Source organism: Perca fluviatilis, chromosome 11 (assembly GCF_010015445.1).
Source record: "Perca fluviatilis chromosome 11, GENO_Pfluv_1.0, whole genome shotgun sequence".
Classification (NCBI taxonomy): Eukaryota; Metazoa; Chordata; class Actinopteri; order Perciformes; family Percidae; genus Perca; species Perca fluviatilis.
The window spans coordinates 27,387,411-27,639,838 of record NC_053122.1 but is presented as its reverse complement, the minus strand read 5'-3'; the positions used below and the strand labels follow the sequence as shown (position 1 = coordinate 27,639,838).

General features: G+C 41.7%; 9 protein-coding genes across 41 annotated transcripts; 5 read left to right on the top strand and 4 right to left on the bottom strand.

Moving 5' to 3' along the window:
- Window positions 1-6,857: 6,857 nt before the first annotated feature.
- LOC120568637 (phosphatidylinositol 4-phosphate 5-kinase type-1 gamma-like) lies at window positions 6,858-27,764 on the bottom strand. 6 transcript variants are annotated; one of them, XM_039816272.1, is made up of 18 exons: window positions 27,407-27,764; window positions 22,379-22,407; window positions 22,124-22,213; window positions 21,825-21,955; window positions 21,596-21,713; window positions 19,627-19,779; window positions 18,244-18,543; window positions 17,725-17,933; window positions 17,347-17,430; window positions 14,714-14,762; window positions 14,400-14,484; window positions 14,084-14,254; window positions 12,172-12,328; window positions 11,984-12,052; window positions 10,940-11,495; window positions 9,300-9,374; window positions 8,179-8,265; window positions 6,858-8,048 (listed from the first exon to the last, which is right to left on the bottom strand). In XM_039816272.1, exons 1-18 carry the CDS (start codon window positions 27,498-27,500, stop codon window positions 8,046-8,048), a joined length of 2,460 nt encoding a protein of 819 aa, XP_039672206.1. In that variant the 5' UTR covers window positions 27,501-27,764; the 3' UTR covers window positions 6,858-8,045. The 6 variants fall into 6 exon arrangements, with proteins under 6 accessions (XP_039672206.1, XP_039672208.1, XP_039672211.1 ...); XM_039816274.1 differs by having other exon boundaries at window positions 8,179-8,262; XM_039816277.1 differs by lacking the exon at window positions 27,407-27,764 and adding an exon at window positions 23,136-23,299.
- Window positions 27,765-30,146: 2,382 nt separating this feature from the next.
- Window positions 30,147-37,839, bottom strand: LOC120568838 (phospholipid hydroperoxide glutathione peroxidase-like). Its single transcript, XM_039816560.1, has 7 exons — window positions 37,705-37,839; window positions 36,352-36,446; window positions 35,993-36,137; window positions 35,750-35,901; window positions 31,922-31,946; window positions 31,740-31,799; window positions 30,147-30,714 (listed from the first exon to the last, which is right to left on the bottom strand). The coding sequence occupies exons 1-7, from the start codon at window positions 37,768-37,770 to the stop codon at window positions 30,682-30,684; spliced, it is 576 nt and encodes a 191-aa protein (XP_039672494.1). The 5' UTR covers window positions 37,771-37,839; the 3' UTR covers window positions 30,147-30,681.
- Window positions 37,840-83,829: 45,990 nt separating this feature from the next.
- Window positions 83,830-86,879, top strand: LOC120567816 (C2 calcium-dependent domain-containing protein 4C-like). Its single transcript, XM_039814866.1, has 3 exons — window positions 83,830-84,036; window positions 84,575-85,349; window positions 86,129-86,879. Exons 2-3 carry the CDS (start codon window positions 84,606-84,608, stop codon window positions 86,678-86,680), a joined length of 1,296 nt encoding a protein of 431 aa, XP_039670800.1. The 5' UTR covers window positions 83,830-84,036; window positions 84,575-84,605; the 3' UTR covers window positions 86,681-86,879.
- Window positions 86,880-91,218: 4,339 nt separating this feature from the next.
- fem1a (fem-1 homolog a) lies at window positions 91,219-93,293 on the top strand. The gene has a single exon (XM_039816554.1). It carries the CDS (start codon window positions 91,387-91,389, stop codon window positions 93,238-93,240), a length of 1,854 nt encoding a protein of 617 aa, XP_039672488.1. The 5' UTR covers window positions 91,219-91,386; the 3' UTR covers window positions 93,241-93,293.
- Window positions 93,294-97,871: 4,578 nt separating this feature from the next.
- Window positions 97,872-184,423, top strand: LOC120568140 (receptor-type tyrosine-protein phosphatase S-like). 20 transcript variants are annotated; one of them, XM_039815432.1, is made up of 38 exons: window positions 97,872-98,211; window positions 116,925-117,132; window positions 121,501-121,646; window positions 122,756-122,897; window positions 136,468-136,656; window positions 147,547-147,657; window positions 148,421-148,432; window positions 152,438-152,452; window positions 153,860-154,129; window positions 154,755-155,134; window positions 157,725-157,926; window positions 161,290-161,426; window positions 161,645-161,789; window positions 163,852-164,169; window positions 164,283-164,476; window positions 164,624-164,650; window positions 164,913-165,030; window positions 165,233-165,895; window positions 166,672-166,766; window positions 167,563-167,816; window positions 168,024-168,111; window positions 168,338-168,556; window positions 169,390-169,547; window positions 170,404-170,418; window positions 171,346-171,458; window positions 173,166-173,263; window positions 173,548-173,671; window positions 174,150-174,325; window positions 174,496-174,615; window positions 175,479-175,633; window positions 176,748-177,033; window positions 177,891-177,932; window positions 178,044-178,222; window positions 178,685-178,817; window positions 178,926-179,051; window positions 179,844-179,998; window positions 180,159-180,294; window positions 181,687-184,423. In XM_039815432.1, the coding sequence occupies exons 2-38, from the start codon at window positions 116,994-116,996 to the stop codon at window positions 181,753-181,755; spliced, it is 5,949 nt and encodes a 1,982-aa protein (XP_039671366.1). In that variant the 5' UTR covers window positions 97,872-98,211; window positions 116,925-116,993; the 3' UTR covers window positions 181,756-184,423. The 20 variants fall into 20 exon arrangements, with proteins under 20 accessions (XP_039671366.1, XP_039671365.1, XP_039671367.1 ...); XM_039815431.1 differs by having other exon boundaries at window positions 121,501-121,649; window positions 170,407-170,418; XM_039815433.1 differs by having other exon boundaries at window positions 121,501-121,649; window positions 178,685-178,811.
- Window positions 184,424-185,385: 962 nt separating this feature from the next.
- Window positions 185,386-197,693, top strand: LOC120568101 (GRAM domain-containing protein 2B-like). 6 transcript variants are annotated; one of them, XM_039815339.1, is made up of 13 exons: window positions 185,386-185,462; window positions 189,151-189,291; window positions 189,787-189,832; window positions 191,062-191,134; window positions 192,257-192,360; window positions 192,787-192,876; window positions 193,429-193,500; window positions 193,592-193,654; window positions 193,789-193,888; window positions 194,745-194,807; window positions 194,919-195,018; window positions 195,676-195,768; window positions 196,478-197,693. In XM_039815339.1, exons 2-13 carry the CDS (start codon window positions 189,281-189,283, stop codon window positions 196,491-196,493), a joined length of 831 nt encoding a protein of 276 aa, XP_039671273.1. In that variant the 5' UTR covers window positions 185,386-185,462; window positions 189,151-189,280; the 3' UTR covers window positions 196,494-197,693. The 6 variants fall into 6 exon arrangements, with proteins under 6 accessions (XP_039671273.1, XP_039671271.1, XP_039671270.1 ...); XM_039815337.1 differs by having other exon boundaries at window positions 189,148-189,291; XM_039815336.1 differs by lacking the exon at window positions 185,386-185,462 and adding an exon at window positions 187,900-188,017 and having other exon boundaries at window positions 189,148-189,291.
- Window positions 197,694-197,709: 16 nt separating this feature from the next.
- abhd17aa (abhydrolase domain containing 17A, depalmitoylase a) lies at window positions 197,710-205,726 on the bottom strand. The gene is made up of 7 exons (XM_039815340.1): window positions 205,533-205,726; window positions 204,649-204,734; window positions 203,792-204,086; window positions 203,578-203,752; window positions 203,189-203,383; window positions 202,212-202,391; window positions 197,710-201,468 (listed from the first exon to the last, which is right to left on the bottom strand). Exons 3-7 carry the CDS (start codon window positions 204,081-204,083, stop codon window positions 201,243-201,245), a joined length of 1,068 nt encoding a protein of 355 aa, XP_039671274.1. The 5' UTR covers window positions 204,084-204,086; window positions 204,649-204,734; window positions 205,533-205,726; the 3' UTR covers window positions 197,710-201,242.
- Window positions 205,727-206,908: 1,182 nt separating this feature from the next.
- On the top strand, window positions 206,909-240,393 carry LOC120568100 (semaphorin-6B-like). Of its 4 annotated transcripts, none has more exons than XM_039815331.1 (19): window positions 206,909-207,346; window positions 207,434-207,510; window positions 221,999-222,122; window positions 223,130-223,241; window positions 224,045-224,105; window positions 224,211-224,273; window positions 228,123-228,221; window positions 228,318-228,408; window positions 228,666-228,785; window positions 229,419-229,507; window positions 229,629-229,846; window positions 229,933-230,064; window positions 230,353-230,502; window positions 230,665-230,841; window positions 232,014-232,154; window positions 233,065-233,142; window positions 235,168-235,229; window positions 235,526-235,534; window positions 236,615-240,393. In XM_039815331.1, the coding sequence occupies exons 3-19, from the start codon at window positions 222,002-222,004 to the stop codon at window positions 237,598-237,600; spliced, it is 2,709 nt and encodes a 902-aa protein (XP_039671265.1). In that variant the 5' UTR covers window positions 206,909-207,346; window positions 207,434-207,510; window positions 221,999-222,001; the 3' UTR covers window positions 237,601-240,393. The 4 variants fall into 4 exon arrangements, with proteins under 4 accessions (XP_039671265.1, XP_039671264.1, XP_039671263.1 ...); XM_039815330.1 differs by adding an exon at window positions 210,099-210,212 and having other exon boundaries at window positions 206,909-207,510; XM_039815329.1 differs by having other exon boundaries at window positions 206,909-207,510.
- A 385-nt stretch (window positions 240,394-240,778) lies between these two features.
- gpr35b (G-protein coupled receptor 35 b) lies at window positions 240,779-245,316 on the bottom strand. The gene is made up of 2 exons (XM_039815328.1): window positions 245,270-245,316; window positions 240,779-242,773 (listed from the first exon to the last, which is right to left on the bottom strand). The coding sequence occupies exon 2, from the start codon at window positions 242,765-242,767 to the stop codon at window positions 241,907-241,909; it is 861 nt and encodes a 286-aa protein (XP_039671262.1). The 5' UTR covers window positions 242,768-242,773; window positions 245,270-245,316; the 3' UTR covers window positions 240,779-241,906.
- Window positions 245,317-252,428: the final 7,112 nt, after the last annotated feature.

Here is a 252,428-nt window from a genome sequence, read left to right as displayed (position 1 = left end):
GTGTGCGCTTGTCTGTGTGCGTTTGTGTGTGTGTGTGTGTGTGTGTTCGTGCGCGTACATGTGCATGTGCCAGTGTGTATGTGTAGTTGTGTTTCTCGATGCTGCTGATGAAAAAAAGAAGCAGGAAGAGCACAGAAAAATGAGAAGACACTCACACACACACACACACACACACACACACACACACACACACACACACACACACACACACACACACACACACACACACCACTCAGTCCCACTAGAGAAGCAGCTGCCCAAGTTGGCAGGCCATGTCCCTCTCATTATGCTGGCCAGTCACTCGTGTCCTGGCTCTCCCTCCCCTGCTGCTGCTGCTGCTGCTGCTGGACAGGTAGCATCTGACACACATTAGCCTGCTATTAATGACTTCAGCTGCAGCCATTATCCCACACTTAGGGATAAATATCCCCAGGAGCTATTTTTGCAGTGACATGCATTATGTTTCCAAAATCATCTCCTTTTCAAAAGTTCTGCAAGCAAAGCAATGCGGTGTCTCTTTTAAAGGGATACGGCACCGTTTGTTGAAATATGGCTTATCACGGTCTCCCCTAGCTGTAGATAGGTGGGCCAACGCAACACCGGCAGCGCCGCCGCTAGTTAGCTTAACGTAGTGAATGGAATCCTATGTTGCCGGTTAGCATGTTTTGAGTAAAAGTGAGCCAACAAATTACCTAATTACTTGCACTGAGACAAAAAATGCGCTGGCCCACCTATTTACAGCCAGGGTAGACCGTGATAAGCACTATTTTCAACTGTGGCGTATTCCTTTAAGGCTGCACACCTCTAGTTTCTTCTCTTGTTTGACATTTGTGTGTGTTATGATCAACTCTAGAGCTGCAAAGAGGACTCGATTAATCCATTAGTTGTCAACTATTAAATGAATCGCCTATTTTGACCATCCATTGAAATCATTCTTTATGAAAAAAAAACTGTTCAACTTCTCTGATTCCAGCTTGTTAAATGTGAATATTTTCTAATTTCTCCACTGAACTGGATATCTTTGCGTTGTGGACAAAATAAGACATTTTAGGACGTCCTCTCGGGCTTTGGGAACCACTGAAATTTTATCGACCAAACTAATCTAATGAATTGAAATAAATAATCGAACCGATGAATTGACAATGAAAATGTAGTTGCAGCCCAAGTCACCTCAAGTTAAGTCCTAGATGTCCGTGAGTCAGAGGCCACTCTTAAGGAATGTGGGGTGTGGCTGGTGGACCTCCCACATTAGAGTCATTGTTTACCCATGATCCCAAAGGGAATACCACTGCGATTAACATTAATCCTACAAGTCTGTGCACAAACAACACAAAAAAAACGTCTCAGGATCTCCAACAACAACAGCAGGTGTTCCAGGGCGTTCCTCCCTTCCTCACTAGCCAGTTCAGTGTTTGACATGGTGTCTGGCCAGGTTTAAGGTTGAGTAGGTCTATAGTAATGACAGTGCTTACAACAGTCATTGTCAGTTGACATTTTTCCCCTCCTCCCCTTTCACGTTTTGCTGTGGTCACACAGCGTCAGAAGGACAGAGGAAGCATTTGTTCTTCATTGCCATGAAAATTTGTGATTGCAGGATTGTGCGTTTAAAATGAGTCGGAGAAAAACTTGACATTAACCCTTGTGTTGTCTTCCCCATTGACCATGCGACTTTTTGTTGTTCTGGGTCAAAATTTGAAACTTGAACCGTCAGACCCTTTTGTCATTTTTTCCGATGCCTTTGTCAATTTGTGCCACTTTTTTCAACATTCTTTTATCAATCCTTTTCTTCAAATGCTATCAAATTGAATAAAAACACCCAAATTCAATGAAAGTAGTGAACTAATCACTTATTTTACTTGTGAAGAGTGTTGTATAGAAACATCCACGTGATTTATTCTGACAATTTGGATGAAAGAAACCCACATTTCTGATATAGAAACATTTTGAAAAATGGGTCAAATTTGACCGGAGGACAACAGGAGGGTTAAGAAGGTTGTTATGTTACTGAACAGGTTGTTCTAGTTAGTAACTTGTCTTCATCGGACACAAAGCATGCACTGACATATACAGTACGATGCACATTAGAACGAGACTGTGGTCTTTAGGAGCCATGAAAACAGACCTAAGAGGAAATTTAAGAATATGAGAATTCAAATGAGATATTTTCAGATTTAGATAAACATGTGATATTTGGTCTACTGCAGTGGTCTGAAAGACACACTCTCTGTGCCAAAAAGTGTGTGTGCAGTCAAATTGCCCTTGATGAAGACATTGAATCCCAAACTGCTAATTAATTGCCAGAAATTATAGTTTTTACTGAATGCCATGGTATGGAGCAAAGAACATAATACAATAGAATACAATATAATGATAACAAAACAATGGCTCGCCGCTGGAATAAAGTGCAACATAAATTATTTAAACAAAGGTCTCTTCAAGAAGGCACCTATTATATATATATATATATATATATATATATATATATATACCTATACCTTATAAAATGAATTTCTCTTTTGATGAATGTCACTTTCCCTTAGCTCTGTTTGGGTCTCCACAGTAAAGAAGTATAGCTCTTTAGCTGCTAAATGCGCCGCTATGTTCACCTTTCAACTTTTGTGTGCTGTTTGGTGCTGAGCAGAGTGAACCAAACCAGTCAAGTTTGTGTGCGGTAAAACTAAAACAATGAGCTGAAAGACGCTAAAACACTTCGCATAGCGTAGGGGAACTGCAGAGCCGGGGTGATAATTCTCTGTCATTCATCACCATGGGGATTAGTTCATACAATAGTATTACTTAGTGCAGCTTAAAGCAAAGATGCTTGGTGTCTGGTCCTCATCAACGGCAAAATTGTCATCACAAAGTTACATCCCCCTGTCTCTTACATGTATATATCGCGACTTTCCTCCCGTCCTTTTTAAATTGGATGTAAGGGTCACATATCGTCACCTTCCTAAAATAATGGCCTAAGTCATTTTTTCAGAAAACACAAAAAGCTGAACGGCAAAACGGCAAAGTCACATGCTTGACATAGGCCATTATACTAAAGGTGTAGAATCACATGACCTCACATCACATCACCTGTTCAACTGAGGATGTAGGCCATTTTACCAGAGGTGGCAAGCACCATGAGGAGATGATTTAGGCAAAAAAATATATTTTTGTGCCATTATTTTAGGAAAAGTGACTTCTGTATAAACTGAGTTTTCACCATGTGTTAGTTTAAAAAAACAAACTGATGCAACATAATATATTGAGCCAGACATAAAACAAACCATGGTCATCAAGTTTCTGCTTAACCTGTGAATCTGCGGTGACATATATATATATATATATATATATATATATATATATATATATATATATATATATGGCATAATAATAAGCCCTTAAAAGGAACTGATAAATCAGTGAAAGTTAGTAGAAGTTGATTAACTAAAACCCCTCTAAAAAGAACTGAGTTCCCTCAACATGAGCACCAACTCCACTGAATCAGACAGGAGCATAGACCTGAGAGAGCGCAGGCATAATCACCTGCAAGTACCAGCAAGAGGGAAGCATCTTCGCCACAGCTTCTCTAATATTTGTATTAAGATCAGGTGGATGAGAGAATGAGAGAGTTCTTAGATTCTGTACAAGCAGAGCCGAGGGGAAACGGGTCATTATCAGAGAATATCACTTACTCAGAGACATGCTATTACACAGGCAGAAATACCATTATGGGGTTTGGACTGAAAACTCAATCCGCTCACACTGGGTATGCACGCATGTCCTTCTGTGTGTTTATTACTGCATTCATCCATGGCATCCAATTTCAATATTTCCGCGAAAACCTCCGCGGCCCTGCAAGCCTCCAGGTCTGATAGAGCTCTTCTGTACAAAAGCGACCAAGGCCGCATTTATTTTTCATTCCACCGCGAAGAACGCCAGGACTAGTGAAAGCCCCGTGAGCGAGAGAGACCGATTGGGCCGAAACGAGATTGGGCAGAGAGGGAAAGGACGGCAGCACACCAGCAGGGAAAGTTTTGTCCTTCATCAGCCCTCCGTGCCTCTATCCCTCCATCTCATTAAGGATGGATAGATGATCAATAGGAGAGGAGCAGGAGAAAGGGGGGGGGGGGATTAGGATTTGGAATCAATGGCTTTGTTTTCTTCAGCATGCCAACGATAAACACTGCCTTAAGACACTGACAACGCTACACAGAGACTTTCATGGCTGTTCATCTGTGTGTGAGAGGGCACGGCATTCCCTCTGTGTGGACGCACACACACACACACACACACACACATCTGTTTGCAGCTTCTCACGCTGAGTTACAAAGAGAAGCTTCGATCCCTTCATGTGATTGGGAGACGGGGGGGTGGTGGGGGATGGGCTCTGATCCAACTGTGGTAGTATCTTCTACTGAGAAAGGCACCCATGTTGATATGTTGTAGACTTGCTCTGTAGAACACATGTAGACCTGTGTGTGGGAGACGCCGGTTATATATCACAGATCAGAGGTTGGCTTGGCTAGTCACAGTTTTCTCGGAGAAAAGATGGAGATGGCTGATGAAGTAGAGTATACGCTCGCTGCACTAAGAGAAGTGATGCTCCTAAAACCCTGAGTGGGCTGTAAGGAGTGAGGCAAGGCATTCTGGGTAGGTGAGGCTTCACCTCCCACACAGAGAATCAAAAACATACCCCCTGCTTTTATCTCTCTTCTTCTCTCTCTCTCTCTCACACACACACACACACACACACACAGCACACTGGCCCTGTTTGTTGTGGCTTTCGCCCCTCTTTTCTTTTGATAGAACAAAAGGCATTTGTTTGTGTGTCCTGCAGATGAAAGCTCAGCTTTGCGATGGCCCGTTTCACCCCAGGTACAGATGCCGCCGCTCCATGATTTTTCTTAGAGACTAAGGCCGATAATGCTTCTTATTTTTGTTTAATGTAAACAAATCTCATGAATTTGTTAACATTAAACACATTTTTTGGGCCAGAGGGCATCACCTGATGGACACGGAAGTTGTAATTCTACCTTTTGGCCACTGTGTTCAAATTTGCTTCAAAGCCTGGGACACATTCTGGGGGGGCCTGGTCCATCTCTCAAGAAAAAATGTATTGATTTATTTATTCCCAGCCTGTAGCCTTTGGGGTAAAAAAAAATATATATATTTTCTAAAACAGCTGGGCACTGAAATTTTAGCAAATGTTACTCAAAAGAGTAGTTGATAGTAGTTGAGTGCTTTTGTTGGGGACTATTTTCAGCTGTGAATTAATACACATATGGTGCCACGACTGAGTATGGCAGCAAGACAGTTATGTGCGAGAGAGACTCAAAATAAACTACACTGCCCATGTTCATTGTAAGGAATGAACATGTCAACCAGGAAGGAGCACAGTACAACAGTCAGTGTGGCTTATTGATGTCTTTTTAGAAGTTTTTGGACAACAATGGAAGGAATATGCAACTGTATATCAAGCTTTGGGTACACAGATCTTTTCGTGGGATTTGTTGACAATAACAAACATTTTAGAATATACTAGCCATATCCTCTAATAATTCTTAACCTTTCGCACAACTGGACAGGTGAAGGAGTACCCTCGCGGCCGAATGTCGGGGAGAGGGAAAGAGGTAGAAGGACAAAAAGAGGGGAGGGAAACCAAGGAGAGGGACAATTTCATTCCAGGACAATTGGTCAGGTTGCTGCTGATCCGTTTCCATCACACATTCCATCATGGCCCGACATGGCTGACTTGTCACCCTGAGTGACATTCGTAAGTCTGGCTTACACATAGAGAACACACGTGCACATGCAGAGGACTACAGTGAGCACACACTGCACTCACTGTAATGTCTTCCATGTAATTAATTGTATTAATTACACTTCTGTTTTCCTTTTTTTCTGTGTGAAAAAAAATAATAATAATAAATAAATAAAAATAAAATGTGAGAGAGAGAGAGAGAGATATATAGAGAGAGCCAGCTCAGATCCCAATGGGCTGTTTTGGTTGAAGCCATATTGATCCTTGTCTGTTTTATTTCAGTGTATTTTCAACAGCAAAGCCTGTTGAGATAATTAAAGTGCCAGCCTCTGCTAAAGCAATCAAGATTTCATATCATTCCGTTTCGAGTGTTAAAATGTCAGTGTCACGTGGGGGGGTTGACGTATGAGGCTTTAAATATGAGCTTGCCTTTTATGATCTATCATAAACACAATAAAAAGATTTATGGCCCATAGGCAGCCCATACTGTAGAGTGGCATATGTCTTTGTGCAATTTAATTTTACACTGCAACTAAGAGTCTATTTTCAAGTTACACAAAATACCATATGAGATTCCACACTAGATGTGGCAGCATTAAGAACTATACTTTCTTTCTGAGACACTGTGGTGCCATCTAGTGGGTTCATTATGCTAATAACATTTGACATCTAAAATGTATTCTCCTTTTCAGCTGGTTTGTGAATCTAGATATTTCATAAAAAACATTAGAAATCCACCAACATTTTTTTTTTTTTACCCAATATAATTTTTATTTTATTTTACACAGTCAGCTACAAACAGGTAGGTTAACCTCAGCAGACTCCAATAACACAGTGTTATGTTACAACAGTGCTTATCCACACAGTCAGGAAGTCTAATCATGGCCAATCTGGTTCTAACGAGTACGACCATGAATGGAAGAAGGGAGGTACTGTCTGTAGCAACAGCTGATTTTTATTTTTTTTACCAAACTGTATAGGAATCTGAGGCTATTTCAGTGTAGATGACTTTGCTTAATTCAATCATTTATGGTTAATTCAAGTCATTAAAGACTATTTCCTTTTCTCACACAGCCAACGTGCTTATAGCTGGTACAGACTTTTATGGCTTATAACAACAAATGGAAGTTACACCTTTTTGACGATTTGACAAATAGGCAGGACAGGAAACATGTCTCCCAATCACACATCAATATGCATGCAGACACATGCACACACAGAGAAATAAGGGCACGTACAGACTTACATGCATGTGCTCAGGCACACACACTTTATCTACAATTTACAAAAGGTCTTTTTTTTTTAAATCTTTTTTTCCTTTTTCCTTTCTTCTCTCTTTATCTCTTGGTTCTTAATCCTGAAAAGGTGTTAATGCATGGTTGCTCTCTGCTTCAAAGATGTGTTATTTACTCACAATAAAATACTCTTCATGTTAATATATATATATTTTTGTTTTGAAATGATTACATGATGGAAATATCAAAAACAGTTATGAAAATGAGTTCGTCAATAAGGCATTTTAAACACAACCATTCATTGTCAGAGCCAAGTTTCTTGAGTGGACCGCCGCCACGCCACACTGCTGGAAAACACAACACTGTGCGCGCACGCACACACACACACACACACACACACAGCGCACAAACCATTAACTGTGTTGGAGTGTTTCAAACAATAACTGATGACAAAAATAACAAAATGTTTACCATTTCCGCCACATGGACATCGATAAAGTGCTAAAATAAAATGATATGGCCTTGACATGCCCCTAGTGAAAAATTAAATGCATCAATAAATTCTGAAGTAATTATGCTAGGTTAGTCAAAAAGAGAAATAAATAACACGTATGAGCATATTGCATAGCCAGAGCTGGCACAGTGCAGCAGGAACACTAAAAGCATCCAGAGCCGGCAGCAGGGCTGCAACAACACCTGCCTCAACAGCCACCATTCACAGTGCCACTCAGCTGATTGTACCACGGGATTGGACTTTATTTCTCTGACTGATGTCAGTCAGACTGCCCAGGAATTGATCTATTATGATTTTATGAATTTTTTTGCATAATGTTTTTGATAGTTGTATGTTCGTCTGCACGTATACGCGTGAATGTATTGTTGAAATACTTGAATGCCGTGCGAAGCGTCTCTGTTGGCAAAGCAAGCTCCCCACATGCAGCTTGGGCAGCCAGCATTCATTCTCATAGTGTCCTGGTGGCTTTGTTATTAAAACCTCACAGCGTCTGTATAGGGAGACAGCTTCCGGCTCCAGCCGTCACTGCTGCTTCCACTTGGAGTTACTGAGAGAGCACGGAGACAAATAAAGAAGGAGAGAGAAATAGAGGATAAGTAGGATAAACACTAACAGGAGAAAAAGGAGAAAAAAAAACAGTTAATTAACGGTAAATAATGAACGGACTGTACACTTACTGTCTCACTCTCCCCATCTGAGCCCCTTCTGGACACGGAGCCGTAGTGCAGAGGAGAGTACACCCAGCCCCGATCCTCCTGAGTCTGCTGTTATCCAATACGGCCACCAGAGGACAGCGGAGGAAGAGGAGAAAAATGAGAGGGGAGTTGGGGAAAGATACATTTTCAAAGAAAAACGCCAGACACTGAATGGTTTAAAGCTACCCGTGCAATTTGGCATGTTGGGGGCACCAAGATGCATACTTTGTGCTCATGGTCAGTTTATGGTTGGTCATTATTACTGTTTAGAGAAAATATAAAGAGTCTCTGAAGAAGGGATGATATAATCTAACTATTCTGGCTTGGGTCTTTAAAGTGAAATTGCACTAAAAAGACCCCAAAATCATATTTTCTCAATCAGCTTCTCATTATGACAGATGGGATCCTCAATACAAACACACACACTCTTCTGCCAAAGTCAGAGCAGTTTTGGTTATTTTACAAACAGTAATGTCTTTATTTATATTTTTGCTTTGCCTTTTCTCAACGGTTTGAAGTGGGCTGGGCTAAATTGAAAATAGGTGATGTCACACACTTCTGTGCGTTAAACCAAGTTCATGAACATTTCAATTAAAATCTGATAGCTTGCAGGGGTTTGCTTATGTCGCCCATCTGACCAAACCACACCCACACAGTCCCGATGAAGCAGATAAGTTTTGACGGTAAAACCCAACAGGCGATTTCCAATGTCAGAAAGGGAGATTTCACTCTAGCCGAGCACTGACAACACTGACCAGCTCCTCTGTGCTACCGGAGTGTGCTCCAGGGCGGAAGCTTAAGGGATCACTAAAAGCACAAAGCCAATACAAGCTACCTACAGGTCCAATTACAAGTACAGTTACATAAAGATGCATGCTCCATTTAAATGCACATAATGGCTCTTCAGAAGCTGCAGATATTATGCAATGTATTTTTTGTTGTTGCAGACTTTAGAACTAAATAAGCCATGTGAAATACACAGTAGCTTTCCTTTTAAGTACTTCTGAAGATCCGTAAGCAGCTGTGCTTGTGACAGTCCCAATGGAACTGCAATGCGATGGCATGTGGAACAAATTACTCTAACTACTTAGGTGGTGACTTACATTGTAACTTGAGCTAGAGTTTAGCTTACGACGGCCAAGAACTGGAGAGTACACCCAATATCTGCCATCTGCATACTGATGGATAGATGGACACACAGACGCAGATGAACACACAAATGTATATTATGTGTGCGCGGGAAAATAAAGGGAATTGAATGAATTATTACACAATTGAGGAGAAGCATGAGGGAAGATGTGAGATGAGAGAAGATATGATCGACGAGAGAAATGAGAGAAAGTGGAAAATTGAGAATGAATGCTATAATGTTAAAAATATTCAAAGAAAGAAAGAGAATTATGGAGAGCTGTGCATGACACTGACAGGACGAATGAATGCAGATGGACAGATATAAATACATCATGCTGTGCAGTAGAGACAACCCCAGTGTTTTGCGAATACATTACATTCAAAAGCATGAACTGTGATTGGTTGCAGCCTCTTGCTTTGGAAAAAAGCATTTTGGACAGCGTGAGCAACTCCGTAGTACGTGCACACTGCAACACACGCACACATTCCCCCTCACCATCATAACTCTACCACGCTGTCCTGACTGGGCCACTGCAAGAGACCCAGTAGATCCAAGACAAACAGGAGGAGAAAAATGATCTTTACTCGGTGGAAGAGGGCGGACGACACAACACCGAAGAGTGTTCTGAGCGTTCTATAAGAATGTGTACTGATACGTTATATCCAGTTAAAATCAAACAAACAGCGTCTTAAAAACTGATGAAAGTTGTAGGTCTTATTTTGTCTGTTTTCTAAGCTCATGACAGTTCAACTTTCAGCTCATTTTGTTTGGCTTACTTATTATCAAATTTATTTTTAAAGGCAGGGTTGGTAACTATTTCCAATATACATTTTTTTTCTATATTGTTTGAAATGGTCTTTACACCGAGACAGCAATAAATAACGTATGGGCTCCTAAAAAGGAGTGAAAAAGATCCATCATGTGTAGCTGCTGTAATCCTGTAAAAACGCCCACCAATCACTGGCTCACGTTCCTCTTGGAAAGAACCAATGAGATGCCTCCTCGCCCCGCTGCGCGTACTCCACCCCTCCCGTGTACGAGCATGAGCTCAGTGCGCGTCGTCGCTGCTTTGCTAACAGTAGTCATGTTAGTTTTAAACAGTCGGTGTGAGAATATTAGCTGCTTGATAACCGCTGAGTGAGACGTGAGGTAAAACCTGACTCCTTTCTCCGCTCTGCTCTGAAGCAGCCGTGCTCGTGCACGTCTGTGTGGGGTGTGGGTCGGAGCCCCCAGGGCAGGGGGAGGGGTTAGACCGAGCACCGAGGAGAGCTTAGTCGCAAAATCTAATATAATATCATAATATATTTTTAATACTTTCACCCAGGAAATGTGTTTCGTTCCTCAGGAGAGTTTTAATCAAAGCCACAATCTTTTTTCCCCAAACCTGACTAGTTGTTTTGGTGCCTAAACTTAACTGTCGTCGCTGCATGATGCTCACTTTTTCTCGGCTAAACGCCCTAGCTGTATCCCTTCTAGCCACAACTCCGAGGAGATGCTAATTTGAAATCTTGCTAGCTGTTCAGCATTACCAGCCCTGCCTTTAACTCCCTCAGCAAAAAAAAAAAAAAACACGCAAAAACAAAGCATAAATACATAATAACGGGGACTTACAAAGTAGATGTCAGACACCTGCACCTCCCCATCCAACGAGTTGTGGCTGCTGGACACAGACAGCTGATTGCACGACGGACGCGGCGCCTGCTGAGGCACCTGGGGGCTCGGAGGCTGGGAGGAGGGAGGGGTCGAGGGCAGATTGTGAGAGGAGGGAGGGCTGGAGGAGTGAGAAGTTGCGGGGCAGATGGGAGTAAATGCCGAGTCAGGTGGGAGGCTGGAGATGTTTGGAGCTGAAGTGAGAAGCGTGGATTGGGCAGCCGAACAAGAGGTTGGAAGAGAAAGAGTGGGAGAGTGAGAAGGGGCAGAGGAGGTGAGTGGTTTGGTGGATGGGCGGATGGATGAAGCAGGAGAGGAAGACGACTGGTCAGCTGATTGGGCAGCGGGGGAGGAAGTCACAAAGGAAGGAGGAAGGGTGGAGGAGGAATATGCCGAGGATGGACTAATACAGGCGGGGCTGGGTGAAGTAATGGCTTGGGGCTGACGATCAGGTGACACATGGCCGGGAGAGGGGCTTTCTGTCATCTCCGTGAGCTCTGTGCTCTGTGGGATTTTACTGTATGAAGACAAAGAACAGTGTTAAAATGCTGTAACAAAACGCAGCAATGGACAACGTACAAGTATGGTATTGCTGTATACTAGGGCTGGGTTCAAATTCTCCAATTAAAATCAATCTTTGTTTGATTGATCTGATATCAATTAATATAATCCAGAAATCACACTTTTAATAAATGCCTTTTCACCATGGATGTATGAGTATAAAGTCCTTTAAAAAAAACTTTTTGGGACTCAATTCTTAAAGTAAACTAATTAACCTGGTGCATTATAAAAAAAAATATGTAAGAGTTGCTTCTTGCTTGTAGCCTACAGCGTAAGTTCTCTGACAATCTCTTATATATCCAAGAAAAATTGGTGTTGTAAAAAAATTCCCTAACCTAATTGATATTGAATCGGAAATGTAATCGAATCGGGACCTTGCGAATCGGAATCGCCTCGATTTGGGAAATCATTGCCGATACCCAGCCATACTGTATACATGTGTACCTGAGCTCCACCTCCACTGTAATGGTGTCCTGCTTTTCCCCATGAACCTCAACTACCTCTCTCTGGGACCTGAAAGTACACAGGAAGACACAGGGTGTGATATCAGCACACACAGCTCATTGCTTTCACAGAATATCCTCATTATACAGTAGATATACACCATTGCATATGCATGCAATTGTTCCCACCTGGTCACACTTGGAGAAAGCATTTGTCTCCTGTAGCGTGGGTGCTCCGGTGTATCGAAGGGGGTGGTGGGTAAGGAGTTGTTCGAGGAGAGCGTGGTGGCGATAGAAGCTGTCGTAGCATCTTCAAAGGAAGGAGGAGTGCAAGGTGGCTCTCTCGCTGATATACATAATCAACCGAGAAATATAAAAAGAGATGTGAAATAAAAAACTTTTTTTTTGCTTTAACAAAGTCAGATATAATCAAATTAAATATAAGTATGTGTGCTTGTAGCACAGGATCCTTAAACATGTGTTAAAGTTTACTGCCATCTAACTGTACAACACTACAGCTCAGCCAATTACCAGCCAACTATTAAGTACTGCACTCAAAGCTGTCCACGTGAGCAGTAAATAACGCATGATCCTACACCTAACATGCTTTTCTAAAGTCTCTGTCAATGAATATCTAGTCTTGATTTGTCAGTTTTACTTTTACATTGATTCGGTTGCCATTGCTCCTATACTGCTGCTGCACTTTTATTCCACCACAGGGATCAATAAAGGCTCACTTAGTTTCATTTAAAGAGAAAATAGAGTCCCTCAGCTGCAGACAATTGAAGCTAATAGTGTGCAAAGTTCAGAAAGACACAATGTAATGAGGGGAAACCGCCACTCACAATTTATTTTATTTTATTTATTTTCTACTATTTTATTCAAGCAGCAACACCTCACTAGCTTTGATGAGGGCTTACCTAAGTTGCATTCTTGACTGCCATAATGCATTTTGCATCTAGCTGTCTCAACCTCTTCATTTATGTTATTGGCACCTTGTTGTAGAAACTCGACTTAACGTCACGAAGTTGGGATAAATAAGTATTTGTTTGTTACGAAAGTTACGTAATCAATAAATAGGTCACTAGGTCAGCAAATTGACCTATGGTTTTGGACTGGACTTGAACCCCAACCTCCTGAGTGATGGTCCTATGTTTATGCGTGTACATACATACAAATAATTAAGCACACATACATACATACTCACACGTTATGCATGCGTGTGCAAGTGTAGTATATATGTATGCACAAGTGAAATATCCATGTATGCGCAAGTGAAGTATATATGTTATGCACAAGTGAAGTATGCATGAATGCGCAAGTATATCTGTACTGTATGTGCAAGTGAAGTACAAATGTATGCACAACTGAAGTATGCATGTACAGTATGTGCAAGTGGTTAGTACCAGTATGCAAATAAAGTATAGAATGTGCAAGTGTATGTGCAAGTAGAGATTTATATATATGTGCAAGTGAAGCATTTAATTCTGGCCTAGGCTGCTTCTAATAACCTCCACAGAAATCTAACTACATGTCTTTCATGTCTTTTTGAAAGAGATACACTAGAGCAGGGGTCACCAACACGGTGCCCGCGGGCACCAGGTAGCCCCCAAGGACCACATGAGTAGCCCTCAGGCCTGTTCTAAAAATGAAAATTGAATATTGATATTATCTGTTTCCCACCTTGTTAAGTCATTGTTGATAATTATTGTGAGAAATCAGTAACATGATCAGTGTCTTCACATAGATGAGTAGCATTAATCATCAATAATCATATATAACTATCATTAATCATTAATAATCATATATAACTATCATTAATCATTAATAATCATTTATAACTAAAGGCAAACTGAGCACATTTGTTATTTCAGAAGAGTGTATCAAACTGGTAGCCCTTCGTATGACTCAGTACCCATGAAGTAGCTCTCAGTTTCAAAAAGGTTGGTGACCCCTGCACTAGAGCAACGCAGACACAACAGTGCACAAGTATAAGTCCTTGCTACGGCGTAAGCCACTTATGTCGGCTACGGCGTAGGCTCTGCGTAGAGCCTACGTACAACCATAAATCCGCCTTTAGAGTTTACAAGAAGTGAACTACCATTGTCCTCAAACATGGGGAAGCTGCGAGCTCCTCGTAGGTTCTCCAAGTTGTCCAGGTTTTCCTGCTTCTCATCAGTGAGTGAGGGACGCTGGCCAGCTGAGCCCGTTCCAGCACTGGACTTGGACATGAGAGCCCCTCGTCCTCTCTTAGATGGAGACGATCGCAATGCTGTGAAAGCAGGGGAGAGTTTACGTGTTACTCTCACTGCAAAAAGTAAAACATCACAATAACTAATACGGATGAAAACAAAATTGCTGTCATCAAACGTGACACACTGCAGGAGTGTGTGGCCCATGCATGTTTGCAAACTCACAGCTGCTCTTCTTGAAGACGATGGTGCTGCAGAATTTGTAGAACCTCTCAGCATAGAAACTAGGCCTGTGAACTGACACGGTGTCCTGTGGGACAATTCAAAAAAGAGACAGCGACGACGCTATTTTAATGATGTTGAACTTTTCATACATAATGCTAATCAAGGTGCCTAATCTATTGCATACAAGACAGACAGTGACAAAATAAGGCAAAATGTCATGTCATGTCCGTATCCAAGCAAAACAAACACCTTTTATTTTGCTTGGATACGGACATGACATCACATTACATAAAAGTTATGTGAAAGCTACTCACCCCGTCATGGATGAGGGACTTCCAAGAGTGCTCCAGTTTCTTGATCATTCTGTCAGACAAGATAACTGAATTATTTAGTTAAACTCATTCCGTGACTTACTGTGGTTACCTGGCAACTCTGAATCCGAGGCTTCAATCCCACTTGCAATGCTGATGTGCACTTTAAGATCCTTTTTAAAAGACTGGATTTTATTGTAGGCACCACACACATTTCTGATATCCACACGTGTCCTGACAATAGCTGTTGTATCCTCCATTAGTATTTGATTAAAAACAGTGTGACAAGTCTGGGATTGCTTTTTCTCTAATATTCCTTGCAGACACATAATGCCTGGATTACTGTCAGCCGAAACCTAATCATTTCCTGACTTTACAGCCAGAGAAAAATCCTTGTAATTTAATGTGTCCTGAAGTGTCTGATGAAAGGAAGACTGAAATTGACAAGTGCAACCTCACGCAGTACATCAGACTGAGCAGGCAGTAGAGGTTAAGAGTAATATGTAGGGCACTTTAAACACCAACGTATCATCAAGTTAACTTTGATACTTTGGATTCATAACCATGAAAATATGATAAAAACTCTCTCTGGGATGTATGCTAAAGTGTGTAGGGGGAATTATGTCTAAAATAAGGTCTGTCAAATCTGACTCCAATTTATTAATTCACACACCTTCTTACATCAGACTTAAAGGGGTGATAGAATGCAAAACCGATTTTACCTTGTCATAGTTGAAAAACGACAGTTTGGAGGGTAACTAGGACATACATAGAAGCTCTAAATCCCATTGACACCTCTTTCCTCTGCAAATCTCACTATTTGAAACTGCCTCTGAAAACGGGCGAATCTGAACAAAGCTAAATGTTGACGTCAACTTCTCAACTCCTTCTCATTTGGCTCTACCTTCTATCTTGTAACGTCCCAAAATTTACATAGGCCACTAACTGATCTGAGGTCAGTTAGTCTTCTAAATCTCGTTCGCGCAAATCTAGGACATTTTATACATTGTTCATCTGCTGTTGCATTACTAAATTCACTTCTGAGACTTTTATGCGAGAAAGGCAGGGGGGCATAGAGGGGAACGTGTGTGTGTGTGTCTCTGTGTGTGAGTGTCTCTGTCTGTGTGTGTGTGTGTGTGTGTGTGTGTGTGTGTGTGTGTGTGTGTGTGTGCGTGCGTGCATGCTAAGCTCAACCAATCAGCGTGCAGCTCATCGAAATATTCATGAGCAGACCATATAAGGCAGAAAAGCTCTCGTTTCAGTCCAGTCCCATTTAACAGGGTAGCATTAGGGCCAAAAGAAAACAGTAAAAGAGTCATTTTCAGCCCAACCAATGTTACATACCCTATTAGGAGACCTTAAGGAACAGCATGAAATACCGTATATAACCATTCTATCACCCCTTTAAGTTTACCAGAAAACAGGGATCAGTCTGAGACGAAGAGTTCAGTTAAGCAACGTTTACTGAGACCAGCATAAGAGTTACAACACAGCTGTGGGTTCACAAACAGAGACTAAGTTTCCCTAGCAACAGACTCTTTTGCAACACAATGAAATTTTAACTGTCAGCGACTTTTATTCTACATGTGTCAGGCCCCTTTACCCTGTTTCCACCCACCTCCAAAAAGGAGACACACCTGGAACAAAACATTCCCTTATCATGCCGCAGCCTAGACTCCGTAAATCTGTAGAGACACAGAGCTAAACTACTCCACTGCCTGAGACAGGTTATGACCTACTGCTGTTATGTTGGACACTGACCTAAATGAGATCGGGGTACCACTGTCTCAATAGCATGCGTTCATAAGCTGGAAATTCCACCACAGTTTGTGTGTCTTTTTAAATTAAAAAAACGTTTCATGAATCCTGCTGCCTAGTGTTGTATGGAGGATGTTGCAACTTGTGCCCCACGACCCAGTTTAGTCATCAGTTTGACTGAAGAATATAAAATGTTGGAAGTGTTTGAAAGACATCGGACATTGTGGGGAACTCTGAAAGCTCCGTTTATCTGTTTATGCTGGAAGGACAGCAGCATTTTTCTGTTTGGAGTTGAAAAGCAGCCTATACCTGGAAAATCTGGCCTAGCGGCACCTAGTTTGAAATGTTATGTCGACGCTGAACCAACGGACTGCAGTTGCTTTGGTTGTTTTTCGTGAATGTTAATAAAATATTTAAATATTTTATGCATTCAATTACATATATTATATGCAGTATTCAGATCCTTTACCTAAGTAAAAGTACTAATACCACACTGTGAAAAGACTCTGTTACAATTAAAAGTCCTGCATTGAGAATGTTACAGTTCATCATTTCAACTGGACTTGTAGGCCTGCATATTGTTGGGTAGTTACATTTATAATAAAACATCATATTTTATAAACTACGTGTGTGTGTGCAAAAATCTTAATTTGTAAAGTAACTAAAGCTGTCAGATGAATGTAGTTGAGTAAAAAAGTACAATATTTCTCTCTGAAATGTAGTGAAGTAGAAGTAGAACGTGGCATGAAAAGAAAAGTACAAGTTAAGTACAAGTACCTCAAATCTGTACTTGAGTGCAGTACTTGAGTAAATGTACTTAGTTACATCCCACCACTAATTACATGGAACCTTTAACTTCTGAATGTTGTGTTGCCTACCTGTAGGACTGCAGGATGTCAATGATTCCAATAAACAGCAGGAGGCGCTCTCCTTTACTACCCACAGCTGGAATACCACCCATACTACAGACAGATAGGAAAACATTACCATCATTTGGAAATGTTATGTGATGATAAGCAGGCGATACAACATTGAAATATATATATATATATATATATATATATATATATATATGTATAGGCTAATAAAAAAACTCAGACTGTTAACACATCTCTATCCCAAGCAAAAAAAACATTCTGCTCAATTCTGCAGATTTTCATTCTGGATCTCTGCTGTAAACATTTTTTTTTAAAAGCCTACAGATTCCGTTTGGGTCCGCTGATAAGGGCGGTACACATTATAAAATGGTGACTTACGTGTCATCATGGTCCAGTGTGTCCCTGCATGTGGAGCCTCCCTGTATAGACTCCATGGCCGTGGAATACAAGGCTCTTTGAGCGGCGCGCCTCTTTTCATCCCCACCTCCTGCAGGCGAGCCCTGAGACTGGTGCTCCCGCTGTGCCTGGGTCTTGTTGTGGACCCCGAGCAGCAAACTGTAGTCCATAATCTTAAAACTTTCCAGAACCTGACGTGAAACACATGATATTTCAAAATGATATAGTATAATATTTCCCAAGCTTCTGAAAAAATGTTAAACCTCTATTTATGGACGTATGGATTTGATTTTGAAGCCTGTGGCATGGCAAAAATTAAAACATGCATTAAAAATAAAGTACATAAGCTACTTTCCCTCCCTTCACTTCCTCTATTCTTCAACTACTGAGCAAACAGTTAATGTGTGGTTGGCTGTGCTGCTTTGTTAAAATAGAATGCCCGGTGTTTATATAGTTTTGCAAAATACTGTTCATCCATCTCCCCCCTTCACTCTTTCTCACCAGACAGTCTCTCTGCAGAGTTTTGACCAGAGCGCTGTATGTGTCGTGGTCCATAGTGAGGCCTTCAGGGAGGTCATTCAGAAAGTCCAGGTCTTTAAAAGTGGGTTTGGACTTCTCTCGTTCCTTCTTGGATGCGCGCCTCTTGTAGGTGGAGCCCTTCAGATCAAACTTGAGGTGCATGCGTACGGAGCGCGGTAAAATATTGTTCATCACGACAACTCTGATGTTCTTGCCCCCACACTGGACGCAGTAGAGGCCAAAAAACTTTGGCAGCAAAGTCCGTGGGTTCTGGTTCAAGTTCTGGACGGGGTAGGGAAAGACACAGGGAGAATTAAATTAAGAAGGCGTGTACTGTAGTTTCATGTGTTTCCTCTAAGGATGTAAAGGTATGACAATTTAACCTCATGGTTATAGTGACCAAAATGATCACGGTTTTCAGTATTATTGCGATATTTAAAAAAAAAAATTTCAATATGTTCAGAAAGCACTGATAGGCCTACACAAGCTGAATTAGTTTCAAAAACCTTATCAAAAGTGCAACTTTTAACATCAATGCAACAAGGGTTCAGCATGTAAACAGCTTATTTGTCAGAAACATTTCCAGTAGTGCAGGTTAAAATTACACAAATCCAAACATTCATGCTAAGACGTAACGAACAATATGTAAACAAATCAAAGAAATGCCACTAATTAGAGTCGGATGAAGCTGGGAAGGATTAAACACATGGTTTCCACACCGTGATAATAATGATATTTTAAAAAGGAAAACGGTAATTGTTATCGTCAACATTTTTATTGTGGTTTACCGCTACACCGGTAATCGTTACATCCCTAGTTTCCACCCTAGTACCATGCACCTGCCAGACACAGGCCTCAGCGTGCGTCTCCACTGGTTGCATGCTTACCCTATTAAGAAGTACTTAGCCCGGGTCTCGGTCAGGTACAACCTCTCTACGTACTTACAGTATATCTATTACAAAGACACCTTCTGGCGTCACTGCTGACCGGTTAAGAGGATAAAGATGCCTAGAAGTTTCAGGAGCTGCGTTGCTCTTAAGCATAATTTTTTTAAATGGCCTGAAGTTGGTTTTTTTTCCTATTTTAATGTGGGATTTTTTTAAATCTAATTATTATTATTTTCTTTATTTTATTTTTTTTTAATCAAATATAATTTCATTTGAGTGGAGGAGTGCAGAGTTTATATAAATGGATAAATAATTTTTCATTTTGTCATTTACCTGCAGCACTTTCTGTTAAAGAAATCATGAGAAAACTAATGGTGTAATACATCATAATATTCATTTAAAAACTGAAAACATACTAACAATTTGGAAACAGCTTATTGAATTGATTCTGATGAGGGAGATGCTCGGTTTGACTTACCATGTAGTATCCAGGAAGGAGTTTCTGTAGAAACTCTGCCTCTTTGTGCTGGACAGTTTTGATGATGAACTCGTCATCGCAGGTCACATAGAATATGGAGCCACTAGCTCCTGGATTTGTCAACTCGATCAGTGGCTCATTACAGAGAGAATACTGGACAGAGCACAGACACAGGAACAAAATAAAAATAATAATAATAATAATAATGTAAACCTCAAGTCTGACACTGACCCACAATCTCTGAAAAGACTGCTTGCAACGTACAACAGCCATTAAAGCAGACTTTTTTCATTGTTACGCTTACTCTGCCAGTTTTAAAGGAACAGGCTGTCCATCTGGTAAATGACTTGAACACGTAATTTTATGGGAGACGTTTTCTTTCACCCAGAGTTAGTATAATTTCATCCTAACTTGAACACTTCATGGGCACTGCATGGTTTGCGTAGCACTGTTGATGTTGGATCCAACAGAGCTTTTAAACAGACGACCAAAAGACTAATACATCTACCCACTTACGTGGCATTGCTCACCAGCAGCGAAAAGACAACTTGGTTTTGAAGTGCAAGTGTATATACACATTCACTACTGAGTACAAAAAGGCGTTATGGGTGTGGGTGTGAAGAATATCTCGAGGAGTGAACTGTACACTAAGTTAAGTTAGTTACTCATTTAACTGTGGAAATGTTACGTTCACCCACTTCTTGCTGGTGCTGAGTACAATGTGCACTAGAAGGATTTATGACAAACGGAGGCAAACCATGTTAAAGTGCACACGTAGCAGCTCAGCAATAGCATTAGTGGGCTTCAATTTACACTGAATATCTTACAGTGATGTGGAGCCAATTAAGACTTTGTAAATAATTAAATTTGTAATAAATTTGTCTCGCATTGCCAGACCTATCGCCACAGCGCTGTGTCAGCACTGCAGTAAGGTCTGGCTACACTGCTTTTCTATTCTAGGATAGGATGGGGGGGGGGGCGCTCTGGCTTGTTTGTATTTCTTTAAACCAATCACAGCCGTCCTGAGCGGCGCTAAGCACTCATAGCAGAAATAGCGTGAGGGGAGTGACATCCGTCGTGTGTGAGAGTGCAGGATGTCAGACTTTATCCCGGCATCGTACATCTGTTGATCCAGACTAAGAAGTGAGAGAAAGTGCCCATAGCTTGTAGTTCATTTAACAAGTAACTCAATGTTTAAAGGCTTAGTCAACACAATGGGATAATACCGGTACTCCACCCCTCCACCACCAACACAAACACATGCAGACACAAACACAAACTCTGACTGTCTGCTGCTACTACTTGGAGTTTAAAAAAGAAAGCTTTAGTCTGCTGAGCTTCCTCTGGCACAGGTAGAATGTCATCTTAAATGTGCAGCGCATATGTGGGTGTGTGTGTGTGTTTGTGTGTATATACTGTATGTGCATACAAAATATGTGAGGGCTTGTGCAACTTGTGGTATGGTCTGTTGAGGCAGGGAGCAGGTTTTCTTTCATAACTCCACTTACCATCAATCCAATGCTTTCAGAGGGAGCTTCACATAAATCTATATTTAGTCAGCTAGAACGCGGATTTTATTATGGCTTTGCTACATTTAATAATTGATTAAACAGTGTCTTTCAATCTTATAAAGCCCACATAAACAAATTCATATATTTACATATGCAATGCGCACACAAAAAAAACTTTTGTGGCTATAGACAAGGGAATTGTAATTAGAAATGATCCTCGTACACTGCCTCAGTACGGCTTTAGTCCAACTAATATTATGAACTGGCAGGTGTTGACCTGCGCAATAATATGGTCGTTAGTTAGGTGCTCTGAGGCAAATAATTATGCTTGATGTGTAAATGTTCACTTAACAACCGACGCTCGGTGTAACAGGAAACATTTCACTTGGACAGCATTTGACGAGACATCTAAATGCTGTCCATGCGACACCAGTCATCAGAGAAAAGAAATATCTCACCAGGTAGTCATCTGGTCGGATCCCAAACAGCTCTCGGAAGTAGCGGAAGGCCACGGGGGCGTAGGTTTTAAACCTAAAGTCTGGGTAGTGGTGGGCTGGAGTGAGGTTACTGCCTTCCCTGTATGGAGCAAGACGGGACCAAGAGAAGAGAGTAAAAGAGCATAAGAGGTTATATCGGATCCTTGCCACACACGTGCACAGGAACGCACCTCCGTTCATACAAACGCACCGGGGGAAGAAGATGCTTTCCACCACGTAAAAGTCCTGCATCAGCACATCTCTCTCAGGCTTGGAGCTGAGGTTGCCAACAGTGTATCCGATACCCAGCTGGATGGACCCTTGCAAGGCAGAGGAGGTGGTCTGGAGGCGGAGAAACAAAGAAAAGAACAACCCGAGTGAGGTGTGGGAGGTGGCGACGTGGTTACCGTAGCTGATGAAATCGTGACGCCAAGCAAACCTACAAACGGCATTTAAGTCAGCATTTGAAGATAAAGACAAAGAGAGTGACAGAAGAAGAGGGGAATCTACCTTCTTGTAGGTTGTCTCTCCGGAGGCATCTACCCTTCTGTGGCCGATCTTTTTCTCATGGGCTGGGCCTGCTCCGAATGGGGACGGCATCTGTCACAAGGAAAGGAAAGGGGAAATGCAATCGTATACGTAATATATACAGTAAGTACTGCATATATTGCATATTGTCCAATCAGAAGTGTGGAATTGAGCCGTGCAGGAAAACAAAACAGACTAAAGAAGGGAAAGAGAAGGTGAAAGCAAGTAGCCTCTCACCTCTGTTATCTGAGCCTTCTTGGCTGAATCTGTGGAGAGAGAAGGTGCAGGAGGAATAGGTTGACAAATGTCCACATCAGTACATTATTTAGCATGATTTAACTGTGGCATTAGACTCACACTGGGTTTGGCGATTGTTACCCAGATAGATGTAAGCCATCATAATGACATACAGCACAGCACAGTTAACTCAACCTCTCATCAGGGCATACATTGTCATTTTTATTTATTTAGTTAACATTTATTTAACCAAGTTAGCCCATCTGAACCATTTTTCAAGAAAACACCCTCCAGCATCAAGACAAAGAAGAAGCTGTAGATAAATGCCCTATGCTTTGTTTTCTCTCTTTTTGCTTATGCAACAGTTATGTGTGTCTTTTTTTATTTCATATTAATGTGTAATATGTTTCTTTATGTATGCACCATTCACCAAGGCAATAAACCCTTTTTCTGATCCTGATTCCAGATATAATCTATGATCTATATACACCCATCCAAATATCTTCAAGCAAGTGCACAGAAAAGTAAAAATTGGAACGTATATAATTTCATGACAACAGGAAAAAAAAAATGGATTATTTTATTAACATCCAGATCCACATCCCCCCAACTCAGGCTAGTCATTGTTTATTAAATAGTGAAAATGCATAATATATTTATTCCACCAGACACTCAAGTTGCCGAATCAGCTAACCGCTAATTCGGCAACTTGCATACAAATTTAACATCCACCTTGTTCCGAATAAATTTCACTCACCAGCAGAGGAGTTCAGTGTCTACAGGTTACCAATTGTTTTGCCAATCCAGAAAGACATGCAGCAAAATTCCTGGCTAAACCAAACGCTGACATTCAGTAGTCAGGCCACAGCAGAGTGCAGTGTTTTCTATTCCTGGATCAGGGAGATTTGTCCAGAGAAGGTAAAAACTCTATTAGACTGACTTCCTCTCTAATCTGATTGCTGCCATTGGCTAAGGTCTCCAGATCAAATTGGCGGCCAATCAGACATGAGGATTAAAGAATCTTTCCCACTGACATAAAGGACGCGACCGGGCCGTGTGTGTATGTGTGCATTAAAGAGGAAGAGAGAGCAGGAAGGAAGGAAGGAAATGAATGGGAAAAGAGACAGTTTATAGTACTTCAAAGTACTACAAATGACTTGGTTTACATCATCGTGCTAAATGTCAAGTCGTGTGAGGGTGAAGATTAAGAAAGTGCAGCTGACAGAGGCACGGATAATGAATCCTTAAGCCATGTTAAAGTACTGCACACACTGTAGCACAGTTTGCCATCACTAAGTACAACAACAGTAACAGTATACAGGATAATACATCATAATAATGACTTGTTGGTGGGTCAGTACATGCAAACAAAATTAAGGATTATGCAATCTGAATGGTCAACTAATGATTATTTTCATTGTTGATTAGGCCTAATCTGTTGATTATTTTCTCGATTAATCGTTTAGTTGTTTGGTCTATGAAATGTCAGAAATGGTGAAAAATGTCCATCAGTGTTTCTCAAAGCCCAAGATGACGTCCTCAAATGTCTTGTTTTGTCCACAACTCAAAGATATGTAGTTTACTATCATAGAGGAGTGAAGAAACTAGAAAATATTCTGGATTGGATTGAGATCATTTGTACTGCTTTTTTTTCCCCCAACAACAAAAAAATGACAAAACGATTATCAAAGTACAACTAATCGATAAATCTTTGCAGCTCTAGTAATATGGTCCTCTAGAGCCATGTACACATGCTCCACTACTCTCACTCTTTAGCTGCTTTACAATGGCATCTGCACGAAAGACTTGAGCTACATTAGCGGCTCTGTGAGGCTGCACTTACACAACATGGCATCATGACTTTGCGTAAACATACACGCTACTTTCCTAAAGCCAAATGGCGTGTTATCTGTACGCATTTTGAGCTATCCACGTATATTTCTACGCTGTATACAGCGGATGTAAACATACTCACCATGTGGCATCGCCACGTTGCGTGTTATCGCGAGAACAACGTCAAACGCTCGTTAAAAAATAAAAATAGGTGGGGTTTAGGAAAAGAACATTGAGAAAGGCTTTAGTAACACAAAAAACCCACACAAAAACGACAAAACCACGACAGTGACCAACGTCACACACTTAGGAAAACAATAAACGGTTGGGTTTAGGAAAGAAACACTGGGGAAGGCTTAAAAAAAAAAAAAAAAAACGCCACACGCGGGACCCAGCTCTCCTGGGTGAAAGTCCTGTGTTTTACCCATCTGCGGACTTGCGTCCCTTCATACTACTCGCTAGGGCGAAAATTCACACGTAATGTAGGTCAATGGCGGCCGAACGGCGTTAAAAAACACGCTAAAAAACAATTATGCGTCTTGATAACACGCCGAAATGGCATACGACTTGGCGTGTCATATACATCACTTTATGAGATCAGTCTGACTTACAGGCACAGCGATGCTTGCAGTTACATGCTAACATCCGCAATACTAACATTCTGATGTGTAGCAGGTACAATGTGTACCATGTTCACCATCTTAGTTTAGCATGTTAGCATGCTAACACTTACTAATTAGCACTAAAGACAAAGCACAGCTGAGGCTCATGGAAATGGTATTGGTATTGGTTTTGTGGCTTATTTTGTCATGAACCAAAACATTGGACCAATCAAATTTCCGACATGATGATGGTGTTGGAAAAAGTTTAGGCTCACCAAATGTATTTCAATTCATCATGAGGGGGGAGATAAATATATGTAGCCTAAATGTCATGGCATCCATCCAATGGTTGTTGAGACATTGCACTCACAACCACAAATGTGAACCGCATGATGGCGCTAGAGGGAAAAGTCAGGGGATCACAAACGTCATAAGCATTCATCCTCTGGTAACCATGAATGTCAGGTACTGAATTTCATTCGTTTTTGACGCATGGAACAAACTTAAAGGTCCAATGTGTGGGAATTTCTCCCATCTAGCATTGAGATCATATATCGCAATCAACACTCTCGCGCCACGCAATTCAAAGTACGGTACGTATTACAGCTACGGTAGCCTTCGCGCTTTTTTCTGATGACGGCGGTCTCTTGCTCTTTTCAATATCCTTTTTCTTTTTCTGGGCGAAGAAGAAGACTCCTGTTCCTGAAATTAGGATTTTGAATACGTGTGGTCCTCCACGTTTCCTCCTTAAACTTGCCGGGAAGCGACGATACCCATTAGCAGCATTAGCAGCAGCTGTGAGTTTATCGTGTGACAGCGAAAAACGCGAAAGGCGGAGCAGTATGTCCTGTATGTCCCTTACCGGCTAACGTATTTCAAGACGGTGCATGAATATGGAGCGTCTACCTCAGTTCATGCGAATGCAAATGTAAAATTTCAAGCCAAAAGGAATACTTGGAATTGATGGTGGTGGTAAATATTCATTAAAAAAAGGACAAGCTTGTGAACGGGAAACACAGATTTTGATAATGAACAACTAAAAACGTTACACACTGGACATTTAAGAAATGGGGGAGACAATTGGACTAGACAAATTGTGCAAAAATAACATTTAAAATATGGTAACAAAATTCAGCACGTAACTGCACAAACATAAATAGGTGGATCCTTATCATATCATTGATTTCTTTGTTTCTTGTGGGCCCCATCTTGTGACAGGACACACACGAATGGCTACACTTGTAACCTGCAGATTACCGCTGCTTCACAACCTGGCAGGCAGAACAATGAGGAGGAGTATCCAGGGACAGGCGTTCACACAAAGAATCTCTGTGGGATTAGGGTCAGGTCAGAATACTGTAATGTGCCACTGAGCTGCAAGCAACAAACAGGACTAAACACACTGTAGCATTTCGGATTACTGTGTGAGAAATCTGTAAAATGGTTGGTTTTGAACACATTAGTTTTATTTAAAACACACTTACTGAAACCTCATTTAGATATTCTTGTAATGAAACATTTTAAGAGAAGTACGTTTTAAGGCCCGTGTGTTTGTCATAGTAAAGAGGATTAGATCTCTCCCTCATCAGCTGAGAAAGTGGCAGCCTGTTGCGGTGACATTAATGCGACAGTAAACAGAGGAGTAGATTCATGCCCTGAGGCTCTCCGCACACATGTGGGATTTATGTAGGATTTAATAATAATCATGTGTGCACAAACACCCAATGTAACTGCGTAAACATGAGCGTGCACGTGCAAAGACGTGTTGGACCTCATAAAGATGATGATCATCACATCTGCTTTCTTCCATCAACATTTACACATAAATATCATAAAACTGTCAAGCATGTTCAGTCGTGTTTGTTGCCATGACATCCACAGCGATTCTTAAAATTGATACCCACTAGAGATTAGTGTGTGTGGCATGCTATAATTCCATATCAGGTTATGTAAAGCACTCTTCAGATTAAGAAGAGGAAGCGAGAGATGGCAAGAATTATAAAGACACATGGAGGTTGAGGAGAGAAGCAAAATGACACCATCATGCGCACTTGTCATACAAAAGGTATAGCTCCTGCTGATGCTGTATATACAACTGTATGTATGTGTTCCCTAACAGTAAATAGCTCCACACTCATTCAGGTAAGATCCAACTTTCATCTCTCAGCAGGTCTGTAACAGGTCTAGCGGGGGGCTGTGTGTGTACACACATCATCCCATAATGTGCACCTAGTGTTTGTGTCAGTCTGCAGTGAGCCACTGGCACCATGGGCTATTGAGCAGCAGTGACTTGAATATTGACACTGTTATCTAACCAAGCAATGTATTATTCATTTCCACAGCTATAGTTTCCTCTAAGTACAATTTTCTGTATCTGCTTTGGTGGCAAAAAATATATTTTTTTTCTTCTTCTTTTTTCTGGCTCCATTCAGATATGACTAAACGGTAGGATGCTGCCCACTTATGTCCAACTTCTATCACCGTAGTGCACCTGCCGTCAAAGATAGCGGGGTTTGAATGAGAGACCACCAAAAAAGATGGGGGCTATTTGGCCTTTAACAAACGACTAACGCTGAATGAAAGACATACGAACCGTTTTCGCCCAGGTCAAGTTGTAGACAGAGGCCAGCGGTCGCTTCCTCACTCGTCCTCCCGTCATCCCCGGTTTCCGCAGTCCCCCCGTCCATCTCCGCCTCCCGGACCCGGACGGTTCCTGACGACGACGCGAAGCCGTTATATCCTCTCTCAGTGAGAACAAGACGAGGCGGCGTGTGCTTCGAAACAACGTAGAAATTCTGTCATTTCACCTTCTTCGATATTTACTGCAACAATTAGGCTACATAACTCCGCGAATGTATGTTTGTCGCTGTAGTATGTTTAGGCAAACGATATACGCGGAGACACGTTCAGGTTCAGAGCCAGCGGTGCTGATCATCTCTGCCGCCGCTGTTGTGCGTCATTCTCACGCAACGGCTGACACAGCATCATCTTACTAAGCTCAACATTATTGGAGAGGTATCGTATAACGTTCGCTATCCATGATACCTCTGCGAAGGAAGAAGCCATTTTTGACATTTTAATTGTAAATGAGGTTCTGTGGGCTATTTAACGGAGCTATGGAATCCCATTTCCGCTTGAAAAGAAAATAACTTGCTGAAAAAGTCATGATGAAAATATAAAAATACTCAGGCCTATTATGAGAAGCCGAAATTATGAGATTCTTCGTCACATTGTTTAATCAGGGTCTAATGGACCTTTTTCACAGCAGACATTTTGACTTGTCATAGTAGGAAAAGCACAGCTGAAATTGATAACATGGCTCAATTCCATTAAGTGTCCCAGTGAGCTATTTCAGTGAGTCAGCATGCACATACCAGGGCCTCTCCTAAGTGGAATGCAGCCATCATTAATGGTTTTGAATACACCTGTGCTTTTCCTACTATGTCAACATGTCTGCCGTGAAAAAAGGTCTATTCTTCCATCGTTTGCACAGTATAGGATGAAATTAAAGAAATTGATAACCTTTCTTCTTTTCACTTAGTAGCCTACACTTCCGATTGAGCCTCTTTTTGTCAGTGCACACCACTGGTCAGACGAACATGAAAAATATGAAATTTGCCAAAAGGCAAGCATACCATTCAATATATAGCCTATATGGAGATTAGAGTTTCCAATAATGCATGAATAATTCAATATTCACTTTGGTTTAAATGTACCAGTTCTCTTGAGAAAATGTCAATTTCCCCTGAATTACTACAGTTATTTCCAGGAAACTTCCTGGGAAATTACTAGGATTCTTGTATTAGAGAACCTCAAAATACAGTTTTAGGACATGTACTATTGCATTATATAAACAAAATGGACTGAGGCAGATTTACTTTGGGCAATATTAAAAACAAATAATAAAATTGTAAAGCATTACCAATGAAGGAAACATATGCCACACACACACACACACACACACACACACACACACACACACACACACACACACACACACACACACACACACACACACACACACACACACACACACACACACACACACACACACACAACACACACACAACACACAACACACACACACACACACACACACACACACACACACACACACACACACACACACACACACACACACACACACACACACACACACACACACACACACACACACACACCTTCTCATCCAATGAGTTTCCTCTATTTTCATGACTATTTACATTGTAGATTCTCACTGAAGGCATCAAAACTATGAATGTACACATGTGGAATTATGTACTTAAAAAAGTGTGAAATAACTGAAAACATGTCTTATATTCTAGTTTCTTCAAAGTAGCCACCCTTCGCATTCTCTTGATGAGGTGGTGTGTTCGGGGTCATTATCCTGTTAAAAAAATAAATGATTGTCCAACTAAACGCAAACCGGATGGGATGGGATGTCGCTGCAGGATGCTGTGGTAGCCATGCTGGTTCAGTATGCCTTCAATTTTGAATAAATCTCCAACAGTGTCACCAGCAAAGTACCCCCACACCATCACACCTCCTCCTCCATGCTTCACGGTGGGAACCAGGCATGTAGAATCCATCCGTTCACCTTTTCTGCGTCGCACAAAGACACGGCGATTGGAACCAAAGATGTCAAATTTGCAGATGAACTTATCCTCCGCAGCAGAGGTGACTCTTGGTCTTCCTTTCCTGGGGCGGTCCTCATTTGAGCCAGTTTTGTTGTAGCGCTTGATGGTTTTTGCGACTGCACTTGGGGACACATTCAAAGTTTTCGCAATTTTCCGGACTGACTGACCTTCATTTGTTAAAGTAATGATGGCTAATCGTTTCTCTTTACTTAGCTGATTGGTTCTTGCCATAATATGAAGTCTAACAGTTGTCCAATAGGGCTGTCGGCTGTGTATCAACCTGACTTCCGCACAACACAACTGATGGTCCCAACCCCATTAATAAGGGAAACATTTTTTCACTAATTAACCCTGACAAAGCACACCTGTGAAGTGAAAACCATTTCAGGTGACTAGCTCATGAAGCTCATTGAGAGAACACCAGGGGTTTGCAGCGCTATCAAAAAAGCAAAGGGTGGCTACTTTTGAGGAATCTAAAATATAAGACATGTTTTCAGTTATTTCACACTTTTTTGTTAAGTACATAATTCATGTGTGTTCATTCATAGTTTTGATGCCTTCAGTGAGAATCTACAATGTAAATGGTCATGAAAATAAAACGCATTGACTGACAAGGTGTGTCCAAACTTTTGGCCTGTACTGTATATATAAAAATATAAATAAATCATCAATGTAATAATTCACAAAGCCAGAAGGTGATCATTACTATAGCTTAAATTAATTTAATAAGTGCACGTAAATTGACAAATTAATGTCCTCGACAGCATTCATTTTCCAATTTCATCACATGGTAAGTCACGATTTACAGATACAATAATGGGCCCTTCGGCAAGTTAAGTGCAAATAATAGTTATCAGTAGCTTGTCAGAAATCTGAAATATATTGCATTCTTTGTCCATAAATGAAACAGACATTGATACATGAACAAACTTGTCACTTAACGTTCAGAAAGGACTAGATGGTATTTGCATTGGAAAGAGGAATGGCTGAGTTTGAAGTAAGATGTGAAGGGTCTCTAGTTTGCATAACTAATGAATGTCCTCTCATGTGCTCCTATGGGTCTGGCATGGGAGTGTTCTGTGGGTTAGTTGCACGCTAGGGGTCATCAGGCCTGCCTTCCCCAATGTTGGGTTTACAGACAGGCCGTCACTGGTCCAGACACACACACACCAATACCCTGAAGTCCATGGGAGAGGTCAGAAGTCAAACAAACACATAGGAGACAGTAGTATTACAGGTATGTAGGCAGGTCCTTCTCCACCACCTGCAAAGAGAAATAAGTAGAAATCTTACTATGACAGAGATTGTGTATGGGGAATGGTACCATTGCAGCACCATGGACAGAGATGGACTGTTCTCTACAAAGCTGAATTACATATGGCTAAAGTAGAAACATCTGAACTATGGATCATTAGTTACCAGTTCGACGACCCTTTTAATCCATTCTTTTTATACCGTCTCCTGTCGCTCTATATAAAAATCATCATTAGGGCTGGGTATCGTTAAAAAATGTCCGATACTGGTACCGTGAATTTGATACCGGTTCCTGAACCACACTTTTTTCAATGAAATGGATTTAAAAAAAAAAAAAAAACATGTTTTTCCCTGCTTCTCAAAATACCAGTGGAATGCTAACGGGAGGTGATGGCTAGGTAGCATCAAAATGGCGCCATAGGAGGTTCGAGTTCTAAAGCGAAGCTTACCCCCTTGGTCCTGAACAAACCCGGCACTTTTAAATTGTTTAGCCAGCGGTGGTTTTTTGCTGCCTCCAGCTTCTTTTGAAACAATTTTTCTTGCCTAGAGTAAATAAACAACATATCTTCGACGTTCTGTGTGTGTTGCGTTAGGTCACGGCAGTTTCCTGCGGCATCGCTATGACAACCAGCCACGCTAGCCTTAGGTATGAGGCGGTACTAAATCGGCAATGGAAAATGGAGGACGGGGCACCGCAGCCGAGTTGAGTAGATTAGAGCCGATACTAGCAGTGGGTAAGCGCCATTAGGTCTCGATACAATCATGCTGCATGCGTATTGGCTCGCTGAAGCTCAGGAGATTTACTCCTAGGTATTGAATGACAAGGCATTTTCGATACTCAATACTAAAGAGGCAATTCGGTCGGTGCCTAAAAAGGATCAAAGTTCTAAGCATAGTATTAGCATAGGTTGAGATTTAAAAAAGGTTTAACTAAATCTAAACAGCAGAAAGCTATTGTATGCACCAAAATCATATGAAAGTTACCACATTCACACCATGCACAGAAATATTAGAAGCACAGCGAGGGTCACTTACGCTGGGATCATCTGTTGGCCCGTATCTCTTCACCACTGCTCCTTCTCTATTTATCAGAAACTGTTATGGAATACGACATCAACAAATCAGCACCTGTATTTTTCCTTTGGTTGAGGCAACATCTGACTGAATATGAATATGCTTCTTAAAAAGGGGAAGAGACAACCGAATTAGCAAGTTACCTTTGTGAAGTTCCATTTGATGTTACTGTGGAGGAAAAAAACAAAAATATATCAGCACATCCTGTCGTTTCATCCTTCAGTCATGGAGTGCAGCCTCTTTTTAAATTGGTTACAACTGATCAATATAGTGACCAGTTTACAGGGGGACAATTATTTAATTTAACTTTCAAAGCCACTCCTGCAACATGATTTGCAATTATCCATTTGTATGCTCAGTATATGACACTCCTAATTTATGCAAAATATGGTGAAATGCACTGCTTCACGCTCAGTGAGTGTGCTGATTTTTGTGCCACCAACACCACCTATGAAGCCTGCATAGAGCGGATGTTTTATACTCTAGACAAATGCTGGTTATTCAGGGTACTTTCTTTACAACACAAATTATATTGGCATAGCAGCATGTACTGCAAGTACTAAATTGATTTAAATTCACAGAGCCGCTAGCGTAAATGCAACACTTGGAGGCCTGTACTACGAAGCAGGATCAACATGCCCTGGATTTCTTTCAGTTACCCGGCTCCACCTAACCTAACAACGCGCGCACGTTAAGAGCCGGTGTTTGCCAAGGTTATTATAGTTTTGCATTTTTCATTAGTTTTTTTTATTTCGTTTTGACTTTTGTTTTCAAATTCAGTTTAGTTTGAATTAGTTTTTAAAGCGGTTTTGCTAGTTTAGTTTTATTTTTTGAAAATGCTTAGTATTAGTTTTTGTTTTAACTCTACACACAGCCATTAATGTCTAAACCGCTGGCAACAAAGTGAGTACACCCCTATTTTAAATTAAAATAGCCCCACATCATCACATGCCCTTCACCATACCTAGAGATTGGCATGGTTTTATGTCAGTTAGCCTAATAGCTGGTTTGATTTGCATTGAGAGATGATTTTATGGAAAGTGTTTCATGCCACTCTCTAGGTATGGTGAAGGGTATGTGATGATGTGGGGGGTATGGTGAAGGGTATGTGATGATGTGGGGGTATGGTGAAGGGTATGTGATGATGTGGGGGTATGGTGAAGGGTATGTGATGATGTGGGGGTATGGTGAAGGGTATGTGATGATGTGGGAGGTATGGTGAAGGGTATGTGATGATGTGGGGGTATGGTGTAGGGTATGTGATGATGTGGGAGGTATGGTGAAGGGTATGTGATGATGTGGGGTATGGTGAGGGTATTATGATGTGGGGGTATGGTGAAGGGTATGTGATGATGTGGGGTATGGTGAAGGGTTGTGTGTGGGGGTATGGTGAAGGGTATGTGATGATGTGGGGGTATGGTGAAGGGTATGTGATGATGTGGGGGGGCTATTTTAATTCCAAAGGCCAAGGGAACTTTATCAGGATGCATAGTATCCTGGATCCATGAAATAACTGGCCTTTCAAAATAAACATCTGCCTGCCTCTATGGGAATTTAACATAGGGGTGTACTGACTTTTGTTGCCAGCGGTTTAGACATTAATGGCTGCGTGTTGAGTTATTTTGAGGGGACAGTGCATTTACACTGTTATACAAGCTGTACACTTAATACTTTACATTGTAGCAAAGTGTCATTTCTTCAGTGTTGTCCCATTAAAAGATGTAATGAAATATTTACTAAAATGTAAAAATACACTTTTGTGAGATACTGTATGTAAACAGTCTACACAAGACGCAGCATAAGTGCAAAATGTGTTAGTAACTGTGCCAGGAAAAACCCTAAATAGCCAACCGACTAAAGAAGACATACATCAACAGGTGTTTTGAACTTTGGTTCGAGTAAAGTGGCGAACTTTTTGAAGTCAGTCGACTCCCACAGTTGTGTAGCTAGACATCCCAGTATCAATACACATCTTAACCCACGCTTCCTCACGCTTTTAGTGTTCATGCATATTCACTAACCAGCAGCTATCGGGTCGCCGGTGAAAGCCCTCCTGTAGTGTTCTCTGTCCTGCGGTTGTCTCCGTCATGCTGTCTGGCCCTGGCCCCACACAGCCATGCCCTGTACCGGGGTTATATTAGCTTCTGTTTCGGGGGAAGGGGGCTTTGCCTTCTCCTTGCCCTGTCACTGCTTGTTAAGGTAAGCTAGGTTAGCCTCCTTGTGCGCGCTTCTCAAATGTACTTTCAAACTCGTGGGATTTTTCCCTTAATTGTCCACTTATTTTAGTACCTTCCACTGCGAGGCACTTGCTTTTATCAATTTGACGTGGAATGTCGGAATTTCTGGGTTCCCAGTCGGAAACTATACGTCTACGGCATAGACTGAATAAAACAGGTCGGAAATGTCAACTCTGAAAGATATGTTATTTGCTCTGTGAAAGACATTGACAAAGACGAAAACTAAGGACATTTACTCGATCATTTTATTTCATTTTAGTTAGTTTTGCAAACAGACATTACAGTTTTAGTTTAGTTATCGTTTTTTGTAATGCCTCGTTTTTATTTTTAATTTCAGTTAACGACAATGTTCCCCCCCCCCCATCTAGTTTTCGTTATGTCGTTCGTTTTCGTTAACGATAATAACCTTGGTGTTTGCACAGCACGACCAATCGCAAATCTCTACCAGAGCCGCATATTTTACATAAGGATAGCAAACTATAATTCTACATAAATGTGAAGAACACAGACACTGTTTTACAGACAAAACGCAATATAGTCACTGCTTCCTAACCCAGGAAGGAAAGCTGACCAAAAAAAAAAAAAAAAGCTGAAGAAAAACGCTGTAGATGCATAAATCACAATGCTTATCAATATCACTTCCTCAGTAAGGCACAACATCTGACCACAATTACGCTTGTGCTTTCCATAAACGGTCGTTGCTTTAGCCTATTATTTCAGTTGCAACCCTGGCAGTGGGAAGCGATCGTGAGAGAAAATAAAATATAAAAACATAACTAACCGATGTGCGCATTGGCAACACACAGCTCAAAAAGCCGATAAATAGCCTATACGCAATTCCCTCCGCTGAAAAATCTTTCATAAAAATCTCTTCCTCTCTGAGAATGGTGACACCGTCATCAACCGAGTGTTTATTGTTCAGCAGGCGGTGCTTTTACAGGTTAGGTGTTCAGCATAAGTTACCACGGGGATTTAACCCGGTAACACAGTCGTGCTACAGAAAACCCTGGGTTCAACCTGAAGTTACCTCGTTAACGCCAAATCTTGCTTCGTAGTACAGGACTCAGCTGTTGCGGTGGTTGTTGTTGTATTAAGTTGACCATGATGGCATAATCTCTTAAATTGAAACATTTTACAACCCCACCCAAAGCAAATAAGGGAAAAAAAAGGGTAAGAAAGTAATGGAAACTGAACAGGATGTGTATGACACACAGCGTTTCCTTCTGGGGTAAAAGTGAAAAAGTTAACACTTTGTTATAAAGACATTTTTTTTTTACATTTATTTTTAGCCAACATGGGTCCTATTTTTTCTAGTTTGGGCCATCAGTTATGATTACATTTTAATCACCTTATTAATTGATGAGATATGGGAGATATAGTGACTCTCAGGAATTATGGCTATAACTATGAATCTTTATTTCCCCCTTTTTTAACTATGTTGCTGCAGGCTGACATGAATATAAACACACCCCACACTTTCAGAAAACAGAAATTCATTCAACTTGTCACACATAACTTTACGTTACAATGACAGAGCACATCAACAAAGAAATGTAAGCTAACACATAATGCTAATTATTAATGGACTGAAAACAAAACTCATTCACGATATAGTGCACAGGGTAGTTATTCTAATCACCTCTCAGTGATATTCATGTTCCACTAAAAGCTTTTACTCATTTTCTGTACACAATGTCAAGAGACTTTTGTTAAGTAAACTGAAAAATGACTCACTTTCCCAGGGTTCCCTTGCCTTTGGGCTGGGCCTTCATCCACTTCCACAGAGGGTGGGCGTTGTCTCCATTCACATCAATCTTACTGAAGAGGTCAAACTCTGCGTTGTAACCTTTGGCAAACTCTTTTATCTCTGCATCAGTCCCTGGCTCCTGGATCACACGTAAAAAGTTAGAAGTTAGAAAATCGGAAATATAAGTTAGAAACATAAAGCTGTGATGTCACCCGTTAATTCTTTTTTACCTGTCCTCCAAACTGGTTGCATGGGAAGCCCATGATGCGTAAACCTTGCTCAGCGTAGGAGGCGTGCATTGCAGCTAGCTGAGTGTAGTTTACCTTGGTCTTTCCTCATTTAGAGGCCACATTTACAATGATGCACACATACCCTCTGGCAGGGCAAAAACACAACAAACAAATCAAGAGGTTGAAATGAGAAGAAAAAAAATTCTGCTTATTTGTGAAGTGTAAACATGACAAGACGACAATGGAAGAAATGTTCTACTCTACGGCTGTTCTTTCAAACTCTACGGCTGTTTTCTCAAACTCTACGAAAGTCATGCATTTATTAAGACCATATGTATACATGATGTTATTTATCGTACCTGTATTTCTCAAGGGACACATCATTGCCGTCAATATCCTTGGCAGAGAATTCGTAGATTGACTTGGCACTCTGCCAGTCTCCAACCTGAGCACACTGCATAGAGGTGAAGAATTGAAATGGTGTAGGTGAGTTGTAGTGTGTGCTTGAGGAAGACCGCTGAAGGCAGAGGTTTGTCAGGGCTTAAGTCCATGAAAGCAAACCAAAAGGGCAAAGGTAATGGGGTAGGGTAAAGCGCACATGCCAAGACAACTTAAAGTGAGGAAATTGCACTATGGCCCATTTGTTTCATCATTAATGTCCCCTCACTTTACCAGCAATGGAATTTAACTAAGTACATTTACTGAAGTACTGTAGGATTGGGACTCTTAGATAAGAGGCAAAATAAAAATACACAAGAAAATGTGGTTCATAGTGTTAAAGACTTGACTCAGATGGCATTTTGTCATCCAACAGAACTTAATCCCAATGGTGGGATGTAACTAAGTACATACTCAAGTGCTGTACATAAATACAAATTAGAGGTACAGATAGATACTTTTACTCAACTACTCCTCTAGTATTGTTACTTTTAATACTTAAAGTACATTTCCCTTATGATAGTTAACGTAACATTTTCAATGCAGGACTTTTACTTGTAACTGAGTATTTTTACAGTCTGGTATTAGCACTTTTATGTGTGAGTAAAGGATGTGAATACATTTTCCACCATTGGACTTTACAGGAGTAACGTTATCAGGAAAGACAGCACAATAAAAACAAAATGATCTGATAATGGTAAATCGTTGCTCAATTGCGGTTTTACTGCATTGTAAAAAACAACAACGAGGAAATAAAAAGGAGAAGACAACGGAGCTTTGATCTGACGTCGATTTGCATCACCTGGCTAGAAGACTATTACCACGGATAAATAAAAAGGGAAAACCCCCCAAAAATAATCTTAAAAAAAAACAAAAAAAAACTATTACCACGGATTATTATTAGCAACTTAACGCTACTGCACAGCCAGCTAACTAGCTAGCTAGCGTGACTGTTGTTGTTGTTAGCTAGCTAGCTAACAACAACAGTCACGCTTTCCGTAACTGAAAAATACCGACAAATTTGAGTTGTATTTGCGTTAAGCGTTACTGACATCCAAACGCCATTAACGTTACGCCTCGGGCTTCCACACGAAGTTAGCGTTAGTGGCTGCGTCAGCATCGGACCCATTACTCCGTCACACCGCATTTAAAAATAGAAAATCTAAATCTGACCTACATTTAGTTCAGCATACAGGCAGCAGCGGTCACACAAATGTTTCGACCACAGGACACATAAAGAGATAGACATACATTCTCGTGCTCTACACACTTACCATACTTCTCTGTACTCCTCTGCTCCCTAACAAACCTAAGAACGCTGTCGCTCTCCAGAGCCGCATGGCGGCTACGCCTTTTATATATGTCAATGGGCTACACTGATGACTGCTGTCATATGATTAGTTAACACCGCCCACTGAGGGACAGCAGCACTGCCCACTACGCACTTCTGTGTTACCACCACCCGCTTTGCCTTTTCGGTTTATTTAAATTTTATTAGCATTTTCGATTTCCACAAACATAGTAGTTATATAGAGTAATTTTGTTTTAGCTTTGGAAATTAAGCTTTTGTAATGTGTTGGTGTTACATGGCACTTGGCCTCTTGGGGGCAGCAGAAACTAGTTGTGAAAATAGATAGATAGATAGATAGATAGATAGATAGATAGATAGATAGATAGATAGATAGATAGATAGATAGATAGATAGATAGATAGACATACACGGACAGACAGACATAGATAGACAGACAGACAGACAGACAGACAGACAGACAGACAGACAGACAGATAGACATAGAGAGAGAGAGATATAGACAGACAGACAGAAATAGATAGATACATGTCACAGCAGTAGACACAAACTAAACCACACTGAACAAAGCATATTGCCAAGAATCAAAACACAAGTAGGCTACTAATACAGTAAGAGTCAATGTGATGAATCAAATAAATGGGGGTAAGGTCAAGCACACAAGTCAAGACAACTAAAGGCAAGGAAGTTGCACATTGGCACATGTGTCATCATTATTGTCCCCACCCTGAATTTACATACAAGAAGCTCTTTAGCTGCTCCACTAAGTTACTAACTGTGTCTGTCTGCTGTTTGGTGTTGAGCAGGTAGTGTGACGTGGGTTTATAGGACAATGAGAGGACAGACAGACAGACAGACAGACTTTCTTCCTTCTTATAGCAGCCTGAGTATGATGTCTGTGTGCTCACCCACTCACTGGGGAGCAACCATGTGACAGGATGACTTGGGGAATATGGCATTTTGACTACTTGCCTAAACATGTTTGTGCAATGGGAAAGAGTCCGCTGTTTTGGAACATACAGCAAAGCAAAGCTTTTAATCTTTAAGTCTTCATAGTACTGCATCGCCATAGAAACCCTCCCGACGCACTTTTTTTTACTGCTTTTCTGACGTTTCTTAGCACTTTTCAGATGTTGTCTATTTTGTTAAATGTATTTCTATGAAGCTAAATGTATTCTATTGTATTTTCTTCTTCTATGCCCTCTTAAACATGTAAGATGTCCTTGTGTAGCTAGAAATTATTATAATTAAAGGTTTTAGTGAAAAGCAGTCGTTTCATTTTTAAATATACATAACTATTTGCATAGGATAATAATGTAAAATGTATTCATTTTGAAGACATGTCAAACAAACACAAAACCTGAGCTGCTGAACCTAGAGAGGAACAGTGTGGGGCATTAGGGGAGTTGCAACATAGTCTAACATTTGTTGCTGCAGTGACCAAGTTCACCCTTGTGGGTCAGTAGGCCTAGTACCTTTATGTAGGCTATACTGTACATTAAAATAATATGTCTTATTTCACCGAATAGGAAGTCAATATCTTCTTGGCCACTGGATATCTACAGACTTACTCAGCAGGTATGTACATGCAAGAATGATGATTGAGTTTTCTTTTTGGTATTCAGGTTTTTGTCTATATTTTTGTCCAAAGGTTAAAAATGCAGTACAGATGTGATAGTGAATAGATGAAGTGATAAAAAAATATAATGATACTGTAGTGTATTGCCTTTTTCCAGTTACTTAGCATGCGTGAATACATAATGAACAGCAACAAAGTGGGTTATTCATGATCAGCTTGAAATGTTATCAAAGCTGTAGTTTTATTCTTCTTCCAACAGATGGCACTATCTAACTGTAGGAAAGATTGCCGTACAGAGTTCATAACATTCATATCTTTATCCAACATGAAAGTTATGTTGAGAAAGAAGGACGAGATTAGAGAGTTTCGAAAGATGTGTGGTGTAGAGAGAACAGACGTTTGCCTGTAGGAGGGACATGCAAAGTTAAACCAGTCTGATGATTTGGATGTGCTTTTTTTGTTGTTATACACACATTTATTCAAATCCATCAAAACCACAGGATCTTTTTTTTCTTTTTACTGCATGCAAATTACTGCAAATAAATTAGGCCAAGGAGTAATTCATTCTCATGCCCTTGTTCTGGGATGTTGCTTTGAAATAGACTCCAGTGGTCTGACATCTGCCTGGTGCCACAATTAAAGTCCCCATGAAACAGCATTTTTGCTTCTTTAATTGGATGTATTCCCTGCTGAAACTGGATACTGGAGTGTGACCTGACACACCAAGGAATCACTTAAAGGTGTAAACCAACAGGTTATCAGTTGGTGCATTCTGTTGGCTAAGTTTGAGTTTCAAGAGAGGGTAAATAACAGAAATCGGTACAGAAAATAGGAACTAAAAAGCAAAAAATATGAATAAGATATGAATATTAATATTATTATTATTTATTTCAGGATGAATACAAGGTACAAAATATCATAGATGCCCCAAAAAAGCATCAGAAAAGACGGTGGAATGACATACTTTGAAGATGAATATGTCAAAGTATTTGAACATTAAAAAAAACATATTACTGTAAGATACCCACAGTCTGTTAGGGGACACTATCTATTAATTTTAGTGTGATGAGATGGCAATAGGACTTAGGATTTACATAGTTGTGTTCAGTACAGTGTTACATGTCGTCAGACCCCATCATCGCTGAGGTTTACGTCGTAGGAAACGTGATTGGACCAAACTGACATGCCGTACTGCACTGCACTGTCTGGATCATGGGGGCCAACGAGAATTAACCAGAAGCTACATGTGAACTCGCTGTTAGTGGAGGCAGTGGGTTTTCTGTCCTCTAACACGCACACATGCATGCTGGCATGCACAGTAAGTGTGCTTGGATGATGTTGAGGTCATGTCTTGTGAGGAAGAGGCTTTTAATTGAAACTACCACAAGTTTCCAGTTGAAAGCCCCTACAACAGTTCACATTTAGCCAATTAAAATTTAAATGAAAGGGGTTCTGCTGTAAAAGACATCTGTGCAATCGATGTGGTGCGTGCGTGCGCATGCGTGTGTGTCTGTGCGCACGTGTGTGTGTGTGTGTGTGGAGTAGTAGGAAGAAGCTGTAATTAGTAGCTGATCTGTATGTACTGCCTAAGTGTTGGTAACTTTTTGCCTATTAATTATACGCCGTGAAATTGACACCATTTATGTTAAATGCATAATGTGAGGCTGAACAAATACCCTAAATTAATGTTAAAATGTATGTGCACCTGTTGCACACACAGAAATGCACACATGCACAGACTCGCTTCAATTAAAACGATGAGGATAATAAGGTCACAGCATGACATTTCACACTGCTGCATGAAACGGTATATCATCCTAACAGCTGTACTGGACATTATTTATTTGCTTGTCTGTTTACTTTACCACAGCTACTGGTTGTAATTAAATGCACTTTTTTCCCCATCTAAGGCAGAACTTGGCAGCAAGCCAACGGCTGTTACAGGTCAAATATGCAAACCCTTCATGAACGCTGCAGGCATGTGTGAGGAAAAGCAAAGTCAGGACTTGTTAAAACAAAATAATTATTGCACACATACTGTAAGCATTAGCACAAGTTTAAGACAAAAAAGAGAAGACAAGACGCAGAGAATTAAAAGTGTGCGTTTGTTCTGTCCACACACAGCTGGTATAGTGTATGGTTGACATCAATGTCTGCAAGTCTGGGTTACCTCTGATCGCTATTACTGAAAAATAGCTGCACATTTATCATGCTGTAATGAGTGTTTGGACCTGTTCTGAATGGCAGATCTATTGTCGCTGTCTTTCATCATAGAGTTATTCTGGGTCATACACCAGAGTCGTTTAACCCAGTCTAAATGAAGAGAAATCATATTTGTAAAATTGTGGGTTATAATGAATAGGAACAGATGGAAAACACAGGAAAGGAAACAAGTTTCATATTAAAAAAAAAGAAGAAAAAAAAAACGTTGCCTAGAAACAACCTCTGCTAAACCTGACTCCCCCGACCACCCCCACCGCCCTACACACACACACGCACACGCACACACACACACACACACACACACGCACATGCACACGCACACGCACGCACACACACACACACACACACACATGGACACCATGGGAGATAAGATCAGATGCTTCAAGAAAAGTTAGGGTTATTTTTCACTGTTCCTAAGCAACAACTTTGCTGTTTACTTGCCTTCGCCATATCTCTGGCGGCTCCGCTGGAGATTAATAGTCAGAGACAGAAACTTAGTTGACCACAAAACTTTTGATAAATTTCTCAGAAGTCTGCTCTATAATCTAGAGCAGAGTTAAAATTGGCATTACCTGGGTCGAACCACTGGCGGTTAAAAAAAATAAAAAAGATTGTTGTTTTTTTCCAGGATAACTATGCTTTGTGACATAAACATTTTGCTGAATTGCTGATCAGAGAAATCAACTCAAAATTCACTTAACATTAAATGTTCAGGTTTGCGACTTTGAACGAGTGCAAGCTAACATTCCTACATTGACAAAATGAATACATTTTCCCAAATTGTCAACACGCATTGCAAATGTTATATTTTAACCAGCAGTGATGGCAATAAAAAAATGTGCTATATGAGGAGCCTAATTATGCCTGCTATCGTATCCCGACACCTTTTGCGGCATATGGATGGTCTTGTAATTATTATCCAGGTATGCACATTGTTCTCATATCATAATTAAATCAGGATAATGCCAAACTGATCTGAACACCTACACCACGTTCTTGACTGTTTTAAAAAAATAAATTAAAAAAAAGGAGTATCATTAAAACAGATGGCAACCTATATTTGCATTGGCATAGATTCTTTTACATTTAACCCTCACACTCTGAGGGGCTTGGTTGGCAAGGCAACAGATTCTGCAGTCTGTTTCACATGACTGCATCTCAATAGTCCAGCTCAGCCTCCTCATCTCTCCATCTTTCTTGAGTAACACAAGTAAGACCAGGCAGGCGCGCAATGTGTTCAAAGCGTCAGTGTTATGCTGACAGGCAATTGGCAGCTCAATACATCCCATACCCATATCTCTCAAATCCATCCCCAAGATAAATGTAATACCTTTAGCTGCCACTGCCTGCTGCTTGTAACCGTTTGAGTCTTAAATAAATCAAATATTATGTATATTATTTGTGTAGAAATCTTAACCTATCTTCCAAGTATTATGTTCCTAAACTTCTCAAACATTACATTTCCAAAGATGTTGTATACCCAAACCCTTATTTGATATAATCAGTGTAGTGGAAATGCACTCTCTTACACAAGAAATCTTTAAATGTGCAGTTACACATCGTCACTTTTGTGATACTTATCAGATAAACCAAAGGATTAGGTATTCCTTTATGACTTGGTACGATTTTTCCTACTTCCTAAGCTGAGTAATCCATTTAAAACCCATTGGATCATCTGAAAAGAGCCATTAGGCTGAAAACAGGGCTGTTTTTCTCAGCTCCAAAAAAAAGATTTTTTGCAGATTCATGGTTTCCACATTGCGACAATGTGTGTTCTATTTATTGTATGACGTTTAATGTATTTGTATCATCGGAAGAAATACCAAATGCCGGATACAAACAGAGGGCAATGTAAATGACTGGTGCTCATTTCATTGATCTTGCAATCCTTGTTTACTTTGGCCACAGAAGTTGGTGGATGCAACACTTTTACCATCTACTTTCACACTGAACTTACAGGGTAGAAAATGCACCAACAAATCATGAAACAGCCAGGACCTTTCCTTGGGTAATTATTATTATTGGACCAAAGTGGTCAGATACTAAAGACAGACAAGACCTCCTTTATCAAGTTAAAAAAAATATAGTATATTCACAGATTCACTTGGTTGTGATGTCAGATATTTGTGGAAGAACAAAACTTAGAGCAGAACTTTATAAATGTCTGCTACATTCAGAAACAGCATGCCTGCGGTTGGCACAAACACAATAACAAAAAAAAACAAAAAAACTCTTAAGCGTCAACAGAAAAGACGAAAGATTTTGTGTTCTGATGAAACAAGAACTGAAACTGTAGCTGCTGTAACTGAAAGTGCTACGTGTGGAACAAAGCAGGCACAGATCATTAACGCTTTAACAAGATCCTGAGAAGGAGCTGGTGTTGACATCTGCAGGGACCGAATCTTAGATAAGAGGCAAAATAAAAATAGAAATGCACATGAGAAAATGTGGTTCAAAGTGTGACTGAGATGGCATTCTGTTGTCCAACAGAACTTAATCCTATTGGTGGAATGTAACTAAGTAGGCTACATCTACTCAAGTACTGTAGTTAAGTACAAATTTGAGGTACTTGTTCTTTACTTGAGTCTTTTCTTTTCCCCCCACTTTCTACTTCTACTCCGCTACAGAAATATTGTACTTTTTACTCCACTACATTAACATGACGGCTTTAGTTACTAGTTACTTTACAAATAAAGATTTTTGCACACAAAACACATGTAGTTCATTAATTAAACTACCAAACAATATACAGGCCTATAAGAAGTGATTAGCCGATTAAAGGAACACGCCAACTTATTGGGACTTTAGCTTATTCACCACCGCTAGCCTAGCTTAGCACAGATCCTGGAGGTAACAGGTTCCATCTAGCCTACTGCTCCCAATAAGTGACAAAATAATGCCAACATTGTCCTATTCACATGTTGTGATTTGTATAGTCACACTGGCCCAATCCCAAAGTCCGGACTCACAGACTCACGGACTTTAGTGCGCGTTCTCGCAAAATTCGTAAGGGCTTAGGGTTGTCCCAATGTGGAATTTCAAAGGGCGTGAGGGTTTGAGTACACACTTACCGAGCCCTTTCCGTGAGTCTGCATCGATGCAGACTTCACCAAAGGGAATTACCCACAGTTCAAAGCGTTGTGACGTTCACCGCGGAGACCATAGGGAAATCCGGAAATTACAAAGGTAAACAATAGCACGACACACGACCACGGAACAGAGCAACATGTTGTCCAGCTTGTAAAACAAGAGTTTGGAATCAGGTAGCCATCTCCTGGGCCTTGGCCGTGTGGAAAGCAACAAACTTAAAATGAAAATTCCCAAACCGGCAAGTGTCAGCAACATCTTTGTTATTAAACGTCGCCAAGGTAACATGTGATTTGGTGAAGTGCTGTCCCGATCCCATTTCTACCTATCTGAGCCCATGTGGCCTCACACACTCACTCACTTAGTACCTGAGATCAATTAAGTCTGTGAGTCCTTAGTCCTTAGTCCTCAGGGCTCACTTTGGGATTGGGCCAATGTCTCTAACCGTATACATACTGGGAACTATATTCTCAGAAGGCGAAGCACTGCTACTTATTATACTTGGGGCGGAGTGATTTGCTCACGAGAAGCCCCGTGGTGAGGAGCAGAGAGTAACAACGGTGCTTTTCAGGTGTAGCGCTAATCACTCCGCCCAAGTAGCAGCGCTTTCAGCTAACTCTGGGGGATACGGTGAATAAGCTAAAGTCCCAATAAGTCGGCGTGTTCCTTTAAACATTTAGTTAATTGACATTACTGTTTTGATTGTTTCCAGTTTCTAAAATGTGAGGATTTTTTTGCATTGAGTACTTTAAGTACATTTTCCTGATGATACGTACATACTTTTAATTAAGTAACATTTTCAATGCTGGACTTTTGCTTGTAATAGAGTATTTTTACAGCGAGGTATTAGTACTTTTGCTTCAGTAAAGGATGTGAATACTTCTTCCACCACTGCTTAATCCTGAGCACAGCCGACTCATATCACAGCGAACATCAAGTCTGCATTAATATGTTTCAAAGTTCCATTGCCCCTGTGTTATGTAATGCAGCTTTTCGTGCTTATTGATTTAAAAATCCTGCCGTGTGTTCTCTCACGCCGATAAACTAATTTTGAAGGTTAATGCAAACTTGTTTGTTTCTGATATTGTTGTACTTTAAATGCTAAAATCTGTGGGATGGTCCTCTAAATGACAACATGAATTATTGCTTTCTCACTGAGAGAGAATATCAATACCATTCACATGTCTGTATGGTAACAGTGGAGCCAGAGCTAAAGATCTGTTGCTAGGAGTATTATTGAACTTTTAAAAGAGCCAGGATAGCTGTTCCCACGCTTTATGCTAAGCTAGGCTAATCCCCTGCTGGCTCTGTCGCTCCATGGTTAGCTCACAGACTTGAGAGTGGTAGCGACCCTCTTATCTAACTGTCAGCAAGAAAGAGAATACGCTTATCTTCCAAAATGTCAAACTATTCCTTTGAATCCCATGAAAACACTGAGTGAAAACTAAAATCCGTTTAGGCTATGAGGAGGTGTAGATTTGGACAAGGGTTTAAATGTGTGTGTGTGGATAAATAAGGTAGAATAGGAGAAAACCTCCAATTACCAAATGTGACAAGCTGACATGTATTTGCAAAAATGCAAAAACAAGTCATTATTGACTTGTTTTTTTTTAATCCTCAGTTCATTTGCATTCATTTTAGACTACATGATTTTTCATCATGGGTTGTGACATGTTGTGACAGAAATCTTGGGTGTTTAACGTGTTCATGACGAGGAGCACGTCACGCGCCTGGAGTACTTCTGGAGGCGCTCTGCTCGTACTTGAGCGGGGATGGTAGATCTGGAGGCCAGGGTTAAACACGTAACATTTCACAATGTCCATAGCAGTGTTCGAGTCCGAGTCCAAGTCCGAGTCACCACAGAAGAAGATAGAAAGGAAGAGGCCTAAACATATGTAAATGGTAATGTTATGGGGCTTACCCACTGCTAGTACCAGCTTGGCTTGGCTCGACTGGACTCGGCCACGGTGCCCCGTCCTCCTTTTTCCATTGCAGATTTAGTACCGCCTCATGCGTGAGGCGAGCGTGGCTGGTCGTCATAGCGACGCCGCAGGAAACTGCCGTGACGTAACGTGACACACACACGCAGAACGTCAGAGGTGTGTTGTTTTTGATTCTCAGCATGTGGCTGTTTGCCACAACCAGAAGACAAATGTTTCAAAAGAAGTTGGAGGCAGCAAAAAAAACACCGCTGACTAAACTATTTAAAAATGGCGTGTTTGTTCAGGACACCCCCGTCTGTCGCTAGCCATGATGACGCAGTGATTAGTGACGATTCTCTCTGGCCAATCGGTAGTCTGCAGGTTTTCACGTCACCTTTTGGTATCGCCTCAGCTCGCTTGGAAACTCGACAGAGGTGATACTAAAAAAAGTACCTGTTGGCAGGTACCAGGGACTTTTTTTCATAATGTAAAACCAAAAAAGGCGAGCAGAGTCGAGGTGAATCGAGCAGGTACCATGTTGTGGAAAAACGCCATAAGTGTATTGTTGTATGTTGTGTACCGGTATGTTGTAAGTTATTGTATGACCTAAAGTTGTGTATATACGCATATGTTTGGTTTCGTAATAATATGATATTGTATAAGTATAAGTATATGATATTGTATGTAAGTATGGGAAGGATTTTATAAGCATTATGCTTCCGCCTGATCCTTCTCGAACTTCTCCATTTTTTTTTTTACAACATACTGTTGATGGTTTGAGATAAATATAAAACAAAACATAAAAAAGTTTAAAAAAGTCCCAGTCGAGTCACTCACCATTACCTGAGTTCGAGTCTGAGTCATGAGTCCAGAGAATAGCGACTCAAGTCTGAGTCCAGAACTCAAGTACTCCATCACTGCCTATTACACATAAAAGTAGTCAGAAAATTCATCCAACTTCTAGAGTCCTATTTTATGAATGCTCACGTCTGGTTTCAGTCCAAGTCATCAGTGCGCTAGTCCTAGTCGAGTCACAAGTCTAGGAAATAGCAACTGGAGTCGGACTCAAGTCGGAGTCCAGGACTGGAGTACTCCATCACTGGTCCATAGTCACTTCCCTTTTCTGCTGTTATGCAAAGTAAAAGAGCCATTTGGCAGGACAGTAAAATGTCAAATCTATGCCTTTAAAAGATTTTATCAAAGTGTTCTAAAAAAGGTTTTGCATCAGCTGAGTGTAAAAACGTCTCTGTGATCCTGTGGAGGGTTTAGACTAAATGTCAAGCAGGCAGTAACTGCACTGTTATGGAACAAGCCAAAGAGCTGCGTTTGATTCTCATAACCAGGGTGCGATTTGCCGGGGGGGGATGCGTGGGATTTCCCCCTTTCTGGTCTACATATCCCTGCCTCTGCTCAATTATTTTTATCCCTGGTGGGGACAAAATGTATCCCCCCCCCCCTCAAAGTGATCATCTACTTCACCAATAGACCATTATATACCTAAAATAGAAGTATTTTAAACTAAGTAAAGCGCTGTAACATGAACAGTCTATAGTGCCATAGAACGATAAAATCCGAGCGGCAGTTGCTGGTTGTATTTAGCCGCTACAGAGCTCCGGGACGCCGGCTACCTGCGGCTGTTTTTTAGCTGCCAATAGGGGACTGTGAGCACCGCCACGTTATTATGGAACCAATGCAACTTCGAGGCAAGACCCGCCCTTCAACAGCATTCACACGCTTCTATTGGCCAGGTGTCCATGCTTACGCAAGGTAACAGAATTTGTTCAGGTCCTATCCCCTGACCAGTCGGCTATCCTAACCTTAGTCTACAGTATATCCTTCATGTTCCACTTCCAGGATTGCTCCGGTGCTTGAGGAAATTCCGCTCGATGCATGAATTAAAAATTTTGGTGGATTGTTGACTGCTCCTCAGATCTCTGCATGTTAATTACAGCTTGCTATCTGTCCAATCTGAGTTTTCTCTCGCACGACTATTTTGCAGCGGCTCTGTGTGGAGTTTAGCACCGCCCATCCCCGAATGCTATGTGGAGTAGCCAGACCCTCCTTCAGTGCGCTTTGGAGGAGGGTCTGGCAAAGCGAGACTATCCTAACCTTAACTTCTCGAGGTCAATGCCTAACCCAAATCAATCAGGCTGCTTCGTAGGGCCGGAGTTGCGTGAGATCCATAAAAATGCTGCACCACTGGATGACGGTCCTTTCAGGGGCCATGGTAGTTGAGTTTAGACAGAAAAAGTGAGCGTCATGCGGCGATGACAAAGTTTAGGCACCAAAACGACGTGGTTTGGATTAAAACACTCACGAGGGACAAACAAGCATTTCCTGGGTTAAAGTATTTGTTTTTTGCCGCAAAGTGAACTCCGCTCTCTGGCTTGAGAGCGCTGTGTTTTATGTTAACACCACGTTGTGCTATTTCATTTTGAGATTATTTTCATTTAGATATCGAAGTTCATAAATAAGTGTTTTGGCATGGCCGGCCAAGTGGCACTCTATCCATGGTGTTGGAAGGGGGATTTATTTTTAAATTTTTTGCATGTTTTGTTTTGTTGTGCATGATCAAAAAACATTATTATAGTAATTTTTGGATCTCACCTAATTGGCAGATCAGTCTGCAGGCTCTACGACTCACACAGTGACACCTAAATGGCTGGAACAAGCTCCAAGCTTGTTATAGTAAATTGACTTCAAGGAACAGGCAGCTGCATCTGTTTCCTAAAAGTCAATTAATAGATGAATGTGGCAACTCACAAAGGTTTGGTCATCTGAGGAGATACAGTATTAAAGGTTCAAAAAGAGAACATGAGTCATCATAAACAATGGCCAAAGTGCCTCAGTTGGAAATGCACTTGTTAGGACACATGGCATTTTAGCACTATTAAGACGCGTGATGTGCTGCTGGCTATCGCAGCACTGCACCTCCGCTCTAAATGAGCTTTCAAAAGGGGGGATGAGTGTATCAGCAATACCACAAAGAGGAGAGTAGGAAACCTCTGTTCACCTGCTGCCTCACAGCAAGACCCACCTCTGCAGCTGTCTTTAAAAGATGCCCTTCTCTTTAATGTTCGACTATTATTTTTCTTTTGCTTCCCTGAATATTGCCCCTGAGTCTTTTTTATCTGTTCCTCTGCATCTGTCTCCTCTTCTCCCTCCCCCTTCCCGCTTTCTCTCTTTGCGGTCCACACCCTGCTGTGTTTCCCGTCTTTCCCGCAAGCAATTTAGTTTCTCTGTAATGGTTTCTCCTCCCCACCTGCACGCAAGTCGCATGCACAAGTGCAAAAAACACCCGCGCAGAGAAATGCTCAATTAGCCTTTGTGTAAGGAACTGCCACAACAGCCATGATGTCATATCTCGGCTCATATCACCCTGTAACAATGTGATAAAACACTGGGATCTGCTGTGATGTATACAAAAAATGTATAAGCAGTGTACACAAAGTGGATTTATTGCAGGACTTCCTTTTTTCTGCTGCTTGCTTCTACTGAGCCTGCGGACACACGACAAAGCTTTAATATGTACTTCAGATTGAAAAAATAGCTGATGAATATTATAGCTGCAGAAGATATCTAAGTTTGCTTTTGTTCTTAATATAACCAGGGTCCTCCAAACAGACTTAGATGAGATGCTGATACATGTATGGGATAGTCGTGGGGGGGGGGGGAGTAATCTCAGTAAATTCCACCTCTACTCATCCTCTTTGCAATCTTCTCAGACCTTTCTAGATATTCCAACAGGAATTAACTTGGTAAATATCAAAAAGACCCTTGAGGCCTTTTTAGCACATAACCAGTCATGACTTTTATCTTTCTGTGGCTTAGAGGTACTCAAGCTTCTTTATGTAGAAAAGATACCCATGTGCACTCTGATTCTATGGAGGATATTTTTATTCATGATTAAAAATTAAAAGTCCAAAGACAAAATGAAAGAATATTATTTTACTGCACTACTAGGAATAATCCGGGCCATAATTAAACTTCAAAAAATGTAAAATGCCAAATTGAAAATCGAAAAGATAACATGTAGTTTTTTTAGTTTTCTATTTTAAATTTAAAATTCTTTTTTTAAGTTTAATTATGGTCTGATTTTTCCTAGTAGTGTAGTAAAATAATATTTTTTTAATTGATCGCTCTCATTTTCTCTTTAGACTTTTAATTTTTAATGAGAAATTAAAAATATCGTGCATATTCTGATGGGAAGATGGGAAAAAGATAGAAACTTGATAGATGATGCATAATGATGAAGAAAGCTAATTACAAAAACTATTTGCTGTGCTTAACAAAATTGCATTCTGATTTTGTATGCAAATCCAAAACATATTTAGCTTGATAAATCCTTTTCTTTGTGTGTGTGTGTGTGTGTGTGTGTATACACAATTTTTCTTCTTGACATATTTAAAAATAAAATGGCTGCAGTACACATGCGGTACATCACCCTTGCTGTTGCAGCATCGATATCACAAAGAGAGCTCGAAGTCCATTACTTAAAGGTCACACAGAATCCCAATAATCCATTTCAGTGTTCACTGTGGGCCAATACTTCTGTTATCCTCATACAATTACTGTTATTTAATGAGAAAGCTGTTGCTTGTCATCAATTACCCACTCCCGTGACTATGGAGCACAATCAACTGAGGAGGTATATGTTTGCTATGCTATAAATCAAATTTGATTGAAAGAATAAATGTTTGGCAGGGAGTTTTATCATCACAGTGAACAAATACATGTACATACATTAAAACAGGCCTTCCACTGCATTGTCAGACTTCAAAAATGTTTGGAGAACAGTGCAAATCAAACATTTGAGTTTTATCTTCTCCTTCTGTAAGTGTCCACAGTTGACGTTAGATAAAAGACTAGTGTGGACGGATGGAGCTGTTTGACAGGTGGTCTCAGGTGTCAGGTCTGAACAGACACAGTCAAAATGTAAATGCGATCTTCTTCTCTTCCCCCACAGTTTCAGTTCAGTAGGCTGTAAATGGGCATGACTGTTGCTTTAGCAACAGAGAGAAAACGAGTCTCTTGGTTGTCTTAAATATCCCTTTATTTCCCTTTTTTATTACATTCTATGTGCATGAAGGCATGTTGTATATGAAATAAAACATTTGATTGAGTATATTTTGTAATTAGTAGCCTACTGAGGGAGCCATGTGGGTGGCTGTCACCATTGGAGTCCATCCTTTATTGGTTCATAACACTGAATAACTGAATAGTCCTTTGAATCGCACTCAATTTCCAAGCTTTTTTCACATGCTTTCAAACTGCAATAAAGAGTTTCATCGTAATTTTTATTCATATTACAGACTCTGTAGAAAGACAATGGCTTTTCTGATGACATCCAATTTAGTTGGCACCTGTATCTAGCTAGCTGGAGGCTGGTAATTCTCCAACTGTAGTTTGTGGGAGTGTTAATAATATAAATAAAGCTGTGCTAAGTGTGGCCTGTTATTGTCTCACCACCATAGGTCCTCCTCCATATCAAACACCCTCACCACTAGGATGCCATTGTGAGCACCTTCGGGTGGGCCAAGAAATATAATGGGCAAAGACAGCAGCAAGGACACTAAACGTATATATGACACACACACACACACACACACACACACACACACACACACACACACACACACACACACACACACACACACACACACACACACACACACACACACATGCTGCACGGCAAGTTAGATGGTTCAGAGTTTTTTTACATTCAGGCTTTTTCACATCAGACAGAACTGTAACTTTCAATACAATGTCTCCCAATGGTGAGAGGACAATTCAACAATTGACCAAGCCCCCTTACTTACTGTTGCTACGCCTGCCTGTAAACATTTCCCTTCACGCTCTGCTCTTATTATAACACATTATGCAGTTAATGGTGAAAGATTTACAACTCCAAATTCGTAGTGATTTTCTGTCTGTGCCGGATTTTAATCAGCTCTAGCTAGCTTGCTAATTAAGGTACCATAGCTCCACTAACTAGTTGAAAACACTGACATTTTATGTTTCCGGCTGACTTGTTTTGAGAAACCTGTGAAAGGGGTCTTAAATATGCACTTATATATAAAAAAAATCATTGGATAGGCTTATAATGTGGTAGTTGTTTAAAGATGAATTCACAAAGAACAAGTTAGTCCGTAGAAATATTAGCCTGGAAATCCAGACCCAAATCAGAAATATTAAGGGTCTGGTAACTCAAGGGGCGGCACCAAGCATGCATTTGAAAATCTCACTGCACGCAGTTGGATAACACTACGGCCAATCACAACAATACACGGGGTGACGTATCCAGAGCCCCATACGCTCAGCTACCAGCAGAGCTAACTGGTAGAGTAAGAAAAAAACTCCTTCTTGTAAACGAACGATTCAAGCTCCGTCTTCTGTTCCTCTTTTAGATAAAAAGCCAAGTCTAACTCGTTCACTGTAGCGGCCAAAGCCGTTTCAAACAACTGGTGTTCATCCGTAGTTATCTTGCAGTGTTTAGGCTACTAATGACTTTGACGTCGCAGTGGTGTTGTCAGCTGTTTAGCTCGCCTCTGGCCCGCCTATATCAGATACATCGATGTGATTGGTGCAGCTCGGCTACAAGGGCATAGTTAATGAGCATCATTACTGAATGCCAGAGTGACTCGCTGAGCAAATTCTAATTGTGCTCTTGCGAGAACTCTGGATTTCCAGGGTATAGAATATAGAGTTTTATTGCAATATTCAACATTTGCACAATAGACCTCCTAGCTGGTCAGGCAAGAGATTTGTTCAGACACCAATATTACTGTAATACAGGCGTGCTACATAAACGCCCTTGGTTTTCTGATTTGACAGTTAATTTGAAAAAACATAAAAGTATTTTGTTTATAGGCTACATTCAAACCTTGTGTCCAGGCTATCTATGTTTACTGTCTACTGAGAGTAGAAGTTGTCTCACAACTCCGTTTTTAAATGGCACTGCACCTTCACCCAGAAGCTAAAAGCAGGCAGCTTGAGTGTGTAATGCCAACTGGTTCAAATCCTGCCAATACAAATACAATACATCTTTTAATATTAAACAAATGGTTACGCAACTTGTTTGGCTTGTGACCCCTTTCAAAAAAAGCGGTCAGGTCTAAACGCTCAATGGTGTTTTAAAGGTCTCATGACATGGTGCTCTTTGGATGCTTTTATATAGACCTTAGTGGTTCCCTAATACAGTATCTGAAGTCTTTTCCCCCGAAATTCAGCCTTGGTGCAGAATTACAGCCACTAGAGCCAGTCCCACAATGAGTTTCCTTAGTATGTGCCATTTCTGTGTCTGTAGCTTTTGAGGAGGAGAGAGTGTGGGGGTGGGCAATGTGAAGTGGGGGTGGGGGTGTGGCCTTGACCAACTGCCACTTTGCTCGTTTGAAAGCCATGATGTCTCTCTCTCACGGGTTGGCCAAATTCTCTGGGTGGGCAAAGCAGAGAAAGGGGAGGTAACCTTGCTCCTTATGACCTCATAAGGAGAAGATTCCAGATCGGCCCATCTGAGCTTTCATTTTCTCAAAGGCAGAGCAGGATACCCAGGGCTCGGTTTACACCTATCACCATTTATAGCCACTGGGGGACCATAGGCAGGCTGGGGGAACGCATATTAATGTTAAAAAACCTGATAAAGTGAAATGTTCATGCCATGGGACCTTTAAGCCCCAACGTCTCCTTCCAGGCAGTGCTGCGACCGTTGACTTCAAGGCACCTAACCCTAACCTTAAACCTAACCATAACCATTGCCTAATCCTAGTGCCGTTGGGGGCTTATTTAAGGGTCGTTTGGGGCTTAAAACACAGATAAACGGTCTAAACTTCTCAGAAGGTTTCTGGTTGAGGCCCCACCTACCTAATTATTCTGTTGTTACACAAAATATTAGAGTCCAAAATGGATATACTTGTGTAGAACATTGTTTTTTGCTTCTTTCCTCTACCATTAAAATAAAATTAAATGATATCAGCTTTAAATCTGACCAGCTCAAGAACTTTTAGAATTCAGAACATATTGAGCAGCAATACATTTCTTGTTATCCAACAGAATGTTGATCTTTTCAAATATTTTTCAGTTAACAGAACAATGGTTCTGTTAACTGTCAAAGCTTACTCTAACCTTAATTTTCATTGAAGCCATTGCTGGATATTAAAACCCAGAATATGAATAACAGCATGTCACTATATCATCTTAACCACCAATTATGGATTTCAAATGTTAGAGTTAGATCCCTGCTATTACCTTTGTGCCGTACAAGTTATAGCAGCATTGGTTCATATTTTCATGGTAAAGCAGGGCAATGAGTCATCCACATATTGTCCTTATAAAAGACAGACGGAAGCATTGTTCAGGGCGTATTGACTCAAGAGCTTTATAAATAAAGGATCCTAAATGTTCCTCGTTTCATTTAATTCTTCCTATTAGCAGAGTACTTCACTCCTGCAATTTCCTTCCTCTCCCCTTAGGCTTCTGAGCAACCAATTGAGAAGCAGCAGGATGTTTTTTTCTGCAGCAGATAGAGAATTAAAAATAGGCTATAAACACAACAAAGTATTTTCCTGAGAGAAAAAAACAGCAGCAAACAAAATGACGATATGTCGCCAGAGGTTTTACAATCAAGTTACAATCCTACAGTACCACCATCAGGTCCGGATTAGTTTATCGGGAGCACCGGGAAAATTCCCGGTGGGCCGGTCTGTTTTTTTGGCCGCGAGGGCCGTTGTTGTCATGGCACTCGGTTGAAATATGGATGCTGTCCCTAGGCTGCCTGCACTCACAGCAGCCCCACTTTTTTATTTATTATTTTACCGCAGTCCCACTCTTTTTTTAATTTAATATTTTCTCGCAGAGTGCAGCCTGCAGGATAATGATGACGTGATTATCTTTTGACTCCCTGGCCCCGCCCCCGACATGGCACCTTGCAAGTTGCTCAAAATAAAAAAAGTCAGATAAAAATGGATAACAGGAAGCGCAAAGGCGGCGCTGAAAAGACCAGAATAAAAAAGAGGAAAGCTTTGGAAACTGACGCAGCCAAATGTTCTAAGCTGAGCACATTTTTCCTCAAAAAAACAAATGAAGATGACGAGGCCGGTAAGTAAGCTAACGTTAGGAGCAGTGCAAGATGCTAGCGACCTTGCAAAACAACGTTGTTGTCTGCAAATCACCGTTCATGTATCAAACTTTTTCTTGTAGCTCTTCAGCAGCAGCCACCTCTAGTCCGGTTTGCGGCTAACAGTGAAGAGTAACGTTACCAAGCTCCAGTCATGAGCCCAACACACCAGAATGGGCAGGTAGGATTGTCATTCAGAAGAACTAATAGTAATGAAGAGCCCAGCTCAATGAAAAATGCCCTGAGATAATTAATGATATCTGATGATTCAGCAATACATTAATGAAACTGACTTGACTTGATTTGAAAGCTTTGTAAAAAGGGGATATTTGTGGTGAGAAATAAATGTAAAAAATTTCATTTAGTGTCAGAAACATAGCCAGGACCCAGACTATAATGCTCTCACTGTGAAAGACACAGGTAAGCTGCTGTTGTACCATAGTGTGTGAATAAGCAAACATTATCACTGAAAGAAATGCTTTTCTTACTTAGTATCTTACTTGTTGCCAGTTCAAATATCTAAATATTCTTAATTCAAGATACATTTACTACACAAGTGAAATGGCATAAGAAATTGTCTTGTTTTCTGAAAAAAAAAAAGGGAAGTGATTGTTTTTTTGTTGTTGCTTAATTAAAACAAGCTAAATCTAAAACTATTATTTTTCTTACCCCATTGGCAGATAATGTAGCTTGTTTTAAGCCAAGAATCATTTAATTTTGAGGTGTTTTTTCATACTTGTTTAGTAAATGCATCTTGATGTAAGATTTTTTTTATATATATTTGGACTGGAAACGAGACAAAAATACTAAGTAAGAAAAGCTTCTTTTTTTGCAGTGATCACATTAGTTACAATATAACAACTTTCTATGCCCAAGTGTTACTAGTGACCCATTATGTGTTCACTGTGAAGCAAAACTTAGGCTACTGTTTTTGCACTGAATTGGAAATGATGATATTTTTCAATTCAATTAAATTTTATTTATAGTATCAAATCATAACAGAGTTATCTCGAGACACTTTACAGATAGAGTGGGTCTAGACCACACTCTATAAATTACAAAGCCCCAACAATCACAGTAATTCCCTCAAGAGCAAGCATTAGCAGTGACTATTGCGACAGTGGCAAGGAAAAACTCCCTTTTAGAAAGAAACCTCGGCAGACCCAGACTCCTGGTAGGGCGGTGTCTGACGGGCCGGTTGGGGGTGTGATGAACAGTGGCAATAATAGTCACATTAAAGATAGTGGAACAGTGACTTTGAAGGTAGTCGTTGTAGTTCATGTCACAGCAGGACGTTGCGGGATGAAACGTGGCGCTGCAGAGCATGGGTGGATGCGGCAGACGCAGCAGAACGCGGCCGGGCGTTGCAGGGAATCGCAGAGCTATGCTCTGCGAAGAAGAAACATAAGGACTCCGGGGAGTAAACTCCTCAGAGCTAGGTTAGTAACAAGCTGTTCTGGGACAGGATGCATACAAAAGGAAACAAATGAAAACATTGATGAGAGGCTGTACGGGCCTGCCTCCCTCTACTCTCACTATATTATTGATTATATGATCAATAAATCTGATGACTACGAAGAGAAGCAGGTGGGCCGGGTTAGGCGGACGCTGCAACTCCTCACTCCCTAACTATAAGCTTTATCAAAGAGAAGAGTTTTCAGTTTACTCTTAAATGTGGTGACGGTGTCTGCCCCCCTAACCCAGACTGGGAGCTGGTTCCACAGGAGCGGAGCCTGGTAGCTGAAGACTCTTGCTCCCAGTCTACTTTTAGAGACTCTAGGAACCACAAGTAACTCTGCATTCTGGGAGCGCAGTGCTCTAGTGGGACAATAAGGTACTAAGAGCTGTTCTAGATATGATGGTGCTAGACCATTTAGGGCTTTGTAGGTCAGGAGAAGGACTTTAAAGTCAATCCTGAATTTTACAGGAAGCCAATGCAGAGTAGCTAAAACAGGAGAAATATGATCTCTTTTCTTAGTTCTCGTCAGAACACGTGCTGCAGCATTCTGGATCAGCTGGAGAGTCTTAAGGGACTTATTTGAGCAGCCTGACAGTAGGGAATTACAATAGTCCAGCCTAGAAGTAACGAATGCATGGACTAGTTTTTCAGCATCGTTTTGAGACAGGATATTCCTAATTTTGGCAATGTTACGAAGATGAAAAAAAGGCTGTTCTCGATGTTTGTTTTAGATGGGCGTTAAAGGATATATCCTGATCAAAAATAACTCCTAGATTTCTGACAGTAGTGCTGGAGGCCAGGGCAACACCATCCAGAGTAGCTATATCTTTAGATAATGAAGTTCGGAGGTGTTTAGGGCCCAGCACAATAACTTCAGTTTTGTTACAGTTTAACATCAGAAAATTATAGGTCATCCAGGATTTTATATCTTTAATACATGCTTGAAGTTTAGCTAACTGACTGGTTTCGTCTGGTTTGATTGATAAGTATAATTGGGTGTCGTCCGCATAGAAGTGATAGTTAATTGAGTGTTTCCTAATGATATTACCAAGAGGAAGCATATATAAGGAGAATAGAATTGGTCCAAGCACTGAGCCTTGTGGGACGCCATGTTTAACTTTCGCATACTTAGAGGATTTATCATTAACATTAACAAATTGAGATCGATCAGAGAAATAAGACTTAAACCAGCTTAGTGCGATTCCTTTAATGCCAACTAAGTGTTCCAGTCTCTGTAACAGGACGGTATGGTCAATAGTGTCAAATGCAGCACTAAGATCTAATAAAACAAGTATGGAGACTAGTCCTTTGTCTGCAGCAGTTAGAACGTCGTTAGTAATTTTCACCAGTGCCGTCTCTGTACTATGATTCTTTCTAAATCCTGATTGAAAGTCTTCAAATAGACTGTTGCTATGGAGAAAATCACATAACTGATTAGCAACTACTTTCTCGAGGATCTTGGAGAGAAAGGGAAGGTTAGATATAGGTCTATAGTTTGCTAAGACCTCAGGATCGAGGGTGGGTTTTTTCAGAAGAGGTTTTATCACAGCTACTTTAAATGACTGCGGTACATAACCTGTTAATAGAGACATATTGATCATATCTAGTAGCGAGGTGTTAACCACGGGTAATGCTTCTTTGAGTAGCCTCGTTGGGATGGGGTCTAAGAGACAGGTAGATGGCTTAGCTGAAGATATCTTTACCATTAGTTGTTAAAGGTCTATAGGATAAAAGCAGTCTAAGTATATGTCAGGTCTAGTCGTTCTTTCTAGCAGTCCTGCGTTGAAAGGTGAACCATCAGAAGTAGAGGGCAAAAGGTGATGAATTTTATCTCTAATTGTTATAATTTTATCATTAAAGAAGCTCATGAAGTCATCACTACTCAGAGCTAGAGGAATAGATGGCTCAGTATTTTTCAAAAATACAATGAATTACAAGGCTGTAGAGAACAGTGCGCCTATTGCAGACTTATATTCTGAGGTTTTAATTACATTTTAATATAGTCAGTCGTGAACTAAAGTGGGCCGGTCTAAGGCATGAAACTCCAGGGCTGAAAATGAGTCCCAATCCGGCCCTGACCACCATTTTTTGTTGTCTTTGATGTCCTAACTACACTCTGTGTGATGATTTGTATGTAATCTTCTAAATAAATAGACGTCCCTTGTCAAGACAAGAAATGGTGTGACTCCAGGAAGAGAGAATAAAGCGGACATCGTTCAGTAGTTTCACGAAGTATGGACATCTGTTGATTGTGGAACTAATCAGGCTCCTCTTGTCCCTGAGCCAATCACTGTCTGCCATGATTCATTCATCGATTTATTTGTATTGGTGATGAACCCAGGCTGTTGTGTTTATCTTCTTGTCAAAAATACACAATGTACCATTTGGTCGCGTCTTCTTTTCTCTCTGTCTGTCAGAGAGACACTGTTCATTGCCAGCATATTGTGTAAGGATTAATCATGCCGCCGTTGTTGACAGAATGACACATTGTCACACACTTGTCAAAATGCTACGCAGTGACAAGTGATGGAGATAAGGCACTCGCAAAACACACACACACACACACACACAACACACACGTGAGAGTATAAATGCAAGCCGAGTTGATCATGAAGTAACCAACTGAAAGATGGAAAAGAGGGAAAGCAGTATTTTCGACATTTAACAAGTACATTATGAGGTACAAAGGTATATTGTTTTTCGTGTAAAACAGGTGACTTGACATGACTTAAAGACTGCTGGTGTTACTGGTAATTTGATGGACTAATATACATTTATTGTACCCTGCATTTTGTTTTGCTGATGCTTACAGTTTTACTTTAATACCTGCATTGAGAAATACCAAGCTCTGCCTAAGCTACAAAGATATAACTGATACCTGATGTATAATTTGACCTGCAAAGTACAACCATACTTTTAAAGTTCAAACACCTTTGTTAACAGTTTGGTCAGGTCTAGGTACAACAACTACTTTGTCATTTTTAGGCACCAAAACTACTTAGTTAAGTTTAGAAAAAGATAGTGGTTTGGGTTAAAATCAGACGTTACATTAGCCTGAATGCCAGCCGAACTTAGCCCCGCCCACAACATTTGAGGTCGGGAAGTTCGGCCTGGACTGGATCCGTTGTGGAGCAACTATGCTCGAACCAGAGCTGTCCGGACCAATCAAATTGTCAGGGCGGGCTTTATACGATGATGGACAGATGATCAAAAGTAACGTAATCAACCACGTCACTAAAGAGCGCTTGGAGAACTGGAGAATTGAGATGTGTAGATTCCGCCATCACGTCTGTTATAGAAGATATCGATGGCGCATTCATTTTAAAAGAGGAACAGAGAACCGCGGTCATGTATGTATACACATTGCCACACCCGTCCGCATGACACGGAAACTGCCGCCTCTGCCTTTGCTCTGTCGAAGCCTGCCTTTGACTTCTTCTGTGATGTCTGTCTCCGTTGCTCTGATTGGTCGTAGGTCTATCCAATTGAGTGCAGAGGCATTTTCTTTCTTGGTTCGGTTGAAAGACGCCCCCCATAATCACAGCCTAATGGAGCAGTATCAGACTCATATTCTGACTAGAATATGAGTATGACGACGTCAGGCTAACGTTACATGACTTCCAGGTATGCATGACGCAGAATGTCAAGTACTTCCGTTTGTTCAGTAACGTAAAAAAAAAAAAAATACTTTTATTTTCAAACAGGACACAAACCCCGGTCTCTGTGGTGAAAGTCATGTGTTTGTTTGACCCGTGCACCACCCCAGCCGTTCTTATCCAAAAATAGCACTCTTATACTTTATCAACTCCTGCTTTGCCTCCATAATAATTCTCCATTCAGTCGTTTCAATTTTTTTCAATAAATAAATGCTGTTGGTCACCTCTCCTTCTGTCTGTGGGTTTAACAAATATTTTGTCTGACTTTGTCTGAGGTAAATAACTCAGTCAAATGTTTTCAAATCTGCCTTTTTTCATTTCCTGAAAAACAACGGTTTTAGACATACAAGGTTTTCACCCGACAGCCACGATATGAGTCGGAATTGAAGCTTGAACATAAAACTTATGGGAGAGTTTTTCAGGGGAGGACACTCTCTCTTTGACTATTTCACAAGCTAAGGCGCTCTGGTTGCCAAGGGACCGTGGACTGCACTGTCCCCGTTGGTGGGTGCCATTGTTGCATGTCTTCTTTCTGAGTCACATGAGAGCATCAGTTGTTTTTTTAATATCTGGTGGATGAAATATCAGAGGTGTATTATACAACCCCTGGAATGCCATTCAGCATGTGGCATTCTTGATTGCCCCATATGAGTGATCTCATATAAGCTGTAGGCATGGTATTGTATCAATAGAGAAGAGATGTGGTATATTGGCTGATGTGTTTGCTCTGGTGTGACTGAATGATGGTGAGAAGAATTAGTGAAAGGAGAGCTGATCCGTCTTAGTTGTGCTTACTTTGTATGCTTACTGAGCACAGTTGGGACTGTGGATGAGGGTAAGTGTAGTTTATGAGTGGTCATCTGGGACATTATTCACAATTACCTAACACAAGTGAAATGCTCCCACACACACTACTGAAATGCTTTCCTATACAGTACTGAAAAATGATACGCTCACATACTATACTGAAACCTCACACATATACAAGTGAAATGCTCTCACAGTGTACAGTACTGAAACACTCTCATATACAGTACTGAAATGCTCTCATATGCACTACTGAAACACTAGGATTTCACTTTCAATAGTGTATATGAGCATATATTTTTTCAGTAGTGTATATGAAAGCATTTCAGTGTGTCTGTGTGTGAGAGCATTTCACTTGTATGTGTGGGAGGTAATTGTGAATAATGTCCCAGACGGCTCCTCATAGCGTTGTTCCATATACACAGCATGTATACAGAGCCCTTGCTCTAAGCTGTAGGTTACATTATTTCCATAGGGTAATAAAACAATGTACTAATAACTATTGTTGACATCAATTATAGAGATCATTTTTCCCAGTTGCCAGAAACGTGCCCCACACATACTCTATCTTAAGTCCCTTTCACACATGACCTGCAAACCTGAAATTATGTATATTACGTTACCTGGCCGAGCTGTATGTGAGAATGTAAATATCTGAATCAGTCGGATCGGACATCAACCGCTCTTTGCCCTGCCAGCTCCCTAGTAAAAAACCTGTATAACTTGGCGGAAAGTGTGAAAATTCACAGCAAGCGAGTGGGCATGTTAATGACGCTTCATGCCGCTCACACAAAACCAGAAGAAAACAAAAATCCCATGGGGAAGAATGAGGGTGATTTACATGAAGACAGCAACCAAAATGTGTAGCTAGAGAGACAACGAGATTAGGGAATTTCTGTTGGTAAGGCGCCAAAATCCCTGAAAGAAAAAAACGGGCAAACTTTTTTCGGGTTTTATTAAATCAACTACAAGAACACCTGATGTAGATTAACTTCATAAATTAACTTCACATAAATGAACTACAAAGAGGACCAGGCTACACATCGCTGACAAATCGATGGTGCATGTAAACTCCCTTGGCAGATAATATGGACGGCGACTCGTGGCAATCGTGGTTACGTATGCTTTCTTTCTTTTTTTTTTTATAATTTATTGGGCATTTTTAGGCCTTTATTCGACAGGACAGCTGAAGACATGAAAGCGGAGAGGAGTAAACCTCTGGGCGCCCGCTCTACCAACTGAGCTATCCGGGCGCCCACATATGCTTTCTTTAAAGCGTGTTTTACAGTAACCGCAGCCCAGCTGGCGCGCATATGTGACGTCATTAAATCGCCATAACTATTGTTGTCCGCGCTGGTGGTCACGACACTAGCTGCAGTCTTCTCCTGAACAGCGGTGGCGCTAATGAGCAAAGGCTACCGACGTTGCTCTTTCTACGGACTAGAAGAAGAAGAAAAAGGTAAGCAAGGGCAGAACTGGCAGCAGCATTGCCGTCAATGCTTCGAATCGATTGGATGACCTACTTCGTCGGATCAAGCCCTTCATTCACCATAAAAGAACTCATCTTAACCCAGTAGGTTTACAAGAGAGACTTGCAGTCACTCTGAGAGTCCTGGCATCCGGTTGTCGGCAAACTCGTTCAGGCCTCATGTTTCCGCTTTGTCGCGTGCCGCTGAAAAAAAAAAGAGCCGTGCGCAACCTCTGCTTCCGCGCCGGCGGGATATTACGTCATTTTGACGTCACAATGGCACACGCCACCTTGGATGTGGCTAGTATGCCTCACTTTTAAAGGTCCCATGGCATGAAAATTTCACTTAATGAGGTTTTTTAACATTAATATGCGTTCCCCCAGCCTGCCTATGGTCCCCCAGTGGCTAGAAATGGTGATAGGTGTAAACCGAGCCCTGGGTATCCTGCTCTGCCTTTGAGAAAATGAAAGCTCAGATGGGCCGATCTGGAATCTTGCTCCTTATGAGGTCATAAGGAGCAAGGTTACCTCCTCTTTCTCTGCTTTGCCCGCCCAGAGAATTTGGCCCACCCATAGAGAGCCAAAGTCCCGCCCCTTCCGGTGGACCTCATGGGACCTAAACTCAGAAACAATATGAACGGTAGTGAACGGGGAGAAGCTAATTCTTTGTTGATCCCGTTTGAATTGAGCCATGGATTACAAATATGATGTTCGTCAATTTAAAAGATAATTTTTCAACCGAAGAAAGTCTCAGTTAGCCGTAGGTTTGTCATATGACCACTTAGTTTTGTGTGAAACCGCTCAGTGAACTACACCTCCCGTCTCACACAATCTACCTCACCTAGCTTGATTCGGCTTGCTCGCTAGCTAGCTAGCTTAGCTCTGTTAAACAACACATGTAACGTTATCTTAACTGATGTGTTTTACCCAGTGAAGTGTTTTCAGCAGATAAGCAAAAGAACAAGCAAGATCCTCTGCTCATCAGAGTAACATTACATCAACGTCATCCATGAAGTGTGTAGTCTTTCTAATTACGTATTTTCACAGTCTTATACTTCAACAGGTTAACAATAACCTGAGACTTTCTTCGGTTGAAAAATAACGTTTTAAATTGACGAACATCATATTTGTAATCCATGGCTCAATTCAAACGGGATCAAAAAATAATTATTATCTCTCCATTGACCCTTGTTCATATTTTTTCGAAAGATAGGTCCCATTGGCTGGAAGTAGAAGGGCGTGACTTTGGCTCTCTATGAGAGAGAGACATCATGGCTTTCAAACGAGCAAAGTGGCAGCTGGTCAAGGCCACACCCCCACCCTCCACCTTGCCCCTCCCTCTCTCCTCCTAAATAGCTACAGACACAGAAATGGCACATCATAAGGAAAGCTCATTGTGGGACTGGCTCTAGTGGCTGTAATTCTACAAAAAGAGACTTCAGATACAGTATTAGGGGACCACTAAGGTCTATATAAAAGCATCCAAAGAGCACCATGTCATGGGACCTTTAATAGAAATGTGCCTGGGTTACATCAACTGTTTGCAGATTTTGGTCTCAGTTACACCCAGTGTGTTGGTGTGTGTGTGTGTGTGTGTGTGTGTGTGTGTGTGTGTGTGTGTGTGTGTGTGTGTGTGTGTGTGTGTATATATATATTCCTGACTTAGGCTACATTTAAGGACACATACATATTTCAGACCAGTTCATTATCTAACTGGGGAAAAAAGACGTGTTTGGCATTTATTTCCTCACTTCTTTTTATCTATATTTCGGCATTATCATTTTCAGTGAAGGTCTTCAGCCTTGCCAGTTCAATGTATTGAATGCTTTAGAAGTTCGTTACAGTTAGTGTAAAGTCATAAATAACCTCTAAAGGGTCTGAATTTGCACTTCAGGCAAGTTTTGTCCATTTCCAAACACTTTATTAGCGATGAGCAATTTCATTGACATTTAGAGAAGTTGTTGCTGCATGCTGTGCTTTTAGAGGATTTTAATGATTTTAACTGAGCTGAGAACATCTGCTTTATGTGTTAACTGTGCTCAGAGTGTCTGAAAGGGACACATAAAAATAAATGACTTACTCCTTTATGTGTGTTTTTGTTGTTCTTGTTCCCTTCTCCTGTGGGCAACTGTTTTACAGATGGTACAGGTCTTCACTCCATCTTGTACCGTCTTCACCCCCTCTCCATCTGTCTCCTCTTTTTTTTCTATTTGTCGTGTTTACTTGCACTATGTACACTCATGGCTTATGGTCTGTTGGTCTGTAGCCTATATGTGATAATCCTCAAATGAATGTATCATCGTAACTCCGACGGCCGACGCTGTACAACGCGGGATCCACTCTCCCGTTAGCTGTGTGCTTGGTGTTTGTTTACCTTGGAGCCGGCGGGCCCTAACCAGATGGGTCGGTTGTCTACGAGCCATAAAGAGGATATCAGTTCGGCAGCAGAATGAGCGCCGTGCCAACCGACGCACTGTTAATAAACAGTGTCTATTCTCTGATCACTGAGACACTAACTTTCAAGGTTTGCGAGGAAGTTCCTCCACATGTGCAGCACCAAGTGATATCAGCAAAAACTCCTGTATCAAGATGACTCAACCTCATTTCAGCCTTATGGAGGCCATGACTCACACTGAAAGCTTTTGACTTTATGATAGGCTTTAGCTATAATCGGCTCTTAAACACAATTGAAGAGGCAAATGTCCTAGGTTTAAGTTCCAATAACAAATCCATTAAAACAATGAAAAAGCATTGATAAAATAAAAAAAAAGATTGGTAAAATAGAAACCCAGCAAGAATAGTGTCAGATAAAAGATTTATTGGAGAGAAACAGACAACGTTAAATTAACCAGACAGAATTTCCAGGTACAGAAAGTAAAAAACGGAGCACTCTGACGTTAAAGAGTGCTCCACGTATTAGCATTGCACTCCTATAACATTGTTGTCGCAATGGACAGTTAAGTCCAGTACACTTGATCAAAAGGATCTAAATAAATATTTTGCAGAACCAGAGATATCGTCTTTTTGTATTCCATGCATTCTTCTTCCCCTTCAAAGCCTGGCACCTACATTACCCACCAATGCACACACAGCAGTGGTGAAAGAAGTATTTAGATCTTTTACTTAAGTACAAGTAGTAATACCACAGTGTAAAATACTCTTTTACAGGTAAAAGTCATACATTCAAAATGTTAGTATTAACATCAAAATATACTTAAAGTACCGAAAGAGAAAGTATTAATTATGCATTGCCCATTTCAGAATCATTTTATTATAATACTGTTGCAGCTGGTAAAGGTGGGGCTAATTTAAACACCTTTATATACTGACGGCCAGGTAGCTTAAAGCTGGGGTAATCAGTTTATTTTTGGCATTGTTGGAAAATGTACAACCTTTCAGCATATTTTAGTTCAAGGTAATAGAGAGGGAGAGAAATAGAGAGAGAGCGAGAGAGAGAGAGAGAGAGAGAGAGAGAGAGAGAGAGAGAGTGCAGCGGTGGTCAAGCAGCTAGAGAGTGAATGAAGAGAGGGAGCGGTGTATTAAAGTCGAAGTAAACACACCCACACCTTTGCGATAAGGTGCTGCATTGTTGGATTATGAGTGAATGCAGAGCTTCATCCTGTCTGTTTCTCTGCGTTAGTTAAATGTGTATATCGATATTAGACGCTGAGGGGCAACGTGGCGGTTTGGAATGACAACGGACTGCACACAGCGCGCTGTTATTGGCTGGGGTAACACACCCACATTGGGCCCAAAGGCTCTTGGTTAACGCCCACAAACGTCCCACACTCACCAAAAGAAAAAACAACAGAAAACCCAGGCAGAAGGCAGGGTCTCTGCAGAAACAGACACCACCACACACTTCTACTGGGTCGTAAGTGATGCTTGACAAGGATTACTTTTGTATTAGTCTATACATTGTTTTTTTTTAGGAAAGCACTGCATATTATTAAATAAATAAATAAATAAAAGAATATTTATTCATTCATTCATTCATAACATGCATATTATACCTTTAAGTTTTCAGTTTCTCAGAGAAGAATTCAACCATGAACAGTTGTGCAAGTAATGAGTACCCAAATCAATAGTGTAATTCGCTCCCATTAAACTTTTGGCACGTACTGTGCAAATAAATGAGCTCAAGTGAAGAGACTGAGCTGCTGTTTTCTTAGTTTGTGCCTTTAAGGCCTATGTTGACGACAGTCAAAGAACATCCAGTGGTGAATAAACCTTAATAAAGGCAATGCTGCTGAAATGTGTGTGTGGACTTTTGTGACATTTGCACCTATTGTGCCTTATATATAACCAAGAACATACACTGACTAAATAGACCACCTGGTGTTTTTCCATCTTGGTTTTCATCTGGCAGTAAAGTCAGAGGATGACGGCTACACAGTGATTGTAAATATCAAACAGCAATGTCACTTTAAGGTAGTACAGCCATGGTGCTGTTTATTGAGTCAATGAGTATTTTCAGATGTAGAACTGATCAGAGGTCATAGCAACAATGTTCAACCACTCACAGTGTGTCTGTGCCTTAGTTGCAATTCCACAAAAAACATAGAGACAGATTTCTATTTGAATCTCCAACATGGAGGAAATTGTACATGACAAACATAGTAATCTATATTAAAGTACATTAAATCAACCTAGCTGAGTAGTTAAAGACCGCATCTTATAACATTAATACCCCAGTGGACACCCTTTGCTTCCAGAGGAACTTTAATTCCACTCAGATTGCTGCCATAAAGAAGAATCATTTTATTCATCCCGCAAGGGGAAATTACATTTTCACTATGTTGGTACACAGAGGCCTGAAAATACACAGAGGACCTAAACATGCAATAATGGAGAGATGTCCAAATGAGGGGAGTGCCAATAAAAACTCTTCAGCTGCCAGTTCTTTCCTAGTACTTTTTGGGCCATACATGGACTGGAACAGGAAACCTTCCAGTTCTGGTCCAAACAACACTACAGACTGAGCTAGTGCCACCCCATACAAGTATCCAGTGTAAATACTCAACCATTCATCAAGAAGGAACAAATTCACTGATTTAAAGTATGAAGGGGGAGGAAAGAAATCAATTGAATCAATTTTCTAACATTCCGAGTCAAAAGGGCAAGGGTAGAAAAAGCAGAAGCTGGGGTACATTCAAACAAGAACGTAAGAGTCTACAGCCATGCTAGCACCTCTGACATTGTTAAAATGTTCATGTTGATGCTGATTGGCTGAGCTGCCCCTAGCCTAGATTAATTAAAGGTGCCTTAGGTAGGATTGCGAAGATCCAGGACTTAGCCTAAAAATGTGAACATCGACAACTTCTCAGTCCCTGCCCCCTTTCCGCTAAAGCCCAAAATGGTCTCCTAAGCCCCTCCCCCCACAAGGGAGATTGAATACGTATGCATGAGCAGTGATTGTCACGCAGTTAGACACCCCCCTGGCCATGATTGGTGCATCTAAACAGGGAGCGGTGGATTTTTGCAAATCACACTACAAAAAAAAAAAATCAGGCTCCTCTGGCACCACCTAGAACCTGATTTTATTTTTTTTAAATGACCCATTATTATTAGTTAGATTTGATTAAAAGTGAAATCAAATTAAATTGCCATTGCCAAATATGTCAAATATGGGAATACGCTATTTAAAAATATAAATCACCAATGTGTTTACTATCCTAAAAAAAAAACAGGCAGTGACAAAAATGTACAGTGCCAACTTCTACTTATGAGTAATGTATCAATGTTTTTTTAAACCACAGCTTCCACTAGAGATACAGTACAGAACATGCTACGAAGATGGCTACATAATATTAACACATGAAACCGTATTTTTTATTATTTTTATTTTTATTGTATAAATCCTCACATACAACGTGTGACAAACACATCAATATTACTGACAGACTTACTGAGCTGTAATTACATCTCTTCCTGAGAGCCTTCCAGCCAGTTGGACACGTTACCATGGTGCTCAAATTAGTGGGAAAACTAAGCAACTAGTCCCACCATGCTGGTGACAATATCACTCATTAAATATGTATGTTGTATATATATTGAAGCGATATTGGCGGTACAGCGCTGGCTGCTCGCGATTGTCTGATATGAATGATCGCATTGCCTTGTGGGATATAAATGCCCTCCTAGTGTCCCGTCTTACAGCATACTGTAACATGTCACTGGTAATAAGATCAACATAATAACATTAAAATTAAGAAATAAAAATCATGATATCTCGGCAATGAATGTTGAATAATGTATCTGTAAACAACAAAGCAATACAGCTTATCTGCTGCAGTCCAGACTGACAGAAAAATACATGGTGCATTCACGAAAGTTTTATTGAGATATATTAGTTTGAAATTTGTGCTGAGCTTCATGAAAAAAACAGCTTTAAAACAATGTTGATTTGATAGGTAATAACATAAAATAATGGAGTCAACAACAACCCATTTAAGGGCACATTACATTTCACATTACAGTTCTTCTCTTTAGCACATCCAGTGGACATTTTTTTCTCAAAACTGTGGCAATATGTAGCCTATGGAGCTGCAAAAATACTGCCCAGTGTTACGTATGTCTCTTGAGACCAGGTTAAAAACATCAGCGTGGCCTCCATCAGCAGCTTCAAACTCTTCTCAGACGTTTAGCTGAGTTATGAGTCACTTTCTGTTTGGAGGGTTGATCAAATGTTTTACTCTTTGTCCTAAAAGAAGACAGAAACATGATGGGACTGAAAAACACAAATGGCAGGATTTGAACTCACAACCTTCAGATTGTGGAGTGGTTTCTCTTCCAGCAGAGCTCTTAGGACTGTGAAAAATAGTTTAACTTCACAGAGTTGCTTGACATCTGTGAAGCAGGATTCAGGTTATTTCATTGATACATAAATGTATTACACTAATGCATATGAACTTGTTTGATTAGTTAACTTATGTCGTGGAAAGTTTTTCAAGGATTATCTGAATGTTTAAGAGGTTTTAAGGGACAACAGAAGGAAAAGACAAACTTTGTTTCTCCAATGAAGGTGAAGTTTCTTCTCTCTCTGGCTCTTTGTATTAACCACCTCACCGAGATGGTCCAGTGGGGAAGGACGGTTGACAGACAACCAGGAGATGCGGGTTCAAACCCCGCCTAAGGTATGCCACACAGGAGTGAATGTAATGAATGACTTAATTTCAACTTCAAAAAACAACTTCAACTTGCGAAATTTCAACAACAAGCTCAACTTGCGTACTTCCGAATTTCCAACAACAATTTCAACTTGCGAATTTCCAACAACGATATCAACTTGCGAATTTCCAACAATGACTTCAACTTGCGAATTTCCGACATCGATTTCAACTTGTGAATTTCCGACATCGATTTCAACTTGCGAATTTCTGACATTGATTTCAACTTGCACATTTCCGACATCGATTTCAACTTGCGAATTTCTGACATTGATTTCAACTTGCACATTTCCAACATCAATTTCAACATGCGCATTTCAATTTTAAAATATTGTTTGGTATAAGTTGTTGTAAATGATCAAAGTATTACATTATTTTAAAGTGTAAAACCCCTTAACATGTAAGGATTAATGCACGACGAGGTGTCCATTGTCAGGTATTAATGGACGATGGCGAGGCGTGAACCGTCCGGCACGCAGCCCAGTTATGGAAAATGGAAAACAGGAAGTGAGGAGACAAACTGGCTGCACTAGAGTGCTCAGTTGTGTTAGTGTGTTTTTTTAGCAGTGAAAAATATAGTATACTGTATAAGTTACTTCATTCTGATTCTAATCATTCTATTTAAGATGAGGCCCTACCACAAGGCTCCAGACTAGAGACTGATGGAGAGCATGCAGAGCATCACACAACAAATCAGACAGGTACATTATGAGGGTGGTCAGTGTTAGAAAGTTACTATAAAAGGGGTGGGTTTGCCTTTTTTCTAGGTTAGAGCAATAGCCCCTACAAATGTCTGTGCCCGTCCCTGATCCTTCCAGTATTTTACTCAAAAACACAAATATAAACTTTTTGTTGAATGAAAGCGTCAGCAACAGGTTGCAGAATGCAGAACAAAACTAGCCACATAAATATTTGGCTGGTAGGAACTGCAGAGAAGAATGATAAGTTTGACCACATTTTTTTTTTTTTCAAATATCAAACATGATGTCCAACGTGATTATTGGATCAGCTAATGGTCAGCTGTAGTGATGTGTATGGCTATAATAGTTAATAGATAATAGTTACTGTAAGTAATGTGGAAAGCCTACTGCAGAGACTTAATTGGAGCAACTTCAACTCAACTTCAGAATATTACCATATATGTATACATGGAGAGAGTAAAGTACACAGTGACCAGACATGTTGAATGCATGATCAACATCTCTGCCATCAAAACGCAATTGTTATCATAACAGACGTCATGAGAGAAATTATAGTCAACATCGTCATCATTATTGTCATCATCAGCACAAACCACATCATATCGTCAACTACACTAGACACTACTACACTACACTAGGGAGTTAGGACCAGGGGTTCCAGCACCTTCGATTAACAAGTAAATTAATTTAATTGTCAGTTTATACATCAGTGTTTCCTTTCTTTTAAAAAGGAATGGTATGTGGCCAGGTTAGCTCAGTTGGTAGAGGAGGTGCACATAAGAAGAGGTATATTTCTCGACTCAGAAGGTCCAGGGTTCGAGTCTGACCTGTTACGGTTTTCTGCATGTCTTCCCCCCTCTCTCTCTCTCTCCTTTCATATCTCAGCTGTCCTATCCATTAAAGGTGGGAACGCCCAAAAAATATAATCTTAAAAAACCCCTGCTGTGTTTCCTAATTTTTTAAATAACGGCAAATATCCATCCCAGTGTATTCCATATTCACACTCAGCAGTGCACACCGTGAGTCCATGGATCCATCTGTAATAGGAACAAGCATCAACTTTCATGCCTGAAAAGTGATGCCAACACGAAAGTGCCTTAAAGGGGTGATAGAACGCAAAACCGAGTTTACCCCGTCATAGCTGAATTACGACAGTTCGGTGGGTTAAAAGGACATACAGAGAACCAGTTAATAAAGTTCCATTATACCATGGTCTGGGTGAAAACTCGATTCTGATTGGCTGCAGGGTGTCCATAAAAAAGTGTTATAGGACACCTACTAAAGGAGTTCCGGTGAAAGTGACTGTTTACTGTTCTAAATGAATGCACTACATTAAATAAAAAATGAAATGGAGTGGATTTGTTATTTCCAACTCGTTCTCTGAATACCACAGGGTGGCGCTAACACACAGGCTGCAAGTTATACTTCCCCTCTGGACTGTCTAAGTTTCACAGAGAGTAACGTTATCTCACATCCCATTCACTGTTCAGGTTGCTCGCTACTTCAGGCTGCGCCGCTGCATCCAACAGTAACGTTACACATCGCGGATCAAATTGTTCGTAAAAGTCGTGTTTTGGGGACAATGACATGGCTGGATAGCTAGCTTGTCTTGTTGTCCAACATACTGTGAAATTATTTTTACTGATTGCCAACTGTTTCAACAATGTTATTGACTTTGGATCTTGCTAGCATAGCGTTAGCTTTCTGGCTCATAGCTGAGCGGACTATATAAATATCTCCGGTTGCTAAGGGAGGCAAGTTGTATCTAAGGTCCTTCCTATTTCCTGGGGGAGTGAACAACGTTTGCACTGCATAAGAACCTGATGGATGGGAATGATTGTTCCAGGTATTAGTCAAAACGTCGGGTTGTGGGTATCATTGTGTATTTTTGTTAACCGTGTGACGTTTGTCTGCCCTCCGTCCAGGCATTAACCTTTACTTAACACCTCTTTCCTACGCAAATCTCACAATTTGAAACTTCTGCTGAAAACGGGCGAATCTCAACAAAGCAAATCAACTCCTCAACTCCTACCTTATTTGGCTCTACCTTCTTTGTAATGCCCCAAAATTTACATAGGCCACTGACTGATCTGGGACGAGTTTGTCTTGTGAATCTAGGTCGCGCAGATCTCAGAAATTTTATACATTGTTCGTCTGCTATCTCATCACTAAATTCACTTCTGAGACTTTTTTATGCAAGAAATCAACTATGTAGAGGTCAAACATGGGCCGTTTTACGAAAATGTATGGCTAATTGCAAATTTTGTCCGACTGTGTGTCGGAGTTCAGTAGCTGGGCAGGCTAACGTGATAGCGGCCAGTGCTGCCTGAGTTGCTGCCTCGCCGCCTGGCCTGTCCCAGACCCCGGTCCGCTGTGAGCTAGTTGGAGCTCCGTCACGGCCAGCAGCCCGCGGCAGTCCATACCCGCGCAAAGTCACAGTTTCTGGGTTACTGGACTACCAAATGCCGAGGCCCTGATGGAGCTCCAGGGCCTCTCTCCCCTTCTCCTGCTAAATGGCCAGTGTGTGTGAGTGAGAGCGCGGTCAGCGAGCTTGTTACGCCCGCAATCTCTTACCACAGGTTCCTGTTAATCTTATAATGGATATGTGTGTTGAGTTATTTAAACAAACCATCGGGTAAATAAACGCCTCTTGTCCGCGAGTCTCATTGATAGAGCCTGCGGTGAGCTGGATGGAGCTCTATCAATGAGAGCTAGCTAGCTTCCTCCTAACGAGACCTCTGAAATTCACAAAAATGCATTAAATTGAAATCGGACAAAAGCTTTGTAAGACCTTAGGGTAGCTGTGATATAAATGCCGTGACAAAATTCAAAATGTAAATATACTATAGTTATGCAGAAAGTGTAGCGGCAATCTTTTCCCATAGGATTGAATGGGACACTATCAGATCCTCCTAATGAGACCCCTCAAATTCACAAAAAATGCATTGAATTGAAATCGGACAAAAGTGGTAGCTTTGTAAGACCTTAGCGTAGCTGTGACATAAATGCTGTGACGAAATTCAAACTGTAAATATACTATAGTTATGCTGAAAGGACAGCCCGGGCGGCGATGCAACAACCCAGGCAGCACCGGCCACCGTGGGGCTACGTGGGGCTACGCAGGGCTCCACGGCCCGAGCCCCGGTAGTCCAGTAACCCAGAAACAGTGACTTTGCCCTGGGTATGGAGCGCAGCGGCCTGCCGCTGTCTCATCAGACTGTCTCATCAGCAGGGCTGGACTGGCCATCTGGCATACCGGGCATTTTCCCGGTGGGCCGACGCACTTACTGGGCGAATCACTCGCTATAAATAGGCCTTTTTTTGCCGCGCCGGCCCATAAGGAACGCACAGCGGCCCATTGGTTAATTTTCTTTATTGGCACTGGCCTGACCCAATCAAAACCAGGAACCCCCTTCCCCAGTCCCGGCCGCAAATTTACGAATCCCACTATGGCCACTCCTCCCAGCCCTGAGACACGAGCTGTAATAGTTATGCTGGAAGTTTAGCATTCACGTTAAAATGGACAAACGACCACCAAAGCGCAAGGGAGGTGCAGAGAAATGACAGGAGAAAAAGATTTAGAATCTACAGGCGGATTCCTCAAAATGTTCCACAAACATGTTTGGGGCTGTACTAGCTGCTTCAACATCAGCATTACCTAAAGTAGAGGAGGAGGAGAGGTGGCTGGCTATGCAGAGAAGCAGAAACAACATCATGACAGGGAAGAAGCCGAGGAGGAGAGTGACCAGACAGGGCCATGGGAGCGAGTGAGGAAAAGATGGAAGAGAGAGTAGATGATTATGTGGTAAGGAGTAGGCAAATGAACAGAGACTCTCAGAAAGGGAGGGAGGCTATGTGTGTGTGTGTGTGTGTGTGTGTGTGTGTGTGTGTGTGTGTGTGTGTGTGTGTGTGTGTGCGTGAGTGTGTACACGCGCGTTATGTGCGCCTCACGTCATAACGACAACAAGCAATTAAAGTCAGTAGCTGTCAGGTAACCTAACTGTTTAAGCTTACATTGAAAATGCTAGCAGTTAGCCTGTTGGGTAGCTGAAAAGTCTGTGTGGTCTATAAAATCAGTGTTGTTACAAGCATCAGTGTTCCTTGAATTGCTTAATTAGCTTCTCTTGTATTGGTGCTCTTTTCCAGGGCATATACTACTCTCAGCTTTATTTTAGCTTTTGGGAAGGGTTATGGTTATTGTATTTAGCAGACACTTTTTACAATAGTTAAAATTAACAGTAAACTGTTTTTAAAGTTGCTAAGCCAATATTAAGCAAATTAGTAATAATACCAATGATGGCAATACAATATCAAATATCAATAATGAAAAACCATAAATATACAATAAGTACACATAACTCTAAGAATAAATGAATTATTTAAGGGGAAGATCAACAGAAAAGTCTTCCAAAACGATCACATGAAGGCAGAACACTAGGCAACTCATATCATAGAATGCACGCATATTTATAGAGGACTGTCTGCAGGGAATGTGTCTGACCAATCACGGTGGGTGTGGGCCGCCTGGGCCAAAAATGCCAGGACCAATTTTTTGTCCCAGTCCAGCCCTGCTCATCAGACTGTGTGGAGCTCCAAACTCAACCAATCAGCGCGCAGCTGAATGATTGATTGAAAACTTTATTGAACAACAAAGGATAAAAACACAATAAAGCCCAAAGGCTTGTTTCCATTGTGGTCTTTAAGATGGAAGGTTCAGTAACACCACATGGACTAAAACACTGAGGACAAAGGGTAAAGGGGTCAACTAATAATCAAAACAAACAAGTAAAAAAGATCTAAAACACAATAGAAAACAAGGGCTAAATTCCCGGACAGACAAGCAGACACACAAACAGACACTACAGTCCAGACAACAGTACAATATTCCTAGTACTTCAAGGATCTTTTGATTTTGTTTGTGGGTTTGATAACCATTTTTTTATTGAAGATTTAAAATGAAAATAGGAGGAGCTCAGCAATTTAAGGTTGGAAGGTAAGCCATTCCACAAGACAGCTGCCGAGTATAAGAAAGAGTACTTTCCAATACAGCTCTTAAAACGGCAGGGCCTGTAATCTGTGGAACTCCCCCTGGTGGATTAGCTGTACATATCACTAATTTTATAAAAAAGTAATTACATAAATACTTGGGTGCCATGTTATTCTTATCTTATAAACTAAACACAGTTTAAGTTGGGAAGCTCTCTCCTCCACTCTGAGCCACCTAAGACTGGAGAAATGGTCAGGAAGAAGATAAGTTCTAGGATGGAGTTTAAGTATCACTCTGATCAGTTTATTTTGACAGATCTGTAGCTTTTCTTTGAGGCTTTTAGTAGTGCCCGTGTACCAAGATGTACAGGCATAGTCAAGATGGCATTGAACAAGAGCACTGGCCAGGATTTTCAAAGTGTTACTATCTAAGAGGCTGGATATTCTTGCCAGGAACTTAGTCCTTTGGTTTACCTTTGAGATACATTTTCGGGCCATAAACTCCCCTGATAGTTTGTTGGTATACTATAATTTCAACATCACCTACGACTACCCTGAACCCCATAGACTTTTTCAGTTTAAGTCTGGACCCAAAAAGAATTGACTCTGTTTTCCGAAGGTGGAGAGACAGCTTGTTGTCTGTTAACCAAGCACTGAGGTTAAGGAGCTCTAAACTAAGCAACCTTTCCACCTCTGATTTTTCTTTATGAAAGACTAGAATAGCTGAATTATCTGCAAATAAAAACAAATTACAATTTATGGTTGACAGCATGTCATTGACATATCACAAAAAAAGAGAGGACCTAAAATGCTCCCCTGGGGAACTCCACAAGTTAATTTAAGTGGAGAGGACAAGGTCCCTTCCACATCTACCACCTGTTCTCTGCCAACCAGGTATGACCTCACCCACTGCAAATCCCAGAGCTTTGAGTTTGTTCAAAAGGATATTATACTTAACTGTATCAAAAGCCAAAAGGTCTATTAACACCATGCCACAAAAGTTCCCCTTTTCTACCTCTTTCCTAATAAAGTCTGAAAGATAAAACAGACAGGTATCAGTGGAATGGGCTTTTCTAAAGCCTGATTGAAAGTCAAATAAAAGGTTCTGCTCTGCTAAATAACTGTCTATTTGCTAATAAATGATCCTTTTAACAATTTTTGATATTGAACACAGAATAGATACAGGGCGGAAATTTCCAGGATCAGATTTGGGCCACTTTTAATATAAAGGTATCACTCTTGCCACCTTAAATTTATTTGGAAAATGGTTATTTTCAATGGATAAATTAATAAGACAGGTTATGACAGGAGTGAACATTTCAGCAGCATCAATTAAAAATCTGGAAGGGGTGTTGTCAAAACTGGTAGCCTAGGAAGGATTCAGGCCTTTGAGTTTTTGTAGTACCAGTTCCTCTGTTACTTGTTTGAAATAAAAAGTGTTTGGCTGGACTCCCTTTTCTTCATAAAACTTATGCACCCTCTGTGGATCACTAAAAACACCAGAAGTAGATGGGAGCTTCTGCACCAGATTGCTTGCACTTACAACTAAACAATTGGTTGAGTCGGAGAGGTTGTGGGGAGAATCAGATGTGAAGCGTGAAAGTCCTCGGTATAAACAGAAGCACACCAGCCTTGGCCGTTAAAGTGAGGTAGCTGCCTTCTTTTATTTTTTCTTTCTTATTTAAATAAAATGTATTCTTCATAATATTACAAGTTATCACAAAAGTATGTTCATGCTTTAATGGTTTTAGTGGTTAAAGAAATATCGAAATGTAAATCGAATTACATGCACACAAGAAAATCATAAAAATAAATGCACACTCACAGATGCATATTGTGTATTTTTTTTGCAGGCGTGCAAAGGCATCACCCAGGATTTTTTTTTTTTTACTAGTGTTATGGAAAGCAAAGGCATCACCCAGGATTTTTTTTTTCTTACTAGTGTTATGGATCTAAGAATAACACATTTGTGACTTCATTTTCATCCATGCATTTTTTCATACATCTTTTATGGTGTGTAATAAACATTAAAGGCTCACGTGGCTGCTGGCTATAGATATTTAGTGTTGTTATAGTAAATTAGCGTATCTCGTTCAGGGCCAAAAGGGGTAGGCATTTCTTTAAAACAATCAGTAAATAGTTGACTGATTGAATGTCTAAATGGATGGCTATAGTGGATGAGTCACACTCCTGAAGCACTAATCTAATGGCTCATCGCTTATCTATGATTGGCTACAATCTATTTTTGAAAGTATTGTTGAGCCACAATAGACAACAATTACAGCTAAAAGCCTTCTTCAGCGTTTGTCTTCCAGGTTCTTACAGCTGCATTGGAGCCACTCTAACTCAGTTAGGTTGATTGTGTCACTTCAACCCGCTCACTAATAATTCTGCTTATGTTGAGATACATGAGATGAGATGAGTTGAGATGAGTGTTGTCACTGTTTGCAATAAAGCCTCCTGTTTTTTCCTTCATCATGTCTTTGGATACATGTTAGTTGTTGCAGTTTTTAGAGATAGTTGAACAAGGAACCAAATGTCTAGCTGGAAGTCTTTCAACTATAGGGATCATATATATACTGTATAAATATATATTCCTTCTTTAACAGATCAGACTGTACCGTACTGGGCAGGTTCCGGATGTGAATGGTTGAACTAAAATGTGGTGTTCCTGAAAAACAGAATAGTGCACTTAAAACTACCCTAATTAAATAAGCTGACCAGCAGTCGTAGCCCCCTCACTCTGACATCTTTCCATTTCTATAGGACCTGAGCATGTTTGTGTATTTCATTTGTGTGTAGTGCGCTCTAACAACAGCGTGAAAGACAAATTAATTTCCCCACTTTATCAATAAAGTGTAAAATAAATTGTGACTGTACTGAAAATGGGAGAAAACTGTTGAAAGCTATAGTGAAATTCTAAACAATGCACATGAATCCACGTGATGCAAGTCTTCGGTGATTGCGCACCACCCCCACCCCTCTTCCACACAGTCGCTAGTAGTGTTTAACCAATCAAATCAAAGAGGACAAAAGGATAAAAAAAACATGATGGAGAGGCAATTTTTTTGGCATTTTAGGCCTTTATTTGATAAAGCTTAGATATAAAAGGGGGAGAATGACATGCAGCAAAGGGCCTCAGGCCAGAATTGAACCTGCAGCCACTGCTGCAAGGACTAAGCCTCTGCACATGGGGAGCTATCCAGGTGAGCTATGCAGGAACCCTGAGAAGAGGTAATTATCCTGCATCTCTCGAGCTGCTGTGCGTGAATGTTGCCGGAGTGCACCATTTTTCTAAACATAGCCATACTTAGAAATACAAAGAGAGTTTTGTGGAGCTGATAATTTGGCAATGGCTTGAATGTAACGGACATTCATTCCTATAAAATAGTTGCGCACATAGCTTTAACCAAAACTGTACGATCCTCTACATAGATTACTTTTTCTAAGTATATGCTGCTATAGGCAGAAGGGTTGTACACACTCATAGAGAGACCTTTTGTGCATCCAGCCAAGCAGATCAGACTCTAACCGCAAGGAGAAATATTCATGCAAAGTATCAAAATCAAAAAGTAGCCAATCTACGGGTCTTCTAACTGTGTGTGAAAATAAACAACAGCATTTTAATGATCCTGTCATCAATAATAATGTTAAAACTGGAATTGCAAGGTGCCCTTACGTAAATTCTCATTAGGACAAACAGCCTTTTCTGTTTTTGTCTGTTCTGTTTTCTTTTCGGCTCAGTACCTACTGAACTCAAATTGGATGCTGTCTGGGATCATTTTTAAACTTAATCTGAAATTGTTTTTGAAGAGGGAGCAGTCATGTAGTCATGCATGATCTGGTGCTTCCTATTTTATGGTGCTTTATTGTACTAGTCTGTGTCTTGTATTGTTTTGTCTGTGTTTTCTTTTTGAGTTCTGAGTTTTGCGTTTTAAGGTATGTATCTATTGTTGAGTTTGTGTCCTCTACTGTCTTTTATTTAAGTGTTACATTTATTGTATTTTAAACGTCCATTTAGGGACAGGCATTGCAAATTATCTTTGGCCATAAATGCTGTGATGGGTGGCATAGGTCTATAGTCCCCATAAATAAACATCAAATGAAAAATATTATGTAGATACACAAATAGCGTATTTCTGCTATGGACAAAATAATGAAAACAAAAATATTGGTCATGCAGCGAGGTGTGGGGGATTGTTGACTTGAAATATCTCATGAAGGGACAGTATTTGTACAACTGGTCCTGAAAAATGGCCTCACATTAGTGGGCTGTTTTTTAAAAGCCTGCAGAACAATGACTGGTCCAAATGACTCCTACGAGATGGCTGCTCATACCATGACGGATCCACCTCCATGTTTTTACACCTGGTAAAAGACACTGTGGGTTGAATGCATTATTTGGCTTTCCCAAACAGAAACTGGTCCAGACAGAAAACAAAGACAATTCATGAATCTGTATTCATTTTTTATTTTGCTCGCAGGTTTTATGTTCTTACCCAATATTGTGCAACTTTTTGAGCTGACTATGCATTAACATGAATTGAAATAATGTCACAGATGTGTGTTTTTCATTGTGTTACCATGATTATTTAGTTCCCCGCCCCCATCCAATTATGTAATTTTTTGCTTTCTTTTGTGAAGCTGCCGCCCAGGCACGGCATGTTTTGGGCTGCTCCTGAGATGAATAGTGACTGTCAGGTCTTCTTCCACACAAGAGATGCAGCTCAAAGTGATGAATATCAGGACAAACAACTTAAAATAATATATAAGACTTTACACTTTACACCAGTGGTTCTCAAACATTTTTCAATAAGTACATTATTTGAATTGTTTCTTTAAGCCAAGTACCCGCTGACCAGCGCTAATCATTTTTGGTAGAAAAAAAAAGTCTATATAAAGAGGAACAGTACAGCCTTGTAACTGAAAAAAACATTTAAATGCTGACAACAACTGTAAAAAAGACAAAACCTTGAAGGAAGGAGGTAAGACAAGAATAGGTCAAAAATAGTATCAAAAACTTCAAAAACAGTGACTTAAGCGAGAAACTTGTAAAAAGTAGGACAGCAGAAGGAAGGAAGGCAAGAATAGGTCCAAAGAAGGCGACACAAATGTCACATTTTTGGTAGGAAAAAAAGTCGACATAAAGAGGAACAATGTTCTGGACAACAGCCTGTTGTCAACTATTAAACATTTTGTTAAATATCTCACGTACCCCCCTGCAGTCCTCCAAAGTAACCCTAGGGGTACACGTACCCCCGTTTGAGAAACACTGCTTTACACTATATCTGCTTACAACTCTGTTTTATACAATGCTTTAAAAATGCTAAATAGGAGAGGTTAACGTTGTGTTGCCAAATAGTTAAATGCAGGGAACCAAAAAAACTGTTATACACAAATACATATCCATACAGTCAAATAGGAGAAATGGTGCTTTAAAAGAATGGCAGGAGAGAAGTAATAGAACTAGGATTGCATCAAACACGATTTTTATTATTTTCATTCATCATCGTCTATCTGCTGATTATTTTTGATTAATCCTTTGGCCTGTATAATATCAGAAAATATTAAAATATGGACGCCTGGGTAGCTTACCTGGTAGAGCGCACACCCGTATACAGAGGCTCGGTCCTCAACACAGTGGCCCCGGGTTCAGTTCCGACCTGCAGTCCTTTGCTGCATGTCATTCCCCTTCTATCTCCCCTTTCATATCTAAGCTGTCTTGTCACAAATAAAGGCCTAAAATGCCAAGAAAATATTAAAGTATATTCACTGCTCCAGATAATCAACCATCCAAAACCCAGATATTTGGTTTGCTGTCACGTAAGAGAAGGAAAAGTAAAATAATCCTCACAACTGGAACAAGGAAATGTGATTTTCATCTGAAAAATGACAAAATGGTAAACATTTCATCCATTACCGATACAGTCGACTATTCATTTCCTGTGGATCAGCTAATCGATGAATTGACTAGGTGTTCCAACTCTAAATAGCACATTATAGATAAAAGCACATCTTACAACGTGAGTTTTCAGTGTGTCTTTAAACATGTGATGCTGCTGTCTTCAGATGAAGAGAGAGACTGTTCCAGAGACTGGGTCCAAAACTACAGACGGCAGCTTTCACCACAGGTCTCTGTCACAATTTTGGATCCAGCAAGCAGCTGAGAGTCTGTGGATGTGACAGCTCAACGAGGGACACATCCTGGCAGCATGTAGGCCTATATCAAAGTCAGTGGAGCGTACATGAGAAGATTTATGGGCAAACACTGGGAGTTTAAGAAACTTTCCCAAAACTGACTGGAAGAAAGTGTGTAGGGACTTGACATGATGTGAACTCTTTTCTATGTTCCAGTTATGACAAGCTGAAATGATTTATACTGTAGGCCATTGGCGATTTGAGGCCCTTTTTAGGAGGGCAAGTAGTTAGAGTTTGCGAACTTGTCTGTTAGTGACAGAAGACAAACAATTACAGGTTCAAAGGGCTTAAAACAGGTTTAATATCCTGTGTCGCTGTCACCAATGCTATGCACCTGTAGCCCAGTCATGGAAAGGGTTAACAGAAACGCGATGTTGGCCAATCAGAGGTGGTTGTGCCGGACTCCCGATTTTGGCTGAGTCTCCATCTAATCTGTCAGAGGGAGAGCAGGAGTGCGGTTGTGAAGTTTAACGTTGGTAGTCCCCAAAGAAGAAATTGGTAATTTCATGGCGCAGATTAGAACCCAAATTGAAACGTAAGCAACTAAAATTGCTGAATGTTAGAACATTGTGTCAAATTGGTCGTTACTACTGTGACTTATAAAGTTTCAGGTGTTAATAGTGCCAGAGGTGTCAAGTAACGAAGTACAAATACTTCGTTACCTTACTTAAGTAGAAATTTTGGGTATCTATACTTTACTGGAGTAATTATTTTACAGCATACTTTTTACTTCTACTCCTTACATTTTTACGCAATTATCTGTAGTTTATACTCCTTACATTTTAATAATAGCCTCGTTACTCCTATTTCAATTTGGGCTTGTTTTCATTCCGGCTCGTCATCGTTCAAAAAACACACACAAAAAAACCCTATCCAGATAAATCGTACCATCCGAAGAGAGTGAATTTGATTGTGGTTGGATGAGAAGTATAAACATATACCATTCCAACACCCTATTGGTTTGTACGCGATCCATCGCACCTGCACAGACCCGGTGCTAATACGGCACCGGTGCCTTAACGACCGTTATCTACCGGACCGAATAGCAACGCGGATTTCAGTGCCTTATTAGGTGCAACTTAAATGACTGCGCTTCTCTCTGATGCTCTGAAAACGGACGTTAGAGGGAACTGAAACATTTTTGGTTTGCATGGCACTGTATCCCTGTCACATTCTCATTAGGGGCTGAGCCCCCCCTAAAGGTTTAATCCTAGAATCGCCCCTGCTGTAGGCTTATCTGGGCGAGCTGAGAGCAATGCCCTGCAGTATGGAAAAGTTTTAAAACAGAGGCAGAATGATAATTCAGCTTTCTTTGTGATTGGGATTAAACCTGTGCAGTTTCCTGTGCAGTCATGGTGTGTTTACTTTATTTTGTCCAGTGTCCTGTGCAAAATCCACTTAGTGTAAAGACTAACACTTTCTCTTCCAGTAGAATTGGTAAATGAGTTTATGCTGGACGTAAAAACAGCATAGTCACTCCACATCATCATCAGTTTGACACCATCCGATGAAGGTGTCTGTCTGCGCCATGCATTATACAGAGATAATAATACATGAGAGAATAGGTTACGTGAACGTAACCTTTGTGGGTGATGAAACAACAGCCGTTAAATGAGTCCCCCCGTCCGTCCGCCCCCCCGCCCCTCCCTCCCCCGGTGCCTGCGCAGGGAATATATGTATGGAAAAGATCATGGGAAGCTTTCACAACCTTCTCATTGGCTCAGAAGTCAGAGAGATCCCCGTCATATAAAGCGAGAGTGGCTGATCCAGCAGCCCTTTTCCCGCTGGCAAGCGTTTTGGATCACACTTGGACTTCGCCTCACGGGAAAACACCTTTTACGCACAGAGCGCTTGGACACTTTTGGAGAGGGTGCAGACGAGCGCAGCCGGGGATCACATTTTCGAAGGAAAAGAGTTATACAGCCAACAGGTTGGTATATTTCATGTTCGATGTGAAACGCGACGGATGGTAAATGCGTATTTGTTTGAGGAAAAAAGTTATTCAGATTCGCCTTTGCTCATTTCAATTAAGGATTGCCTTTAGCCATGACTTAAAGTGATTTTAATTGGAAAGAAATAGCGGAATAGATGATACAAATGTCAATAGCGCTCGTACAAATCGGTTACAGGAGATTTAAGGATTGCTTTTATCTCACTATGCTTGCGCATTGATTTCACATTCAATTAAAGTTCACTTTGGAAATGCTTGGACACTCATTTAAAGTCTGAATTGCGAAAGAAATGTTTGCTTCTTGAATGCCACTACAATATTTACTCTTCATTCTTGTCCTTTGCTGAATTGCTGCATGGTTCAAAAGATATTTGTAAAGACACAGATAATTAGTCTAAGTTTATGTCTTAAGGGGAATAATATTTAGCAAACCTCAACAAAATGATGATTGATTTTGTCTGATTTGTTATCATTGAATGTGCTTTTTCCTCTTGATGCATCACTTCTCTGTTAACAGAGATACTGTGAGCTGAGGCGTCTGAGTGGGCATGTGGCTATTGGAGAAGCTCCGTAGCTCTGTGGAGAGCAGTGGGACACACTCCCATCCCCCGCAGACAGTCGAGGCCATTCCTGTCTCTGTTTATGCCAACGTCCTAACTCCGGAAAAGATCCCTGATTTCTTCATCCCCCCCAAACTTATTTGCTGCCCACCAGAAGAGTCTCATACCCCAGAACCACAGCACTGCTCCACATTACGGCCCTCCGTGTCTGACCATGCCATCTGCAGCCAGAGCCCCAGAGCTCGGAGCAGCAAGAACCCCTGCAGCCCTCACCTCTTTTCCCGCCTGGGGGGGGACGCACGCAATCTCCAGAAGTCAGCCAACCGTCACATCATCCAAATAGAGAGTGCTGATGAGCCAGGTGCCGGATCTGTGGACCGGGTCAGCGTCAACACTAACGCTGACCCCCAGTCACAGACTGCCATGTCTCTGCCGTACGTCCCCAAGGCTCAGACCTCTTATGGCTTCTCCACCCTGGTGGAGTCTCCTCATACCCGTCGCAAGGAGAGCCTGTTCCACAGCGACCCCAGCAGCCCTCTCACCTCCCCGAACTCCCAGAGACGCTCCCAGGGGGGGACTCTTCTAGCCCCAGCTGACTCCAACCCCTACCGCTATTTCAGCGGTGGGGAGAGCGACACCTGCTCCTCTGCAGAGTCCTCCCCCTTCACCTCCCCTCTCCTGTCCCGCTCTGCCTCTCTCATACGCTCCATCACCAAGGAGACACAAGCCAAGGTGAGGACCCGTTTCTGTGGCTTCCGTTTACACGACAACGGTCTCGCTAGAAACGGGGAAACGTTTTTCATTTACCTTTCAAAAAAAAACGTTCGGCGTTTAGACACCATTGTTTTGAACGGACTGCCGAGGTCCACCTTCACTGGGAGGTCTACTGTAGTCCGAGGGGTAGGTGGGAATGAGATTGCACCGCTTTCCCGTCTCCGCTTAAAATCTGAGTTGGTGTCCGGCTCTGGCTCCACAGAGACCCGTTTTGTTTACTGGAGTTGCGTATTCAAAAGATTTCACTCTGGCACCCTGTTGGAATAATTTTCGTTATCAAGAATAGACAGGACCACTGAAGTTATATCAAAGTTCCTTTTACTTGAGAACCCAACAAGGAGGCAGTTAACAGTACTCACAGCAGGAGTACAGAAGTGACCTAGCGAAAAGCTCTCTTCTATAATACCAAGTGAAATGCAATAAATCATGATACAGAGTTGATCGGTTTCAAAAGTTCCTTTGCACCACCCCCCCAAAACGCTGTTGTCTTGTAAACGAACGGCCAGAACGTAAAGAAACGTTTGCGTGTTATGTGGAGAAAGTTGCTGTGTAAACAGCCTCTGTAAGTGGAAGAGTGTGTGTGTGTGTGTGTGTGTGTGTACGGATTGGCTGCTACGAAGCTATTAATGAAACTGTTACAAAAGTGTTTTCCTTGTTCGATTCACCATGAGGCGTCTTTCTGTATGTTTACCAGTTGCTTTTTCTCTCTCCCTCCCTCCCTCCCTCCCTCCCTCAAGGTGTCGCGTGCCAAGCGCTCCCTGGCGCGCCACAGTTCTCTCTCCACCGATGATTGCAGCTCAGCAGACAACAGCCCCAACATGCAGCGTCGCCGCACGCGCTGCCCTCCCTCTCCCGCCTTCCGGGGATGTAAAAGCGGTAGCTCGAGGAGCCCGGCGTCGAACCTCCTGCAGCACGCGCACACCGTCAACCTCCACAAGGGGGGGACCCTGAAGCTGAGCACCCACTACGACCCAGAGGCAGCTCTGCTGAGGGTGCGCGTGCTCGCAGCCGAGGCCCTTTACGACAGGCAGACGGACATTAAAAGCATCAACTGCTGCGTGGCACTCTACCTAAACCCTGGCAAGCAGCAGAAACAGAGGAGCACCATCATCAAGAATAGCAGGAATCCCGTATTCAACGAAGACTTTTTTTTTGACTCGCTGCCACAGGCGCAGGTAAAGAGTCTGGCCATGAAGATAAAGGTAGTGAACAAAGGAACCAGCCTGAGGAGGGACGTGCTTCTTGGAGAAAGAGAGGTGCTGCTCAGCGAGCTGCTCTCAGGCCTCTAGGGAACCCCTGTCAAGACTTCGGCTGAAACAATGAGCGGGCCCTTTTCTTCTTTCTTCTGGCTACCTTTTCTATCCCACTGCACAGATCTGATAAATACTGGGCATGCGAAAGCATGCTGATGACAAGGGAGTTGTATCTTGCACACTGTTTTATGTACATCAATGGACAAAAAAAAACTGAAGCCTCTGTAGAAATAAAAGTCCCCTTTTATCAAGTTGTCATCACTTGCTTTTCTTCTTTTTTTTTTTTCAAAGGTCTGTCCAGGTTAAACAAGTGCAACCAGCATTATTTATTTATTTACTTAGCAGTATATCAGCAACGTGAACCGTGGGGCTGTTGTCCTTGTTTGTGTATTCCTCGTGAATTATTTAGTTACAAAAAGTGTTGCCTTCTCTCATGAGCTTGGTAATGTGGCTCAATATCATATCCGCTGTGATGCAATGATCTTGTTAAAGTTGGAGCTGTGGTTTTTGTAATAATGTAGTAATATTACATGTGGGATTTTGCACGTTCTTGTGGAAACTAATAATGCTTCTGTGAAAGAATTTATATTTGAATTAGATTTTAATTGCCAGCGCATGTAATGTTAATATGACTGTTGCTACGTGACATGCTTTTAAACTTGTGAATAAAAAAAAAAGCTAAACTCTTACTGAAGTTTTTTTTTTACCCTGCAGCTTTGTCTACAGTGATTTTTGTCCTAATAATTCCGCAGCATGCAGCACAAGCCCTAGGAAATGATTATAAAAGCTTTCCATTTTTGCAAACAAGTATGAGGCTGGGTCCTCTGAGACAGACACACACTGGATCTCATTTGTGAGGCTATTAATTCTGGATCTCTGCACGCAATAATGTTTCTCTGTGCATGCAAACTCCCTGTTTAATTTTAAAAACCTGTTTGGTTCTCCAGTGAGGTTCGAACAAGCGCCGGTGCTGTAAAATGAATCCAAAGCAGAAGTGCCAAAAAAGGCTGGTTCCAAAACGGAGTCAATCTCCATAGACCGTTAACGTTAAAATGCCCAACTTTACAGCAAAATAAAACTGCTGTTTACAGCCTGGTACAAAATCAGTTTGGTCTCTATAGCTAAATTCACCCTGTATGACACCTGGGGGGCGAATGTTTGATAAATCACACTTTTAAATTATATTAAGACGTCCTGTAAGCTTCATTCGGCCTGTCTCAGCTCTATCCACGCTCCACCTCTTTGCCCATTTTTGAATTAGCCGCCCACTTTGAGCTTGATTTTTGGCTCTTCAGAAACCTATGGGTGATAACACAGAGATTACGTCCATATTTTATACAGTCTATAGGTTCAAATAGTTATTAAGGATGGCAGGAGGTAGAATGTGCCTCCTGAAACAAATGTTGGCACGCATTCTCCTGCTCTAGATATCATTTATCTCTCTTTATAGTGAGGCTATAATCTTAATCTATAGCTTCAATGCTTGGGTTGATAAATGGAAATTAATTTGTTCTGAGGGAGGAGAAATACTAAAACATACCCTGAAGTCCACACTAATACAGTTGTCAGGCATGCAGGGGTGGTCCCACTGAGCAACAGTTAGCCAAGTGTGGATCTTATGCCTCCTCTACTGGTCAAACATCAGAATCACACCTCATAATGCCCTGGAAAAAAATACATTTACAGCGTCAAAGTAATTTTTCGGCAACTGTGAACTGACTGGTGACTGGTGATTACCCTGAAACGGAAAGAAAATTACATCTCATTAGAAAATGTAAACCCTCTGAGAACACTCTCGGGCTTATGCCCCTGGGTGATCTGCAGCCAGCTCCATTTGCTTATGAAGTACTGAGATAAGTCACAACAAGTACCCACGTGGGACACATTCATCTGTGAGCTTCAAGAATATTTATTTACCACAGACTTGAAAGCAACTAAAACTGAAGAAAAATGAAGTCGTTATCTTTGCCTCTGTAGACTTGGTGAGGCAAATTGAAAAGTGATTGCCTAATAATCCCTGAATTAAGCAAAACAAGTCAGCCTATAATCATAACAGCAGAATTAGAAATGGGGTCCTACATGAAATCAAAATGTTCTAGTTGAACAGTTTTGTTTATTTCACATGAAATATTTATGTCTTTTCCGTTTGTCGCTAGGCTCTTCTTAGTAATTTGAAGTGCTCAGGTGGAAAAGTGCACCAATCTGGATCGAGCGATACTTTTTAATCAAAATCTGATAGCAGTTGATGTGTTATAGATTAGAAACCAAAATAGCAGGGACTCTAAAAACCTAAGCAGTACTACTTATTAGATACATCGACCTTGTTACTGTGATATTTTATATATATACAGTACTACTTATTAGTTACATCGACCTTGTTACTGTGATATTATATATTATATATATATATATATATATAGATAGATAGATAGATAGATAGATAGATAGATAGATAGATAGATAGATAGATAGATAGATAGATAGATAGATAGATAGATAGATAGATAGAGTATATTTTTGATATTGACAGAAGTGATGGAGGGATTTGAGATGCCACCCAGGCACTTTCCCATTCACGCTAAATGGCGATTAAAATCTGCTTTTTGACAAAGAAATGTATGCAGTTGATATCACACATGCCAGCGAGGTAATACTTCTGACACAGTTTGATGTGTACTGAATTTGATTTCTAAATGGCCACTGTTACATTCTTTTAATCATTTCAAGTTTTAGTTTAATTAGTATTGCAAATAAATACCGTATATTCTATAAAGAGAACATTACACAAATTGTAAATTTGTTCAAGGATGATTTTGGTTTCCATCTTTTAGTTTAAGAAAGAACTAAAAAAAAAATGCCATCCTGATTTGTGATGCTGTCGGCAAACACAGGTGTCATTTCAGTAAACCCCCCAGAAGTGAACTTTGATGAATTTATAAAATATTCTAATCCTACTTCACTGCCTAACTCTCATCAACAGCTGCAATATACTGCATACCATGTCGCATTTAAAGTAGGTGGAGGATTTTTCATACTGTGGAGCGTTTCAGAAGGAAAAGTCAATATCCATATTTCACTGAATGTAAGGCCCTGGTGTCCATGCACAGTCAATATTCTGGCCACTGGCTTTGCAACAATAGGATAGAGTAATGCGATTTCCTCATATAGGTTTCAGCTTAATCGTTTCAACATGTACTTAGTGTTTTTAAAAATATATATTTTTCAGCTTTTTAAAGAGGCACTCTGCAGTTTTGGCCATTTCTTCACTGTTTTCTTGCTTTTTGCTGGCAGGTTTCTCTATAGAGCCCCCCCCCCTACAGCTTCGGAATAGATATTTGGCAGCTCCTATGTTTACTTGTGTCTGACTCCTCACTCGGTCAGTCTGCCGTTTCCTCTTTCTCTGTTCCTCCGACAATGCTTTCCTAACTTTCTGCTTTTTTTTGCCAGCTCAGCCATGACGATAGTGTGAAAAACTCCATCGCTACCTTTTTAGCCGGTTCCTGAACGGGCGGATGTGTGCAGTGCAGTGAAGCAATTTGTTACATCGCGAGACCTGATGTCACGCGATACTTCCTGACGCTGAGGCCGGTGGCTCGCAGGCCGAAAGTTGCAAGGGTGGTTTTTCCGCTCACAGGCGCTAGGGGGGAGCGAGACCACCGCCATTCAACCCGAAAAAAGTCATATAACCATTCCAATGACTCCAAAGCTATTCAGTTAAGGTAAATTAAGCTAAAAAAAAACTACATAGTTCCCCTTTAATATCAGGGTTCTTAAGATATGATTATCTGGGTGCTATTAGAATTGCATAGTACCATACCAAAACTAATAACTCCGTAATGCAACAAACACATTGTGGAAACAAATCACCTAAATGCTGTGTTGTGAATAAACGGTAACCTATAAAATGAGTATACAAATAAATGTCTGTCTTTGACATCATGGGGGGGGGGGGGCGACACCTTTGTTTTGTGTTTGACTTCAGTACCTCATCCCTGTCCTCAATGCTGTAAGTTTCACAGCTTGTTCAATTAAATAGTGAATGTGTTTTCTATCATTTGCCATTACAAAAATAATCAAATGCATATTTTGGGATGACACAATATACCTCCATTAAAAATATTATAATATCAAAAATATATATTTATGTAATAACCATACGTAATGGTAGGATTGTAGGCTAGCTACGAATATGATTTGCACAGATGTCCACAGGAATCCCCCCCCCCTCAAATGTCTATTTTTATCGTATAACTGACGGTGTTTACGTATCCATAGTGATGAGAATCAGTTTACCGAGTTCATGGAGTACTTTCTGGGGGTGTATTTGATTTGTGAGCCGGGCATCAGCTGGCTCCCTTGTCTATCTGGTGGTGGTGCTTCTTTTTTTGGTCGGAACAACCATAACAAACGAACCCATCAGATGCTAGGTCATTTAAGTCACATGCATCATGGGACATGTATTTCTTTATAATGTAAAACGCCTTCTGCTCTAGGATGAAGGAATTCCATCAAAACTACGTCCCCCACAATGCCTTGCTGCAATCTTAAACATAGACCTGTCAAACAACACAAACGCCATCTTGACAGCAACCTCAAAATGGCAGAAAGCTGTGAGCTAGTAACCGAGTCCGAACTAAGATACCTGCTCCCTGCTATTTAAAAAAAAACACAGACTCGTCAGTTTTTCCATAAACGAGTGGTTATGGGGTTGGTGCCCTGCGCGGCAGCACAGAGCCTGTAAAATGGATATACCGACGGCGGTTTTCAACGCGGCCAGAGATGGTAAGCTGAAACTTATCCAGAAGTTGCTGAGCAACAAAACTCCCGAGGAGCTGGAGGCTTTAGCCGAGGAGAAAACACAGGGAGGCACCCCGCTGTTGATAGCATCTCGATACGGACATCTAGAGGTTGTAGACTACCTCCTTGAACATTGTAAAGCAAATGTTGAACTCGGGGGGGCGGTTAACTTTGACGGCGAGACCATCGAGGGGGCTCCGCCGCTGTGGGCAGCTTCGGCAGCCGGTCACCTCCCTGTGGTTAAGACGCTACTGAAACACGGTGCCTCGGTGAACAACGCAACCCTCACTAACTCAACGCCGCTCCGAGCTGCCTGCTTCGACGGTCACCTGGAGATCGTCCGCTACCTGGTGGAGCACAGAGCCGACATGGAGGTAGCCAACCGCCACGGCCACACCTGCCTCATGATCTCCTGTTACAAGGGCCACAAGGAGATAGCCAAGTTCCTCCTGGACCGTGGCGCCGACGTCAACCGCAAGAGTGTAAAAGGAAACACCGCCCTCCATGACTGTGCGGAGTCAGGTAGCCTGGACATCATGAAGATGCTGCTAAAGTGCAACGCTCGCATGGAGAGGGATGGATACGGAATGACCCCGCTCCTCGCTGCAAGTGTAACCGGTCACACCAACATCGTGGAGTATCTCGCCCACCAGCCTCGCACCTCCAGAGAGGAACGCGTCGATGCACTTGAACTCCTTGGGGCTACTTTTGTGGATAAAAAGCGGGATCTCTTGGGGGCAATGAGGTACTGGAGAAGGGCCATGGAGCTGAGGCAACCGGGGGACAAAGCTGGATTCCTGGCCAAGCCTGCGCCTGGCCCTCCTATCCCTGCCTATGGCTGTGCACAGGAGGTAAGCACCGCAGAGGAACTGGAAGCTCTGATCACAGACCCTGATGAAATGAGGATGCAGGCTTTGTTGGTTCGAGAGCGCATCCTAGGGCCGTCCCACCCAGACACCTCTTATTACATCCGCTACAGGGGAGCTGTGTACGCTGACTCGGGCAACTTTGAACGCTGCATCAGCCTGTGGAAATATGCTTTAGACATGCAGCAGAGCAACCTGGACCCTCTCAGTCCCATGACAGCCTCCAGTTTCCTGTCCTTTGCAGAGCTTTTCTCTTTTGTTCTTCAAGACCGGGCCAAAGGCACCCTATCGACGCGCGTCACCTTTCATGATCTGATGACCGTGCTGGGGAAAAGCGTGAGGGAGGTAGAGCGAGCTGTGGCGCAGAGGGACAACCCTCCAGAGGCTCCTCAGTTCACCAAAGCTCTCTCCATCATCCTGCACCTCATCTTCCTCCTGGAGAAGCTGGAGTGCAGCCCGGAGCAGGAGCATCAGAAGAAGCACACGGTGTACCGCCTGCTGAAGCTGAACCCTCGAGGTCGGAGCGGCTTCACTCCTCTCCACATGGCTGTAGACAAGGAGACCACGTCCGTCGGCCGCTACCCTGTCGGCCGCTTCCCCTCCCAGGCGGTGGCCGCGCTGCTCCTAGAGTGCGGCGCGGACGTCGATTCACGCGACAGTGAAAACAATACGCCGCTGCACATCGCTGCTAACAATGGCTGTCCAGAGATCATGGCGCTACTTATGAAGGCTGGGGCTCACTTTGACGCCACAAATGCACAGAGGAAGACCGCCTACAAGCTGCTGGACGAGCAGAGCACCGGGCAGCCGGCCCTCTACCCACTGAACTATATCACCCTTCAGTGCCTGGCGGCGCGTGCAATTGAAAAGCACAGACTGCCCTACAGGGGACTCATTTCTGAGGAGATGGAGGCTTTCATTGAACTGCACTGACTTCCACTACTGTCCCCTGTTGAGGCTCCCCTGCACTACTCTTCCTGTCCCCCCATACCTTACTATGACTTGCCGCAAACTTACTTCTCTACACTATTCTCTCGTCTTTGTCTCCTTTTTGGCCTCTGCTTCGCTCCTGGCCCTACCAACCTTAGCAATACACATCCGGCCGCTGGGCTAAAATCTCTGGCTGAGATCTGGTCAGTTATCGTTTGATTCTAACGTTAAGCCACATAGGCTCTAAAAGTGATTGTTGGTTTCTACTGATATTTAAACCTGGGTGGAACTTTAACTTGATATAGGCTTTAATGCAGTTGCCCTCTTTTTGTCCCAGTAAAAAGGAGACTTGCAGTATGATGGTGCTTGTGTGTTTGGTGGCTGGACTGTATGAAAGACAGGTTTTTAGTATTACCGATAGGAAGCATCTGATCAAACTTGCCAGATAACATGCATGAAAATGAAGAGCGAATATGGTAGCTCACTTGTTGTTTTGAAAGTTAATTCAGAACGAAGTGTGTTTTTTAAAGCTGGTTCTCCTTGTTCACATATACCATCTGCTATGCTTCTTAGATATGGGAAGGTGTTTGAATTTACTGTGCCAAATGTCAGCCACGGAGCCATGTTTTGTTACAGACTGTAAACTGGTGGCAAAATGAAAAGCAACTAACTTTACCCTCTTAATTATAAGCAGAAGTAACGAGCTAAAGTGGAGACGCACATGAAGAAGATCAGGAACTCGAGTTGAGGAGGAGTGGTATCCCTTTGAGTAAAAAGAGCTGGTACCACTAACTAACACTCCCCAGTCCCCACACAGACATTTATTCAACCTATGCAGTTTGTGATATTCCAATCAGAGGCAACATTTTTCAGGCAAAAATACACTACATAAACAGATTTTACACAGGCATACTACTCGGTTGCTTATCTTAACATGATAATGACTCAAACCAGGGGCTGCTTCATTGACAATGAATTGGTGTCTCCTGACTTCATGAACTACGAATGTCTACTTTAAAATGTTTGCCTATGTCCGAATGAACAATTTCCAAACTAGAGCCTTAAGTGTGCCTACATCCCTCTACGTCTGGGTAATATCATCATCATCATCATCAACATCATCAACAAACCTATTCAATTCACTCAGGAAAAGAAGCAGCTTCAGAACTAGGACACAATGTGATGATGACTGTGTATCTATGACTGTGTCGATTCTGTTTTTGGAGTGAATTTTCTTCTTCTCCATTTTTAACCTCGGATGCAGTTCACAGAAATGAAACTGGCCGTTCCTGCATCTTAGTCTTATTTTTAATAGTGTCTCTTTTGTTTTTTTTCTTGTGTTATCATGAATGTTGTATTTGTCTGTGCTAAGCACCACCATGTTGAATGCACACTGTGAGGCTCTGAACCCTAAAAATGGACAACTTACATTCAGGCTGTGAACTGTCGCTGCCTTTCTCTTTCTCAACTGATTAGTTTAACTGATGATAACTCAAGAACAAAAGAGCGTTGGAGATAGTCGAATAAAGTTCAGCATCACAACATAATCTGTGTGTGTGTGTGTGTGCGCTTGCGTGTGTTGGTGATCTCAGTTTTTCTGCGTTTTCAACCTGGAAAAATCTCGCTTGGAATTTTTATTTTTTTTATTTTAGAACTAAGCTTATTGTGCTATGAAAAGTATCTAAAAATTTGAATTCTTCTGTGCTCCGGTTTGTCACTAGTTCTTTAGCTTAAGTGCGGTTGCTTACAACGGCAGCATTTGCATTAAGAGCATCATTATACATATTTAGATGGATTGAAATAGTTGCAGTAGCAGAACACAAAAGACCCTATACCACCCCATGCGAACAGCCCAATCTATAAAATTTGCTTATTTTAGAGATATTTTAGAGTGCACCCAAAGTGTTAACATTAGCATAAAAAAATAATCCGTAGCCACTTAATTCAGCTCTTTATATGGGCTTCCCACTGCTCTGCTCACAAAAACTCGAGGGCACTGAAATAAAGCATAACAGAAACTTGATCTTTCTGAGTCCTGAACTCTTCAAGTATAAATAGAGCGCAATTAACGTCACTGCTGCAGGGCAGCGGTAGAGACAGGGCTCTTGCCCTGCTAATTTTAGGGATCTTTTGCCCTATCTTAAACTCTGGAAATGGGAATACTGTAACGCTATACAGTACATAGCATACGGCACTGTCAGGCAGGTCACAGGGTGACTGGCAGAGACAGCGCGCAGACAACAGAGACTGTATTATTCTGACAGGAAAACAGAAAGAAATTTGAGCTGATGTCTTTTTAAAATGAGGTTTGCTCGAAAGTTAAGCTTAACCTCAAATATTAATGACGTGCTATTGTCACTGTGCACGTGACGGGTGTCAGGTGTTAGCACAGGGAATTGTGAAACAGCAGCTGTTGAAGAGAGGTGTTCAAGTCCCTGTTACAACATGTGTTGATCGTACATCCAAAGAGCTCTCTTAATGCTGACCTGACCTCTGGCCTTTCTGTTAAGGGTGCCCAGGGGATTGCGCTGTTCATCTACGTCACTTCAAATGTAGACATTGGAAGTATAGCACCTATGATGTCAAGAGGTCCAAAGACGGCTACAATTGTTAATGTGACAAACAGAATGCGTCCTATCCTGCGTGCACTCAAAACAATGGTCTTTTGTAGTCATTTCAATGCTTATTTTTAGTGTCATGAGGTTAAAAATCATTTATGGGAGCATTTCCTCTGCCAACAAAAGAGACACCGCCAGAGAAGTTACCGTCACACCTGATCCTGGATCCATGAACCTTTTTGTGTCAACGCTTCCTAATGCAACATCACATAATAGTAACTTCCCACTAGAGGTCACTAGCAACACAGAAAATCAATCAGAGGGGCAGCCTTTGTCCCTTAAAAGACCATGCGATAGACTCAAAAAACTGTAGCTTCCGATAACCATCAGAAGAAATGGTAATTGGTTAATTTCTCATCTCTTGCTCGCACTTTTTTTAAACCGTCTTTGTGTGAGGAAGCAAGAAAGACAGAAAGAAAGTGAGTGGTTGAGAATGTTTTTTAGAAAGCTGGCAGGGCTGAGTATGCATTTGTAGCCTGATGTATCTGGATGAGCAGAAGTCCAGGCAGAGTTACCGACTCTTGAGTGTGTTTGCAGTAGGAGTGTTGCGTGGGGATCAGCAGCGAGTGTAATAAAGCCTCCTTCACACAGCGCTGAAGCGTCATGACAACCTCCAACACCTCAGATTTTGGCCCCGTGGCGGTTGTTTCTGTCATGTTGTGTGACCTAAATAAGAGCGAATCTTAAAAAACAAAAAAAACAAAGAGCCTGTGTTCGTCCATGTAGCATTTTTAGAATGAAAATCCTTATTTTTTTTTCAATTTCATTTTTATTGATATTTTCATGCAAAATTAGTAGGTTGGCACAATCATTTTACCAAAACATGTTCATCTTTCAGTTGCGTGCAGTTTATAATGTGGTACAAGTGGGCAAATATGGTCCATTAGTCAGTAGTATTTTACATATTGTTAATAATAGCATAAGGCAAAGGTCAGTTACTCCATAAAACGTGTTTCTTGGTAGTTACAGTCCAGTCGTCCTTTGTTGGAGGGTTTGCCTGCAGCCTGATGCTTTAGCTGACAAAGCGTTTAGTTTATTAGGGATTTTGCCAAGGTCTAATGTGACAAACGAACAAATAGGCTATAGTAATTGTCTCCCAGTGATCACTTGGAAATTTGATATAATTAAGGGACAAACCCCCAAAAAAACATTTTCCCCATGGTTTTTTAAACCACGTTGCTTGACATTCCTGGAAAAAAGAAAGCGCCTAAGACAAATGTTTATTTGGGGCAATACACTTACTTGACCTTATTGATATGAATGAGGATTTATAAAATATAAGTCTACCCTCATTGATATAAACGGGACGTATTAAATACTAGAAACACCTCTAAGTGTAGTGCTGTATAATGTAATGACCATAAAGTTGAATCAACACTTCTCAAAAACTGTTTCAACTAAAAACTGAATATTAACCTGCATGAAAAGTAAGATGAATTGCAATGAATTAGACTGCATTAGTTCTGACCTAATAAACTGACAACTGAGCACAATAACAGTAATTGCATTAAGTCCAATAATAAGTTCTCCTATATATTCTTGTATCTACTGTACCTCCCATGGTGTTAAAGTGTCCAGCAGTAATTTAGTGAGGCAGTTGTGCTCTGTGGGAGCTGATATGGGGCTCTGACTCTGACTTCCTGCCAACAGCTAGAATTAGACACTACATTATGGGAATCTACGGAGATTCAAGGTGCTTATCTTCTTTTTAGCCCCCCCGGGATCACAGTGGAAAAATTAGTCACCAATACACAGGACCAACCTTGCCTCAGCAGGCACTTCTTTTGCACCAGTCAGCGATCCAGCCAGAGCTGGAGGAGGTGGAGGGTGGAAATGGGGGTAATAGGGGTGATGGAGGATACGGTTGCTATTGGAGATCTTGCCTGCATCACGTCATGTGTAGGGTGGGGGGGGAGGGGGAGAGCTGCGGTGTGTGTGTGTTTGAGAGAGAGAGAGAGAGAGCGATAGAGCGGGGGGAGGGGGAGGAGAGGAGGGAAGGGAAGGGAAGGGAAGGAGGAGGGCATTAAGGAAGAAGGCAGGCAGTATCAATGACATCAACCAGCAGTATCTGAGGCCGCTCGACCGGCCAATGCTCACCCGACAAAAAGGGGCTGAGGAGCAGCCCGTGACCCGCTGAGTTCCCGAGAGGTCGGTGGACAGCCAGGACGGTTTGGGGGGGGGAAACGCCGGCGATGTGTGCATGCGTCCCCCACACAAAGGCAGACCTTTCTCTGAGCAGAGCTCCGCTGCCACTGGATTACATTCATCCTTGCTTGTTTCCGAGGAAGCTTCCAGCTGCAAATCCACCCACATGAATCTACCAGACTGTAAAGAAGACGGAGCACTTCCTACCAAGGTAACCAGCATCCTTCATCCTTTTACACAGTTTTAATGTTTTTCAGCCGCGCACCCCACCCAGGCGGGTTATTTTCACTTGTCTAATAGCCTTTTGGAAACTAATGAGGTAAGTGTATATCCCTGCCGGGTGTGAAATTTCACCGTTTAGCCCCATCTCAGAGGCCGGGAGTCTCCTTGGCGTTTTTTTTTCTTCTCTTTCATCTCAGCATCACTTGAGACTTTGGGTGAAAATCCGACCGCGGGGTTGTGCAGAGCAGGCTGGTTGGCAACAGCGCTGTGAGTGCGCGTCCCCCCTTCACACACCCCCCACCCCCCTCCTTATTGTTGGCTGGGCAGCATGAGGGACCGGGGCAGACTGGCAAAAGCCTTTGTTCCTCATCCACTCTCATTTAAAGTGTTTTTTTTTTTTTTTTTCTGGTGGCCCTCTAAAGCTCTCTCCCGGTATAATGAGTCTAGTGTTGAGTCCGATTTTTTGAGTCTCAAAAAAAAAAAAGAGAACAATTTAGAGAATGAAAAAAAAAAAATAAGCACCTGCATCCTATAGATTTGTCAAGGCTATTTTAAAAGTGGAAGCTCTAAGTCCTGTTATCATTGTGGTGACATTTCAAAGATGCCACAGCAAAGTAGAAATCCCATTATGGTAATGTCATGCTTAACACGTTTGAGGGGGGGCTATTGCAGGCATATTAATAATCCATATGGGCTATTATTCTAATATTAGAGTGATTTTTTTTTCTGGCATGGAAGTCGCCAGGTGGCAAGTCGGATGGACCCATTTAACAAGACTGTTTTCTAGACAATAGAGTGGCTGCTGCATCTGCTACTCCCAGGATGACTTAAAACAGGCCCATCTGCACATATAGGCAGTGTCTATAATTATACGCAGTAGGATTTGTTTTTAAAGCAGCCACTCAGGCAGAGTGTAATTTGATGATACATCGATTCATCCTGACACATTTTCCGAGGGCTATTGCTTGTTTGGGATTTAATCATGTACACTTCAAATGCCTGTATAGGTTTTCTGTATTTCCGCTTCGTGGCCTTTTGTAAAGTGGAAAACCGAGGGAGGTCTTCCTCCTCACACACAGATGGGAACTTTTTCCCTGGGGCACCGTGCATTTGCTGGTTATTGTTCCAGACCATTTCCACACCCCTAATTATTTTAATCAGTCATTTTTACACATGGATTCCTCTCTCTTTAGTAGTTTACCTTTTTTTCCTTCTTTTCGCCTGCCCTCCCTGCCTAACAGAGGAATACACAAGGCGCTCCAGCTTTGTGAGAGGGCCAGGGATCTGGATATTTGCATTGTTATGATGGATAAAAGTCATTATGTGGACTAATACAGCTGGCATATTTCCTCTGTCTATCTCTGTCTCTGGGAAACAGATCAAATAAGCTCCTCCATGAGCCAAGAGATGCTCAGCCCCCACAGGTATTCATCTAGACACTGTTAGGAGCAGTAGCTTATGAAATCAGTGACGGCATGTACTCCCTTAAATAGTTTTTCACAGGGTTCAACCATAGGCCTCAGTGGTTTTGTGCTCTCTCCAAGCAGATAGCACTGTAAGATCCATCCAGACTTGAATATGCCAGATGACGGGCGCTCCCAGTGGAGCAGCGTTTGGTTTCACGTCAAAGGCCTCATTGAAGTCTTATTCCCAGATTCTTGCAGCAGCGTTACTCTTAACTGTTCTGCCCTCTTCTTTCCTCTCTTGTGTTACATGTTATGCCCATCCATGTTTTTTTTTTTGTCAGAAGGAGACTTTGATGCTGGAAGCGTAGCCACCTGTATTACAAGCAGACATAAACTTTGTTGTTGTCTAGGCATTGATATTAATTGACCTTTTCAAAGCCATGCAAACAGTGAGCTTCTGTCTGCTCCGCTTCTCTACTGTTTATTCAGGGCTTGGCGAAAACAATGCAGACAGCATGCAGAATGAACCCATTAGGGCCGGGCAATATGGGTGAAATTATTATAACGATATTAAGAAGAACACTTGATCTGATATTGAAATGATAACTTTACAGCTTTCAACCAAACGAACATGTCAAGTCAAGTCAATTTTATTCATATAGCCCAAAATCACAAAAGGGTCTTACTTTCTGCACGGCATTCGCAGACCCTTGATATGGATGGAAGGAACACCACCCTCAAAAAACAAGCAAACAAAAACACTTTCATGGCATTATTGTTTACGGTCTTGCGGTGGAATCATATTGTGATATATCATTCTTATGTTTTATTGTTTTACAAAATTCTGGTGGCCAAAGTAATAATTCGGAGAACATTTGATTCATTAATGTTAAGAAAGGAGGTTGTGTCTTCACAGTCAGTTCGTTGCACCTAACACCACTCTGGTGCATGTATGTGTGTGAACGTACATACATGAGCTTTAATAAAATAATTATATTGACGTTAAAAACACACAGTCAACTCACCGCAGTCACATATAGCACAATTAATAATCACATTTCACGATAAAACCTCATAACTACCCACAAAAAATAATGAATGTGCATCGTCAAATATCCATTAACCATTTGCACATGATTATTTCAAACAAACGCTTCCATTCACAATTTTCTCACTATTATTGATTTACAATTTGTTTGACATAAATAATGCAGACAACAGAATTTTGTAAAATATCATCATATAGGCTACAATATAATCAGCCGCTGGTAATCAGTAAATTATCATTCAATTTAACAACAACAAAACATGGTCTTTTCAATCCAAGATGGAATAACAAAAAATAACTGGAAAGGTTATGTGCAAAAGGATTAGGAAATATCATCATCCAGACATAGCGCCAATGTTTGCTTTGCTGTAGGTGACTACGGTATGCAGCAAGTATATTTCTATTTAAATATAAAGAACTGATGGAAACTCCACTATACTCTAACCTTGTTGAGCTGTAAGACCAATCTGTTGTTGACGCTCTCAAAAGCAAGCCAGACCCATCCTTATTTTTTAACCAAGAGGTCATTATGGGCGTGCACGTGGTCATCATGTGTCTGCGTTGCCATGTGCACATTATGAGTGAAGGCAAAGAGATGGGTTGTGACTTGACTGATGCCCTTCTCCAGATGAATCAGAAATTCTGATGTGTCAGCAGGGATGAATAATGCACAACACCCCCCCCCCCCACCACCACACCCCACCCCCCCACTACTTTGCCTCTCTTCCTCCACCTCTTGTCTTCAGTCGTTCGCCTCTCTTTTCATCACAACTGCCACATCTGAAGACATCTTCACCTCCCTTCTCACCCCTCCCCCTCCCCCTCTCCTCCTTATGCAAAAGAGGGCATAATTTCCCCCGTTGCTGCCGCTGCCTCGCTGTCCTCTGGTCAACCCCACTCTCTACTTCAGCTAACTCCGTCTTCTTCAACTTTCCTTTGCAGAAAAGTTTCTGCGCATTACGTGACATGAAACATGTTTTGTGAGCCTTTTTATTCTGCTGACATTTGCACTGAGCGTGGCTTAAAAGTGTTGATGTACACAGCTCATTATCCAATGATAAGGAGTGGGAAGTGCAGCCATTGACTTGGTTTGACAGTTACATCCATGACTGACAGAAGTCATTAGGAGGACAGGGCTGACTGACAAGATGGCTAACAAAGCAGAAGACAAACTGCCTAATCAGACGTTGGAGAAACAGCGGGCACCGTCTTCTTTTGAAGTGTACATTTAGCCGCCAATAAATGTTCAAACACCAGAATATTCTATGCACCTTGCCTTAAGAGCTTGACGAGTCCTCCAGAGTATGTTCAACTCTTGGAGTGAAAAACCTCCTCGGTGAATGCAAAGAGTGCTGGATGAATTAATTTAGGCTGGATGGGCTCCAAACTAGTTTTAAGGTCTTGTAAAATATGAAATAAGAATTTCATTTGGATTTAATTTATTCATTGGGATGAAGCCATATGAACGATAGTGTAGACAGTAACATTCTATTCGGGCTGCAACTATTATTTTCATCGTGAATTAATCTGTTAAATCTATTTTCTCGATTAATGGATTAGTTATTAGGTCTATTAAATGTCAGAAAAATAGTGAAAAATGTCCATCAGGGTTTCCCAAAGCCCAAGAGGTCGCCCTCAAATGTCTTGTTTTGTTCGCAACTCAAAGATATTCAGCTTACTGTCACAGAAGATTGAAGAAACTATAGCATATTCACATTTTAGAAGCTGGAATCAGAGAATTTTGACTCAAACCGATGAATCGCTTATCAATATAGTTGGTGATTAATGTAATAGTTAACAACTAATTGATTTATCGATTAATCTTTGCAGCTCTAAATTCTATCTCTCTTTCTAATACATTTTCTTAGTATCTTATTATCCAGGGCCATTATATTCCTATGCTATATGTTGTGTGGCTGCAGATGATTAGATTGCTTAGGTTTCATAGCCCTATGTGAATTAGGGGTGTAAAAAAAATCCATACACTTGAGTATCGCGATATTTTATTTTGCAATACTGTATCGATTTTTTTTTTTAAACGTTCAAAAATATTTGTGTAAGACATTGGTTTACGTTTATGTTGTATTTAAACCCCCTACTGCTAGATGGCTATGCTATGGCTATGCTGAGACACACCACTAGTGTCCTTGCCTAACAGTGACTTGCAGTGCCTGACTTTTTGCTAGAAGCTAACAACGTAGCTATGGCTGAACTTTGGCCTACTTTAGCATATCAAAATTAGCTCACTAAGAACCTTTGAACCACAATCCCAAACTGTCAGTTTGATTTTCTGTGTACTGAATTGTTTACCTAAAGGAAACTTCTTTGACTTTTATGAACATCATGTCTTTTTCTAAATATTAGTTTTTCTAAAATTATACTTTAAAAAAATCCCAATATATCGCCTTACGCACAGTATTGAAATATATTGCAATATATTGAATCATGACCCTTGTATGGTGATATGTATCATATCGCCAGATTCTTGCCAATACACAGCGCTAGTGTGAATCTCTTACTTTTACTCTATAGAGGGGCTCTTGGGATAGCAATTTTGGTTAGTCGGTTGGCCTATTAGATGGATTGCCATGACATTTTTTAAAGACATTTATATACTCCTTATGATTAATTGTAAACTCTCTGATGACCCATTAAAGTCTGGGTAAAGCAAAATCAGTGATTTCTTTCAAAACACATAAATACAAAATATCTGTGTCCAGGATGTTTTGCGCGGCCTAAAATCATGGTTTGATGACACACTGGAGTCATGCTTAACATAACCCCTCCCCTACTATATAAAAATAATGTTACTACTAACGTCAGTGCCTGAACTGGACTAAAAAAGGTGCCAGTACCCTATGATCATCACATGTGTCTTGGATATATTTATATTCATACATTAACTTGTAGAGGTGACCCAGAACAGTGGACTATTCAGGATTCAATCTAAGGAGCTTGATTCGACTGCCAATCTCACAGACTAATAGTCACAGTGTCTGAAAATGTGGTTATGAAACAAAGGATAATTCCATTCGGGTTATATAGGGGTGTTGAATTTCTGATTTTACGTAGAATTCCTTAATTTCTTTCCAATAAATTATGATATATAGCCTATTTTAGTATAAATATCAGCCTGATAATATAACTGTTAATAAAAATTAGAAGTAAGGGTACTCATGTGGACAAAAATCAGAAGTGCTGGTACTCAGTACTGGTGTCGTTTCGTTCACCTCGTTGTTAGCGGCAACAATTTCGGTACGTTCCACAAGCTCTCGTAGCTCGTTCAGTCTAATAAATACATGACTAAACAACTCCATTAAATGACACAATCATGTAGTGGCCAAAATGGCTGTCACTAGCATACCTTTCAGTCTTTTAGCCCGAATCGGCTACCCGACCTACCAGCAGTTACTGCTTACTGCTGTGGGTGTGTACGTTGTGCTGTCTGTCTCTGGGAAGCGTCAGGCTGTGTGTGCTATTGGGTTAGCTGCTAACGATCTCAGCAGTCTGTTGCCTGTTGGGCTGCCTGTGTTATAAGCTGTGTGTGCTGCTAGTGAACTAACACATCTGCAGCGAGAGTCTGGCTGCCAACGCTAAGCGGCCCATGGCAGCGGCTCGTTCTTTGGCTCAGTGCCTTCAGCGGATACACCCACTCTCCCAGCGTCTCAGAGCAGAGAGAACTGCTTATTTATTTCACGATTTCGAAACCTAATTTTATATTCTTGCCGTTGCTGTTTTAGTCACTCAAATTTGGCTGGGTGGTTATTAACACATTTTCTGTGGTGTCACAGACTCGGAACACACATATTTATAGAGTTTAACTTTTCATCTAGCGCCATTATGAGCTAATTAGCATGCTAATGACGCTAAAATGTCCCGGTTTACACCAACCACTATGAAATTGTCCCGGTTGTCAGCGATTACATAGCCAATGTGGTCTTATTATAGCCCGATCATTAACTAAACCCATGTAGAAAGATGATTTTGAGTGTGTGTGTCAGTCAATCTTTCGTACCAGTCTGCATCTGCATAATCTGTGCAGCCAGCATAACAATGCATATTTGTAAACATTGTTGCAATGCCTCTTCTTTTCCGTCTCGTTTTAACGGTTAGGCCTCCTTCACACTGGCTGCATGGCGTGAGCGTGTCATCTGCGCGGCGTCTCCGTTTTTATTTCGGCTCCCATGTTAACAGGTTAGAGCTTGCACACTGCCTGCGTGACACGCACGTCTCAGGCTCGCGTGCATGCTAGAAATAGGACCGGCGCCTATTTTTCACGCGACACGCAAGCATGTCGGAAGCCATTTTGACACAAATACATATTCATAAATGACATTTTGATGTTTGAAAGTCTCTAGGTTTTCACATAAATGCAGATAAAAATGTCATTTAAAAAAAATTATAAGTAATTATCAATCTTCAAATATTGCACCTGTCAATACAGAACAAAACTCACTCAATGTCTTTTAATATTATTTTTTAGATATGTAGGCTACATACCAAGAAAATTCATGAATATTAACTGAGATACCCCATTGTGTTGTGAGCAGTAGGCCTACGTGTGCTGTTGGCAAAATTGTGTCTAATCTGTCTGTGTCTATGTCTGACCTGGGCTGGCACATGTTCACGTTAAAAAGCGCGTGCGTGCACGAGCACTACAGTCACGCGCAAAGTGTCCCGGTTTTAGTTCCGGGAAATCTGGTCATCCTAGTTAAAATAGACCCTTTCTGGCAGAAAGCCCTGAAGGCTAACTTTTCTTATGTGCATTATACATGCTTGACATCAGCATGTTAGCATTGTCACTGTGAGCATGCTGATGCTCGTTTAGCGCAAAGCCCTGCTGTGCCTAAATACTGTACAGCCTCGCAGAGCTGGTAGCATGGCTGTAGACTTAAAAATGTCTTTATCTGAGTAATTCAACATTACAATACATTTAGCTTTTTTTATTATTATTTCCTAACAAATAGATCTGTTGCACCAAGTTGCATAAATCTGTTTTTATAAGATACATATAGACAGTAAAGGGGGAGAGAGACGGGGTGACATGCAGCAAAAGGCCACAGGTTGGACCCGAACTCCAGCCGCTGCCAAGGACTCAGCCTGCAGATTCCAGTTAGTGAAAGAACATCTTTATTGCATCAGTGAAACAGCTCCGCTCTACTAAAAGAGCTTCACCTTGCAGGATGTAAAAGGGACAACGTCCAGGAAACTTACAGCTCTGTTCCATCATCACAGCTCACAGATAGAAAACTTCATCAGCAGCCTGTGCTATGTGTGTGTGTGTGTGTGTGTATGTGTATGTGTGTGTCTGTAGGTGCAGGTGTTGGTGATAGTGGGGACTGGTTGACACGTCTCTTGAATGCAGCCCCACATTTGTTTGTGGCATTTCCATGATTACTCTGTCTCCGCGGCGCTGAAGGATGCCAGGTTGGATGAAGTATTTGTTTGACGGAGGTGAGAGTAATGGCTAGTCATTGGTGGAAAGCGTCCGTGTGCGAGTCTGTTACCGTTGACAAGCGTTTCATCTCTTCACTTACCGAGACACACTCTCCGTCTGATTTCAGCAATGAGACGGAGGACAAATGCACTTTTTCTACCCCATTACTCCAGTTTTCAATTCTATTCACAACTTTATCGTCCCTCAAGGAGAAATTCATTTGGCGTCACAAATCTCATCTCCATCAGGAAGCCGTGCAATGGCTGGTTAGTGACAGAACTGCTAAGGCTGGTCGCCTGTCTAGCATCTAAATAGGATTTTTTCACCAGCACACGGGCCTCAGATATCTACTGCTTCTATTCAGCAATGAATTCTTGAGGTCAATGATCATGTAAATTGTCAGTAATCAACGTCTTTTGGCTAGATTTTTCTACAGTATATATACCATTTACCAAACAGTAAGGAGTGTGAAATGAATGTTAATGTTCTATAGATGATCTCAGTGTTGTTGCAGAACGGTGTGTGTGTGAGATAATGAGCTCTCAGCGGACAACATACAGTATCATGTGACCAATCCAGACAGGTGATACCATGGCAGCACAAATACAGAGGAGAGGATTGGAACATGGGCAAACACAACAGTCGGTCTCCAGAAAATGAATAAGCACCTACCAAAAGGGGATGGAGAGATTTTACAAAAGCTAAGAACGAATAAAGGGTTGCTTCAAGATTGAGGCACACAGTGGGGGGGTTTACAGTGTGGGGATGAGTTAAAGCTGTGCAGTGTTGTGTGTTTCAAATGTCTGTTGTGTGCTTGCTGAGGATGATATTGGTTCTATCAATCAATAAAAGGATGAATCCATTTGGAGTCCATTCACGGAGCTTGGCCTACATTAATGGCGTCCCCATTAGATGATTCTACGTGAATGATCAATCAATGTGAGGTTATTTAAACAGAGCACCGTGTTTCTCAAGGCTACCGTTACCACTCTCAAGACGAGCTTATCAACAAGCCCTGAAATCTGCTTTACACCACCGGATTTTTGTCTCCTGACTGATGTAGGTTTTGCTAAACAGCTGAAACAGGGAGGGAAAAATGGCTGCCGTGTGTCGTTATTGAAGCACAATTGAAATATGATGATGACGACATTGACGTCCAGGAAGATGAAGGTGTTCTCTGTAGTCATGGAGCCTTAGTCCAGCTCCAGGAGAAGCTCACTAATTGGCTGCGGTGTGTCGTGGCTGGCAAGACTCATCACTTTCCTTTCCTGTGTGTGAGCGTGTGTGTGCGCGTGCGTGCGTGCGTGCGTGTGTGCGTGCGTGCGTGTGCGCCCTGCTCCTTAGAATTGTAATAATTCATTTTATTGAGAAATGATGGTGAAGCTTTGGGGAATAACCACACATAGATCTTGTCTAATCAAGTCTTAAGTGTGAATATGTATGTTTATTCCGATAGATGCACACTCCGTGATTATAACTTAGAGCAGCCAGCCTATAATTATTGAGCCGCCGCAACATGTGTGTTTAACAATTAGGGATGTACATGGCAGCGCATAATGTGGGCATCAGTATGTATATACAGTTCTCTCTCCCGCTGGGATAAGGGTATTTGCCAGCCTCAGATATGCTAATTGGACAGCGAGTTGACAAGGACTTAACCATCAGCCTGCGTAATGAGCCGCTGCACAGAAGATCGGCTGCCTCTGAAGAGCAAGCAACACGGAGAGAGAAAGGTTGGCCTGAAAGAAATTACAAAATATGTTTGGGTGTTTGTCTGCTGAGCTCTGTGTTGTGGTTTCCGTTGAGTGAACGTTGCGGAGGTGTCTGTGTGTGGACATGCCGAAACCCTCCACCTGTCAGGTGAAACTGTATCTGCAAAATGTCCAATTTTTGCATGGAAAAAAAAAACAACTAACTCAGCCATGTTTTAGCTGGACGACATTGCATTTTGGCAGTACCCTAAGGGTTTTGAAAGAGGTTTATGAGCCTAAGGGGTTGAAAATTTAACTCGGCTCATGGAGGAGCAAGTAATCCTGCAACTTATTTCAAAGCATGAAAATTGTCGTAATCGAAGCTGTGAGGTTTTCATCTTCAACTGTGTGATGCATAGCTCCATGTTAAAGCATATATATATATATTATATATATATATACATATACATATATATATATATTAGTACTGTCAAATGATTAAAATATTTAATCGTGATTAATCGCATTAATGCCATAGTTAACTCGCAATTAATTGCAATTAATCGCACATTTTTATCTATTCTAAAGGTCCCTTGATTTCTTTTTGTCCCATTATTTTTTCTCATTTTAATGCTTTGTGCTTTTGTCACCTGGCTTTGACGAGGGGGCGGAGAATTTGCATCAGCTGTGTGCTCGGCCATCAAGTGGTATTTCAGACTGGACGTGCTGCGATGATAGCTAATGCTGCGTTCCAGACACAGTTTTTAACGCGTAAGTTACGACTTCAATTCACGACTTCAATTCACGACTCACGAGTTGGTAGCATTCCAGGCAAAGTCACCACAAACCCTTCTACCTAGCGGCTACCTAACGTTGACGTTAGCTATCTAGGTTACTTTACGTTGCCTATTTATGTCTATTAATTTCTACTTATCACTGTTAATAAACGGCATCTGTACAGCATCAACGAGGTCGCCATTGTTGTTTATGTGTGTGTGACGTCAAAAACTGTAACTGGGAGTACAACAATCTGGTACGAGTTCATGGGTAGTATGTTACGGGTTTGACTGCCGTTCCATCAGTTCACAACAACAAAACACACAGATCACTTTGTTCTTGTCAATGGAACCATTTGGCAACTTTTTAAAAGTAAACTTACCATTCAGAATCTTATTAGCATCCATTTTGGCGTCTCGCGCTCGCCATCCACTCTAAACGTAACGTTAGCCTTAGTACTCTTTGGCAAGCCCAAACAGGTGTGTGCGGCGTGCCTGTTGTTTTGTTTCCGGTCTAGCTAGATCCGGTGTGGTGTTGTAGTTTTTCTAACGTTACTAGTTGTTTCAACAGCATGTGAAAAAAACTACAAAGTTTGCTGGGCCAAAAAAAACATTAATAATAAAAAATTTAAAAAAATGTACGCCGTTTAACTGAGAGCACTAATATATATATATATATATATATATGAGGCTGGCAAATACCCTTATCCCACATCCACACTGACTCTTAAATACCTTCCCTTCTTACCTATGCTAAAAAATATATAAGTATTAAACATGTTTGGGTCTGTTTTTGAAGTATTTATAGCTAATATATTATGTGCTTTTCTTTCTAGTTTTTTTCATGTAGTCTAAGTGACTTTTTTTGTCAAGCATAATGAGCATAATATCACTTGGTGGGTGAAAGTAGCTCCTCAGAAAACAGCTGGCAGTGCATTAGAGATTAATAAAAACACCATTAGTTGAAATAATGGTTAGAGAATAATGAACTGTAAATGAATGTATTTTAAATGAAAATTGTATTACAGTATATTCTGATAATAATGATATTACAGCATCTCATTTAAAGGTGCTCTAAGCGATGCCACACATTTTTTAGGCTACATTTTTTGTCACACACCGCAAACATCTCCTCACTATCTGCGAGCTGCCGGTCCCCTGAACACACTGTAAAAAAAACGCACTCTCTGTAGACAGCCCAGGCTCCACAAACGCCAACAAAAACAAACTGTGCCAACCTGCACCACGAAACATAACAAACAGTGTTCCAGCCAATAACCGACAAGAAGGATTTGGGGGTGAGGGTTAGTGCGTGGAAGGGAGGGGACGGGATGAGGAGGAGGGAGGGGCGAGCTAGCCTCCGTTTTGTTTGACAATACTTCGAACGTCAACAAGAAGTGACGTCACCCAACATCGCTTAGAGCGCCTTTAAAAAAAAAATTAAAAAAATAAAGGATGTTGAGATTTACTAAAGCTGACTCTTCATGCCAGAAGCACTAACTGTGACTTTCTCTTAGCCTATAAACACTTTTACTATGTTCACTCTATTCTGATCCCCCTATGATAATCTGCCCTATATGTACTTTTATACGATTTGGTAATACATTTCCTGCTTAGCGGAAAGCCACATCTGTTGCTGGGCTCATCCAAGGCCAATGCATCCATTATTGGATGCCTCTTTCTATCTGTGTTGGTTTGTGAGACCTTGGAGCCCCTTTACGCGTGGGTGCACGTTTGCTGCGCCATTGTTGGGCTGCAGCAGCTTTGCTATGGCCTAGACATGCGGAGATTGAGGTCGAAGGGAAACTTAGTTTGGTTCATTTTGCACACTAGGATTGGGGAAGGAGAAGGTTTCGGTCACGCTTCCCTCTCCACCCCTCCCTCTCTTGGCTATGAAATGGAGTTGTGAAGTATAAAAAGTGAAGCACATCCAGAAAGTTTTAACGGGAAACAGTTAGGGCTGGGCAATATATCAATATTATATCGACATTGTGATGTGACACTAGATATCATCTTAGATTTTCGCTATTGTAATATCGTTTTTTTCCCGGTTTGACAGGCTGCATTACATTAAAGTGATGTCCTTTTTCTGAACTTACCAGACTGTTCTAGCTGTGCTATTATTTGCCTTTATCCACTTAGTCATTATTTATCCATAATTGATGATTAATTATCAAAAACCTCATTGTGTAAATATTTTGTAAAAGCCCCAATAGTCAACTCTACAGTATCGTTGCAGTATCGATATTGAGGTATTTGGTAAAAAAAAATATCATGATATTTGATTTTCTCCATACTCAGCCTTATAGGAACAGGGATCTAATGTAACAGGTGAAATGGTCAAAAATAATGGTCATGCTGGTGTAATCCTATTGATGTGCTGATGCTGTGCAGGGTAAAAGGCTGATAGCTTCTTCACTTCTTGATTAGACAGAAGGGTCAGACGGCGAGGATGTTGCTGAAAACGTGGCTGAAATGAAGAAAATCAGAGTGTAGGGTTGAGGAAATTGTACACTCTCACTTCAGCAGAAGTTTGTCATTCCAGTGTCTTTAAATGCTTAGTGCACATGTCCTCTATTACTGTAGCTGCAGGTGATCAGTTAATTAAATTGTGGCCTCCAGCAAAAACCCACGCTCGATGCCAGAGAAAGCCTGAGAGAGAGGAAGTGGGTGGATTCAATTTTTAAATTCTGTTTTCTCATGATCCCAAGGAAGCTATTTTTAGGATTGGGATATTATTTCACGATAATAAGGAAATCATGCTGGTTTTCTGAAGATCACATAATAAAGTATAAAAGGAAACGTCCCACTGGAGACACAGGATGATGTGTAAGAGAGATTTGAAAGCACTCGTAAAGAGAAAGCGCACTCCACGATACCTGAATATGAATATTCATTCTCATCAAAAAGGGAGATGGAAAAGGTGCAAACATAGATCTTTACAGAATGGAAATTGAAAATGTTGAATTGCAACCAATTATGAACACAAATAGACCTAATGTCTGTACTCGCTTACCTCAAACTGTACCCTTTAACCGAGAGACTGAAAGAAAGAATAAATAATGGAATACAAATAAATAAATGATGTCATCAAGCCATTATTGTATCCTCACTCTACTATTCCAAACATGGAAATAAAAATATATATTTTTATAAAAAGAAAAAAAGACGGGTTTTTTTAAATTTTCTTTATTCAACGAGGTAAATCTCATTGAGTTTGGGAATCTGTTTTGCAAGTGAGACCTGGCCAGCATTAGAAAAGCATTAGAAAACAATGCAGATAAAACAGTACTAAAAACAAATAACAGTACTTACTTACTATACACTTAAGAATGGATTTATTTATGATTTCACGAGAAAATACACCTTGTTTCTTCAACTTCATTATTCTTTATTTTTATCATGAATTAAACTATTATATTTGGGTTAGTTAATGATTTAGTGTGCAATTAGTCATTTCATTTCTAATTTAGTTTAGTAATAAATAATTGAATAAGGAAATGCAAATCTCTTTTCACCACAGTTCAGAGGGATGTCTTAAAATGCCTATTAGACCATCAGTCAACACCCCCCCCCAAACTATTACATTTAAAGTGACATAAAAATCATAAAAAATCAAGCTAGGCAATTAGTCAAATTAAATAATTACTGATTATGAGGATACATACTTGAATAAATAAATAAATGAATACCCAAAATAAACAATGCACGAGTACTCGTTTCAGCAGTATATTGCTCGATGGTGAAACACATCATAAATAACGACATAAATGGGCTTTCCATCTGTCCGTTTGCTTTGGTGTGAGATTGCTTTTTCCATGAGTCATATTTGCTCTCAGAAGTGTGATTCGAAACTCCAGCAGCAACCTAGCTTCAGACCAGTGATGGCGATGGTTGCCTCTGCTCGGGAATGTTTATTGCTATTTGTCAAAACTTGAATTCATTCAAATTCAATTCAAAGAACTTTATTTATCCGTTAGGAACTTCATTTGTGTTGAGCATCAGTGCATGTACAATACCATGAACACAGCATAATCTAACACACACACACACGCGCACACACACACACACACACACACACACACACACACACAGTTCCATATAGACAAATAATAAATAGTTACCAATAAATAGTAACATAAATAGTAACCAAAGCTTGCAAAGTACAATAGATAAATACATGATAAATAAGCATTAAGCATTAAAAAACAGTTACATAAAAAAAAAAATAGTAAATGTGTCAATCATTCATATTTCTGATAGATGTAGGCACAAAACTTGTCATGGCTCTCTTGGTCCTAAATATAAGTGATCTGTATCTCTGGCCTGAAGGTAAAAGACAATAGTGACTGTGCAGTGTATTAGTAGCGTCTAAGGCTATTTGTGTTCCTTTTGTTTTTGTCCTCCTGTAATAAATACTGATGAGTGGTTCCTGCACCTGTCCAATTATTTTACTACTTATTGTTATAACTTTGTTTAGTGTGTTACGATGAATGTTAGATAGTGATCCAAACCAAGCTGATATGTTGAAAGTTATTACAGACTCAATGAATACCATGATATAACATTGTTTGGATGTTTGGATGGGGAAACCATAGCCCTAATTTTAGCATCCTGCAGCATTAAGACGTATATAGATTTAGTTGAAGCACCCAAGTCTCCAGATTTATTATTTTATTCAAAAAAATCGCATTGAAAAAATCATATTAGAGTAAAGTTGTGTTTTCGGTTCAGCCTCAGATAGTTTTTTATCTTGCTGTTAAATGTAACAAGTGTAACAGGGCCGTGCCCCTCTCCGTAAGCCGTGCTTCATCCTGTGCCTCTGATCCTCAACGTTTGTGTGTGTTTTTTTTTTTTTTTTTTTTTTTTTTTTTTTTTTTTTTTTTTGGTGTGGGGGGGGGGGGTTTTTTTTAGGGGGGGGGGGTGTAGTGTTTTTTGTTTTTGTGTGTGTTTTTTTTTTTTTGTGGTGGGGTGGGGGGGGGTGGTGTGGGGGGGGGGGGGGGAGGGGGAGTGTGAGAGAGTGAGTGCCAATCTCCCCCATGATGCTTTGCCATCTGCCGTGTGTGTGTGTGTGTGCATTTTGCAAGTGTGTATGCATTTTGTGAGTGTGTGTGCATTTTGTGAGTGCCGTGTGCCTACAGGGTCCAGGGTCATAGGAAACGTGAGGTAATACCAATCCCAGCCCCTCCTTGTATCTGAATAATACACGGTTCCTACTCCAAACTTTTTCTCTCCAAGCTGCCTCACAAAGCCTTGCATTATTCAAGACGAGGTTATTTTTATGCTGAAAAAAATATAAGTGTAGGCTATAAGTTTAGAATCATTGGTAAAAATGTGAACGAGGAAAAATGGCAGTGGATGTATAATGTTATTATTCAACCCTAAAAAGCATTGTGGTGCACTGCACAACCATCGATTATTTTTCCTGCCATCATGTTCCCCTTAAATATATATATAAAAAAGTTTTCTGATCTTTTTTCTGCTGAACCGTGTCCCCCAAGTATCCCAACACACATATGCTCACAGCACTGGATCAGAATGAAAGCTTAAAGAAATAAAAAACAGTATGAGCTTCCTAACAGGTGTCCTATCTCACTGCTAGCACAGTGCTGCAGGAAACAGATCTGGTCCCTCTCCTTTATCGTAGTTCGTTGTCATGGAGACAGGCCTTGTGAGACCATCTCAACCCACTTGGTGAAAGGCATCACATGGGTAAAGGGGTGTGTGTGTGTGGGGGGTGGAGAAAAACAAAACATGTCATCTTCCAAGGGACCCAGTGGAGCAGGGGCAGGTTGGATGCCACGTAAACAGTGCTATTTCATCAGCCTGATGGAGCACAATAACCGGTGTGCATTTCACCACCTGAGCTATGGTGTCATTATCAGCCCCCCTGCGCATAAATAGCATGTGTATCCCCATCAATCTATCTGTCTGGCTGACCATCTGTGTTGTCACGCTGAAAAGGTAATAAGACCAATCCCTGTTGCCTTCTCCACTGGATGCTGAGCCAGAGGATCAGATGATCGGGGAGAGCAGGTTGTCATATCTGTGAGGGGGCTGTACAGGCTGTAGGTAGGCCTGAGTCATGAGAAGTGTTCATGCTCGCACCCTTTTAATTCTGCCTCTGTGACAAGCAGAGTGCATGGCTGTTCTCTGTCTACATGACGAAAGAGAAGGAGCTTGGTTTGAAAGCCTTAAATGCCATTAGCACAAGCGCAGATGTGCCCAGACCGGCTTGGTCGGCTGCTGCGTCCGTGTTATCTGTTTTGGCTCGCTCCCTCGACATTCACAGCTGTAGGATGCTCTAAGCCTTTTTGTTTGAACTGTGTCAATGGACCAACAACAGCTGGAGCCGCCGGTGCAGGGCAGCTGGGGGAGAGGAAGAGGATTTGGATACAAGCAGGGGTTAGAGTGCGCATAGAAATGAAAGGGTGCCGCGGAGGAGATGGCATCGAGAGAAGAAGAACAAGGGAGGTGACGAGGAGAGTAGAGAGGAGAGGGGCGGAAGGGGATGAAAGGAGATGGTGGAAGAGGAGATTTCAGGAATACGGCATCTAATACAGGAATGAGATGAGGGTAAGATTAAGGATTAGGCAGAGGGTAAGCGACTAGGGGAGATAGAGCAGAGAGGGCTTTGTCAGCAGGTGAAAGACAACAGGGAGGGGTGGATGAACTGAGAATGATAGATAGGGTTAGACTGAGGTCACAGAGAGATATAAAGGCACCAGCAAATCCAACACATAGGACAGAGGAGGCAGACAATGCAACATACGAGGAGTACCTAATGTTTCAGTGGCCGTGTGGCTCCACGGAGAGCAGTCTTCCTAGTTCGATTAACGGTGGCAAATTGAGTTTCCGTAAGAGGAGAATTTACTTAACATGCTGCCAATGGTGCTTGAATGAGCCCTGATCTGATTTTTCTTATCACATTGTTCAATTGAAAAGGGGACGCTGAAAGCTTTTCTATCCGACGTGTATTACGCGGCGCTTGATAAGACGAGGGCAAAGCGGCGCGAAAGCGAGCCTGTATTAGATAGACGGCCATGTTTTCAGATGAGCTATTTTTAGTGTATATAGCAGCTGGCAGACAGTAATGTGTTTGAGCAGGTCATTAGTTCAATAAGTGGTTGAAGGAGTCTTTGAATATGTAACTCACCAGAAATGCCTCTTTCATTTAGTAAAGGCGTGTAAGGGTCGGCCCCATCTCTGCTGCTCCATTTCTGGCGGCGTATCAGGGATGTCGGGGTGAAAGCGCGCTCATGGGTGTTTGCGCATATTTATGTGCCGATCACAATGTGGCCTGTCACCTGTGAATACATATTATGTCTCCCTGAGAGCATTTATGTTATCCTGTAGGGATACTTGAAGGGAGACGTGCATTTGTGTGATATATGACAGGTTACCAAAGGCTCTCTTCTTATTTGGCCTCCCCACCTGCGGTCTGACACATCGGGCGGAGGGGTGGGGGTCCGGAGAGCTCGATAGATTGTTGCGTTATTGACTCCCAGACAGGGAGCTTCTGCACAGTTTGTCTAAATCGCTGTAAGCAGACATGAATTATGTTCAGACTTCCAGATATGCGCGACCTCGTGTGTATGGTTTTATGTGAGGAAAGCGAGCTAAATAGTGAGAGAGATCCCCCCCCCCCCAAGGATAGGGATTAACAAAAGGGGCAACATAGCAGTTTCTGATAGATTTGGTGTTATTGAATTTTGCTGCATTCCTAGTGACCCCTTAATCCTCTTTGTTTAAGTGTTTTCCATTAAGGTGGCACAGTCTGGATGTATTATTGCATTAACACTTTTATGTGCCACAAGAACAGTAAAATACTGAACGGTATCAAGGAATTAGGCCAGAGCTAAAGTTAAATGAAATAATTAGGATTTCTGAGGGAGAGAAAAAAACTCTTAAAAATGTATCATTGCAGCTCATTTCACGGCTCACTAGAAAAGGAGACTTATTATCACAGAAGCAGTAGGCTACGCCAAAAACTATTTTGGTCTGTTTCTTGTCTTAGTTGTTGAGCAGTGGCTCTATTGTTCTGGTATTAGTTCAGTCAGAGCTGGCCTGCTTGAGCTGTTAATCCTAAATCAGAAGTGCTCTGGCTAAATCAAAAGACCTAATCCTGCATTAGCATGAATTTGTCTTTACTGTTCTTCACGAGGATGTTCTCTCTACATCTGTATGAGTTATTGTATGTTTTCCCTCTCTCCCCTCATGGTGCACTGACATTTCAGCTGCCGCTCTAAAAGCAGAACGATGAATCAGAGGTGGAGGAAATTTGCCTTTCATACGTTTCAGCTGACCTTCATGTTTTTTTTTGGTTTGTTTTTTCTGTCTGCAGAGTGCCTATCCTTGTTGAGTGAAGCCCTAACCTTATCTCCATCATCTCCAACCAATCCACGGTGGTGCCATGCCTCTGTCAGGTGGAGTTCTAGCCCAGTCCAGGAGGCCTGTCCTGGGGCTCAGCCTTTGCCCCTCTGCCCTGTGTCTGCTGCTGCCTTTGATTATCCTGTTAACCAACCCTCTGAGCATCGTGTGTGGAGCACTAGGTATGACTAACTCTATCTATCTATCTATCTATCTATCTATCTATCTATCTATCTATCTATCTATCTATCTATCTATCTATCTATCTATCTATCTGTCTGTCTGTCTGTCTGTCTGTCTGTCTGTCTGTCTGTCTGTCTATCTATCTGCTAGCTAGTTGTCAGTTTATCTGGCTACCTAGCTAACGTTACCTTTTTTTTTAGCTAATGTTAACTACCTAGCTTAAATCTTATTTTCAACAAAATTTTGTACAATGATAGTTTCCAATATATTTGTACCACAAATGTATATCTATCTGTCTGTCTGTCTGTCTGTCTGTCTGTCTGTCTGTCTGTCTGTCTAGCTAGCTAGCTAGCTATACCTTTCTTTCTCTTGCTTTCTTCATAAATGTGAATGTGTGTGGATGCATGCAAATCCTGTGCGTGCGTGTGTGGATGTGTGCGTGCGTGTGTGTGTGTGTGCTTGCGTGTGTGTGTGTGTGCGCGTATGTGCATGCGTGTGTGTGTGTGTGTGTGTGTGTGTGTGTGTGCGGAACATCAGGTCTGGACGGTGGGGTTGTTAATATGTTTTGATAAGCCGGGAGGTCCCATCAGCATGTTCCTCATCATATCCTTGATTACAACATTTCCACAGATTTGCTGCCTAAGTAGTCCACACACATACACCCACGCACCCACATGCTTAGACACACTCAGCTTTCACTGCTCTGAAAATATAACCAAGCTGATTTCTTGAAAGAGGATACAGGCTAAATATGGAGATAGCACTTTTCAGTGTTAGGAATGGGGATTTGCTAACGTATTTTTCATTTTCCATTTGTGTAACCAATTTTATGGCCATGATCCTTTTGAGAAGACTTACGTCATATCTGAAATATTTTTATATTTAGTGAAGAGGTAGAATTACACAACACATAACTTTCAGTTGAAACGTTGTGGGATAGAAGATATCTGCCTTTGGACCACATACAGCAGAGGCTTTTCAAGTAGAAGGCGGGCCTCCCCAGGGGAGGTCCAAGCTGTTTCAGGGGAGGCTCAGTGAATGGAATAGAAAAAAATATTACATCAGTTATTACATTAGTTATCAAAACATTACATAATAGCCTTACTGTGTGCGATTTGTTTAAAGAGATAATTCAGAGATACAGTAGTTTTGAGGAATATTACTGTTATTCCTACTTTCCCAGAGTCAGAAACTAGTAAATGCCTTAGGACAGACCTTTTTTATGTATTAAGTGTAGTCTGAAGATATCTCAAACAGCAACGTTAGGCTACCTTGGCTCAATTGTTGAGTTATGGGATCAAATTACATAATCATAATAGGCATTCAGGAATTGAGCTAAACGAAGCAGGGCGGGAGGTTAGCTTTAGCTTTATCCAAGATTGTAACTTAGAGTGTAGAAATGTAATAGAAAAATCTAACCAAGAACCACTGAAATACAATGCTTGGAATCCAAATTTTCCTTGACTCAAAATGAATCTAGTGTTTCTACCCATTTGTGCCATTTTTATCTTCACTGTTTCTCATGCAAAGCTGATCCAATTTTAATGATTTTTGCACACACCAAAAATGGCAACGACCTAGATTGCAGTTGTACTATTATAACAGCGCTAGGTTACTTTGACCCAGCATTCTGGGGCGTACAACCGACCTAGCATGTTGGGTCAAAGTAACCTAGTGTTGGGTTAGTCCATATTTGACCCACCGCTGGGTTGCAGTTACCCAAGTTGGGTTAAATTCAACCCAACATTTATTTTGTGTGATAGACTACACTGTTTGGCTGTTGTATAGAACTAAGTTGATTGCAAAGTCACACAGAGACAGAACTCCTAGTTACCCAAAAGACTTTACTTATTTGTGAATAATTGTTTCCAGACTATAGGCCCCCCAACAAGTAACACAGTTATTCTTTAAAAAATAAAAAAATAAAAATAAAAAAACTAGATTATTTAAGAATAACTGGTTATAACAGACAGTAGTCCTAAAAGGTGAGATTTGTGTGTAGGCCGTGTCCGTGTCTCTGAAGATTTCTATGGCTCAAATCAAATCTCTTCTACCTTATTGAAAATTAATAAATTCATTTCAGACATGATACTTTTCCATTACTCTTTGAAAGTGAACGGTAGATCATTTTTGTGAGAGAAATAATAAACATGTTTTGCTTACAATTCAGACCCAATCTCAGAATCATGCAATGCAAATTCCTACAAACTGTGTTGCTACATTTCCACCCTTCAACTTCACAGCATACTCCAACTCCAACCTCATCATCTTTGTATCACATAATTAGTTGTCTTTGGACGCATTTGGCTGTGCGATGCAAACACCTTTGACAGCAAAGACACAAACAGATAGAGATGCATTATTAAAAGTGGCTTAAAGGCTTGTCAGACCACAGATGGTTTGCCGTAAGTAATGTCACTTTAAGGCACTAGTTGCAACATTTCACCAGGGGTTACATTCATTTACCCAAAAGAACTTGACAAATTAAACCTGTACCAAATACTTTTCTGTTCACATGGCATGCTAACTACACTATTACACTATACCTGCTGTTACAAAGGTGATTCATTAGAAACAGGCCAGTGGTGGTAGATCAGTGATAGACCTGTCTGGTCCAGTGCAACAGAGTGAAACCTACTATTAGAGAGAGCTCCTCATTAGTCCCGTATTTTCCAGGCAGCTTTCTAGAACCTGCTGATCATAACAAGTTTCTATTCAGTGCAAATCCATCTAGAGCCAGTCCCTTGTAGTGCTTTCCCCTGGCTTTCAGAAGAGGCTTAAGTGGTAACATTGCCAGTGGGGTCGGTTTTGCACGAGGATTGATGTTGAAGCGCATTTAAGAGAACACAGTTTTCGGACTGAACATAAAAACCCCTGAAGCCCATGTAGGAGCTGTAAGAAGCGCATGACATTCATTCATAATCCCATAGTCAGGAGAAGACAGTTTTCAGCCATGACATTTTTTTTGGACTTTTTATCATTTACATTCTTACATTGTTGGCAGGGGAAAAGGGCAATTTGCTCAATACTCTGTGTGCTTTTCTAAGAGTCTAACAGGCAGGAAATATCCCGCTCTTGAGTTCTAAAATGGTGGGCATAAATTTGTTCTGATTGACTATACTGCTACCAGCTTTTTGCTTCATCCTGTTGGGGATTATGGCAGGCATAAAATGAAACCACTTTATTTCTGACATTCAGAGTAGGTCTTTAAGAGGCACAACACATTGCAGCAGGCACAGGAGAAGTCTTTTGACACGGTGTTATTCCACTTACTGTCAAGGCATTGCAGTGAAACTAGAAAGTGGTCCGTGTGGCTTTTAGCCAGTGAGCAGAAGTGGGAAAAGGTGCTTTTAAAATCTGCTTGCGATTATTTGATAGGCAAGCTTCTTTCCTTTTTTTTTTGTTCCTGTTCTGTCTTCAGAGCAGAAGTGAATCAACACAGCAGGACCTCACCCACCCAGACACAGGGGGGAGTGGGAGGAGGGATCCAGGTTGCTATGGTAAGGGTCATCCTCACTTCACCCTGATGGATGGCAGCGATTCTGTAGCTGAGGAGGAGTTAAGCTGGGGACCATGGCAACAGGCCACAGATGGATAGCAAGGGGTGGTTGCATGGAGTTGCTTGATTGATTTCACTCAGCCACTGTGAAAAATATAGGTTCAGTACTGTTGGCTCAATATTGGACTTGGAAATTGCTATTTTCTTACAAAGGGCAACTGCTGCACTTAGGCCTATACATCCCACATCAGATGCATCATACCGGATGAAATAGTTCTCCTCAAGGAGAGGCAGAGCTGCAAATTAACACAATGGTGGTAAATGCATTGGATTTGTAAAGATGATCAGAATGTGCAAGTGCAAATCCCCCTATAGGTGATAGAGTGTACATCAAGTATAAATACGTTTAAACCAATTATATGCTGTGAATGTGCAGCCAACACTTATCCCACCTGTGAAACACTCATGTGTCATGACAGCCTGTGCTGCATGCAGTAGGATAGCCTGCCCTGGAGGAAGCAGAGCGACAGAGGGAGGGGGAGACGGACAGAGAGAGAGAGAGAGAGAGAGAGAGAGATGTTCCTCTGAAGCCCAACCCCATCTTTTATTTATGACCCACAGGAAGTCCTTCAGCATGTCCTCTAGATGATAGCCAGGAAGTAAGCACAACACGCAGCCGTCAGAACACAAGTCAGCCTGACCGGTCACTGACAGTGAAATGGGGCGTGGGCAGCAGGGGTTGTTGCTGTCTGTGGAGTCAGTTTGATGTCCTCTGGGTGTAAAGGCATCCATTTTCATACTTGTGTCTTTTTTTCTCCCTTGTATTCCCCTTCCCCTATCCCCCCGTCTCTCTCTCTCGTTCTCTCAGCTCCCCCAAAGTTCACCAAGATTCCCACGGACCAGATCGGAGTGTCAGGGGGTGTGGCATCATTTGTGTGCCAGGCCACTGGCAATCCCAAGCCTGTCGTCTACTGGAACAAGAAGGGCAAGAAGGTCAACTCTCAGCGTATCGAGGTGGTTGTCACAATGCACAATGGTCAACTCCTACTGTAGTAGCATGAGCAACACAAAGCTGTATATCCAGTAATAAAGATGTATACATGTAAACAATAGTAATTACTACAGTATGTCTAGGTTATACAGTACAGTATATTTCTAGTTCTTGTACTATTATTACTAGATCAGATATTGATTTTGATATATGTAAACATGACAAGTTGTGGTTTTACAAGGGTGCTGGAACAACAACCTTTTTTGGGCTCGGGGCAGTGATTTCTTGCAGTCTCGTTTTCACCGCAAGGTTGTCAGGATTAGACAAACAAGATTTAAGGTTTTAAGAAGTTAGTTTAGGAAGTGCTGGTAGGTTCCCCCTGCCTCCAGTCTTGATGCTAAGCTAAGCTAATTCACCCCCCTGGCTTTAGCTTTATAGTTAAAGCACAGACATGGGGTGGTATCAGTCATCTCAGCTAATTCTCGTCAAGAGAGCTAATTATCGTATTTCCCTAAATGAATATTTCTTTAAAACATTAATTTGACAACAATATAACACTGTTTCACATTCCAAGCATAGATTGCCAGATTTAATTAAAGCATTACATGTAAGCATTGAAGACTCATTGCAACAGAATTACAGGGCATTTTTCAAAACTGACACAAATATACTACTATATACTATATAAGGCAGATTGCATAATCAAATGCACATATTGCTGTCCCTAAGCTATATGCTATCAAGCAGCCTATTCCACAGAGCAGCCCAATCACATGAGAGGCCTGATTGTATATTGATGCGCTAATGTGACCTAATGGTTAGAGATAGTGCATTTCACCCAGAGGACCCAGCTGAAGTGTTTTTGTGAAAGACACTGAATCCCAACCAACTCCAGGAACGCTAGCTGAGCCTGTCCTGGAGGGGAGGGCAAGTAATAAAAAAAAAAAAAAAAAAAATTCCTTCAGGAAATCAATAACGTATCAATTGTAATTCTTATCACATTGTCCCAGTAACAGAAAACTATGCTAAGTTAATGATTAACAACATTATAGTGTACTGTTCTCATAGTGATCCATGTGTTTACTCTGCTGTGACTAATGTGTCTTTTCCTGGGGGCTCTGTGGCTGTCCAGACCGTAGAGTTTGATGAGGGTGCAGGTGCTGTGCTGAGGATCCAACCGCTCAGAGCACCCCGAGATGAGAACATCTACGAATGTGTGGCACGCAACAGTGAAGGAGAGGTGTCCGTCACTGCAAAGCTGGCCATTATCAGAGGTGAGAACCCCACCCCCCCACATCCTCCTCACGCACACACATCTCAATCGTTTTCCACTTGAGTAATGTTTTTTTTTTTCCCTTCATATACACACACCTGGTTTAAATTGTTGTCTCCGGTTCTGTGGGCTGTCAGTTGTAGATGTGACAGTAGAGCCATGCCACACCCTGCCTTCACAGCTGGCTGCGGTGCACTGTTCTTTTTATAGTCCCTCTGAGTGCGACCGAGCGTGATCTGGCCACAGAGAGGGCTGGCTAGCGTGCTAGCTAGCGGGTACTTCAGCATCCCAGTTTGTTGTAATCACTGCGCTTCCCGGCCAGAGTGAGGGTGTTAATCTAATGAACACTGTCTCCTTGGAGGGAAATTTATCTAATGTGGTGCTCCAACATGCTATGAGCTAAAGTTTCAGCATGTGGCTGCAAGCCTGGGATCTGAACACTGGCTTTTTGCCCAGGACAGCTGGAAAGGATGAAGAAATAGAGGGATGGCTGCTTGGGCCGTAACTACATGAGGAAAAATCAGTGGATTAGGCCTGGATTGGCAGACAACCCATTTCTGCCAGGGGAAATTGAGGAAGAGAAAGAAAGAGGGGAGAAGAGGTCGGGGAGAGGTGAAAAGGAGTACGATGGAGGGTAGGGAGGTGGGGGTAAGTTGAGTAACACAACAGGATGGTGTGAAACAATAGAGATGAAATGGGATTTCGGAAGAGTGGTGGAGGTGGTGTAGAAATGCAGGAGATGGATGAGGATTGTGGAGTTGGCAGGGCTGTGTGGTAAGCAGAAGGCTGGTAGCCCAGGGAATCGAGTCCTGTCCATCTGTTACGCGGCCCATCATCTCTGCACACACAGCCCCAATCTAAAGCACATTACCACATAAACTACACCTCGAGGGCAGGCCTCTCAGCGTGTGTGGCCATGTGGGCCTCTTCCTGTTTGTGTAACCATTCTCTTACTGAGATCTGTGTACCGTGATGTCCCCTGTTCTCTCTGTGACAACACAATCAGCGGTCTTTGATTCGTTGAAATCAGCTGATAAATATAACACAGCACTGCTATGACTGAAACAATATTTTGACCCAAAGCACCAACCAGATCCAGAGTTGTACTTTTTTTACATACAGTAGTTTACCTTTTCAAACAGCGGATGAGGATGAACAGACCGGTTGCAGACAGATGGCGATGGTTCTGGAAGTATTTCTTCCCACTGTGTATGGTGGGCGATATGATACATCCAGGTTAGACTATATAACTCTGTCAACCGACAGATTTTGTCATATGGTGTTAGGTGTCCTTTAATTATCTCTGGATATATCCAGGATATTGTGGGCAAAGTTGCAAGTCAATGAGGAGGGCTGTTTTATGGCAATATTGGATTTGTATATGATTTTTAAATCAATGTAATGAAACACCTTTACTTTTTAGATATTTTATTCACTAGATTTGCTTTGTGGTGCACTGCACAACCATCGATTATTTTTCCTCCCATCATGTTCCCCTTAAAATATATATTATATATTATATTATATATATGTCCACATCATGCTTTTTTTTAAGTGTTCATATTATGCTCATTTTCAGGTTCTTAATTTGCTTTGGAGGTTGTACCAGGATAGGTTTATATGGTTTAATTTTCAGAAAACACCATATTTTGTTGTACTGCCCATTGCTGCAGCTCCTCTTTTCACCCTGTGTGTTGAGCTCTCTTTTTTAGCTAGGTAAGTAAGGACTACTAGCCAGTCAGAAGCAGAGCATGAGGGCGTGCCACGCTAGCAGCTAGGCGAGCATTATAACGTGTGTTACAAAGTGACGCACGTTCGTCTCTGAAGTAAAGGCTGGACTACAGTAGAGCTGTTTGGAGCAGGTTGTGAACAGTGTTTTCTGTTGGAGATGGTAAGTCCCTTTGGGGGGGACTTTGGGCTTTTTCACTTTGTAAACCTATAACATGCACAAAAAAGATACATAACACAATAAAGGAAGGGGAAAAGGCCAAAAAGCATAATATGAGCACTTTAAAGGTATACTTAAAGTAAGTTGCCATAGAGACACAGGAGTGTCCTTGATAGTTTAAATGTCCAGTGTGTAACGTTTTTAGTTGTTCATTATCAAAATCGGTGTTGCCCGTTCACAAACTTGTCCTTTTTCATGAATATTTACCACCAACATCAATTCCAAGTATTCCTTTTGGCTTGAAATTTTACATTTGCATGAACTGAGGTAGACGCTCCATATTCATGCGCCATCATGAAATATGTTAGCCGGTAAGGGACATACAGGACATACTGCTCCGCCTTTTGCGTTTTCGCTGTCACATGATAAACTCACAGCTGCTGCTAATGCTGCTAAAGGGTCTCGTCGCTTCCCGGCCCGGCAAGTTTGAAGAAGGAAACATGGAGGACCACACATATTCAAAACCCACATTTCAGGAACAGGAGTCTTCTTCTTCGCCCAGAGAAAGAAAAAGGATATAGAAAAGAGCAAGAGACCGGGTTTTTGAAGCGTGAAGCTGTAATACGTACTTTGCTGCGTGGTGCGAGAGAGTTGATTGCGATATATGATCTCAGCGCTAGATGGGAGAAATTCCCACACATTGGACCTTTAAGGATACCATTATGTTTCAGAGAAATCACGTTTTTCTGTCAACTTGGTATGACAAATGGTTCTAATATTACAATACCAATAAGCCTCAGCAGCAGTTGCTGTGGAGAAGGAGCCAGCCAGTCGTGTGATCAGAGACGTACCCGATTCAGAACGGGTGTCACCAAGTGTCTCAGAGATTGAACCAGAATACGAAAGTAAACTGCTGAATGTATTATCAGGTTTACAGCAAGCGTAAACTTTAGATTTGCCTGCTGTTAGCCTGCTGTTAACAACACAATCAAGCAACACAATTTTACGCTCCGCGATTGGGTGCTTATTACCAAAAGGCTCCTTAGGAGTCATAGTTGACTTACTTTTTTTGTGCCTTTGATTTTTTTTTTTAAAGGTCCCATGACATGGTGCTCTTTGGATGCTTTTATATAGGCCTTAGTGGTCCCCTAATACTGAATCCGAAATTCATCCTTGGTGCAGAATTACAGCCACTAGAGCCAGTCCCACAATGAGCTTTCCTTAGTATGTGCCATTTCTGTGTCTGTAGCTATTGAGGGGAGAGAGGGGGTGGCAAGGTGGAGGGTGGGGGTGTGGCCTTGACCAACTGCCACTTTGCTCGTTTGAAAGCTATGATGTCTCTCTCTCATGGGTGGGCCAAATTCTCTGGGCGGGGGTCAGTACCCAATCCGTTCTGCCTGCAAGATCCGTTCTGTGCATGCGCAAGATGTTCGCGCATGCGCTATTGTACGAGGATTTACGACACTACCCGATCTGTTCCACACTAGCTTCCACCGGAAAGCTAACGTTAGTTTAGCTAATAGCTAATTCGGCTGACCGCTAGGTGATTATAGCGGTCTGCCGTTAGCCTCCACCGGGAAGCTAACGTTAGTTTAGCTAACAGCTAATTCGGCTAACCGCTAGCTGATTGTAGCAGTCTGCCGTTAGCCTCCACAGGCAAGCTAACATTAGTTTAGCTAACAGCTAATTCGGCATGTAAACTTTAAAAGACCCTCAAAATAAAACTTGAAAATAAACGTTAACATATATAACAGCTGTTACGTCAGTTCTACTTTACTTGTGCTCATTTAAAATACAATCACTCAATACTTGTCTTTATTGTTATTATTGTAAAGTTTTAATTTAGCTGTAGCCTGCTTTTCCCATTAAGTTTGACTTAACTTTATTTTAGACTGAATCTAGCCGTCGGGTAGCGGTTAGCCTATCTCAGATTTTTCTTTGTTGTGGAAAGATGTACTGTTTGGTTTCCATGACAACAAAAGCAAAAAACAGAAAGAAATATACCTAATTAATTTGTTGATCATTTTAGGGAAATATCATATTCACAAAGCCAAATTTTGTAACTCTAAACCTTCTTTTACTGCTTTTGGTAAGGAAACGGAACAGTACATTAAAACCATCTATGACTCAAAAAATAAGAAAGCTGCTAAAACCATAGACATAATGGCTAAAACCATTCAGTTATGTATTTATTTGAAACTCCCCCTGGCTCTGCTCTTGACTAATGTTTTTTTCTGTATTAATGACTCTGTTTTTTTGTTCTTACTGTTTGTATCATAAAGATTTAATAAAGATTTATTAAAAAAGAAGAAAAAAAAAGGCTAGCGGTTAGCCGAATTAGCTGTTAGCTAAACTAACGTTAGCTTCCCAGTGGAGGCTAGCGTGGAACAGATCGGGCAGGTCGTAAAACAGTATTATCATCTGCGCAAGTGTTAACATCTTGCGCATGCGCAGAACAGATCGTGCAGGCGGCACGGATCGGGTACTGACAGCGAGGGCAGGGAAAGGGGAGGTAACCTTATGACCTCATAAGGAGCAAGATTCCAGATCGGCCCATCTGAGCTTTCATTTTCTCAAAGGCAGAGCAGGATACCCAGGGCTCGGTTTACACCTATCGCCATTTCTAGCCACTGGGGGACCATAGGCAGGCTGGGGGAACGCATATTAATGTTATAAAACCTCATAAAGTGAAATTTTCATGCCATGGGACCTTTACAGAAGCACATATTTTCTAACACAGTTGCTTATCTTTTGTGCTAATGATTTCATGCCCATTAAGGTCTTAGAAATGCTCCAAACATATGCAAAAAATAGTGGGACTTTTACTTCTCGCACCTCCTCCAACTTCAAACTAAAAAATATAACTCAATGCTTCTGACTCTTTGATAGTATCTTCCCAAAAGCATACACCCCCGAAATCGACTATAGGCGGAGGGATATACTGTATGATAGATCATATCATCCGAGAACGCTTTTAAGTGCACAAAAGTCTGCAAAAATTGTGTTTGGGTTTCAAAACACGGTTCATTGGAGAAAAGGTCTATCAACCACTGAAGTAGAAAGGAGGTGTTCCATTACTGACCGACCCCTTGAAAAGTCTTTTCATCCCCAGATGTGTTTCATCATTTTGTATAATGGTTGACCGACACTAATAGTGTTGTACTGTGTGGTTGGCCACAGGATATGAGCTACTGCTCCGTAGGCTAAATGGATGGCATAATGGATGGAGATGCTGTAGGATATGGTCGGGGAGAATTTTTGTGCCTTCAACATTATCATCACACATCGCCCTTCCCATCCTATTACCTACTCTTCTTCCTCCTTCCTCTTTCCCTCACTATATCTTTCTGTCAGTGACTCTAGCAGCCCCCTGTTTGGCCCACAGCGATGTCCGTTTCTAATTTCATCTCTCCTGTTTTATTCATTCTTTCATTTTCTATGCCATCTATTTTGCCTGACCCTCACTGTCTATCCAGCCTCTCTCTCTCTCTCTTTCTCTCTCTCTCTCTTTCTCTCTCTCTCTCTCTCTCCCTCTCTCTCTCTCTCTCTCTCTCTCTCTCTCTCTCTCTCTCTTCTCCTCCCATTGCAATTTTTACAGACTCTCTGCTGCTGCTCCCCCCCCACCACCCACCCCACCCACCCACACACACACACACCCCTCTCCGAACCCACCCAATCCCCTTTCCACCCTAACTGTTCTTTTCTATGGACACTGCAGTTGTGATGTGAATATCTGCAGTTCTGCATGTTTGAAAACCTCTGGTGGGCGAGAGATTCTCATCACTGCAGCTGTGTATGTGTGTGAAAGCATGCACATAGATTTCTTTGTTTATGGGAGTGCGTGCGTGCGTGCATGGGTGTCTGTGTGTGTGTGTGTGCAGAGCAATCCTGATTATACTCACCTCCCAGTGTCCCATTTTAGGAGAAAGGGAGATGGGATGGGGGAGGAAGGGTGTGAGAGAGGAAGAGAAGTGGGGAGGAGAGATGTTCTGCCACCACGGCAAACACCCTTCATATGAACAACAGAGTCAGATCAGTGATTCCCCCCAGGCGTCTGCTGCATTGGCAGACCGGCGGCTCAAGCAGCATTTCGGTCTGGAAACAACTGAAAGTATCAGCTCAGCTTGCAAGAGGATTACACTCCTTGAGAGAGGAGAGAACCAGCTCTTTCATCATATATACCCCCCCTCGTCTGTTTTCATTCCCTCTTCCTTTGTTTTCTTTTTCTGCAGTGTATTTTTCACGCATGTTCGTATGTAATAGAGTGTTACGTGTGGCATCATCATGTTTTGTGTGTTTACTCTCCGGCTGCTGGATTTGTGAGTAGAGCCAGAGTGGGCCTCAGGATGGTGGGGACAGACGTGGGTTTTTTGGTGCGATTCATCTACAATGCTAAGCCCGATTCTGCATTGTATTGTGATCTATTATCATAAAGGACCATTAGCATTTAAAGTGCTCCCCTTCAGCCCTCCTGCAGTCTATAGGAGTCAAAGCATTACAGCCTCTGAAGACTGCCGAGCGCTGGCAGATTAATACTGATTCAGGCTCCCCGAGACCGCCTTTTATTCTGGCTTCTTTCATCCACGTGGCCATTCCCCGCCGAAGTGATCTGAACAATGAATAGGCAACCTGTTTGTTAACCAGGACAAATGGATGATTTTCTGTGGGGAAGTGAGTGTTTGTGCGTGTGCAGATCTGTCTTTCTGAGGAAAATACAAGGAGAGACAGGAAAAGAAAACCTGGATTCTGGTTTGTTTGTTTGCATCAAATGCATTATGTGTTTGACTCTGTATGTGTGTGCGCGTCTGTATGTCCTAGTATTTGTATGTTTGTGTGTGTGTGTGTGTGTGTGTGTGTGTGTGTGTGTGTGTGTGTGTGTGTGTGTGTGTGTGTGTGTGTTTGCACGCGGACGCAAGAATTGCATATTTGCCCAGATTTGGTTGGCTCCACTGACTGGTTTTGGGCACCAGGCCTGTGGCCCTTCTGCAAACATAACCAGGCCAAAATGTAAGCTTTCAACCTCTTGATACAAACAAACACACACAAACACAGAGCTCCAGGGAACAATGCTGGTTGGTCCTTGCCAATGTTCCCCCCAAAAGCTGTTGACACACACACACAGTGTTTATATACACATGGCGCATTTTTCCATAGGCTGTCTTATCAATTTAACCAGGAGATGAAACATAAGCGGTACTTTTGTGCAGCAGTGTTTGTGTTTGATAAATGATTCATTTGGCGAAAAGTGTGATCAAGGCCATGCCCGCAGTGTCTATTTCAAGCAGCCACTGACTCATCCAGGAGCCTGGCTGAATACCTATAGCCTCCGATCTGCCTGTCTGTCTGTCTGTCTCTCTCTCTCTATGTCTTCCTGCCTGCCTGCCTGCCTTTAAGTAAAAGTAAAAAGAATGCAGAAACAGTTCACAGGTCACATTTAACTATAACATGTCCAATTGTGGTCCTTAAAGGAGAACTACGGACATTTTCAAAATGCATACATGTTATTCCTATGGTCTAAGACAGTCCCAAAAAATATCAGTAAACATGAACAACTTTCTCCCAAATCCAAAAACTAGAGTGCTGAAACTCAAATTGGTGATGCCATCAAGTATAACATGTGGAACTGCTCCACAGACAATGAAGATAGTTATAGATGCAATGAGAGCAGCCAGGGGAATGTTCTGAGTACATGGTAGGGGTGGGCGATATATATCGTTTACGATAATATCGTCATTGTTGTGTTAACGATGTGCAAAATGACATTATCGAGTATTTAAATTACTTCAAAACACGCATTGGAACCGATTGGAACGCTACACATTCACTCATGTCAACAAAGATGGCGGCGCGCGATTGTGCAGCGGCTGCTAGTTCTCCTGTCGGTGTATATTTATACAAGTACAGCCACACTGAAATAATCAATACAGGACTATGATACAGCACAGCCGTTACGAGAGCCTTCCAGGCGGCTCATAACATCCCGGAGGACATAGCCAGACCGGCCGCTCCAGGTTGTTGTCGGCGATAGCACGCCGAGCTAGCTAGCTAGCTACCGGCAGGATAAGAAAATAATTCCAGAGGCGGAGCGGAGGACTGCATTTTTGTGCACAATGAATGGAGTACTGACCGCAGGATCGTTGCCCAGCACTACTCACCTGACCTGGAGCCCTGTCGGTAATATACAGGCCATTTTATTTACTATGAAAACGGCACACTGCCGTCTACGTAGCCCCTGATGCTAACGTTAGCACAAGTTTGGCTCACTGCTAACCATAGTGAACAAACTGCAGCGCGATCACCTGGAGGGGACTTTTACAAGGCGTCCTTAAAGTCTGTACTCCCCAGCTTTTTTCCAGCATGTAGATTGTGCTACTAAAGGTAAGAACACACTAGACCAGGGGTCACCAGCCTTTTTGAAACTGAGAGCTACTTCATCGGTATTGAGTCATACGAAGGGGTACCAGTTAGATACACTATTATGGAATAACAAATTTGCTCAGTTTGCCTTTAGTTATATATGGTTATTAATGATAAATGATACTCATCTATGTGAAGACACTGATCATGTTAATGATTTCTCACAATAATTATCAACAATGACTTACCAAGGTGGGAAACAGATAATATCAATATTCAATTTTCATTTTTAGAACAGGCCTGAGGGCTACTCATGTGGTCCTTGGGGGCTACCTGGTGCCCGCGGGCACCGTGTTGGTGACCCCTGCACTAGACCATGTATACTCTAACATCAAGAAAGCACACAAAACTGCTCCTCTCCCCCACCTGGGCCAGTCAGATCACATAAACTGATCCTGATCCCAGCATAAATCCCAGTCAGAAAGACTATACAGCCAAGTAGAAGCACTATCAGAACCTGGCCTGACACTGCCCTGTCCCAGCTCCAGGACTGCTTCCAATAAGGACATGGTTGTGTGCAATATGTTACAGAACAGAGCCCTTTGTTTATTGTTATGATTTCATCTTGCTTGTATGCTGCACAATTTACATTACAGCAGAGTTGAACAACTGAATGTGTACTCAGAGTTCAATGTTCCTATACTAGTTCAATTAGTATAGTATTAGTATTTTGTCTTTGAATTTTTACTTGAATAAACGGTTTAGGACCAATTTACCTATCAAATCTGCTACTACACTATGAGCCGTTGAGATCCTTGAGATCATCAGGGACGGGCCTGCTCGCCGTACCCAGAGTCGGAACAAAAAAGGGGGAAGCTGCGTTCAGCTTCTATGGTCCCTACATCTGGAACAAACTACCGCAAAACTGTAGGTCGGCTCCTAATCTCAGCTCTTTTAAATCAAGGCTGAAGACCTTTCTTTTTAACACTGCCTTTTCTTAATTCATTTTTGTATTTAAATTTTATTTTTTTATTCATTTATTTTATTATATAACTGTTTCTTCATCTGTTACCAATTTGTATGATATTTTTAACTGTTTTTATGTCTTGTGTAAAGCACTTTGAATCGCATTGCTGCTGAATTGTGCTATAGAAATAAAGTTGCCTTGCCTTGCCTTGCCTTGAATACTTAAATTTAAAGAATTATTTTAAAGAAAATAAATAAGAACTGTTTTCATTCAACATTGTGCCCATTATCATCATCAGTGATTAAGTAACTCAGACTTTTAAAAACACATTTTTAAAGGATATCGTCTAATTATCGTTATCGTCAAAATCTGAAAAAATATTGAGATATTATTTTTTGTCCATATCGCCCACCCCTAGTACATGGGCACATTTTCTGTTTCCCAACTGAAAACACTACAATAAAATAAAGCTCATTTTGGGTGTAAAAAAAACAAAAACAAAAGCTACAGACTTTATACTTGATGACATCACAAGTTTGAAACTTACTTCTCTGGTTCCTGGCATTGAGAGAGAGTAGCTCATGTTCACAAATATTGATTGAAATTTCCTAGGCCATGGGCATGACATATTAGATGATGAGCTGAGGATGAGCAATTGGTGGACAGTTGATAGTGTCTTAGCAAAAATGGCAAACACTTGCTGATTCCAGTTTTGAAGAATGCGCAAATTTGCTGCTACATTTTGAACAAGCCATTGGAAGATGTAGTCACAAAATGGAAAAGCAAATATGCCAAACACTTTCCTGCTCCATGTTCATAAATGTGAGGATTTGCTGCTTGATTCTATTGTTGATTGAATATCTTTGGCAACAGTTTTGACTACGATTTTGACTATTTTAAATACTAAACAATTTAACAATTAATCAAAAATAAAACACAATAAATCATATGCATTATATTATACTATATTATAACTATACATTATTGCTGTAGCACTTAACAAACAGGAAAAACATGAATTATATAAAAAATATATATATCTATCCATCCATCTCTGTACCTCTTTCTAATGACTCAATCCGAGGTCCACCTACTCTCTATATTTGCAGCAGTGATAAAAGACCTGACTGGAATACAGAGCCAGACCCCCCTACAAGCGCACACACACACACACACACGTGCACACACCCGAGCCCGCTGCAGTGGCGTGCTCTAATTAACAACCAGGGAGTCCGTGTAGTAGTAGCCGGCGGGGTGATAAAAAGACCATCTGAACCCTCTCAGGAGAGGGGTGGGGTTGGGGGAGGGCAGAGGGGAGCAGATGTAGGCCTGGCATATTCCTAGCCTCGGGGGAGCTCGCCTCCTAACCTCCCTATCGATCTCCCCCCTGATCGCCGCCCCCAGTGTTCAGACTCGTCACCAGACTCTCCTCTGAGCTACGATTGCTCTCTTGCCTTTTGTGGCATTTCTCCTCTCCATCCTCCTCTCAGCCGTGACATCAGCAGCGGCTTGACATTCCTATCTGACGGCGTCTCTCCAAAGCTGATGACTGTGGAAAGAGAGGAAGAGAGCGATAGATCCTATCTCCACTCAGCCTCTCATCCCCATCGCAGAGTGTGTGGAAACAGATGGTACAAGTCTGTCATGTGGTTAGGTAGCAGGGAGCCCGGAGGAGGAGAGGAGAAGAGGAAAAACACACAGACAGTTGATGTGGCCACGGTATGCATCTCGGACTGTGTTTGGCTCCAGATTTGTCAGTGATGCCCGGTTTGAGCAAGTTTTTTTTTTTGACAATCAAGGGGTTCTTGTTAGTTTGATGTATTAGCCAAGCAAATTGCCATCTTGGCAATTGCTTTGCAGCAGTAGGAAAGTGGAATATATAATTATAGTTCCAGGTATGGGGGAGGTGTCTGTGTGTATGTGCTAGAGGGATAAGGTGGTCAAAGGGTAAGGAGAGGAGGAAGCAGGAGTGCTGATGGATGCTTGATTACGTGTCTGGCCATCTGGACTGTTGTCACCGAGATGCTTAATCCCATTCACTACAGAAAGTGCGTGTGAATGTGTTTGTGTGTATGCTTTTCTGCATGCACGCACTTTGATTTTCCTGGATATGTGTAGATGTGTCCCTGTACATTATTCCACACATTACACAAATCTGTGAAGATGCTAATAAGAACAAGAAACAAATGTGTACTCTCTCACACACACACACACACACACACACACACACACACACACACACACACACACACACACACACACACACACACACACTTATCTACTGCCCCCCCCACTGTAATCAGACATATCCAGACGCTATGCAGACACATCCCAGATCGGCCTCTCTAATCGTTGGTACATTTTAACAATTACTGCTAACAAGTCCTTATTACCCCCAGTGCCCTGCCCCTCCTCTTGATCCCAGCTTCTAATTGCTGGTGCTGTTTCTGAGCAGCTCTCTGCATAGTTATTAGACAGGAATCATTACCACCACATAACACAGAGCCACACCATGGTAAACTCACAGTTCACTGCCACCAAACACCTGTGTTTCTAGGTTAGGAGTGTACTGTGTGTGTGTGTGTGTGTGTGTGTGTGTGTGTGTGTGTGTGTGTGTGTGTGTGTGTGTGTGTGTGTGTGTGTGTGTGTGTGTGTGTGTGTGTGTGTGTGTGTGTGCGTGCATGAGTGCGTGTGCAGCATTTAAGTTGCTCCTGCTGACTGGGCGATATGTTTAGACTGTCGAAACGGCCTGTCACACACACACACTAAACTCTAGCTGTGTCTGTGCCGCCTGCTAGATCACCTAATGACTAGCTAGCTGTAGAAGCTAACACGTTTTCATGAGGAAGGATACAGTGGCTTCGCTGTCCTCGCCAGTATGTCCACTTTCAGAGGCCTGCGCAGGGGAACAGTGGCTCTCACATCACTGTGTGTGTATGTGTGTGTGTGTGTGTGGGTCTGTGTGCGTGTGTGCGCATGTGCGCGTGTGTGAGAGAAAGTCTTATGTTTCACCACAGAAGAAGAAAAGTAGGGATTCAATGTCGACTCTGTCTCTGTGCGGGCAGATAAACCGGTCGTCTGTGTTTTGAAAAACTGCAGATCAACTGTCCCAAAAAATGAGGAGTAAACACATTTGTTCATTATTGTCGCAGTGGATTTGCTCCAACATGATGTATGAGCAAACCTTTACATTATCTAATGGCAAGTGTCCACTGGCAAGCATCATTTCCACACTTCCCATTCATTGTCTATGTTAGCAGCTGGGCAATGGATTCTGGTAGTATCACGGTGACTTTCGTGAAGCGTTGCGTCGCGTTGTCTGCTCCTCATTTGCATAAAGTTGAGGTCCAGGCTACTTTATGCAAATCAGCAAGTCCAGCTCGACTCGCGCCTCTCCAAAACTCACAAAAACTCACAAAAACTGACTGTTGTAGATCTGAAATGAAAACCGATTCAGCAGTTGCATAGCCTATTTCTTGCGTAAAATATTTTCAGAAACACATTTCGTTAAACTATTTTCATAAAATAAGAGAAAGTGTCTAAACGCCATGTTGGTCCCTTTTGAAAAACTGCTGGTAGCAAGCCCGCCAATCGTCAAATGCTGGGAAATGGGGCAATCCATGCAAAAATAAAACGCCTATTGTGGACACGTACCGAAACCCCCTCTGTCTCTGTCTTTTATCACTTTATCACTATCTTTTTTTTAGCAATGCTAGCCACTTGACTCTAGCTGTGGCAGTGTATGTCACAGACATCCATGGTCCCACATGATGCATCCGAAAGGCTTTGGTGATCCCTGACTTTTCCTTTAGCACCATTAACTTATTGTTTGGTTTTGAGTAAAATGAGAGCAGCAACTATACTGGATGGATTGCATGAAATGTGTTACAAAAATGAATGTCCCCCTCAGGATAAAGTGTAATAATTTTGGTGATCCCTTAACATTTTTTTGCACCATCATCAGGTCAGAATTATAATTTGTCCAACACTTTGGTTTATGACCAGATACCTTCAAAACCTTGGGGTGGTGATGGTGCAGTGGATATGACACGTACCTTTGGTGTGGGAGATCTGGGTTCGATTCCCACTGCGATACATCAACCACTGTGTCCCTGAGCAAGACACTTAACCCTATAGTCGCTCCAGAGGCGTGCGACCTCTGACATATATAGCAATTGTAAGTCGCTTTGGATAAAAGCGTCAGCTAAATGACATGTAATTAATGTAATGTAATAAAACGAATGGCATTTCCGTCAGCCACAGCTCTACTTTGTGTGTCGACTGCTTGCTATGACTTTTGAATGCTGCCCGCTTCAGTGAATTCTGAATACGTTCTTTTATTTCTCTTCATCCTTCCAGAGGATCTGTTGCCACTTGGCTTCCCCAGTATAGACATGGGTCCCCAGCTGAAGGTGGTGGAGCGGACAAAGACGGCGACCATGCTGTGCGCTGCCAGCGGCATCCCCGACCCGGAGATCTCCTGGTTCAAAGACTTTCTGCCCGTCGAGCCCGTCAGCAGCCAGGGTCGCATCAAACAGCTCCGATCAGGTGAGAGAGACGAGGAGTTATGGTTAGATTATTTCATTTATAAAATAAGTAAAAACAAACAGCTTAGCGTCACTATCAGGTGCAGTCCCTGTTGCTCTAAATTTGGTGATTATCATGTTTTAATTATGATTTAGGGATTACATGCTCCTCTCTGAGTTTATCTGCATCCTTTGGGGGCGTAAAACCTTTTTAAAGCCAATTTCATAAAAGGATAATTGCGCTGCCCTTAAGCCAAGAAAAATAAATAAATGCTGTTTTTATTAACATCTGGGAAAAAAGATTATAAAAAGATGAGACTTTAAAGGTACAAAGCTCTCCATTGTGAATCATAAATGTTAAAGAAAAAAAAAGCCAGGTCTCCTGTACTTTGTAAAGTTTACGTATAATTATAAAGTTAATCCACTTTGAAAAGAAAAGCTTAATATAATAATCAATCTACCCCAAAACAACCATAATTCTCTTTTCGAAATCAATACATACACAGAGTTTCTTCACATTAGGGATTTAGACGATGCTCCGCTTATCTTTTGACCCGCCCAGCCTAAATTGTGTGAAATGAGCTCAATGTCTTCAAATCTGAGTGTAAGATCACTTTGCCAGAAACTGTAATAGGGAAAGAGGGAGGGAAGCTGTTTTTGCTGCTACAGAGAAGAGAGAGAGAGAGAGAGAGAGTGTGTGTCTGTGCAGACAGATCGAGGGGTGAATACAGAAGAATCACATCCTGTGCTTAAGACAGTTTGTTCAGCTTTGTTTATGCTCTTCTGTATATATGATACAGCATCTCCTGGAGTAGGTAGACACGTATATTTTCTCAGCCATTCTCACTCAGCCGTCCTCAGGGGGAATGAAAGTGATGGTGAGGCGAAACCATTTTGTTGTTGCTTCATCCATATTCTCTGTGCTCCTCCGACCTGCCAGCTCGGATATCTGCCTGCTGTCAGCCAATATCCTTCACTGATCACTTCTGCCCTATGTCAACCTTGTGTCTGCATCTCCATTTGCAGAGTTTGCCATTACGCTGTTGAAACACATTTAAGTCTTGCACTTTCATTTTTTTTTTTTTTGTCACTGTTGCCACTCCTGTCAAGCGTGACACACGTGCAGTTTGCAACAACACCAGTGTCAGGTTTGAAAGCATGGGTCTCTGAATTCACACACGAGTAGACAAAAGCAGGCTTCTCATTTCTAGCTATTTGCCGGCTCAAATGACATCCGTAACTAGCGGATTTGATCAGCTTAGCCAGTGGTGGAATGTAACTGTGTGTATTTACTCAAGTACAGTACTTTTTGAAGTAGTTGTATATACTTGAGTATTTTAATTGTATGCTTCTTTCTACTTCACTACTCTCTTAGAGGGCTTTTGTACTTTTTACTCCACTTCATTTATTTGTTACTTTACAGATTAAGTGATTACAATCAATACAAAATATAAGTCAACTAATAAATTAGGATATATTATTATAGGTTAAGCTACCCAGCAGTATATAAAGTACCCCCTCCTTCACCAGCTGCAACATTAAAGTGATGTACACCTTACTAATTATAATCCAGCAATATATTATACTGGTATATGATTCTAAAATTAGCCAACCTGTATAATGAATACCTTTACTTTAAGTATATTTTGATGCTAATAGTTTTGTGTTTTTACTTAAGTAAGAGTTTGAATGTAGGATTTTTACTTTTTGTTACTAGTATTTTTACACTGTATTGCTATTTTACTATTAAGAAATCCGATTTTTCATCACTGGCTACAGCTGGCTAGCTAATTATTGCTGACTCTGTGAGTTTTTGCTTATGACCTCATAAGGAGAAGATTCCAGATCGGCCCATCTGAGCTTTCATTTTCTCAAAGGCAGAGCAGCATACCCAGGGCTCGGTTACACCTATTACCATTTTTAGCCACTGGGGGACCATAGGCAGGCTGGGGGAACTCATATTAATTAATTAATGGCATAAAGTGAAATTTTCATGCCATGGGACCTTTTAAAAACAGCACACCGTCGGTTAAATGCTGAAATCTTTAACAGTAGCCTACGGCGTTTCAGTCCGTCCAACCTTCATCAAGTATATCTTTAAAAAAAAAAGATTTTAAAAAGACATAACCCTTCAAACAGTTTATATATGGAGACTCTCTCATACTACAGCCCTGTACGCGCCGCATCAACATGTGGAGAAATCAAACGCTTGTCAGGCCCGCCATGCCTAGTTACAATTGCTATGATACTGCATGCTGATGCAGACTGGGGGAGGGGTTTAGTTAACTGTCAATTAGAGTGTTTGCAGGTAGCTGTAGCCCACATCCATTCCTAGCATACTGCCCAGTAATTACTCACCAGAATACCTCGAGTGGAACTGCCTCTGTGTAAAATGCTCTGCAGTCGGTGTGGGATGCAGGTGAGACACTCACTCCAAAAAAAAAGGAAAACGAGAAGGACTTTTTAAGCAGAGGGAGCAGTGTAGTGATTGTTTTATAGATCCATAATTTAAAAAAAAAAATGTTTTCTCTATTCTCTGCTTAGAATTTATGAGAAAGCTTTGGTGGCCTCGGAGCTACAAAATAACGACCTCCCTCAAACCTCTGCCTGCATCTTGAAACAATAGTTCAATTATTTTACTCTTTCCTCCCTTAATTAAGTGCAGTAATATTACTGGTTATACAGTGTCTATCATAATATGTTTCACTTGGTCTGCCCCGAGACTCATTTTGTCCTCTGAAGGTGTCGCACAGAGACATGACACTAATTCACCGCTACAGACCGCGAGGTCACGTATCACATCAATGAAATGGTAGCAAGACAAATGGCACGGTGAAACAAGGTTTAATAGGATTTCAAATCACCAAAAGCATTGCAAAGCTGAACAACAAAATGCAGCGTATACAGTAATGGACCAAACACTGCAGTGAAATGATTTGTGGGAAATAAATTGCACATGAGCTAGGCACAGAACAGCACAGAGATGTGTTATGGATGAAACTCTCCTTTTTAAATCTGTTTAATGGGGGCACCTTCCAAGCAATGCCTCTGATTTAGGGGACGGCATGCCAGCTCTTGTTGGACCGCAGCCAGGGATCTGTTTTTGGGCTACAATTATTGTTTTCTCTCTGTCTTTTCCTTTTCTTTCTCTGTTGGGTCTTGGAAATATGTTTATGGCCCCAGGATGAAAAATGATATTGAAAGTGAATCCACTCAAATCCAGCAAAAGACGACTCTTAGCCATTTCACAGCCCGTAACGGGTATCTATCACCTGCGGTGTCCTCCCACCGCAGGTAACCATCCAAACGGTGGCCATCGACAGTTGTAAACACACCTACAGTACATCAAGCTTGCACACACGCCAACCCGGTTTCCTGAGGGTACAAAACATATGGCACAGTATAGAGTTGAACTTTTGCTGGCATCTTTATACCTCAACCAAAGTATCCATCCATTTTCCCATGCCATCTGCTGCACCAGTTTAGATGTGCGTGAGGAGAACCTTGACAAGCTATCTGTCTATATCTGACATTTGGGACGGAGATGTGGAGAGTTTACCTAAGCGCGGAACAGCCTTCATAGACCTATACTCTAACAGATGGCATGCAATATGGACCCTGAGGTTGACTGCTGGGTAATGGATGGACCTGTCTTGGCCAAGAACTGTGATCTGATCAAAGGTTGTGCCAATGCTACCGGTCACGTTTAGGTCACCTTTATTTAAAGCTGGGGAAAAAAATGGAAGTGATTGAAACATAAAGACGCAGTTTAGTTTCTTTAAATCACCTTCATAGTACAACAGTGATATTTTGACTAACACCCATACATTTGTTCAGGCATCCCTCAAAATAGTTTTGACTGTTTTTATCGAAGGCATAGCTCTCTCATCTTAAAATGTTGCCGTGCATCGTTGAATACCTCTGCCACGGAGGTTATTTTTGGTCCCGTTTGTTTGACATCTGTTTTTTGAGATATCCTGCTGACTAACGCACAGACAAGCAATGGAATTTGGAAATTAGGACACTGGCCAAAAAAACAAACAAATGATTAGTTTTTGGTGAAGATCCAGAATTAGATTTTTAAAAGGATGTCTTAAAAATGACGAGATAGACCAATCCTTTTACAGATCATTAGGGGTGTGCAAAAAAATGGATTCACATTCGCATCTCTACCGATTCAAAATCGATTCATAGAATTCCAAAAATCGATTCACATTTTTTTTATTTTACTTTTTTTTATTGTATGTCTACTGCAATCACATGGGAAAAGTAACTACATTTACATACTGTGAATCTTTTTTTTTTTTTTTTTTTTTTTTGAGATTATGTTTTGGGCATTTTCAGCCTTTATTTGGATAGGACAGCAGAAGACATGAAAGGGGAGAGGGGGAATGACATGCAGCAAAGGGCCGCAGGTCGGAGTCGAACCCCAGGCCCGCTGCGTCGAGGAGTAAACCTCTATATATGGGCGCCCGCTCTACCAACTGAGCCAACCGGGCGCCCGTGAATCGTTTTTTGGAATCTTTGAAGCTTTCATGTCCATATTTTATGGATGTAGAATAAATTATGGCACAAATAAATCTACAAAGAACCTGCTCCAAACAGCTCTATTGTAGTCCAGCCTTTACTTCCGTGACCAACGTCATTATGTAACACACGTTGTGTTACATAACGCCTAGCTGCTAGCGTGGCACGCCCTCATACTCTGCTTCTGACTGGCTAGTAGTCCTTACCTAGCTACTGCAGATGTGCAACTCCCAACAAAGGTGGAACAGAAGTGAGATGCCTCACTCTGTAGCTAAAACAGAGAGCTCAACACACAGGGTGAAAAGAGGAGCTGCAGCAATGTGCAGTACAACAAAAAGATGGTGTTTTTTTTTTAAATTAAACCATGTAAACCTATTCTGGTACAACCTCTAAATACAATTATGAACCTAAAAATGAGTATAATATGAGCAATAGCCGTCAAGCCATTAATGGACTAATTGTTTTAGGTCTAAATTAATTACACTGTATACTCAACAGCTAACTTGTTTAAACTTGTTCAGCTCCCAGGAAAACGTTTTACTTTTAAACTGCGTTAAGTAAACTGTGTTGTGGTAAAAAGAAAAAAATACATATACATATACACACACATATATATATATATATATATATATATATATATATATATATATATATATATATATATATATATATATATAACATATATATATATATATACACATATACATATACATACACATATACATATACATACATATATATATATATATATATATATATATAGCATCCATCTGTCTTGATTGTTGACGCTCGTCCCAGTTAAAAGTTAAGGTCTCGCCTCGTGAGTCCAGGTGATCTGTTTGGCCTAGATGTTCTGGCAGAGCCATCCGGTTGGCAGTACCGGTTGTCATCTGATCGGCTGAGTCTCAGCCCAGCAGACATTATACACCATCCGCAATTTCACCGCAGCTCAATTTACTGACGTCACATCTCATTCTGGGTCTGTCAGCAGCTTCCAAACTGCTCTCCCTCTTCCTCTCTGTTATCTTTCACTTTCCCTTTTTACAGCTTTTTTTCCTGCTTTTCCATACCAACGGCCATTATTTTTGTCCAATGCCAGTTATCTGTCTACGCTGTTTGTTTGTTTGTATGTATACATGTGCTGACCTTTATACGTGCAGATACTGAAAAGCTGTCTTTTTTATGGTAACGACACGTTTTGCATAAAAGGAGATTTCAATCGCCCATTTCAAATTTGTGCTGATGGTTAGCCACATGAGCTGCTTCCAGCTGTCAGATGAGTTCTTGTTTGCAGAGCTCCACCTGTCCGGCTCCATCTCTCCTCCACTCTGTCTTTCTTTCCCTCGCTTCTCCCTCTGCCTGCGCCTCTTTGTGGAGAGGAGGCTCGGCTTGTAGAGCAGATAATTTATTCCTGTTTATCGCCCAACTCTGCCCCGTACCGTGGGGAAATGAGCGATGGAAAAATGGAGAGAAAGAGGAAGGCACGAGCTGTTTTCCTTTCATGTAACTGCAGAAGACAGAAGCAAATGGATGACAGTTTCAGCTAGCGGGGCCTCAGTTCACTAAACACACTCAAACACACAGAATGCATACTTGTGCCCGAGCTGTGTGTAACAAGTTAAACCTTCCCTCCTTGGAGCATCCAAAAACATGTTGTTTAAAGGTCCCATGAAATGCTGCTTTTTGGATGCTATATATAGGCCTTAGTGGTCCCCTAATACTGTATCTGAAGTCTATTTCCCGAAATTCAGCCTTGGTGTAGACCCACTAGAGCCAGTCCCACAATGAGCTTTGCTTAGTATGTGCCATTTCTGTGTCTGTAGCTTTAAATGCTATTGAGGAGGAGAGAGGGGGGGCAAGGTGGAGGGTGGGGGTGTGGCCTTGACCAACTGCCACTTTGTTTGTTTGCAAGCCATGATGTCTCTCTCTTTCTCATGGGCTGGCCAAATTCTCTAGGCAGGCAAAGCAGAGAAAGGGGAGGTAGCTAGCTAATTATTGCTGACTCTGTGAGTTTTTGCTTATGACCTCATAAGGAGAAGATTCCAGATCGGCCCATCTGAGCTTTCATTTTCTCAAAGGCAGAGCAGGATACCCAGGGCTCGGTTTACACCTATCGCCATTTCTAGCCACTGGGGGACCATAGGCAGGCTGGGGGAATGCATATTAATGTTAAAAAACCTCATAAAGGGATATTTTCATGCCATGGGACCTTTAAACTTCTGCATACAGTATTCTAATCAGCTGTATACACACAGACACACAAACAGCCTGTCTCTGTGGAGCCTTTTAGTGCTTGAACTGTTTTTAAGATTTAATGATTAAACGCTTTTCTCACCATTAGGATAACACACCGTGTGTATGTGTCTGCAGCGGTGGAAAGTTAGTGCATTAGCTTACATTAGTTTTTTTTATTTCTAAACAACAGTGGGCACAACTGAAGCCACATGTGCAAAACTCTAACCACAGTCTGCACTACCAACAGTCACCTGAGCTAAACAGTTCACATCACCTGCAAAACTCATTCACAGCAACACAACTCTTCACACACGTCTCGAAACAGGCTCAGTGCAGCCAAACACTCAGAACAGTCCTCACTGAGATAACACACACACACACACACACACACACACACTGTCCCTCAGAATACACTGAGTGTAAAAACACTAGCATCACATGTAACACCAATACAGAAATTACAAACTTTCTCAGCTTTACAGTTTGAACAATTTGAGTGACTTGACACTACTCAAGAGGAAAAGATATAGATTGTATAATATGCCATTTTTTACGTAAGGTAAACAAGAAGGAATGAAAATCATCAGTTTTCTTCAATATAGTATTTTGTCTCTGGTAGTTTATGGAATTACTGGGGGAAAAAACTAAAGGTACATAACAGTAACAAAGAATAGTGTGACTAATTCTGCCTCTCTCCAGCATCATCAAGTTTTCTTCATCACATTGGATGTCTGCATCATCTCTAAATACTAATTAATTTGGTGTTTCCATTGCTTTCTGAAAAACAGTAAGAACGCAGTTTTACTATTGTAAAGATATAGTTTTTTCACTTTTTTTTTTTTATAGCTGTGTACATAACCTCAGACATCTTACCTGGACATATTGGTATCTTTGCTCTTTTACCCGTTTCTCTCAAACGGTACAGTGTAGAATTGTTTCATTCTTATTTGGTGTTTGTATACAAAAAAAGGCTTTCTGAGCTTTCTCTGTATAAATACTGTATATGTTCACTAACTAGTCTAAATCAAGACACCTGCTTAGGCTTTCAGCTAAAATTGCAATCAGCAGTGTTTGATAGGCACCAGACTGAAATCTGTTCTGTTTTGAATGTGTGGTGAACAGTTTTGACAGCAGTGTGTTAGCATTTGAACAAAGTGCTGTAGATGTACAGTGTTGTGCACGTTGTGGTTAAAGTCATGGGATAAGTGTGTAGACTTTTGAAAACTGTGTTCAAGCGATGAAAAACGATCTAGAGTTTGGTTCCCATGAACTGCTGCTGTGCAAAACGTGGTTCGAGTTTTGCACATGTGACTCCAGTTGTGCCAACTGTCGTTTTAGCAATGGAAAAAAAAACTGTATGTGGTAGATTTCATTTTGAGGTACTTCTGCTTTGCAACCTTTTTTTCATTTTGGAGTAATCTTTTTTTCCGAGTCCAAGGTGAAGTTTTCATCTGTCTTCTTTAGCCTGACCCAAAGATAATGAGTATGATATAAAACTGAGAAGAGCAACAAATCCTCACGTTTGAGAAGCTGGAACCAGAACCTTATAACATTACAAATATAACATAACATTATAACGTTACAAACATTATTCGGCTATCAAAATAGAAGTAAATTATTTTTTCTGTCAATCGACTAAGCGCTTAATCTTCTAATCTTTGCAGCTTTACTCAGGATTTTCCAATGAATGCTTCTTTCTACTCTACCGGATTCTACCACACCACATGTCAGAGGGAAATATCTTACGTTTTATTAACATTTTTGGCAGCTATTAAGATTTTACATACAGATCATATGATCATTTTTATAAATAATGATGCATTGTTATGTAAAGATTACCTAAAAATAAAGTATTGCATGAAAGCTAATTCTTCACCTAGGAATCAGACGTTTGATAAGGAAATAAAAACGAAACTCATGGTCTACTTACTAGCTTATTTTGGGACTTGTTTTTTGCTTTTTGTAAGTAATTCAAAGCTAGTAACTGAACCATGACAAGACTTTTTTTTTCAACTTGAATTGCAGTTATTGTGTCTAATATTTTACATTGTGGAAGGGACCCTTCTGCATAATCACGTGACGCACGTTTTCTTACAATACTTCTGTACTTTGAAAGAAAGCAGGACTTTTACTTGTAATTGAGTAGTTTTACGTTGTGCCAATGTGCTACTTTTACCGAAGTAAAGAATGGGAACTTCTTTAACTAACCTATGTATGTGAAAGTGCAGAGAAAACTACATCTTCTGTTTCTCTGTATATCTCCATACAAGCCAGATCCCTTTTATCAGTGTCACAGGAGATTTGATACAAAACACCGGGCTTTTTAACAGACTTAAAGTAGCTCTGTGTGTGTGTGTGTGTGTGTGTGTGTGTGTGTGTGTGTGTGTGTGTGTGTGTGTGTGTGTGTGTGTGTGTGTGTGTGTGTGTGTGTGTGTGTGTGTGTGTGTGCGTGTGTGTATGTATGTATTTATCTACACACCTATATGTGTGTGTTTGTGTGTGTGTGTGTGTGTGCGTGCGTGCGTGCGTTTTGAGTTGTCTTCTTCCTCTTCTCCTGCAGCAGAGTGTAATCCATGGTTTTGTGCTTCCTCCTCAGGCTCCATGTCAAAGTCAGTTTCAGATGAGATGAATGTGACAGAGCAGGCTGAAAGAGCAAAAAAATAAATAATAAAAAAAAAGAACTGCTGGTAATTCAAAAGGCCGTTTGCAAAAAAAAAAAGGAAAGGAAACAAAAGTAAGAATAGCACCCCGTGAAACGACAGAATACCTGACGAGCGCCGTGTGTAATTTTAGCACGTTAAGGGAGACGCTGTTTATCACGGCGGGATCAGGGTAGCAGGATAAAAATTGAGGAAGAAAGAAGTCGTGGAGTTAAAGAGCATTGTGTCTGGCTGTTGCCTTGGGGTAAAGCTTGTCAAGCAGCAGTGAGTCTCTGCTAGCAGAGAGGAATCTCTAGCTTGTAAAGCGGACGGAGTACAAGAAAAGGTCCTTTAAATGTCATCTACGTTTATAAAAAGTCATTTTGAGACTTGGTTTTGACTTGCAAACTTTTTTGGAAAGGAAATTCTGATTTTCGAATGTGTTGCCGAGCATGGAAAGAGAAAACACGATGTGGTGCTTCTTACTGTAAAAATACTGCTACCGGTATTTGAGAGCCTTCAGACGCTGCCTTTGATGTTGAAGCAATAGGAGAGAGGATACCCAAGGGTCCAAATATAACAAAACAGACCAACGGACTAACATCTGAGGATGAAAGAAAGGCTGAAAGCTGCAGAAACAGTTTCTACAAACTCAACTAAACATCCTTAGCCTTAAAGGCTGATTTATGCTTCTGCGTGAGCTCCACGCCGTAGCTACGGCGTCGCTCCTACGTCGTCGTGACCCTTTCGGAGCTCTGCGTCGGGGTTGCTTTGCATCGCGGTGCATTTCACCGCCACAACGCTAGACGGTGTGTGGTTTCGAAGTTCAGTGTCGCCTGTGTCTGTGTCGCTCACCACCAAATCTGGTACTCAGAATGGCAAACCCCACAGACTCGTCGTGCTAAAATATTAATCGTATTTGTTTGGCCTCTTCTTGCTTAGATTTTGTAAAAAAAAAAGTATCGAGAAATAGACACAGTAAAATCCACTGACCTAGTTACTGTACCCAGAAAATAAGTCAGAGGTTATTTGCGAGGTGTCTGCCCATGTCAGTGAACTAGCATGTTGCTACTCCCCACGGTAGGCTGCTTGAAACACCGACTATCAGCACACAGGACGAGTTGACAAATCACAGTCCTTGCAGGTCTGCGTCGCCTCGACGCAAAGTTACACATTTTGGGAGGTGCACGTTGAGCTACGGCGGAGGGCTCGGAGGGGGGGTTTCGCGGCGACGCAGAGGGGTCTGGGGGGGTACGCCGATTTGACGCAGAAGCATAAATCAGCCTTTATTCCTCAATTCAATTCAACTTTTCAATTCAAGGGGCTTTATTGACATGAAAGTTTCAATGATAATGTTGCCAAAGCATCAGACAAAACACAATTAACAGTTATATTTACATCAACAATATTAGGATGTGTTTATATCATTTTATGAATCTAATTGTATGGCAAATATAAAAGCAACTCTCTCTCTCTCTCTCTCTGTCTCTCTCTCTCTTTCTGTCTTTCAGGAGCGTTACAGATCGAGAACAGCGAGGAAACGGACCAAGGGAAGTACGAGTGTGTGGCCACCAACTCTCAGGGCGTGCGCTACTCCTCCCCCGCCAACCTGTATGTGCGAGGTAGGACCTGAACCCAGAAACGCACGTGCACACTCACGCACATGCACAGAACAAACACACACAGAAATCCCTACTATTAAGGTGCTCTTAGTATAAATAAAATATTTTTTTCTTTTTCATTTCTGTGCTTTTAAACAAATATTACTAACCCATCCATTGTCTACAATATATGTTAACTCTGTTGTTTGGTATTTCTCACAACCACCCTTAACAAGTCCACCTTAAACCTTGGTGCGAGCCCCTGCAGTGGAATCAAATTGAACTTGAAGTTGGGAACACACCTTGGTTTAACTGCATGGAAACATCACTGATGTGTCTACTAAAATGGCTTCTGTACAAGAGGTGGATAAAGAGGAAAATGTTGCACAAACGATGCACAGATTTGATTGGAGATTTGAATGAAATTGGAAACAATCGGGATATAAGTTATTCTTAAATATGTTTACGTGAATGGCATCATTTTGCACCCACATGATCCCTGTTTAAGTGATAATAGCCTCTGGATTGTGGGTGCTGGTGTATCTGGCTTATGTTTGAAAGACCACGACCAATGTTCAGATTTCTAAGTTCTAGTTGTGAAGTGTGAAGTGGGAAATCGGAGGAGTGTGTATGCGACGTGAGAGTGTTGGAGAGTGCGTGTGTGATACAGTGGAGCAAGTGGCTTTGCGCTGGCCGTTTTTATTCTCTCTGTGTTTCCCCGTTCTCTCTCTCCCCCCCCCCCTCACGTCATTGTGTTCTGCATCAACCCCCTCTCATCCCTCAGAGCTTCGAGAAGGTTGGTGTGCTCTTTCTTTTCTTTTGTTACTCCTTTGTTTCAGAAAGCTCCACTTATTGAAACAGAAAAAACAAAAAAAAAAAAAAAAAAAAAAAATAGAAAATACATTTAATTAAAGGACACCGGAGTAGATTTTGAAGTGAAATGATTATGTCTCCACAAAAAAAAAATGAAGAGAGTTGATTTCTCTGAAGCTGCTACGTTGATGAAGTGGTCTGCCTACGCAGCAGAGTGCATTGACTGCATTGTGAGGCCTTGTGTGCAGAACCCTTGGTATTGCCTTCACTCCCCGATCAATGTTTTCTGCATGGTATGATCTTGTTGTCATGGAGACCCAAGAATTGGAAGATTAAAAAGAGGCGATGTTTGCATGGAAGGAGTGAGAGAGAAAGAGAAAGGAGCACCGCTTGCATGTCTGTTGACTGACACAAGAGCATGGCGCCGTGTGTGTGTGTTCACGCCTATTGATATGCCCGCATTGTCATATTATTGAACTTGCTGTCTTGTCATGTCTGGCTACCGTCTCTCTTTTTTTTCATGTGTAATGCTGTGTCTAAGCTTCCATGCCATCACATCTGCTCTAATTCTGAACTTGTTGCACTGAGTGGAAGTCTTGCACTCGCAGTCACGCTTGTACCTTCTGTGTTGACGTGGTGTGTGCTGTAGGAGAAGCATCCGTTATTTGGCCAGATTCATGCCATAAACTCATGATGGCGAGACAACATCACATCACCTGTGGGGGAAAGTAACAACGTATGTTTACTACACTTGAGTACCCTTTTTTGTTTTGTTGTTGTTTTGGGCTTTTCACTTTATTAGAGAGTGGCAGTGGATATAAAGGAAAGGGGGGAAAGAGAGGGGATGACACGCAGCAAAGGGCCCAACCTGATCTCACAGGATTCCGTGAAATGAACACGGCCCCTTAACTCAAAATCTGTGGCAGTTTCACGGAATTGCCGAAAATTCCGTGATGGGCCCACGGAAGAATTCCGTGAAATTGACACAGACCCTTAAGTTAAGGAAAAGGTTGTGGGTGGGCGGGACAACGAGTTGCGTTTAGGAAAAGAAGAACGGGACGGCCATATACAGCAGACGGGTTGGGTTTAGGAAAAGAACAACAGGTTGGGTTTAGGAAAAGAACAACAGGTTGGGTTTAGGAAAAGAAAAACGGGTTGGGTTTAGAAAAGAACGACAGGTTGGGTTTAGGAAAAGAAACGGGTTGGGTTTAGGAAAAGAACAACAGGTTGGGTTTAGGAAAAGAACAACAGGTTGGGTTTAGGAAAAGAAGAATGGGTTGGCTTTAGGAAAAGAACAACAGGTTGGGTTTAGGAAAAGAACAACAGGTTGGGTTTAGGAAAAGAAGAGGAATAGGAATTATGAATTGTGACACGAGGGACACGATCCCCGGTCTCCTGGGTGAAAGTCCTGTTGTTTGACCCATCCACCACCCCAACCAACCTCCCTATGCGGATTTTCGGGCTTTCATGCTACTCGCTAGCGTTGTCGCTCTTAATGCTACGTCATCTTCTCATTGACTTTACTTTGGCATTGTTTTCCGTGGTGGCCACACGGAATGTTCACACATTCCGTGCCACCACCACGTAATGCGCTGTTAACAGTTCGTGAGCATTTCACGGAATTCTGTGAGACCAGGCTGAAAGGGCCGCAGGTCGGATTCGAACCCGGGCCGCCTACACGGGACGCACGCACTCTACTAAGTGCTAGAGGTCGCCCCTTTAAAATCAAATCTTGTGCTTTACTTGAGAGTAATACTTGTTGGAATACTTGTTGGAAAAGCTATAGTTACTAGTTACATGACAAATTCATATTTTACATACAAAGCATATGATGAAATGTGCTGCATTGTTAAACATTAGACGGCTGCACAGTATATAAAATATTTCAAATTAGCTCCATTACTGTTGTAATTGGTCGAAGGTAACCGACCCAACGTGCATTACCCTGTTGGGTTTAATTCGCAATAATGACCCACTGGCTCTACATGATCCCTTACTTAGCACACTTTAGATAGATAATGCTGGCATTACTGAGTCACTTCACTGATTGTATGACCCTTCTCTACTTGTGCTACTTGTACGCTATATTTTAGCATTTAGCATTAGCAACCAACTGCCACTTGGACAAAGTTGAGCAGAAATCAGTAAGTAAGTAAGTAAGTAAAGTACATTTTCCTTAAAATAATACAGACTTTTAGGTGACATTGTCAGAGCAGGACTTTTACTTATAATTGAAGTATCAGTCAATTTTTTGCAATATCCCAACTCTCCTGTAATATGGCCCGTTGCTATCTTTCCCAGACACTCCGATACGCCTGTATTGACTGACATTTGAAATGAATCATATCCATTCACAGTTTTAGATATCGAGGGGATATTAATGATTCCCTCTTATTACAGTGGGTAATGAAAGCCGTGTCCTTGAGACGGACTGGATGGTGCTGCGTAAATGTCAGCTCAGTGACGGGTGTATAGTGCTGAGATGCAGCGGTAATCCTTATGGCTGTGCCAAGGTCTCCCCAGTACGTAGCCTCCAGACTCCCTGCAGAGGACAGGACTAATGATAGCCCCGCTAATAAAGATTGAAGCTCCATCGCTCTCACCAACTGTATGGAAAATGGAGGGGAATCATGCGGCCTGGCTCGATTAACTTAAAGCTCTGTGAGCATGTGAAGGATTATCCCTTGTTATGAGCTCACTTTATGTCTCTGCAGTGGATTCTTCAGTCTTTTGTCTCTTCTTTTTTTTTTTTAAATACTGCTGACGATCATCTTGAGTCTTCACCTTCATCCTGTTGTTGCTTATATTACCAAACAAATCCATATGCTTAATTAATTGTATTTTTTAGTTGTTTTTTGCAATATTGATAAAATAAATGAATGAAAGTGATAGTGTTTTGCCATGCTGCCTGGCACCTGCTGTGTCTGTCTTGTGCATGGAGCTGTCATGGATGCAGTCTGTCTGTCTGCCTGTATGTCTGTCTGTCTGCCTATATGTCTGTCTGTCTGCCTGCCTGTCTGTCTATCTGTCTGTCTGCCTGTCTGTCTGTCTCCAGCATGCTCAAATGAGGAGATGCCTGCCTAATCATGTCTGTTTTCTAACAGATCTACCTGTTTTTGTCTCTTTGTCTCTTTCTTGTCTTCAACTTCTGTATCCAATTCTGGGTGTCTTCCTTTTTTTTCTACAAGTATTCCTATAACTTTTTTTTTTTTGTTTGTTTTAATTTGTTGAACTCATGCAAAAATGTTAACTTCTATCCAATTGTCTCTAGATTCTTTGAGTAGGGGGATGTGGCCCATGAAGATTCCAAGTAATGATGTAACACATTAAGGAGTGGAGGTTATGCAGCAAATTTACCCATATTTATTTATTTATCTTTATTTTATTTTTATTTATTTATTTTATTAGAATTACTGCTGGATTTCCAAGTCATCTTTTGCTACTGTAGGGTTTTTACAGTAACTTTTTTATTTGAATCTATTTTTATTTGCATACTTTTAGAAAATCTTTTGCTTCTCACATTCATGTTTTATTATAAATATAAGCTTCCTAGTGGTGAGTTTAGTTTTTGGACAATGTTTCTGCTCTCTGTCTGCCTTCCCTTTTCATTCTCTTCTTTCATGCAGAGATGTCTGTCCGTTTCTCTCTCTCTGTCTCTTTCTTTTTCCTGTGTTGTGACCCTCTGGTATCCTCTTCTTCTGGTTCTTCTTCTTCTGTTCCTTCAACATCCGATCTCTACTAGTCTTTTCTCTTACTTTTGAAGCACCTACTTTCTGAATGGGCCTGACTCTGGTATATAGCCGTGTTTTTAAATAGATCCATGTGTTTTCTTCTTCCTCGCTCCTCTTTTCTTCCCCCTTTCTCCCTCCTTCCCCTAAAAAACCCCTCTTCTAATTCCTCTCTTTATCTCCACTTCCCTGTCTTTTCCCCTTCCCTCCCCCTTTTTTTCTCTTCTTCTTCTGCATTCTGTCTGCACCCTGATGTGTAGGAGCGACAGACACATGTACATAAGTTTATTAACTTATAAACATGCACATACTACCTCACATATCTCGTTTTGCTCGCACTCGTTCTTTCCCGTTCTGCCTCTTTCATGCTGTCTTGGTGTTCTTAACTTAATGTGTCCAATGATCACTCTGTAATTGCCACAACACCCTATTAGAACCCTCAATCCACTCCTGTCCACATTTCCAATTCATTTGACTACACACTGTATCAGTTATGAATCCTATGTATTGTACAGTATCTTGTTGTACAATGTGGCTGTCCTTTGCTACATTGCCTGTCATTGTCTGGAAGAGAAGCAGAGCTGCCTTTTTCTTTCTGTCTCTGTCTTTCTCTGTGTCGATCTCTCTCTCTCTCTCTCTCTCTTTCTCTCTCTTTCTCTCTCTCTGTCTCTCTCTCTTAACTTATTCTATCCCTCTATCTGTCTCTCCAGTGTCTCTGCTTTTGTCTCACTTCTTTCTGTCTCCCTCTCAGTCTTCAGTTCTTCGTTCTCTTCTTTGTGTTTATCCACCATTTTATACCTCTTGAGTCGCCCAGGCATGCGAGTGACCTATGAGTTCAGTCTCTCTCGTTGCATCTCTCCCTAATAAATAGTCAACCAAGCTCAGACCGATGCAGTATTGGATACAACTTGCCACTTTAGTTCTTCTTCTTATGGGGACACAAATAGCTGGCAGGGCCTATTGATCGGCCCCTATGATGCATACACTCTCTAAAAAGAGTCCATCTGATGCACAAGCACCCCCAAGGCACAGAAATCTCAAGGAAGTAAAGTTTCTCACTGACGTTTCTGGTCAAGTTTAGGATGTTTAGTCATTGCTTGGAGGGAGACATGTTAAACTAATACAACTATAATCAAAAACCTGAATCAGAAAGTCTTATTTTTCTGCTTAAATGAACGATAACCAATAAGAAAACTGTTCTTTTTAAGAAGAGAAACTGACTATAGGTGTCATGTCCTGGTTGAAATGATACTCAAGAGTTTGTCACTTTATTATTTTGAGTAGGCAGCTCACTGAATGGTTGAGCTTGCACAAGATTTGTGTCTTTCTGTTGGAATCATCAGTACCATAAAGTAATCGGGACTACACTTGAAATATCCCTTTGTAATTTTCTGTAAAAAAAAACCTGAAGTTCATTCTCCCCCTTCCTGTTACCTCTCCTCTCTTTCCTCTCTTTTTCTTTCTTTTTATCTTTCTTGCCCTCACTTTCTCTCTTAATCTTTATCTTGTTTCTGCCTCGCTCTTCCTCTCTTTCTCTCTCATTCTCTCTCTCCCCCCCTCCTCCTTTTTCTCCGCCTTTCTTCTCCTCACTCCCTTCCCTACTTTTCTCGTCCCCCACCTTACCCCGAAACCCCCCTCCCCCCCTCCCTTTCCTTTCTACCCCGACTCTCCTCCTTTCCCAGTGCGCCGTGTGCCCCCTCGTTTCTCCATCCTCCCCTCCAACCATGAGATCATGCCGGGAGGGAGCATCAACATCACCTGCGTGGCCGTGGGTTCGCCCATGCCCTACGTCAAGTGGATGCTGGGCAGCGAGGATCTGACCCCAGAGGATGAAATGCCGATTGGACGGAACGTGCTGGAGCTCAACGGTGTCCGGGAGTCAGCAAACTACACCTGTGTGGCCATGAGCAGCCTGGGTATCCTCGAGGCCACCGCTCAGGTCTTAGTAAAGAGTAAGAGACGATTAATCATTTTGGCTCTCCGAGAGAGAAACGGTGTGGAAAAGTGCCCCAGTTGTTGCTTTACTGAAGGATAGATGTAGATGGATTGGGTGCCCTCTATATTTAAAAATGTGCGCATGGCAGGAGAAAGGGATACTGTCAATGTCCAGGATGGTAATGTTACATTTGACTTCTGTCAAGCTAATGTTCTGTACTTGAACGAAGAATTCTACATATTAAATATGATTATGTTGTGGGTTTATCATTGATACACGGCAGTGTAGGGGGCCATTTAATACCTCTTTGAACAAAAACAGCTACCAAATGAATGTGAAAGTGTATCCTCAAAAATGTAATTCGATTCGAGACAACTCTATTGTCATTGCACAGTGTGAACGAAGACGCCAAAATGCAGCCTAGCATCTTTAAAGTGCAAACAGTACTCCAAAGTGCATATATAAATATATATACACGTACAGTATATGTATAAAGTACAGAATGTGATATTATTTGATATCCCCAAATAAACAATGTACAGAATGTACAGTATGAATGAATGTAACAATAACAGAGGTACAGATTGGACAGAAACCAATAAATAGTCATTCTCTTCATCTCGCCTCTCTCTAATCCCCAGCTTTGCCAAAGCCTCCTGGCACACCCATAGTCACAGAGACCACCGCCACCAGTGTAACCATCACATGGGACTCTGGCAACCCAGACCCTGTCTCCTACTACATCATCCAGTACCGGGCCAAAGGGCCGGACAGCAAGTACGAGACAGTGGACAGCATCACCACCACCCGCTACAGCATCGGGGGACTGTACCCCAACACAGAATATGAAATCCGAGTGTCAGCCTTCAATAGCATCGGCCAGGGGCCCCCCTCTACGCGTGTGGAGGCCCGTACAGGAGAGCAGGCGCCGGCCAGTCCTCCCCGAAACGTCCAGGCCCATATTATATCTCAGAACACGGTGATGGTCCGCTGGGAGGAGCCGGAGGAACCCAATGGACAGGTGGGAGGAGGACTGAAACGTTTTCTTTTTGATTTGTTATCAGTAGTAGAACACATTTACATTTTCTTTTATTCTTCCTGTCCATTCAGTGTGACAGCTCCCGGTCTTTACATCCACAGTTTCAGATTTTGTCCCATTAGTTCAAATTAAAACATATAAAAAACTGATTTGAAAGAGAGACCCAAACACAGACTCAGACTCAGGAGTAGATGAATTAAAAAAGGGATTTATTGTAAGGGAAAAATGGGATTGGAGGTGGAATGAGTGAGGAGGCTGCTGGCAGAGGCAGAGGGTTGGTAGAAGGGGGGGGCGAGGCAGATGAGTGAGCAGGGATTGAAGGGGCTTGCTGCCATGGCTCAGGGGATACAGGCGGAAGCAGGCAGGCAGAGGCGAATTGTCCCATGGTACAGCACAACAGGGTTAGATTAGGCGCAAAAACACTCAAGAAGAAGACACTAATACCTAGAACAAGGAGCGGCCTGAGGTGTTCACTACCACAGTAGCTGGCTGAACGATCTGGGGATGAATGGCTGAATGACCGGAGTTGATATCCTGGAACTTGATGGAAGGTAGGTGTGGCTGATCAGCAGCAATCAGGAGCCAGGAGAGAGCAGAGGACCGCCCACACACACAGACAGTCAGGAACACACATGGGAGGGGAATTACCAGGCCCCAGGGAAGTGCACCAGGCTTCGAAGCAAATTGAACATAGCGGCCAAACAGTGGAATTGCAACTCCTGGTCCGTCACGTGATGTCCTCTGGTCCAAAAAGACTTTTTTTCCTGTAGACTTACACGGCGAAAGACATGTCTGTAAATGAGTGGGTACATTTTCACAAACCCCTGCGAATTGACTTGTTTCACTATCAGAATTTGATCCATTCTGTCTGATAATATTTGGAAACCGGAAGTAGCCCGGCTCAGCCGGATCAGGTCTCTAGTGTGCCTGCTCTATGAGTCACACAATACGGAAGTAGCACCGATCATCCGGGTAATTTCTTGCTCCATGATGGCTGCGCCACTGAGCAAATCTCATAGGAATGAACGGGGCTCCGCCTCGAATGTTGTATCTTACAATTCATCCATGGGTGGAAAAAAAAAAGTAAAACATAAGGAAAACCTCAGGGTCACAGCCGTGACCGTGACATTAGGAAACGTGTAACATTCCGTGCATATACCATCCAGTCCCCAATTCTTTTTTTCCAGTCCCCAATCGATTGCCCTATGGGGACATATAAAGGGATTTATTGTAACGTATGTAAAGTAACGTTCTAGTCTTTTAAGACTGAATGACCTTTACCCTCATTTACTATTACTACTACTAGGACTGACAACATTTTAAAATTACCCAAAGGCCCACACAAGGTTAAAACCATAAAGCCTTAATAAAATTCACCATTGGGAGCTTTTTTCCAGTGTGCAGGTTCATGTCCTTTGCAGGGATTGTGTCTTGCCAGAGATCTCCCTCCTGTAACTCCCTTACCCCACCACCTCTAATGAAGAAAAAGGTAATTGGACTGTCCGCTCTAAGTTAAGAGCACTCCCTCTTGAGGCCTATTTCTTTTTCTAGACTTCCTAAGTGTGTAGTAGGTTCATAAAAGTGCAAGACTGAGTTGAGGATGGGGATTATAGATATTAAAGAGTAATAAGAGGGGAGGTGGTAGAGGTGGAGGCTAAGGGCGATGGCATGGCAGCAGGATTACATATACTCTGAAGTGCCCATAAACAAATCCCACAGGAGAGTTAGAGGAGGTAGAGTGATTAAATCTTACGCACTACAGTGTGAGGGATTGTATTGGAACTGGTGTTGTCAACCTGAGAGTGAGATTTGTTTATCAGGGTCAACTGCACAACAGCCCCAGATGTGAGGACCTCACCTTGTGCCAATGGCCTCTGACAAACCAACAAATCCACACGATCATCTGGACTAAAGTAGAAAAATTATTCATAGCTGATGACCTCCGCTGTGATTTTTATGGATATTTACTGATCAATTCTAGTTGTGTATGAAAAATGGTATTATGGATTAGCATGTGTGGAAGATAACTTAATACAACCCAGTCACTGATGACCTTAAAATCCAGTCCCATTCCAGAACTGTACTATCCATCTAGCGCAGAGATCTTCGACACTTGGTCCGGGACCCCTAGGGGGTCCTCAGAGTAATTGCAGGGGGGGCCACCAAATTATGTTTAAAAAAATATTTTTTTGAGCTTTTCAAAAAAATATATGTCTGAAAATATACATTAATATGAATCCAACATTTTAATAGCAAAGATAAATTGTCCTATTTGTGAAGAAAAAGTATTTTCACATTGAAGATAAGCTTACTATAGGTAAGGTACGTTAGGTACGTTAAAACATGATATATAAATAATATCCATTTATTTTCATCCATTCGGCCCAGTTTATTTGCAACTTGCAATATGCAACTCAATTGTAAAGAATATATGCAGTAGGGAGTCCCTGCTCAGTCTCTCTTTCAGCTTAGGGGTCCCTTATGGCGTTATATATGTGTCACATTCCTGAGCAATAAATGTTGAAGATCCCTGATCTTGCGGCCATTCTCCCTCTCTGCTCCTCTGATGTAGGTGAAAGGATATCGTGTGTACTATACCATGGACCCGTCCCGGTCGATGAATGAGTGGCAGATCCATAACGTCCAGGACAGCGTGATCACCACCATTCAGAACCTGGTTACCACGGAGACCTATACCATCCAGGTCCTGGCCTTCACCTCTGTAGGGGACGGACCCTTCTCAGACCCCGTCCATGTCAAAGTCATGCCTGGAGGTCAGTGTGTGTGTGTGTGTGTGTGTGCGTGCGTGCGTGCGTGCGTGCGTGTATACAAAGTTAAGTAGCTTATTTCAGTGTCTTTGGTAAAGTTTATGAGGCAATTTGACTTCTCCAAAAGGAATAAATTCCACCTGCTGGGACAGTGTTTCATAAGACTGTGGAGACGTATGAAAAGGAAAGCCAAAAATGTCCCTCGTACTGTACTTCGGCACTGTTACAGCTGCTGTGAAGTCGCAGGTTTTATGTGATGGGTGGGACAAAGAGATGATTACTCTGGTGCTATAACTGGTTTAAATGTCTGTGTAGCCTGAGCTCCTGCTACGCCATCAGATGTCCCTAAAGAGTCTGCCATTTTCCAGCATACAAAATGAATGAGATTTATATATTTTTTTTAAATGCACAAAAATACAAGGGTTTCAATGGGTGTACATTATGACATTGAGAATAAGTACAACATAATTTCTTATTCCACGATGACCATTTAGGTCAGGTTAAAATGGATTGATTGCCAATCTTGGTCATTTCTCTGTGAAAGTATTACTGACTTAATAAGCAACAATTACAGCTAAAATTTGAAGAAGAAAAAACATCCTTAGTAATAAATTAATTATAATTTCACACTAAAAAACAAAACTCTGCTCCCACACTGTTCTGTTTGATCAGATTAGACTGACAGTGACATTTCCCTGGCAACTTAATTCCCATTCTGATATTGATAGTATTGCTCATATTATGCTCATTTTCAGTTTCATAATTGTATTTAGAGGTTGTATCAGAATAGGTTTACATGGTTTAATTTTCAAATAACACCATTTATTTGTTGTACTGCACATTGCTGCAGCTCCTCCTCTTTTCACCCTGTGTGTTGAGCTATCTGTTTTAGCTACAGAGTGAGACATCTCACTTCTGTACCATCTTTGTTGGGAGTTGCACATGCTCAGTAGATACTCTCTTAGTCAGTGCTTGGGCACAGACATCAGTAACGGGGAGAGTGTAGCCTAACGTGACTAGATAGAACTACGTGTGAAAGTTACGGACATGGCGGCAGTAGTTCAACCATACATGTTCGAACCAGAATCGGATCCTGAAGAAGGAGGGGAGTCTCCTGCAGAACCTGAGACTCAGAGAATTCAAATGTTTCGGCCGATGGCGTAGACGGCCCTGCCGATTTTGACCAGCTCACCAGGAGACTGAAGGCAGGATACATTCAGTATCTCACTCAAAACAGCATGGATGGGTTTTTTCTTTCCAAGTTTGTATGCGTGTGGAAGCAACAGAGACACAAACTAACACCCCAAATCCTAGAAAAAGTGGGGTTTTTTTCATAATATGGGCACTTTAAGCTTAATTTATATAGCACTTATTTAAACACAGTTATAAAGTGCTTTCCAGTAAAAAGGTTAACTAAGGGAAACTATATAATTCACTAAAATGTAGGGCTGTCAATCGATTAAAAAAAATTAACTAATTAATCGCATTTTGCTGTAGTTAATCGCGATTAATCGCGTTTTTAAATTGAGACTGAAGCTTGTAGTAATGGATATTTAAATGCTAAATCACTTAACTTTGCAAATATGAAGAAAAAAACAAACAAGGAAATGTTAAGTCCAGAATGTTTAATATTTTTCATTACAACAGCAGCAACAATTTGGCTTATTTAGTCCTGCTGAAGGCTGCTGAAACGGCTAGAAACTGTCCGACTTGAGAGCAGATTTTTGTCACCACCCCCAATATTAGCCACATACCTAATATACCATATTCTGAATAATATACAAATGTATATATATATAGAATATAAATTACAATCTAGGCAGTACTTAATATCATAAATATTATAATATACATAGTGTTTAATCTGAATGACTAAGCAAAGCACATATATCTAAACACAGAAATGCACATCAATATCAATATCAATGTTACACATTAAACCAGTAACCCAAAACCACAAAGGTGTATGTTGGCCTAAAGTGAAAACATTGAGTGTAGTTTTAGATAGCGACGCTGTGCACAGCAATCCATTACCAATGTAAAGCGATTGACTACATTTCCCTTCCAGCACCGCAACCAGGAAGTAGCTTGTGTGACAGTGAGACGCACCAATTTCAAACATTTACTGGAATATAGTCACGGATACTATCGAGTCGACAGCGTTAAACATCAGACTGCAAATAAGGTTTTATCAGCGTGACCAACGTAACAGTTATCAAGCAAACAAATCGCGCACGTACATATCGGCAGCACAGCAGTAGAGCAACAGACAAACAAACTTAAACCGCAGCTCAATGTAGCGAAACAGCAGCTTACCGGTGGAGCATCTCTCCTGACGAGACAACATGTCGGAACTAGTACTCGGTCCCGTTTATAGCCCGTGCTCATTCATTTCTGGATTCTAACACATCATCTTTTTTCTCTTTTGGGATCTTACTGGTCCATGTTTCAACTCTTGACTGGCCCTTAGGCCTACTTCAATCAGGTAAATCCCTCCTAGAGTAGCGCCGCCTGCTCTTATGGAGACGTATTACGTTTCTCAGCCGCCACATGAAGTAAACAAACACAGCTGCGTTAATTTCGTTAATTTTTTTTAACGAGTTAAATATTAAAAAATTAACGCAAAAATTAACGCGTTAATTTTGACAGCCCTACTAAAATGATGATGCAGGTTAAGAATAGTACTACTAGCATAGTAGAAGATTATTAAATAAATTAAATGTAATGAATTTAAATAAATAAAAACAAAGGGTATAACGGAACACAATATAAAGCAATGGTAAAATTAGAAAAGACAGTTTTAAGACGTTTTTAATTCAAAAGATGTATTATTGCTAAATTCTTATTGGTGCGTGGAAATACTTAAAGTGTGTGAAAGAACCAGTATTGTTGTAACTTTGGCATACAATATGTTCATTTAGAATCCCATTATTTATAGTTAAAAGGCGTTTAAGAAAATAAGCTTTCAGGACCTTTAAGAAAATGCAGAAAAATACATATTATGTACTTCTTTGCAAATGAAATGAATGTCAGACTGACTGACTGACAGATTTTTTTTGTAAACAATTCTTTTTCAGAAATGTCTCAGGATATATTGTCTCTAGAAGTGTATTATTCAACTTTTGTTTATGTTAAAGAAGGAAAAGAAAATTGCAACTCAATACCATCGAATAGCAGTACTTCTAGAATCGCAATAAATGAAAATTGCAATACAAACCGAATCGGCACCCATGTATCGTGAAAGAATCAAATTGGGACAAAAGCATATATAGTCCCAGCCCTAATATATATATATATATAGAATCCCATTATTGTTTTATATATATATATATATATATATAACTGACTGTTTTGTCCTGTCCCCTTCAGTCCCAGGCCAACCGGGGAAGTTTAAAGTCGGTAAGGTGGCAGACACCAGCATTGAGCTGACCTGGGAACCTGCTTACACAAAGGAGGGCATCGTCAACTATGAGCTGCTCTACAAACCTGTAAAGTTCGGCAGCTTGGTAAGACCTCTTACTCTCTTTTTATAAACCTGTCTGCTCAGTGGATTTCAGAGGGATGAGAGGGCAGATAGAAGAAGGAAGTTTAAAAGATTAACCCCGGCGTCCAGTGCCTCTGTGTCTGCTGGTGACAGTCTCATCTCTCTTGAATGATTTCTTTTCCACTCCCCTCATCCCACCCTCTCGTCCTGTCCTCTGCTCCCCCTTCTTCTCTCTCAAAGGAGAAGCTGACCTTCGGGCCGAGGAACTCATACACGGTGGAGGGTCTGAAAGCCAACACTGAGTACTCCTTCTCCCTGGCCGCCATCTCAAACAAAGGCATCGGTGCTTTCACCAACGAGCTGGTGCAGAGGACATCACAAGCCAGTACGTCTCAATTTAACTGGGTTCACATACTGTACCTGCAGGCACACGAAAATGCCACAAATTGATATTGTATTATTTTTCAGTCTTGTACAGAAGTCTCATGCAATATTTTGTCCCCTACACACACACACACACACACACACACAAACACAGATCAAAGTACATTGTCCTCAGCTCCTGACCCGGTAAAACCTGGGAACAATCGTCACATCTCTCAATCTATCTCGTTTATCAACCCATGTGTCAAACCCTACCTCCCATCCATCCATCTACATTTGACTGTGCCTTTCTTCCTCCGCTCAGCCTTTCGATTTCTTACACAGCCAAAACATCATGACAGATGGAGATGGAGCGCCGATTAAAGTTTAACTCTTCCGTTTCTTCACCCTCCTTTCACTTTTTTCCACTCTATCAGTGTCTAATGTCTTTGAAAGGGCGACACTGTCTGCCACTTATTGGCTAGCAGTCAGTGATGAGGAGCACTAAAGGATGGTGGGTAGCCTGCTGTGTTTACAGGTAAGTGGCCGGCCAGTCTGTATTTTACCCAGGCTGAACTTGGATTCTCTCCCTTGTGTCGTTTTTATTTCTTTCTTCTTTTTTTTATCACTGATAGCTCTGATAAGAGTCAAATAACTTCCCCCTTTTTTGGTCTGACATATTGATTCATTTTATATCCGCTCACAAGAAGAAAATGCAGAGATAATGGAGAAAACGACACAAGGAAAAGAATCGATAAAGTAGTCTTGGTCGAGAACAGTCCTGCAGTTCATGGTGCTGTACTTTATCGCTGCAGAGGTAAGTTTTTGTCGAGCATTTACAATCACTCAACAGACACAAGGAATCAGACTGTGTATTCATAATCAGATCTGTGCTCAACGCTTTTAGCTGGTCTCCTTTCAGTCTTTACCTCGACACCAAGGTGGTACACCAGAGGAGGTGGGGGTTTAGTAAAGGGAAGTACCAGATAAGCAGACTATTTCATGCAGCAGAATTCATTTCCCAGAGAGGTTATGTGCGCTTTGTTATCGCCAAGCTTTGGTGCACATCTAGATTGTCCCCCGAGGCCAACAGAACAGTGGCTGTACGGCTGAGTGGAAAGATACTTGAACCTGTCAGCTATGACTATTACACTCCCACACATACACACATGGTATATACACTCCCGAGCTCACACACAAGCCCAGACGCCTCGGTCGTGTTCGCCGTTGTGTGTGCACACTCTTTAAGGAACATTATATAGGGTGAGTGATACCTACAGTTCAGGGATCTGTGGTGATGACGGTGTGTGATTCTTGGCTCTCTGTATTTGTTTGTTACAGTGAATACTCCGGCCTTGTTCTGATTCAATTCTTGTCTGCAATTCATCATTCTAGCCTGACTTTCAATATCCGTCTGAGTGCCTTTCTCTCCGGGCTCGCTGTTCTTTTCTTCTTTTAAACCTGCCTCCTAAATCCTTTCTGCACTGTGCGAGATATGTTTTAGTTTGTTTTTTTCTTCCCTTTGTGAAGCCCAAGACCTTCCCCTAGTCAGCAGTGGAAAGTCTCAGACCACTCTATTATCCTGAGGACTCAAGGATTATGCCACCGTGCGGGGCTGGTTGTGAAATGTGTATATTTGTCTGAGTTCCTGTGTACAAAGCTGTGCACTCCTGCTTTAGAAAGAAAGACTTAACAATATCTTTTTTTCATTCTTGATCTGGATCCTTTTATGCCACTAGCTACAGCTAAAGGATAATATATAATCATTGGGTATCGGATGCACATTCTCCTTTGGTATAATTAAGTTGTCCACTCAGGGTCAATACTCTTGTCTCTGTTTTTTTTCATTAGGCTCTACGTCTAAAATAATGCTTTTACATGATGTGGTTGCTCCCCATTTTTGCGTCACTCATGTTTGTCCTGGTGTTATCTCTTTCAGTTCAGTTTACCTTAGCTTCTTATTGTTTCCTTTTTTATCCTTATCTCCTATCCTTTTGCATATATTCGCCCCCTCTTGCTTTTTCAACTCCATTCTCTTGGGTCTCTCCTAAACTCTTTGCCCTCCTCGCTCCTTGTCCAATCAGAGCCCTCAGCTGCACCCGAGGGTGTGTCCTGCGAGAGTGCCAGCTCCACCTCGCTGAGAGTAAGTTGGAGGCCGCCTCCAGTGGAGGGTCAGAATGGCGAGTTGGCAGGTTATATGCTGAGATACCAGAGAGTCTCTGGGGCAGGAGGCGGAGGTCAGGGCCAGGGAGCGAAGGGGCTTCCTATCCCGGCCCCACAGGGGCAGACAGTGTTAGAGGGGCTGGAGAAATGGAGCTGGTACAACGTTACCGTGGCAGCCTTCACTGCAGAGGGGACTGGACCCAACAGCCCGGCTGTGATCTGCAGAACTGATGAGGACGGTAAGAGTGGGAGCCGTAGATCAGACCTAAACAGTATTGATTGTTTAGTTGATTATTTACTGGCTAGACTGTTGGTCACTTAATTCATTCTGTGTGTGTGTGTGTGTCCTTAGTTCCCGGTGCAGCACCTCGTCAGGTGGATGTCCAGCCGCTCAACGCCTCAGCGCTTCGAGTCTCGTGGCGGTCGGTGTTGCCACGGTTACGGCAAGGCCAGGTCCGTGGCTACCAGGTGCATTTCAGCCGCTCAGAGAGCGGTGAATCACGAAACCTTCCCCAGATCAAAGACCTCCTGTTGGATGAGTCTCAGGTGACGTCATAACTGAATATTTCAATGATCCAAAGATGTTCATTTATTTTATTGTTAAACATCGTCCCTCTCTCCTTGTCCCTTTGACTCACTCCTTCCCTCATCTGTCTCGGCTGCCTGCGGGGTGTGTCTCATCTGTGGGATAAGATGGAGGAGGATGACTCGACTCAATATGTGAGTGCAGACTACCCGTCCTCTTCTCATTATTAATGAACTCACTATTAATACAAACAGCACAATGCATCCAAGACATTACACAGAGACGGCCATGAAATCTTTATTACGTTTGACCACCAGAGATTTGTTTAGCCTCTGATGTGTAACTTTTTGATAATTTCCGACGGATGCATAACTGTAAAGAAAGAATATTGTCTCATATAAAAAGGAATGAGTTAGCAGTATTTGATGATGCTGTTATGTGTTTTTTCCCCCACAGGAGCTGATTTTAGGAGACCTGAAAGCTGAGACGTTGTACTCCATCTCAGTGGCAGCGTACACCACCAAAGGGGATGGAGCACACAGCAAAACCAAGCTGGTGCAGACCCTGGGGATTGGTAAGCATATGCCAAGTATACAGTTCAGTGCACTGGACTTAGTAACATACTCAAGAATTGATCTAACAGTAAGATGCACCATCCAGCAGTAAATAAACAGCCAGATCAATTCTAATTCTTCCACAAGATTTACATGATAAGTGTCTATATATATATATATATATGACAATTGATTTTCTGATGCCTACACTGTTGTTTGCAGTGCCCGGCCCCCCCTCCCTGTGGGTGCGTCCAGGATCTGGTCCAACAGTGGTGGTGCGCTGGGCTCCTCCGGTGGAGTGCTCTGAGTCAGCCTCTGATAGCCGGGGGGCCCCAGTGGTAATCCAGGGCTACCGTCTACAGTTTGGCCTGAAGAATACCTCTTTAGACAGCACAGTGGAGTTCACAAACAGGGAGAGAAACTTCACTGTCAGAAACCTCTCCCCAGGCTCCTCCTACGTCTTTGTCCTGTCCGCAAAGAGCCGAGCAGGTTACGGAGACGCAGTGCAGCACGAGATAACAGTTCCCATATTCCCCCCGTCGGGATACCCCAAAATACTTGACTTTGTTAATGCCACTTGCTGCTCCCTCCAGTTCTCCTGGCTGCCCCCTGCCCCAGAGGAGTGCAACGGTGTCATCACAGAGTACACCATATCTTACAAAGAGGCTGCGGGCCTCAAACCGTCTGCTGACCCTGGCCCGGCAGCCATACCAGCCCCCACTGCTCCCCCATGGCTGATCACGCTACCAGCGAGTGAGTCCAGCTACACCATCCTGGGCCTCAATCACAGCACAGCCTACGAGGTGCAGCTCAGAGCCCACAACAAGGCAGGGCCAGGCCCCTTCAGCCCACCTCTGGTGAGCCGAACCCTGGCCTTTGAAACAGGTAGGGCTGGCCTCAGGCCACAGGAACACCCTTTACCTTCTAAGCACTGGTTCAGCTTCACATCTCCGCTCCCTTTACTGTGGATTTCACTCCAAACCACTAAACTAAATGAAGTCTGGGCCAGTTCTTACAGGTCGGCCATTCACTTGTGCACCTCAGAGAGGCAGAGAACTGCAAAGTCAAGGGGAACACCACGACTACTCCCCCCAATCTCCTCCACTCACTCACTTATACCTTCATCACCTACCCTTCACCACCAATGGAACCAGGCTGAATGTTAATGGATGTTTGCTTCAAGAGCACTGCTTATCACAAACTCTCAGGTAAAAGTCAATGCAGGGCTTACAGTGTCTAATACGGAAGGTAAGTTTTGGGTCTGAATTCAAGGGAAGCCCGGAATCTGGTGCTGTATCTGCAGGTAAGCTTTTTTTTATTTTATTTTTATCTGATAGACCTCCACTTTCCCCTTTTACCAAAGCCTTTGCTTGACATGCTGAATTCTGAGTCTAACAAACACAACCTTACACTCTGAGAATGTGGCATGTCACATTCCTGCAGCCGTTCTGTCTGTTATTTGTACTTATTACTCTTGCCATCCACTCTCCTTATCACCTGCCCATCCTCCTAACCATCATGTATTCTTCCCCGAGTAACAAATCTGACTGACGTGTCTTCCATTTTCTACAGGTTTGCAGTAGGAAAGCAGCGGAGCGGGCTGGTTTGACTAAAAATACTTCACCACAAGTGACTCTGTTTTTTGTTTGTTTCCTTCCCAGATGTGCCGAGGAATTTTTCAGTCAATCTGGCCACTAAGACCAGTGTTCTTCTGACCTGGGAGTTTCCAGAGAGCAGCAACCCCTATCGCTTTACTGTATGTTCTTTGGCTGGTGCACGTACATGTGTAGTGACCTAGTCTGTCATTTCGTAAGATAATGTATAAAATAATACAACATTTGAAAGTAACATTTGTCAGGTGCTTTTGATTATAATACCTCCCATTATCATAGGTTTCTTCATTTGTAGTACGCAAGGCCCCAACCTGAATTATACTCCCAATTTAGGAAGTGTTAACCTTTTATGCTGGCTTTATATAGAATTTAATGGAGTAGGATCATAGTACATGGAAATGGCCATTTCTATATATTGTAACATCCGACAACTAGCACCTCTACGATCACTAATTAACACGTTGTTTCACGTGTAAAACGTTTTACACTTTTTTGGATGGATTAAACAAACAAGATACAGCATGTTCATGCTTAAGAGTTAGTGTGCTTTAGATGTGTTGGTAGACGGATTTTGTTACCTTTGGAGAGCCAGGCTAGCTCTTTCCCCCTGTTTGCAGTCTTCATGCTAAGCTAAGTTAGCCAGCTGCTGGTGGTAGCTTCACAAGAAAATGAATAAGCATATTTCCCAAAAAGTTGTACTTCTTTTTTTAAATATGGTGTAAATTTGGGCAATGCAGCATTGTAATAAACCCTTGAAAACTTTAAAGAAGAATATTGATTAAGATAAAAAAAAATAGATTTTAATTTAGGTAGACCACCCTAAAAAGGGGGCGGGTGGGGGGGGCAGAGTGTTAACGCGTTAGAGTACAATAGGATATCATAGCCATCTTTGCCTTTCACCTATTGTTCTTACTTCACTGACCCTCTTTAATCCCCCAGGTGGAGTATAACCGACAGAAAATGGAGGTGGACGCTCGTCTGAGAAAGGCAGTCATCCCGAACCTTCAGCCTGACACCAGCTACGACTTTAAGATCACTGCTCCGGAGGGCAACATGGGAGGCCTTCGCCACCGCATCTCCGCCAAGACCTCGCCGCCAATCACCATCCGCCGCCCTGAGATTGACCACACCCGCGACACTGAGACGACGGTCACCATAATCCTGCCCTCGCTGGAGACTCGCACTCCTGTCAAGTAAGATTGAAAGCTGGTGGCTTGGAAGTTGTCGCCATGGTTGTCATAGACCGGCTGTACTCTAGAGGTTAGATGATCTCCAAAGGTGTGTGGCTTGATGACAACACTACCCGACTGACGAGATGTTAGTGCAACAAGCTGGTCAATGGAATGTGAAAATAGTTTGACGTTTGCTGTTATGTTGTTTGTCCTCCTCTGCTCCCGCAGGAATGTGTATGTTGTTGTGGTTCCGCTGAAGAGAGCCCGCGGCGTCATCAGACACCTCAAGAGCCCCGATGAAATGGACCTAGAGGAGGTGAGAACCACAACAATAACAGCACCCACTGATGTCTGTGCCTGGAAAGAGGAGAGGACCTATAAACAAGCACACACACATTGCCATTGCTAAGAACTCCTGGCAACGCTTACCCTTTATAATTCCATATCAGTGTTTAAATATTATTCATAGATATTGGAAAGTCTCATTCCTCTTGTCTGTGTCTTCCCTCTCTCCCGCTTTCTCTCTGTTTCTCCTCTCCTAGCTATTAAAAGACATCAGTCAAAAGCAGAGGGATTCTCGGCAGCAGAAGCAGGTGGACCTGCGGCGGGCTTACATCACAGCCCGTTTCACACCTGCCACCCTACCGGCCTTCTTCACCCTGGGGGATCAGCTGGACTATGGAGGCTTCGAGAACCGAGCACTAGAGCCGGGGCAGGAGTACGTCTTCTTCATCCTGGCTGAGCTCAACTCCACAACCGGGGTACAAAAGCCACTGTGTCACATCTCTTTTCTTTCCGTGTTTCTAACCACTCCCTCATTCCCTGCTGCCTGTGTTTTTCTGCTGCAGGCTGTCACTATACATTGCGATCAATATGGCCTCGCTGCTAAAACAATAAAATGCACGTCAGTCAAAGTGTTGTAAGCAAAAGGCAATAACCTTCACGTACTTCCATCGCCACTGCTAATAAAAAGTGAGTGTACCTACTGTGGCAGTAGAAGAGATATTGCCTTGTGCACGGCACTGGATCGTATATATATGTGCATTTGAATTAGATCAGACGTAAATATACAGCTTGAATTAGGATAGATTTTATTTTTTATTAGATGTTTTTTTTTTAATCAGGAACACTTTTACTCCCCGGGGGAAGCTCTTTAAAAGTAATTCAGAACTAATAAAAAGGCACTTTATTCAGTTTATTGTGATTATAGAGACATATATAATGTCAGTAAACTCGGGTACATTCTTTTTGTGTTGTCTAAAATGCAAAGACGGATCAAATATAATCTCATACACACATCTGCATGAAAACCAGTCATGTGCAGCTTGGTCACAGTTCCAGGAATACATTTTGTTGAGACTTGGTAAAAGAGCTGTGGGATTGACTTTTTTTGGGGGGCCATAGTGTGTTGAATTTTTATAATGAATTGCTTTTAGTGTCATGTCCCCATGTTATTTTATCCACTCAGAAATACCCCAAAAAAACGCAACCTGCTTTCTGATCAAAAAGAAGTCCTCCTTTAGTCAGTTCTTTCTAAAATAGACACTTCCAGTGTCTTGTTTTCCTGACTATGTGCCTGTACGTTTGTTTACAGAAAATGTATGTGGCCAGCCCCTACACAGACCCCGTGATTGCCCCAGATTCAGACCCCCAGCCCCTGGACGCTGGCGATGGTCTGATCTGGGTGGTTGGACCCGTCCTGGCTGTGGTCTTCATCATCTGCATCGTCATTGCTATCCTCCTTTACAAAAAGTGAGTGGGACGGATAAACTCTGTAACACAGAACGCCAAAAACCATAACCATGAGACAAAAGTTATTGATCAGCTTTGAGTAAAGGATAAGGCTGGTGTTATTATATATCTTTCTTAATGTCAACAAATCCCACGAAAAGATCAACGATGCATCAGATCATCTCTCAATACCTTTTAGATTTGAAAAAAAAAAATGTAAAGGCTAAATAATTTCCTAAATAGCTGGGCACTGTAGTTTTTCTCAAACGTTTGTCAAATAGGAGTACATTTTACATTTGTTGGGGACTATTTACAGTGCTGGATTAATATATATTTGGTGTTTTACTGAGTATTTATGGCACCAGGATGGCATTCACTTAAAGTAAACTACAGTGTCCATATTCATGGTAATGAAGGAAGAGGTCTCTGGTGGAGTTTGGCTACACAGACAATACTTGCTAGTGCTGTAGGATCAATTAAGTGTTAGCTTTGGTTTTCGTGGATTTTTTGACAATAAGAAGAATATTGATTATTTTCAGCCTTATTCTCTAAAAATACATTAGGATTCTGTCTATCACGCCCTGTGCTCACATTCTGCCAGCAGCTCCCACTGATATTTCTTGTATCTTTAAGTGTTTAATGTTTGACTATTTTCCCATTTTCTCAGCCTGATATTCATCAAATTTGTTCCAATTTCAAAGTGTGTTCTCCCCTCAGACAGTTATGAAACGCCTGCTATAAGCCTGTGCTATCTGCTGCAGGCCATCAAGCTTTTGAATACTAATACAAAGTATTGATTTTCCTCTCTAACAATCTGTCTGTTTCCTTCCTTTTCTTCCGCTAATTATTCCTACCCTTGCTCTCGTTTCACTGGAAGCAGCAAACCTGACAGGTAAGATTAAACCAATTTCAAGCTCTTTGTTCGTTTCAACCCGCAGCAATTACAAGACACCAGATGTTGTACAAAGCTGTAAAACACCATATCTATTAATGCACTATTTACTCAAATCGAGTAACCATGTTAACAGCTACATTCAGACTGCAGGCAAAAGTGGCTAAAATCAGAATTTTTTTGGGGGCTCAAGTGACCAGGTCAGACTTCTTCAGAAGTAGTGTGAACGCTCAAATCTTTCCCAGATCTGATTTTTTCAAATCAGATTTAGACCACTTCCATATGTGGTCCCGAATCAGACCCAGGTCTGATTTTTTTTTTTTTTCAATGAGGCCACAGTGTGAACAACCAAGGCGGATTTGATGTGACTTATACATCCAAAAGTTTTGAATAAACTGCGTCTCTGTGAAGCTATTCACAACGCAGTCCCACCACTCCTGGCTTCGTCTCTGCATCCACACAGACCGCTGTAGGGAATTTCAGCCATAACCCCCACAAACTAGCCAAAATAGCCAATTTGTCTCTCTCTCTCTCTTCATTCTTCTCCTCCTCAGCACCTGCTCATTAACGTTACGGCTGCCATTACACAAACATTTTGAAATAAAAGCCAAACTGCTTCCTTCCTCCATAACCTCCCTAACTTTAGTGCAACAGCGTGCTGCGTCTGATGTCATTGTTATTGTTCTTTTGCGCATGCGGGTCAGTTCGAAACCACAAACCGTTCACACTGGAATCTGATATAGGCCACATTTTGAAAGGTAATTTGAACAGCCAAACAAGAAATCTGAGCAAAAAAATCTAAATTAAGCATTAAGACTTGCGGTGTGAATGTAGCCAATCATGTGTCACTACTGGGGTCTGGGTTTTTTTTCTCCCTAGTTGTTTGCATTTGCTAATTGCTCTTTTGACTCACTGGTGTTCGAGCAGCAAGCGCAAGGACTCTGAACCCGGAACCAAGAGCCTTTTGAACAATGCAGAGATGATGGCCCATCACCCAACAGACCCTGTGGAGATGAGACGCATCAACTTCCAGACTCCCGGTATGAAGCACTGACCCACACAGGCACCCAAACACACACACACACAATTTGTATTTGCATACTAAAGTGTACTGCCGATTGCTCATCATTTGATGATGAAATATTCATGCGACTAATTTGAATACTTTGATAAGATTATGCAGACAAGATTGTGAAAGTACTCCTCCGCATCACAACCAACCAGCTTCCAGTCGTTTCTGAGATCAAAATGGCCACTGCCCAGGTAGTACAGTTAAGTGCTTAGTCACTGCTGAGTCATAACGGTGTGACAAAACCGAATCATCTCCGCACGCCCCCACAATCCACATGCCAGGCCAGGCCCCAAATAGCACATCAGAACGGACAGAAATGACAGAAGCCTGTTTTATCACGAATGTTTCTTAGTTGGGTTTTAACGGCCCAAAATGATACATCGAAAGGTGAGTTGTGGGTTAAATGTGATCATTTCTAAAGGAATTGATTCTGTTCTCGCCAGCATAACCAACTTAAACCCCACTGTGAAGTAACTACATGGATTTTGCCGCTCCCCACCCCCTACAGAGTGAGATCTAACAACACAGCTGCTTTGGCTGCGGTACCAGGCCAGTCATGCCTTGCTTTCACTTCTGCCATTAAATTAACAGCATCCTAAAAAGCACATGGCCTGGAGGAATTGAATCCCTGTTCTCACCATATTTTTTTTTTTTTATGTTTGCAATTTATAGAAGTCTCACAGGGTTCTTGCTGAAAAGGTGGCAAGATGTGTCACCATGGAGAAAGGTCCTTTACATGCCAGGATATATAAAGTCAAATGATACCGCTTTTTATTAAACCATAGATGAAGGTCTGAAGGTCTTTTCTTTACATGTTCGTGGGAAGCAAAGTAAAACCCACAGAACAAAGCACCTCTGCTCTTCTCTTCTATCATATGATTCTTTTTTTACTCTCATGTGGCGGCAACCCTGAAGCACCCACTTCTCCTCTCCTGAGATTTGGGCTTTTGAGATGCTCGGGCAAAAATGAAATTTGTTTCCAACTAAGCCGGCTGATGCTATCTGAGGTCACTTTGGTCGTGACAGGAGCGTTTTGTCGTGATTACCTGTGTGTGCTGCAGTGCCGGGCTGAAGGAGAAAATAACCGTTGATATGAGCCTGTCTTTGATAGCTGTAGCTGCAGAATGACTCTAAATGCTCTCCATAGTGCATTGGCATGCATTACAATTCCAGAAACATCAAGAATGCAATCTGACTTAAATAGATTGTGTTTATTGTGTACAAAGCAGCGTTTCTTTCTTTGATTCTTGTAGCTATTTGCCTTTTGAATGGACAATGGATTGCAATAGCTTCTCATTTCCTGCTCCAGAAACGACTGTATGAGGCATAGGTTGCTGCCTGTGTGTGTGTGTGTGTGTGTGTGTGCGCGCGCGCCGAAACCCCTCCTAATTAGTGTTCTGTCTGTGCTTGTTTTCTCTGAGCCGTTGCTTCTCTGATCACAGAGAAAGCAATTTATCAAAGAAAAACAATTTACAAACAAGCAAGACTCGCCTCACTTTGTCCTCGCACATGGATTAAAATTGATTTTCTGCCTCAGCGTGTTCCTTAATGATATGTGATGTTCTCTGATTGTATAATTATCTTCACATCCTTGCATATGAGCGATGTTAACCTGCAGTAATTTGGGGATATTCAGCTGAAGTGGGCCTCACCTCTGACCCTTGTTGACACGCAGGAATGATGAGCCATCCTCCCATCCCCATCAGCGAGCTGGCTGAGCACATAGAGCTGCTGAAAGCAAATGACAACCTGCGACTCTCCCAGGAGTACGAGGTGAGGCGTACTTTATTAATCCATATGAATAAACAAATAACACCCTTGTTGTTTAGAGATGTTAAGCCCATTAAGCCTTCACTTCATGAAGCAAATCTTACTTAACTAATTTGTATCTCTGCGTGCAGATTATATGTTCATGATTTATTCAGCACTGCAGTTTGTTGCTGTAACTTGTGTACATTACAGAGCACTCTCTTTGCATTATCCTCAAATGCACTACTAAAAATGCCACCCCACACGTTAATGTGTATGTGTGTGTGTTTGCTGCTTCTTCTTCGCAGTCCATCGACCCTAGTCAGCAGTTCACCTGGGAGCACTCAAACCTGGAGGTCAACAAGCCCAAAAACCGCTACGCTAACGTCATAGCGTACGACCACACCAGAGTCATCCTGGCTCCCATAGAAGGTGAGCGCTAGCTGGAAGAGTACAGCAAGGTAAAGAAGACGTTAAGATCTTAACGGGAGAGTCTGAGCGTATTTGTGTTTACGGGGGTGAACGCTAAAAGAGGGGACAGAAGGAGAAGGAGAGGGAGAGCTGCGTGATGGATGAAATCTGAAATTGCAAACAGTGCTCAAGTCTGGCTGTGTGCAGTGGCTTGAGACTGACAAACAACGCGAGTGCATTCAAGTGCAGCCAGCACTCGCCCAGAACAAGAAGGGGGGGGGAATGGATTTGATCTGCAGCTCATGAATTTACACCGACAGAGTCTTGTTGTTGTTTGCTGCCGTCCGCTAGTCATCCAGCAGCCGTCTGTTGGAAGCAGCGGCTGCCACAAACAAACTGTTCGTTAGGCTGTTTGATGTCATACACGCAGGTTAATTTATTATGTCGCGTATGCAGATTGCAGTTTAGCAAGAGCCTCACAAGTGTCTCGTTTCGAAAGGTATCCTGGGGAGCGACTATCTCAACGCCAACTACATTGACGGCTACAGGAAGCAGAATGCCTACATTGCTACCCAGGGGCCACTGGCGGAGACATTCGGGGACTTTTGGAGGATGGTGTGGGAGCAGCGGGCCGCCTCTGTGGTCATGATGACGCGTCTTGAGGAGAAGTCCCGGGTAGGAAGCCACCGCCTCCTAAAATCTTAGTTTACCTGCAATTTAAAGTTCTTGGGGCTGTCCGCTTAACATATTTGATGAAACGGAAGAGGAATGTTAATCTGTAATAAAATAATAATCTGTAATAGTCGTAGTAATGATGATGATGCTTTTTTTCTTTATCCGTGTAGATAAAGTGTGACCAGTACTGGCCAAGTCGCGGCACTGAGACATACGGGATGATCCAGGTCACCCTGCTGGACACAATGGAGCTGGCCACATTCTGTGTCCGCACCCTTTCCCTGCATAAGGTCAATTATTTCCCCTCTTTTTTTCCGCTCCCTCTCCATCTGTGTCCACCCCTTGACTCACCGCTCTGGCCTTTCCTCGAGTAATTACTGTTACATCTAGTGCAAACTGCTTTGATCTCTTGAGTTTACAGTTAGGAATGAGGAGCAACTGGAGTATTCACGAATTCCACTGTCACTGAACGACACACGGAGGAGAAGAGATTAGCCTGGGCTTCATGGAGTGCTCAAACCAGGCCAGCCTCCTTGTGTCAGGCGCTGAGATTCGATCACTGTTGGAAGCAGAGCACTTTCTCATAGCACAGGGCTAATCTAGGACCGCCAGACTAGCGTGCCTCTGTGGCCTACTTGCAAACACAGAAACTAGGCCAACTGTAGCTTCCAAGTGTAGCGCACGCTTCTCCAAATTTTTGTTGATGTGTCGTGAAAAGTCATGTTTGAAGATCAGTCATATAGTAGAGAAAAAATGCACATGAAATGTTCAGCACTGCCTGTATTATTCCTTTGTTTTGTATAGATGGTGTACAATGTAGGGATATTTGGAGATCTAAAATGACCCTTTAATATATACAGAATATGTAGGAATATGTTTTTGCATGAATTTAAAGCTTCTTGGACATTCTGTATGAGGAAAGTTAGTTGTGTATGACTGGCAATAATTAGGATGGAGTCATTGAGATATATCTGAGAGTCTGCGCACAAACAAATTGGCAAATGTGTCAATTCCCCTGAATTACTTAAAAGGCTTTACGTTGGAACATTCAATGATGCAAACGAGATTAAGCGTACACGTGCACATGCACAGACAAGTATGACTTCGGTGATAGTAAAGCCAATTTATTTGTTTTGCTTGTCTCTTATATCAGAGTGGCTGCAGTGAACGGCGAGAGGTGCGTCAGTTCCAGTTTACAGCCTGGCCAGATCACGGTGTGCCAGAGTATCCCACCCCCTTCCTCAACTTCCTCCGCAGGGTCAAAGCCTGCAACCCTCCTGACGCCGGACCTATCATCGCCCACTGCAGGTACGGTGCACACACACACACACACACACACACACACACACACACAGTATATCTTAATTAGAATTTTGGGAAATATTCGGTTACACTTTACTTGAAGGTATCTACATAAGAGTGAATGTGGCATAAACATTATAAACAAGTCCTAAACGTTTATGACATAACGCTTCTTTTAGTTCTTTTTAACTAGTCTTTCAGTTTTTGTCATGACAAGTTATGGTTATGGTCAGGGTTAGGGTTTTATGGTCCTGCGGAGGCTCCACGCAGAGCTTTCGCCGTAGCCTACATAAGTGGCCTGGTGTTTATACTTGTGCGCTGGTGTGTGCGTCGAGCCGGCGTGTGTGTGTGTGTGTGGGGAGTGGGTGATAAAGCGAGGGAGAAGTGAGAGAGTGACGGCGACGACTCTAGAGTCCTAGTGAAAGAAACAAAGTGTCTCCCCTGTGTTTTCTGACCACGGTGAAACATCTTCAGCAGGAAAAGTGAACTCTCTCCTTGATTTCATGTTGTTTATGGAGAAGGAGAACCAGGAAATGAGGCGGAGGAAATGCCACGCTACCAAGCCACGGCCGAGAGACGTGCGTCGCCGCGACATGTAGTTACATTTTTCAAGAGGTGCACGTCAGGCTACGCCGTAGGGTCCGGCGTAGACGCAGAGGGGTCTCCAGGGGTACGCCGTTGATTCTACACACAACCATACAAAGGCCTATAGGGTTAGGGTTAGGGTTAGGGTTAGGGTTAGGGTTAGGGTTCATGTGTCATGTGTTCATGACACTGTCATGTCACTCTTATGTAGATACCTTCAAGTAAAGTGTTACCAAATATTCTTATTTGCTTTCTTGCGGAAAGTTAGATAATAAGATCGATACCGCTATTAGACATTAGAATGTTATCAATCTTCTCATCCAACTGTTGGCAAAAAAAAAAGCTAATAAGCCCATTTCCCAAACTAATAATAATAACTTTATTTATATAGAACCTTTAAAAACAGAGTTTACAAAGTGCTTTGACAGACAATGCAAGGCAAAAGCAGGATATGCAGAGATCAAGGTTGAACTATTTCTTTAAATGAAATATCAACGATAAAATTATATCCCACTTCTTCCTCTCCGTCTACCAGCGCTGGTGTTGGTCGCACCGGCTGTTTTATTGTCATCGATGCCATGCTGGAGCGCATTCGACACGAGCGCACTGTGGACATCTACGGCCACGTGACCCTAATGCGCTCCCAGAGGAACTACATGGTGCAGACGGAGGACCAATACAGCTTCATCCACGAGGCCCTGCTGGAGGCGGTGGCCTGCGGGAACACTGAGGTGGCCGCCAGGAGTCTGTACTCTTACATGCAGAAGCTGTCCAAGGTGGAGCCTGGGGAGCACATCACCGGCATGGAGCTGGAGTTCAAGGTAGGGTAAATTCTGTTCAAAGTGAAATGGTTGGGGATATATGCTGTCTCGCGTACACAATTACATTCTGAGATTGTGTCTGAAAAGATGAATAGAAAAGTGATTTCAAACATTTTTGCTTTGTGGCTTCTTGAAAATGAAGCCAGGTCTACTTATAATACCTTGTTGTAACTGTACGTACACACCGCCGCCAACTTGAGCTTCTAAAGATACCGGAAGTCATCCATTTTCAATGGAAGCTGGCTTCTCTCAGCTGCAAGGAGCGTCAAATCTGTCGGCGTCGCGTTTTGGGCGTTTTGAGCGTCCAGAGCGTCAATCCGAAAGTTGAACTTTGGTCAAATTTATGGTAATGAGCTATGACGCGGTTCAGCGGCAAGCAGCGGCAAACGCCAGCAACCAATCGGAATACGATGTAAACTTTTGTTCCTACCAAAACATTAGTTCCGTGAAAATGGAGGAAAAGCTCATAATCGCCGTTACTGGGTTCCCCTATCATTTATGATATGACGTTTGCGTATAGGGACCAGTAAACATTACCTGCCGGTCACATGGTCTCTAAACAGTCCGCTCACGGTGAAGTCCTGCGCGGATCAACAGCTGGCGGCTGCTCGCTCTGCTCGGTGGCGGTGTGTACGTACAGTTAGTTGCATGAGTCTTTTGAGTTGGAAGCAGTTCAACATGAGATTGATTTTTCTTTCTAAAATTGTTTCACTTGAATAATATTAAGAGCCTTGAAGATGTTAACCTACCTAGGATCTAAAAAAAGTAAAAAGATAAGTTTAGAAAATGAACAATATTTTGTGTAACAGAAAAATACTTTTTCTTCCTTCCTATCTTGTCATCTCACATCCCCTCAGATTGGGAACCAGTACAATGGCCTTGGGACATTAGCTAACCAGGCAAATAATCCTGCACTCTTGCATGCCAAATCAGTTTTGGTTTGCTGGATAATGTACTTTAAAGTTAAAAAAAACAAACATCACAAATTAACATTTTCTCTCTCCATCTAGCGGCTGGCCAACACCAAAGCCCACACGTCCCGGTTTGTCACAGCCAACCTGCCATGCAACAAATTCAAGAACCGACTGGTCAACATCATGCCCTATGAAACCACCCGCGTCTGCCTCCAGCCAATCAGAGGCCTGGAGGGCTCCGACTACATCAACGCCAGTTACATAGACGGATACAGGTATGTTTTGCTCCTGAAAACACTAATATGACCTGACCCTCTTCCTCTTATGATGGCTCGATGAGTGAATGGAATGGATAGGTTTTCACCACAGCGCTCCTACCTGTCACGTCCTGTCAGATCTGCCGTGACTGTATACATGTTCCCACTATTTGTCCCGCTGCACGCCACTTGCTTCGATCACAGTGCTTGTGATGATTCAGGCATTCGGAGTGGTTGTACACACATGTTTTGACTGTTCCTCTTCTTGCCTGAAGCCTGACCCCCTTTTCAGTCTGATGCTTGACAGAGGGAGAAACGGGGAGAATGAAGGGAGGAGGTGGCTTCTTAATCTGTGTGTGTGTGTGTGTGTGTGTGTGTGTGTGTGTGTGTGTGTGTGTGTGTGTGTGTGTGTGTGTGTGTGTGTGTGTGTGTGTGTGTGTGTGTGTGTGTGTGTGTGTGTGTGTGTGTGTGTGTGTGTAGGCAACAGAGAGGCTATATTGCCACCCAGGGTCCACTGGCTGAGACTACGGAGGATTTCTGGAGGATGCTGTGGGAACACAACTCCACTATAGTGGTCATGCTCACTAAACTGAGAGAAATGGGACGGGTAGGGGTAAATTAATTCACACACAAAGTGCTACAAATACCAGCAAATGTCAGCCCTGTACACAATGTCATCAATCCTTTTTTTTTTTTTTTTATTCTTGTTCTGCTCTCTCAGGAGAAGTGTCACCAGTACTGGCCCGCGGAGCGCTCAGCCAGGTACCAATACTTTGTGGTGGACCCCATGGCTGAGTACAACATGCCTCAGTACATCCTCCGGGAGTTCAAAGTTACAGATGCCAGGGTGAGCTCATGGCGTCTGTGTGTTCCAAGACTTGGTCTCCCGTTGTGTGTTGTATTCGAACAGCAGTGTAACATTACACTCCTTGACTTCTGCTCTATTCCCAATCCATCAGTGCTGTTCAAAGGCAGCGGTGCAAAGCATGTCCTATCGACGTGTAGCGTGTGTCGGTCCGTGTGTGTTTTGTACGTGAATGTGTGTAACACAACAGGTTAGCTCCAGCAGCAAGCAGCTAGATTACCCATTCAACCATGCTGTCTCCAGATCACCTTGACAGCGTGTGTGTATGCGTGTGCATGTGTGTGTGTGTGTGTGTTTGTTTGTGTGCATGCGTGTGTGTGTGTGTGTGTGTGTGTGTGTGTGTGTGTGTGTGTGCGTGCACATATCTGCCAGTCATAGATAACTCCAGTTAAGCCTGTCCTGCACTGACGCCGCTTCGACAGATGCTCTATTGATCTCCATTAAAGGGGAGTCAGAAAGGCTGAGCAGAAGAGAAAAGATGTAATTGCCTACTGAGTGGCTGACAGTAGCAGACGCACTGACGTTACAGCTTCAAGTTAACCACAGCCACTGATCCAGGGTCAGATAACAGTAATCATTAAAAGGCACAAAAAAAAAGGATATTGCCTGGCAGAGCCTCTCCTCAATCAATACAGCGAGAAGAAGCTCTTTAAACAGTCTTTTTTTGAAATAATCACCTCACATAAACAATCTTGATACGTGTTGAAAAGACATCAGATACACTTTCAGATCAACGCAGCGTTCTTAACTCCTCATTTCCCCTTCCTCCTTCAGGACGGCCAATCACGGACAGTGCGTCAGTTCCAGTTTACCGACTGGCCAGAGCAAGGTGTTCCCAAATCTGGCGAGGGCTTCATTGATTTCATTGGCCAAGTGCACAAAACCAAGGAGCAGTTTGGCCAGGACGGACCAATCAGCGTTCACTGCAGGTAGGCAGTGGGGTTCAGCTCAGCAGCTCATGATGAAACTATTCACTGTTAATTAAAAGTACATTCAATTGCACAGCAAGTGCAGTGGGTTGGTCAGAATGTAGCTTGTCGTTGTCTGAGCTCTGGCACTATGGTCAAAAGGTTTCCTTTATGTCTGCAGTGCTGGCGTGGGGCGGACAGGTGTCTTCATCACTCTGAGTATTGTCCTGGAGAGGATGCGTTACGAAGGGGCGGTGGACATCTTCCAGACTGTCAAAATGCTGCGTACACAGAGACCAGCCATGGTGCAGACTGAGGTAAACACTCAACAGTAGGGGTGGGAACCTCTTGGCACCTCACGATTCTGATTCCGATTCAGAGGCCAACGATTCAGTTCTAAACCGATTATCGATGCATCTCGATGCAACAATTATTTGATGTACATTTCCATGCGTGATTTAAGAAAATATACATATAAATCTGAGTTTGCTACTCAGAGTTTGCTGATCACTTCCTAGCCCAAAGCTGCCCAATTTGGGGCCCCCGGGCCAAGTTTGTCCCATGCTCCCTTTGTTTTAGCCCACTATGGCATTTGTCATGCTCATGCTTATTCTCCTCTTATTTTGAAAGTGCTGTAAAATCCTAATGACTACAAAACATACATTTTGTGCCGATTAAAAGTGATTAATCTGAGTTTTACCGCAATGTAAACCTCCCTGTAAATGAAATACATACGTTTTATCTACGAAGAATTACATGAATTATGGAATTCTTCAACATCACAGCACCTCTGTCCTAGACAAAGCAGCAAGACAAAGCTTAGATGTTGACATATATTTGTCACACACAAGTTTTAATGAAATGTTTTGTCTACTGAGGTTTTTATTTTGTAGTCATTCCATGCTTAAGCCTTAAACGTGCTTGTGAAAGTCATGTTTAAAGGTGGATCATTGGCTTCTTAGAAGATGAAACATGAGGTGTTCAGATGTAATGTGATAAAGTAGATGAACAGCCTATGTGTGTTTTGCCTAATTATTTTATGTATGTCTTATTAGCTCATGTGTATACAATTTTTTTTTTCTCCTTTTGGCCATTTTTGTGTGTTTTTTTTTTTCTGCACTCTTGCCTAAACTCTTAAGTTGTTGTCCATTATCCCGTCCTCTTTCAGTCACTCTGTTTTCTGATTTCTACTTGTCTGGAGACAGTAACTTTTAAATAAAAATCAACACATTTAAAAACCGATTATTAACTTATCTGAATCGAGAATCGAATCGTTCCAGAGAGAATCGCGATGCATCTAAAAATCTATTATTTTTCCCACCCCTACTCAACAGCATGTGGGGGCATGGGCGGAGACCTTTATCCACTGTCTTGTGAAAAGCATGCATCTCCGAATCTTAAGCGTTTTTTTGAGTTAATAAAAACAGATCTGTTTAAGACATATGCTAATTTTCTCAACACATAAAGGAACTCTTAATCCTTTAGTTTATCTGAAAAATGAAAACAATCACCGAACCGAGAGATTAAGACAGATATCACGTTCAGCATACCCAACATACAGTGAAGTCAGGATTTTAGTAAAGCCTCTGTTGCAATACCATTGTCATGATTCTAGATCAAAACAACTGAGTGGATAGGTGCTGTGAGCCTGTGTCTGTTCCTGTTTATAGCAACAATGATATCTTTATGTTCCTCTGTTTGTCACCCAGGATGAGTACCAGTTTTGCTACCAGGCTGCTCTGGAGTACCTGGGTAGCTTTGACCACTATGCAACATAAGTGAAGAGACAACCATTCATCCATCTTTCTGCTTCGAGGTCCACAAACAAAACCAACGAGTGAAACAAGAGAAAGACGGCCTGAAATAACGTGAACGTTGAACCTTTTTCGGGGAGCAAGACTCAAAGATGAATTCTACACCAACAAGGACAAAACGCAACAACAAAAACAGCAACGACAAATCTGTGTCTAACAGCACCCACACTCATCAGGGGTTTCCCTGGGGAGCTGGTGGGTGTGGAGACTCTCCATGTGTAATCCATATACTTACCTCAGTGTTCCAGTGTGAAGGACGTATAATACATGTGTGTTGTTGTCAGCTATCTCCAATATGAACCAGTGAAATACAAACGGCTTCTGAACAGGAATTATGATACTATATGTGTATAAAAATACATAAAGAAAAAAAAAAAAAAAGAGCCTGGATATTTGCTGCACCCTAAATGGGCTTTTTATCCTCAACTTTGTATCTATTGGTTCGGTGTACTAAGGGGGTTACAGAGTGCAAAGGTGAACATTTCTGTGTCCGTGAGTCTATTTCCAAGGTGTCTACTGCTGTCCCTGGTGGCTCTGATTATCGTTTAAAGCAGATGACTAGGTAATGCCTCAGCAGAAGCCCACAGTAGGGACTCAACACCCTGAGGACTGTTGGAGAAGCATGTGGATGCTCATTTACCCAACGCACAGTGCCAAGAGAAACCATGCAGCGTGAACATGAACTGTGGCCTAAGGAGAGATAGCTTCCTCTTTTATCCAGCATAACATAAAGCCAGACTAGAAACAAACACTCTAAACACACTGGCCAACGATCAGTTCACGCTCCCAAATCGTGTCCTCGCTGAGTAACAGCTGGCCTCAGAACAGTGATCAGAGCCTCAACTGGGCTGAGATTTGTCGTCCACTGCATTCTTCATTAAACAAAAGCCTGCTTGCTATTTGCTGTATTCCTTGTTCATCCTCCAGCTCATCTCCTCTTGAAGTCAGCCCCATTGTGTCAGTCCAGCAGTGGCTTATTGAAAGAGATGCTCTAATGAAAGAATTGAGCTTCAATCCCATAAAAAAAAACAAAAAACGGTTATCATCCCATTTCAGCAGACGTGATTTTTGTGTGTTTTTACGGTACGTCTTTGCCTTATGCTGACATATTTCTTGTGTTTAAACATGCTGCTTAATGTTCATGGGTTGTGCACTAAACCTTTATTGTCATACAGTATCTTAAACCGAGGATGAAAGTTGTTTCCTAATCATCTTCCTCCTCTAAAGCTTACCTACTTGAATTGCACGACTTTGCAGTTAAAACAGTCTGGTGTTTTACTATTTAAGGCTACTGACAGTGAAAGATAATGAGAGAAAGCCAAAAAAAACCATTCAGCGTAAGTGGTGATTTGCTGACTTTTAACAGTCCTCTCCCCTCACCCAACTGTCCCACCTTTATATAAACTCCATTCAAATTCTCTCTGTTCCTAAATCACACTGTACAGAACATCCCAACTTTACCAAATGATGTTTTCCCCTCTGTCTACTCCAGTAGAACTGCACAGGTCCGTGATATTGATATATATATATATATATATCTTTTCTTGATTTGACATATAATCATAATTGGTCCCACTTGGTGATTGAAGAGCACAGCGATGTTCCAGTGTATCAGACATCTTGGGTGTTTTCACAGATTTTGTACATACAGTCTATCATTGGAGTCCTATACAGTACAGTTGCATACGTCTGAGCACAAGATATAACGTGGGATTGGATGTGATGTAGTTCTTATTGTCGCAGAAAAAAAAGCCTTATTGTTCTTGTTCAATTTGTCATATTTATTTCATATGATTTTTTTAAGATATTTATTCTATTTTGTTACTTTTTACGTTTGTTTTGAATCTATTTATTTGGGATATCTACCAACTATAACCAATAAGATGTTGTTTACTTGTTTCTTTGGCGAGCCAATGTTAAAGTATGATATTGTCATTGTTTGTTTTTTTATTTTTAATGGTCAGTTTTGGTGCTTTTTTATTTGCTTTATTATTATAAAGTATGCCCTCTGTGTAGGGTGCTATTTGATACTGATTACTGATGTCCGACTAGTTAGCTAGAGATGTGCATTAGAGGCAGACCTAGTTTAAGTTTACAGTGATGCTCTTTTGATGCCCTCCCCCACTTGTCCTCCATAGCAACAGCAGTGGTGTGATCACAGCAACAGGTATGGTCCGGCCCTAGGGCATCAAAAAAAAAATGGGATATATAGAGCAGACTTGTTGGTGAAAACCTCAGACAAGCTGTTGGTATTTATTTTGCTGGAAAGCACATGGTAGCAAGTGTATTTTTGACAAAGAATGGGTTAAGAATGGCCCAGCTACACACACCCTCAAAGGTTATTGTTTATATCTGAAATTATTCTGATATGAAATCTATGTGTGGTCCAGAAGTCTTGACAGTGTGTGACATATATACAATATGTTATTCCTTTGAATTTCTAATGATTATTGTGTCAAGAGAAATATAAAAGGCACACACGTGAAACATAATATGAAATGTGCTGAGGGCCAGCTCTGATGACGCCACCCCCCTAACTTATGTACCTGTTCTTTCCTTTCAAACCATGGATGTAGATATTGTATCTTGACTTTGTATTAAAAGCAGAATGATTGGATATACAGCACAATGAGCTGTGTGATTCCTGTGGCCTTTATTTTTTTTTTTTGTTATTCACTCCTCGTCCACTAGAAGGGACCAAAGCAACGCTAAACTGAAAGGCATTCCTGTCACTGACTGCACCCAGCTTTTAGTGAATACACTGCACACAGGATTACATCTAAAAAAAAAAAATTGTTGGAAGATTAAATTTAACTTTTACAAAACGGTTTCAGCTGCTTTGGAGCCACAAAATGAAGTTGCGTTCAGGTCAGCTGTAATAACTCTCCAGCTGTAGCATTACTGTATGGTAATGCAGAGCAGAGGCATGGGGCAGATGGTGGAGATGGGAAAGATTCCCAACGACTGCTGGCAGTGTAAAGGATTTAATGTTACTTAGAATGTAAAATATTGCATTAAATGCCCGTATTTGGATAAGTGACAAGTTGGATTTTTTTGACCTTTCAGAAAAATACAAGTTTGTCAGTCAAGACTTGGATGTTGGCATGGACGCAACACAAGCCGGAAACTTAGGATAACTGATGTAACATGACACGAGCATGACATCACACTTTGCAACAACACATACTGGAAATTTCTTAAGGGGAAAAACATTTTGCAATCTTGGACATAAAACTTGATTCTTGATATTTGATACAGTAGTTTGGCCAAAAAAACAACAACATAAAGACATAGTTAAACATTTGACAGATACCGTCAGAAGAAAAAGTCGATTCCACTCTCATATTTGTAACTATAACGCTACAGCTAGCAGGCATTTAACTTAGCTTAGCATAAGGACTGGCAGCAGGGTGAAAACATACGTTATAACGTTACACATACTGTATAGTTTTGCTCTGTCCGAAGATTAATTAATTAGTGATTAGTAATTAGTGAGCTTTTGAGGTGTGTCGTGTGTGTGTAGTTGGATTTGTGACTTTTGGACAAAGCTAGCTAGCAGCTCCCCCCTGTTTCCAGTCTTTGTGCTAGTCTAAGTTAACCGGCTGCTGAAGCTAGCTTCATAATTAGCATACAGACGTTTTTACGTTTTAGTTTTTACGACGACTTTTCGGGTAAGCAAGAAAATGAGCATATTTCCAAAAAATGTCGAACTATTCCTTTACGGTCCACTCATTAGTTAGCATTGACGCACATAGGATAGTCTTCATGTCATATTTCCAATCTGTTTGAACACTGTCCTCACACAAACGTGCAGGAACCAGGTGAGGAAGGCTACTGTCCTTTATTCAAAGAACGACGAAAGGTGTTCTATTTTTATGTCTCCTTTCTTTGATTCAGTAACATTCTATAGACAACTAGCATTATGATTAGGAGATGAAGAGAAATGCTGCTCCTTGCATTAATGATAGTGTGTGTTTTCAGCTCGGGCACACCCATGTATGAGGAGATGCAATCAGCTGTAGTTCACTAATAATAAAACTCACAATGGATACATCTGATCTCAGGATAGTTCTACACGTGTTTCACTTTTCAGTAGGCCTACTATGTGCGAGATAAGTCCTTTGCCAGTGTAAAGTTCACATGCAGCAGCCGCATCCTCATTCTTTCTGTCTGCTGATATGAAGAGTTGCCAAGTGTGATTGGCCAACCTTTTTACCTGCTACTTCCTCAAAAGCTCTCATAAAGCCAACCGCTCATTTGTATTCAGTGTTTACAAGGAAAACGAAAAGGGCGGCGAATGTATTGTTCTGTCCGTCACAGGACAAATCACTGCGGTAATTTGAAACGCTTTCATGACTCTAACCTGCAGTATTTTTCTTCTTGAGATGTGTTGAGACAGGCCCGGTAACTTTACACCTATAAATGGATTGCATAATTATAGCGCTTTTCTAGTTTTAACGAATTCTCAAAGCACAGTTATGAGTCATGAGGAGGTTTAGTTTTTACGCAGATAGCTGTTTTCTCTCAGCCTCACATGGTAACGATTCATACCACACACAAAGACACTGAGGCCAATGTGACCCTGAGCTGCTATTGCTCCGAGCAAACACCTACAGAGCACTAGATCATGTTTATCTGAAAATGCTGGCTTCAGTGTAAAGTGACAATGTGAAATTAAATTCATCCATACAATGCAAAACAAAAATCAACACGAGTTATATAACTAATAACCGACAATAATTCTGCAGGGCTAGCTTAGATATTAAACAATGAAAAAATGTTCCCGAGGTCATATATACAGGTCTGTTACAACCCCTCCCTTTTCTGCCTGCTGTTGGCTTCACTTGCCTTTCCGGAGGAGCTGACAGTTTTGGAGGGGTAATTAGCTAATGGGCTGACACCTGGGTAGGCCTTAATCTAGGCCTCAACCGAGGCATGGCCATGTCTCATTGTGTTGGTCTCTCCCCCAGGTTCCACATCTCCTGGTTTTGGGTTCGTTTTGCCACTTCTGTTGCAGTTAACGTACATCCATACATTCCTCACTCATCCATACGCTCCACACACCACATAGTTATTTACTCACCACACCTCATGTTTAGTTATCATGTTTATTTATCAATAAACTTCTCATTGGCACTTTAACCTATCTGGGCTTCCCTCTTTGGCACATGCTTTGAGCCGGTTTGTGACAGATCATATATGCAATTCTTCTGTATAGTTTCACATTATTGGATGGCCTTTTCTAAATGATTGCATTTTTACATTACACCAGTAGAACCTGAAAATATGATGCATTTCTTCATGTAGATTGCAAATGCAAACCATACTACGTACTGTTGTTACATCCGGCACAGTGTTTGAACTAAAACTTTCAATATTGTGGAAAGTACCAACATTGAAAATGCTAAACTGATCACCATGCTGGCAGCACCGACTGCTCTGTGGTTACTGAATCCTTCATTTCAAATTAGAATACCTGGACAAAGGTCATGCACAGCGCTTTGAGCTGCATACAGAGGCAAAGGTTGGAGGAGAGGTGAGGGTAAGAGGAGAGAGAGTGAGCCAACATCTGGAATGACACCATGCAATCATATGAACACCTGTGGTTTGACAGTGCCGGCAGCTGGACGAGGAAAACTGCCCAACCAGAGTACCTTCAAAACGAAAATAACCACTGACATACTGGTGCTTTTGTACGGTACAGGGAAGTATCTTCTCATTGGCCTAGTTTTGTGTGTCTTTAAGGACATTTTGCAGATGAAGTTCACTGTAGTCCAGTTCAGTAATCCATCCATGCATGTACATGAGCCATTAAGTGTAAAATTAAAGAACTCATTAAGCACATCAGTGTACCATAGCTTTCTTGTGCTCAAAACATGTATGTATGTGTATATATATATATATATATATATATATATATCTTTTATTTATTTTACATATTTCTTAATGCCTTGGAATTATGAAAATACTACATTTTGAATGGAATGCTTGTGGATTTATGGAGCTTTACAGTTAGGTAATTTTTTGCCATGTCATGTTACCGCATGTGTCTGTGCTGTAGGCCATTCATCATTCTGTGATCTCAATCTGTGCAGGCTGAGCAGGTTATGCGGCAGGAGACGACCGTGGGGCTGGGATGATGAATATCTCGGCATACCTGTGTCGCACTGTGTGCATGCTCTTATAGGCGTGCTGTGTGACTGCCAACAGATCAGTTGGTCTGTAGGTACTACCACCCATAGAGATTGTTGCCATGAGGAGCAGAAGCTGTGCAGAATGTGTGGCCTTCCCACCTGCCTTCACTGATTGGTTTAGTTTGAGGAAACAAATCCCCGCCCCTCACAACTGATTGGTTGATTTAACAATAAGAAGCCAATCCTATTTTTTTATTTTTTTTACATCAGAGTACTCAAGGAAACAAAGCCAAAATAATTACACACAAGGTGTTTCGATGAGTTTGTCATCTTGAGAGAGCTAGAGACATTAGGTATAGTCTGTCACTGCATGTATCAACGTGCATGTGTATGAGTTGGAAGTACTTCTTTTCTACCATGACTGCGAAATGCAGGAGATTCTCACTGGACAGCTCTGTGTGAGTATAGAGACTTTACGGTTTCTCTTTTGGATTACTGCTGGTGCTCTTTCTCTGTTCCTTTCACATCCTTCATGAAATTTAGTTTTTAATGTATTTTTTATATATTATCTTTCACGGCTGACCAACAGTGTACATATACATCACCCTAAGCACCCTGGTGTGCTCAATATTCTTGTTATGTCTCCAGTGTTTTTTAGCTGCTGGCTTACAAAAGTGAAAGACTCTAGAGACCCATGCTGTTGCGCAGAGAGTGCAGACTAACCACAGGTCTATATAAGCTGACAATTAGGCCAAGCAGAGGGAGAACGCCATTACAACTGGTAATACAGCTGGTATTCCGTTTGGATTCTAGTTTAACTTTTGCTTTCACATGAAGGAACTACTCAAACTCAGATATTGGATCCAAACAAGACCAGTATATTCTCCTCTTTTTTTTTTTTTCTTGTGTACTCTTATTCAACAATGTTGTTGATGCTGTGCATACATTGTGTAAGAAATTATTTGTATCTGTCAATGAACTGTATTAATCTCTGTGGAAAACCAGCCTTCCTCCGATGTCAACAATGAAAGTTAATGATAATGAAATGTTTACCATCAGCACGCAGGAGCTGTTTTCATCCACTCTGTGACTGATGGGAGAAATCCAGTTCTCTTTTTTTGCATTCTGTCTTTGTGTTGTTCGATATCCCTGTCCCACCTGTGTGCATCACATAAAAGCTCGATCATCACTCTGACATTTATCTCCTGCTCTCTCGGGACAGCAGCTGTCTGGATGGAGTCGGACGCCTTGACGCAAGAAGAGGCAGCAGCAGGTTTAGCAGTAAGGAATCCAAAAAGAGTCTGGACGATGCCCGACTGGAGATCCAGAAGTTAAATCACAGCCTCAACTCCAACATGCCCCTCAGGTACACTCTGCCTTCAACACTACACTGGGATTAAAGGTGCCGTAGGTAGGATTGTGAAGATCCAGGACTTAGCCAAAAATTTGAACATCGACAACTTCTCAGTCCCTCCCCCCCTTTCTGCTAAAGCCCAAAACGGTCTCCTAAGCCCCTCCCCCAACAAGGGAGAATTAATGCGTGTGCATGAGAAGTGATTGACACCCCACCTGGCCCTGATTGGTGCATCTGAACAGAGAGCTGTGGATTTTCGCAAATCGCACTACAGGCTGTAGGTGGTGCCAGAGGAGCCAGATTCTTTTTTTTTTTTTTATGACCTGCTTCATGTAGTTCTACTGGAACATAGGGTCAGTTTCAGCAAATATGACAGAAAGTTAGTTTTAGAAGTCTTACCTACTGCATCTTTAAGAAAGAAAGAAATGAAACCTGTACCTAGACAAAGTCCTGATATGTCATCTCATTTATGTGAGCATGCTCCATTTGTCCTGTTTGTGTCCTCAGGGAGCAGACCATAGCTGAGCGCTCCAATTGGCTACCCAACAATAATGTAAGTCCGCTTCACATCATCATCCTGCTACCTTCTATCCCCTGCAACCATTCCATTGTTTATCTTTGCAGCACAGGAAGAATTAAAGTGACTATAATATTTATTATGTATATTTATATATAAACATCATTATGTATGTACAGTGTGTGTGTATATATATATATATATATATATATATATATAATAACAATGCCTCAAATGACAATGTCACATAGCATCACATAGCATCATTTTTGGTAGCTGTTTTTTTTTTAGGGAAAAAAAGCTCTTAAATCCCACTGTACACTACCTGCTCAGCACCAAACAGCAAATAGATACTATTAGCAGAGCATTTAGCAGCTAAAGAGCTAGATATTCCCCTCTGGAGTTAGTGGAGACCAAAAACAGAGCTAATCTAGAGTGAATATTGAACTTCTGTTCATCCAGTGGACAGAAGCATGACTCCGAATGAATGCTAACATGCTAATGTTGCTAATGTTAAAAATTAGCAATGGTCATATCAACTTCAAAGGATATGTGAATGTTGTGTTCACAGCTTGTTTCCTCTGTCCCCAGGTAGCCCCCAAAAAAATCAGTTTCTTAAGGTTTAAAGTCAATTATTTCACATATACTGTACACCAAACCTGCCTTTAATTCAAAAAACGGTAACACTTTACAATAAGGTACACAAAAAAATAGGTAGTTACTGTTTTTGAAAGGGTAGTTACTGTTTTTCAGAAGGGTAGTTACCCTTTTTCAGAAGGGTAACGAATGATTAGTTACCCATCTGAAAAAGGGTAACTACCCTTCTGAAAAAGGGTAACTAATACTTCGTTACCCTTCTGAAAAAGGGTAACTAATACTTCGTGACCCTTCTGAAAAAGGGTAACACTACCCTTTTGAAAAAGGGTAACTAATCATTCGTTACCTTTCTGAAAAAGGGTAACTACCCTTTTGAAAAAGGGTAACTAATCATTCGTTACCCTTCTGAAAAAGGGTAACTAATCATTCGTTACCCTTCTGAAAAAGGGTAACTAATTATTCGTTACCTTTCTGAAAAAGGGTAACTAATCATTCTTTACCCTTCTGAAAAAGGGTTACTACCCTTCTGAAAAACAGTAACCCTTTCAAAAACAGTAACTACCTATTTTTTTGTGTACCTTATTGTAAAGCGTTACCCAAAAAACAAATCCCAGATACATCACTCAACACACAGCTGAGTATTTCTTTAACACTATTTTTCCCTTCAGAGCTTCCGGAAGCACAAGAAAACCTTCCACAAGCTGTTCCAGGAGATTCCTGAGGGGGAGAACCTGACACACAGTGAGCTGAGAGTCTCTTACCTATTCCTTGATATTGATTATGGAAATGACATCACATTGTGACCTTTTTTTTTCCACTTTGTCCCTGATGTCTGATTAAGTGCTGCCAAACACTTAGTTTGCCAAGTGGTGCACAGTGAATGAGAAGCTGAAACACTTTAGCACATGATGCTGCAGGCATGTCTCTGAAGTGGGGTCCGGGGACCCCCAGGAGTCCTTGAGGGGGATCTCAGCAAAAAGGGGAATCATTTATTTCACTGTAATTCCATCCATAAGTTACACAATGACAGAATGTATGACTATTTTGGTCATGGGTTTCATACACTTTATGTAATAAAAGATCAAAAAATAAAAATCCTATCAGATGGGGGACACTGGGACAACCATTAGTTAATGTTAACATTTTCTAAAAAGAGTAGCTAATGATTAGTCAATGATGAATTACTTGAGAACCGAGTGAGAAACCAATCGGGAGCGACTTGTTAATTGATGAATCAATAATAAGTACTTCTCTAATCATTCTTAATGGACTATATAGTAGATAATGATGAGTCACTAGAGAACGGCACAAGCAACACAAAAGGGTAAGTAATCATAAAAGAATGAAGTAATGAGGGACTACTTAGTGAATGTTCAGTATTATGTATAATTTTACTGGGGGGGGGCGGACCTAAAAACAGGAACTAATGTTTAAGTGGGGGTGGCAGTAGCTCAGTCTGTAGGGAGTTGGGTTGGGAACCCGGAAGGTCATTGGTTCAGCAGTCGCAGCCCATTCACTCTGACATCTCTCCATTAATGCATGTAAAAGGGTGTGTGTGTGTGTGTGTGTGTGTGTGTGTGTGTGTGTGTGTGTGTGTGTGTGTGTGTGTGTGTGTGTGTGTGTGTGTGTGTGTGTGTGTGTGTGTGTGTGTGTGTGTGTGTGTGTGTGTGTGGGCCTGTGTGTAATAACAACTAAATTGTAATTTCCCCATTAGGATCAATAAAGAGTATAAAAAAAAAGTAATGAGTCGTTACTAGTTTTGTGCGGCTCAGCAGCTGGTTCAGAGTTAATCACGACGAGTGTGTGTGTGTGTGTGTGTGTGTGTGTGTGTGTGTGTGTGTGTGTGTGTGTGTGTGTGCGTAGCATTCATCTGTGCCTTGCAGAAGGAGGTGCTGTATCATGGGAAACTCTTTGTTTGTGAGAACTACGTGTGTTTCCACTCGTCAGTGCTGCTCAAAGACACCAAGGTAACGCGCTCACGACACATTAAGCTGAAGCCTAATTCACACTGGTGAATCAGCAGTGGCACTACTACATTTCAGGCCAATTAAACCAAATATGTGTGTAATTCTATTGTAACAGTTCACATGTCCCAGAAGCTATAAAAAGGAGCTGTTAACTGTGAATTAATTTCTTTTTTCTTTTTTTTTTTTTTTTTTTTATCTCCCGCATTTGGGCTTTTACCCTAATATCAAGATCTTCACAGAGGGAAATGATTTAAGGCCCTGGATAGAGAATAAAATAACAAGCTGATTCTTTCCCTTATTCATTCATATTTCAGGTCACATTGAGAAACTATTGAGAAATATGACTGTAATGTCCTCTTTAAGGCCGTAAAGGCAACAAGAATCAAAGCCTGTTGTCCAGCCTGTTTGTTTGTCCACATATTGCAGGTGGTGATTCCTGGCTCCAGCATCAGAGGGGTGAAGAAACATCACTCAGGCTTATCCATGTTGTCTATTCAAACTGCTGATGGAGAGAAGGTCAGAATACACACTTTAGACAGACGTGTTTTATTATTCTCTTTGTGGTTTTGAGCTATATAAATACACACATTAACTTGGCTGCATCTTTGCATTACAAATGCACAGTGTAATTGTGCAGTCAACATTTTAGGATAGGAATTTGCTATTATAACCTTTAATGGCCCCATAATCAGGCTCCAAAGGTGCTCGGTGGCACGGTCAAACCTCTTGGGGTTTCTGGATCAATAACCCATATGTGGGGAATTGGAATAGTAAACATTAAATGTAGGAGTAGTAGAATTAGTGTCTTTATTAATCACGTGTTTAAACTGCTTATTAATAACAATTCAGTCAGCTTGACTCAATGTGACAAGTGGTTTAAGTGTTAGCTACCAATCAATAAAAGGAAAGATGGTAAATGGATTAAAAAGAAGGGTGAATGGTGAATGAAATTCCGTGCAGTTTGTCAAGCCAAGACTTCATATTAACTTTCTTAACATTGAGCGTACACATATTTTGTTTTGCTCCACGGTTAAACCTTTCTCCTGCCTCTTTATTTTCTCTTTTTAGTACTCATTTGTGTCTTTGAGGAACCGTGAGATGTGTTATGAACTCCTCCAAACTGTCTGTTCACATGCACAGGTAGGTGCTCCACTAATCTGCACGCACATAAAGGCATCATTTAATAAAAAATTTCAGTTTAAACTCATGTTTCTGTGTTTGTCTGAACCAGGAGGAGAGCGTCAACGGCAGCCCTCATATCTCCTCTGCAGAGAATGAAGTCGATCATGATGTGGTATGTTTGCTGCTCATCTAACTCAAACAAAAACCAGGAAGTTCAGGCATTGAGGGTTAGAGTTGAGCGAATATGAGTGCATGGTGCGCAATGACGGAGACTCTAACCTTCAGCATCTCTGTCCTTGTTCACAGACCTCCAGTTATTCCAGTTTGGAGGACAGCATAGATCATGATCTGAGCAGACAGAACAGCATTTACCTTGACAACGGCCTCCCTCAGATGTCCAGTGAAGGTGAGAAACAGATGGGAGAGACACAGAGATGTGTGTCAGGGAGTAAATCATCACTGGTTATTACTGTGATGTGATGCATGGCTTTTGTGCCAGCAGGATCATGTTGGTCTTTATTTTCAATAATGACTTAAAGTGCTCATGTTATGCTTTTTGGCTTTTCCCCTTTTATTTCCTTTATTGTGTTATATATCTTTTTTTTGTGCACGTTATAGGTTTACAAAGTGAAAAAGCCCAAAGTCCCCCCCACAAGGGACTTACCATCTCCAACAGAAAACCCTGTTCACAAACTGCTCCAAACAGCTCTACTGTAGTCCAGCCTTTACTTCAGAGACCAACGTGCGTCACTTTGTAACACACGTTATAATGCTCGCCTAGCTGCTAGCGTGGCACGCTTCTGCTTCTGACTGGCTAGTAGTCCTTACCTAGCTACTGCGCATGTGCGACTCCCAACAAAGGTGGAACAGAAGTGAGATGCCTCACTCTGTAGCTAAAACAGAGAGCTCAACACACAGGGTGAAAAGAGGAGCTGCAGCAATGTGCAGTACAACAAGAAGATGGTGTTTTTTGAAAATTAAACCATATAAACCTATTCTGATATAAACCTCTAAATACAATTATGAACCTGGAAATGAGCATAATATGAACACTTTAACTTTTGAAATGTAATTGTTCTATTTAAAGCCATAGTGCGTAGTTTCTGTCGCCCCCATGAGGAATTCTAAGTAACGACAACAAAACTGTCGGCGGGTCCACATGATACGAGCCTTCCGTGCTTCCGTACAGCTTCAAGATAATATATAAAATGTTCCTAACAGTATACCACTGAATGCAGCCATGTATATTTGTGCCTTTCCAGGTCCTACAAGATGCAGTTCCACCCGTCAAAACAGCTTAACAGACGAAGACGACAGAGGAGCGTGTAAGAGCTCACAAATAGACGTGCACATACTGTGATATTTACTGAAGTTATCCATAAGGCATAGATGAAAGTGTTGTTTAAGAATAACAAGTTGATTTTTCTGTCAACCAGCTGTAAGGTGGATTCGGAGGATCACTGAGAGGGTCGTACCGCTTTTCTTCCTCCGAGAAATTAGGAATCTCAGCTTTCTCGTTTACGTCTACATGATGCTGTGGGTATTATTATTTCACACAGCTAAGTACATTTCCTCAAGTACTGTACCTAAGTACAACTTGAGTAAAGAATCACTTTATTATAATATAACGCTATCATAAGGGCATTTAGTGTCACTTTTGATTGTTTTACTTTTATATTTAGCTGATAATATATCTGTACCTACTTTGAATGCAGGACTGGTGACAAAGTATTTTTTTTATGTTGTTATTTTGCAACTTTTACTAAAGTAAAGAATCTGAATACTTCTTCCCCCGCTGTCCATCTCCAGGAGTACATTTGAACATAACAGCTGTGTAAACCTGTTAATGGAAGAGGACATCCTAGGAATGAGTTGATGACTTTTATTCCTTGAGCTGGGACTTTGAAAGACTACTAAAAAAACAACGTCCTGCTTTGTAAAATTCTGTGCAGCTCTGTGTTTGAACAAAGGCACATTGTGGTATGTTGACTTTCTGGATAGGCAGAAAGCTCTGAGGGAAAGAAAATGATCTGATGCTGGAGATGGGGTTATAGGAATGTTAATACACAACGTTCACCCCTGCGCCACACAGATAGATACAGTGTATCCTATTGTTAGACCGTCTGCTCAGCTTTGTGATTCATTCTGCAAAATCCGAGGCATTCACGTCATTATTGTGTGTTTGTTTTGTAGGACGGTGTTGCTCCTGTTGGGGTCTGGGTACATCGGGCTGAGGATCTTAGCACTGGAGGAGCAGCTGGCTGAGTTGTCTTTACACCACAGAGAGTGAGTAGACACACGGAAATAAAGAGAAAAGGGGAAGGGAAAGTGGTGTGGGGAACAAAAGTGAGATGGCTCAAACCAGTTTTGGAAACTTGTAAAACCATTACTTTCAGATCAGATTAGAGATGAACACAGACGTTCTGCAGGTGCACAACAGCAACGTGGGCCAAAGATAAGGTTCAGTCACAGTCACACCCACAGATTAGGCTTGCAGCGGTTACACGTGTAGCGTGTAATTACCTTACTAATGTGTATATAATTACCTTTCTCAGTGGTGGAAAGTACATCTACTCAAGGTCAAGTGTATTTTACTTGAGTATTTCCATTTCCTGCTACTGACTTATACTACATTTTTGAGGCAAGTTATGTACTTTTTACTCCATTTCATTTTTGAGAGCTGTAGTTACTTTCCAGATTCAGATTTCACATACATATCACATGATTAACACATCAAATTTGATGTATTTCCCAGAGGTTAAACTACCCTGCAGTATGTAGATTCAAGCTACAGCTGCACTAAAAAATATTATTTATACATATATATTAGAGTCTTTCATAAAGAGTAATTTTCCTTTTGATACTTTAAGTATATGTTGCTGAGAATACTTTTTATCTTTTACTTTTGTAAAATTTTGATGTGTTTTTGCATTATGGTGCTACTTTGACTTAATTTAAAGGATCGGTCGTCATGCTGCTTCCTCTTCTTTTGCAGGTACCAACAAACGTAGCCAGTGGCAGGAGACTGTGACAAACAAATCCTTTCAGGGACTCATGCAGCGCGCCACTCTATTAAGATCCTGCAGTACATTGATCCCTGTCTAGACAGGCTCCCAAAAGCATCTTAGCAGGCAGACTCGGCCCATTTGACACACGCAGTACCTCTTAAGGTTGAATTTACAATATTGTGCACAAAACAAGTTCGCTCACAGTAGAGATTTGATCTCCTGTGTTAGTGCCATGTCTACGGAGGACGCAGGCCAGCAATAAGATGCTTTTGGGATGTCTGAAACAGGCCACACGTGGTGAACTACACGGATGACTGTCGGCAGGGAAGCACCAGGACAATATTAATGTTACGAGCACGCTCATTCTCTGCTGGGAGATCAAATATTGAAGTGAGGATCTCCTGCACTGAGCCATATGGAGGCAGCCTGCTGTTTATTTCCTGGCCGGTAAACAGCTGGTTTTAAATGATTTGTGTGTTGTAAAAATGAGGGTTCACATTGTGTAAGTAAACTGCTGAACTCTAGTGGTGTTTTAAGAGTAAGACTGTTAATGCCAATAATCAGCCAGCAGAGGGCAGTCACTCCCATTAAAACTTCACAGTTCCATTGAGGCACCAAGGCAGGATTTCACCTGCACCTCAAAAACATTCAAGCACTGACACTTCTTCAAAATACAAAGGTTTTAAAACTTTTGCTAATGCCCTTTTGTCAAATCAATCCTGTTAACAGATTATAGGGAATGTGTGACTTCCAGCGTTTGTACCTTTGAGCCAACTGATCTCCACGACTTTAAAACAATGTGTGAATTCTGCGTATACTTGAAAAGTATGTTTAATGTGTGGTGTCAAAAACCCTGTAGTGATACATAAGGGATAGTATGTCTGCTCTAATATTGTGTGGATTTAAAAGAAATACACAGGTCATGTTTAAAACTGATATTCGCCTATGACAAACTTTAATTTTTTTTTTTTAAATGTCAGGATTTCTATAACTGTACATTATCTGCATCTATTCTAGCCAATCTAGGAAGAGACTTTGTATGAGTTTATATTATTATCCAAAACCCAACGTCACTGGTTTACAGAGTAATTCATCCCAATGTTAATCATGTATATATAAATATTGCTATTTTTGTATCACTGTCTAACAGATCTTGTTAACTTATGCACTGTACACAAATACAAAGGTTGTTTTAAAAAATAATATGGTCAGTGTCACATTTTTGTACATAAGTGATCTTTTTTTATTTTGTTTTCCATAAAAAGGTCAAGATTCAGTCCCTTGAATTAATGTCATTACATCATATTCTCAGTTCAAAAAAGCAACATAAAATTACAAATCATAATACAAATAGAATAGGTAAGTACAGTAACCATATAAACAGCCCACTAATATTGTCTAGCCCGCCCACCCACCTACCGCTGCCCCCGCTCAAACTCTAGCACAAAACTCATAACAATACATCAGTTAGTATCAGCAATAAAAAATTCAAATAAAAGTCCCGGGTTTTTTTGTATTTTTTTTTTTTTTTTTAAAGCGCTTCAATGTTCCAATGCCATGAGTTCAGCTTTACCCTCACATAGAATACATAATAGAGATAACGTCCCACCCCGCCACTTGCTCTGCAAAACACAATAGACATGCATACAGTTTTCACTGTTCAAACCCCCCCCACCCCCATCAATACACATTCAGGGCCAGAGGATACAATATCAATTCAACGGCAAGTCTCTACCCGGTTTCTTAAACCCCATGAATGAAAGGTGGATCCAGTGGTTTCCCTGATAACACCAGTGGTCCAGGAAAAAAAACCTGAGGCCTACTTCTACTTTCAGAGAGAGGCGAGAACATTCGCCGATTCTTCTGACAGCTCAGACCCCGGTCCAAGATGGTAACAGATTTCCATTATTTAAATATCAGAGATGCAAAGCACGGGATGAGAATGGAAAGATTCCCTGTTCGAAATGATGACGGGAAGTGATTGGTGTTCCCTAAGACCCACTTGTACTCCCACAATGGAGTAATCAGATCAGTGCTAGTTCAGTACATGTTCCCTTAAAAAAAAAAAAAAAACACCAACAAAAACGCAGCAACTATCACTGAAACTGACGAGTCTCCTATGCAGCAGACTCCTTGTGTAGATCTGATATGTGGTGCTAGCCTGCAACCATAAACCCAGTTCTTGTACTTTTGCAGGTCTACACACAGGGCCTATTACTAGTTATTCAAACGTGATGTTAGTATCCTTAATGCTGCCCTGTAGAAGACAGTTAATAATAATGAAGACACGCAAACTTACATTTTATACCCTTATTACACTTTGGATGCTTTGTACAATAGTGCTGAACTTAAGACCTGCTTTTTTCATGCTTGATCTGATATATAAATGTGTAAATATACTGTATACAACAGTACTGTATGTAGTGTGTATGCATGTGTGTTGTTTGAATGTGTGTGTGTGTGTGTTTGTGTACGTGTGTGATGATGTGCAAAGGTGTGTGTGGTGGAACCTGCACCACACCAATAGTGAGAGGCTCTAATATGGCTTGTGTCAGACATTAAGCGTGCTGCCACCCATAAGAGAGCTCCTGTACATTTAGGGCCACAGAGGTTAAACGGAGCTATAGCAGGCATGATGCCACGTCCTGGCACCTGATCTGAATCACACCGTTAGTCATAACATCGACACGCGTGGTTCAGAGACAAACAATCCATGGCTCCACACTACGACAAACACGTTTCGGATTAATTACATCAGGACAAAAACGTTAGAAACAAAATGTGCATATAAACAGGAGGATGACTAACCCTGCTGATGAGTGCAAGACTGGGAAATCTATCTGTGATGTAAGACTACAAGTTAACCAGCATTACACAAAAGATTATTCTGAGTCAAACGGACACAATCCTCATTAGTTCGATGAACTCGGCAGCTACTTTTTGTCATTATACCTTTTAGAGCCTCCAAATCCAGCGAGAACATCAATCTCCAAAAGTTCACCAGAAGAGACTACCAATTATTCACAGACCACGACAGCTGCACTTCAGACTAAACGGTAGATTTTGCATTCAGGAAATACACTCATTTGTTGTTGTTTTTTTGTTGAGGGTTAGATGAGAAGAATGATACCACTCTCATGTCTGTACGCTAAATATGAAGCTGCAGCCAGTGGCTGGTTAGCTTAGCTTGGCGTAAAGACTGGAAACCGCTAGCCTGGCTCTGTAAAAAAGGTAACAAAATCCACCTACCAGCACTTCTAAAGTTATGTGCCGGACTATTACTTATCTGGGCGCAGTCACTTCCTGGAGTTTCTGCATGAAAGTGGTATTCATCTTTTCATCCAACTCTCAGCAAGAAAGTGAATAAGACTATTTACCAAAATGCCAAACTATTCCTGTAAATCTGACTGAACCCTGCTGTTACCGAGTCAGTGCAGGCTGCCCAGCCTCTAACAGTCACACATCAGTAAATACTGAGCTACAGCCTTCTGTTTAGAGCCAACTGATCTAATGTGACAGTGAAATTGCTAAGTAAACCTGCACTCCTAGCTGTTCTACTAATGCCAAAGAAATGTTCAACACACCATCATTCTTTATCACAAATATGTAGGACTGGATGGGGGGAAAAGGTGTTAAAGGAGATAAAAAGAATTCCCTGTAAGTTGCTGCTGCAATTCTGTGGACAGGTAAAGGCTAAAGCTACAGCACAGCCAGGAAATAAAGTGGAAGCTGGCCATTATGTGGTCTCTACAGTCAAAAATGAGGGAGAGGAAAGTATGAGAACCCCCCAACAGCCATACAAACTATGACAGTATTCCAGACTAGTCCTTAAGTATCCACCCTAACTGACACCAAAGGGAAGGAGATGGACCCCCAAACCACACAGATAAAGTAGGTTAGTGTTAGCTGGACAACTTGGGAAATGCCCTGGCAGTCAGATGGATATCCATTAACAGGTAAACAGGGAGTGGTGGAGGAGTGTGGGGGGTGAGCACATGCTTGACCAGTGTTAGTCCACTGGAGAGAGAACTGGTCAAGCTGTGGAGGTATTTTTCATACATACACGCAAAAAATGAAAAAATAATAATAATATTGATAAGTCTCAATAAGCTTCCTCCACTTGCAGCTGTCCAAGTCATTAGGATGTCCTTCATGTCTTCCAGCACTGCCACACACACACACACACACACACACACACACACACACACACACACACACACACACACACACACACACACACACACACACACACACACACACACACACACACACACACACACACACACACACACACACACACACACACACACATTCACTAACACGTCATACTTTAAAATTACATCTGTGTGCCTTTCTGAACGAAGCACATTGTTGTTACTTCTTAATTCATGTCAAAGCTGCAATTCATAAATTCCCCTACGTTAAAAACCAGGTTTGTAAAGTTATATAATCCAGGTTCTTGTTTTTAGCGTTTCACCACACTCCACCATACAGATGGATACAGCTACCGATATATTAAAAACTGTTCCCACCTTTTGAACGGGACATTACCCGAACATATGTTGTGTTGAAAAGTAAACGTAAAGGTGTGCTGCTTCAAAGACACACAGATGTGACAAAAATCACATATTGTTTTAGGTCAATTTCTCACACATACTTTGCAAACATGCTGACGTTCTCACTCGGTCTCACACACATGCACACGCGCACGGTCTCATTCATACAACCGCAGAGAGGCTGTTGTTTTGTTTCTCAGGCATGCTGTGCAGCCAGGTCCTGGTTGATGAAGCGCCGTAGCCTCTCCAGGTACTGACTGTAAAGCTCAATGTCGTTGTGACCGGCTCCCTCCACCCAGAGGGGCTCCACCGCCTTGGGACAGCGCTCAAACAGGGCGAGGCCGTGAGAGAAGTCGATCACCTCGTCCTCTGTACCGTGGATGATCAGTACTGGAGACGGGATCTTTGACACTTTCTCTATGCTGGAAGAATAAAGAATAAAAGGCTATTAATGCACCATCAAGGCAAGTCAAAAAAGTAAGGTCATTTTTTTTTCTCACTATTGACAAATAATGACAATGTGCATTTCAGTCAACATTTGGGAAACATTAAAGTGATATTAAACCTCTGTCTGTCTTTTGACCCACCCCTGTTAGCTTGAACTTTTTTTGTGATTAACAATTGTTAGCTTGAACGTTTGGCGGCCATAAAAGTTTAACCGTTTCTTCTTTGACACAAAGAAAAACGCAGACGCTGACAGCTTTGCTTAATTACATGGATTCCAATAAAAAAAAACGGTTTCATTCCATCCAAATGCTAATTATGTTACAGACAGTAATTGCAGACCGCTGTGAACTTGTGTCGCTCACCCAAGCGGTTCCAGTTAATAATCGGTAAACGAGTGTCGGGTTAGGGTTAGTATTGTATTGTGTTAATAACGCTGGATTTTGCACTACAAAGCCCCAACGTCTATCAGAATTCCAGCTGAAGCGGTGTGTTTACGATTGTTTTGGCTTTGGAACATGTTGGGCAACATTGGAGAAGCTGATTATACCACAGCAGTGGCTTGACAAGTTTCATTGTTCTGTTCTTTCTACAGTATTTGATACTAAAAAGATAGATTTTGAGTGAAATGTCACTTACATTTTTTTTCTTAAAGAACATTATATTTAAAACACTGATAACGCAGAAAATACACCTACCATAGATATGTTAAAACACTTACTTAGGGAATGCATCAAAGCAGTAGGTTTTCTTGGTGTCAGGGAAAGCCACTCTCATGCCGGAGGTGAGAGGTGAGTGGAGGACCACAGCGGCACACTCAAACCGTGATGCCAAGTCTACTGTAGGCACCGTGCCGATGCTCTGTCCATACAGGATGATATTCTCAGGGCTGATGCCATACCTGAGACGACACACACAGATTTCAGTACAGAATATCAAAAAAGTGCCTTTAATTCTGTAAGTATGAGTGCAAACGGATTGACATGCAACGTACAAGAGTGTACATTTCTATATGCAGATTAAGTGCAGCATGCAGTAAGCCTTTCAGTCCAACACGGAAACAACTACCCATGTGTTTCATGTTAATAATAGACAAAGTTTGAAAGAGAACATCTTAAGCAAAGAACATGAAATGTAGTAATGATTCCAAACCGTTCAACACAGATACAGCGTATTACCCAACCTTTTCAAATAGAACAGAATCAGGGACTTTGTGAGTAATTTCGGATTTTGTTACAACACAAATGTTTGTTGTCTTAAGTTAAGTCTTAATTTTTCAGCAGTCTCAAAGTTCCTCTGTGTTGCCACCTGTGAATTTTAAGTTTCTCCCGACATTAGGCTCATTAACCATGCTGGCAGCAGATAAACAAGAGGAATATTGTTCAGAATATTAGATGCTGAGGCTTCATGCAGAGCACAGTTTGCGACAGCCAATCATCAGTCTGTCAGATACAGAGCCATTGTTTAGCTTTGATTTGACTGGCTGATTGTCAGAGAGAGGGTACCATGGTCAGCAGGGACAAAGTTTGAATATAACTGAGCCAAACAAATGGTATTTTAACAAAAATGTACTGGCCAGTGATCTGAGTGGCCCTTACTGAATTATCTACCAAAGACACGTTAACTGGCATTTGGTGCTTATTGGCTATTTATTTTGGATCTTGTGTGGATGGGATTGGACAGTTTTTGCCTGCTTACCGAGAACGCAGGGCATGCCAGGCAGCATCAATGTCCGCGTATAGGTTCTTCTCAGAGGGCTTGCCAGTGCTAACACCATAGCCGGAGTAATCATAGGAAAAGATGTTGCAGTTGATGCGTGTGCCTAAGCCGATGTAGAAGCTGCTCATCTGACCCAGGTCTACTGCATTGCCATGGGAAAACAACACTGTAAACCTGAGACACAAAGGAGGAAGCAGAAAGATCAAGGAAGTAAGGCAGCTGGCTGAGGCTAAGCAGGGACCCTGCTGAACTGGGAAGCCCCAAGTTAATGGAAAAACATGGGCTATAATTGTATTTGATTCCATCAAAAAACAGGCAGGCTGTCATACTTTAGTCTCAAGTTGTTCAGAGGATGGTGTGTGTCTCACCTAGCATTGGGGGCACAGCGGATGTACATGCACCCCACCCTGTTCCCTCGGCTAGATCTGGTCAGGAATACATCCGTCACATCCAGCTCTCTCTGTGAATACTGGAACTCTGCTCTCTCTGTGAGATGAAGCTTCCACCTGCCCTCACTCCAACCGCTGCCACCTGCTCCTCCTCCTGCGGCTGCTGCTGCTCCTGCACCACCACCACCACCACCACCACCACCTCCTCCTCCTCCTCCTCCACCACCCCCACCTCCAGCACCACCTCCTCTGTCAGCTCCACTACTAGTGCCCTGCCGGGAACGGAGTCCTGGGGCTCCTAGAGAAGGCTGAGCAGCCCCGGAACTGGACCCAGTAGCAGCTCCAGCTCCAGAGCTTGGATCTGTGTCAGGGAGAAGGGCGTAGGTGGGCTCTGGAGGGAGGAAAGCCAGTTTGGCTGCAATGCGGCTGGGGCAAGGGGGGCAGCAGAACAGACAGCATAGCTCTCGTATGGACAGACCGTTCATCGTCTGGTAGAAAAAAGCATGGTAGATGTAAATAAGGACAGCATGCAAGAAGAAAAGCCATTTACCTCTGATTCAAAGCAGGGTTTCCCTCAGTGTTTTATAGTGGAGGTGCAGCGCCTCGCCTAAACTAAAGAGTGCCTCCACTGTCATCGGAAGAAAACGTTACATTTTAATGAAATATAATATCAGGCTTAATACGCTTTAGGGAAATGAGCAGTGGGGCACAACATCACACAGCAAAGGCCAAATATTTAATGAATGAGGGGAATGTTTACATCGTCATGTAGTAACTACATTGATTTGGAGATGTTATGCAGCTCAGCAGATGTTTAATTGATCGACCACATCCAATGTTTGCTTCACAGTTAGATAGATAGATAGATAGATGGACTTTATTAATCCCAAATTGAGAAATTACTCTGTAATAATCTGTTATTAATCAGGGCAGAATGTTGCAATGTCAGGGGGAAAATTATGTTTTTCTAAGTTAGGAAGGGCAGAGATAAACATCTACTAACCTATTCCCTGGGGGAAACCCTCCACAGATACCCTGCTATGAACGTACCTGGATTCAAAATTCCCTGGGTCTTGAAATGAACTGGCACACAACGGTGCCAAGGTCTTCTGGTCTAGTCACTGCGCCAGCAGGATCTTGATAAAAATAAATGATAACAGAATAAATGGCTCACAATCATGCATCAACATATTGTTCATGACAAGGTATACTCACAAAGTCATGACTATTTAGTTAGCCTGGTCTTTTAATGTAGCTCTTTCTAGAGCTATTTTTTGTGCTGATAAAAAGTTACAGATTATAGATATTAAGAAGCCCAAGATATGACTCTTGCTTTATCACGTATAGCAGTTGGAACTCAATTAAATTACACAGACACTGGACACAGCTGTGAGGAAGATATACATTTGATTCAAAGATAAAAGACAACCCGGATTCATTATCAGGGTTAAGGCGTCAGTTGTTATTGTCATAATTTTACAGCTCCTGTAAATCAACTAGCTTTTATTAGGGCAGAAGTGATATGCAATTAACGAATCCATATACTGAGGCTGTAAATTCTTACTGTGGGATTAAAGTGATTCAGCTGCCCTGATGTGATCATGGACATTGGTGACTAATTATAACAACACCCCCTCAACACAGACACAGAGAGCGACAGGGAGCGACTGATATGCTAATGGTAACGTTAGCTAACGTAAGTTAACAACGATATCAAGCTCTAACGTCAGCCAGTGATGTGGGAACACAAGGGGGGGCAGAATTTTGACAAGGCATACATACATACAACATACACATGACCGCTGTTATTAGACACTGCCCCACTGCACAGGTTAATGCCAGCTAACAGTCAAAATAGCATCACTTATCGTTAGCAACCAGCTAGCGGCGGCGGCTAGCTCGCTACAACGCTAGCCGCAAAGCTAGCTACTTACCGATTCACAGTAGGTTGGCAGACAGGCTGGTGTGTCCCTATATGGACAGAGAAGCGGCACAAGACTTCGAAAACCTATCTTGTGTCTTGACATGGATGGTTTTACTCAAGTGTACTACACAGTTGTCGGTGGCTAGCTAGCTGAAATTCATAGCAACCAGATTTTTTTTTACTACTGTGTCGACTAAATCCGGAAGTGACGTAAGGGCATATTCATTTTTTCAAAACAATGTGCCTTGATCATCTTGAAAGGGCTGTGAATAAATTATTTTAAACTATTTCACAGTTTTGTTTCCTTAAAGGTTATTAATAGCTAATGCCATAGTTATAACGCTAATAGACCCCCCTAACTGTGGCAAATATTAAACCCACCTTTATCCCCAAAGTGGGGATATTATTCATGTACAGTGAGAAATAAAATGTAGGTTAACACTGAATGAGTATTCTTGTGTTTACTGTTATGTATATGTGAACCAAACCTATGGAGGCTTGGTGGTATGTAACACTTAATATATTTGGTAAAAACCCATGTTGCCCCAGCCTGGCCCCTCCATTTGAAATAGAACCGCCACTGCAAGGAACAAAATAAAAAAAATAAAACAACAAACAAGGACATATTTAATCCAACATGGGAAACTGGAAGTTATACAGACAATGTGTTTGTGTTTCAGTCAGAATTATTAAAACCCTATAACAGAGCCTGTGGTGGAACAAGTTGCCTGTTCAGATCCTTTACTCAAGTAGAAAAAGAAATACCACCGTGTAAAATATTCAATTATAAGTAAATGTCCTGCATTATTCAGCAGAACTAGGCTACTTTAGTTTCTGTAATAGCACTCTAGTAAAATAATGCATCATATTTTAGGAACTGTCGGCAATTTCAATGCATAACCTTATCGTTATTTGGCTAACTGTGAAATAAATATAGTGGGGTAAAAAGTAAAAAAAAAAAAAAATCCCGCTGAAATGTAGTTATAAATTAATTAGAAGTACAAATTAATACCCTAAAAATGAAAAATAAATTCTATTAGCATACGAAAGTATGAGTAGGATACCTCCAAATATTTGATAATTCTCATAAATAGTTCTGGTGTATTTCATAATCTTTAAAACGTAGCTATTACTATTTGTTATATTATATTGTCATTCTTATGTTTTATGCCCTTTAACTTTCCTGAACATCATCGTATTTCAGTAATCGCTTGATAGTCTACAGGACGTGTGTGTGTGTGTGTGTGTGTGTGTGTGTGTGTGTGTGTGTGTGTGTGTGTGTGTGTGTGTGTGTGTGTGTGTGTGTGTGTGTGTGAGAGAGAGAGAGAGAGAGAGAGAGAGAGAGAGAGAGAGGTCCTCCATTCATCATTGATCCACTGCAGGGCTGTGTTTCAGGGGGTGTGAATTATGGGCCCCTGCTGTTACTGTGACTGCTCTGCGTAGGGCATTTCACCTCGCCACCGTAAATTTGAAAAGGGGATTACATTTAGCTGACTACTGATTTTAAAGCCGTATAGCTTGACCAAGTGCAGACAACTGGCCGGTTCCCCTGAGAAGACTTAATAGGCTACTGTCTGCAATTGCAGGATTTGGGATTTTACAGGGGTCTGAACGAGGCTACTGGGAAATAAAGCGTATTCTGGATCACAGAAAACCCCTATAGGTTGCTGTTTACGCATTTAGACTACGGACTCTTTTTCTCCAGGAACGAAAAAAAAAAAAAAACAAAAAAAAAAAAGTATGGTAGTTGACTGGGCGTTTTGGACGCGCTCGGTAAACGGTGATGCTACGGCGGCGCGCAGGAAGCGTAGAGGGAAGAGACAGGTGAGGTGCGGCTGAGGAGCTGCTGTTATATTTCAGAGAGGCTTTGGATTCCGAGAGCCGTGGTATCCAGCACCCTTTTCTCCACAGAGAGGAAGAAGAGCGACCGGAGAGGGCGAGTTGGCGACTGGCACCTGCCTCCGCTCCCTACCTGGCCATCTGGTGCGGTGAGTGTGCCAAATGGTGGGATTGAGAGATGGATATGTGTGAGGGAGACGGGGTGCGGATGGGATGAACAGGTAGGCTTTATAGGCTACAGCATGTGCGCAATTGTAGTACTGCCACTAAACGCGATGCTGCATTATCACTCCTCCGAGTTAGCCATTAGATGTGTGTGTTTGGCCTGGACCTTTGTGGACTGCTCTTTGTGTCTGCTGCAAGTTTGATGTGTTATTTGCATATCATGTGCATGTCTTTGTTGCATATCACTTCATATCCTTGTTCTTTCACGTGTTGCGTGGGATTTTACAGTGTTTATTCCTTCATGTAGATTTGAAGTGATGTCTCAGCAAAAAGAGCAATTCTTGCACATTATAACGCTGCACTGCAAGGACGAGCACAAAGCCTGATTGAAATTCTTAGTTAGACCGAGACCCCGGATCATAGGTCGTGATGTAAATGAGGCTTACCGCTCTGCAGATGGATATTCACTTGTCCCCTTGTGCAAATTCATGATGTTTTTATTAAATGTTTGCCCAAGGATTCCTAAGAGCAAAGGTCACATGTGATCATTCGGAAGCCATAAAGTACATTGATTATGTCATTACTCGCTCACAGTAGAGAAACAGGAGTGGCATGATGAATGCACAGGTGGCATTCACGGTTCATATCCAATGGCATTCAGGTATGGTTGTTATTTAGTGATTTAGACTTAGATGACTAATATCTGTCTCTTAGCAGTTTACTTTAGACAGCTGGCAGCAATACGACTGACAATAACTGGAGAATACTTTAAAATATATCCTTTGTCCGAAATGTGTCTTGCACACTTAGCCTACAATAACTTGTCACCTAAATTGCCCATAACCACACTGCTTACTCACAACCAACAATCCATGCCCCAAAGTTAAAAGCTCACTCACTGCCGTCCCAGCTCTTACTCAAGTGATTTAGTAGTTATATGTAATTTATTGTTTACAACTTCATCCTTCACACTAAAAGATATTGAGCTCTACAGAAAGACCATAACAGCTCCCAGCTGCTGCTTTTTATGTTTGTGTTTCTGTGAGCTGAAAGGCAAAAAGAGATATATACACAAAAAAATAGAAGAGGGGGGGGGAGAGACAGAAACAGACAGACAGATTGGGGATACAAAGGATAAAGTGTGGTAGATAGCAATCTGGCATATATGCTACAGGGGATAGGCAGAGGATGTAAAAGACACAAAAATAAATGATGGAGCAGAAAACTCAGAGCAAACGAGCGTTGAGGGAGAGGGGCTGCAGACAGCAGTCTGAGCGGGTGTGAATGGTCTCCCTGTTATCCCCGCTGCCCACACAGACAGCCACACAGCAGCCGTGTGAGCAGGTGCTAACCCCAAACACACAGCAACCACAGGGAACAACAGGTGCAGCCACTGTTTCCTTCAGCGTTCCTTTTGGAAGTCAGTCTAACACCCGCCCATCCCAAACATACAGCAACCCCAAAAGCCCTCTAACACCTAAACACCCACAGCATATAGTGAAGGGAACCAAATGGACACTTTAATCTACATTTTGGGACATAGCATGCAAAGGCCAGGCTTGAGTAATTCAATTAGAAAATTAATTATGCTGCAAACAACGTTGGAGCCACTTGAAGCAATAAGGCAGAGCAGGCTGCAGGTAAAAGCAATCTAAGAGAGCCTTAGAGTGAGACAACTGCTTACAGGGACGTTTAATGAGCTCTACTGATCACATAGGACCCTATTCAATCATCACACATGCTAAGCCGCAAACAGGGCATCTCAAGCACGGGGGAAAAATTAGATTGGATTGCAACATAATACAGCCTTCCCACAAAGGGAATAAATCGACGGCAGAATGTTGGGGTTGCTAAGGAGCCCATTTCTATGTGTAGACTGACAGTCTGAGATCGTGTGTGTCTTTGTGTGTGTTAACTAGAATCAGATCAAACAGACAGAAGACTTTAGAAGGAGAGAGATGTTACCTAACAGCTTCTCTGTTCCCTTCACCAAGAGAATACGCCGAGCTATCAGTTGCAAATGTCCCCTTTACCTCTGGTACACAGAGAGGAACAGTATTGACTGACTGAAACACCGTGGGGCTCTAGGCTGCCACTAAACCTGTAGTTTTCTATTCCTACTACATATCAGACAACAGGAATGATTAGATTCTTTTCACGAAACCTGAGCCACCCAGGACACTCTATTAAAACGACTGTCACTCGCTTTAACCTATACTCACTGTAGATTTCCCGGTTTTCTCTACCTCCCACCCACTGCTTTGCTGATACATCAAGGAATGTCAATGTAAGCTTTTATAGTGTTTAGATGAACTTTAAGTAACTTTCAAAACTTGCTGCATCAACTCCCATCTGCCATGAAGCAACATCCCCTCTCTGCGTCAGAAAATAGGCAGGATTATTAACTCATCCGATCATAAAATAAAGCAAAGTTATGACTAGTTTGCGGCTAAAATCCTTCCTCTGTCGTAAGGACTTGGAGACTGTTATCCGTGCTCTTATTTCGTCTCATATTGACTACTGCAATTCCTTGTATTCTGGGATTTGCCAATCATCTCTATCACACCTGCAGCTTGTCCAGAATGCGGCTGCTAGATGGTTGACTGGTACCAGAAGGAGGGATCATATCTCCCTGATATTGGCTTCTCTTCACTGGTTACCGGACAAATATAGAATCGATTTTAAGGTAATGTTACTTGTTTTTAATGCATTGCATGGATTGCCCCCTTTATATATTGCTGATCTCCTTACCCTACATCACTCCTCCAGGAATCCTCCAGTCTAATCAGTTCCTTTTGGCTATTCCACAGTCTCGGATGAAAAAAAAGGGTGATCGTGCCTTCTCCGTTCATATTAGGTCCTCCTCTACTGCCGAGATCTTTAAGTCTCATCTTAAAACACGTTTTTATTCATGGGCGTATGATTTGGTTTAGGGACATTTGTATAGAAGTGTGTTGTTTGTATGCTGTTCATTGTGTCTATATTTCTATTGTCTTCCTTTGTTTTTATAACATAATATAACTTTGTACAGCATTTTGTTCAGCCTAATTTGGTTTTATAAATACATTGACTTGACTTGACTTGACTAGTGTCAAGAGATTTGAAGGAATGCTGATTTTCCTCAAAAGCAGCCAGCAACAGTATCTTTTGAAGTTCCAGTTTCACACAGAGTGCAGTGTGTATCTGGTGGTAGGCTTTGGTGGGATTCTTTAGTACAAAATCAACAATTGAATACGGTGTTGAAGTCTGCAGACCTCAGGGCAATGAGATCAGAAGGACCTAGCTGGGCAGGCATCTGATGGGTGACCTGTTCCAGCAGGGTCCTCCAAGTGTAGACCTCAGCGAGTCATTGTGCAGGATTAAGAAGGCCAGAGGGTCAGGTATCACGCAGGCATACTTTCTTTACTTGTCAGAAAGTACGTAGCTTTTATCCTGAGACAGGTATATTTAAAATAATATCCCTTGTGCAAAACGTTCTGTGTTGATGTGAGAGGCTTTCAGGAGCCTGTCTGGGCTTTTCAGACAACTCTTTTCAGATGTTTGAAAAGAAAAGGAGCAAGACAATAGCTACCGCACAAGCTGAGGAGCTTTATGTAGAAAACTCTGTATGTATGTGCTTGGTGCCATAAACTGTACACCACAAGATAAATGATGCTCAGGTGGCCAAGGTGGCTGCACCATGTTGATTTGGTTGCTGAATGAGCCACATGTACCATGTAATAATGCCTTGCAGTTGTTTTCCAATGTGAAAATCCTTCATATACTTTACAGTGGCCATGCATCTTCAGTTTTATGACTCTCTGTCTTCACTGAGTCCTCCCCCGAGGTGCAGCCTCTTTTTATGCATCCCTGTGCACATTGTGTGGTCTCCCCATATGCCATAACGGGCTACCATGTGTGTTCATTTTGCAGTGTATTGTCCTGTTCACTGTATCACCTTAACAACACCTCTGACGTCCTCATCATCCTCACCAGGGTCAGCCAGATGATATGACATGCTTTGTCCGTGTGGCTGATTAGGGTCCACTCATGCATATTTTATGTATGTGTATTTGTTGTAGTGTATGTGAGGGTCACAAGAGTTAGTTTGTCTCTCGAATGGTTCTCTTTGCATGCAGCTGGTCCTCCCATTTTACTGCCCGGCAAATTGGTTGTGAGTGATTGCACAGCTGTTTCAACTTTAAAATATAAGGGTAGTCTAATCTTTTGCCGTCTGTGATCTCATTTACATCGCAAAATTGCAAAGTGAGAAAATGACCATCCACTTCACGCTTTCACTGAGGCGCTCACACACATCTGCACGCGCACACACAAACAAAACAAAAATAAGCCAATAAGAAAGTAACCTTTTCTCAAATGCCACCGCTGAGGCACTTGACTTTTTACTTCTTTGCACAAAATGAATGGAGGTATACATATTTCTCGGGAGCTTGGTCTATCCTCTCACATTTTGCTGCTTTTGCTGTCCAAAAAGTTCAATCAGCACGTAAGCCAACAGCAGGCTTTAGTTATGGCAGCTTAGCCAGAGGGATTTGGAGGACTTTTTTATTGGGAGATAAGGGCGCATCTGAGTCCTTTGTCTCCCAGCTACTCAAGATGGTTTTGTAGCCTGATGAAGCTTTGTTCTGGCTAATCTTTCTCCCTTCTTCATCCTGTCCTCTCCCACACTAGTCCCTTCTTCGCAACAAACACAACTTTTCTCTTTTAATTATGACTTTTCATCTGGGGCCCAGTCACAACTGAGGGGAGAGGAATACAGTGTAGCAGAAACACAATTGTACCTGCGTGGAGGCGAGAAAGCTCTCAAGGGATTTGTCGTCTCTGCAAATGTGTGTGTACGCTGTAGGTGTGTGTCTGTGTGTGTGTGTGTGTGTGTGTGTGTGTGTGTGCACACGTCAATCCACAAGCAGGTTCTCTGGCATTTTGATATCTGTTGTGTGAAGACCACCTATTGTGAGCTGTGATCCTCTTAGCAGGCTTCTGACAAAAGAGCTATATTTACCTTTACGGGTGATCATAGCACACAAAGAACATCATGACGAGAATATGAGCTACCTTTCAGCTTGAGCCTCCTTTCGACGCCAGCATAAGAGAAGCCACTAACAGGGTATGAGATATATGGTAATGGCTGCCACGTTAAGACATTTGCACAGCCTATTTAGCATAGTCTTTGTTGAAGTAAAAATGACAAGCAGGGAGATGTCAGGCTGGCAAACAAGCCAAAAATGTAACAAAAACAGATTTTTTCGGCCAGCATTGCAATTTATTTACATAAAAAGATCACTAATTTTTAATCAGTAAGATGTTCTTCTTTGTACTCCGTATTGGAAAATCACACACTTGAAGAAAAGATGCCCAGTCGAAACAAACGTCATGGACCACCTTGTACAGTACAAAGTGCACCAATAACACTTGTGTGACAAAACAGAATAATAGCAGTATAATAACAGGTCAAATTCACAGACGAAAACCCCTGTCACTGTTGTTTAATTAGACTGCATCTTCATTGCCGTCGTATGCACTGGAGTGTGCGTGTGTTCGACTCTGTGCTCATAGTGTGTCTGAGTGCGTGCACTGCATACTCATGTGCTCGACTCGAGCTTAGCGTTGTGCAGTGAATGTATATGTGCTTACTGCAGTCAAACTCTGGTTAGTAACGTTTGCCCTTGCTGCAGCTTTGTACAGCACCATAAATGTGTGTGTGTGTGTGTGTGCGTGTGTGCGTGCATGCGTGCGTCAGTGAGTGAGTGTGTGCGTGTGTTTGTGTGTGTGTGTGTGTGTGTGTGTGTGTATGTGCGTGCGTGTGTGTGTTTGTGTGTGTGTGTGTGTGTGTGTGTGTGTGTGTGTGCTTGTGTGTGTTGTTTCCATGTGCATTTTTGTCACAGCGCAGCACCAGAAGTACACACATTACCTGTTTTGTAGCCCAAATCTTTATCATTTGCGAGTGTTATGATTGGCTTGCACCTGCATTTCTGAGCTGTGTGTTTGTACATGTCCATTGACCATAAGCTGATAACTCACTGCATCCATAGGCTACTGTGTGTCTGTCACTAGCAGCAATTTGGCTTTAGGCAGAAGGCCTGATTGGGGAAGAAGTCTGAGGGGAGATGGAGCTCTCTGTGGCTAGACTCCAGCTCTGTCCATCCTATTTTAATTACCTATGGCACTCACCCAGGGGAATATCTCCCTTCCTCTCTGTCTCTGTATCTTCTCTCCTTTCCTCCTTCATCTCCCTTCTTACCCTACCATCTTCTCTTTTCATCTCTCTATCTCTCTCCTCCATTCACTTTCGCTATCTCTCTCTCTCTCTCTCTTGTTTCTATCATTTTTCCTCTTTCGTACAGGCACACATAACCAGCATAACAGCTGCGTCAAAGGCCTATGCAGAGGTAACCTTTGCATTAGCATATAAATGACCCTGTAGATTGCCTAGTATTTTAGGAAATTTAACAGCAAAAGACAGATTCCCTCTACTCTGATTAGACCTGCTCTGAGGAGACAGGCAGCCACTTGAGGGAATATCGCTTCAACCTCTATAAGATAAAGACTTGACACAGCTGAAGAGAGCATTATTGTGTTTGTGTGTGTGTGTGTGTGTGTGTGTGTGTGTGTGTGTGTGTGTGTGTGTGTGTGTGTGTGTGTGTGTGTGTGCGTGCGTACGTTCGTCTGTGTGTGTGTGTGTGTGCGCGCGTGCGGCGTCGTGGTGTGTGTGTGTGTGTGTGTGTGCGTGCATGTGTGTGTTTGCGTGTGTGGATGAATATTTGCGCTTTGTTTCACTGTGTTTGTATGAGTGCGTGTGAACAAGTCTGTCTATCTGAATACATATCTATGTGTTAATTTCTCTTCACTCCGACCTGTTTGCTCTGACATAATGTGCTTCTACCTGTATTGCCACATTAAATGGGAGATTGCATCAAACTGAAGCCCCAGTTACCTCACGGTTACCATTACAACATTTACCAACTCAGCTTGTAATCTTTAAAAGTGTTACAGCAATGTTAAATTAAAGGAATAGTTTGACATTGTAGGAAATATGCTCATTAGTTTTCTGGTGGAGTGTTAGATGGGATGATTAATACCCCTCTCATGTCTGTAGAATAATATTAAACTACAGCCAGTAGTCAATTAGCTTAGCCTAGCACGAGCAAAGACTGGAAACAGCTGTCTGAAGGTAATAAAAATACCAGCCCCTCTTAAGCTCACTAATCAACACATTAGATATTGTTGGTTTAATCTGTACAAAAACCCAAGTGTAGAAACGTGTTTTTATCAGTTTTACGGGGTGTTATGTGCAAGACTATTTAAGTGGCCTGGTGAGCTGTTGCCAAGTAACCAGCAGAAACCATAAATCCCAGTTTTAAACCAAGAAACAGTCCGGCACTAGACTGGTTAAACCCAGCCCGACCTGCCAGCGATTTGATTTCGTCCTGCAGCTCAATGCTCAATCTTAAAAGATTGAGCTTGTTCTGGTGATAGCCAGAATAGTCCGGCACATAACCCTGCCTAAAATGGAAAATTGACATTTTTACACTTCACTACGCTAACTGGCTGCTGGCTGGAGCCTTACGTATATTAAATGGACAGATATAAGAGTCATATCAACCTTCTCATCTAACTCTCTCAGAAAGCAACTTGCAAAATGTTGAATTATTCCTTTAACAAGGAAGTTTAACATTAGATGTATGTGCTACCGACACTGCCAGTACTAAATACTGGTAGCCTGGTGGACCAGCTATTTCATGGGTCTTAAAATGTGTGCTTTTACTCGTCTAGATTCTTAAGATCTACGTGTTTGTCATGCATTTTCAATCGAGTGGCAATCAGACCAGCTGAATGCTGACACCATTGTGAAAGTGCTAATATTTCTCCATTAAATTTACTGAATTGAGTGAAAGGATTCACAACTTCTATCTTGAAATACAAAGTCAGCACATTTTTATACTTTCTAATTTCCCCTTTTCAACTGCGTGTCTTTATGGTGAATTAAGAAAATAGTTTCTTTTAAAAAAGAAATATGACCTTTAAAAAAGAGGCATGACACCAAATCCAAGCTCCACAACATCCTTCTTAACAGCTCTGTCTTGAAGCTTGAAAGCACCCGAGAGAGTAACATCTGTGAAGTAAACGTAATGCAACCGACTTGTGTTGTTGATGGACGAGCTATGAGAGATTTATGATAGTCACACAATGTTTGTCTGAACTTTAGTTATCTGGAATCAGCACTGCACCATTGTTAGAAAAACGTTCTGAAATCCTCTCACGGCTACATTTTGTTCACGTCCTTTCCATTTTCAGTGGAAATCAGTTTTAAGTCTATTAATGAAGCTATAGTGCTCGTAGGGTGGAGTCCTGACGTGTGAAGGTGACCCACTTCTCCCAGTTTAGCCCGTGTCTGTGTTTCTACCCTCAGGCCTCCTTCCTTTTATTCCGGGCTTTAACCTGCATACCGTCTTAGAGGAGCAAGTGTGTTACAAAGGAGAAGAACTTCCATCTCAGCAGAGTCTTCATGTTAATATTTATTATTTCTAGTATACTTCTTGAATATTCTGTATGGGTGCTGTGTGCCTTGTACCTTGCTGCTGTAGCACAGAAGTGTCCCAGTTTGGGATCAATCAATCCATTTTTTTTACAGTTTGGTTAATTTTCTTGATCAATTTTTTTTTTATTGTAAATCAACTTGTCATAATAATCCGGCAGAGGAGGTCTCAGAGTTTCCTTTCGACAAAAAGCATTTAGAAAAAGAGAATTATCCTCACGCATACTTCTTTCTGTCCAAAATCAAGTTTGTGGCATCACAGCTTACTTGCTTATGTCCAGTAAAGTTGTTCTTCACAGAACAATGATCACCCAGCCAGCTCATTCAGATTCAGCTGAAATATATATTTGAAGGGGAAACCCCATTAAAAAAACAAAGGCTCAGCAGTAAGCATCTTTTCTAAGTGAAGAGTGTACAATAAAAGCATTGTTGCGTTTTTAATGAATATATTCCATTGTTGCCATATTGATTTCAAATGAGCTATACTGTCTTGCCAGAGTGTGGATAATGTGGAGACAAAATGCTTGCAGCTCCCCCATCCCCCTCCTTGCTGAGAGACAGGGGACCCCCACCCCCCTATATTTGTGTTCATGTATGTGTTCATGCACACTCATATGAACATGTACATTTGGAATCAGGGTTAATGATTAAGTGTATGCATCAGTGTGTGCATGTATACATGTATCCGTGTGTGTGTGTGTGTGTGTGTGTGTGTGTGTGTGTGTGTGTGTGTGTGTGTGTGCACACACCTTACACATGTGTACGCATGTTTGTGTTAGGGGCGAACACGCCCTCCTCGCTTTTACATATACTGCAATAGAGAATCTCTGCCTAGCTTTGCTATTGGTTGCTACGGTAACAAAGGCACAGAGTGGAGTGGCTGCAGCAGCTAGAGAGAGAGAGAGAGAGAGAGAGAGAGAGACAGAGGGAAAGACAGAGAGAGAGAGACAGAAAGAAAGACAGAGGGAAAGACAGAGAGAGAGAGAGAGAGAGAGAGAGAGAAAGAGGGGAAAGACTGAGAGAAATAGACATAAGGATAGACAGAGAGACCAAGAGAGAGAGAGAGAGACAGACAGACAGAGAGACTACTTGCCTGTCGACCTAATCATGACATATGTATTGCAACGCATCAGAAAACTGTTTTTTTTTTTAGATTTGATCTGTCCAATTTTGTCACACACGCATGCATACAAACACACACACATATTAAAGGATTAATTAATGGCTGTACTGTAGTTGGGTGTAGCACAGGTTATGGCTCAAGCATCTCAACCAATAGCGCTTGCAGCATATGTGTATCTGAGTCTTCACAGCACAGACTGCTGAGGCCTTTTATGTCTCTGTGTTTCCTCGTGGTCAGTAAATGCCCCTCAGTGTGTGGATTGGGATGGGGCTCTTTTATTCTGTCTCTGTATCGCAGGATGTATATTGATCTTTCAGCAGCTTTTAATAGTTGAGATGCCCTGTGCAAACATGAGCATGTCCAATATACACTAAAGGCCACTGAGGCATTTTAGGATGGGTAAATGGGTAAATATTAAATAGATAATCATTAAATAGATATCTTCCATATAGTTTCTTGACATACTGTGGGGCTGTGTAGAATCTCCCAGCATGCCGCTTATCCCCTGTCATTCCGGATCAGCTGTGGCGGGTGAACAAGAACACGCCGGAGAAAAAATACTTTATTAAATGTCAGTCCCAGCAGATGAGGACGAAACAAATGGACAAGAGGTGAAAGCAGGTTATTTTGCTTCTTCGGATGACCTGCTGATTGGTTAATGATGTGAGTGTTAGCAGGTGATTTGCTAATGGGTTGCCTGATGAGGATAGATTACACTGTGTGGCTGTCGCCATCATTACATGCATCCCATGATAACCGTGTCAGTGTCACACCATTTAATCCTATCACACCAACATGATCTGACACAAATAGCATAACACCCTTTCTTCCTTCCACCCGATCGTCTCTCTTTCCTTGATTGCCTGTAACTCATTCTGTCACCGGTGGTCTTTATTTATTTATTTTTTTTATAGCTTGATGAGCTGGAAGTCTGAAGCAGGCGCTGTCGCTCTTCCTTGTTTCTTGTCTTGCACTCAAACCACGTCTCTTTTATCTTTCATCTGTCTCTTCTCTCTTTCGCTCAGAACCCTTGAAAACCAAACGTTGTTTTTATAGCACAGAGCCTTTGTCATGGCACTGGCCAGCAGCAGAGATCTAATATGTTGGCCATGGCCCAGATCCGATGGTTTATCTTATGGATCGATAACCTTAATCAATACACACTCTAATGAGGAGGCTACATCAATGATTGGCCGCAGGGTTTTGGCATGTAGCATGTGTAGTGTGTTTGTGTGTGTGTGTGTGTGTGTGTGTGTGTGTGTGTGTGTGTGTGTGTGTGAGAGAAAGGAACAGAGAGGGAGGAAGGAAAGAGGAATGCCTCGCTTGTTTTCTCTTTACTTGTAGGCTTTTAGCAGAGTCACTGCATGTAATAGCCAGGTATTGTTGTTTTCAGAAGAGGTTGGGCTGCTTAGTAATGTTTTACATTCGCATATGAATTGTACTTTACATGTTTTAGGACAGTTTTATGCAACAAAAATGATTGTGATATAGTGATATGTACAATTACAACTATTACAGTGTCCATGGTGCTCGGGGGATGTAAACAAGGAAAGTTACAAGTATCCTTCTATGTAATCAGGAAGTATAATGCCACCATGGATTCAGTGTGAGCTACAACTCCTAAAGCGTTTTTTTTCTCTATGTTGGTTTGCATTTTGGCAAATTGGCACCATTAACAGTATACGGAATTAGATATTAGCAGTTCCTGTCAGCAATGTATGCCAATGGCTGTACAGACAACTGTCACTAGATTACTTTGATACTGAAGGAAAATGTGAAGATTTTCAGGCAAGTCCTGTCCTGAGTTGCCAGGCACGTCTTTGTTGATATCATTTCTGAGCGCTTTCATGGATGCATTTATTACGCATTGTATGTCCTAAAAATGTGTGTATCATTTATGTGTGTTCAACTTCAGATTTGACAGAGTTATAGCTCAGAACAAGGAGTGGGATTTCTTTTTTTACTCACACCACAATCATACTGGAACACACGCTTCATTTGATTCCATCCATCCATCAGTTCAGTCCACGCATTACAGTGAATGTAATTTTAGGCTTAAGCCTCAAATTTGGATCCTCTCATAAAATTGCCATAATGAAATGAGTCTGACTGCACACCTGACTCAGTCAGTTCTAGTTCATGGACTCCCAATGAAGATTCAGATGAAACAAACCCCCCCTCACCCTCCCTCAGGGCTTCTCTGGTGCTTCTGATGAGGAGAAGGCTTAGAGATGTCAAACCTGCAATCTCTGGTCTAGAATTTCATTTAAAGTGTCCCCAGTGTATAGTCTGCAGCACCACATCGCATCACTGCTTGTCACTTAAACACATGCACAATCTGAGGTGTTGGCAACACAGGTGAATGTGCTTATGTATATGAGTATGTGCGTGTTACATCTGGGTGCATCTGGGTGCTTCAAATAGCAGCTGCCATCACCTTAGCAACTAGCACATCTCTACCTGTTATTCTATCTTTGAAAATAGTCGCAGGGTTTTTATCCTGGAACAGACAAGCTGAAAGGAATAAAGAAACAGAAATGACGGGAGGAGGTGTGTGATGGACGGAGCGAGACGGGGGATGAAAGGAAATAAGCGGGGGTTGGGGGAAACATGTAACACGGTGTTTAGGTTGATTTATGACATTCATATTGCTCACACATTTTTCTTTTCTTTCCAACCTTTCTTTTCATTTGTGTTCCATGAAATTCTACATTTCCTAGGATTTTAGCAGCACTCGCAAAAACCCAAGACAAAAACTGATTACTAGTGTTTGTCCTGTCTTTCTATCTCCTCTTCTTTTTCAAAGTATTCTCACATCAAAGACACTGTAGCTGAGCCAAAGGCGATTTGAGTAGATGCATAGAAGAGCTTCTACATTTAAGCATGTGTTTGATGGCGTGGCTGCCACATTTTATGACTGGTAGTAACTTATGTGCAGCAGTGTTATTCCACTCTCCTGGCTTTATATGTGAAAGAGATGCTGATGTACAGCATGGGGGCCTTGTTTTCAACAGTTTCACCCCTCTAACGTGGGTTTTTGACTTGTTTTTCGGTCAGTCCCAACTGAAATGCCTCAACAACTAGCCTATTGGATGGATTGCTATTCAATTTCACACAGATACTCATGGTCCCCGGAGGATGCATCCCATTGACTTTGGTGTTCCCCTGACTTTTCACCTAGTGCCACCATCAGATCAAATTTTCCAGTGTCCAGTTTTTGGTTTATGACCAAATATCTGCAAAGTTAATGCCATTTACATCAACCACAGCTATACTTTGTGTTAAATGGCAACACCCTGCATGAGACTGTGGGGGTCTTAAGCATCGCCTTCCGTAACAGACTTCAACACCCACAGTGATAGAAGGAGCGCTACCACAGGTCCTTCGTTTCCAACAGCAGTCAGAATTTTTAAACATGAACATAACATAATGTAACACTGTTGTTGTGTCTGTCACCATCAGCCATCATGACAGATCCTGTCTAATTTACTGCTTGTATCCTTAACTATATTTATATATATTAGGGTTGGGCGATATGGAGAAAATCAAATATCACAATATTTTTGACCAAATACCTCAATATCCATACCGCATTGATATTGTAGTGTTGACTATTGTTGCTTTCACAAAATATTTACACAATGAGATTTTTGATAAATAATCATCAGTAATGTGGATATACCTAATGACTAAGTGGGTAAAGGCAAATAATAGAACAGTTACAACAGTCTAGTAAATTCAGAAATGACATAACTTTACTGTAATGCAGCCTTTAAAACCAGGAAAAGACACCACTTATGTCATGTTACGGTATTACAATATCCAAAATCTAAGACGATATCTAGTCTCATATCACGATATCGATATAATATCGATATATTGCCCAGCTCTAATATATATATTTTGTATTTTGCTAGTATCTTAGCAAATGTTAGCATGCTAAAATCAGATGGTGAAAATGGTAAACATTATACCTTGCTAAACATCAGCATGTTATCATTGTCACTGTGAGCATTTTAGGATGTTGATGTTAGCATTTAGCTCAAAGCACCGCTGTGCTGAAATACCGCTGGCTGTAGACTCTTGTTTTGTGTGTGTGTGTGTGTGTGTGTGTGTGTGTGTGTGTGTGTGTGTGTGTGTGTGTGTGTGTGTTTGCGTTTGCGTTTGCGTGCATGCGTGTGTGCGTGCATGTGTGCGCAAAGCTCACACAGCACAAGAGTGACCCTTTTGTGGCCTCTTAGCTTTTTTTAAAGTCCAAAAATCTTTTCCCTTCCCTTCTTCTTGATCGTGATTTAGAGCATACTTGACTTTTGACCCTTGGAAAGATTGTCCATCTTACCCGGGTCACGCCCTTCGTCGCTTCTTTTTACACTTTCTTCAGCTATTCCTTCTTTGCTGCAAATTACCCGTAATATATCCTTCACATCTCCCTATAGAAACCCAATTAGTGAACGGAACGTTACCTCCCAAAGTGGCTTTGTAATCCTGTGACTGTTTTGTCTCTTGGTGTGTTATATGACTGTGAGAATCCCCTTCAATTCAAACTGTGTGACAATGGAGTGACATTTCTGACAATAGACCCTCATTACACCCCCGAAGCAGACAATACAAACACATACGCTCCCTGCTGAAGCCAGGTTGGTGGCAGCAGTCACCCTGCTGCACTTCTGACCCTGTCTTAGCGTGTGTACACACACACACACACACACACACACACACACACATAGTCACCTATTAATTAAGAAAAATATAGCGTACACAACATATATTTAAAAAAATTATTTTGATGTTTTTCTCTCCCCTCTCTCTTCAGTGCATGTGTGTTGCTGCCATGGCGACCGTGGCTCCTCTCTTCACATGTATTCTCCTGCTGCTTCAACTGGCGGATGGCTCATTCCCAGAGGAACCCAGTCCACTCAGCTACGTCCCCGTAGAGGGTATGTTTCCTTCCTGCTCTGTGTGTGTGTGTGTGTGTGTGTGTGTGTGTGTGTGTGTGTGTGTGTGTGTGTGTGTGTGTGTGTGTGTGTGTGTGTGTGTGTGTGTGTGTGTGTGTGTGTGAGTGCGTGACTGTATGTGCAGCGTTGATGATGAATGGCTTCACGGTGGATGTGGACGTCGGGGGTCAAGGGGCAGAGCTTTGGTGTGGTGGTGCTTTTTCTTGCTACCCAGGCATCCAGATAAATAAAGAGACTTCACTCCTATAGGTAGTAGAGAGAAGGAAAGACATAAAGACAGACAGAACGAGAGACCAGAGAGAAATGATTGTTATGGATTTTGAGAGGGGCAGGAAGATGAAAAAGTGGGAGACAATTGGATTGGATGGGGTGATACAGATGACAAGAGAGAAGGCTGAGGGGTGGAAGAGAGAAGGCGGGGAGACAGGTGGAGATGGATCGCTACGTGCTCCTCTCTCCCTCCCCCTGCAGTCAAGGACAATGAGACGTTCTCCCAATCTGTCTCCTGATGATGAGGGCTCCCTGCGGAGACCGTCGTCCTCCTCTTCGAAACTTTCACATATACTGCCACTTTCTCTCTCCACCTCATCTGCACTCTCCCACTTATCCGAAGGGAGGAGAGGGAGGGAATGCCTTTTTTCACGATAACATTACAATAATGGTCGCACACAGTTTTACTCATTATGGTGCTGCATGCATCAACAAAAGCGGAAAGAAAAACACTGAGAGGATTAAAGTGTTTCAGTGTACTCTAACTGCTGCACCATTCATCTCTTTCCATTAGCTCTGTTTTCCTAAACAAAAGCATCAAGTGTGGAGACACTATTAAAGTGAAGGTTAGAGAAGTTTTTACTGTAAATATAGATGGGAAAAGTACTCGCTTTGTCATCAACTGTCAAAGTATCCTTGAGCAAGGCACCTTATTTCTCGTTTTTTTTTAGTAAGTAAGTTTCACTCTGTTTGTCTGTCTGTCTGTGTGTTCGTGTCAGTTGTGCGGAGGTATCCGGTGTTCTTGGGCAGAGCTCATCGTTCAGCTCAGAGACAGGAGCTGCACATTCAGACAGTCCTCCAAGTCAACCGCACGCTCTACATAGGAGCCAGGTAACCAACGGCAACCGCCTCCAACTGTGTGTTACTGACGTGCTCGCATAAATATCCTTTTGCTTTCATTTGATGCCACAGCGTCTGTCTGCTGTCACTCTGTAGAGGACATTTTCAGTTTGTTGTGGCGACGAAGAATTCAATCATCATTGTTAAATGTCAAGCGAAAGCTGTTTGTTCACATAACTTATATATGGAAAATAGTGTTCCCTGGGCCAAATCTGGTCCACCTGATGCAAAGATATTTGGCATAAACAAACCGATGAATGCCAAAGAAATGAACAAATATAATAGAATCCACCTCATTTAAATTTCACAATTCAAACGCATTTTTTATTCCATGGCTTTAGCTTGTTTGACCAGAATGCATTTGTGTCACAAAAAAACAAACAGATACAGGTGGTCTTACAGAAATGGTGTGCTGAGAACATTTTTTTTTCTAATGCACAACAACAACAACAGCAGGCCACTGTTATGAGCATCACAGATCATACATTTGCATATACTCACACAAACACAATTCTTTCGCTAAATGAGTGTTGTGTAGCATAAGCTGCTGTAACTCTGTTAGCCGTCCCCTCTGGCGTCAGATGAAATCCCCCAAACAAAATGTGTTATAATTCAGTTTGAGTCTGAAAATTAATTGAAAATAAATAAACAAATAATTTTTTTTAAAAACAAGTCAAAGATGTTGGCTGAAAACATTAAATGAATTGCTAAGCCCCTTCTTACCCATTGTTTATAATGTATAGCCAATAGTATTACATTGAAACAGTAATAGTATTACATTGTGTGTTTTGTAGAGATGACTTGTACAGAGTGGAGTTGGATAACATGGCAGGTGATGAGATGTTCTACAGCAAGGTAGGACTCATTTTCTTGCACGCACACGAAACCAAACAGGCACTGACAGCTGATAATGTACACATACACACAGAACAAACTGACTGTGCTTCGTTCCTTTGGCAGAAACGGACGTGGGAATCCAATAAGAACGACATCCGAGTGTGCCGGATGAAGGGCAAACACGAGGTACAGCGCTCGTGCACAACACTCTGACTTTGAGATCCACTCTTACATGCATCAACGCCATCCATCTATACTATCACACGCATGGGCAGACATAACAGCTGTTAGAGAAAACGTATTTCCTGCAGGTGCTCCTGCATATGTCATTTACACAAATTTGATCTTGTTGATACAGAATCAGCGCATCACTTAATCGCATAGCTCGGTGAAACGCTACCCAGGCCAAAAAAGATGTCCATGGAGCTTGAAAGTTATTGTCATGCACACCTGCATTGTGCCAATTTTCTTCATATATCTCATTCATAGCCTGTAGGGAAGACTAGAAAGTGGGACAATTGTGTGTGTAGATAAAGTGACAGTTGACCATGTTCTGAGATATAAAGGGAATGTCAAATCTACAAAAGAGAACGATTCAATGGGATGGGGGCTTGCTTGACAGGGTGTAACCCAAAAATATAAGCTTTCATTGTTTAAACGTAGCAGTGCCACTGGCAAAATCCTATCTGGGCGGAACTCATGGCAAAAAGAAAAAGAGGCAAGAGGAAACATTACAAAGCAAACTGAGCAGAAAGAGTGACACAGCCTCAGGGAGGAAACCGTTTTGAAATCAGTTGAGGAAGGGAGGTGTAGGTAGAGATGGGATGGGATGTGCGTAGGTGGACGAAAAGTGGTGAAGAAACACTAAAGGAAAAGAAAAAAAAGAGGTGTTGCTTCAAAGAACACAGATGACAGAAAAAAAAAAAGATGTAAGAGCAAAAAAAAAAAAAAAGGAATTAAAGCTGTGATACAAGACGGGAAGAGAAAGACTTGGCCAAGGTGTAGAGGTGGAAATATGATGTGGCGAGAGCGTAAGAGGAAGAAGACAAAAGACAGAAAGGAGAAGCTAAAGCCAGCTAACTCAGATGAAGAGATCAAATTATAAGGTTCAGACTAAATGACGCAATCATCTGACATACAGCAGAACAGGTACAAGACCAGAACTAATACTTTACAGTCCGATAGCATCTATTAGGCAAGTATGCAGTTATAGTTATCACAGTCCAAAAATAGACATTTCTCACAGCAGACATTTTGAAATGTTATAGCAGGGAGAGCACAGGTGGAACTAATAACATTAACGATGGCTCTGTTGTGTTCAGGTGTGCCAGTTAGCCAGCATACCTGGGAACTGAACTCAAGTGAAACGACTGAATGGAATGCATTCATTACTTAAGTTGGTAAAGGAATAGTGTTTGGGAAATACACACATTTTTTAGTTAAGAAGATTGATACCACCCTCACGTCTTTACTGAATATTAATCCTCTCATCTATATCCAGGTAAGATATAGCAAACAAGCGTATTCCCATAACATGTCAAACTATTCCTTTAATTACTTCCACCTGTGCGTTTCCTGCTGTGCCATATCAGAGGGTCTGCTATGACAAAAGGTCTACCAAATTACTCTCATAGTATCTCAATAACAACATTATTTACCAATATATTATCAGATGACGAAAATTCCACATTTGAAAACTCTTTTCATCTCTTGCTTGCTCAGCCTCATTTTTTTTTTTTTTAACAGTTTATTTATTGAACATTTTCAAAACAACAACAACAACAAAACCCAACAACAATGTAAAGGATCGTCATAATTTAACATCAAACCCCTCCCACCCCCCCACCCCAAATGACTGTGGCGTACACAGATAGAACGAGAGGAAAAAAAGAAAAAAGAAAAAAAATGAAAAGGTGAGACAAATAAGTTAAATTAGGATAGCAGTTATTACAAAAATGCTATATTCACAGCTGTGACACGAGTACCATGTGTAAAAAAAAAAAAAAAAAGCAGGATAAAAAGTACAGAAGTTTGTAGGTACAAGAGATGAACGTACTAACAGGAGCAGGCTTGGATGAAGCTGTATCATTGTCTTGTATAGCATTGTGTTTGTCTCATTTAAACCACAATAATAACTAACACTGATTAGCCTCTGCAGTTCAAACACACACTGGAATACTATTAGTTGATAAGCATGATTAATTAATGCCAAGAGCACTGTTTGGTTGGCATTTGGCAAACACTAAAATGATGTGCAAATATGGCTGCTTCCAGTCTTTAAGCTAAGCTAGACTAGTCAGCTGCTGGCTCCAGCTACATATTTACGGTACAGATGTATATGATGTATGTTGTCGTCGCCAGCAGCTGGTTAGCTTAGCTTAGCACTAAGACTGGTAACAGGGGGAAACAGCTAGCCTGGCTCTTTCCAAAAGCACGTCTTACACTCACTTATATATGTTATATCTGTGTAATCCATACAGCCGTTGCCAGGCCACCAGCAGAGACTCCAGGAAGCATAACCAGCATAACCGCCCCCGTTATGTTTTTGTTTGGATTAAACAAACAAGATAATATGTAATTAATAATAATAATTTGTGAGTTTTTTTAAACGTGCTGGTACACAGAGCCTAGTCTCGCTTTGCCAGCCCTATCTCCAAAGCGCGCTGAAGGAGAGTCTGGCTACTCAAGACAGAGGCTTTAGTGTTGCAGCCCCATCCCTCTGAAACACCCTACCTGCTGATATCTGAAATGCTACATCCCTGGACATATTTCAAAAACTCCTGAAACACCACCTGTTTACCACAGCCTACAATCTCCTTTAGCTTAGCCACAGTAATTCTGTAAAGTGTCCTTGGGTTTCTTGAAAGATGCTATATAAATAAAAGTTATTTTTATCATTATTATTATTATTATAACTTCACATAGCATTTGGGGATGAGAGGAAAATGTAAATGCCATAAACAGATTCTTTGTAAATCTTTACAATCATTCCCCGAAAGAACCAAACAGGCCTGCCTTGTTGCACGATACAGATTTTCTTCAAAAGTTGCCATTTTTCAGCGTGTAGCTTGCTAGCTCGAAGTTTGTTGTTGTTTCCCGAAGAGAACGGAGTTTGAGAATGGCGACACACAGACAGTGCAAGGTGATGTGGTGGTGAGGTGAATTATCCTGGAAAGGAACCTCCGTTCATCCAGACTACACAGAGCCAGGCAAATTGAATGCAAACTAACTTGCTGTCTTAATCCTAGTTCTGTCAGGTCCACAGCTTAAGACTGGGAGAGCGAAACTATTCTCCCATATGGACAGAGCAGCAGCGATGACATAGAAGCGTATGTCACGTTATACACGACAAGGTGGAGCTGGGGGAGGAGCTGGGTTGCATAGATGCGAGCAGCGAGCAGTTAGGAGCAAATTAAAGCAACTTTAAGTAGCCATTTAGCAGCGAGGGGAGTTGACCAGCTGATGCGACCACGTGTTGTAGGCCAATAGCGGTTAGCAGCGTCTTGACTACTTGACCTGCCGGAACTGACGCTGACGCTCAATTAGTTACTAAAATGTCCTCCAACAAAATACAACTTCACACATACTGTAAAACTAGTAATAGCTACTGTAGCATCATTCAATACCAAGAAAAGAGTGCTGAATTTCTGTTGAGTTCCAACAATTATTTTTCCCATCTTTGCTAATTCACGTCATCAGACACTGTTGCTGAAGTATCACAAAGGGACCGAGGGGCTGCCCAGTGTCATTTTAGTTTCAGTTTCAATGCAACTTTAAATCTCAGCTCAATCAGCAGCCGCCACTTTGAAGACAGCTATAAAGTCCCCGTCCTATTGTTCCTCCAGATGGAGTGTGGTTAAGGATGTTATTTCCTCTGAGGATTGTTTTAAGCTGCATTTTTTTCACACTTCACACTTGCTGCCTTCTCACGCTCACTGGTAGTTTTGAGCTTAGCTTTAGTTCGAAACCGTTGCCCTGTAGCTTGTGATTTTCCTCTCATCTTTAATCGTTTCCCTTTTGTGTTATTTTCTATAGGGAGAGTGCCGTAATTTCATCAAGGTTTTGCTCAGCCAGCATGGCGGCCTGTTTGTATGTGGAACAAACGCCTTCAACCCGCTGTGTGCCAACTACACTGTTAGTATCCATCTATCTGTCAGCTGGCCGTGCTCTGTGTGCTTACCAGTTTGTTTATCTAGATAAACACATAAATATATATTTTTCCTTTTGCAGAGAGACACTCTAGACATGGTGGGAGAGCCTGTCAGTGGGATGGCACGGTGCCCGTATGATCCGCGACATGCCAATGTGGCTTTATTTGCAGGTAGTATCTTCAGTTTGCACACTAAAGATGAAGAATTCAGGCTTTTTCTAGCAGACATCAGACTCCGTCCAGACATTAAAACGCCTGTGCCCTTGTGTTTACCTTTACGAATGATTTATAGTCAGACCTCTCACTGCCTTGCTTGTTTGGTTTTAATCTTCCTGACCTTGTGCTATCTCTCCATCTGTATCTTCCCCTGCTTCTCCTTCTTCCTAATCTCCTCCTTTCCTCTCTCCGTGCACCTCTGTCGTTTTCAGATGGCAGTCTCTTTACCGGCACTGTGACAGACTTCCTGGCCATCGATGCGGTGATCTATCGTAGCCTCGGCGACAGCCCCGCCCTCCGCACAGTCAAACACGACTCCAAATGGTTCCGAGGTACTTTTAGAAACAGACGCATTGAAAGGACTCTCCTGAGTCGCACACCTTCAGTAGACAACCAGGAAACAAAGAAAAGAGACCGTCGCCATTATCGTCAGTAGTTTACTAAAAGAAAAAGGTTGTGGCTTTTTATGAGTGTCATAGAGCCAGTAAAACTAAACATGATAAGGCCGATATGTAATAGATTTATTCTAAGTGGCAGATGCTCCGACAGAGTGATGTATTGAGGTTAGTTGAACTCTACAGATTCAGGGTTTCAAGCCATAGATTGAACAGTTGAGTCTGTTTTCCATGGAGAGAAAAACAAGCCAGGCCAGGTCAAAGCTGGAACAGTGCTGGATGAATAAATGATAAATAATGTGTATCCTCTTGTCCATGATGATAAATTAAACAGGACATGAATATTGGATGAGCGAGGCCCGTGGACAGCAGCGGCCCATGTTGATGTGACTGTTATTACAGCTCCATGTCAGGCACTGTGGAGCGTTAAGTTTGGCCCCCGGCACTCTTCCGCTACTCTTTTGTGTGTGTGTGTGTGTGTGTGTGTGTGTGTGTGTGTGTGTGTGTGTGTGTGTGTGTGTGTGTATGTGTGTGTTTTTCTAACTGTGTTTTTCTCATATTATATTTCAGAGCCCTACTTTGTGAGCTCCATGGAGTGGGGGCCTCATATTTATTTCTTCTTCAGAGAGATGGCCATGGAGTTTCATCATCTAGAGAAGGTCCCCTTTCTTTCTTTCTTTCTTTCTTTCTTTCTTTCTTTCTTTCTTTCTTTCTTTCTTTCTTCCTTCTTCTTTTATTCTATTATCCCTCCACTTTACTGAACCTCACGTATATTTCCAGGTGATGGTGTCCCGTGTAGCTCGTGTGTGTAAGGCAGACCTGGGTGGCTCTCAGCGCGTCCTCGAGAAACAGTGGACCACATTTCTGAAGGCGCGTCTCAACTGCTCCGTGCCGGGAGATTCACACTTTTACTTCAACCTTTTGCACGCCACAAGCAACATCATCCACATGCAGGGACGAGATGTCATCCTGGGACTCTTCTCCACGCCACCAAACAGGTACAGAGATGCACACAATGTGCACACAAACAAGAACAAACTACTGTTTTTCTCATCACCGTCTTATTTCTGTTTTTCTGTGGTAGCATCCCTGGCTCGGCGGTGTGTGTGTTCGACATGCAGCAGCTCGCTCATGTCTTTGAGGGCCGGTTTAAGGAGCAGAAATCCCCCGAGTCTATTTGGACTCCTGTGCCGGACGAAGCGGTGCCTAAACCGAGGTACTGTTATGCAAAGTGTATGGGAGCCGATCTTGGGCATCATACTGCAGTGCTGCTTTACTGAGCATCTGTCTCACATATATAGTCTACTTACTCCCTTGCTGTAAGCTCCAACTGTCAATCACACAGCAACTTCACTACTATTCAGCAAATATTCTAATACAGTTTACAGCAGCTGCAAAAAGAACTCCTCTGGCTCTTTTCTTCTCGCTCTCTCTGGAGTTCTGTCGCTCTCTCCCTTTCCTGTCTATCCAACTCTCACTTTTCTGTCTTTTTCTCTGCCTACAGACCAGGGGGATGTGCAGTGCAGGGATCCAGATTTAGCTCCTCTACCACGCTGCCGGATGAGGTGCTGAACTTTGTGAAGACCCACCCACTGATGGACGAGACCATTCCACTGCTGGGGCACAGACCCTGGATCGTCAAGACTATGGGACGGTACGCATGCGGACTCAGATGTTTGATAGCGCCCGTGCAGAACTCTGCATGGCATGAAAAAGCAAAGCATAAATCTGAAAATAGACATCATAGCTTGTAAGAAGGATAAAGGTGGAAAATGTGGAGAATATGTTTTCACTATCTATCTGTCTATGTATGTAGGTACCAGCTGACAGCCATGGTGGTGGACACAGAAGCTGGTCCCCATAAGAACCGAACGGTCTTGTTCCTGGGCTCAACCCGAGGAACCATCCTGAAGTTTCTAATGATTCCCAGCGGAGATCCTGTCACCCACGGCAGTGTGTTTCTGGAGGAGGTGGAAGGATTCAACCCAGAGAAGTGAGTAGGAGTCAAGACATATGTGCCCCTGATCTCCATTAAGTAATACATTTTGACATGTTGCTCCAGATCAGGTCTCATGCTGCCTGCCTCTGGAGATATATATCTTAGCAGAAAGTTGAAAAATGTTGCGTTTACTTCACACAAGAGCAGCCATTTTCCCCTGTTGCCAAGGGAACGTTATGAAGTGACGTAATTATGCGACGTGAACATCATCGAAAAGCAGGGTGTTGGGGGAATCACTTTTTTCTCTCTTTTTCATCAGTCAGTTTTTGCAACTTCCCAAAATTTTTGCAAGTTCCCGCAATTTCATCGCATAAAATTTCATAAATATCCCGCATATTCCATCGCATTTTTTAAGAAAACGTGCCGCACAATCAAGGATTTTTGCCCACAATAATCACAAAAAAGGAAGGACTGATCTATTACAGATATATTCACATATATAGTTAAAAGAGTTAGATTTTAGGGTTGCAACGTACAATCATTATTATCGATTAATGTGACTCGATTAATTATTCACTTAATAAATAGCATAACAATTATGTTGAAATGTACTGTAAATTGTCAATATTAAAGTCCAAGGTTATTTTTCTAATTGTTTGTTTTATGTGAACAGTCCAAAACCAGAAGATAAAAAAAGCATAAAAGTTGCATATTTGAGAGGTTGTAAACTGATTGATCAACTAAACATTTCAGCTCTATTTCACTTAATAATGAAAATAAGCGTATTGTGTGTTGTTGAATTGATCAGAATGTATACAAACTATTCCTGTTTTCATGTCATCCAGGATCTAAGCTCTTGTAGCAGCAGAAAACCTTTGCAACTTCATTATAATTCTTGTCTTGCGTATTACAGTGAAAGACTTGACTGTCAAAAATGGTGGCAGAAAAATAGGGGTTTTGGCTTCATCCGCTGACAGGCAACAGAGTTTATTTCTTCCCAGCACACAGCTCTGGCTCTGTGCAGTGTCTGTGCAGGACTCTGCTGATGTTGTGACCGTTTGTGTAAGGGTTAGGGCATGGGTCTGTCTGACTTGAAGTACCAACAGATGAAGCCTTTGACCCTGTCACAACTTGATTTAAGGCCAAAAAGCATACAATGACCTCCCTCTGCTGGCTCCTTACCCTCTGCCTCCCGTCTTCACACTTGTGTGTCTCGCTGTCTCCAGATGTGGCGAGGACTCTCCTCAGGCTCGTCAGCTCTTGTCTCTGTCGTTGGACCGGACCAGTCACAGTCTGCTGCTGGCCTTCCCCTCCTGTCTGGTCCGAGTGCCCACATCTCGCTGCCACCTGCACTCACGCTGCATGAAGTACGTGACACACAGGCACCGGTTTTTGCCTCGGAGAGTATTTTTTCATTCCCTCGATGTTTCTTTGTATGATAATTAGGTCCGTTTGAATATATCAATGGCCATTAGCCAAGGGACGACTTACTGGCCAACTTTAGTTTTTCCCCTTTGCTCTCACTCACTATTAGTGCAGTTGTTTTAATAAAATAATTTTTTAGGACGATTGTTTGGGGGCTTTTTTGCGCCTTTATTTGATAGCACAGCTGAAGATTTGACAGGGAAGAGGGGAGAGAGAGAGAGGGGATGACATGCAGCAAAGGGCAGAGGTTCAGAATCTAACCAGGGCCGCTGCTGTAAGGACTCTTACAGGCCTTAGTACATGGGGTGTAGGCTTAACCAGGGTAGCTACTGGGGCGCCCCTAAAATCTAATGCAATTCTGCTGATGTTTAAACAGCATGTTATTGTCGAGCTACAGCTAGCTTTAATCTGGGCAAATTTTTTGACACAAGAGGCTTCAACATCCTCTTGATATAGATTTATTGTGAATACCGAGAAGGCGTTTGTTTGTTACTGCACATATGCAGATCTTTTGAAGAAGAACCCTGCACTGTGAACAAGATTCCCACAGTAGCCATGTATCACAAATCTCCATTGGAACATACAGTTTTTCACATTTTAGGGTTTTGACGGCCCACTTTACCCAGCTAGTTACCTCGTTAGCCAGTTAGACAATAGTTAAGCTAACTTCCCTGCTAAATCCATAGCCGTAAAACTTGTTCCCAGGTTTGATAGGTAACTTTGTCAAAGTTTCCCCGGTAGAGTTTCCGGCAAAAATGGTCAAAATGGCCGCTGGGAGAATCAGGTCAGAACGGTCAGTATCCTTGGTCAGTACTCAACATTTCTTAACTTTTTATTTCCCGTGGTGTGTAGGAGTTGTCTAGCCTCAAGGGACCCGTACTGTGGCTGGACCAGAGGCAGCACCTGCTCCTTCCTGAGACCAGGCACACGGTGAGGACACACACACACACACACACACACACACACACCAACCTGTGAGTTTCTTACCTCTGCAGACCTGCTGTCTGCAAACTCAGGACACGTCGTTATATGTGAAGAGTTGTATTGGCAACATTCCTGTATGTGGTACATGGAAAGGTCTGGAAAGCAACATGTTGAATACATACTTCACTTTATTATGTAAAATGAGGAGAACAAATGCTAAAAATCAAACAATGTCAGAGTGTTCTTGTAGTTTAAGAGATGTGGATTGAAGCTACTGTGTCTGAAACCAAGACTTTAGATTTTAGTTTATTCCACAATGCCTCCTCAAGGAGAATCACGGAGATAGTTACAAAACAAAAGAAACAGAAAGAACTGAAACAACGTGGACAGCGACACTTGTTGCTCGGTAATTGAAATCAAACTGTGGGCAAATGCAATGCAATAAAGAGGAAAATGATAAATAAATAAGTAAAGAAATGTAAAAAAATAAAAATGGCTAAACAAACACGCTCTGGTAAATAGTTACTTAAAATAAGCCAACACACTGTATCTACTACTAACATGGTGTCCTTATATTATTATAACAATATGATTTAGTTAAGTGTAAAAGGTTTTACTTCTTTATGTGTTTAAGGTTCTCACAGTAAAATAATGCAATATTGTGGTCTTCACTTAAACAGGTCATGTTTGTGTCAATGAACACACTCTGATGATTCAAGAGCCCACTGAACCACAGCACACATCCTCTGTCTGTGTTTTGTAATCATTTAGTCAGGAAGTTTAAATAAAGCTGTAAAAAATAATGGTATCATTTTTAAATGTAGTTTTGAATAATGTAAAAGTTCAGATTATTTTTCTATTGTGTAGGTATATTTATTTTATTTTGTAAGATGTGTGGGTGTGTAGTATTTGATTTTAAATACCAACCTTTATCAATTAATAATTTTTTTTTATATCATTATCATTTACACATTTATATTCCCATAAACAATATGAGGTCTTATTGGTATCAAAGTCAAACATTGTACTGTACCCAGTATCGCAATCCCTGCTTCCATCTCTCATCATCATCTGTGTGTCTGACCCTGACCTCTGACCTCCCTGAGGGATGGCAAGCAAAAGGAGAAAATCAATAATGGGATCAATAGTGTATCCTATTACACTGGATGACACATCAATATGCGCCATATCAATTTGATTGATTACTATGAACAAATCTCCCCATGAATGTACAATTTCATATGCAAATGTAAACATGTTCATATAAAAAGTCATTTTTAACATTGATGAGTTATTTTCAATCAGGTATAACTTCATTTGTTTCTGTTATGTTGGACCATGACAGATCACATAACTGTATTTGGTGAATTAAGGATACTACAGCTTATGAACTCATGCTATTTAAGTTGAGACAGTGGTACCCCAGGTCCAACATAACAGCAGTAGGTCATAACCTGTCTCAGGCAGGGGAGTAGTTCAACTCTGTGTCTCCACAGATGACGGGAGACGAGACGTAACAGCGTTACAATAAGACAATGCTGCCTCAAGCGCTCCCATCCTGCCAAAGTCAGGGGAGGAAGTTAACACATACTCACATTCATACACAAACACACCAAAGCATAGGATGTAATGCAGTTTGGTCCGGCTGACATTGTTTTCACTCTGTAGGTGTTTGGGTTCATGATTTAGGTAAGCATATGTGTTTACGGCACCCGCAATATCTTTGTTTACATTGAGGGTTCAGCTAAACTTAACACCTCCAGCATGAGTTTAACCTTCATACACCTTCAGGAAGACAGGAACTTTAGAAGTTGGGATGGCACTACACTGTACTGTTTAATTCCTAAATTCCCCTCAAACGAGATTTCGTTAAATGCTTCTGTGATGAGTTGTATGAGTTGTGCTGCTCCTGAGAATTTCCATAACAACTATAATGATGTGTTTTCTGCTGTTTGTATATATATATATATATATATATATATAAGAGAAATATTGAAGTCGTCTGATGTGTTGATCTCCGTGTGACTGCAGGCTGCCTTTTCAACAAGATGTGGAATATGGAAACTCCACGTCCCATCTAGGAGACTGTGATGGTAGGTTGCAGCACAATGACATGGATGCTTCTGGCTGTGTACAGCAGAGTGAAGGCAGGCTCCGCCTAGTGGTTCAGTCCCTCATTACACCTGTCTACTTGTCACTGAACATTTTGTTCGGGGAAAAAAAAAAAAAAACTGACTCTACCAAGTAAGAGAATATTTGGGAATGAATTTCTGAAATTTAGCACATTGTAATTTAATTACAGGTCTATTTTAATTTTGCTCCCCTGCTCAGCAAGATCCACTCAACCTTGATATTAGCAACTAAGTGTTTTGGTGTCTTTTATTCACAGCTGAATCAGGTGGGAGTCAAACTGGGATTTGAGTTTCAACCTCGCTGCCTACAGGTCCAAACTGAGCTCCCAGTTTAATTGGAGAGGATGTGAAAGGACTAACTGCTGGTAGACAATACCACTAGACTGCCGAACGGGAAGTGCAACATCCTCCCGGTCACGAGGCTTTGTTCTCTCAAAGCTGAATATCTGAAAGAGGAATGACCGAGGGTAGCGTGAGCGAGAAGGAAATAGCATAGCATAAATACTGATGTCCCTTCTGTTAAGAGGCTCAGATGTCACTGCAGCAGCCTCTTTTGAACCTTGCTCTGAAATTCATTGAAAAAAAAGCAATTTCCTCTCCAGCAGGTTCTTTCTAAACTGTTCCGCCTGTTTTAGGCCAGTTTCAAAGTCATAAAAATCCCCTTAGTTAGATCTGAATTTCCAAACAGAAAAAGAGTACATAGCACATGCCAAGCCCTCATCACATCCATTTGTTTTAAACTGCTGTATGGGCTTCTAGTTGTTATCCTGCACTTAGAAACCGATCGCAGTAGAAGTCAGTGATGCCAGGCTGCAGACCTGACAGACTCTAATCCGAGCGGTGAAAGCGCAGCAGAGGCCGAGCCAGAGACAGGCATGTGCTGCTGTGTCTGCAGATGGGAGCGATTAGAGCTGGGGGGAAACACTGAGGTAATGGTATGCTGCGAGGAGAGAGTCTCTGACCGGGCTGCAGGATGGAAATTGTGAGGAGAGGAGAATGGAGGAAAGGAGAGTCAGCTGCTGTGGTCTGAGCTGTGCTGATGACAAGTGCAGGCCTCTCTGAACCTGGAGCCTGTGGAGCCTCAAGGCCAGACTGGAGAGAAGTTCCTTTTATAGACAACCATTGTATGCTGATGACCACCAATTATGTGTTATTGTAGTTATTGATTTATTGTTAAACTTTATATCTTGGGAAGGGAAAAGCACTAAGCCAAAGTAGCAGAATAGCACTATATGTAATAATAATGATAATTTAAAACTGCGCCCTGTGGACACATATTGAGAGAGGATGTCCATTGTACTGTTCTACTAAATGTCATCTTCATAATTGTATCTCTTAATCTTCAGGAATTCTGCAGCAGAGTTTGCTGATTGAACCGGAGAGCTTGGTCTCCCTCAACCTGCTCGTGGCGTCTGCAGTCTCCGCGTTCACCATCGGGGCGGCGCTCTCCGGCCTCGCCGTCTGCTGGATCATGGCCCACAAGCCCACCAACCGTCGCCACGGCACCACCTCCCAGTCCTCCATCCAGCGGCGTGAGAGAGGCCTACTGGCTAATGGTGGTGGGATGGGAGGCTCCGTGCTCAGCGTGACACGGCAGGGAGGCGGGGAGCGCCCCTGCTCTCAGGGCGGGGAAACCCTGTTTGTCATGCCCAACGGCTGGGTGAAGTCAGGAGAGCTGGACCCGGGTTTCCTGCCAACCCCGGAGCACACGCCCCAGCAGAAACGCAGAGGCCTACGCCTGTCTGACTCCAACTCTGGAGGGTGGGACACCAGCCAGACGTACCTGGGGGGAGGCTCCGTGGGTCTGGGCTCACCCTGCCGCATTCCCCCCTCCGTCTACCTGACCACCAGACTCTTTCAGCAGGGGGGAGGCGGGAGACACAGTGGTGAGAGCCGGGGGAACGACACGCCACGCCAGCACTATGTCTGCCTGAGCAAGCAAGAAAAAGCAGTGAAGGGGACGCCCAAAGCTCCTCTCAGGAAGTCCGCAGGAGAATATGTATACCCCATGACCCCCCAGGACTCGCCTGAGCGTCGGCGGGTGGTCTCAGCACCCAGCGCCCCCATGGAGTATGGCGAGCCGCTGCCTTTGCGCTGGCCAGCCCCGGAAGGGTACATCCTCAGCAGCCATGGCATGGTCCCCGTCCCCATGCCTCAACCCCCCATGCCGGCTCCCAGTGGCCAGGCTTACGTGTCCCAGCAACACCCCGCCGGGCTGAGCAGGGCTCTGCTGAGAGGAGCCCTGGAGCGAGGGGAGCTGGGCGAGCTGGTGGATCTCTGCCAGCTGATGAGTAAGAAGAACTGCAGTGATAGGACTCAGGCCGGCCAGTGACTCTTGAGAAAATGAAGTGGACGGGAGCGTTTCCATGTCCAGAGCTCTCTGTTTAATTTACACAGATCTCTCTTTTCTCCTCATTCTGTCCACTCCCCTCTCCCTTCTCTACTCTTTTCCCTACGTCTTTATTTGTCATTCAGCCCCTCTGATCTCCTCTGTCAGTCTCTCAGGCAAACTCCCCATGATGAGTCTCTCTTCATGACCGGCTGCTGGGTCTGCCACTCATATCCTGGCTCACACTAATTGGTCAGATGGACTGAGGTTGTTGCTGTGTCTGCATTGCAGAGTTGCCTCTCTCTCCTGCTACTCAACGGCAGTGGGAAGAGGGATGAGAGAAGATGGAGGGAAAGGAAAGAAATAGTGCAGAGTGGGGGCCAGAGATGACGGAGACAAAGATGGACATGGCACTTAGAGACTGCCTTCTCTGTGCAGATTAACTGAGACTGCAGAGCCAGTCAAATACTGCTACAGGAGTGGGATGCCTTTTCCCTCTCGGATACCATTAACAAGGATGCCACCCGTTTGTTCTCCACTATATCACCTGTTGGTCTGATTGCCAACTAGGTAGGCAAATTCCAAACGTCGTAAAAGTATCTGAAGCTGCAGGCGACTCATCAGACAAAAAAAAACTGGAGTCATTCTGACTGTAAACACAAATCTAATGGATGACGAGGAAACACAAAATCCTTCTCTCTGTTTCTTTTTCTTTCTCCTCTTCACTGCACACATACAGTCAGTGCATACATGTTTTTGTACAGGTGACGGAGGGTATGTAGTGTTCTATGTGTACGAGGAGCACGACGTGTGTGCCAAATTCCTCTAACCTGTCTCGCAGGGATATGGGACCATAACTCACTTCTTTGGAGAGCAGAGGGCAGTACTGAAATGTCAGCACTATTTCTGCCAACCGCATGCTCTCTGTAATGACGGCATCTCAGCCGTCCATCGCTCTATTCCTTTGCCACCTTACACTCCATGTACTCTTTAATGACCAATAATTCCACGAGGACGTCTGGGGAGATTGCACCCGAACACTGGACTGAATCGTATCAGATCGAGACAGAAAGGAAGAGAGAGAGGTGTTTTAGAGGATTTAAAGTAAAGGCACTGCAATATATGAACACCTTGTCCTTCACTGTCACCTTTTGGGGTTTTTTCAACACACACACACACACACACACACACACACACACACACACATACAAACACACACACACACACACACACACATATATTCATTAATGCTGAATTATAAAACACAGTCCGGTTTTATTGGTCAAAATTTCCCCTTAAGCCCACAGTGTGTCAAGGTCCCACAGACGTGATACAGAACAAAGTGACAGTTACAGTGGTGATGATTGAAACCTCTGACCTAACTCAAAGCCAATGGGGGTAATGGAAATGTTCCCAGCAGGCAAATGGGACTATATATTCAGCCCATCAAAGTGTCCAGTGCTATGAAATGGTGAGCGTTTAGATCAACACATGTTGTGAGCGTGTTAGCGAAGGAGATGGAAGTCATAAAAAAAGGTGAAAAGATAAGAAGACTGAAACAAAGCGAGTGCGACTTAAAGAAACAAACTTGTTATTATAACTGACCAGTTGACTTGATTTTCACGCGAGCAGTCCCCGTCAGTCGCGAGCAAAATGAACGCTGGTTTGTGCTGACCTTGTAGTGAGCAGCAATATATGGTTTATCTGTACATAGTAATCTTTCATTTAGATAAAAATGATAATGTAAGACAAAAAGTAACTCCAAAAAAAAATGACATCCGGCACTAGCTTGCAAACAAAAACATTTATCATATCATTATAGCTGTTAATGTATGAAAATCTGTTTTCATATAGTCTCATGTCAACCTGCTTCAAGAGTGGAACCACGAAGACGCCGAGAACTACCAGTGTCTTTTCTTTTTTACATCTGCGTGCCAAAACCTTGAATGATTTACTGATGCCCGATTACTGAAGCAAAAAAAAACAAAAAAACAGAGGAGACTTGTTTTAAAGTGCCATAAAGACCATTTCATTCATGTCAGCAGTGCACCTCATGAAATATGGGGTTGGAGAACTCACGAATTGCAGTATACTTGTGAAATGTATGCCTTTGGCCTTTACATGCTGAATGTTATATCTTATTTTTTTATTTAAATGTCAGCTTGTGCTGTTGAAATAGTTTGTTTCAGCTGCCCCTGTCCGTGTGTCCAGATGCTACTGACACTGAGTGCTACCAGCAGTGTTTCTGGGTCTGCTTATGAACTACTTTCATGGCACACTTATATACTGTAAATATGTAAGAATGAATACATGCACTTTGTCATGCCTTTTATGATTATAATGTAATGTATTCACCGATGCCATGAAATATGTTCATTCCAGAATAGCCAATATGTAATAATAAGGAAGTAGTTCATAAGCGAACCTTGAAATGGACTGAAATGCTGCGAGGGAACACTGTGTATCTCATTTTGTGTCATATCTATCTGTCCTGATTCTGGACTTTTGGTCTTGTTCTGTAGTCTAGTGATTGTCTGTCATCGCCAACCAACTGCCATACTGGGGGATCTTGAAAATACTTGTGTGAATGAATGTACTCATTGCTTTTTTGTTTATAGTCATTATACCGTGCAGTAATAAGGAAAAGCACAAAAAACTTTTCTCTTTTTGTTTTGCATAATGAAAAGGGAGCTGTTCTGTATTATTTGTGAATAGTGTAAATAATCATCCTGAAGGTATAATGTATCAGTTGTGGGGGGGGGGGCTCGTTCATGCTCTTCTGAGACAGGACTGTGTTTGAAGTGTGGGGTTTTGGGGGTTCTTCGGTGACAATGCTGTGAATAACATGTATGTACAGTATTTACGTGACTATGGCTGACTGCTGAGCTCAGCTGTTTCCTGTTATTAGAGTAGAGTCGCAGGCCTGATCTCAGCCAGAACTGAGCTTTCTCATTTGACTGATGCCTGCTGAGTCTTTTTTTGCAGTTGCTAAGATACAGCTGTTATAATAACCATTGATCTTTGGAGTACTGCTATTAAATGGCATTATATAATTGACTGCTAATGTTGTCAAGTATGGATCCGAATGCACTCATTGAAATAAATGCATCTCATTATACGCATGCCCACGTATATACACACATTTATAAATGCAATGATATTACTTCACAGCAGTCTCAAGTAATGTGTATGTCATAATTGCAGTTTATTTTCCATAAATGAGACATGTTTGTCATCAGATTGGCAATTTCAAACTTCACAACAGCCAAAGCTCCAGAGCAGACAGGCAATGAAAAAATCTTTCAAGCATTTACTTTTCTCGTCACAAGAGGGAGCCGGGCACTGGATTTCATTTATCTGGCCTCTGTGATGGAGGGAAAGGCTTGAACTCCCATTGGTGCCTGTGCATTGACTGGACGTGGTCTGTCACTGCTGCTGAGCTAGACACAGACTGTAGTTTCTTTTAGTAGAGAGGTCTGGTGCAGAGATGAGAATACCTCTTGTCATCTGCTTTGATATAATGCTTTGAACATTACACAGAGAGCAGTAAAGTCAACAAAAGATTGAATAAGTTACTTAACAGGTATTTATATTCCAAAACACACACACACACACACACACACACACACACACACACACACACACACACACACACACACACATATATCTAGCAAGCAGCTGAAGAGTTCAACAACTTAATGATTGAGGCCAAACCAGATGTAACAATATAATGATTAAGTTACATTTTGTTCTGCCACCGTACATACTGATATATGTAGTTAACAATACTTTAATATATTCAATGAATCATTTGTACAATTAATCAATTGGGAACCGTTGATTCAAAGCTGAAAAGTTAATTTTTACATAGCCCACATTTCATTAGAAGAAATCACAAACTATGTCAAATTACAATCAGTCAGACAATGCTGCAAATTTAAAGGGGTAGTCCAGCGTTTTTGTATTGCACTTCCAAAAAGCTAGGGAATAATATTAAAAAAAAAGGTCAAAAACAAAACAGCAGGGGAGTCCTGCTCCATCCTACAATTCCCATAATGCAACATATTTTATACTGCACACCTCCAGTGTGTTATGTGGGTTCATATCACAGGTGTTAAGTCCCAAGCCCAAACCAGGACTACCCTGATGACATCATCAGGGGTGTTGTTCCTCCAGAGGAACATTATACAAGCTAAGAAGTACTCTTCCTTGATGTGTAAGATCGGTGGAGAACCCCTTTAACAATATCATTTGTTTAATATTGTGCAGTCTAAAATAAATATACACACATGCTTGTACTCCCTTTTACTTAAAAATAAAACTGTTTCAATAGAAAATAATAGCCGATGGAATCAAAACAGCAGTTTGTGGAGGCAATCCATTCAGCCACAAGTAGATACACATGTGCAGGTAAGTATTTAGACTGCCAGTTTTCAGGGACTTTTTCAAAGTAGTTGACAATAAAGGCAATATGGATCGGTGTGTAGCAGACAATGAACACAATCATGTTCGCTGTTACTATGCCAATGGTGCTTTTCTTTTCCTCTGACTTGTCGCCCACCTTTAACAGAATACAGATGATGTGACTGGAGCAGAAGACAATGATCAACAGTGGAGCGAGGAAGCCTAGAGACACCAGAATGACAATGAGCTTTGGATCAAGTTGGTTATCTTTACATCTTTCATAACATTTCCAGAGCTTTTTAGGGTCATTATTCTCTCGGAATATAGCACATATTGTCACAAGAAGTCCCCAAAAGACCAAACACACAGCACAAGCTGTCTCTTTCTTCTTTCTCCAGGATCTGGCCTGCAGCGGGAACCTTATGACCAGGTAGCGATGGACACTGATGGCCGTGGTGATCATAATGCTGACATACATGTTGATGTAATGTAGGAAAATGAGGAAAGTACAAAATTCATTTGGGTGCAGGCAGTAGAAGGCATCGTAGATCCTTAAGGGTATGAAGAGGATGAGGACAGTATCAGCTATAACCAGGTTGAGCATGTAGATGTGGGTGTCTGTCCAGGGGTCCCGTTTGGCAATGAAGGCACGCAGAGCAGCAGCATTGACAAGGAAACCCAGGAGAAACACGGCACTGTACGCCAAACCCTGAAGTATGTCCTCTTTACAATTGTTGGTGGTGCTGTTGGTGGTGCTGTTGCACATACTTATCTGTAAGAAATGTCCATGTCAGAGTAAAAAAATAATACTATGTTAGTTTAAAGAAGGAGTAAATATGCAACGCAGAAGAAACACATGAATATTCTGTTATTGGTTATAAGATACAACTCACAGGTTCACATACAAGGATAGGTTCACATTTTTTCAAGTCAGTCCTAAAACAATACTCACATGGCCATATGTACGTACATCAAAACAGTTTCTGCCTGCTGTAATCGTTCTTCTACGTCTCACGATGGACGAAAAGATCAAAATCGATGGAGCAGAACCCAAGATATTATATTTTTGTAATTCCACACATTCTTCTTCCTTGTCAAAACCTAGTGCCTACATTACCCGAAATGCAACTTGAATGCTGACAGTTCCATCAGAGACTCTGGTGTGTCATGCTAGTAGCGGCTAATGTAGCCTCAAACAGAGATTAGGAGTGGCTACAGAGGTCTGGTAAGCAGTAAACTACACACCCCCCAGATTTCCTTTTATTTTCAAACTTTTAGTCTTCAACCTAAACCGACACTGACTAAAGTGACATCACTTGAGGCAAAATTAGTGTGAGAAAAAGTTAAAAGTTTAGAATGCATTTTGCACTTTGTCTCCCATCTCTTACACGTGAAATCCTGTTAGGAAAAGGGTCTCTTCATGGCCAGTATGGACAAGCAACCAAAAACTGTTTCAGTATACACATGAGTGTGTGAGACTTGAAAAAATGTGAAGCTTTCCTTTAGTTTTGTATGACATGTTCAACAGTTCACTGTTGTGTAATGTTGTGTAATGTACCACTCACTGTAAATTACCACATGCAACACTGTATTAGAATGTTATCATACCAGGAAGTAGTTACTCATCATCTGATAATTTCTTTTAGATACAAATGTTATTTCTTACCAAATAAAGAACTTACTGACTCTGCCTATTCAACTCATCATTTAAACAGAAACAGTAACAATGTGACAAGGCTCATTTACGAAAACATATACACACGTCTACAGTTGAAATCAGTGGAAGACAGAAAAACAAACATCAGCTTTGTGTTGCTCACAATGATCCAATGAAAAACCCAAACTTACCAAATCAGCTGTTCTCCTTAGCATAAACCTTATTGAAATGATTTTAAAGGCGTCTGCACCCGCATCTCTATGTCTTGTTGAAAATGTGACAATGCGTGTGAAGCTCTGCCACATATGCATCACTTCTTCTCTTTTAGACATATATGTCGTCTCTGTGGCTAAAAGTAGGCCTAGAGACGTAGAACAGCTAACGTGACAGCCAACCACAGACACATTTCCCTTTGTAGTGTAGTTTTACAGTAGCGTTTTTCTGCTCCACTTTCATTTGTGGAAATGAACGTATAAATGTGCCTATATGGGTAATATTGTGCCTATTATTCTTTTAATCCTCATTCGAACTGCATTTGTTGTTGCTTGTTTATTTTCTGTTTTGGATTTTAATGTATTTTAATCTAATGTCTGTGAAAGGTGCTATATCAAATGAATTACTTACTTACTTACTTACTTAATATGAAATTGAAGCAAACGGTGTAGTGGCTCTGACATACTTGGTGTTCATAATGAATTAGATCATATTTGTTTTGCATTTCTACACTTACATCCTCATGCCATATAGTACCCTGTTTATATTTTTAGTCAGTGCTTTTCTTGTATTTATACTTTTGAATCTGCAACCCAAGTGGTCATTTTCAGCAACAGTGTTTGTAGAGGTAAAAACTGTGATGGAGGTGGGTTCCAGACTGGAAACGAAAATTGCGCAGTAGTTGCGATTTAGAGTACCTTTCCACTCTTTAACAGCTAGATTATAAAGAGAAATGGGTCAATGTTTTGGTTCCGTTGGCTAAAAAAAAGCACATGCCCAAAAATGACGTGACAACAAACCTTGAAAGTGATAGTTTCTTTTGCTTGGAAAATGTGTGTCAGCCCTGACTGGGAGCTTGTTTGTCTCAGACATTCATTTCCATTTGTTATATATCAACTGACAAGCAACAAAATAGCCTGTAATTTCTGCTAAAGCTTGTCAACAACTGACAGTCACAATCAAACAGCCACAGGCCTCTGGCGTAAACCTCTGTTTATAAAAAGAACCTTTGTTAATAAGTTTCTGGATTCAATAAGACAGATAATTGAAACAGACTAAGAAATCATCGAGACATCTGCAGGCCTCTCTCTCCACCTTCATGCAGCTCTGGCTTCGCATTGTGAGTAATTTAGTCAACACGTCGTCGTCAAAGTGTTCCTATCCAATTAGACAGACGAGGGGGGGAAGCTTGGACGCAGGCCGGTCAGGCTGCAACACACACAAGCCAGACGCTGCACAATGATGGCCACCTTAATGGGCATTCAATTAAAAATGGAGCCACGCAGTGTTTGTGTGTCAGCATGTTTTTTTCCTGTTACGTGTTGCTTTGTTTTTGCATACAGTAACTATGTCTTACAGCAGCTATGTGCTTGTTTGTCTTCTAGGGGTCTGACTCACTTGTTTGTGGCAGAGGGAGTGACTAAGCTGCCGAGTGTTTACGTTGACTGAACATGATGCCGACGTCAGAATCAATCCATTGTCATATCTAATTTGGAGCAAGAGAAAAGGAGTTGAAATTGGATGATGAAACATTTACTGAAGGAGCTTGTCCTAAATAATCTTGAACCCTGAGCGGATTTGAACAAGATTACACAGATGAATCATTGCCTGCATCATAATCTTTTATACAGCGTGGGTCCAGCCCTGTGATGGGCGAAGGAGGCCTTCGGCTTGGTGCAGATGAGGTCATGGTTGCGGGAAAAAAAAGAAAAGAAGAACAGAGTTGTTAAAAAACATTAAAAAAAAGGACATTTAAAGTAGTATTACTGATTGTGGCTCCTGGCAACATTGCGTACGATAGTTGCCTTTGTATCATGGCCTTAGATGTTGAGTACAGAAGGACAGCTTTGTTTGAGAGGCAGGAATATATAGAGAGTAAAAAGAGGACTTTTTGGTTGGGGGGGGGGGACAAAGCTTCATATTAGAAGTGTATTATTAGAGTGTATCTTTTCTTTGTATGGGTCTTTAGTAATCAAGGGTTAAAACAGGAATGGAAGTGTCATGACAAAGCATCAAGTGCTGTTCAGGAAGGGCCAAAGGTTGTTTTCACTAAGTCAGGAGTTTACGTCAGCATCAAAACGCAGAGCTGAAAGTTCATTCAGAAAGTGAAGGTAAAGACTGACGGAAAGAAAACCAAGCGACTGAAAGGGTGGGGGGGGTGAAATCTAAAAATGTGGTCTGGAAAAAGTTTTGGATGGTCTAAATGGAACGGTTGAGAATACACGACACAAAAACAGATGACAGAGCAGAAAGGTTTGGAGTATGAAGTTGCCCTTTAACTTGCTGTTTTATACATTTAAATCTATTTTCAGTTGACACAGTTTGGTTTCAGAAAGGTTTTGGCGTGCCCTTTGGAGCCAAAGTCAGCGTGCTCCATTGGACTGCGGCCTCCCAATGTGAATTTTGGACTATTTGAACCCATAGGGGGAAGCAATCATCCTATGAGAGAAAAGACTGAAGGTCAGGTGTGGCTGTGTAAATGAACATGGGCCATTAGTGTAAAGGCTGGAGAAGCAGTGACTTTATTAGGAGAAATATTCCTACTAACACATTGCAATGGCCTTTGAAATTCAGATTTCTACAACAAGAGCCTTGAAGAGCACAGGAAATGTTAGATTGTATTCTGTTTATTAGGAATTACTGCTTGTAATCTTGCAGTTATTGCCTTCTTAGCGATGCTCTCGATTTTATTAAAAGCTACTTCAAAGATGTTATTCTCTGAAAATAAAGGCAGAAATCTAATATTACACAGGATATGAGGGGGTTCCATATTTTGAATGCGGTCTGTTGTTGTCATTAATTTGTTTTAAATCCCTTTAGGCTTATCCTGTTTTCACAGAGCTATTTCCCAGATCTGGTATATCATTGTGGATACATTTTTGTCTGCTTCTTGACTCTGGTCTGCCTGTCTCTCTTACTGCTTGGCTATCTCCTTTACCCGCCTCGCTGCATTTATGGCTGTCTGTCTGGAACTGTTTGAAAGTGCCCTTTACACGTCAGTGGTGAGGCAGGGTGGTGGGGGAGGGAGGGTGGGAGGGTAGGGGGGGAGGTTTTCATCGCTCTAACTAGGTCAGTGAAGACACACCCCTCTCTCCCCTCACAGTGCCCCTGCTCTCCCCCTCCTGTCTCCCCTCTCTCCCTTCCCCTCTGCTCCCTGCTGTGACGCAATGCAGACTTTCACAGTGCGCCTGTTTCTCTCTTATTACCTCCCGAATCTGGGGAAACGCGACACAGCCTTCCACTTCATTAATGGCAGTGATGCAGCCTCCCAAATCAGCATCCAGCAAAGCACATATCAGCTGAGACAGCTTGCTCTTTTCTAGCTGCCAGTCAGGTTAGATGAATCAGCTGCACCATATGGATCTTTTTATCAGCCAGAGTTGCAATGATTTGGTCCAACTTTTTGTTGTGATCAAAGATTACATAATGCTCCGTCACTGCATAGTGTTTAAGAGGGTTGTCAATCTGTGGTCAGGCTCAGATAGTGTGTCACTGGTACTGTGCATTTGCTTTGGGAACACCCTCTTTTAGGATAGTGTGCTGATGTGTGTGTCATTGCATCATCTGCTTTTTTTTTTTAACCCTATAAAATACTTAAATTGTAACTTGTCATTTGTCTGTGCACTCCTTCCACAATGTGGACTGAAAATCATAAAATATGCATGCCAAAGAGCAAACTCCAAGTATTACATAAGCCCAGCCTGTTATACCACGACCCCAACACTAGATGTCTCTGCTCCTGCTGGCTGTGCTGCGATGAGTCATCTGTGTGGTTATATAGGAACTCAATGACCAAATCTCACCCATGTCTGATTTTCAAATGCAGGGTATTTATCACGGTAAACAACGATCGGAGGTGAGATATGTGGATGCACTGTGTGTTGCATGTGTTGAACATTTGGTGGTAAAGCAAGAGGCCAAAACATCTGGGTGGTGAATACGATAACCCTGTTCAGAAACCAGACAACAGCTGCACAATAAAAGACGGATGTGCAGATTTTTCAGTGATTTTTTAGCTGATGTATGTTGGGGAATGGGAATTGCTCAACACAAAAGGATTATTCAGTGATTCCGTTCTCCTCTGATTACATCATTGGATGCAGTCAGAGGATTACACGTAAAAATTAGCTATGGTCTTGCATGAAAATGAAAGGGAATAGAGGCTCTAACATATATATATATATATATATATATATATATATATATATAATCTGGTATAAACGGTGTGTTTATGTTATGCTTTTTCTTTTTGTCTGGTCAAGACTCTGGGCCATGTCACATGGTGTTTGTGTATACTTGCCTGTATTATGAGTCAGTGTTGTTTGATGTGTGTGTGTGTGTGTGTGTGTGTGTGTGTGTGTGTGTGTGTGTGTGTGTGTGTGTGTGTGTGTGTGTGTGTGTGTGTGTGTGTGTGTGTGTGTGTGGGGGGGTGTGTAAAATGATATACAGATACATACAAATTGTCTTTTTTGCATTGATGTGATTATTTTCTGTGATATGCTGCCTCGAGAATGCCATTTCTAAAGCCCCTGGAGGGTTTTTAGGCAACTCTCTTTCACATTTCCTTGCAAATTATTCATTGTATTTTTTTAATTTTGTACATGTGTATAAATAAACGAAACAAAGTATCTGAGGGAAGATGGGAGGGTGAAAGAGCAGTGAGATAAGGGGTGTATGGGTGTCCAGCAGTGGCTTGCGGATGGTAGCCTACGCAACAGATGTAGCTAGGCCAAAGATCGAGAAAGCAAGGTGGTACGAGGCGGAAGGGAGAGTAGTCACAGTTGAGACAATGTGCAGTATTCTGGAAAACACATTTCTATCTCGATGACCTTATTTACTGTAGATGGAAATGATGACAGTGTTGATCCATGTGTGATTGCATGTGTGATTGCATGTGTGATTGCATGTGTGATTGCATGTGCTTGTGGCGCGTGTGTGTTTGTGTGTGTGTGTGCACACTCACACTCACTGGGGTGTAACTGGGCCATGCTCACATGGCAAAGCACATTGATCCACACAGGGAGATAAACACAACCCAGTTGTCGTGGCAACCTCCTTTTTAAGTTAAGTTACATATTATACCCCACTACGTCTTTACATGGCACATGTTTGTATGTGCATCAGATTTTCTATGTGAATGTTGACACAGACAAAAGCTGCCCACACTGAGAGCAAACGTGTATTTTAAAGCCGTTGTACCCTTTCTGATTAATGAACAGGTTGACACTTTAATCAATCATGACTGTCTTCTGTTTTCGATAATGCAGTACTTAATGAAAGGTCCAGGACTGTGAATGTGTCAACACTTCGGAGTCCTCCCTCTGTCGGAGCGTCTGTGGCTGTTGAACCTGCTTTGCGAGAAACAAAGGAAGATAAAGGTAGAAGGGTTAGGGGAAAAGAAAAAGGGAGACAGTGACAGAGAGAAAGAGAGAGATCTGCTGCTGATTGTGTTTGTCGAGACAAGTCTGGACATACTAAAGAAAGGTAACATAGGTGTAACTCTATGCGGCCACGAAGAACATTTCCATGAAGACGGGGAACCTGAATTTAGCAACATGTTGAAAGACACGCATGTATGTTGTAGAGGTTTAGAGAAGTGGGCTCCTGATTAAAAGGTTGCTAGTTTCAATTATGTGACTTTTTGTACATGGGCAATAGAGAAGAACCATACTTCCCCTGTTCAGTATCTACTGTATAGTGGCCTTGAACAGGACTGTTCAGGTAGTAGATGCTGTGGTCCGTGTGCAGATCTGAGGAGTCTGTGGAGAATGTCCTTTTGTTTGCAGAGAATATGATATACATTATAATAAGTCTAAGATGGTCTGTAAGCATGTTGACTGTCAGATTTCATGCAGTTATGGTGCGTTCTTTTTGTCCACCGAAGTCGTTTTACGAGTTGTTTTCCGGAGTTACGACCCGGAAGTTGCAAAAAGAACACCCCCGAGGTCGTATTTACGACTCGTCAAGTCGTCTGAACTCAGAGGACCCCGAGCTCACTTTCAAAGATGGCTACGTCGTGCATCACACGTAGTAAACATTGTGGTTATCTACAATTTTAAGCGCTTTTGTCTTTGTTGTAACCAAATGAAGAAGTCGTACACATAGCACTGTATACTGCTACCTATAGGCATGTCGCTACAGTCTTATTAGGGGTTAAATACCGTCTGATTAGTTATTTTGTAGCTTGTGCAGCTGAAATTGGCTAGAGACGCTCGGTTGCTATATGACAACAATGGCTTTAAGCCGAGTCTTGAGCAGAAAGCAGAGCAGTAGCTTAAAGTTAACGTTAATCAAAACATAATTTTCATGTATCAAACTGTGAAATATATGCGTGTAATATGTCAATAGCTGGGTGAATAGAATCCTAAATGTTACAAAAAATGTTACAAAAATCCATCTTTTCTCCGACTCGTAATATTGTGTGACAAAAAGAATGCAACAACCCGCGGTTATTCGTTTTTCGACACGGATGTGACGTCACGCTCGAGCTACTAGTCGCGATTACAAGACAAAAAGAACGCACCATTAGTGTGCATGGATTTGTTTTTAAAGAGTCAAACTTGAACTTGAACCCCCTGTAAACTTGGTACCAAATCTAAAACGTTCATCAGTCATGTTCTGCCGCTCGGGGTCTCTCAGTTAAAACACTAATAAAAGACAGAGCGAGGCCATCATTGCAGTCACTTTCTCCCGGTTAGGATTCCAGTGTTCATCCTTCACGAGAGTTTCTTCTGGGAGAAAAATTATCCACAGAGGCCTTCTCCTATCCAAAACAAAGTATTGAAGAAAGCAGTTTTACGTTAAAAATGTGTTTCTTCGGGCCTGCGAGCCGAGCTGCTTCAAACGTTTGCTCAGGTTGTTTCTCTGATAACTTAAGACTCAGAAGTCCGATGACTAAAATCCTTCATCTGGTTAAATATAGTTAAAAACGGCCAAGATCTAGAAAGTGTATCATAAAAATGTGGCTTAAAGTGGGACAAACATTACATTTCTGACAGATTTTAGCAGACAACCACAACACCGACACGTGCGCAAAGAGGATATGACGTCATCGCCAGGTGACGGCGACCAAATGTAACGAACCGTTACTTTAAAATTACAAATTTCTAAAGAGCTATGTGCCCCTTCTTTTCATTTTATGTTTTCATTTTATTTTTTCTTTAACAATTTATTTTGTACTTACTTTTCTCATAGAAGTCTGAGTTTCCAATTTGGAAATGATCACTGGCGTGCAGTGTATTATGTTAATGTAAGAAAAAATTAAAATTAAAAGGTTTTTTAAAAAAAGTTTGAAAATGATTGGAAACATTTGGGATAATGTAAGTCACGACTCAACTAAATATATAACATAGGTCTAGTCATTTTTAGACATTTTAATGCAGAAGTACAGTTATGCTTAATGCTTAATAAAGTTCCCTTGGCCTTTGGAGTTAAAATAGCCCCACATCATCGCATAGCCTTCACCATACCTAGAGACTGGCATGGTTTTATTTCAGTTAGCCAGATAACTGGTTTGATTTGCATTGAGAGATGATTTTATGGAAAGTACCCCATGCCAATCTCTAGGTATGGTGAAGGCTATGTGATGATGTGGGGGGGCTATTTTAATTCCAAAGGCCAAGGGAACTTTCTCAGGATGAACAGTATCCTGGATCCATGAAATAACTGGCCTTTAAAAATAATCTGCCTGCCTCTATGGGAATTTAACATAGGGGTGTACTTACTTATGTCCCCTGTATTTTAAGGAAGAACATTTATTTATTTATTTACCATACATTATTCATTCACAAAGAAAAAGGGTGTCCTTAAAGGTTGGATTTTTCCTCATTTTTTAATTAAGGCATTAAAATCAATTTCCAAAAGATGATTTTTTTTTATTCCTCTTTTTAGTCAATTTTAGCATGGGTCCATACACTTATGAACACAATTGTATTTTGATTTACCAATAAACATTCACAACTAAATAAGGTAATAATGGTAAAAAAAAAAAAAAAAAAAAAAACATATTTAGGTGTTATTTATAAAGATTTAAACATTTCAAAACTCAGCTAATCTTCTTTATCTGTGTAGGTGTGGTTTGAGCATGTTTGATTGACAGTAACCAAACAATCCTGCAACTAGTACAAATAGTACAAAATCCTGATTGGTCCACGGAAGTACGAGTATAAGTATGAGTCTTGTCACCTTCAAACCAACGAGAAGAGCACAGAGAGAAACAGAAATACAGACATTTCTTATGTAGAATTACTCAAACTCTTCTGCAGAACACTCGCGTAGGATCAAATCACTCACAGTAATCTGATTGAGAAAATAATTTTTCAGGGCCTTTAATCCCCAGGAAATCCTTGATTAACTGCAGTGCAGTGCTCAGGGCTTGGTTCAGGTTAAAACTATACATAGGACAAAATATTATGATATGAAAGTGATTTGCACTGGTCAGGTGTTGACTAACTCTTCCTCTCTAAGCTGAAATCAGGTTTTACTACAGTACATGATCTGTTTAACCTCCAAAACAGGATGATTTTTATATGTGATAAATGGAATAAGATTTCACAAT

Coding starts and splice junctions, on each gene's coding strand:
- LOC120568637 (XM_039816272.1), bottom strand. CDS start 27,500: ATGGACGGGGGGACTGCGGAAACCGGGGATGACGGGAGGACGAGTGAG. Junction 19,780..21,595: donor TCCGACCAGATGACTACCTG/GTGAGATATTTC, acceptor TGCTCTGTCCAG/TATTCTCTCTGTAATGAGCC. Junction 8,266..9,299: donor ACTCTAGCTCAAGTTACAAT/GTAAGTCACCAC, acceptor ATTGGATAACAG/CAGACTCAGGAGGATCGGGG.
- LOC120567816 (XM_039814866.1), top strand. CDS start 84,606: ATGTGGCTATTGGAGAAGCTCCGTAGCTCTGTGGAGAGCAGTGGGACA. Junction 85,350..86,128: donor CCAAGGAGACACAAGCCAAG/GTGAGGACCCGT, acceptor CCCTCCCTCAAG/GTGTCGCGTGCCAAGCGCTC.
- fem1a (XM_039816554.1), top strand. CDS start 91,387: ATGGATATACCGACGGCGGTTTTCAACGCGGCCAGAGATGGTAAGCTG.
- LOC120568140 (XM_039815430.1), top strand. CDS start 116,994: ATGCCTCTGTCAGGTGGAGTTCTAGCCCAGTCCAGGAGGCCTGTCCTG. Junction 117,133..121,500: donor CATCGTGTGTGGAGCACTAG/GTATGACTAACT, acceptor TCGTTCTCTCAG/CTCCCCCAAAGTTCACCAAG. Junction 175,634..176,747: donor CCTATCATCGCCCACTGCAG/GTACGGTGCACA, acceptor TCCGTCTACCAG/CGCTGGTGTTGGTCGCACCG.
- LOC120568101 (XM_039815334.1), top strand. CDS start 188,310: ATGTGTATGAGTTGGAAGTACTTCTTTTCTACCATGACTGCGAAATGC. Junction 189,833..191,061: donor ATTGGCTACCCAACAATAAT/GTAAGTCCGCTT, acceptor TTTTCCCTTCAG/AGCTTCCGGAAGCACAAGAA. Junction 194,808..194,918: donor CGAAGACGACAGAGGAGCGT/GTAAGAGCTCAC, acceptor TCTGTCAACCAG/CTGTAAGGTGGATTCGGAGG.
- abhd17aa (XM_039815340.1), bottom strand. CDS start 204,083: ATGAACGGTCTGTCCATACGAGAGCTATGCTGTCTGTTCTGCTGCCCC. Junction 203,753..203,791: donor AGGAGGAGGAGGTGGTGGTG/GTGGTGGTGGTG, acceptor CAGCAGCCGCAG/GAGGAGGAGCAGGTGGCAGC. Junction 203,384..203,577: donor CGCTGTGCCCCCAATGCTAG/GTGAGACACACA, acceptor TTTGTGTCTCAG/GTTTACAGTGTTGTTTTCCC.
- LOC120568100 (XM_039815331.1), top strand. CDS start 222,002: ATGTGTGTTGCTGCCATGGCGACCGTGGCTCCTCTCTTCACATGTATT. Junction 224,106..224,210: donor ATGAGATGTTCTACAGCAAG/GTAGGACTCATT, acceptor TTCCTTTGGCAG/AAACGGACGTGGGAATCCAA. Junction 229,847..229,932: donor TTCTCCACGCCACCAAACAG/GTACAGAGATGC, acceptor TTTCTGTGGTAG/CATCCCTGGCTCGGCGGTGT.
- gpr35b (XM_039815328.1), bottom strand. CDS start 242,767: ATGTGCAACAGCACCACCAACAGCACCACCAACAATTGTAAAGAGGAC.